Source organism: Anopheles nili, chromosome 3 (genome assembly GCF_943737925.1).
Source record: "Anopheles nili chromosome 3, idAnoNiliSN_F5_01, whole genome shotgun sequence".
NCBI classification, from domain to species: domain Eukaryota; kingdom Metazoa; phylum Arthropoda; class Insecta; order Diptera; family Culicidae; genus Anopheles; species Anopheles nili.
This window is the reverse complement of record NC_071292.1, coordinates 49,152,342-49,413,653: the sequence shown is the minus strand read 5'-3', so window position 1 is coordinate 49,413,653 and position 261,312 is coordinate 49,152,342. Positions and strand designations below refer to the sequence as shown.

The window sequence follows — 261,312 nt, the reverse complement described above, 5'->3', positions numbered from 1 at the left end:
AACGCGACCACCAAGTGGGGAGAGAGAGAGAGAGAGAGAGAGAGAGAGAGAGAGGCATAAAACTAGAGCAAAACCTTCTGCCCCATTGATTGATGCGATACGATTTGTTTCATTTTGTTCGGTCGCCTTCAATCATAGCAACCTGCTTGGCAGAAGAAGAAGAGAAAAAAAAAGAAACCCTGCGGATGACTATTTCCCTCTCTTTCGCGCGCTCTCAAATACCTCGTTTGCGCTTTCATTCTCGCGTCCCCGCCCGAGGCGATCATTTGTCGCCGGTACCGATGTGGCGTGTCTTTTGCTCCCGTGCCCTTTTCGTGGGGATAGCGTTGAAAAAACAAACAAAAAAAAATCACACAAAAATAAAGGCTAAAAAGTAAAACAAATCGTTTAAATAATGGCACAAAAATCATACCCAACCAGCGACCTTTTTTTCCAGTCACCATCACTCCACATGGCCCATCATCATCTTGCCTCCGCTGGTGGTGGTTTGTGAGTCGATCTCGCCCGCTCGGAGGCTACTCGAGCGCCACTCAACCGGGGTGGCCGCCTGTGGGCTCATGGCCTGCGGCGGGGTTTCGTTTTATGTGCCGAATCAAAAAAAAAACAGAAGGATAAACGACAGCCAGCCAGTGGAATGCGCAGTTGGGTGTTCTGGTGCGTTTGTGCGTAAAGAGGCTGCTGCTGAGGGTCGCACAATCTCGAGGTGGCCCCCTGGTTACGTAAAAGACCGACGACAAATCGCTCCAAATGGCGTGACACTCGGCGGGTGCGTGCACCCAAAACCAGGGAGCGAGGGTTCGATTTTTATCGGAGAATGTCGCCAGAGGCAGCTAATGCTCGATCGCGAAGAAATTCAACGGAAACGCGCACCCGCGCCCGGGAGGGCTCGTTGGTGGGGCCCATTCACCACCCGAGGTTGCAATGGTTCTTCGGAACACCCACGTAGTGCGAGTGCGCTTCGGATAAGGCAAAGAAAAATACGAAAAAATCACCCCTCGACCATAAGAAAAATCTCGCAAAACGAAAGACTCAACAAGCGACGAACCCCCGGCTCTATTAGCGAAAGCGCCAAGTACCGGGGCGGTCAAAAAGCAGGTGGCAATTGCAATTGACACCGATGCGTTACCTGCAGCTGCTCGTCGGTAACAGAACCACCCTTCTTCCCCGATCTTCGCGATCACTCTGCCCCCTTCCATCCATCGAACGGGTTGAGCGACGTCAGGTCCTCGGCGTTGCAGCACCAGTAGCAGAAGCAAGCAAATGGGGGAGCCGAGAAGTGCATCGGTCATCCATCTGCAGCACGCCCGATTGCATCATGGACGGCATTTTGCTGCGCTCCACAACCTGCTGCTGCTGGTGCTGGTGCTGGTGATAAAAACAGCAAACCCACTCCAATTAAGAGCTCGCCTTTTTTTGCTCTTCTTTTAGCGTGGCGAGCGTATGAATGCATCATTTAGGCTCCATTCGTTATCGAAACGATGTGCTGTTTTGCCTTTACAACACTGCGTGGTACATGTGTGTGGGTGTGTGTGTAGCTATGTGGGGGGTAATGAACCCGAACGAATGAATCCCACACCATTGGTTGGTTATCGCTGAAGGTGCCATTCCATCGCCCAAAAGAGGGTCGAAGATCGATTCGTAATGAGATAATTAAAGCCCCCGCGCGCGCGAGAACCGATGAATCATAATGGTGTATTGGCAATGGTGATTCGCATTTTACCCCCTTTTTAGAGGGAGGTTGTCTGATGAAATACCAGACCCGACGTTTTACCTCGAATTAACAGCTCGCCATTTTCACGCCACTCGCGTGAGACTAAATAAATATGCAGAAAGAAACGTCGCTCATTTAATGCTTGATCGAAATCGAACGTGTGACACGGTTTGCTTCCGGTTTTCCCGGTTCGATTTGAAAACACCTCCCCCCACCCCGGCGGCAAGTATATGGGATAAGTACAGGGGAACTGGAAATGGTACGCTGAAAGCCGAATGGAGAAAATTGCGGCTACGTGACGATCTCGTGGGCATTAATTAATACATTCAAACGAGCGATGCTCTTTCCCCGGCCAAAAAAACAAAACCTGCCCATTATCATAATGCGACTCGGAAACGGTTCCCTCTGCAGTCGCGAGAAGCGAGAAGGTTTTCGCTCGCTCGAATTAAGAAAACCCGCCACGGCGATCTCGCTCGATAAGCTTCGCACCCAAAGCGACCGAACGAACGGATCCGATTTCCCATCCGTCGCATGGTTGGTGATTTTGATGGTGTGCAATTTCCCAGACTCCTCACGGCGTCCCATCAACCGGGCTTTCGAAAGAAAACGGAAAAAAACGGAAGCAAAATGGGAGCGGGAAAGAGCGACTGCAGGCTTTTCACTTTGCTCGACGCACCCCGCAGGGTCGTTCATTTTCGATTTAATATAGACAGAAAATTGCATGTCACTAATTCCCAAGGAGGAGGCTGATGGAGGAGAAAGATAATGCCATCTACTGCTCTTCAATTAAACAACCAAACCGACGGAAAAGTCGATGGAAAATCCCGCGTGCGTGCAAAACCAAACACCTCGGCGTGGAAAGTGTTTTTTTTTACGAATTTTGTTTTTTTTGGCGTACCCATTTCGGGGCGCAGTTTGATTGCAATTTTTGCTGTTGCCCAATCAACCCAACCAAACGGCTAATGCACTTGTTGCCCGGGGAAGGGGGGGGGGGGGGGCCTAATTAATCACGCCATCGCCAATCTGTCCCTCGCGTACCGCTGGAACTCGAGGCATTTTACGATCGCACACCCGGTTTTTAGAGATGCGATCAAATGCCGCTCTTGTTTCGCCGACGCATTCCATCATGCTGGGGGGATTTTTTTTTTTATTTCAATTTCTCCACTTTTTCACCAGCACCAGCTTCTCCACGTTTATGACGCCGGGCGCATGCAGGAAACCGGGGCAGACGCGAGAAATCCATCGCACACATAATTTTGCATCCCATAACGTACGGCCCGGGCGTCAGCGTCACAACCGCCGCTTCAAAAGCTGCTCACATAATGGGAAATTGGAGTGCTTACGTAAGCCCGAGACGGCTAGGAGAAGAAAGGAACAGCACACACAACAACAACGACAGAAAAAAAAAACCACGAAACACACAAAAATGTTCACCTCGTCCCGCAATCAAAAATCGGTTGTTTTTCTCGATTTTTTCCCCCCACCCTCATTCGATCGATTCGAGCCACGCTTTTTGGGGTGTTTTTTTTTGTGTGTCTGTTTTTTTCCAGGTGTTCCTTCCAACCGTTTGATATTCTTTGTATGACGGTGGCTACTTCCGGCTCTCGTTAAACACCCCTTCGAACCCCTTTTTGGTGAGCTTTGCTGCGTTCATTTCACTGCCACTCGATCAGCTTCCGTTTGTTCGCTAACGTGAAGCCGTTTTGCATCCGTGCAATTTCCCACCCCCCCCCCCCCCCCGGGGAAGGTGGATAGGTCCTTGCGGTGGATAGGTTTTGTGCTCCCTTTCGCTCCCTTTTATCGCTTTCACTGTGCTCCGCAAGTGTGTTGCAGTGGCTTTTTAGTGCAACAGCAGCAGCAACAGCAGCAGCAACATGATGATCCGATTATGGCACGGTCAGGGCTAACGGTATGTATTTTTTTTTCTCCCCCAACACACCAACCGAGCCCGAGAAAAACACCACGCGAGCGCACGTGGCCAATGGTCAATTATTGTGCCAGTGACTTGGGTGCCAGGGTGTTCAAAGCGACGAACCTCCTCCTCACGGCGTGCACACAAACCCGAAGGGGGCCCGGTTTTGGAAAGAAAACAACAGTGCGGTGGGCATTAGGGGTTGCGCTAAAAGGGACGAGAAGCGATAGAAAGTGAAGTTGCATCCGAAAGGGAGCACGGTGCCCGCCGAGGAACAGCCCATTACATGCAAATTGTATTCAATGGGCTCCAGCGCAGGTCTGGGTAGGCCTTGAAAGGGTGGCAAACAAATCACTGATCCCGCCTCGCACACACTAGTAGGCATTGGAAGGGTGAGAATAGCATGCACATGTCGTGGCGTTGTGTTACATCCGGTAAGTGCTGGTTTAGCGATTATAAACGGCCACACTCAGCCAATGATCCATTTTTCTCGCACGCGTGTAACAACCTCGAATACCCTTTTTGGACACATTTTCAAGGAAAAATCCCAAAACCTTGCCCCTCTTCCGAAGGTCGCAAGGGGGACCTTCGTTCATTGAGCATTAGTCACGCGCGCTTCAATCGAGGTTGCAACCAGCAAAAATATTTCCTACTCCATTTACTCCGGGAAGGGTGGCAAAACAAAAAAAACTGGCACCAATGGTAAATCGCTTTCGCTTTCGCTTCAACCACATGCATTTGTGACGGATGGCGTATCAAATCCATCACCATCGCATGCCGGACGTGCTAGAGGCGCCTAAGAAGGGCCGCCCCCCGAAACAACCGGATCGGGAGCGATGTGAACCGGGTTCAAAAATCTCCCCCCATCGAATCGCGAGCCTCCCCACGCAAATGCCGCAAAAGATTCGCGCGCTTTGCGTTTAAGGGCGCGCCGGGCTCGAAAAGGGCTGCCTATGAATATCATTACAAGTGCATTCCGTTGTTGGCGTTTGCGCGTGGTCGTTTCTGCGTGCTGTTTGCTGCGTTTTGAGGCTTGGTTGCTGATTTACAGCCCAGCTCCCAGTTCGATCATGCAATTCGGTGCAATCGAGCCTTCGATTCTACGCCGGGTGCAGCGTGGTGCATCGAAGTGCGTGCACAATCACACGCCACAGCTTTTCACGCACGATTTCCACGGTTGAGTACGCGTGAGATGCGTCCGCGAAGAAAGCGTTCGGTGCGGTGGATTTGTTTTTGCAACCCGCCCTTACGCGCTCTGCGCCTGCAGCCAGGTGGTTGGAAAATCGAAACACCCAAAAACCGAATGAAAAGCGAAAATAGATACAAATTTGCCTGCCCCCCACTTGGGGGCGAACAAGCGCGATGAGCCCCCCTTTTTGCTGTGCCCATATAATACCGTTGTGGGCATTCGCCCCCCCATCGCTGCACGCAACGGAATGGCTAGCGGAATTCCAAATTGAAAAAAAAACTCAAAACACACACAAACACACGCACGCGAACGATACTGGGGCAATTTCCGAAGCAGCATCATGCGCGAAAAAGTCTCCGGACGTCGTACAGTTTTCGGGGGAAGCCTCCCTTCGTTCCGTTTATTAACTTTTCTTTAACGGCATTACCATTTTCACGGCCCCCTTCCAACCAAACTCGAGCTGGCGCTTTCCACAGGAGGGTGGAGCTTTCCACCCACCGCCGGTCGGTAACGCGCGTGTGTTCGCTTTCGGTTTCAATTGGATTAAGATGAAATGGGCAGCTGGCGGGTGAAAAGAAATGGGCCCGCGAAACAACGCGATCCCATCGGGCATAATAATGTGTGTTTTAGTTAGTGTTTTCGTTTTTGTCCTTTTTTTTTCTTTGCTTTTACGAACGAACCTCCGCCATCATTTGCCCCATTTCGTTAGCCCTTAATTAACGATCGGTTTAAAGCTGCCGGGCATAAAGGGGCGCGAGCAGCATAAATCGAAGGCGAAATTGGAACGCCACCCTACGTGGGGGAGCAGAATCTTAATTTGAATTGTGGCGCGGCACGAAAATTGCAAAAATGTCCCCCCCCCCCACAAAATAACACGCGTCCTTTTACGGAGGCTTGCAATCATCTGCTTTCGGTGTGTTTGTTTGTTTTTTTGTTTGATTTATTTTAGCAATTGAAAGACGCAAAACAAAAAAAACAGCCAATTGATCGATGGGTTGGAAATATTTCACGCTCAAAAACGCCAAACTGAGCCCGCGTCCAGGGATTCGCGAAATGGAATCGGAACGGTTTTGAAGATAATTCCCCCAAAAAGCATGCCCCCACGATTCAACTCTCTCGCTCTTTCTCGCTTTTGTTTGCACTCGATACGTTATGCTCTTTATCTTCTTGGGGTTTATATATTTTTTTTGTTCGTCTTGCTGTCGCTCGCTCGCTGGCTCGGCCGCCACGAAAAACTCGCTTTCCCTTTCTTTCCAACGGTCCTTTAGGGGGTTCTCTCTCTCTCTCTTTCTCTCTTCTTCTCTCGCTCTCCACGCAATGATCGCCCTCGATGGAACGTGCAGCATTTCAGCGTTAAATTGCACCGTTCCAAGCTCCATCGTCGTCGTCGTCGTCGTCGTTGTCGTTTGTTCGGTTGTGGGATGCCGCCGCTTATTCTTTTTATTCCTTCCTTTTTTTACTCGCCCTCTCCCCCCCACCCTTCCCTTACCGTTGTTTCGGTGGTGGGGGCGGCAAATGATCGGCGTGCCGGTGGTGCCGCCGGTGGGGAGGGTGGGCATATAAAACATAAAATTCGTCCGCACCGGCAGAACACTTGCGCGTACGGCGTCGATCATAAAGCAAGCGGCAAAGGCAGCAGCAGCAGCCGAAGGCATTAACACTCTGCAGCAGGTTTTCTTCATCCAGCTCCAACCACAACGAAAACCACAAGAAGGTGTTTGTTTTTAGCGAAATTATTTAGTGTGTAATCGCTCCGGACTGGTGTAGGTGTAGGGGAATTAGTGATAAGTGATTAAATGTGCATCGAAACATTCGGAACATTCAAAAAAAGAACGAATTAAAGTGATCTTTGGAGCGCTTTTGAGTGAAAAATTACGCCCTGGAGCCCCAGCTAGGAAATTGTTTCAAGAACCCTCGTGAAATAGGACCCAAAAAAATCGTTCGTTCGTTAGGATCACACCCTTTGATCATGGCTTTTTCCCCCACACAAACGGCCAGGTTTGAACAGCTTTTCGAAGCATCAAACTCGCCGTCGTCAGAAGAGGTCTCTGATCGTGTGTTGCTGCGCGCAAAGAGCGACTTTCCACCCCGGGCATCATAATATGCGATTATAATCGAAAGCATAACAATTAACGAGCAGAAAGGAAAGTGCAGCGGCGTTCCCCCCTCCCCCGCAAACCACGTGCCACCCCCTTGAACGACATATAACAACCGACCCACGAGAGAGACCTCCAAAGGCCCTCTTCTGCATCCATCGGCCTGCGGTGCTTGCGGTATCGCGAAAATTCACCACCATTCGACCGATCGCAAGGCATCCGCGTTTGATGTGAACCAAAACGAACGATCGCGGGTTTGCTTTCTCTCACACACGCTCTATCCTCTCTCTCTTTCTCTTTCTCTCGCCCGCACGTTTGGTTTCGTTCTCTCGGCAAGAAAGCAGGGAAAGTGGGAAATATCGAAACAACACTCGGCTGAAGGTTTCGTTCGGAAGTTTGCAACCACTCGAGGGCATCAGTTTGCAACGTACCGTCGTCGAAGGCGTAAGAGGGTGATCGTAGGGTGATCGCAGGGTGATCTTTGGGTGATAGAGCGCCACATACACTCACAGGCACGCGTACACTTCCACACAAAAGTACGCATTTTCACGAGAACTAGCAGGCCGAAAGGGCAGTGAAGACATTCCAAAAGGAAGGAGTTTCAGTGAAAGTGATCTGGTTTTTCTTTTCGTTTCTTTTCCCTCTTCCTTCCTCCGAACAGAACAGGTGCTGAGGTGCTGTGAGGCGTCGCCGTGTTGCCAGCCCAATTTCGAACGTTTCGAGAGAGAGAGAAGAAAAAAAACCCCCCAAACCGCTTAGTGAAAATGAGGTAAGAATCGCATGATAAACCGTGATCGTTCGGGGTGTCGGGAGTTTTGGTGCATTATCACCCAACACCCCCACCCCCGGTGGGGGGTGGTGGGTTTCATTCTAACCCCCAGCTAAGGGCTGCAATTATTGGTTGGTTGTTTAAGCGAGCAGCGAAATCAGCGCACCTTGCGAAACCCACCCTCTCGGAGGGGCTGGCTCTGTGTGTGTGTGTGTGTGTGTGTGTCCCTTTTGGCCAATTTCGACGCCAATTCCGTCACGACGTTGGCCCGGATCGAACCACCCCCCTTTTAGGGGTGGGTGACATATCAGTCGATGTTGGCTCGAAGGATGAAAAGTACCCGGGCCGGGTCCTTTCATCATGATCGACACAATGCGCACAAAATTTCGACATACATGGGTCGACCCGCCCTCCAAAAAAAAAAGAAAAAAGCCCCCTCAAAAGGGTGAAGTACTGAAACTACCCCCTGGTTGGAAAGCTCGATCGACGATTGACGACATCACGCCCTGCGGGACTGGGCCACGGGGTTGGGAATGTTGTTCCGATTTCTTAAGCAATTTTTTGTGTTGTTGTTGTTGTCTTCCTTCTCTTCTACCCTTTTGGCTTTTGGCGCGCTTAAGCATCAAAAGTGCCTCCCTTGGGGGGTGGGTTGGTTTGTGACAGCATAAATCAACATAAAACAAAGCGGTAAACGTGGGGTGCCCCGGGATGGCTTGCAGCTAGCTACGATGCAAATGTCGCCATGATCCCCGTTGAGTCTGCTGGGAGGTTGGGGGCGCTTTCAATGATTCGCGTCGTTTCGCGTGCGTCCGAACACCTATATCAGATTACGCTCGAGGGCATCTTTTCGGCGCGCGCTAAAAAAATCCCAAACAAGCCCTCAGGGCACTGCGACGCGGTTGGGGAATTCGCGCGCTTTTCGTCACCTTTACCGTTGGGTTGGATTGCCAAATTTAGGCCCAAACGAGCGATAAAACCCCTCTTTTTGTTGAGGTTAGTTCGGGAGCTACCCTTAGCCGAACGAAAGCCTCCAGTGGAGAGCTTTTTCTCACAAACACACCATCACTAGAACACCGGTGGACCTTTGCTTTGCCAGCCTTTGGCAGCTCGATAAATTCGATCGATTTGCCGTCATTTACGCTAATTTATTGCGGTCATCAAATTAACCTTCCTCACCACGCATTAGCGGTGTTGAAAGCATAGAAGCAAAAAAAAAAACAAAAAAATCACAGCCTATCAAACCGCTCATTAGAGCCCGGACAATCGCGGGTACGCCATTTCGTGCATTGCGTCACACCTGCCCGAGGACATGCCCGAGAGACATAAAATGGATGGGAAAGAAAACCCCCCTGAGCCCAGAGAGAAAGAGTTGAGCCTGACTACTGACCGACTGACCGATGGATGGTCGAACCGGCTGTCTCGGTTCAGAACCCCATCTAGGGCGGGGGACAGGATTCGGAAAGAGGTTAATAATAAAACACCCCCCCACACACACACACGCATCTCATACGCAACCCGATCGATGTGTGATTGCGCGAGCCAGCTAACCACACAACTCCTTTTGGCGGGAGACTTGGAGAAAAATAAAAACTAGCTTCGAAACGCTCGTCCACCGATCGAACCCGGTTCACTTATCTAACAGCCTGGGACCTGGGACCCGCTCGCCTGGGCGCCCCGGGGGGGGGGGTTTGGGCAACAAAAAAAAAAACAACGACAAAAAATGGACGAGAAAAATCCTGTTCCACGTTGTTCGCCGTTTTGTGTTGCATTTTCTTCGCCTTCGTTCGCCTGCTTGCTTGGGAAAGGGCGACTTTTCACCGCACGATCAGGCTCTCGATGATCACTTTCTACCGAGAGCCAGAGAGTCTTGTTTTGTCGGGAGCAAAACACGATGCACTCGCTTTTGCGTAGTCATCTGATCGCACGTGTGTGTGTGTGTGCGTCAAGAGTGCAAAAAGGCGACAAGATGATCGTTATTTATAGGCCGTTATGCTTTTTATTTTTCTTTCCTCCCCAGCGCCTTGTTTGGGGAGGATGATGTTGTGTTCGCTTTTTTTTTCCTTTTGGTGCGCTTGTTCGCCAAACAAGCCGCCTTTTTGCTCTCGCAGGAATAAAAAACAGGGGTCTCTCTTGGATTCTTTCACCACCGGTTCCCGATTCCCGGTTCCATTGGTGGCCATAAATAACCGCGATCGAACGCGGTCGCGATCGTACGGCGTTCATGGGGTTTACGTAACTCAATGCGATCGGTTTTCCCGTACGTTTCTTAGGACCAATTGGAGGGGGAATTAAATCTGGGGCCAAAAACCGACGCGCTTCCCCGTTTTCCGGGCAGACACATTTCACGAATTTCACCTGAACCCGCTGGACCCCGTTTGATTCTTGTACGCCCAATTTGGGGACCTGTGAGGTGAGGGAGAAAAAACAAATGGACCAAAAAAAAAACCCCTTTTGAGAGTCTGCACCGCATAGGGCACAAGAGGTCTGGTCTGCTGGACATCACCCATCCCATCAGGTTCGCTCTTACTTCCCTCTCCCCCTGCATTGATGGAGAAGCGATTTCGCAACGCTGACGCGCTCCAAAACGCGAATGGAAAAACCCCCCCTTCACAACTGACCAGCTGGTTTTCTCTCGTGTTGATCCGAACGGACGAAATTCCCACGCAAGATGAAGGCCCTTCCCTTCAGGCTGTGGCACAGCCTGCAGAAGCTCCCAAATTCATCACCCCTGGGCTGATCGTCCAGTCCCCAGCTGGAAGGAAGGTGAAAGAGCACTCGTGCAACAACGCCACTGGACGTGAAGTGCTGGGTTTTTTTTTCTGTGTGGCTGCAAATCGTTGATAAATGACCGTAACCGAATGCCACACACCAGCAGCAGCCGCAATTCGTAAAAGATCACTCGTGGCGTGATTAATGAGCGGCCGGGTTTGATGTGGCGGGTGGAAAAACATGCCGTAAGCAGGCCTGGTTTTGTCAGAACCTGTTGCAGACGAGGGTCGTTAGATAAGATCCTCCTGCTGCTGCTGCTGCTGCTGGTTTGGATGCCCCGTGGAAGAAAGTCCTCTCACGTCCTTGAAAGGGTGTCTGCTTCATGCGTCTGAGAGTTTGTTACATCGTGCTATTGGGCTTTTAAAATGTGAGGCCCCCATGAGGCGTGAAATCAACGCAAGAACGCCATTCGCCTTCCTCAACGACCTATACAAAGACACCTAGTCACTAGGGCTAGGTAAATCGAAGGATTGATGTGGGGGGTTTTGGGATTGAAGCCACCTTTCTTTCGCGGCGAGAAGTCGAACACCGCCGAGGGCCGAAGCGAAATTTTGCGCAAAACGTTTAGGTCGGTACATTAATTTGCCACCTATGCGGTTTGCCAGCTGCCGGAGCGTCATTAGTGTCATTGGCAGAGCTCGCGATGGCGTTAGGCTGAGAGACAGATCGTGCAACCGTTAGGAGGTATTTAAAAACCCCCTATCCCCCATCGCCGCACATCGAAACCGACAGATGGTTGGGTTGAGCTTTAAAAAAAACACCCCTGCTTTCTGACCTGCGTTGGGCACGAATTTCGAAAGAGAAAATGCATTTCCCAAAACCCAAGTGGCGTGGAAGAAGAGCGTAACAAAAAAAAAACTGCACACGAATCGTGAACTCGCGCGGGCGTAAGTCAAACCGGGAAAAAGGGGGCCAAATTACACACACACACGTGACATGAGCGCCCATAAAGAGGGCATATGCAACAGTGCATCGGGGGGGGGGGGGTGGGAAATTGGTCCGTGATCCGAAAATGACGCATCCGGTTCGTATTGCGCTTCACGAGCGGGTACAAAAAGGGGAAAAAGAAATGAAGCCAAGAAAAAAAAGAAAAGCCACCCCTAAAGTGTCATAATGAGGCGGAAAACATTCGTCATTTGGGGCCTCTCACTTTGTGCTTTTTTCTTCAGGGGGTAAGGTGTGCTTTTTTCTGTGTGTTTGTGTGTTTGTTTCTTTTTCTTCCAAATGCAGCTCGTTTCGAACGAGACGGGCTCGAGGCGAAACGGAAGAGATTGTTTTCCCTGCCCGTGAGAGACACGATTTTTTTTTTATTAAAATGCACCCCGTCCGGGAAGTGCACATAAAGGTGGGGGCTTTATATTTCTTCTCTCCTTCTTTTCGACTGTCGAATAATCAACATGAAAAGAAATACAACCGAAAAAAAAAAAGGATTTCCACTCGAAATAAGAACCCCACCACGTCGACGGCCGTTCGATCAATCAATTGGGGGCTTGCATAAGCGGAAGCCGGAAGAAAATGTGACTGACCACACGTTTGGTCGCGGTTTGCGAATCGACGCATTTTTGGGAAGCCTTCGTTCAGGCGTTCGTTCAACTGCTCGTTCATTTTACCGCTCGTTCCGGCAATTACATTACGGCGTAAATTGCGCCGGACGGGTTTTTGTCGAAAGCAGCCCAGGGAAAAAGGCCGAGAAAAATCTCCCCGCCGAAAACGCTAACGAGCCGGTAACCATGGTGACGATTGCGAGTGAAAGCCAATCGAGCCTACTCGATTAGCTTGCGAGATTTGACGCTTTTCTCCGACGCGTGGGTACGCAGGGGAATTCAATCAACCGTAAACCTGAGCGGGCGCCGTGGAAACTTTGGAAACAACTCTCTTTTCCTTCGACATTGGTTGTGGAAAGTGTGTGCAAAAGACAAACCACCCCGCGATCCGTCAGCAGTTTGATGCAGTGGAAAAGTTTTCCAAGCCAGCGTTTTTGTTTTTCAACCAACCACCCCCATCCCATCGGTAATCGGTGCTAATTCAGCGTGTGGCGGTGCACAACAATAGCAGGTGCACCTGTACCAGCTCGGAATGCAGCTTTGTTGCATGTGCAGCTGCATTGGCCTTGAGCGATTGTTTATTCTGCATCCGCTCGGTTTTCCCGGCTTAAACGGAAAACGGTGGAGATGCGTTTTTTGGAGGCTGCTTTGCGAACGGTTCGGGACGGAAGCGATGGAAGGGCTCTGAGAACCTTCTCTAAGTGGCTGACCTCTTTAGGTGGGTGGCTTTAGGGAGGGGTTTTTTTCCCATTTGCAATTACAACACACACGCACACACACTCACGATGAACGGTACGACACTGTCGAAGCAGCGTGTGATTGTCGTTTTACTGCAGCCATGGACGATGGAGATCTTGCTTGCGATCGAAATTACCTCAGCGGGTTTTAAAGCACCTCTTGCAGCTGATGCGTGAGAACGCGCGGCAATTTCGAGCTCAGAAAAGCTGGCGTTTTTTTTTCCATTTGGTTGATGTTGCAAACCCGCACGAATCGATCAAAGCAACATTTCGCTCGATTGCCTCCCATCCGCGCGTCCAAATCTCCCGTCCGGGGATCATCTCACGCGCGCCCATGGCCTACTGCTGCGAGGCGTTTATGGTTTTATGAGGGTGCGATTTTTGGCATGGGAAGAGTGCGTCTGATTTTGATAAGACGGAAGCAGCATTGTTGCGATTGCGATCGTGCAGGTGTAGAAGCAAAAGAAACCCCCATCCGTTCGCTGGTTTAGCAACCTTCATCCACACCCTGCTGAAAGAGGGCGGGGGGGGGGGGGTTTTTCAAAATGTTCAAACGTCTCAAATTTCCCACCACACACGAGAGCAAAACCTGTCGACGAAAGCTGTTGTCACTCTAAATACCAGCTCGCTCGTGCACGGGTTGTTTGATCGATGATATAATAAAAAAAAAACATCTCGATTTTAATAACAGTTCTGTCCTATCCCCCTTTTAACCCCCACGCTTGCCGACTTTAAAGGGACACCCGCGTGAGATAAAAGCCACCAATTTGGTGGCAGTTTTTTTTTTCTTTCGGTTCGTAATCCCACCGATGCCCTCGTTCCGATGGGTAATGGACACCTCAGCCAGCCATTAGTGTGTGCGTTGCCGTTTGCCCCAGGAGTAGGACAATTTCCCTCGATGAAGCTCGCACTCACTCCGCACGGTCCGAAAAGGGCACACGACATCGTCACGCGTGGTTCGTTGCGTAACCGGGTCGGGTCGGGTTTTACCTTCACGCACCCACGTGTTCTCGTGCGCCAGACAGACGAGTGGGCTTCTTTTCATTTTTGCTTGTAATGCTTCTGCTGCTTCTCATCACATTGCGCGGTTGATTGCCATTTAGTGAGCAAAAGGCGAGGGGGGAGACATACAAAAAAAAAAGCCACCCCCTCGAGCGCGCGAAAAACAAATGACACAAGTGCCCCAAAAGGCACGCGATGGAACCGGATTCCCTGGGCAGGAGGTTGGCTTACCAACGGGTGGATGATCTTATTTTTCACACACACACACACACGCACACACACTGATTGATCAGCGTGCGAAATGGTAAGACAATTGACAAGCGCAGATCCCCGATCCTGAAAGGGCCGTCGAACTTGTGAGTGAGCAATCGCGAGAGTCTCACAAAACTGGGGCTGTGAATTGTGGGGCGAAAGAAAAAATTCTCATCTCACCAGGCTTCCAGGCGCACAAAGGTTATGACCCCCGTCATTGAGGCACGAAAGCGAAAGTACGCGCCCTCGTACGAGCGACAGGTTGGTCTGCCTTCGATTGCACGCACGATGCGCGTGAAGGGCTCTCTTGGCGTGCGTGGGTGTAATTTGCAGATTTTTCCCGCAACCTAATTGGCCCATTGTCTTGCCGCATCGCGACGCGCATCTACAGCCAACCGATGGTTCCGATGGTTTTTTAATGCGCGATTTCACGTGCTTGTAATCAACCAGTGGCTCCTGGAGCTGCGACTAATTGCGCGGTTTTTTTTTTCAACGATTTTTCCGCTTTTCCCTCGTTTTCCGCGCTCAAACAGATTAACGCTTCAGCTGTGCTGCGGTGTACTGCTGCTGTGTGTAGTATCCGGCCAGCAGTACAAGCAGCAACCGGCCGCGCCGGTTGCATCCTCGACGTCCTCCGACACGGTGCCAGCAGCGGCCAACAACGTGCCGTATCGTGCCCGAGCCTACTCGAACCAGTACAGCAGCAGCAGCTCGGAGGAGGAGGAAGATGATCGACCGGTGGCGTCCTACAGCCCGGGCCGCCAGCAGCAGCAGGGCAACAGCAACCTAAAGAAAGCCTTCAAAAAGCCATCGTACTCGAGCGAAGAGCTGGAACAGGAAGAGGAACCCGATCGGTTGACGTTGCTGCTGGAAAAGTCGCAGTTCCAGTGTACGGGGCGCACGACCGGCTATTACGCGGATGAAACGCTCGGTTGCGAGGTGTTCCACTACTGCCAGGAGAACCAGAAGCACTCGTGGATCTGCCCCGAGGGTTTCACGTTCCATCAGGTGCACCTGATTTGTATGCCACCGTCGGGGGATAACATCTGCGAGCAGTCGTCAAAGTATCACTTTGTGAACGACTACCTTTACAAGCCGATCAACATGGAGGAGCACATGACCAAACCGAACGTTACGCTCAGGTAGGTACCGTCAACGTGGAGGGTGTGGAGGGTTCCAACAGCTAGTAAAGGTGTGCTAAACTTGCCCGTAACCTCCTGCTGTAGGTACTCGGAGCGTTACTATCCGGAGAATTTCTACGTGGACGAGCGTCACTACGATGAGGAGCGTGTCCTGCGCCAGCACGAGGAACGCCATCAACCACAGCAACCGGTGAAGCAGCAGACGTACCATCACCAGCCGCAACAGCAGACGATCCGCAAGCAGCCGGTGTACGCGACGACACCGTCCACCTACAGGTTGCCGTCGTCTCCGCAACCGACCCACAGCGTGTACCGTTCGCCGGATGAGATCAACATCTCGCTGCAACAACGTCGACCTGCGGTTCAACCATCGGCTTATCTGCCTTCGACGACACCACGCTATGAGGACGAACCGGAGTACGATAGCTACGAGCGGAAGTGAAGCGTCGTTCGCCCTGTGGGGGTGTAAGGACGAGCAGCTCACTCTTTCTCTCTCTCTCTAGTGGCCAGTTGACTCGTCACTGGCCATGTGTTGTTGGAGATGGCCAGCAGAGCCGACACCTTTTGTGGGACCTTTTGGTGGTCGGTCGGTGGTGTTGAAGTAGGTTTGTAAGCTGCGTTTTTCGTTTTTAAACCCAATGTTTTTTTTTTAATCGATTATCTTAAGCGTGGAATCGCGAGGAGAGTGCGAGCGTGAAGTGTCGCCGGTGTGGCGGTGATGGGAAGTAACAGCAGTAAAATCTTTCTTATGTACAAACGCGAGGGTTTCCTTCGTGGCCTCTGTCGTGTTAGGAGCAATCCATTTTTTTTCCCATCCTTCGTTTCGTCCCATCAACCCCCACCCACCCAGCCACTTGAGCTTGAAGTAGCGAGTGGGAGTGTTTGTGTTTTTTTTTCTTCGTGAACGCGTTGAAATAAAGTGAAATATTTATTATTTTTTTCATTTATCGAATCGAGTGCGTGTTTGTTCGTTTTAGTTGCTTGAACCAGTATGTGAAGCATCCGAAAAAAAAAAACGAACGGAAAATGGCAAGTGATCTACTTTCGGGTGGCATTTCTCAAAGCACGCGAATGAAAGTAAATGTACGTTAGTTCGAGTTTCCTCTCGCGGAGGCGCCAACTTCTTGTGAACTAAATAGGTTTACATGGGGGTGTTTTCTATCGTTCTAGAAAGAAACGGATAAAGCCGCACAATACGTATAAATAAATCCTAGTCAATGTTGATTCTTGAAAGTCCTTCGAAACGATCGTGTGCCGCCCGTTCGTGAGCAAGTGAACATTTGGCAGTTACTCCTGTGTTTTTTTTTACCACGCAAATACGCGCCCCAGTCGTCTTCGCCATTGGAACAAGAACGTGTCGTCATTTTGCTGCAATGTAATGAAATCTTCCTGCCGAAGCAAATGCTGAGCAACACCGCAAACGCCGTCTCGAAGTAGCTTTCCAGCAGGTGGAAGAGTATGTTATCGCTTAGTATTCTACTGCAAGGTTTCGCCTTTCGTCACACACGCCTCGAGGTAATCGATTCGTCGCTCTAACGTCGTCAGCTTCTCATTCAAAACGGCCAGCCGGGAACGGCACGACATGTCTAAAAAGAAACCACGTGGAAACGGTCATTCAACGGTGCTCGAGTTTCCAAAGGCTGCACCGATTCGCACCGAACGAGTTGAGGAAATCCGTGATACGCTTAATGCTAGCCGTTATCACTTCTATATACTCCCGGTTGGCCCAATCCTGGTGGATCTGCTTCTGAATCGCTTCCCGATGTGCGTCCATTTTCTGTGTTTTTGATTGTGAGCCACACTACTAGCACCGAATTAGTGAGTAATGGTTTAACTAATTTAGAGAAATTACTCCGTTTCCTCCCCTTTCTTCTTGTTTTTTTTCACGCTATGGTAGGGGTACACTGATTAATGGCCCTCCTGCCAAAGAGACATGTGGACTGAGTAGAGCTTAAAAACACCATCAACTAATTTACGAAGGGATTTCAATTCTGATTTTCCACCCAAAAAGTATTTTGTGCAGTCTTGTATGAGAAATAGCCGAAATTTGTTTCCTAAACACCGACCAAAACAATCATTCACACCTTTTGACGTTCTGCACGTCAAACACGCCCGCAAGGACTGTGGGTTTATAGCGCATGGTTCGAAGGGTGCAATGCTTACTTCCCGTGCGCTTTAGTTACAGCGGCACCATGCAAGCGTGGGGACGAATAAGGATAACTGGCAATAAATTCATATAGTAGCTGTTTTGAAGCAATCGCAGCGCTAGCATTATAAAGCTAATGAAATTCAAACAATGGTAGCAAAGCATTACGATAGTGCCAAACATTTACAACACCCTCAAGGCTACTGACCTTAAAAAAACAACGTGGCTAGCTCCCAACCGAGATTCCACGTTGCTCCCGCTGTTCGGCAACAGCCTGTTTGATTCTGATCAGCTGGAACGCGTCGAGCCACGCTTCAAAAAAGCATGCAATGCGCACGTTTTCTGAGCATAACACACAAAGCGCCTCCCGTTTGCTCCCCCCGGTCTCGGCAAACCTATTGTGGTGCGCCCGTCGGTTTCAAACATTCTATTTTTTCACACATTGCGCCTGGCTGCTTTCTCTCTCTCTCTCTCTCTCTCGGTGTGTAGGTGTGTTATCTCCTCCGTGGCTGCTCCACACGAAGCCAACAGGAGATGGAGCAACGCACGCGTTCGTTTTGCATCACCCGAAGCAGCGACATCTCACAGAGGCCACACGGCGAGATACTCGAACATCTCGTCCTGTGCAATTGCACCTACTGCGATTGACTCGCGCGGCTGACCACACTGTGGGTGGCTGATTCTCGGTAAAGCATACAGCATCAGCACGGCTATCATGAAGGGCATCAATAGCAAACGAGATTTCTTCGTTAAATGAGAGCAATTGTCTCCTTCAGACTGACTGACAAAATGCCTACCCCCAAAGTTGCAATTACCCGCAACGAAGAATGCTCAATCAACTAAACTTTGGTGTCGATTTGGTGTCTCTTTTGTGCTACGAAGACATTTCATGCAAAAAAAGCATTCCTTCCATTCGTGCTGTGTTTGCGTAAGGAAGCTTACTCCACCGTTGCTTTCTGGCATAACCGAAACCGGAAGAAACGCCATCAGGCCGGGCAACAAAAAAAGAAAAGAACGGACATTGAAACATGGCCCGAGTCCTTTCCACTTGTTACTTCTTCTGCTCTGCCGAAAACGCTCTCGCCAGCAGCACTCTCGCCCCCCAGGGTTGGGGGTGGTTAAGAATGTGTGTATGTGTGCAATGGGGGGTTTTTCTTTTCTCGAACAAGAAAAAAACAAGAAATTCGGTACCCCAAAAATCGACCAACTCTAAAGGACTGCTTTCGGCCACAGATGCCACAGATTGTGTCGGTAAGCTAAAGGAAGAAGAGAAGACAAAAAATGGTGCAACAGAACCCCACTCGTATTGCTCTCTCGCTCTCTATCTCTCTCTCTCTCTCTCTCTCTCTCTCTCTCTCTCTCACTCACTCGCCACCAGCTGGGCCGTGGTGGAAGCTGTCCCGTAAAAAGCTCCCAGACACTGGGTCCTGGACTCCTGCCGAGAGACCAAACATCGTTTCACACTTCGTCAGCGTGCTTCTTTTTTCTTTCTTTCATGCTGCAGGGACGAGAAGGAAAATCGTCTCGCGGCGGAAAAAAACTCCCGGAAAGTCTCCCGCGACGGCAACTGCATCCATCATCCATCATCCACATTCATTCCACGCTGAGAGCGCGCTCATCCCAAAAAGCGTGTCCTGGCCACACACACACACACACACACGCACCCACAGCACGCTGGTGCCGGTGGTTTTGGTCGATCTCTGCTGGCCAGGACACGCGCGTGCTCGCCCGAGAGCTTTCCCTTTTCTCTCTCGCTCTCTCTCTCAAAAAGCGGGAGAAAGAAAGAAAGAAAGAAAGAAAGAAAGAAAAGGAAAAGGAAACACAACGAACGGCCGGAAAATTGGCTTCGAGCTGGCAGCTCCGGCCGCGCGAAGGCCAGTCCGCCAAGGAAAACCCACCGGAGCTGGTCGTCCTTGGATTGCGCGCTGTCGCCCGTGACCGAGGGACGAGAGCTGCGCGAGTTTTTTCCGCCACCAACTTTTTATCGCAGTTTCAACCCCCGCCCCCGACTGTACGCACACGTGTGTGTGTGTGTGTGTATGTACGTGTGTGTGTGTGTGTGTAGGTGATTAAAGGATTTTTTTTTTCAAAATCTTCCACGGACAAGTGAACCGGGATTTTCCTCCCACCGTTTATTACTGTGTTAGCTGTGGCGGCGTGCGCTGAGCAATTGCAAGTGGTGTTCTTTTCGCGATTTCCCCCCACGAGGAAGTACGGGGGTGGTTGCCACCCCGGGTGCATGTGTGTGTGTGTGTATGCGAACCCCCTGTGTGCACAGGTGTTGTTTTCCGCGCAGCGTTTGCTGCAGATGCTCCCGATTTGGCTGCTTCCGGTTTCCGCTGGTTGTTGGTGCAGCGAGCCAGTTACTTCCTTTTTTTTTCTTTTGGTCAAATTGCTAGTAGCACTCGGTGAGGGTGCCTGTGTTAGTGCCCTGGAAGTGAAACACACGAAGCAAACAAAAAAAAAGCGAGTTTTCCCCCAGCGTCGTGGCGATTTCGATTCCGATTGCTGCCCTTTTGGATGCGGTGGTGTTTTTCCCTCGTGATGTAAGTAAGCAAACAAAAAAGAACCCTCCCGATTCCTTCGCGATCCTTTGGTTCTTATCAATCCCGTTTTTCCACCCCGTAGATCTTCTTTTCCACCCACAAAAAGCTCACAGAGATCCTGCCCGTGATTTGGCGTTGCAGCGGCGATTTGCATTTGCAAAACGATCGCGCTTGTAACGGCTTCTCCTTCAAAAGCCCGTTTCATCGTAAGCTTGACGTGCTGCGGGGAAAGGACTCATTGAGTGGGTGCTTTTCTCTCTCTCTCTCACCCTCCATTCCTCACTCCCCCTCCTCTCTCTCTCTCTCGCTCATTTCACAAGCACCCTTCATTGTGCGGTACTCCATCCGCGGTTTTCCACGCGAGTGCCACGTTTGCGGAAAATTAAAGAATCACCACCCTTCCGCTTCGGGTCGGCGCGCTTTTGCTTTCCTCCTCCCGAGGCATTGTGCGTGTGTGAGTGCGTTTTTTTTTCTGTTACGCCAATCCACACCACCCCCTACGCCCACCCAAAAACGTCTACAACCACGATTATGTGATTCCGAGTCTCTCGAGAGAAAGATCCTTCCTTTTGCTGCCGTCGTCGTCGAGCACTTTGTGTGCCGGCTTAAGTGCCCGCATGTGACTACCACTTGGTGTGTGTGTGGGTGGGTGTGCAACTCCTCCTCTCCCCCCCCCTCCCACATTCCACCACCCTTTGCAACCCGAGAGCAAGTTTGTTGTCACTCCGCTTCCCACCTCACGGCTGGTGGTGCTCACAGGCAGGTTAAAAGGGCTCACACTTTGGGGGTCCTTTCGAAAGGACTAGGGCTCGACCGAGAGGACCGCCTGTGTATGTGTGTGTGTGGCCGCTTCGTGTGAGGCGCGCGTTCGAGTGGCGTTCACTTCGCAAGTTCTATGCAAACATAAACACGCTTTCTCGACTTTGGTGGCACGAACATGGGCGGCTGCGGCTGCGACTGCGGCTAAGTGGTACGAAAGAACACGATACCGAGAGTGAGCGAGTGTACGTGTGTGCGTGTGACAGAACGAGAACCCAAAACAAAGCCGTATCCTTTTTCGCATCGGCAGGATACGCGCGGATGCTGCCCGCCTAATCTTTAAAGCCCAGAAAGAACAAGGTGTACCCAGACGGCGTGTGTGTGCTTTTTTTTTTGTTTTTCCACCCCCGCCGGGTGGTTCCGTAAGGATGCACGCCCGAAAGGATGGCGCTTGATGGCGACACTTCCGGCAGCACGGAATTCGGCATTCCAGCACCCAATTTTATTTCTTTTTCTTTTGGCGTTGCGCTCCATCCATCCAAGCGTTTTTGGGGTCAAACGGTTTACAACGGACATTCCGAACAATACCCACCCAATCACGGGCATCTCCGGGGGCGGAGGGAAGCAGAACCACCCGGAAGTCTCCACACAATTCGGGAACAACATGAGGGTGAAGTTTTTTTTTCCATTCTTTCTTTCGGGGAGGGGTTTCTCTTTTCCTACCCCTAGCGGGAAAGCTATTGTTAAAGTCCGGCCGGTGGTGGCATTTGCTTTTGGTCGTTCTATCCACCCGCGTTTTGGCTCCTTCACCAGACCCATTTAGCGTTTGCTTTTTTGGCCCATAGCTTCTTCCCCCCCTTCGGAAACCATTGTGTTTGTGTGGGGGTGTGTGGGTGGGTGTTTGTCTTCGATCCACAAGGCCCCAACCCTCGAGGACTTCCTTAAACTTTTTCCGGGTCCCGGGAATTATGCATGAAAATAAAATCGCTCCCCCAAACCGCGAACAGTCAAACCTTCAGGACACAGAGTGAAGGAGCATGGAACATGCGTTTTTTTATGTTCACCACTGCTCCATTCTGCTTCCATTTAGACCTAACGCTTTGTCGACGAAAGCCTGTGTGTGTGTGTGCGAAGGAAGGCAAAACTTTTCCCCAAAGGAAAGTTGCTTGAATGGTGCACGAAAGTTGACGAAAAAAAAAAAATAAGCCCCATACCATTGAGGGAGCTCTCATTGGCTCGATTGAACAGGGGGAGTGAGTGAGTGAGTGAATGTTTGAAACGTGTTCCTAATTTTTGTTGCAAGATCATCCACCAGCCACTCGGAAGGAACGTATAAGAGGGAGAGCCAAAAGAGCCTGTTAACTGTTTGTGGAATAAGCGCGCAACAACAAAAAAAAACCAGCGCGACACAAACGGTGCGCGCGGATCCGTTTTCAAAATGTCCCTCCGCTAATGGGGTCCTTTCGTTCCTTTCGTTCCTTTCGTTCCTTTCGTTCCTTTCGTTCCTTTCGATCGTCTGATCGCGCGCGCTTCAAAACACACAAAATCGGGCGCACGCGTTTTTGCTACAAATCCCCAACCGGGGCGCTACACTCGATTAATCTCTTATCGTTTGTCAATCTTCCGCTCGCTTTGATTCGTTTTATATTGAGCCCACTTGCGAGAGGGCGCGCGCTTGGCTGCCTTTTTTCTGTTGGTGTTGTTTGTTCCAGCTTTTCCTCGACGGCTTTTCCTCGTTGGCTTGTGTGCGCCCAAGTTGAGCGCCCGAAAATCGCGAGAATGCTGCTGCTGATGATGGTTTCGGCAATTGAATTTACCTGTAGCTCGGGGCTCGTGTAGGGTCCTTGGAAGAGCCAGCTTTGCTTGTTGAAATACTAGGAAGGAGGGACATGGTTAACAGGAACAAGGCGGAGGGCAACACAAAAGGAAAAAAAAACTCATCCACCGATTCGCGAGCCGCCCGCGTTCTCTGTTTCCGCTGTGTTTCCTTTCGCTCGCTCGCACTGCTTCTCCTGGTAAGGATTCCTCTTCCGGGGGGTTTTCGTTTCCATTTCCTTCTATTCTTCTTCTTCTTCTTCTTCTTTCGCAAGCAATTTTGTTTCATTTCGCCCGAGCCACTCACGTTCGTTTTCCGCGTAACCGGTGATGTTTGCGCGATTCAACCGAATTCGGAGAGCAATCTAACGGTGACGGGGGCGTCCCGGGCGCAAAATCGGCACCGAGATGGAAAAGATCGGGACGAGCAGAGGGAGAAGAAGAAGCAGAAGAAGAAGCAAGCGTGGGCGTTGGAGGAAGCAAATAAATAAGGGAAAAAAAAAAGGAGGAAAAGAAAAGAAACGAAACAAAAAAAAAAGCACGAAAAGTCAAGGCAGCAGCAAACACAGCGGCGGCCGACAAGCGGATGATAACGATGATAATCATTATTACGCGATTGCTAAACAAATCGGCTCCAATCCGTGGGGGCGATTACGGCGATTGGTGGGGGGGGGGGCAAAAGTGGAAAGCTCCTTGCCACCCGTCGCACTCATAAATTGCCGCACGGAAAAGCAGCACGGAAGCGCGAGCTGTTTCTGCTCCATTTGGGGTTGCAAATAGAAAAAAAACCAGCACTCACACAATAACACCATCTCGCGCGTAATCGTTTTCGCCTGTAAAGTGAGTCGCTTTTCCCACCCCAGAGTGGGGGAGGAGTCGGAAAAACTCCCCGAAAAGCAGGGTCCCACCTCCTTGTGAGGGTGCAGGACAAAAAGGACATTCGAAAGGAGAGAGAAGCAAAAAAAAAAACCGAGAGGGGGTTTAAATTAAATCGCTTACAACGTAAGACCGCGAGTGCGAATGTGTCACCCGACGGGTGGTAATAAAGCCTGGCCAATCGTGACGTGTCGCCGGCTGTCCGAAAGCGCGCACGCTAAAAGGACGATATATATATGAAAAAAAGGACGAGCGAGCTTAAGACGAGACGAGCGCCTGATGCGCTTATGCTTCTTTAGGAAGGGCAAACGGCAGTTCAAAGTTCCATTTTGCGGCTAAAGCTGCTTGGGGGGCTAAGCTATTTCTGGCTCGGTACGACCGTTGTTGCCAGCTTCAAGGATACTGCTGGTGCTGCTGCTGCTGGCAGCAGGAAATCAACGCCAACGAAACAAAAACCCAGCCCTCGCTGCTTCGGTCTTCTGGTGGGAGGATATTACGGCATTATTGGGGTGGCGTAGAATCGGCCTACGGCTGCTAGAAAACGCATCGATGGGGGGGAGGGCGCACAATGGAGGCAGGTCCTTTTTCACGGGTACATGAGCATGAAAGGGGCTGACATCCTTCGGTGTCGATTTGGACCATCGGTGTCGATTTGGACAGGGGGGGGGGGGGGAAAGAAAAAGAAGTGTCACACTCCGAAGGGAAATGAACAGCTGAAAGCGATATATTTATCTACATCTCCATCGGCTCCATCGGGCGCCTTTTCCGAGCTGCGGGAGATCATCCAGTGCGACATCACAGCTCGCTGATGATTATCCACCGGGTGTTGTACCGTGTGTCCTTCTTGCTTTCATTTCGTGTGGGTGTGTGTGTGTGTGGTGTCCTTACAGTCCTTCATTTCGGTACGTACGAACGTCCTGCGACAGAAGGACAGACACGAACGCGCAGCACTACCGATTGTGCCAAAAGGACCCACCGGTGCGCTTGGGCTCGGATAATGATGTCGACATATCCTGCGGGAAAGCCACCGCACCAGTGGCGGTTGTGTGGGGAAATGCGACCGGAAAAAGCCGATGGCGACGGAATGGGAAAAGCGTTCGGCATTCGGGGCGTGTTTCGGTTTTTTTTTGGCGCGGGGGGGGGGGAGGTTTGGAATGATACGTTCCAGGAAGAAGGACCTCGTTTTTTGACCGCTTTCCTCCCCGGCTTTTCGCGTGATGATGATGATTTCGGTTTAAAGGACAAAAAAGCGCACCCGCAAGCGCTTATCAGCCCAAAATCGACCCCGTTTTGCCCTGGCCGGAAATGGAATTGTAACAATCGAATGTCGGACTTCAGGCAAAAAAAAAAAAATAGAAAGTAACTTATCATCGCCCTGGCTAATGATGATGGGGGGGAGGGGGAAAATCTTTACCCGATACCTCGGCAAGCTGCTGCAGTTGACGGTCACGGGTCACGTTGATGTCCGCGTGGTGTTTGGAAAATTACAACAAATCCCGAAATGGATCGAAATGATGACAAAGAAAGAGAGCGAGAGAGAGAGCCCTCGAGGATCCGATTGTTTGTTTCGCTCACACCGCGCGCGCGTCGTTGACATGCGAAGCAGAGAAATCAATCAAAGCAAGCGTGAAACGAAATGAAAAAAAAAACAAAATATCCAACACATTTTATGGTTCCAATCTGCGCTAATTTTTGCTGCCGTCGACGTTCGTAGCACCAGCAAAAAAAAATGATGCAAATTTAGCCCCCAGCCTCTCATGAAGGCACAGGAAAAAGAAAAACCACCTTCAAGGACCGTTGGAAATCCGGCAAAACCTGTAGCAGAGCTTGGCGCAGTGAAGTTTTCCCAACCATATTCATTTTCCGACGCCATTTTTCCCCTAGAGGTTCCATGGGTGCGCCTTTTTATTGGCAATTTAATGCAAACGCCATTTTACGATCCCCTTCCGATCGTTGCCACCATTTGCTCTCTCTCTCTCTCTCTCTCTCAACCACACGCACGCACGCACGCAAGCCAGCAGCACACGCGGCGCCACCTCTCAAGGATGCGCGCTGATTTGCGCATAAAATTTTCTAATGTTCCTACCCAACGGGGGCCAAAACCCGGTTCTATTCGCGCGCTGTATGGAAGAGCATGGAAAAGCTGCCCGAATTACGTTACAGCCGCGTGCTACGAGATTGCGGAAGACGCGAGCCAGCAAATCAGCCTTTATTCCGGTTTCTGCCAGCCGCCGCGGACAAGGACAAACAAGGATCCTTGTGTCGGTGAAAGTCAACCCTCTCCTCCTTCCGGGCTCGGCCGATCTAATGGGTTTTGATAAAGGGGGGGGGGGGGGGGGGGGGGTAGGAAATTGTTCAAAGCGAAACAATTCCCGCCGTAGAATCAAAACCACTTTCAAGCGGTTCTATCGGCGGTCGACGCGAGGCGAACGCACATATCTCGACTCGTTTGCGATTGAATTTTGTGGAGCTGGTGAAGAAGAAGAAGAAGAAGAAGAGAAAGACACATTTTCCACGCCCCCATCCTCAAACGCGAGTGCGCATTTTCCAATTCCATCGCTCAAGGCTCTGGCTGAGCGAAATGCCAGCGCGCAATGGCGAGTGGGGGGCAAAAAAAAACAAAAAAACACACAGCCACACAAACGAACTCGACGAACACGTGTGTGTGTGTGTGGTGCTCCACCTACCAGCAAAGGGTGGAAGGAGACACATCGTCACCATCATCATCATCATCATCATCTTTTATATATATATATATATATTTTTTTTTGTGTGTGCATTGCAGCTCCGTCTCTGCCGAAGATGAATTGTTATCGATTTCTTATTTTCCGCGCCAGCCAAAGCACCCGATGGCGGGCACCTCGATGGTGAGCCCATTCTATTCGATTTAGAATCCTTTTAACTTGAAACCATGCACACACACACACAAGCTCAGTGCGCGACGGCCTCAGGGAGGCCGAGAAAGAGCGGCGTATAACAAGCGAGTAATCATTTCAAATAAATTATGCTTTCTGATAACGCTGCGGTGGGGTTTTTTCTACTGCGGTTTGTTCATGTGTGTGTGTGTGTGTGTGTGTGTGTACGTATGCGGGGGTGGTATGCAACAGGGATTCTTAATTCATTTCGAAGCGCTTCAAATCCCTCAGCTTTTACCGACAGTCGCGACGGCGACGGCGTTTGGCTTCCAATTCTTGCTTCTTTTTTTTCGCTGCTTCTTCGTCTCGTTTGCCATTTCGTCCTGAGCCCCCCCCCCCCCCCATCCAAATAGAAAAAGCCACACGATCAAAGCATCGAAAAACCCCATCGCGCACTTTTCCTTCCATCAGCATCAGAGGGACCAACTCACAAATATTCCTCGCAAATGCGCGTTCTTTTCGTTTCGGATGTATATGTCGTCGTCCCCCGCCAGCTTTTTGAGTAAAGGAGATTCCATATTTTTTGCAGTTGTTGTTGTGGCCGCTATCCTCTCCCTCCCCCCCCCCCTCCCACTCCTGCACACCTCCACCCACAAATCATATCCGGTTGGCATGGTGCTTTTTTTTTTTGCGCACTCCCCCACCCAAAAGGGGACGATGGCGCAGCAATGCTTTATCGAAACGGACGGATCTCGGATCTGGAAACATGATCTAACCGCGCGCGCGCGGGAACGAAGCCGCACAAAAATAACCAAAAAGAGTTAGGAAGAAAAAGGAAAAACCACCCCCCCCCTCAATAGTATCCTTTAAAGAAAGTATTTCTAAAGATTCCGCAAACCGCTACCTGTGTGTGCGCTTTCGAAGGACTCGCTTTGGAGATAATTTATGGAGCGGTGTTTTTTTTTCTTTCTTTTTTTGGTTTTGCTCCTCTTCTTCCTCTTCTTTCTCGACCGGGAAATGGGTGCACGCGGTGGAGAGAAAAGCGAACAAAAAAGGGTTGCGGCGAAATAAACTCCACACCATCCGCTCATTCGCCGCTGGCGAGAGGTAACGAGCGTCTTACGGGGCCAATTACGACGGATTTTGGGGTTGATTGACTGCAGTCCTTCCCGTCCTTGTTTACTGCTGTGTGTGTGTGCGGGGCCCAGAGAGCTTAATCAGTTCCAAAGGATCACAAACGGACCGGGCGCAAGAACGAGCTGCGCTGCTGTTGCACGGGAATTGTGACGAGATTAATAAAGGAATAGAAAACTATTCCACCCCTTTGGATCACCCTTTTTTTTTGAGGCAGGTAAAAGGCAATATAATTGCGGATCTAAGCCGCGGGTTTCACACAGAAAAAAAGCTCCACAACATCACCGCCCGCGAAACAGGAGACGCTCTCACTCTCTCTCTCTCGCTTTCACTTCCTTTGCACCGTTTCCTCGCGAAATGTTTCACCCAAAAAGCAGCTGGAAATTCGATTCCCATAATGGAATATCGAAAACCGTGCGGCCCTGGAGCTCCCCTTACCCGGGGGTGCGGGTTTTGATTGCGTCAATATTTGAGAATATTCGCCCAAAGAACCGCGGCGGAAAATGCGAGGATACCAGAAAACGAAAAAAAAAAAGCAAGCCCAGTCTAACTTCTGGCCACTTTCGGGCACCCTCTAGTACCCTTTTTTCTGCGCGAACGCGCTTCCCAGAAGAGTACGGCAAATGATTCGGTGCTTCTGTTGCGAAGTTTTGCGCGCCAGTTCATTACCAGGTTGCCCCCCCCCCCCAGCTTCGAAACAAGGCTTGCGCGCTCCCTACGCCAGCCGATGGTGTTCGATTGGAGAATTTTCCAAAGTAAATGACCCCTCCCCGGTAACCAAACGTACCCTTTTGCGATCGCCTTGGGAAGAAAGAAAGGATGTTTAACTTTCGCACAAAGTTACTTCCTTTTTGCCGCTTCGTTCTCGTCCTCCTTTTTGGCCGGAATCGCGCCGAGATCTTCTGCCCTGGTGAAGCAACAAGTAAAGCAAAAATTGACCGCAGTCAGCCTTGTTCCTCGGGGGATGGGAAGGTTTTGAAAAACACAAACTAACTTAACGGACCTGCTGATTGGAGCCCCACCGTTGGAGATGGAGGCAAGCAACGGCAACAGCGAACAGAAGAGAAGATGCCACCGTCAGAGCTCGAGGGATTAATCTAGAACCACCGATGTCCCTTTACCCCCACCCAGGAAGCAGTCACTGATTTCAAGAATCAACGCCACGGTGGTGCCCTCGCTTTCCCTCGAAGCCGAGCAAGAGAACGATCGGTTGTAATTACGGTGCGACTTAATTCAAATTAATGTCAGTTGGATCCAATTTATGACACGGTTAAAATGCGATTATCATCACTACCCCCCGACAGGAGCGCGCGTAATAGAACGAGCCAGTAAAAGCGGCCAATGGGGAGAGACACAAACACACACACACACGCAGAGTGACGGATACAAGTGCAACACTCTGTGCGCAAAAACCAATACCGTCACCGTGACAGCGCCGTGTGTGGGGGGAGACTATCGAAGAAGCAATCGAAGCAGGCGAGAAAGTGAAAAGCAAAAAAAAAAAAGGCGAAAAAAAAAGGGACATTCGTTTTGTGAAACAATTTGGGGTCAGCTTACCGACCGACCGAAATCGAAGCTCGTTATTTCGTTCGCCCATCCGCGCGGGAAGGAGAAACAAACAGGGAAAACAAAAAATAGCGAAATGGAAGAAGAAAAACCCCCAAGAAAAACCCCAGCAAACACGTGCAGTGTGGTCAGCATTTCGCGTTAAGCTCGCTTGTGCCTCGCTTGGGGAGCGCTGTGTAGATGTCACACACGCGGTTCGCGGTTTTGGGCTGTCCTTGCGAGAGCTCAACCCATCGCTATACGACGGTCGTTGCCACATCCGTAAAAGATCCGCAAGCAGGTGTGTGTGTGTGTGTGGTGTAAGCTATTCCCCGTCGGTCGAATCCTGACGGCAAATGTCTCCATCATCGCCTTTAATCGTCAAATTGCTTTGGGTGGCCGATTTTCCCGATAACAAAAAAAAGTAGCAAATCGAACACAACAACCGGTGTGTGTGTGTGTGGCGCTGCGTCAGCTGCCCAGCAGTGGAAACGAGCACGTACATAACTCTCGAAAGCACACACACACGTGCACACACACACATGGCTAGGGCTAAAGCACAGCCTCCTTTGCACCACTCGAAACGGTTGCTAGGACGCTTGGACGGCTACAATAACTGGCCGGGGTCCCGGGATATTGATTGATTTCTGCCGCTTTTGTGTCACTCCTCCTTCTTCCTGCCGTTGGCACTGAAATGCGCCCCCCCCTTCAGTTCGCAGTAATTTATCCGACGCACAGTAATGTGCATCCTGTTTGTGTGTTTGCAAAGGTCCCCCGTTTTGCCGACGCCACTAATCCCGGGGTGTGTGGGGGGGGGGGGGGGCAGCATTGGCAGGATAAATCCAATTAATTAGCCTACTCGCCAAGCCTTCATCATCATAATCCTGCGCTCGGTGAACCAGAACAAGGGTGTGTGTGGGAGAGAGAGAGAGAGAGAGAAAGAGGCCATCCATCCTGGCTGTCAGGACACGCGCAGGCCCGGGGGGGGGGGGGCACGGTTTGTTTGTTGTGTTGATTATTTGCAAGTATTAGCCGACGGTTCTCGGTTCAGCATTGGGCTCCATAATATTACGGTGTGTGCGTCCGGAATGGCAAGGATAAATGCACCCTGACCTGCCTTTGGGGGGGGGGGGGGGGGGGGGGAGGCGAGTGTCCTTTTTCGGGGTTTTGGGTTTCGATTTGCGGCGAAAATGATTCCAAATGCCATGGTAAGACATCACCATCGGCAAGCAAAGCCTACTAAGAGCGGGTGCTACACGTGCTAGCGAAATCCTTGCACAGGACGAGGAGACGAACGAAGAAACAAAATAAAAAAAGAAGGAGGCTCCACCTCCAAACGTCCTGAATGCGTTCTGACAGCGAGCTTAAGCGTTGTTAGTTTGTTTAAGCGCGAAACAAAAGCGCACGAAGCGGATTTTGATGGACCCAAGTCAATGTGTGGCTCTTCCACGGTGTGACGAAGGTGCAGCTTAGCATTAATAGCAGTGGAAGAATGTGGGCTCACAAACCGATAGAAGGAAGAAAAAAAAACCACACACACACACACACAGCCCGATAGTTCTTGGCTGTGACGTGGCGTACGGTGCCTGGACATGCCAGGACCTTTATGGGGGCGCTTTTGTCGTCCGGAAACCGATTGAAATGTATCCTAAATGGATGGAGCGCAAAAGCAACTGACGAACTGTGACCGTTGCACGTGTCCCTTTTCGAGTAATGAAGCCAGGATTCCTTGCTCAAATTGTATCCTTCCTATTTTTCTCTCTCTCTCACTCTCTCTCTCTCACTCTCTCCATTCCATCCATCCATCTCGCTTGTGTCCTTTATCCCCAGCCCCAGCCCTTGCGACCGCATGAAAGAGGCTCGGAACGTTCCACCAACAATGCACGGGGTTTGGTCCTTTGCGCGGTTTTGATCCCTTCTCACGCGGCAACGTTTTATGCGTGCGGCAATCAACCCCCCGCCCGGATCTCACCCCCCTTCAAACGAACCACACCCCCCCCCCGAAGGGAGGTGACCGCGACCACCCACACCGAGCGAGCTCCAGCGGCCTGCCACCGAAGCCCATCAATGTCAGGGAAATATTTCAATTACACTCATCCACCAACCACCGGGGCGCATCCTCGTGCGATGGGTTGGGTTGGAGCTTGGTGTGTTGTGGTTTTGTGAATGATGTGTTGTTCTTTCCACCGCCCTGTGAGGCAGGAGTGTGTGGGTGTGTGTGTGTGTGTGCTTTTTTTATCTCGTCCTTCTCGTCCAACCCAGTAAATTCCTTCACACCTTTCGCACATCCATCACACGGCCCATCGACACGCCGCTTGTCCGTTGTCACATTCATCTTGCTGGTTTTTCTTTTCTTCTTCTTCTCGTGTTCAACGTTCCACCACCAGGGACACACCACGGGCCTTTAAACAAATCGTTTGTGTGTGTGTCCTGGGGCCAGGATACGAGCCGGGGCTAACGACCGCCCAGCTGGGCCCAGCCCAAGCGTCGTCGAATGGTGGGAAAATGTCTCGTGTTAAAGCTCATTTCCGTGCCCATCGAGGCGCTCGAGTTAAATGCGTCTCTCCGTTTTGTGTGTGTGTGTGTCCTTTCCTTATCCTACGGACAGCAGGTGACAGGCAGTTGGTGTCGAGAGCGGATGACGCTTATTAGCACCGCCCGCGCAACGACGGTTCCATTGACGGTTGATGAACTGCACACCGAGCTCGGCACGTCTTTCGTCGTCGAGTCCGGCGAGCCAATCTGGCACCCCATCGGTGGAAGCGCAAAGGATAGAAAAATGACCCACAAAACCCCAGTCCGGCCAATAGATGGGAGCACTTCGAGCTGCTCGTGGTCCGCTGCAAAGCCACCCGATGGCAAACGCCTGGCCAGGAAATGATAATTATGCTTCACAAAGCCTTCTGACGGCTCGCGCGGCAGCGCCAATAATCAGGCGCTCGTTACCAGCACCCCGCGGATGGTGAGTTTGTGTCCTTGCAGTTGGAAAATTGAACCTCCTCGTGGCTAGCAGAAGCAGGCAGACTTTGAAGGACTTCAAACTTTCCACGCCCCACGAGGCGGGCTGCAAACAGGATCGCATTCAGTTATCGGTGCATCCGGGAGAGGAGTTTTATCCACGTGCAGCCAGAACAGCACACACAAACCATCGCGCTCTCTCTCTTTCTCTCTTTCCTTTGTATGATACATCATCCGGATCTGATTGCGTCCTCGCTCGGGGAAAGCATGCATTTCCCGTTGCAATACCCAAAGACGCCGCCACTCGCCGCTATTCTCGCCGCAACCAGCGAATATGCTTCAAAAACTTCACCGTTCTCAACGCGCAACCACGCTTGGGGAGTGGGAAAAGTTTTCTCGATTTTCCCGGCATGCGGAAACCCGCACTTAGCAGGCCAGAACATCCCCACCAACCCCTACCAGGAGCATCAACGTCAGCCAGTGGTTTTTTTCTCCGACCCCGATTTTCCGGGTTACATGGCGTTACGTGGCGTTACATGGCGTTACGTGGCGTTACATGGCGGAGCTTTAAGCGCTCTCTCACCACGGTAGCCCCCTTCAAAGTGCCGCTACCCTGAAACGTTTAACAACGCTCCACGTGAGCGCAACACACGCTAATCCAATCCCGATTCCGATCCTTCCCGAACGCCAAACGGTTAATCAAAGCGAACTGAAGAGCGCGAAATCAGCGCCACATTTTGCAATAATGAAATTGATCCGGAAGCCCCGGGATCCTTTCGCTCCTTTTCCTGATGGGGGAGGGTGGAAAAATGAAAAATCGCCAGCGAGGAAAAGCACGTAACACCGCGAAACCTCCCGCTGATGCGCGCACAATGGCCCTTGATGAGGTCATAATTTCCAGCTCGATTTTCCAAGCGCGCCAATCCAACCGTACGTGCGTAGGGCGCACGAAATGAGAGGCCCTGTAATGGCACACCGGTGCACGTTGGGATGGGGATGGGGCGCACAAATATTAGCTCCGAAATGCCAGAGCGCAATAAGAGACGGCAATGATTTGTTTTTTTTTCTATTTGCTGGTTGGTTGGCGTTTCTTCACGCGATGCGTTCGTACGTCCGTCTTTTTTTCTGCTTTGCCTTTGCTTTGCTGCTCCACCAGCAAACGTGCATCAATTAAATCGAAACACGAGCCATGCCGTGGTAACGTAATGCCAGGTTTTTCCCGTCCGTACTCTTGCGCACACACACCGACACACTAAGCGCGCCTGTGTCCTGTTTCCTTCTGGGTTGAAATGGGTTTCACCAGCGTTTCCATCGTTGAGCTTTGCGCTTTCATCATTTAATCACTCGCGAATGACGGAACCGCGCGCCCACATTCCCAGCAGTTAATGAGCCTTCTATCGTTCTTTCTCTCTCTCTCTCTCTCTCTCTCTCTCGCTCTCTCTCTCTCTCACGCTAATACACGAAACATGCGACGCAAAAGGCGCTACCAAAGGACTTCAATTCCCCCTCGGTGCGCTTAATGTATGCCGGAAATTGGCCACAGATTCCCGGTGACGCTGGTTGAAAACTTACGCTTCTCTCCCCTTGCGCTATCCCAGAAGGAAGGCGGACGGAAAATTGAATAAAAAACGGGGTGGGAAACCCGGGGATCGTAAAATGAACTCAAAACTGATCCTACCCATCCTGCATTGACGCTGGTCGTTCTTAACGAGAGGCGCAATATTTCAGCGCCCAGCCCTGTTTGAAAGTGGGAAAAAGCGCCATTTCGCCCGGGAAAGTCCGGGAAAGCCCTCATGGAAACCCGTGCGTTGAATATGGCCTCCCGCCCACCCAGCCACCCAGGATTGCTGCTGATCCTTTTGTCGTCAACTGACGCCGGCCTTGACGTCTCGACGACACAAAAGGCAGCTCTCAGCTCGCCGACCTTTCCCCGATGGGGTGTTGCAGATTGACGATCTTTCGAGGTAAAATGAAAAAAAAACGCGTCCTACCTGGCGCCCAGGTTGGGAAAATTGCGCTGCAAAACCCATAGAAAATGGGGTGTGGGGGTTTAGTTCCATCCAATAGCGCGACATTGACACGCGGGGGAGATGTGTATACAAAATTAATTCGACTAACCTTCGGGGGAGGAGGCATTTCCCGTGATATTAGCTCGCCGGAGGTCACGGTGGAAAATCCCGTGCCGGGTTTTCCCATGTCGGGCATGGTCATGGGGTGCAGGTAAATTAAATTTATCTTGCATCTCTCGCGTGGCGTGCTTTGTCGCTGCAAGGACGACTTATGAGCAACACGGGCACGATCACGACGTCCGGTTGTCATCAAAAGCGCGACAAAGCGTGGCTTTTTTTCTTTCTTTTGCTTTGATTGATGGAAATGTGAAATGAGCAAAACGAGGAGAGAGAGAGAGAGAGCGAAAAAACCGGTACAATCCCTGCTGGTTATGACTACGTTCTGGTGTTCGAAAATAATAAAAAAAAATCACCCAAAAATCAACCACAACCACCAGCTTTCGTGCTCATTAGGAAGTGCGCAGCTCGCTAAAACCCGCTAAAGCTCTCTGTGGACGCGCGTCCACATCGGGTGGACAGGACATCGCGCCATCGAGCTGGAAGAGGACCCCAATTTTTGTTGCATAAATAAATAGGCTGCACGCTGTCAGCGAGCGGCAACATCCATTTATAATCACCTTCCCGCCCGAAAAGCCCGCGATGTGGCCACGCGGGGGTGAATAATGAATAAAACATGCTGACGGGAAATTACGGGCACATCGCGGGTGCGTTTTCCAACGAAACAAAAAAAAAAAGAACCACCCTGTGCCGGGTTTTGATTACGTCGTCGGTGGGTGACACTTTCACCGGGCACAGGTTTTCCCTGGGTGGAGGAATAATAATAAACTCCCACTTTCTGCCGATGGAAACGGATTAAAAGTGTGGCAAAATTGTGTTATTTATCATGCAGCGAAAAAAAAACAAGCACAAAAAGAATTAACAAGTAGAAAGAACGACAGGCTGCTCGATAAGCAGTGTGAAGCGCTCTGTGGCAGGCCTGAGAAGGAGTTGCCAGGAGTTGTTATCCCGCTAAAGGAAGTAAGCAAAAGGACCGCTACCGAAAGGTTGTCCGGAGTGACGCCGGTCGCAGATTTTTAGCTTCGCTTCGTCGCATGCAAAGTAGTACCATGGTTGGTTGGGTGGAAGACACCAACAGGCACACGGTCGGTTGGCTGGGGATGAAGATTAATGCGCGCGGCATCGTTGAATTTTTATCTTCAACACGGGCCGCCAATGTTTAGCGAAATTAAATCTGCCGCTTTCTGCGAATGTCCATCCATCCAGGGGGGCTTAACGGGATGGGTTGCTGCGTAACGGCTAATTACGGATTCGGTCGGGATGGTGAGGTTTTAAAAGCTGCGCATCTGCGAAACGAAAAATAGCCAATTCCGCGCGCGCTTTCGATGTGCTAAAAATAAAGAATTTAATTTCGTGTGGGGAGGGATTTGCCTGTTGCATACCTTTAGGCGTTTAACAGCCCGCAAGAAGGTGTGGGAAAATTACAAACCACGCTGCGAAAGGATTTTCTTCGCGTGCCAAAGCCTACGTTCACCAAGCGTTTACACCCTACCATGGTTGCTTCTTAAAAGCGCGATTTATACACAAATCATGCCCAAAAATGGACACACAAAAATGCGCTACAGGCCCGCGGGTGAATTCTTACGCACCTTACCAGAATCCTGCCCATTAGTGCCGCTTTAATATCGACCCGGCAGTGATATCGAAACATAATACCATCACCGGGCGCTCCCAGAAAATGAAGTCGCCGAGCGAACCGTCGGCATGTTGACGAGAGCTAAGGCTGCCACCACCGGAAGAGGACGCAAATTTGTTCACACCCGTAGAAAGCGAAATTTCACGCCAAACACTCGCCCTGGGGAGAAGCGGAAACGCGCACACACCCACGCACGCACGTGGCAAAAGCGTTCGAGGAAACGTGGGCAAAAGCCACCGGTTCGCTTGTTCGCTTTTCCAGCCGTTCGAGCGAGGTGGTGGTGATGGTGTTTGGCAGCAGTTGGTGGCGATCATTATACCATTCCAGCCACGGCCGAGGCGCAACAGCGTGTTGTCGCTCTGCTGCTGCTGCTGCTGCTGCTACACGGTCGAGCAATTTCGATGCCCTGGTGGTCACGGTCCCAGTCAGGAAGCAAGTCAAATGAGGAAATGAGCGAACCTTTCGAAAGGTTTCGGGCCACGACACGATCCTTTGCGCCCGAAAGGGATTTACTGTTGGTCGGTTCTCGAAAGGCGAGCCCTTTTTCCTGTTGGTGAAGCCTTTAGTTTCGATTGCTGTCCTTCTCTCTCTCTCTCTCTCTCTCTCTCTCTCTCTCCCACCCGCCCGCCCACACACGTGCGTAATGTAATTTCGAGCACAAAAATCCTTGACCCTCAGGATCCGGTGCGCCACTTCCGGTTGGGCTGGCTCGGGTGACACTCAGAAGAAGGCTCCTTTTTTTTTTGGGTATTTCATTTTTATTATTTTTTCTGCCAAATCCAACGCCGCATTAATGGAGATTTATCTGCCGTGCGTTTGCGTGCCGTGCCGTGGTCAATGGTGTTCGCTCAAATGAACTATTTTAACGGTGTGTGCCCAGGACAATGGTGCAAAGGTGGGCCCAAAAAAACGAGGAGCTTTTCCTGCGGATTTTCGGCGGCCAGGGAAGCGGCGAGAGCGTGATTTACGGCAACATGTGCCCGGCCGTGATTGGCGTACGGAACACTATGCCCTCACGAAAGGTGGGTGGCCATTAGAGCTGCACGTATCCTTTATTTTTCCCCCTCCGAATGTGTGGCCACTACATCATCGAAAAAGGGGCTATGGCTCTTTGGTGAGGCCACGGGATTTGTGTCGGTGAGGTCTAGTAACGCCTCGGTTCGTAAGATTATCGTTTGTCCTCGCATCGGTGTGATGGATGGTTGTTTTGTGTTGTTGGCGTTGTTTTCGCACCAGCTGTAAGGATTACGTGGTGCCGTGTGTTTAGTCACAACAGTGAATGGTGGTCTTTTTCGAGCGAAAAAAAAATGTAGAGAAGGTTCCAACTTCCTCAGGCGTGAAAAGGTCTAGGAGTGTTGTTCCCAAATATCGAATTCAAGTAAATGTGTAAGGCTAAAAGACATCTATTTACTGACCAGTGTTTGTAGAAATTGCAGCATTATTGTGAGGTTATAATAGCAAAAGAATATCCCCAAAGGTCTTCCATTACCTTAAACTCAATATAGTATTATGTTCGGTGAGCGATCGTTTCATCCCTATTCTTACCACTTCTTAACACTGTTATTTTTTGCCATTTTTAGGGGCAATTGGCAGTAAAAAGCGCCTGTTCCAACCATGTCACTAGGTACTGGTATTCCACGATGAGCAGCTAAATTAACATCAAACAACGTAAGCGTTCGAAAGCTCACCATACAGTGAAGACCGAAGTAAACGAGCAGCTGATGTAGCAACAGCATTAGCCATGCCAACAACAGCAGAACGATAATAGCTCCTATCCCAGTGACCCCGAAACAAACACGCACGCACAAACAGACCAAGAAGCTGTCAGCATGGAAGAAGGACAACCGCGAAAAACCCCAAACGGGCACGGTCATCCGAGGCACCCGCGCGATCTAAAGAAAACCCACGCCGACTCGTGGCCAAGCACAAACAAACGCACCTCGCTACCGGCCAGCCCGAAGATCATCAAAACCACCGAGGATGACTCCAGTCTGGGGGATGTCTTCGAGTACTGCCAGCAGACGTCCGTCACGACGCCGTCCACGGTGGAGATCGATTATGATGCGATCAGTCCGCGGTTTGAGCGTACGTAGCCGTTAGGTAATGGCTCCATTTTGGGATCTGTAGAACGGCCGTTTATTCGTTCACAGGCAAGCGGTTCGAGTTCTGCTACCCATCCGTATCGAAGGAGGACTTCTCCAACAGCATATCAATCGACACGCACGACATCGACCGGAAGAAGAAGCGAATTTATCCCAGCAAAACCCCCGACAACTCGCTCGAGAAGTAATGCGGCATTGAACTGCTCGCGCAGGTTCCTAACATTGATGGGTCTCTTCTTTGCTACCTTCATTTCGCCGCAGTGAATCCATCCTCGATGGCTCGATGGCGAGTTGCAGCTCACCGGGACATAGTTCTTCGGCACGAGCCAAATCACCTTCCCACTCGCCGAGACACTCTCGGCGGCAGCTAAACAGCGAGACCATCAACATAACCTCTAACCCCGGTTACCAGGTGAGGTGGTCGTTTCCCTTTGTGTTGGCAGGTCTTGGCTCGAACGCCCCACCCATTAAACGTCCTTCTCCACCACCACAGGTCCTTCGAAATTCACATTCCACACTCGATCGCACGTGCTCAGACAGTGTGGTGTCGCTAACGTGCCGCAAATCGACGAGCGATCTCACGCAAACGAGCGATTCCGGTATGATGGGTGGAATGGGAGGACGGCACGGGCGGCGTCGAAGTAGCCACAAGGGTTTGGCTTTTCTGGCCAGTCGGAAAGGTTCACGGGATTCGATCAAGAGTGCCGCCTCGAATACGTCCGTGTTTTCGAACGAAGATATCGGTCCGTTAGCGTTCCAGGCGTCGGCACGTGGCCGTCAACGGAGGACGTCGAATTTTCTGGAGTTACCTGTGCCGGATCATGCAAGGCCGAGGGTTTGCTCGTTGCCGGAAAGACCGTACAACCCGCGGCAGAGTGATGATCTGTATCGGTTGCGGCATTTCTCGATCAGCAAGGGTACGGTCGTGAATTGTGGGGATTCGATTATTTCGCGGCGATCGAAGAGTAACACCAGCGTTAACTCCACGGCTAGTCGGTAAGGAACGTTCGGTGATAAGGCCTTATTGCTATCTCTTTTTTTATACATTGCATGATTATGTTCGCGAAGAAACGTGAAGTTGATGAGGATCAAACACTCTATGTGATCTACTGATAAAAATATCCCTTCGAAATTATAGCTATTTAGTAATACATAATTCTTATACATAACAATTTAGTTATACATAATATACGATTCTCCGAATAAAAACATGCTTAATTTCAGAAGAAATGTAAACGACAAGCTTCCTAATTTGAGTTCTATCGATAAAATTTTGCTTGAAGTTGAATCCATTTAGACATACAAAAACATAATCCTTATCCCTATCTCTTCTTTTAACACATAGCATGACTCTTTACAAAAACTAACATGAATTTTATAAGCGTTAAACTATCTGATTTAAGCTCTATCGATAATATATCTCTCTCGAAGTAAACGCCATTATAACAAGCAAAAACCTAAGCTTTATTCCTAGCTCTTTTTTTTAAACATCGGTTAGCTATTTCCAAAAGACACATGCAGATGATGAGATTCAAACCATCGCTCGAAGTTAATGTTAAATCACTAAAATATCAATCGCAGTTAAAGCTATTGAAACATACAAAAGCATAACCTCTAACCCTATCCTTCGACATGAAACATTGCATAACTTATTCCAAAAGAAAGATGTCCAGCTATCTGGACTAATGCACCTCGAGTTTAAAGCCATTGACACATGGAAAAACCTAATTCCTATCCCTATTCCTTAGGGCCAGCGAACGATCACCCTTCGAAGGATCGTGCTGTGGAGGCGGCTACGCAACCGTAGACTCGCTGCCATCCTCGCACGGTGAAGATGACGACGAAAGTGAACCAATACCGACCAGGTGAGTGTTGGCAAAGCGCCATCATATGGAACCGGACAAACGACCGGAACCGGAACGAAGAAGTACATTTCATGATGTGATCCTTCTCCCGCCATATCCGCAGATATCGCGTCGTCATGTTGGGCGACTCGGGCGTCGGCAAAACGGCCCTGGTTTCGCAGTTTATGACCTCCGAGTACATGCACACGTACGACGCCAGCCTTGGTAAGTCAATTGGAACTGCGCGTGGTTTGATGAAAGTTTCGTTTTTGGGTGGGCTTCCGCATCGAAGCGGAAACGAAGCGCCGCCCCATTGGGTCGAAAGTCAAAGTGCCAAAGTTTTTCTCGCTCTTCGCTAATGGGCGGTGCGCGGTTGCAATGTGCAGCGGGAAAACCTGTGCTGCACCTGCAGCGTGTAAATGAAGGTGTTACTTTTGTGCCATCAGGTTTAGAAAATGCCAATGCGCTGAAGGTCATGGGGGCCCGTTTTTTTTTCCGAAAGCAAATAACCGTTAGCAGGCAACCTGGTGGAGGGGTGCTGCAATTTGTTCATTATGTTAATTTGAGAATTTGCTGCAATTTTAGCACTATTTGTGCAATGCATCGCGGAATGATTCCACGCGCGCACCAGTGGTGGTTTTGTGAGCTTCCCTTCACCTAGCAATATTCCAATTAGCTCGTGCAGCTACAGCGAAACCGGAAGGAACAATCTAGTGGGCAGGGAAAAAAAACATGAAAAACACACACACACACACACACAAACAGGCACACATACACCACCGCCACACTTGTATCCAGGGAACGCATCCAAGCAACGCGTTAGAACAAGTGCTTTTTTCGCTTCCACGAATCATTGATTTAATGTTGCCCCATCGAGCGCGCAACATAGCAAGCGGGGGAGATTTTCTCATCGTAACCATCGTAATCGCTTTTCCATCCACCAGTCTCTCCCTGCTGGACAGAAGAGGGATGTTGGCGATGTTATTAAATTCTTCGGTCAGGTTCGAGCGAAAGAAAAAAAAACATATACATGCCCATACATATATATACATATACATGCCCAGAATGCCCAGATTCCCGGCAAGGGGGGTGGTGAGATTTTCCTGCGCGGGGAAGAAAGAAAAACGCACGGAAGCGCCATTTCGAGTGGTAAAATGTAATGATCGAACTCGAAGTGAGAAGATGAGCTTTGAATCGGTTTGTTCTTTTCTCGCTTTTTTCTCTTTCTTTCTCTCTCTCTCTCTCTCTCCGTTTGCTCTTTCTCTCTTCTGTCTCTGTCTTGTGTTTCTCTCTCTCTTTTTCTCTCCTTTTGCTCGTTCTGATTGCTTTCTTTGGCGCGCCTTTCATCCGCGGAAACCTGGACAAAAAACCTCCCCAAAAAAAAAAAAAAAACACAAACCGTCGACACAAACGATCGCAAAGATGATGAGTTTGGGGAAAAGACCGTTAGCGTGCTGCTGGACGGCGAGGAGTCCGAGATGATATTCATCGACCATCCGAACGTGGAAATGAGCGTAAGTAGCGCCTAGCAGCTTGGTGCTGTGTTGCCTTTATTCCCCATGCGGTTTGCCGTGCACGTGTGTTTGTGTTCGCCGGTTTTGCCACCAAAATCGTGCCAAAATGGGTTCGAACACGAACATCGCGCGCTTGCTGCTGTGCTAATCCCTCCCCCAAACACCGTTCAACACTCCACAGGTGGAAAATTCACTCTCAACGTACGAACCGCACGCCTGCGTCGTCGTGTACTCCATCGTCGATCGGAACTCGTTCCGCGTGACGGAGGAAATACTCAACTATCTGTGGTCGGAGCACTACACGAAGGAGAAGGCGGTCATTATAGCGGCCAACAAATCCGATCTGGCTCGGGCACGAGTCATAACCACGGCTGGTAGGTTTTTCGAGGCGGGGAGGGAGAAAATCCAACCAATGGTCGCTTGAACTTGATCGTCCTGTCGATTAATAGTGCTAATTTATGATGTCACTTTTTTTGTGCCGTTTTCTGCTCTATCGTTCTCTATCTTTGCTTCACCGAAACAGAAGGCAAACAGCTGGCAACGTCCCGGGAAGCTAAGTTCATCGAAACGTCCAGCGGAATTCAGCACAACGTTGACGAGCTGCTGGTGGGCGTGCTGAAGCAGGTATTTGTGGTGGCAAATAAAACCGCATTTATTTTGGGGTTGTTTTTTTTTTCACTTTTCCATTTTCTTTCCCTCAAACTACCCACCCAGATACGCCTGAAGGAGCAGCGGGAAAAGCGCGCCAGTGCGACCAATTTGCGCAACTCGCGCACGCAGATGTCGCTGCACATTGCGAAGGAAATTTTGCACAAGATCTGTCTCACCGACATCACCAAATCGAAGAGCTGTGAAAATCTGCACGTGCTCTAAAGCCCGGAGCCAGTGAGAGAGAGAGAGAGAGAGAGCAAAAAAAGGAAGTGCTGCGTGGAATCAAAAACTGATCATTTGTTAAAGTAGCGAATCCTTCCCTTTCTTGGTTCAAAAAGCCTGAAAAAGGGGTCTTGCTCCAGACCATTGCCATCGCACAGCAGCATCAACCGTAATACAGGAATAAAAATTGCATTCAACACTCATGCCGAAGGGGGAATGTGTGACTTTCAACCGTAATTTAGTGCCAAAGCCAGAACGGTGGTTCACAGCACGAGATTTTATCGACGCATTATCGCATTAAACCAAGCCAAGGTTGGCTGTAAAAGGAAGAAGAAAAAAAAAACATTATTCCCACCGAGAATGTGAAATCACAAAATGCGGCCCCCCAAGCGTCGGAATAAATGGAAGGATACGCATTTGAATAGGGATTCCTTTGGCGCTGCGCGAGAAGCTTGTTAAGTTCTAAGTCTGTGTGTTACACGTGGTGTATTATTCGGGGCTATTTCGTAAGGAAGCGCTGCAGGAATTGTATCATGTATCGTGTGTCGTAGCGTAGAGATAAGCGAAAGGGTGAAACTATCTATTTCTTCGTCGCTCGGACACTGAAAGCAAAGGCGCAAAATATTGCACTAACTAATTCAAGCGACACGCGCGGCAAAGACTGGCAAAAAATGTGTACTTTTACAAGCACCCACAGCAAGCAGCATAAACATATATTCACGTTCACTGCGCAACGCACACATTCTTTGACGAGAGGATCGGAGAAAATTAACCTTTAAAAACTGCTTGAAAACTCTACACGCAAAGGCGGTCTTACTTAACGACTATCCTTTAAAGCAGAAGAAAGGGCGGCAAGATAACTATACAAATATTGGTCGCAGCGACAAAAGCATATATACTTAATTATATACAGACACATAACTATATACAGCTATATGTAAGAGTATATACACAGAGTATACACATGTTAGAGCGTATTTACTACTTGAGCAGCCAAACAACATTCATTCATTATGATGTGATCTTTCATGGTGTAATATTCGCACGAGGCAATTCCTCTCTTTTCGCACACCCGCTATGTTGCGTTTTTCTCGATGCTCCCAATCCCCAGGACAACCGAAGGACATAACCATCCCATTATGTCATCATTTTCGGCTGCTGCTGACCTGTGAAAGTTTAGCACAGATTTCCGTCTCACTAGGGTCTGGCCAATGTGAAAAGAACTGAAACAACCAAGCTCTGTTGGCTTCCTCCTGATGTCCTGCTACGCGACAACGTAAGCCACACAAAAATGTGTCTGCTCGATGTGCGAGTCCTTTATATATTTATTTAAACTCTGTTCAATGGAGGAGTTATTTTTTTCCATCCATTTTCCCAGCAAATGTATCTCAAAACTCCCTTTACTTTGCAGTTCAATTTCGTTGCTTATGATGTGCTACGTTTAAGCGGCGCAAGGAACGCTTGTTCCTTCGCCACAGAAACAGACTAAACACGATCTCGCTCGAATAATACTCAAGCTTTAAAGTATGTTACGAAACGGATGTGCCGTCGTACGGACGAGTTTCGACACAAAATCAAACTTAAGAAAACCATTACGATGTTACTCGCTGTACAATGACTGTTTAGCTGTTGTTTTCCCTTTTTCGGCCTTGCGATCTTCCTTCCCCCGCCCATTGATCTTGATGTGCAGCAGCCCCGGCATAAACCCGGCATAAAAAAAAACCGGGCCGAAATATCGTCACGAGGGGACGCGGATGGTTGAGAGCTTTAAATGTTTACGATTTTTACCAGCTAGTCTGTTTGCGGAAAAGGGCCCACACACATTCTCTCTCGCGTGGATGAGCTTGAATAGTGTTCCATTATCGCCGAAATACTTCCAACCAGATATCAGAGTACGACGAGAGACTATTTTTAAACTTGATCGCCAAACGAAACATCCTATCAACGGTAGGGAAGAACGTGTGGAAAGTATTCTATATTCAAACCGCAACCAAATTTTGGGGATCAATCAAGCACAATATCAGTTCGGGGTATAACCGGACCCGGAAAAACAAGGCGCTTGGGCACCGAACAAAGACTTTTCCTGCGCATTTCCACGCAAAACACGCAAAAGGGGGGGAGTGGGTGGGAAGTTAAAAACTAAAATAAAATCTAAAATGCACTGCATTGCGGCCTAATGGCAACCGATCAAGCGCGCCCGATCGCGACGGTTGTCGGAGAACTTAATTAAATTCAAAGCACCCGCTGGTGGACAGAAAAACTGTTTTGGGGGTGGAAAAGCATAGACAAACATGGCGTGTCTACTTACCGGCTTGTGTCGGGTCCGATCGCTGGGTGTACGTGGTAGTGTGTAGGCTGGAAGATAAGAGAAAAGGAGAGAAGCGAATCGTAAGTAAAAATTGATAAAACAAATTACATTAATCAAAGTGTCGGGCACGCAGCAGAACGCGGCCACGTTTCAAAAGACCTAAACAGAGATAAATAAAACTAGAAGCTAATTTGAGTCAGTAAATGATTGAAAGCACACTGGACTTTCGGTGAATTTTGTTTTTTGTATAGATTACAGCAGAGATCTGTCAATTATCGACCGCAGGAGAAGAGAGTTCTTTTTAAAACACCTTCCGAGTCTGCACGAAGAAATGGAGCGGTAAAAAGAATGGACGAGGGCGGAGCTAGGATGGGGCTGCTTAACAGGAGCCGTTATCTCGTGCGTGAGCATTAAGCAGTTAAACAAATAGCAGTGTCTGTGTGATTGTGTCTCTGTGAGTAGCTGTTACGTAGAGGAAACTAACAAACAACAAAAAAAACCAAAACATGATATATTGAAAGCCAACTGAACGCGCGCAACATTCGCACCATTCTACTTCGAACTGTTCAACGACTTGCCCGAAAACTGAAGCTGTGTGTGAGCTCAAAGAAGAAAGAGAAGAAGAAGGCGAAAACCTTATCAAAGCCCAGCTATTAACACTATCCCCTTTAGCGTACGAAAATGGCGACACGTTTTTCGCCTCTCTTGTAAGCATAGTGTTTTATACGGAACTATTTTCATGTCGCGCTGGGCATGCTCTAAAGATGGAGCGCATTTGCACGAGAGAGAGAGAGAGAGAGAGAAGAGAGAGAGAGAGAGAGGGAACAGGCAGCCACAAAGTATATATGACGCGTGTTATCGTAATCAAAATTTATTCGATCAAATCGCAACATGTGTAACGACTTTGAACCGGGCACTGACTTCCTTGGACGGGCCGGTTCAGGTGGGATTTGAAGATGATAGAAAAGAAAATTGGGTGCAGACAAAAAAAAACGCTCCGAAAGCATATGTGGCTGGTAGGAGTGGCAAAGTAAGAAATCGGAGAAAAACGCGCGCAAAGCTTTGTCATATTTTCCGAGCAAACATTGAAACTGCTGTAAACTTTCAACTGGAATCGATATACATACTCAAATATACATACATACATAAATGAATGAATATATATATATATATATATATATATACACACAATTATATATTTAAAGAAAATGTTTAATAAAAACTAAGCGATAAACTTTATCCATCACGAGTGTTTGTTGTAAATTAATGCTACTTTTTCAAGTGGATCTCGTTCATATAGAGGCATGAACAAACTCCGTTATCTATCAGCATGAAATTGGGAAAAACCCGCTATAAAAAGGATAAAAAAAACATCAAAAAATATCCAACACCAGGGCAAAGGATCATCTTAAGCTTGGTGCACTTACTGACTGAGTGACTGACTGACTGACTGACTGACTGACTGTTGGCTACGTTTGACCTCTCGCACAGGGGGATCTTCAATCAAACCCCCGCTCCAAAAGCCAATCAATAACGCACGACTCCATCACTTCGTGCTTTTCCTTATCTATCTCCTTTTCTCCTTCCTACTAGTAGCCCTACATTTTAATGTTTATTTTGCCGCCCCAAGCCTAGCGGGCATATATTTTCCCGTATAATTATCCCTCGTTGCTGGAACCGCAACGAAGGTTCCGTTTTCCAGCGCACCAAACCCACCCTGTTTCTCGGCGACGTAATAATAATGATAATAGCAATAATCAACAATAATGACGGGCCAACACGTCGACGGCGCCATCGAGTGCTTTTGAGGGAAAAAGATACGACGATTAATTTGATATCGAGCGGTCGAAAGCTTTCCTGTCGACATAAGGCATCGGGTTGGGTTTTTTTTTGTTTCGGAATGTTAAATCATGCCCCCTCGTGTGTGGGAAATTGCTCCGTGGAAATCGCACGCCCTGTGGATTGACCCAGGCGTAATAGGACACTCGCAGATATGCTGTGATAGATCGTGGTTTGTTGGTGGAAATTTGCCACCCGATTTGTATCGGATTTTGAACCGAAAAAACCAAACCCCGCACATCGCACTATAATTGAGCCGGAATTTGCTTTTGAAATAATTACGACACAGCGTGTACGTGTATGAAGAGCATATATTTTTTTGTTTCGTCAATTTCTTCGCTTTCTTTTCCCGCACGCAAGAGCAAGACAGCGCCATGGAAAATGGCATGCCTGCATCTCGCTCAACCCATGGCCAACTGCGATTTTAAATGCTCTCATCGTAAGCGGGCTTGCTCGAGCCACCAGAAACGCGCCGATTCATGTAGCGACGGTTATATCACTCCCAGCGCCTTGTAACGGGGTCGAGTCAAAGTTCATGTTTTGATGCTTTTGGGTTCCACGGTTGGTAACGCCTTCGAAAAGGCCCAACCCAAGCTACCCCCCAGCGCCAGGGGTTCGATGAACGCGCGATGTGTTTCCTTCGATTTCGGTAGGGTTATTTTTCCACGCCTCGTTAGTGCCACCCGTTTTATGCTCCGAAAACAGCTTCATTCGCGCCACGACAAAAAAAACCCCAACCGGACCAGCAGTTCTAGGGCTTCACGGTTGTCCAGCGTCAACGCGCAAAAATCAACGGTACAAAAACGGTTAACAGTGGCGTTTACGCGCGGCCAACGTTCTTAACGTTCAGCTCTCGCTCTTTTTTTTAACAAGCCGTCACACGTCACAAAGGATGTTAATTCAACGCCCCGTCGACTGTGTCTCCTGCGCGCGAGCTGATTTGCAAAGATTTATGCCACCTGACTGATTGATGGACAAGTGGCGCGCACACTTGTCGCCAAGAATTGGCACAACCCCTTGAAAAGAAAGAAGAAAAAAAAACGCGCACCCCCGAACGGTACTTTTTTTGCCATTTATCCGTTCTTCTGGCCCGTTCGATCAGTACACCGTGGCGTGACCACTTTCGGTCGACACGCGAAAACACACGCATCGGATCGGTTGCGCACGCCTGACGCATCGGATGTGCCAAGTGCGAGAGCGAGAGAGAGAGAGAAAGAGAGATTGATGACGATGATGCGTGGACTCCGGCATCATTGCGATGGCGAAACTCGCATGGCCTACTTTGCCGATCGAATTGCAAGACAAGTGATGCGTTACCAGCCATCCATCCTGTGTGGCTCTTTTTCGATCGCAAAATGATCGCAAAACTAGAGCTTTACCCTCTCAGGTGTATGGCTGCAGTTGTTGGCGACCAGTTTCCTCCAGATAGATTGATCAATTGGTGAAAGGATGGATTCGACATCTTTTTTTCACCATCACGCTTTAAAAGTTAAACATAAACTGCAACAAGCTGGGCGCTTTTCGCCTGGAAACGGGTGAAAAATGTCTAAACGTCATCTACAGTGCATGACAGAAAAAGCGCACTGCCACACGAAGCCGACGATCAGGTGTCCAACCGTAAACATCCGTGTCGTCGAGCGATTGGTCACGTTGCATTCATCACAGTCCGGTTGGCTTAACGCCGCCTCGAACCTCAGTGGAACTGATCTTGTTTGTGGAAATGTTACACTCGCTTTGCCATGGCTCGGTTGACGGCCGGTTGATGCGGTTTCAATCAGCAAGCTTGGGAGAGATCGATTTTTAACAGCATCTCCCCGTTCCGTTCGTCTCGAGCGAAGGCTAAAGAACGAACCGGAAATAAATGGGTCATCACTATTTTGGTTACCGTAACGCGAAAAGGGGAATAGAATGCGAGCTTGAAGATATCACCGGTGTTCAAATTGACACCTTCTCGCTAAAATCACGTCCCTCATCCCAGCTTGGCTAACTTTCACAAAGCATACCCCTTTCGAGAGAGCCGAAATTAGTCAGCCGGGCTCGCCCCAGGCAGCCCCACACTCGATTCACGATCGATCATCGTACGATCGACGAAAGAGCCTTTTCATATCTCGCTCAGAAGCCGATAAGCGGATCGTTTTAGCGGACCGTGGAGACATAAAAAAAAAGACAACTTCATGTGCAGAAGTCAAGCCTTTTAACGCCTCGCTACCTCGCCTCGTTTGTCATTTATCACGCGCGGGCACACAATCACAAATTTATTGGCCAACGGGCCATGGTTTTCCTCGAGAAAAAACATTTCCCACCCCAGGTTTGCTTTCTATTTTGCGCAAAGCACTTCACTCTCGTTCGAGGATGTGCGAGTTTTCCGGCACTGCCGCTACATTGATCTCGACCCAACTGGGTGTTGCGGGTTTTGGGCAACCGAATGGCCACAATCAATGAGCCGACAGAGCGAACCCCACGAGGGTGCCTCTGCGCAAGGAAACAGAGCGTATTATCGGCGCGAATGCCGGCACCGGTTGGAAGCGCCACGTGATTTTCCATGCGACGGAGCTCGCCGCCATCATTAGGAGCCCATTTTCTCTTTCATTCATCAAATCGAGCACGAGTCAACTGAAAATTAATAAAAAAAAAATAGCAACAAGCGAGCGCGAGAAAAGAAGAGACAAAAAAAACCCAATGCACCCTTGGCAGTGGCCCCCATAAAGCTCGCCCGAAATCGAAAGCAACGCGAGCTGGAGATTAATTTAATGGCGGAAATTCGAAATTAGCGACCAAACCGCTTCCCCCCCCCCCCCCCCTTCAAGTGACGCCCAACCCCCCAACCTGTGTCTGGAGCGATCTCCTTTCCTTCCGAAATAATAATAATCAAAAAATTAACCAGCGCAAGAGAGGAGGAAAAAAAAACGGGCACATAAAATTCACCAATCGCTCGTCGTGCAGCCGGAGCTAATCGAAAGCGACCGAAAGCCCGCCTGGTGTTGGTGTGGAAAACTGGGAATTAGGGTGGAAAATGCATACATTTTTTTTCTCTGTTTCGCTGCTGTTGGCTACCATCCGATCGAAAGCCAACCCAAAAGCCCTGTCCTCTTTGTGGCCGGCCAACGCTGAAAAGGGTTTTCGTTTTCAACGCAAGAAGTCGATTTTTCGAAAGAAGCTTTTTCTGAAGAGTTTTTCCAAATAAGCGACACCCGGGTGGCAGATGTTTGTTCAGGAGATGTGCCTTTCATCCAACGCATTTTCTGGCGCAAGAAACACCAAGACGAGAGCCGTTCGCAAATTTCCTTTTAATTGGCTCCCTTTCCAGCTCCCGTAGAGGCGTCTGCACACAAAATGCCATCGCCCTCGTACGGAAAATCGCACCCCCGTACTGCAGCTGCAATTAGCCGGTGCATTGTTCAATTGTTGCGCACCGAGCGTTAGTTAGGAGAAGAAGATAAAAGCCCAGAAATTGTGCAGAAACACGGAGCGCGTTCATCGCACAATCATCGCATAAACGCGCGCGCGCGATCTTCAGGAGCACTTCCTCACGCGGATGTGCCATTTGCGAACGGGCGGAACAATCGGCGGATATTAATCCAAATTTCATTGCACCCAGGAAGCTCCCATGCATGAGGGCCCATCAGGAAAAAAGGAGAAAATCGAAAATGAAACGCAACGAGCGATTGTGGCCAACGAAATCCCCGGCCACAGTTTGTCGGTGCCAATTTCCCGCCAGGTGCGTGCTTTTCTCCCAAACGTGAAGAGCCGGAGCCGCCTTCAAAGCACGTGCCGCATGAGCACGGGTTTTTTTTATTATGCGTGCCGTTTTTTTCATTCCTCCGTCGGCCGGTGACCAAATATCGTTAGGGAAAAACAAACACAACGTCGTAAACCGTGACGAGGATCCATTGGCTTCCAAAAACCCGCTTACTGGGCGGGCACAATTGCATTACGCGTAAATCGACCGCGGCATTAGCCTAATGCCCTCAATCATGACCTCAGCGGCGTATTTGTGACTCGCCGTTTCCTGGATTGCTCGATTTAAATGTCTTAACTGGTTGTGCGGGATTGCGCAACGAGCGCGTAACAGGATTGTGGTTCTTTTCGGTGCCAGCAGTTCAATGGAATTAAAGCGAGTTATTCCCTTTTTCCCTCTGGCGCCCACTGTTGGTCCGATCAGAAGGCATATGGCACGGATAGACCGATCGATAAACCTCGCTAAATGGGGGGGTTAAATTCCGCAGTTTCACGATTTCCATTTCACCCCTCAAGCCAGTAGAGAAAAGAACATTCAACACTCGTCCTGCTCGCTAGCATTTTGTGGAGAAAAATCACAAAACCTCCGGCACGTGTGTAGGGAAAACCTCCACAGACACACACACACACACATTGGCCCTTCCGAAAAAAGCTTCCGTTAGGTTTTGGACCGATGGAACGCGAACCTCGCGATCGTGCTTCGATCTGGCAAGCGATCGGTAATCAATTTTCGGTTGCCTAATTACAGATAATACAGTGAAATTGGGCATGATTGGACAGCGCGTGGAAAGGAAATGTAACGGGGCCCCCCCTGGGTGGGTGCAACCCGATTCGATCGTTATCGAAATGCGTTACGTTACCGGCGATCGCTTGAGGCGCCTTCGATCGACGATCGAGAAACCGTGGGTTTGGGGTTTTTAATGTTTTTTTTTCCACACAAACGTGGTTTGGGGCTTTTTCTGGTGGTGAGATTTCCGTCCGAATGTTGATGATTGGCTGCCGGCGTCGATCGAGCGTCAGGTGAAAACGATCGCACGCCGGGAAATGGCATCCAGAGGGTAGCAATAGCATCTGGGAAAGGCTTTCCTCGAGTCATTGCCGATTGTCTCATTGCAACAGGGGGTTCACATTCAATAGGTAGGGATGATTATATTCTCTTGGGAAAAATTCTACACGAGACACACGGCGTCGATCAACCCGCAAAGATCGCTCTCGAGACAGCTGTTACCGGTTATTCTGTTGATGTGTGCCTTCTTGAATGATCGTGAAAGAAAAACAACACTCCGGGAGTTGCAAGGAAAAGCTTTTTATCTGCTCACTTCTTGCTTTATAACAACGGTGCAACAACACACACAAAAAAAAATCTCAACCCTAACTGTGTTTGTTTGTTTCTCGTTGAGCCCCTCCATCCTGTTATTTTCCGGAGTGTGTGTTTGGTTTTTTGGCGTCGATTGAGCCGTTTTCGAAGCAGACCGTGCGAAGAGAGCATGTTCGGAATCTGCTAGGAAAAACATAATTACCTAACAACCGCCCGGTTGATAGCCGAAAACCCCACCGAATCCGGTTGCAGACGCGATGAATTATCCTGCCGCTGGTAAAACCCCGTCGATCGGTCTTTTTTTTTTAGTTCCGTTACCTCCTTCAAGCTCGAGCGTGAGTCGAAGCTGATAAACATTGACCAACCCTTGAGTCATCAGCGGCGAGCGACGAACGAGGTTTGGAGCAATTGTTACATCATTCGAGCGAAAGAACCACACAAACAGGCGAATTGAAACATGCGCCGAACAAATCCGTTTCATGCGTCCCAGCTACACAGCTAAAATGGGAAAGCTATTTTTTTTTCTCCACCGTACAGTTTTCTGTTTTTCTTTTTTCGTTCCTCACCTCGCAGTCTGATAATCAAAACGATGCGCGTACGTACACCTTTTGAAGAACCACCGGTGTAGCATACCGGTTGCGTCATTGGGCCGCTTTTCACTTCGAGAAAAGCGAAACGGTGCAAAGAAACGCTTTTGTCACCGAGGCGGAGGTTTTTCGAGCATTACATCATTGCGGCAATTTCGAGCGCACTTACAAAAAAAAACCGGTGTACACTCTGCTGGCGAGAAAAACAACGTCCTTTTCCGCGGCGTTGGAAGATGGTATAAAATTATGAAATTGCTTCACCGTTCCCAAAAAAAAAAAAACACACAGATCCCATTCTAATCGGCTTTTCAATCCGTTAACTCGCCCGCCACACACACGCACGTATCAATCAAACAATTCTGCTCATTACAACCGCCAAGAGACGGGTGAAGAGAGAGAAAAACCAAACAACAGAGGGCTAAAAAACAATGCCTCCGTGTCGGTTGCAACGCTCAATCTTCTACACTTTCCCTTCGATCAATCATCCGATCGGCCATAATCATGCGCGCGGGGACCAAAGACGCTTTGCGGGAACGAACGATCCCGAAAGGTGGTGGAGGCCAAGCGGTTCAGGAATTCTGACGAAAAAAATTTTAAACTTACCCCTCTTGGGCGTGTGTGTGTGTTTGCTCAAGCCCTGCCTGCGTGTGGCTGCCGTTCAACCTGTCTCTTCAGTCCGGCAGATGATCGAGGACACGCGAGAGAGTTCACTCGCTCGCTCACTCTCTCTCTCGAGAGAGAGAGACTCGCGCGTAAGAAACACGCTTACGCATCACAAGAAACACCTCGCAGCAAGAGAGCGAACGCACAGAGAAAGCGCCGCAAACCCCCGCCGGTACGCCGAAGGGAAGAAAGCATATCCGTCCGCGGAAAGCCACCAAAGCCGGCCACAAGACGGGCCAACCGCACATTCGAACGTTGCGCTCCGAACGAACCAGACGTCGGATCCGCGGCTAAAAAGGCGCATGATCTCCGGATGCGATGCATGCGCCTCCACCAACACCAGCAGCTCGTGATCGTGAAAATTAGCTCCAGCCGTGGTGCAGCTTGCGTGTGAGTGTGTGTTTGTGTGACGGGAGGGGTGGTGGGGGCTTTTCCACGGCGTCGGTTTCACCTGGGCTGGCCGGGAAGAAGGGTGAAGCGAATAAAACGAAGTGAAAAAACGCCATCCATCGCACCCCACTGAGGGAAAGAAAGTGTAGCGATCCCCCGTTTTAGTGTGTACTTGTGTGTGCGTGTTTGTTGGTGCGAGCGAGTGGCAGCGTGGTGTGCGAACGAGACGGAACACGCGCGTCGAGAAAGTCGAGACGCGATCGCGAGAAAGGAGCCGTTGTTTTCGGGGGGGCGGCAAAGAGGCGTACGACGACGTGTCAGGTTGAGCGGAGTGAGATCGGTTTGGTGGGTTACGGTACGGGAAAAACTCGCCAGGTGGTTGTGCGGAGGAGAAGAAGGAGGAGAAGGCTTGGGAAAAGCACCGGTGAAACTCGCGAATGGTGCGTGCGCGTTTACTTTGCTAGCTCTCGACCACCACGACGACGACGACGACGTCCGATAGCGGCTTTGAGAGTAAAAGAATACCGGGGGATATGCAGTGAAATCGAAACGTGCCGAGGGTTGGCTGGGTGAAACGGTGGCAAAGAAAAAGTGACCTCAAAGTTTTTTTTTGATTTATCGTGTGTGGGTGGTGGGGCCAGCATCCGGGAAAACAAATCTCGAGAAAGAGACCTGTCAACGGAGAAAATCAACTCATCACATGTTTTGTTTGTTTTAATCCACAGCCTGCTCTGTAAACGTGTTCGCGTAGTGCAAAAAGGCTTTTACGGCTAGCTTGTAGGGGCATTTCATCGCCTGCTAGATCGAAAACCAAATCAATCGCCATCCGCTCGACGAGAAAGTGAATGTGGCCCGCGAGTCCAATTCCCGTCGTCACGGGGCTCAAACGGGAGTGAAAAAGAGTGAACAGAAGAGAGGGAAGGTTCGGGTGCGAATATAAAAAGTGAACGCGAAGCAAGTGGTCGATTGGCAGAATTTTTACGAAAAACGACCCTGCCGCGAACGAAAACGGAAACGAAAAATTACACACAAAATCCGCAGGGTTCGTCGCTTGATGCCGTCGAGAGTCTTTCGTCGGTCTCACGCGCCAACCGGGAAAGGAAGCTGCTCTCTGCTGAGCTGTGCGAGAGAGTGAGAGCGTGCGAGCGTGAGTGAGACGCAAGTGAAAAGAATCTGGAAGTAAAAGTGAAACGCGCGTCCGGACGCGCGCGCACACACTAGCGCACACGACCAACCACAAGCAGCGCAGCTCAGTTCTTTTCGTATTATTTTGTTTTTTTCGTTGCCGCTTGATCACCAGCAAAGGGCACGTCCTCGTCCCGTGTTTGTGTGTGAGTGTGTGTGTGTTCATCGATCGCGTTCCCTCTCATCAGGAGAGGTTGAAACGATCGATCCAGCATCCAGAGCTGGGCTTCTCGCTACATTTTTTTTCCCTCGTCATCAAACGCGAACGCACGGACGCACGGATCCATTTATCCATCGAGAAGAACAGGTACGTTGTCGTCGTCGTCGGCGGTCGGCGGCGAGAGAGAAATGCTTTCGTTTTATAGGTCAGTAAACGAACCGCCTCTGGCATGCGTGGATATAAGGGTTTTGCTGCAGGTCTAAGGGACGTCTTTTTCAGCCCTCCCGTATGCTGATGTGCGTTCGAACGCAACGTTCCATCGGTTGCACGGGAATGCCACCGTTTCCAACCGATCGGTTGGTTTGCCAAGTGGATTTTCAAGCTTTTTCTTTCGCTCTCTCTCTCGCTCTCTCTCGCGCTCTTGAGTCGTATCAAACGTACGCCGCCTGGAGGGATCACGGTGTGGTGACGATCGCGATGTTGGAATGTGAAAACGAGCTCTCTCGGCGTGTGTTTTATCGCGCAAAAGCCCCCCACCGGCGCTCACTTTTACTGGCGACCCGGGCGGGCATTAAAAAAGCACAATTTTCTCACCCTCGCTGCCGTTTGCTGTTTGCTGTTACTTTGAACTTGGGACCCGTTGGGAACGCAGCGACCGAGTTGTGACCCCACACGTGCGAGAGAGCGAGAGAAAGAGAGCGAGAGAGAGAGAGAGCCCGAAAGGGTGGATATCACCCGAGCAGGCGATTATTCACAGCACAAAACGTATCTTGAAAAAAAAAAATACCCCGGGAAAAGAAAATCATTAATTTTAACCCCGACTCGGAAAACCGCAGCCGACTCCATTTTACGTGCCGACATTGTGCCTACTGACATTGATGCGGGCAAAGGCCGTCGTAGTTTTTTTGTTTTGTTCGTTTGCTGTTGTATTTTCACCCCCATAAAGTGAGAGCGATAGCTTTTGTCGCATTAGAAGGTGCTTCAGCAGCCGTGATTGGGACGGAAGTGGACCGGTTGTAGTTAAAGTGATACGTTTTTTTGTTCGTACAGTTATTTAGAAAGATATGAGCCTCACATACTCAGCTTCCGCTTTGAAAAAGTGCACTAAAAACGCATGTTTTGCTAGCATACATTATTTAGCACTTTAAGATTTACTAAACATGGATGAACGTTAGGCAAAAATTTCCTTTTTCGCCTAATGTAATTTAATTTGCCGTGTATAATTGAATTTTTTATTCAATTCCTTCCTTCCATTTCTTTACGCTTTTGCCCCACCGACGCGTTCCGACGACGCTGTTGTTGGCTCGTTTTCTGCTCTGCATTGTGATTTCATTGCCATTTCTTTTTCATGTTTTGTTTTTTTTTTCTGCTGCAAACTTTTACACCCCACACCTTGTTTTCAGTTCAGGCAACTTTTCTCGGCTCTGCCTAATTTGGCAAACAGTTTTGCAATTCCCCTTTCTTTTCTTTCTTTCTCTCTCTCTCTCTGTCTGTTTTTTGTTATTGCTCTTTCCTATCTCTCTCCTTCTCCCCTTCCAGCTCTCTCTCTCTCTTTCTCTTATGGTCCTGTTTCCCTCGACGAAGAATTTCTTTCCCTCTATGTCGACTTTAATTTAATGGCACATCCAATGCCAATGCCGTCAATACAAACCCAATCCCTGCCCTGACTGACCAAACAAGGGACGTGGGCGTGCTCCAGAGGGTGGGTGTGTGTGTGTGTGTGTCACCCCAACACAAGGGGAAACATTTGTAACTCTCCTCGGCTTCACCCATCCATTGCCGGCTTCACAGGAGACTGATCTTTGGATCGAGATGCGATCGCCTTTTTTTTTGTCGCCTCGCTCACTCACTCCCATGTGGCAGGCAAGGCCAGGGAGCAGGCAACATTGGGAGAGCGAGAAGGTGGAGGAAACTTTCTACTGGCCTCCCAGCAGCTCGCACCACACTCGCTCGTCCTCGTCCGTTCCGTCTCTTTGCATCATTGCGCACATCACACTCATCAATGTCTGCCTCCCCGGCTGGAGCGCCATAAGCAAACGGAGAAGGTTGAGGGAGGCTTTTTGGAGTCACGCGGACTTACGCGAAAGCGTATTGTGCGTGTGTGTGTGTGGGAGGGCGGATATGCAACAAAAAGTGCACATTATTCGCGTGACATTTCCAAATGACACTTTAAAACCAAGAACCTTAAGCCCCCCTTCATATAGGTTTAGGAGATTGCCCTTTGGTTGCCTGTTTCCCGGAAAGGATTGGTCTGCCCGTCGACGGATGTGGCCACCCCAAAAACTCACCACCCCCTTTTTTTGGTTGGCTTCAACACACGCCCAATCCAATTAATCATTCCCGTCCCCAGCCCCAACCGGTTGTTTGGTGAACGCTTGTCGGATTTTCCAGCCCCGATCGTCTAGTGTGATCGATGATTGGAAGCTGCAGGGGCATGATTTATTGACAAATAATGGAACGCGATCCCCCCTCCCCCCCCCCCCCCCTGTTGATGGGTCCTGGGGGAACGGTTAGTTGAAAAAATGCGGCTCGGCTCGGGAGGCGACTCGTAAACCCACAAAAAAAAGAAGGCGATCCCCATCTAACGGTATAAGCAAGCGGTGCCGTAATCAGCTGCTGATCATCGCTCTAAAGCCGGCCCGAAAATGCACGCCACCGCCGCATGTTTGGTATTTTTATCTCATCGCTATCAGAGAGCAGAAGGCCTTTTTAACGTTGTGCCACGGACGTTGCCGAGTAACGGTGACCAGTGTTTTGTTTCTTTCTTTACTTTTCTCGCTCTCCAGCGGCCTTCACAAAGTGGCCACCGTTGAGATGATGTGATTTTATGTTTTAATGTGCTCACAAAATACCCGCGAGGCTCGCACGGCTCGTTGAGCTGATATGAGGCAACGAAAGCTGGGATCTGGGCCAGCTTTAGAGGGCACACACGCGCAAAAAGGTTCACCGTCAGTTATAGCGAGAGCGCAACGTTTCAATAATCGAAAGTACAACATATATGTATACATATATGTAGAGTGCAGCAGCAAAACTCGCGCTTAATTCGTTGGCTAGTTTCCCGCTCGCTGGAGCTGCGCTGCTGTGGACTGGAAACATTCCAGCCACCAAACAGGAAGCAGGACGTGGCCTTCATTCGGTGCGGTTTTTAGCCTTGGAAGCTGAGGAAACAGCCCCTTTCGTAAGGAAACCGATGGACCATCGAATGGCATTTCCCAGCTCCGGTTTGGTCCGTCTCTTGGCCAGCTAAAGTAGCACTGATAGCGGTACACAAACGCTCTCTTCTGTCATTGCCGGCACGTCTCTCTAAGTTCCACCGAGCCGGGCCCGGGTAAATGTTGCTCACGTCCCTCCCAACCGGACCTCGCGGCATAGGGTCAGGTTTTCAACCTGAAACGGGACGCGCGCTTTGGCGCATGGGCAGCTGGTAAAACGCGGCTCGAAATAAACTGAATAAAAAAAGTGAAATACCGTACCGTGTGGCCTCGGGGGCCTTCGGCGGGGCCATATCTGGCCTGGCCACTCACCATTCGTGCTTGCATATGTGCGTGTGTTTCTCATCTTGCTCTTCTTCCAAGCGCTCGCTTATGTTTTTCCCCGATTTTTCCTTCACCAGCTTTGCGCGGCGCAAGGTGGCATTATACAGCCACAGCCTGATTATTTGGGGTGAAATGCTTCGGTGCTTGACGGGGTGGTGTGGTTTTTTTTTGTTTTTTGTTCATCTCTTTCGCCATATTTTATCTCACTATTTCGGCCCTCTTCGCCGTTTTATTCAGTGCAGCTTCAGTGCGTTACCGAGAAGACTCGTGGGCTGTCGAAAAGCATGGTGGCTTTTTTTTGTATGGAGCTTTTTTTTGTATTTTTTAACGAAAGTCGAAAAAGGTTGGCAAGGCTTTTGCACCGCCTGACCATCTGAACTCGTGAACTCGTTTTGGAACGCATGGGTGAGAGTGTTTTATAATCGAACAAAAAAAAAACACCCACACGCAAGCAACAGAAAACGCGTGCGCGGTGATGTAGAATTGAGTGATCCTCACGGTGATCGGTGGGTGATTAAAGAGCGAGTTTCATTTGGCCACTAATCGTGCTGTTTTTTTGATTGTCGGTCTCATAAAATTGTCCACTCTCGTATCATTCACCTTCTCTAACCCCTTTTTTTTCACCTTCTTTCGCCTCGAACGCTGGTGGCTAAACCTTCCGTGGACGAAAGACAAACGCACGGTTGGTTTTGGGGCTCGTTTCTTTCGAGGTCAATAGCCACCGCGGGCTTTTATTTATGATCCCCATTTCGCGCATTCTTTCTGCCCAATTTGGAGCTCGGCTACGCGCCACAAAACATCATCGGACAGCGATTAACCGTCTCTCGGGAGCCTATATCTATCGGTTATCGCTTTCGACAAGCTTTTCGATTTTCGACCACCCTCCCCGTATAAAAAAAAGCCGATCGTAAATGCGAGCTAAGCCTCCTGGACGAGGCAGAACACTTCTGGGAGGTGTTGATTTCGAGAGAGAGAGAAAAAAAAGGTGAAGATGAAAACATGCAGCATAAAATCCACGCGCCGCCGGCCGTGGTGAAAACGAAAATGCGAATTTGCTTGTTTTTTTGTTGTTGCTTTTCCTTATGCGCTTCGTTTTTTTTGCTGTTGCTTAAGCTCCACACAACTTTCACCCCACTCAGGGCGCAGAAATTTAAAGCCCTTTCGGTATCAGACGCCTGGCTGAGCTGGGAAGCTGATGTGAAGGAAAAATAATGCGAAAACGCACGCCAGCGACGACGACGACGACGACGACGACTGGGTGCAATTGTGCATGGCTCTTTCCCTTGTCGGTAGCATAGATGCATTCGGTTAGCCTCGATTAAAGCCCACCCACCCGGGTGGGGTGGATCCGGTTTAGTTCCCTTTAGGGCCCCCATCGAGTCGTCGTCGCACATTCGATAAAGAGACAATTTCACGCCACGACGAGCAACTCAAACGAAACCGCGCCATGCAATTGCAGACAAACACACGCTCTCGATGTCTCTCTTTCTTTGTCTTTGGTGTCCTTTTCTCGCTTGTTCTCTCTATCGCGCGATCGTGTGTGCACCCACGGAATTTGCATTTCGTAACAGGCAGCGAAAAAGGAGGCCGCCCGTGGAACAATGGCTCTGGTGTGGCGTGTTGAAACAGCAGCAATGTTGGGTCGAAACCCGGACACACGCTGACGTTGTCGCTCTGACGGCATTGTGCGATTGCGCGACCATTGCATTCGTGTGCTTTGCTCACAGAAATGGCCACAGAGTGGGGAAGCAAAAAGACACACCACGCGGCAATCGATGACTAATGTGTGTGTGGTGGAAAATACGCTGAAGGCCGCTGAGGCCAACGAAGATCCGGGAGGCGATGTCTGCAATGGCTACTGGCGAGAAAAGGGCATAACGTACTGCTTATGCCTATAAGGAGCCTAAACGCGAGATGATCACCACCAACACCCTCATGAAATGCTTGTAATAAGAGTTCCTGGGTGGAGCAGAGAGCTGCTCAATTCAATTAACGGGGATTTGTTCGGTTTTTTTTCTTTCTTCCCGGCCCTTCTCCGTAGCAAACAGAGCAAAAAGCTCGTGCCAGTCGGATCGCGCGCCCGAAAAGCGTGTAACATTTTTCGTGAGATTGATGAATGATTCACCAGTGGAGGCCGGTTCGGTTTGGCTGGCGGTACGGATTAAGGTCACGAGGGGGTGTTTCGGACGTGGAACTAACGTGCGATCGAAAGCATATGTGCGCTTAGGTAGCTTGTTTTTTAAGGAGATGATTCAACGCGACGATTGCGATCGGTTGTTTTTTTGTTTCACCCAAAAGGTGATCCTTTTTGATCGATTTGATCACGATAAAAGCAAGAGCGATCGGTGATCGGGGGAGTGAATTAATCGCCCAGGTCACGAATGCACGATTTTAGTTGTCATACGTGGCTAATTTTTATTTTTTTTTTTTGGGAAAAGGTCGACTTTACATCCCCATGGTAATGCTAAAAACATTCCGGCGGCGTGCGAAAGCGGTTACTCAATATGCGGGAAAAGTGAAACTCTGAAGCACCCTTTTGCAAACCCATGATGTGTGTGTGTGTGGTGAGGGTATTTAACGACTAAAGTTGTCTCTGGTCGATCGTATGGAGAGCTTTCGCACGCATAATACAACGTCAATCAAATGTCGCTCTTTAAATGCGTTTTAAATGAAGCAAAAATTAAAATGTTCTTCAACAAACTGTTTGCAAAAAGATTATTCATTTACAAAAAAGTATTGCTCCGTTTGAGCAGACACTAATAAAAGATCATGATCTGCTCTCATTTTTTTTTTCGATCTCATCCAATTACCTTATCAGGTGCAAAAGAGCAGGTGCTTCACATGTTACTAACGTAACGCAATAATAAAACATCCTACTCGCGCACCGTCGGGTGTAATGAAGCCACTCGAGAAGCTCGTAAGCAAAACAGTTACGCACGCCTAATGATCAGCAAAACAAACCCCAAAAACCTGCGCGGATGAAAGCCGCGATAAAGTACCCTTCATTAATTGAAACATATCTCGCACCCAACATACCCAGGGTTGGTTCACCCAGTAGTTGGGGTGTACGGCGAATGAACGGTTTCTTCTCTGCTTGTTTACCGCGTTCAATTGCATTGAAATGTTTCCCAACTTCTCCGGCATCCTTTCCACCGCGAGAATGGCGCATGAAAGTGCGCCAACAAGCCCGCACGGGGGAGAGGCCGGCCCTATTTTCTTCACACGCAGCTGCGAGCCGCGAGAGGCACTGTTATTTGAACTATTTCCTCGACCGGTGGGGTGCAGCCGAGAGAGCCATATCATCATTGGATCGGGCATTATGCACCGCAGGATTTCCGGCCCGAGAACCGGATTTGTGATGCCGGACTCGGGACCCGGAAAAGGGACACACTGCCACTGGGAAAACTGGGCTCCCGGGACCTGTCCTTCAGGTTTTTTGAGGGGGGTCCAAAATAAAATAAATAAATAGGCCCCAGACTCCAGACTCGCCACCCCAAAGCCATCGACCATCGCGTTGGGAGCGCATTGAATGTTTTCTAGATCACCACCCGCCCGGTTTCGCACCAATAATGAGCAGTGGGAGGGCGTTGGGAGGTTTTCAAGACAAAAATACCTCCCCGCAAGCCGTTGGTAATAAGCTCCAATTTCCCCCGTGAAGGCGAAGGAAAAACTGGCTTAACGTCGTAAACCGTGTGTGTGTGTGAGAGTGAGTGAGAGAGAGAGATAGAGAGAGTAAACCTCTGAAACCTGGAACAGGTTGCGTTTCGCGTAGCTGAGCTTATCTGGCGCCGGATCGCGTGTGCGGTTGCGAATAAAAAGGAAAAAAGGTGGGCGCAATTTTCCCGCACCACCCCCCCCCCCTCACCACCCTCCCCCTGGATGAGCACTTGCTGGTTTTATTTTTTGGGGTCACAGCATGAGCATTTGCCTGCCTGCCCGGTGGTTGGCGGGCAATTGTGGGGCAAATTTGCAACCGGTGTTGCTTTGCTGAGAACACCTCCTCAGAAAGAGCTGCAGAGCGCTTCGGGGTTTTATTTTCATACACAGGGAAAGGGGTAATCAGTAGACCTCGAGCGGGAGTAGATTAGAGCAGCGGCCGTTGTAGCTGTTTTGCCTAATTTCCATCGGCACACGTTCCGAGGAATGCGGCCACGCGCAGGGAGGTTTAGATTAAGGATTCGCATTTGAGCAGGCTAGTGAAGAAAAAAAGGCAACGGGTTTTCTAACCACCCTCTACCATCTGCTCTTCTCGCAGGTCCTCGCGAATGAGCAGCCCCGGCGAAAGATGAGCGTCACAAGCGCCCGGCAGCACGACTCGCCAGCAAACAACAGCAGCAGCAGCAGCAGTGTGACACAGCGCAAGCTACCGGACGGCAAGTAGGACCTTCGGGGAGGGAGCCATCATTCACGCGAAAAAAAACAAAATTCAAACCGAAACGTATTAAGAGACGTCCGACGAGGACTTCAGAAACGACGAGTTGCTTCGGTCGTTCGGCCATGCGGGCGACGATACGAAACAACCGAGGGCTTAGTCCCTTGGCAGGGGCCCTCAGCAGAAGGTACCTGCCGTGCGGTGGGTTGATCGCTGCCATGCTAATTTGCCACCACCTGTCGGTGGTGATCGCAACACCAAAGGACACCACGGATGGTTTGGGTTTGTCCACGGCCAAATCGAAACGATCCGCTCAACCGATCATGAACGAGCTAACGCCACGAGCCGCTGGCAAAGATCACCTTTCGTTCGATAGCGCCAGCAACAGTGTGCTCGAATCGACAGGACCTGCTTCAGCACGCCACGGTAAGGATCTGCTGGATGAGGAATCGTACCAACGCACGAAGGAACTCGCCATGAACATCTCCAACGTGCAGCGAGCGGTGTTGGCCTCCCAACAACTACAGCAGCAACAACACCGCCCACAACCTCAGGGTGGCCGGCAAAACCCAAACCCCGACATTCAGGACATCATCACCGGCATCGTGAAGCTGCTGAATGGAAACGTGAATGTGCACGCGAATCCACAACCCACGCGACGGCATTCAGCAACACGCATCAACAATCGGGGTCCTCCCAGGATATCCGAGGCGCAACCGTTGCCGAACGAGTACGAGGGTGAGCTGGGTGCGCCGACCTCTACGCGACCTCTACTGTTACAAGGTGATCAAGGTCAGCAACAGCAGCAGCAGCAGCAGCAGCAACACCCTGTGCGACCATTCCTCACTGGTGTGCCAATACCGGAACAAATCGTACCATCGATGCAGCAAACGTACCGACCCGGCTTTGTGTCTCAAAATCGACCACCTTGGCAGCGACCAAAACCACGGCCACCGATATCACCGAACAGGCGCCCGATTCCACCGTATAAACCGTACCCAACGAGCTTGGACTATCGACCGCCAGAGGGCGCCAATGTGGGACCGATTACGATCCCAACGAACGGTGGCGGTGGTGATGGTGGAGGGAATGCGATCGATAACGTTACGGAGAAGGTGATCGAAGATCCACCGTACGAAACACCGACCGGTGGGTTGGGAAGTTACGCTGGAACGACTCCTCAACAGCACCACCAGCAGCAGCAAGGAGTTACGGGTGAGATTGATCAGGAGACGACAACAACGGCGGGGAATGTTGAGTTGGAACAGCAACCGCAGCAGGTTGAGGGACATCCAACAAGCCCGACGGAGGTTCAGTACACGATCGAGTCAGCGACAAGTGCGGCAAGTGTTATGCCTCACGGTGGAAGTGAATCGTACGATCCGGAGGTCGTTCCCAGCGTTTACGAGATCAATTCGATCGAGTATCTGCCCTCGAGTGGAGTGTTGGAACCAACACCTACTAGTGAGATCGTCAGCACGTCCACCAGCAGCAGTAGTACAACATCCTTGGAACCATCGACAGATCGAGAAGAAACAGGCCAGTTCCACACGCACGCTCCGACACCGATCTTAACAACGACAACGACTACAACGAAGACGACGTCGATGGGCATTGTCCCGACAACGAGCTCCTCTGTGGAGGTGATAACCTCAACGAGTACGGGAGTTTCTTCAAGCAACGGTACTGCGAAACCCGGTGACTATCGCTTCCAACCCCGGCCGGGGCTTGTTCTTGATGATCCGGACTTTAAACCGGGTGGCAATGCTGGCGGTGGACCAGTTCGCACCCAGAACCTGCCGGCAAACTTTGGAAATCGACCGGAGATCTACACCGCTCCACCTCCATCGTCTGGACACGGAGGAGGTTCATTGCCACCGAATTACGGTGAGATCTTCGACGTGACACTTTCAGCCATCCAAGGTCCAGGATCGGGTGGCTCTGGGTCACAGCAGACGATCAAAATCAACCCGTATTACAACCGACCAGGACCGGCACCTGAGGCAAGCATCATCCTTTCTGCTTCTGGCACTGACGGGTTTGTGTCCATCGATGGAAAACGTTCGTACATCGACCTGTTTGGGACGGAAACGAAACAGCAACAGACAGCTCCGTCACCACAACCGACGCGAACGGTAACGCAAGCATCTCTGCCGGTTGTTCCCACCGATCGACCGCGACTTCCACCCAAAGTAGGTCCTGTAGCACCGGTTCTACAGCCAGGCATCGTGGGGACAGGATATGCCGTCCCAGAAACTGAATCTCCACCGGCTCTTGGAGGTTCCGGTCACAAACCAGCTGGAGGACGCGTTCCAGGTGGTGCATCACCAGCGGTACATCATAACCGACCGAAGTACCCGGGTGGAGGTGGTGGAGGATTACCACCACCGGTGCGTATCGACACCTGCATCGTGGGTGATGATTCGACGTGCGATCAGGCACAGAATGAGCGGTGTCGTACGGAGAATGGTGTGTCGAGTTGCCATTGTCGGCCGGGGTACGCGCGCCGGAAGCATCGGGAACCGTGCAGAAGGATCGTGTCGCTTATGCTGTCGATGAGGGTGGACAAGATTTATGAGAGGCGTATCCATTGGGATGGAGCGTTGGCGGATCGGACGAGCGATAAGTTCCAGCAGCTCAGCTATGAGGCTATTCGAGCGGTAAGTAAGATGGTGGGGAGAATTGGGAGGAGGATCTTCTCTCTAACATCGTCTACGTGGGATTGGACGAACGACCAGCTTTAGCTTTAGAAATCGTGTTAGATAGAACCCGTTAAGAGGTAGGCGATCGAATTCTGGATGGTCGTCTATATCTTCTGTCCTTTTGATCATCCCTTTCCGTCCCTACAGAGGGTTCCTTTTTGCCAAGAAGATCCTCTATAATACTCTCTAACTGTGCTGTACTCTTTTTCCCATTCCTAAAAGACTCTTCACTAGAAGTGGTTCATTTTTTTGTATCAGAAAAATAGACATTGATAGTTCTTTATATTCTTGTCACAATAATTCCCAACCTCGTCTAGAGGTGTGAGGTCTCTTTCTATCAGGATGGATTTCTATTAGTCCCTCAGATGTCTTGATTCTGTGATTCCGCTAGATAGAGCGGTTTTTTAAGGAGTATTTTTCTCACAGGACTGCCTCTTTTGCCTTCAATATCGCTACCCATTAGTAGAAGGCACTTCCCTAGATGTGAAAGGTTTCTGTCTAAAAAGACGATCGTCTTTAACATCTCTGACGTTTCATTAGAATTTGTACTACCCTCAAATAGGTTTCTCAGTACTATGCTTTCTTCCTCTAGAAAGTTCATCTCTATTTTCCACCCCTAGATGACTTCTTTTATTGTGAGAGATCTCTTTCAAAAAAGCCCAGCCTCTCTGAGATATTTAATTAACCGCCCAACCGTCTCTTATACATCTCCATAACTCATATTTATCTTTCTCCCACCTCCTAGATGGACTCCGCCATGTCAATGACCCCATTCTCTGACGAATTCCTAGAGGCTCGCATCAACGGTATCTACACCGTCAACCCGTCCTCGGGCTCAACCAGCCCATCCGGTCCCAGTGGAGCCGTCTTCGTCAACTACACCGTCAATTTGGACGAAAATGCGGAAACACTTCGACCAGCTCTACGTTCCGACATCCAGCGACACCTGCTTGGAGTGATCCACCGACGGAACAACAACATCGGCAACTCGGCCCTATACGTCGAGGCTCCAACGGGAGCCGTTTCGAGCGTTCAGGACGTCGATGAATGCACCTCGGACGAACTGAACGACTGTGACGAGGAAGCACACTGTACGAACCTTTTTGGGACGTTCCGGTGCGAGTGTAACGGTGGTTTTCGAGATCCTTGGGCGGATCAGCCTCAGCGAGCCGGTCGAGAGTGTCTATCCTGTCCGGAGTCGTACTGCACGAATCGGGGTACCTGTAGTTACGATAACGCCAACAATCGGCAGGTGTGCAGGTGCCTTGGCAGCTACTATGGCACGCAGTGTGAGATCGATGGTGAGGTGTTGGGGGTGGCGGTTGGGGCCTCGGTGGCCGCCGTCATCATCATCGTGCTCACGCTCATCTGTCTCGTCATGTGGAGGTAAGAGAGTGTTCTATGGGATCGAATTAAATGTCTATATGCTTCCGTGGCACCGATTTTCCTTGGGTTGTGAGTAAAAGTAGCTATATTGATGTCTCACCTCATCAAGGCTCACTTCAATCTCATCACAAGCTTTCCCCAACTGAACTCACAGCTCACTGTAGTGAGCATATATTTGAGAGCTAGTATCTGCATAGAGTATTCACAGTCGACTACATGAACCAGCGCCTGCTTACTGCTCTTTCTAAGGCCTTTCCTGACCTAATTGGTAAAAATTCAAAAGCTATCAAGCTCAGCATTTAACCTCTGAGAGATGGTGAACAGAGCTCACTATAGTGAGCACAAACTATGGGTCCATAGTAGGCGATGAGCTGGTGATCTTCTCTCATAAACGTGAGCTAAACTCAACTGCCCTTCTTTCAAAACACCTTTTTGAGCCATCATTGTTCGCATTTCAGCTCACGGTGTAGCACTTTAGAGGCTTTAAGTAACTATTCACATTATTTCCATCTCACCTATCACGAATCACGTGCCAGATTTTCACTCATTCAAACTCACAGCTCACCATTGTGAGCACACATGTACTATGCATGAGTGAGAGCGAATGTTGACTCACAAACGTGAGCTAGTAACTGTCACTAGAGTGAACTCACCACCGACAGCTACTCACACGCCCGAATCTGTGCTTCATTTCAGCCGGAAGTGGCAACGCGAGCACAAAAACGCCATGGGAAGCCCCGTGTTTGGGTACCTCGGAAATGGACAGGTGAAAACGCCCGTCATGGGCCAAGCACCGTACCAAGTGACACTCGAGGATCGTATGCGATGGGCGCAGATAGCGGACGTGATGGCCCAAGCGAACCATTACGCGGTAAGTCATCCACCACCAAGGAGCTCCATTTCCGGTTCCATTTCATCCTTTTCGAGCATACGATTCCTTTATCTCTCTCTCTCTGTTCCACGCTGCCAGGCTGAACCCGTCGCTGGACGCCCCTCGTCGGCCATGTTTGGTTATCCAAATCTCCAGACGATCGGAAGCATGAACACGCTTTCTCTCCACGGAACTTTACCCATGCACACCGGAACCCTACCGCCGGTTCCACTACCAAGGTAAGTGTCCTCTCCAGGACCTCTCAGAGGTGAAGTTGATCCTCGTCTCTTAACTAATGAGATTTCCCTGTGTTCCTCCCAAAAAAAAGGACTCTCGGGCTCAACCGGAACGGCATGCGAACGCTGGAAAACTCAAGCTCCAGCGAAGAGGAGGACCGTGCCGATCTTCTGGGGCGGAACTTTAACGTCCCGCGGCCTAAAAGTCGCAGTAACGCGAGCGTCACGGTAAGTGTCCTTTTGTGAACTCCGTTTGTAATGGTATAATAATTGCTCCCGTTGGGTTTCTTGCAGTCTGGCATCTACTACGACGTGGATTATGCACCGACGGGCGCGGAACAGCTGTACGGGGGTGGAAGCACGCTCGGGGGTACGATCGTGGGCGGTGGGTTGGTGGGGGGACCGGGCGCTGGTGGAACAACGAAATCGCAAAGCAGCATACCAATGAGCACCTACACGTCCTCCGGTCGGCCACTGCAGTCGACTTACTACAAATAGGAGCGCGTTTCTCAACGAAGGGACGACGTTTCGCTCTTCGCCAGCGTTTAAATCACACACAAACACACACACAGCAGCGGTAGGGGGAGCGTGTGGTTGTGATAACACGCGCGATTGATTTCTGGAGCACGCCAAGGAGCACGAGAAAGAGAAAGGTCCCCCAGGATTGGGAACAAAAAAAAAGGACATGTGGAAGGATTGTACGATCGAAGGGGCGCATTTGAATGAAAGCCTGTGTGTGAGTGAAAGAGAGAGAGTGAAAATATGTGTACATATCGCGAGAGGGATGCTGCAAGGATGTAGACAGCCACCCTCGATACTTCTGTTAGGCTGAGTTAGGTGTATAAGACGTTAAGGCAGGTTTATAGTTAGGATTCGGGAGTCGCAAGACAATTCGGGATTCGGGAGATCGAGACGATAGCGTGTGTGAGTGTATGTGTGTCTCGATGTGTGTCCCTAATCGTGTAGAAATGTGCGCTTTCCGAATGCAAAGAGTGAACGTACATGAGAATAAATAGTCTTGAGTTAGTGTACCTTACCTTGGTGTGTTTTTGACGTCGTGGCTTTACTTTTTTCTTGCTCGTTCGGCACTTCACTTTCACTTCCACCAGCACAAAACTCGAGAGATGGGCCAATAAAATGGCCTCTTTTTACTTGACTGATCACCGGTTAAAACCCTCCCCCTATGGTGATCGCCAACACTATCACTTTCCCCTTTAGAGCAAGCTAAAATGGCGGATTTTGGCGCTAGAACGAGATCGCATACACTATCAGATCGGCAACCACTTAACTGAACCATACAGAACTTTTTATAAAAACGAGACACTTTCATAGACGCTTTCTTTACGAAACTTAATTGCGTGGTCGCAAATCACCATTTTCTATCACTTTTCATCAAAATGAGACACTTTTCCAAACCTTTATCAAATTTAATTGCGTGATCACTAACACCATTTTTTATCACTTCTCTTACGCAAAACGAAAATGGTGGATTTTAGCGCCAGAATAAACTCGCATACACTATCAGATCGACACATCGCATGGCATTTTGAACAAAAAGAACCACACAGAACTTATTTTCAAAATGAGACACTTTCACGAGCTTTTCTACACCAAGCTTACTTAACAAACCTAATTAAAGCAGACAAAAAATGAGATAATTTACCAAAACTAATTGCGTGATCACTAACACCATTTTTTATCACTTCCCTTACGCGAAGCCAAAATGGTGGATTTAAGCGCCAGAACACACTCGCACACACTTTATCAGAGCTTATGCATATCACGCACTCTAGCGGTGACAACTACCTATCTGAACTTCTTCTCGAAATGCGACACTTTCTCAAACTTTCTTTGCCAACGCTAATTGATCACTAGAACCATTTTTTATCACTTCCTTTCGGCCAAGCCGTAATGGCGGATTTTGGCGAAAGAACGCGATTGGATTGATAAAACTTTTCACCTACACGCGCGATCTTCTCCATACTCAACGAGATTGCACTAAAAGCGAGTGAACAGACACTTCACGCATATTCACAACGACACAGCACGCAGCCTTAGAACGGTACTTCTACTACGCCACCGAATAAGACGCTCTTTATCACTTTGCTAGTAGATGGCTTTTGATTGCTGAATCGAAATAAATTTGATTGCTGAACTTTTCGGGCAAAATTGCGAGCTTCTGGCGCTTCTCTTTCACACACCCCTCCGAGAATGATATTTGGACGCAAAACGAGCGTCCACTTTTGATTCTCACCACACTAACGCACGCCCACGATAACGGTATTTCTACCACACTGGCCAAGCGGCTTCCTTTATCACCTATTGGCGCTAATTAATTGGCTTTCTTACTGATTTTCGATAACTGCACTACTAAATTTTAGAACATTATGACACTTAGTGCAATTTCACTCACTCAGCCCATTTTTTCACCCCCCAAGAAGCCCCATTTCGGCGCCAGAATGCCAACTCGCACACACTTTCGAACGGCTTCAAAATGGTTTCCCGATCATAGCTGTGACAAAGCCGACGATTGGACGCGATGAATTGGGCGCGAATTTTGTATTGAATTGCGGCATTTAAACTGCCGTTACTTTTCATTCAACGAATAAGCGGAATTTCACCGTACGCCGACTTCTGAACGGTGCGATTTCTGGAAGCTAGAACCTCGTTTTCAACCCAATTCGCCAAGGGCGCAAACCGCGAAAGAACACTGAATGAATCGCACGGCCCTTAAATGGACCTTTTCTTTCGAACAACTCACTAAGAACTGCGTTTTCTTTCTCCTCAATTTGGCGCCAAAAACAAAATGGCCCATTCTCAGACGCGTCCCCCCGCTGCAAAAAAAAACTGCGAACCGAACGAAAGTGAATGAACCGAGCGACTGACCACCGGCGTTAACCGAACGTCCGCCCAGGAGACCGCCGGTGATTCTCGTTCTCGCCGTGCTCACTTTCACTCTCGCTCTCACGCACCTGTGATATATCGTGTTCGATCGTGTAGGGCGACAGACGATGAGGGCAGATATATCTGCCAACAGCATGTGCAATTGTATGCGTTTGATTTTTACACCGAAAATTTCGAGGTCAATATTTTTTATTAGACTCTGTACAACAAAAGGATGCTCACAATCAGGCCATGTGTGTGCGCGCGCGCGTGCGTGTGTGCTTCATGATAATATTCTTTACCTTTTTTTTTCTTCAAATTACAAAATATGGCTTAGTGACTGTTAAAATGATAATGATAATTCGTAATATATTTAAATCAATGCATAAATAGATGGATCCCTGACCGTGATGTGTCTTCCTAACCTTCCCTTCTTCATACTCTCGCACACACACACACGCACGCACACGTGGGTGGTTCCAACCCGTGCATGTCACTTGAGAATGGAACACGAGCTTGTAGCCCGCTTATCAAGGGTGCTTCTTCTTACCCACTTATCAGCCTTGTGGGACAGGACCTTACACATCTTTGTCCTGGCTCCAAGGACCTCACCTTAGACGGGCCGTTACGATCACGATCCTCTGCGTAGTCAAGTACTACTAAAGGGGAAGAAATTAATAGAAAGAAACAAACGCACGCTCGACCAACACTAACTTACACCGAACGCTACACAAACTGGCCGGGCTGCCCAAGCGCAGCCGGTTAAAAAATCGCACCAACTAACACGATTGACGAACATTCGAAACGAAAATGTACATTCTACAATAAAATAAAAACCCACCTTCCCCCAATCTTCCCTGTAACGCGCGTAATACGTAGAAACGACACCCAGAAAAGAAAAACCGCCTCCTAACACGAATCTTCCCCTGCTTCATCCGGATCTTCCCCCGGGGTGTGCGCTTCCGGTGAATGGTCCACCCGACGCTGCACGCTGCTGCCGCCCCCCGCGGCATAGCATCATAACTTCCCGGCCGGTCCATCCGCGCTCGACACCTGGCTGTGATAGTGCAGTGCCTCCTGGTACGCCTTGTTGACGGCTTTCCGTTCCGTCGGTTTGCGCGATTCAATCAACTTGCTCTGATCCAGCTCCTTATCGACACCGAGCAGCTCCAGCTTACCCACGGGCAACCATTGCCACGTGCGCTTCACATCGAAGAACAGCACCAAAAAGACGGGCTCGTCGTAGTTCGAACGCAACGTCAACACATCCGCCGGTGGTGCCGGAAGCGGCACACCATTATGCATGAAACCCTTCGGAATGTGCGGATCAATGATTAACGCCGGGTACCACGGGTAACCGCGACATTTAGCCCACACCAGCTTCAGCGGTTCGAGGGCCGGCTTTTCCGGAAACGTTTCCACATCCTGCTCGCTGTTCGACGACATGTCCGTATCGCAGAACGATTGATCGTCGTCCACGCTGGTGCTGTGTGAGGAAAAAAGGGCATCCAAAAAATGAGCGGATGATTGGCGTCAATGCGCGTCGACCACAAACGAAACGTACCCAAATTCCGATTCCGTACCGCTACCACTGAACCCGCTGCAGCTGCTGCACGTGCTTCCGGTGAGGCTGAGATTGCTCTCGGAATCGCTGATCTCCCGGTCCTGCTGGCCACGGTACACGCGAAAGCTGTCCGGGATGGCTTCGAGCGATTTACGCTCCATCGGTTTACCGTCGAGAGCGGACGCGGATGTCGCCTCGAGGAACGATTCGATGCCCTTGCCACTTTTACCGATCCGTTTGCTACGGTTAATCTTTTTCGCCGTCTTCTGCAGCAGCTCCGTCGTGGTCATTGGCGTTGCACCGGACGATCCACCCGTTCCGGAACCACTACCACCGGTACCACCCGCGCTGCCGTCCTGCTTGAGAGGGGTGTCCGGTTTTTTCAACGCCGCTTGAGCTTTCCGCGTGAACAATACCGCCGTTCTGGTGGGGAGGGCGAAATGAGAACGTAAAATTAGAGGCTTTTGTGCGAACCGCAAATGCAGCAGCGACTCCATTACCTTCTATTTACACCGGACGGCGAAGGGCTGTTGTGGACCACTTTGAGTGGGCTTGCCTCCGGGGTCATTTGGTGATGTTTCTGGCTGAGTGACGCGAGGCTGCCGGATCCGAGCCCGCTCAACCCGCTGGTGGAAGGTTCCGCGTGTAAGGCATGGTGAGATTTCTTCGGTGAAAGCATCGATCCGGCGAGCGATGATGAAGGCGTACCACCGAGATGGCCAGCGTTTGGTCCCGCGGACAACAGATCTGAGCCTCTGCTATCGTTTAGCTGAAAGAGAGAAGGTTTTTGAGGTGCAATCTTGCTTGTTCTATTGAGCTAGCACATCCGCCAACAACTCACAGACACACGTACCATCGATCGTTCCGGATCCTTGCTGAGAGCACGCTTCACACGCGCGATCTCGTTGCGTATCTGCTTGATGCGTTTGGATCGCGTTAACGCGTGCCGAATGCCGTTCGCTTTGCTCAGCAACGTTTGCAGCTTCTCGATGTGATCCGCACTTGCCGATTGGCCCGTGATCTTCGTCAGCTCGCTCTCGATGTCCATCGCGAGGTTGTCCTCACCGGAACCGGCCGGCGTTTTGCTGGCCGAAGACGCAACCCTAGCAGGGACGGGTTCCAGGGCCGGTGGTTGCTGAAACAAACCCGACCGTTCGAGTTCTTTGCGTACGGTGCGAAACACGATCGCACCACCGTCGCGCATACGCACACCCGCCCGGTAGAACATCGTGTCCTTGTTGTTGTACGCCAGGCAGTTGCGAATCATGAGCGCAAAGTCCTGCTCCAGGTCCTCGATTCGCACGTACATGCCGCGTTTCAGCTTTTGCCGCATCGTGCCCAAATCCATCGGGTGTTTCACGATCTCGGTGTAGTCCGGGACCTCCTCCGTGTCGACCGGTTCGCGGAAGATCTCCTTGTCGTCCTTCACCTCTAGCTGATCGAGGATCCGGTGCAGCACGCTTTCGATCGGGTTCAGCTTCGCCATCACGAGCTGCTCCGTTGTTTTGATGAGGATGAGCTTGATTTTCTCGCGCTTTCGCACCAACTCGCACAGCAACCGCGATCGCTCGAGGTCCTGTCGGAGACACTGCCAGTACTTGAGCTGTTGGTACAGCTCTTGCGCGTCCGGTGAGCCATCCGTTCGATCCCGACTGCCCGGCATTCCCGTACCCTGCGCTTGTCCCTGCGATTGTAGCCTCCGTAACAGCGGCACCCCATTACGGTACTGCCGCTTGAGCGTCCAGTACGCGATCAGCCGCTGAATGAATTGTTGCTTTTTCGGAATGTTCACGAGGGAGGATATCTCCTCGATGCGGTTCTGCGGGATCGTCGGTATCAGGATGACCGGTGCGCTGGTACGCTTCAGTGCCAACAATTTCCGTGCCTTTTTCATCTTCTCCCGTGTGACCTCGCGCGCATCCGTCGGTGGTCCATCTTCCGGTGAGTGGCCCGGTGTCGTTTGAAGCGCATTCAGTGGCGTGTGTGCGTCACAGTACGCCGTCTTTTGCACCACGACCGGGTTGCTGTCCGTGCCCTTTACCGTGTCCATGCGCATACACAATCCAGCCTGTTGCGCACACGTGACGTGAAACGCCGCGTAGCAGTAGTTTTTGTTGCACTGAATGCACGCCCCATTGCTTTTCTGCTTGCAGATGTAACACGTCAACCGCCACCGTGCGGGAGGAATCGTCTCAATCGAATCGATGGGCTCAAGAAACACGGTATTCGCGAATCGCACCTCCGGAATCCACAACGCACACACGACGTGCGCCCACTGGTTGTGGTCGGTTTGCTTAAACGCACCACCGGTGTTGGGGCAAAGCACACAATCCACCGGTCGGCTGGGACTCTGCAAACACCGCCTGCACAGCCACTGGCCTTCCGGGATGTACGGCACACCGTAACAGTCCTGATGCACGGCCAAGTTGCACATGTCGCAGAACAGAATCACGTTCGTGTTCTGACACTCGCCGTCCATACAGATGCAACACACGGCATCATCATCCACGACGGCTCCATTCTGGCCGTTAGCTGCCGCCTGAAAAAAAGACTCCTTCTCCAGCCGGTCCATTAGCAGCTCGAGAGAATCCACCGGCACAGGGCCGACATTCTGCGCCGCTCGGCGCTCATTAATTATGCTCAGCCAGGTCGTGTCCTCTTCGTCCACGTCGTACTCTACCTCTCCGTCCAGCTCTTCGCTTGACTTCTCGATAAACCGGATGTAGGCGTTCGGGCGTGGTGGCGCATCACAGATTGCGTAGTCATCGATCTCCTTGAATTTGCCCTCTGGCAGCTGCACCTCAGGCTCCTCGGGTGCCGCGACAGTGAACGCCTCGAAGTCGGACACGCTCTTGCACTTGCTCTCGTAGTCCTCGAGGGACATCAGGGGCAGCATGTCCGTCACCGGAATCTTCACCGTCTTCCCGTTGCACTCGAGGCGCACTAGGTGCTCGGTCTCGAGGTACGTAATGCCCTCCTTCGGTGGGCTCGAGGCGATTTGGTTCTTCGGTGTCACGCCTACCTTCAACTTGCGGCCCTTCTGCTTAATGGGCGTCGAAACCGAGGCCATCATCGCCGGGGACGGATTGTCGTGATCGTAATTGTTCAGGTGGTACTGCAGCCCAATCACCGACTTGTACGTTTTGTCACACTTGGGGCATTTGAACGGACCACCATCTTTCTTCAACGTTTTGATGTAATCGTTCACTTCAAAGTCGATGCCCATGGCTCTTTCGAAGTGTGGCCGCCGCTGGTGCCTTGCACGGCTGCTCTTCGGCGTAAGCTGCTCCCACCCGATAACCGGCAGCCGAGTCTTCGTCACTCCTTTTGGTTGCTATTTTTCTTCACAGCGTAATGCAAATTACCTTTTCACCACACGAATATGCTGGCCCGCTTTCCCTTTCTTTTTTTTTTGCTGTGCGTGTTTTTGGAGCGCGTTTTTGTTTACAGCGCTCTACTTTGACAGTTTCGCAGCGCTAGCTGTCAAACGCCAGACGAATCAGGGCTACCAACGGTACACTTTGAATTGACCACAATTCGACTGGTAAAAAGCTCTAGGATTTAATTCACGGATTTTACGCACAATAGTGTGTTTAATACATTGAATATCTAGTATTGTACACATTTTTAATTTTTTTAAACATGCGTTCAACACCTTTAATACCTAAATAAATTCCAATTCCTACCAAGGTGTCTGCATTTGTACCGCGCCAGAAGCGAGCCTGTCACAATCAGCTGTTCCTGCACCGGCTACTGGACGCATTATTTGATTATTTACTTTCACGGGCTGTAAGTGCATCTCAAAAGTAACCTTGCTAAGAGTTTGCCCACATCATGCAACAAAACGATCAAGTGCAACAGACCAACGATGCGCAAAGGAATGCATTAGTAAGTACCTCATCGTTCACCGCAGCACAACGCTTGAAGACAGTTATTGGGAAATGTTGTGAAATTTTTCACACCTTTTCCAGAATTTTCAATTTTCCCCTGAAGAATTGCAAGTTCTGAGAGAATGCAATCGCGAGTCATTTTTTCAACGGTCGCTGCCATTGGGAACGGCTATGGGATTCGGAGCATGGTACGCAGTTCACAATAAGTATCTAAAGGTAAGTTGTTCACGTTACTGACGGCTTATACTGGATTCTGAAGATACTTCGACATCATCTGTCGTATAGCCTAGCGTTAGATTCGGTCCAACCCCTAAGATTCTGGTGGGTGTCACGCTCGGGTATTTTATCGGGAAGATAAGCTACCAAAGCAAATGTGCCGAAAAGATACTCCAGCTGCCCAACTCTCGATTGGCGGATTTAATGCGCCAACGTCGCCAAGGATCATCAGGAATGGCCGATAAATTGTAAGAATGCATACGCTCCTCGTTTGAATGGGTATATGGTCATTTACGTAAAATTCTTTGTTGCAGCCTTCCTGACCAAGGCTTCGGTGCATCCAGTATGTTAACTCCTTTTGAGACCACCGCTCCACGGGAACGGCAAGCCGATGAATCGTTCCTTAGCAATGGTTCGTTAAATTTATACTACGATGGTCCACAATATTCTGGCCTAGACGACAGCGGTCGTCCAACCATAGACTGTAAGTGAAGCAAAAAACTACTCACCTAGAAGCAAATTATTAACGTATAATTTCGGCTTTCCGCAGCTACGGCAACATTCGAAGAGGATCTTCAGCTACCGCTTGCTCCAAAATCGTCCAAAAGCTACGAGGAACTTCGGCGGCAAAATCGCGAAGAATACGTAAAACGCCAGCAACAACCATACCGGCCCGCGACCATCCTCGAGGACAGTCCACCAGTAAGACGTGAGTTAACCGAACGCCGGAACGTACCTTCTGAGGATCCATCCCCCGGTCCTGGTATACCAACGGTTAAGAACAAATACGGTGATGCTTGGTCGCAGTAAAACACTTCAATGCATTTCCTCGCGCTATAGCTTTTTGGTAGCCTAACAAACGTACCGTAGTAAACGTAGAGGCGTCTTAAATATACAAATAAATTGTTTTTCCTGAAATCGACCGGTGGTTAATTTATTGGCGTTCCGGAAGCTCAAAAATAAACATTAATAAAATGCAGCACCACCGGGTATTAGTAATGTGATGTGTCGAATATTTTTACGAAACCGCTCCACCCTGTTGAGTCGATCACTAGCCAGAAATCTGGGACACCTCGTACAAATAGGCACCGAGTAGTTTGGTCTGGATGTGCAAAAAAAAATCATTATACTCTCAACTTCACCCAACACAAACCATAGAGCGCTCTTTACTTACCCCCTCGATGTAATTGCGTACGTCGATCTTTTCGTTCTGCGAATGCGCACCATCGTCTGAGGCACCCATCGGCAACAGCAACACGTTCTTGCCCGTCGTCTGCTGCAGGGTCAACGTGACCGGAATGGAACCTCCCTCACGCGTCATATCCGGATCAACGTTGTACACGTGCTTGGTTGCCGTCCGGGCCGCCTGGTAGTGTGGATGATTCGGATCTTCCGTCCATGGTTTGCCACCGTGGGCCATGCGTACCTCGAAATGATTCGGTGAGCCTCGTTCGGCCCACTTTGCCTTCAGATATTCAGCCACGTAACGCTCAGTCAATTCAGGCGTCTGGTTCGGGACAATGCGGATCGAAAACTTGCCAATGACCTTTTTCGGGATGACCGTCTTCTGACCAGGTTCGTAGAACGCGCCTTCTACACCATGAATCGAAAGGCTTGGCTGACGCCAACGGTGCATAAGGATCTTCGTTTTGTCCTCCTTGTGCATCAGCTTGCGTGCACCCAGTTCCGCCCGGTAGCTTCCGACGTCGAAATGGATCGCATCGTAGATGGCCTGCTCGTTCGGAAGCATTGGTGCAACCTCCTGGTAGATTTTTGGAATCAGAATACGTCCCTCGCTGTCCGCCAGCGTACCGAGCAGGTATACCAGATCGTTCATCGCTTCGTACACGGTCCCGCCGAATACGCCACTGTGCAGGTCCTTATGGGCACAGCCCACCTCGACTTCAAAATAGCAAATGCCACGCAGGCCATACGTAATGCAGGGTTTATCCGTACCAAGCCAGTAGTTGTCGGAAATGCACACGTAATCCACGTCGGAGAGAAAATCCTTCTGCCGAGCGTACAACAGCTCGTCCAGTCCTTCGCTTCCGGACTCTTCCATGCCTTCGAAGACGAATTTCAGATTCACCGGTAGCGGCTCACCGATGGCCTGGAAGCCTTCAATCGCATGGAGCCATCCCAGAACCGGCCCTTTGTCATCGCTGGAACCGCGTCCAAACAGCTTCCCGTCCTTCTCGGTCAGCACGAACGGTTCTGTCGACCAACCGTCCTCCTTTATGGCCGGTTGCACATCGAGATGGCCGTACAAGCATACTGTCTTCTTCGCTGGGTCCTATTGAGCCGTGGCAATAAAAAACCGACCCAGTGATTAATCATCCATAGACAATTGATTGGTAAGGATACGAGATAAGATTCTTATTTCGCTGCCCAACGTGGTCGGGGGGGGTTTGAAGGGAATGTTAATCTATGTTGTAAAAAAAACAAGCACTCTATGAATCGATCAACTGTCCACGAGCCCTCCAGTTATTGTTCAGTTAACACCTCGCGGCTGTTCAACCGACACGAATATTGAGGTATGGACCACCGCTAGAGCAACGTATGCTATCATTTGTGGGTTTTCATCCATTTCCTCTATCGCTAACCGCAATTTTCGTCCTATTTTGACTGGCTTATCGCAATCGCGGACCGAAAAACAAACACTTGAGGATAATTCCGAACGCTCGCGCAACAGTAGAGAGTTACCACACCAGTTCCAGTTACCAGTTCGGGCGCATTTATGCACTACATATATGTTATCAATGGCTAGCTCTGGGAGGTGGCCCATTGAAACTCGACACTCGACGGCTGGCCCTTGCCCTTGCACTAGCATTAATTTTACAACCATGCATCGTTTTGCTGACGAAGAAGAAAGCAAAACGACCGTCGTGCTTCGCGTTACTGCCTCTTGGTTGCAGTCGCTGCAGTTGCCGACCAGGTGACGTCATTGCTACGTGATGCAGTTCTGAACTGTCCTATCAACGAGGGTGCATTTATATAGTAAACATTGCAGCCGAGCCCACCATTCAGAACGATGTTCTGTACCCCCCATCGGAAAGGGGTCAAAAAACAAAGGGGAGGTTGCTTCGTTAGTGATCAGTTCATTGACTTCACCCTCTGCACTTTACTACGCGAAAAATGGCGATCATCGAGATGCGACCGATCACTCTACCCACGTAGATGATGCGTCATGTTTTATCTACACACTTGCCACCCGCCAATGAAATTGAAAATGAACGATGAATGGTGGAGAGAATTAACAGATCAGATACTTACCGTCCCTAGCACCCCGAGGATGACCTTCGGAAGATCAAGTACACGACCGTCGGACAGCTTTTGTTTGCCAACATCCGCCAGCTCGACCGTTGCCCCGAGGGTGCGCAACCGCTCGGCAACCCAGTCCACCATGCGGAAGATTTCCGTGCGAGATTCCGGCCAAGCGGACACGGACTTGATTGCCACCGCTTCCCGCAGGGCGTCGATGTATTTGGCTTTATTGCCATCGATGTGGCTGCAAAACAAATCAATACCGTAAGTAGCGATGGTTTGGCTCTACAAATCCGGCTCGGGGTGCCAGAAAACCGCACATACCTGAAGAGTTTCCTCAGCACGGCGGGTAGCTCGGCAGAAGCCATTGCGAAGGGACGAAACAAAAGATTACTGATACGAAACGAAAATGGAGTCTGCCAGCGACGATGCGTACGCACAAACGGCCAGACGTGCTTTAAATTTTCGAACCCGAAGGCAGCACGCAAATGGGGTGTTGATAGTGTGAGAGCCGGCAGATATTATCGTTACACCGCGACGGCAGATCTGGCTTCGTTTACATCCATGCTCCAGTACTCAAAGCGGGTATATGCTGTTTCTTTCCTGCAAATTATACAACGGCAATGGGAACCCTGCGGTTTTTCGTAGATAATTAAATAAAGGGAGTTTCCTCATACAGGCAGTCTTAACAAACCATACAGCTTCTTCCTAAAAGAAGTAGTACAAATCAGATGATAAACACTTACCAAAGATGCGAAGAGAAATGGAAACTCTTCTCCACAGGGTGGTTCTGCTTCGTAGACGAGACACAGCTAATGCCGCCATAAATTAAGAGCATTTGTCTTTTGATAAGACATCCCCTCTATAGCACTTGTCCGGTGGAGTTCCCGTGATTATAATAAACTACACGAACCCGTGTTTTCTCCTGGAAACAATCGATGATTCACCGCAGCGGCTTAATTATTGAAGCTGTTTCGGAATACATTGAAATGAACACTACAGATAGAGACACACATCGTAGATTCTGCATAACGTGGCAATGAATGTTTCGTCGTTCAGGTCTGAGTTTATTTCCTTCCGTACTGATCTGGGTAATGTGTCACTCCGCTACGCAACTTTTCTGCTAAGAGAAACTAGCTTCCGTCCTTGTGGATGCTCGCTACTGGTTTTTTTTCACCATTAGTAAATATATTTCACAATATATAATTGCTAGCATCGCTTATGTCCGCATTGTCCAATTCGTCGTCAGGTCTTCCTTGTATGCTCCAGCCCATCTCTTATGTCTGCAATCGTTGCTGTGGTTGTTTTGCTGTTGTTTTAAACCAATTCTAACTGGTCCGTCCCTACGCATCTCCCTGCCCTACAACCGTGTTTCGTCGCTATTTAATTCCGTGTACACCACATACCATCGACTCCACCCTTTAACAACGTCCGTTTAGGTTCGTGCTTCAAATGCTTTGGAAATTCGGGATAAATGGATATAAGATATATGAATTTTGTATGTATATAGATATATTCTTTTCCTTCGCTAGCTTTGTGTTCATAGTTTACGCTTCGCTTTGTTTTATCCGTACCTTCTTTTGCACGACCTTTGGATACGTACTACACAAAAATAACGCGCAAAATTGATTTACTTAATATTCTCGTAAGCTCCGGATAATGGACCGGTGTTGATGGACTTTTGCTAATGCCGCACCTGCTTTTAGGTGATAATATGATGCCTCAAATTGAAGTAGTATTTGCAAAAATCGAAATAGTAACACTTAATAAATGACGGGGAATCGCGGATTTCCTCTTTTCCACCAATGGTATAATTCATTTTCAACTCGACTATCGACCAAATACTATGCGTTGTTTTATTTCTGCTGCAAATCCACCTTGCGGCAGGTGTCTGTCCATACTGTGCACACTCTTTCATCGTCTTTATGAGAAGGAAATTATAGCAACCGCTCTGAAACTTGAAACATTCACTAGTTTAAGGACGATCTCAAAAGAGCGGTTGTACCAAAGATCTGCTTTTTCATCATCAATTGCATTTTCACGCTATTCGTATTCTTCAACTGGTTGTAGTTTACGATTACTGTTGCTAGCGTTGCCAGCCTAAGTAAAATAATGTTAGCCTTTGCTGGATTGGTTTTGATTTTGTCTTTTGCTTATCTCAGTTGAATCTGATGTTTTCGGAGTCGCTAACACTAACACTCACACACACACGATCTTCTACTACACATCTTTTATAATGCATCTTCTCAGTGAACAAACTTTTGCGAGTGAGAAAACGTTCGGGACATCGTTTATGTAACTCCTTAACGTACAAATATACCTTAAAGATACTGTTTTGTTCCGCTGCCTTTACGAGGTTACCTTTGCATTGCAGGGAAACGTTTGCGGTCGATACGAGCAACGATTATTAGAGTTTGTTATTATTGTTACGGTATATTGTATAATGGTTGTTTGGTTCGGTGCATTTCGCAGCACAAAAGGAGAAGGGTTGGTGGAACGGTGCGCGAATGAACTCGTTATCACCATCCACCAACGTGCGATTGATTTCCCTCAAACCAACAGTTTTATTGATGGCGGCGACTATGCTGCGCTCACTTCATACCTAAAATGTTAAACAGAAAAAAATATTCTAAAATCCTTGCATCAGGCAACGCTTTATACATTTAAAAACAAAATTACGATAAAAACACATTGTCGTGCATTCAACTAATATAGTAACGAGCATTTAACTATCTACAGAAACGATTCACACACGCTAAATAGCTTCTATACGTCTTTACTTACATCACAACTACGAAAAAATGTCGAATTTCTTGTAAGGTTTCATAAAAGTGGTGTTCAATTGCAGAAAATCATATACAGACAATAGGTGATTCTACACTACAAGTACAGAACCATATGATGTGCATCGCGTTCCTGGGTGATTCAAAGATAACGGAAACGCAGAACACAACTTCAAAACTGTAGCAAATCTCCTAGGCAAAAATGAATACAATAATAAAACAATCCTTAGTATATAAAAACCATAATTCCAATACGCCTAATATTGAACAATAAACAAATAGCACGTGAAACAGTTCAAAACAACACATGACAACGAAAAAGTTGAGAAAATCGAAAAATAGAAGTGTAATGTGTTAAAAAATGCACATACAAAAACATGGTTCCACAAATAAAGGAATGTGTTCACTTTACATGCACATGCAATTTATACACATTTTTCTAAACAAAACAATTTTAATGGAGCGTTAAAAAAGAATGATTTACCATACTCTTATTGTATTAATGTTTATAGCAGAAGCTGGTATCGAGATATTCCAAAATGCGTTTTAGTGGCCTACATCCGACCGCGTTCAGCGTCGCACAGGAGCAGGAATGTAAACGAAAAACAAAACGTTAAAATCGACGAGCCTTTTTACAAAATCCTGTGTTCCAAAAATCCTTCCAACACGAGGTGCGACATAGATTAACCGCCATAATGAGGTAATAAGCGATATTTAATAGCGATATCAAGCCACACATATATGGACAACACTAATCGGCTCTGGGACATTTTGGGGGGGTTGCAACAAATTACGCTTGTCCGATGGATTCATTCCGTTTGGGCTGGGCTATGGCAAGGCAAGAATAATAAGCTCAAATTACCTGGCGTGTAGATGGGTTGGTTGCCCTTGTTTAGGCCTGTGCTCTCCGTTGCGGCCGCTGCTCCCGTGAACGGGTTCGTAGGGTTCGCCGATGGTGGTGGCATCGCGTAAACGGGCATTCCGGCTCCCTGCGCCTGGCCAGCTTGCGGTTGGGACGTCACTGGGCCACTGCTGCCTCCGTTATCCTCCAAATCAGCCAAATCCTCCTACAAAGAAACACGAATTGACGAAACGTACACGTGTGAGCAATGTTCCCAGCGATAAAGCACTCGTAGGGTTTCATTTCAAAGCTAGGAAGCGAATAGACTACGCATAGCACAACGTACGAAGCGAATTAGCCCTACCGGTAGAATTCGCAACCGGTTGTGGAGGTTCAATTCAAGCGGACCAACGTTGCAAGCTTGGGCAGACAAATACAATTTTCGAGAAAGACATTGTTATTTAATTGTTGCGCATTCGTGGGAGTTAAATTAACCTTTTAGAGAACTATCCCACGAACGGCGAGACAACACCCGGTTACACTCCACAAATCCAAAGGATCACGCCACCTGTAGAAAATACACATAATTTATCATCCCCCACCGCTACCCATGTAAGCTACTTCACATCCTTAAACATAGCCATTACGAAAACGAAAAATTAGTAACAAACACTCTAACGAAATAGAACGTAAAACTAAAACAAAACAACAAAAGACATCTACGTACGTAATCCAATACAGACCAAATTGAAGGTAGGAGAAAGAGAGAAGAGTCGACCCATATCAAACTCCAAACAAATTTCATTGACTCATGCCTGATTTCATCTTTTGAAACTGTTATGACACATTTTATTATGCTCGTCTACATTTCGTGTGAAGTGCTCACGGCAGTAAATGCCCGTGTTTTCGCCGAAATCAATTCGTCAGATGGAAAAAATACACAACCGTCATTCACATGATATCTTATTAAATTTTCTCCCTCCACTAAATCCCTGGCCAATATGTTAAGCTTTTTATACCAATAAATAACAACAGTATCTAAAGATAGCGCTTGGATTTTTATATATTATCGTTATACTGCTTTTCAGGGCCAGTTTCATTTACTGTGACTCTTTCCAAACGTCCATGAAAATAAATACATTTTTACGAAATGGTTTCCAACTAAATTTGGGGAGGAAAAGAAGAAAGAGAAAATCGAAACGTAAGTTATGGTGCACCTATGAATCGGCAAACAAAACGGTCGAATGATGAAGTATGAAATGCTGTGAAAAGGTTTAATTTAACGCAAAGGAAACCGTCTACGTGGAAGTAAAAGGGCAATGGTTGGAGAAAAAAAAATAAAAAGCTGGAGAAAACAGATTTCAATTTAAAGAAAATGGGATTGCAGCAAAGAAGGAAGGATCCTATGTTATTGGATTTGTAAAATACGGAAACTCGTGCAGCAGATATGAATGAAGATGGGTAAATGGTATACATAAAAACAAACAAAAAACCAATACATACTCTTCGCGTAGGCTGTTCTGTGACGGCCGTTCCTTCCCCTGCGTTGCTACTACTGGGACCATCTCTCTGATGAATGTAGAAAAAAAACACATGTAGAAAAAAAACAGGTGATAGACAGAATGTGAATACGGTAACGTGTGTGAAAAATGTCCTGCATGTGTAAGAACGAGTGCGCAGATGGAGCACGTAAGACAGAAGAACATAACATAACTAATCAGAACGTGCAGGCACATGATGACAAAACGAGACTCAGTCTGAGTTGTGCATGGTCTGATGGGAAATAATTAGCTCACTTATTGGAACATATGAGTGGCTAAATGAGAGACAGAATTAACTCATTAAGTACTGTAAGCCCAAAAAATGTCCCATAAATGGCTTCATGCATCGACCGATCGGCATACTTGATGAGTTGTATTTTGTTTACGATAAACAGCTAGAAATGTAGATAACGATCGTAGACGCAGCAAGGATATTAGAGAAAAAGAAATGCATGCATTCAGCGGTTCATTTGGGTTCAAGCTGATACGAAGTTTGAAGGTGTTGCTAGACAATTTCCTTAATGGAAAAGTTGTGAACCATGAGCGGATAAGTGCAGTGCAATATTGGCAAATAAATTTCAAACAATTTCGATACAAAATAAAAAAAAAGTTTGTGATAATGAGAACTTCAGCAAATGCATGAAATGATGAGAATATGATAAAACTAAATTAAGATTTAGCCGTAATTTTGAAAAACTAAACAAAAACACATCCAATCCTAGCTTTCCCACGGAAAATTTAAATCAAAAATCGCCAAAAATATCCCAATCCAACGCGCACCACACTTTTCCCGCCGATTTGATCCCGGATGATTTGAAGTGCATCGATACAAATTCAGCTTCTTCGGGTGCTTCATCAGCTGCTTCGGAACAAAGGGGCACAATGGGAGTAGTTAAGATTTCATTTAGATTATCAGTCGAAAAAAAAACAAAATGCAAGATGCCCAATTGATAGACTTGCGCAATGTACAACTAGCAGATGTGGAAACGACCCATTGATATACGCTAACTAGCAAGAACCTCTGCCATGCCATCACTCCTTGGCTAAGGAACCCCAGATGCTAAGTGGCTCTTTTTTTAGCTAAAGATGGCAAATGGCGGCATTTGCGAAGCTACATTGCATTTCAAGCCAGATACGAGTCTATGCTTTAGACCGTTGGATAACGTTTATTCAACTTACGTGTAGATGGTGATAATCGCCGGCGTTCTCTGGAGGTACCGGTTTGTATTTGCCAAAGCAGAAGTTGCAGCAACAGCAACAGCAGCAACAACAATAACACCCGGTGATAATACCACAAATCAAGAACAGTGCCTGCAAGAAGGGTACAAGGACAAATAAACAATTGTATCTCATGAACATAATGCTGTTAAGGAAGGTCCAAATTACCTTGCACGTAGGCGACGTCACGACGAAGTAAGCATTGACGTTCTCTTCGCCAAATTGTTCTGCAATGTACAGTCCCAGCGAGCCGTAGTTGTCGTAGATGTTCCTCTTCGTCAAATCACTCAAAATGGAATGAGCTCGGTTTACTTCTTTGAACTAAAACGAGAGGCCAAGAGGCACGCGAAAAATTAATCAATAAACTGGCGCCAAACCTTGGCAAAGGCTCGGTAACCCCTTTTCGAACCGTCGTCGAACCTTTTCTGCCGCATCTGGATTGTTGGGGTTCTTATCCGGATGATACTTCAGCGCGAGCTTTCGGTATGTTTTCTTGATCTCATCCGCCGTGGCCGTCTTTTGGATGCCTAACGTCTGATAAAGGGTATCCCCGGACGTACTGCAATGGGTAATGGGTATAAAAAATATTACTTCTTGCTTTCGAAATTATCAATCTTTTTTTTTTGTTTTTGAATATACACAACATATGGCTTTTTTTCAACATCAATATTAAGGCAAGACCGTGAGTTGGGTTTCCTTATCAGCTCTCAATTGATTAAAGAACCTTGGTCGGATGTAAAGCCTCCTCAAACGAATTACTTCATCAGTCGCATCACACAATCTTTAGGCATATAATCGAAAATGCTCCCAAACGAACCCAATTTTTACATTTTACCAGCCCCTAAAAATTGGATCTTTTAATCCTTTGTTAAGGCGAACACACGGTCCACTTCATCCTGCCTACTGTGATAAAAAAAAAAACGACCAAAGGACTCGTAGCTGGTGGCGAAGAAGCTCGAAAGAGTAACATCTCTTCGAGTGTGCAGCAAAGCGGGACAGCATCATTACACACATTTGTCAGATGGGCCTCCGCAGCTGCTCAGATCCTTCAAGTCGTGTTTCGTCCTTGCATGCATCCAGCAATATCCTTGGGCAATGACTTCACGTACCGATGGCCGATGGTTTTGAAGGGGCTACACTACTTCATGCATTCGTTTCGTGCTACAATTTCATTTCCTTCCATTGCCCACCAGCAGCAAAAAGCTGATCAAAGGATGTATACGAATAAATTAGCAACAATTACAAACAGGGGGCTCCATCTGGAACGGCGGGTCCAGTGCGTGCGGGCGAAAAAAAATCAATAACTCTCAGTATTTAATTTCGCGCCACGGGTATCGTTTTCACAGCGCCAAGTGGGCATATGTAAGAGAATGAAGTAGAGAAATTGGGGGAGGGGGTGCTGCATGTTCGCAGTAAAATAATAAAAACTTTCCGTGCATAGCTTTTCACATTCCGCTGCTACACGGTGTGTGTGTGTGCAAATGGAATAAATCAATCTACACAGCGGCGCCTGCTGATCCCTGGGCAGTAGCAAATCGAAGACAAAACCCACTCTGGACACTTACGATAATTTCCTTTTATCCATTGTGATAAGATTTCTTCAGCCCGCTGCAAAGATGCTCGCTGCCAGCTCTCTTGTCTGAAGTTTTCCTACGCCAACTGATTAGGTTTGCGAGTGGTGCAAAAGGAAGGTTGCCCCGTGTTTTGCAGGCCGCAAGCGATAGAAAATTTCAGCCGACGCGTTTCACTAGCTTTTCACTTCGTTTGCAGTAAGCATTGACTTAGATGATGCACACTTTTTCTTACCCCCGGGGACCTGCGGGCAGGGTAAGCTCGCGCGCGTGTCTATGCGTAAGGGAAGGTACCCTAAAATTGTATCCAACACCTGGATTGGCCACTAAACGACTAGACGAACGGGGGCCCCGCTGTTTGCCTGTTTGTTGCTTACAAATTACAATTTTACACAATTTTTTTTCTTCCACCGAGCCTTCCAAGCAAATTGACGAGCTTAACGTGACACAACTCTCGTTGAAGAACACTTTAGTTCACTACCATACGGGTTGCGGGATCACACACGCGTTGTCGCTTTTCGTCTACGTGAAATAATTCGTTCCGTATTGCGAGCGGGTAAAAGAATCTTAACGGCGCCTGTTCGCGTGTTTTTTTTTCTTCCTAGCTTTTGGAAGAGCTCAATAAAATTTGCAGCCCTAGCGCGCAGCCCGAAAAAACGATGGGTAAGGCGTATACCGCACGGGGTTTCGTTTGCGAGATGTGCCTTATCTTAGCTTATTTCACCTACCAAACTAGACATTGCGATGCGTGTGTAATCACGAGACGGCATAGTGAACATCGTTTATGAGCCTGATACGGGGGAATATAAACTGGTAAACATTTTCACAGAGCCTACACCACAGTAATTCCCGGTTGACACACACATCAACTCCGTGCGCGCAACTTCTCTTTTAGTGGAGCTGAAACAGTAGAAAGTGTATGAATTATCTTCATCGAAAACAAAACCTTAAATTGCAGTTGGAAAAATGATGAAATTCGTGCAATGTTTGTTGTTATAACTTGACCTGAAAATATACAAATTTATCAATGATTTAATTTAAGGTTATGAGTGCATTGCTTACACAATTTAACAATATGTAATGAATATAGGTGATAAAAGTGATAGAAAAAAGATAATTATCATCAATAAATATACCAAATACTTGTCTTGTCTCAACGCAGTCCTCAACTAATGCATCGCTGCTGCACTGACCTAAAAGTGCTCGAATTGTCATTGATTTTCCCAACTGTCAACAACGCTACTGTCATAACCTTTGCGTGTGATTTAGGTAAGTGGCGAAAATCGGTCTTCGATACGGAACGAGCATAATAAATCTGCGGTCTGCAACGCTCACCGGGAACTCTAACCGTTTCAGCCGAAGTCAAGATGTTTGCCCGTGCCGCCAACGTTACCCGTTCCGGAATGACCAATCTGGTCAGATACTCCCATTCCCACGGTGGAATCCCTGGCGAGGTTAGTGTGACAAATGCGCCTTCAATCCCGTGTAGCTGGCCGTGACCGTTCCATTACATAATGGCGATTGTTGACGGGTTTGGTCTGCGTTATCCAAGATTGCAAATTGCCTAACCAGCAGCGCGTGCTCGCTTTTTTGTTTTGTTTTGCAGAACCTCCCGTTCAGCCTGACCAACCGGTTCAAGCTTACCGCGATGTTCATCGTTTTCTTCGGTTCCGGATTGGGCGCTCCCTTCTTCATCCTCAGACATCAGCTGTTGAAGAAGTAAAGCCCTTTCTCTGAGTCGTCGTACACGCGGGGAACCGGAGGTGCTTCACGCCGGAACATCGGTCACCCCCCCTCATCAGTTAGTGCGTTCGGAAGCAAGCGATATTTGTTCAGCGGGATGAAGTTACAATAAAACAAAAATCGCCACAAAATTGGGGCGTTAAAAATGTCCGCACGTCATAACATGCACTGTTGTGTTCGCAATCCTGTTTCGTACGTCCTGTTGGCTTTGCGCGTTTCCCAGCACTGTCGCTGTTTGCTTCCTCGTGGTCCGTAGACTGCACTTTTGCACGGCACAAGCGCCGACGCAGAGAAGCCAATAAATTATCAATCAAAGATAAATCCGTACAAATTGGGCTACATCAGTTCTCATTTTCGCTTATCGCTATGCAAACGGCGGTCGCTTTTTGTGGAATCCACAGGTAGGAGGGAGTATTATGGGTCCTCTTGCTCAAGCCCCGGTGTCAATAACAGCAAAAGGCCGCCGCCGGGTGGCAATTTCCCGCTATCCCCAAAAAAGGCACTCTCAATGTCCCGGCTGGAAAAGCCAACGGATTTATCTGGTGTGGTTTTGATTAAAACACCGTCACGAACGATTTCCGAAAGCAAATAGCCAGGCACAGAATGGAAAACAGCTTTGTAGGTCGCTCTTTAGCGAGAATTTTAAAACAACCGGCTATTTTTTAGCAAACTGACTTGCTGCGTATCCTCAACAGCTTATCCTGTTTGCGAAAGATGGCGCACTAATTCCAAGTACAAATTAAATGTTTTTTTTGCGCCGCTGATGTATCCTTAATTTCATTTTTCAATCCATTGTGTACCTTATTACGTCCTGCCGGCGATGGATTAAACTGTAAGCCTTCCTGCGGGCGGTTATTATCATCTGCAAACAGCTCACCGGTCGTGCTGCATTTATGCTAGCGATTCTACCGAATCATCCACTGAACCCTCGAAAGCGTCACCATTCGAGAGCATCGAAACATCGCCTGCACCAGAACTGGCTGGAGCGGAAAATATAACCGAAACAGAGCTACACCGTGCTCTTTGTCGCGCACGTTGCGCGAGCCAAAGCTAACATCCTTGCGCTCTGGGGAAATCAAAGCTCCCCTCCCGAACCGTTCCCGGTGCATGATACGAATCTTTCTCGGGCCATCGTCGAGAAAGGGCGGCTATAAATGGCGGATGTTTTATGCGCCGTGCGTTCAGTCGATGGTCGTTTGTTCGAGCACGTGCGTAACGGTTTTCCGTTCCGGGTTCAACGATGTCGCATACGAGCCGGCCAACGTTCCGCCTACTGTGTTTGTTAGCAATGTTTGTGGCACTATCGGCGCAGCAGCTGCATCCAACGGCTGGTACAGCAGGATCAGCAACCTGTGGAAATGGTAGGTGACCAACAAGAGTGAGAGCGAGTTTTAATTAGCACACGGAAGACGTAAGCCGTTTTATGCCGGTCGTATAATCGACCAATCGGCGGAAGCGGAGCCGGAGTGATAAGAAGTAATTTAGGGAACGTTATGTGTTAGTTTGAAAAAAAAAAATCATCAGATTTACCTTAAGCTCGTTGTCGGTAGTAATTGGAGAATGTGTGTGTGTGTTTGTGATTTCTTTTTTTTTGCACTCCAAATTTGGACATATGGGGACGCCTGGTGGCTGGTACCCGCGTGGTCCACGGACAGGCACGAACGCGAAGGCATGGTTCGAACGTATGAACGCGGAATTACTTTCACTGAACCATGAAGCAGCAAAATACGGATGGGATTTAAGGTGCAGTAGAGCCTTCCGCGCGCGGGCGGATGCGGAAGACTGACGGGCGGGTGGCGCAACGATGACGAATTGCTTTCTCTTTTTCTCGTTATCGGGTCGAACAATTCCGGCAGCACACAGCCACAGGGCCGTGGGGAATTCACGCTCGAAAGCATGGTCCAATTAGCTCAACGAAGGTCCGCCTGGTTACAGGACACCTGCGACGAGGGCGCCCTCTATCGGCAGCACGGTTGGCCGTACGATCGCGCGTACTATCTCCTGTGCCGAGGGCCACGCTACACCTCCGAGGAACTGAGGTACATATGTTCGTGCTGCTTGGAATGGCAGCTTTCCGTGATCCAACGCGTTTCTGTTTTCCAGCCAAATGGCACGGTTGTTTTCCATCATCCAACGCATCTACACGGAGTCTGAGGTTTGTCTGCCAACGAATTGTGAGCTTCCGGTCGAGGATGACGGCAGTGCACTGTGGAGTCAGACATTTGTGCGGTATCCATGGCTTAGCACCGTTGTACACCTAAATCTCGCCTCGGTAGCACCGGTTCCAGCGCAAGTAATCTATCAGAACCTGAAGCTGGATATACCGGAACAGTTGGAATGTTTCACCGGAGAACCGGATTTGGAGCGTCTCATGCTCTCCGACGGCATAGACCGGGTGTGTGGCGGTCAGTTGCAAAACGAGGCGGTTCTTCGCTGGGCATGGGAATCCTGGCGAATGGTGGCTGGGCCTCCGATGCGCAAGAAGTACGGACAACTCATCGATCTCATGAACAACGGTTGTCTGCGGGGAGCGAGTCACCAGGATGCGGGTGAGTGCTGGCGGGAAGAGCTAGAAATTGCCGACCTCCGCACGGTGGTCGATCGTTTGTGGCTCGAAGTTAAACCACTGTACCAGAAGCTGCACGCCGTGGTGCGCCATTTCGTGCGCCGGAAGTACCCCACGGAAGCATCCGCCATTGATGGTGATGGTCTTATTCCTGCGCACCTTGTCGGTGGAATGTGGAGCCAGTCTTGGGTTGGTTTTAGTCACGATATCATCCCACATCCGGTGGACATCGATCAAGCGTTCGCACGGACCAACTGGACCTCGATGGATCTTGTGCGGCGTGCGGAGGATCTGTACGCTTCCGTCGGGTTGCCACGCATGCCGGGTGAGTTCTGGAACAACAGCCTAATCGGCAACACCAGCAGCATGGGTAAATGCCACGGAACAGCGGCCAATATGTTTGCGGATGATGCGTCCGATTTGCGAATGATCGTGTGTCCTCGCACGGAAGCGGTGGCTCAAGATTTTTACGTGACGGTTCACGAGATGGGACACATCGTGTACTACATGGAGACCGCCAAGCTGCCCACCATATTCCGCGACGGTACGACGGCTGCATTTCAGGAAGCGTTCGGTGATGCCATGTATCTTGGTGCCGTAACACCACAACATCTCGTCCGGCTTGGGTTGCTTGACTCGGAGCACATGGCACCGGAAGCAAAGACGGGATCTTCGTTGAATTCCTTCGATTACGCGTTCCTGTTGCGCATGGCATTGGGGAAAATTCCTTCCATTCCCTTCGAGTACCTCATGGACCGGTACCGTTGGGATTTGTTCGATGGCAGCGTTGACTACTCGAGCGAGGCTAATAGCTATTTCTGGCGTTTGCTGCAACAACAGCAAGGCATTCGGGCTCCTTCCTCGGTACGATCGCGGACTCCATTTTTCGATGCCGGCGCTGTGTACCATCTTTCCGATAATACACCTTTCGTGCGCTATTTTCTGGCAAGTCTCCTGAGCTATCAGATTTACGAGGGTTTGTGTCAGAGCACGCTGTACGGCACAGTCAGCAGCGTGACCAACGAAATCCCGATGCCATTGCATAGGTGTGATTTGTATGGCTCGAAAAAGGCTGGCAAGCTTCTGAAGAAATCCCTGGAACTCGGTGCATCCGTACACTGGACCGTCGTGCTGGAGGCGCTCACTGGAGACGTGGAGATTTCGGCAAACAGTCTGCTCAAGTACTATCAACCGTTGAGCGATTACCTAGATGGTTTCATCCAACGCCACCAGCTCATCATCGGTTGGGAACACTAACGGAAATACCGAATTTACACCACCCTCGGGACGGTTTTGCTACGACGAAAGAAACCTATATCGCACACCCGGAAACTGGTTGACAATTTGAACCGGTATTTATTATTCACCAATTTTAACTCCCTTACTTTGTACGTCAGTGCGCGTAGTCCTTTTACACTTTGGGTAACAAATTATAATGCGCGCAGCTCCAGCACATAAGCATAGCCTCACAATAATATTTGCTGTACGATCGGATGGTAATTTATGCTCCCGGTAAAATTATAACCTAATTTCACGCAGGCAGATTTCTGGTTGTGAAGCCTTCTTATTTTGTGTTTTTTTTTGGTTTGCGAAACCAACCTGGAGCATTGATTCAAAGCCTTGAAGAAAATCATGTTCAAGTGGTGCAAGGATCATGCGCCATATCCCCGTAATTGCTCACTCCTTTTCGTTGCTGTTCTACGTAGCAAGGTACGTTAAAATTGTCTGAATGCAAACTTTTGATCCGAGGGGATTGAAGTGGAAATTTGCAGCAAAACGAAAAGCATATGAGTATGGTCTCTAATGTACTTTTTCGTCGTAAGCGTCAGTAGTTTACGACAGTAGCTGAACATATACAACATTTTCTACAGATTTCATTCGCGTTTCTCGTTTGAATTTATCAACGCCAAACTCACTAAACTTGCTAGCAACATTTGATTGGAAAGTTTCAATTTTTTTATAGAAACAGTAAGCGCATATCGTGTTAAGTAAGGTATAAAAAGAGCCTGCTGTATCAGTATCAGTATGAAGCAAACGATCAAATAACAAAATCAAGCGGCGGCATATTTTAACTTTTTTCTGGTATAAAATAGAATACACCGCATTATTTTTCACGTTGATTACGATACAACTCATCTTTCAAAGCTAAAAAAACAAACATAGTTAAATAACAAATATAGACCCTCTGTCTGTTTGTTCATTTAAGCGAAAACATCCTATTCCTGATCTAACGCCTCGCTGATCTGCACAAAAATAGTTTTATTAAGCGTATGATAGTCTCCAACAAATGCAAAAGGATGTGGTTTTGTCATGATTGATACTAATTTACACGAGTACATACATTATAATCAATATATGGCTGCAGCAACAGTACAGCTAATCAAGAATAAGCAGAATTGTGCGAAACGTAAACATCTTTAACGAAAAAGTCCACAAATAAAATCATTAAATATTCTAAAAACATATGCAAAAGTTTCAATAAATGAAATCAATGAAAATAAAAGAAAGAATAACACTTACCCAACATACATTGTCGACAAGAAGAAAAAAATTGATGACTAAAATAAAAGGAATGCCAAAATGTAACTTATTTGATAAACCATTAATATAACCAAACAAATTTTGAATAAGAATGCACAGTGTGCTACATACCTTCTTTCCATTGTTTGCGAAACATGAGAAAATAATACATTACAATTGACGAAAACGAGATAAACAATAACTTCACAGAAACGATAAAACGAAACAAACAACAACCAAGGTAAAAACAGAAAAAAAACTACAAATTAAATACAAAATAATAAACTCCACCCATGGACGCCGCGTCTATTATTGAGTCTTCGGTTCCACTTTATTAGTAAAGGGATTTATGAATATTGTTAAACTTCGTCTGGAATTAAATCCTTTAGTATTCTTCTCGTTCGCTTTTACTATCCTTTGCGTGCAGTAACATCTTGCTGATTACGCATATTTAATTTGCATTACGTACTCCTCCTCCATATCTCCCCGTAGTCAAATGTGTTCTTTTGTTACTCAAAAACTATTTTTTTCACTTCATTGTTTCAACTCACATCTCAACATGACAACATTACTTCCTGTTATCGACTCATGGATGTGTGTCTTTTCTTACTTTTTACATTCAACGTTTTGAACCGGCTAGTACCACGGACAAAGAACGAACTGATCGTTTGCACTTTGTTCCTTAACTTTTACGCGACTAGACATCCCGAGTAGAGGTAGTCTTCTCTCTCTTGTAATTTCTCCCTTTCCGCCTCATCGATCAGTGTGTTATGTATTCAGCAAAGAACTTGTATTGCCTTTTTTTTATCCATTTCTCGTCCTTTTCGCATTTGTTCGTGCTCTGTGTGTGTTCGTTTAATTTATAAATCGTTAAAGAGATTTGTTACAGTCGATAAATCTTAAATTATCCATCGTAAAGTTAATTCATATACAAATACATACGATAGCAACTCCAATGCGTGTGTGTGTTTCGTCTATCCAATAGCATACAGGTTATAAAAACCATCCTTGCGCTTTTTTTCTCATTTTCACTAACACCATACTCAAGCAATAGGAATGCACTTCAATCATGAGAATAATTGATTATTTAGATTGATTATTGCCTTTCCGTGCATGTTTGTTATGTGTCGAATACATACTTCATATATTTTTGCTGCAGCAGTAGTGTTTTTCGTGTTTCGTTCGGTGATTTTAATCGCGAGCTTAAAGCATGGGAATAGAAGCTCATCGCTCGCACGTTTTTTGTTTGTTGAACTCAAACGCCGATCTTCAATCGTTCCTTTCGATAAACTTTCGCAACAGTCAAAAGAAAGCAATTCGGTTTATCGAACGGAAACTTCCATTTAATGGCAAAACAATTCCCAGTGTAACGACCAACTATTTGCAAACAAACAATTAGTTAAAAAATTCATAATCTTTTAACATGTAACTTAAATTCCGGGCAACTTAAGCTCCGTGTAAAGCATTTAGGAAAAAGAACCGTTAGTTGAGGCAAACAGGACGAGCTCAAGGATTGCATTTCGATTTTTTTCTATTCTTTGCATCACGAATGGCTGATGGCTCGTTTCGTCTTCACATCTATTTTTTTATTACCAGGCGTTATTATTTTTTATTTCGTTAAGCTTGTCTTCTTAAACAATAAAATCATCGTTCGAATGTTCATCATTTGGCCAATTATTCCCCTCCAGGTTCCGGTTTAGTTAGCTCAAACTGCACGCATCAGTAACTTGTGCGAAGCTTGTGGCCAAAGTTACTGCTCTCAAACAGCGATCTGCTATAAATTCTTTATACTACTTTACGTGACCCATCAACCGCCCTCCACCTACAGACACACCTGATGTTGTCGGACGTCCCAAAAGTTTAACAGTGTTTGGAACAAATTTATTTAAAAAATATGTGTAGAAACAAAAATCCGCTACCATATGAGTTAGTAAAAAATCGATCTCCCATGGAACCATTCCCAAGAGTGTTCGAAACAGCAACATCATCTGAGCTACTACAGCACAATCATATAAAGGTTGGAGGTTGGAGGGTCAACGAAGTAAGTGGTACATGTAAGAGGCACACACTGACACATAAACACACATACACAATCTACTGCCACTTTCCATTACATTCTCTTTCATGTTTTCGCCCGCTTCTCGTTAAAGCAATAGGCAATAGAATTAATAGTTACTAATGTGCCCATCCCCGTCGGACGACAAGCTCCGACCGGTTAAACGTTGGTCGAACGCACACAGGAAGGTGTAGGTGTGGTAGTAGGCGCGGTAGGTATTAGGATTATAAATAAATTTACTCTTGGATAACGGAGATGCTTCTACGAAATTTACAAAGCAATTTAGCAAATTTGCGTCCTTTGAATAATAATCACTTGGCGTTTTTGGATCATGACATCGCTGTCGTCGACGGTCCTCCTTTACTGCTGCTACTACTACCTCCAATGCCATTCATTGACTTTGCAATGTACACGTTCAATAATCTGCAGGAGAAGAAGACATTAGCTTGCAACGTGTATGGCAATTCGTGTACCTCGCAGCAAAAGAGGGCTACCTACCTTATCTTACTCGCGTTCAATAAGGAGAATTTTGGTTTTACTTTCTCTTCGCCCATCACAATATAGAGTTTAACGATACAGAACACTGCCGCCTTCCGTACCATAGATTGAGTATCATCGGCGAGCTGCATGGAACAAAAGAAAAAAAGTGATCGTTAAAACTACCCTTCGGAAAGGAAGTGTCCAATCACTTACCCTAGCTACATTTGGCATTATGCTATCCAGGTGATTATCGGTAAGATGCTTGCCCTGCTTGTACGTCAATTCGGTCAGTATTTTTAGGGCACACAGATTAGCCGGAAAGTCGCCGGTCGCGATGACTGGGTTCAGTATGTTCACGGAAGTGTCAAGCGGTAACACACCCGCGATCTTTAGTACTATGATGTCGATCTCCCGTGACACCTGAGGAAGGAATAAGATGATTTTAAATCTTAACTCCACCTTAAGGAACATATCGTCGATTCTCAATTTTACCTCTTTGCTAATTTTATAACAGTCTATTATCTTTAATAGAATCAGCTCAAGGAAGTTACTCCAGCAGGCCTTCATCTCTGTGCTGCGCACGATACGACCGAGGGTATCGAGCGATGCTATTAGCACATCGTTATTCTGCGATTCCATCAGATGGAGCAGCATTTTCATAATTGCTCTGTGAAAAAAGAACGGCATCATCAGAAACATCAGAATATCGAGCCACACATTAAAAAAGTACCAAACAAGACTTACTTAAAATTCTTAATTGGTAGTTCACAGGAACCGTGCTTGATGCAAATCTGCAAATTTTCTAACACCTGCTTTGTGGTTTCCGGTGGCGATTGAAGCGTCAGAACAATCGCAGCCTTTATGACATCGTTCTCCTTAACACCTTCTGTAAACGAGAAGTAATGTATATTTTTGTATGTACTGACTTTATATCAATCACTGATGCTGATATACTTACTTTCCAGTACAAGTTCGCCGTTTTCAGCAAAACTGTAGGTTGGGCGCGGTTGCTGCATCATCTGCTGTTGTGCTATCGTCTTGTGGGCTAGGTCCATGCTATCCAGCCGTACAGTATTTTCGGGCGTGTTAGATTCCGTCGTCGTAGCAGACTGCGTTTTCGATCCATTGCACGAGTCATCCTTTTCCAAACTGTATGCAAAGAGTAATTGCAAACGTAAGTAACTGTTGGCTAAAATATTAAAAAAAAAACACAAATCTTACCTAACCGCACCACCTCCTAAATGGCCATTGATTCCGTTTGATGGCAGTCCATAGATACCGTGACCGACTCCGTCCAAAACCGACATCGACTGCATCATGTGCGTTTCACCCATTTGGCTGATACCGGAATCCTTACTGTTGGTGTCACGATCAAGTTTGCTCTCGAAGCTGTAATTCTGTATCTCGGCGGTGGTTTTGCGCAGATTCTTGTACACTTCCTCGGTGTTCATTGATTCGGCTACTACCTCAACCGATGCCTGTCGTGATCGTGGACCTATTAAGAAAATGAATTGGTTTACACATTACATAAGGAGTAGAGCGTGTATTTGGAAGTAATTGAAATGACAATCAGGAATCAATCACTATTTGTAGATATGAACATGATATGCTAAGCGAGAACTATGAGTAACTTACTAGCGATGGTCTGTAAACTATACGGCCCCTGCTGAGGACTAAGCAATGGTTTGGGGCTTGAAGACGACAGTGGAGATGATGGACTATCATTTCCTATATAAGCAAAACGGGTTGTAGAGAGGAATGATACAGAAAAAAAAACATATCAATTTTAAATTCTTCATGTTGAAAGTATGACTCTAAATGTACGTGTTCTTGGAGTTAGTTCTTGGAGTAGACTAATCGAGGAATTTTTGGACAAGATTTTAAGAAACAGGAAAATAACACAATACAATATGAAATAAAACTTGCAATCAAAAAAGGTACACTAATCGGTTTATGGGACAACAGTTCAGGAAGATCAAATGCTGCTCTAGTGAAACAATAACCAAGCGTTAACGGGTATGTATACCTGAAGCACTTCTTCTCATGTTCTGCTGAATGTAGATTTTTGCTGTATCTTGATACTGTTTTGGAAGATTTGCTAGCGTCATTGTCATCTGAAAGTAGATACAAGAAAAAAAATCTTACATCATATCGGGCTCTCTCAACAAAAATGTAACATTGTAACAGGCTCAGTGTCCTGTCTCTGTGTTCCTTACCTGTGAGGGATTGCAATTGTATAAAGCAACGATCGCCATGCGTGCCTGTGACTTTAACTCGATGCTCTTCTGATCCAGTGTGGTTTGGATTATCTTCTGTATTGCGTGATTTACCACCTGTTGGTTTTGCGGGTGCACCACAAACTGCGATGCCGTGCAGTAGCTCGTGGCCAGCTGGGAGAGAAACTTCAGCGTCGCCTGACGGGTTTTTACATTCGGCGTTTGCACGTTATCGACTAATATTCTACGATGATTAAAATAAAAAAAAAACAAACAAATGATAGTAAAGAACCATCATACTCGAAGGGCCATCGTTCGCTTACCGAAAGACACATTGGAGCTGCAGATCGGCAGGGAAGTACTCGTAGATCAATTGCAGTGTTTTCCAGATTTTGCCGTGCATGGAACCCAACAAATCGGTACCGAGTTTGTTGAACAAGCGCGTCAGCAGTATAAACAGCCAATCGTGCAGATCGTTCGAATGCGACAGAATCAGCTCATTCACCGTGTCGAGAAATAGCGCGTACACCTTGATGTGTGGATCCATGAACATCTTTCGAAACAGATCTAACACACACTGCAGCTGCTGCTGCGACAGCATCTTCCCTTCGCTGAGGTATTGGGTTAAATTAATCAGCCCATCCTTACGCTCCGACCAGTGCGATGAGGCGCAGAATTGGATGATAGTCTCAATATCTTCGATCACCTGGCGCGAGCTGTCCAACCGCGTCCGCGAGCCATTCCACGAAAAGGACTGCAAGCATGATTTGATGCACATATGAGAAAAAGGGTTATAAATTAACTTTTGTGCTTCTTCGCTTACATCATTGCCCCGTCGGTAGCTATCGTAGCTGCGTTCCGAGCAAACCGAGGACGCTTCACTTTCGTCGGATTCATCGCGCGAAATCTTCCGATGCAGTGCCAACCGCGCAAAGTCCCCACATGGCATGTCGTGTTCGTCACCGGGCGATAGTGCGTCGGCAAGAGCGTTCTCGGCCTCGCGGCTTTGTTGTAATATTTTTTGCGCCAACACCGGACGTCCTGGATTCAGAGGCGGCCGTCGAGGGCTGCTCGTGCCGTACGTGGGGCGTCGCAACGAACCGAACTGATTATGCGACCTGTGAAATGAACAAACACCGAATTAGCACCGTTTTGTGTGTGGAGTCTTACCATCTTACGGGTATATCTGTACCTTGTCGGGCTGGTTTCTCGAGAGTTTGCCAGCGATCGGGGAATGCCAGACTGTGTCTTTTTGGGCACCGTTCCCGTTTGTCGGTAAAGAGACGTTACACCACCGTACATGTCGCGCAGTTTGCTAGACGGCGATGTGCTTCTAGATGTGGCTATATAAGGAGCGAGTGCAAAAAAAGGAGTAAAACAGAATGTATAATTATGCATATTTTCTGAAAGGCAACAAACAAACGCAGATAGGAGGTTATGACGGGGAACACTTTGTGCTAAATTTCTCGCACGTTTCAAGGGAGTCGAAGTGAGTTGGAATGCGGGAAAGAAGGACGGTTTTGTGTGGTGATAATTACGCTGTGACTGTGATACTCCTGCTCTCGATCGGATCTTGCGCTCCGGTGTAGGAGGTTGTTGTGGTGTTGCCGTGTCTCTAGCGGAAGATGACGTGGCAGATGCTGATGTCGGTGTCTTTTTAGCACGTGCTGGAGAAACAAACAAACAACGAGAAACGAATACCGCATGTAAGAGAGCCGTGAGTGAGCGAAATTGTAAAACATTGTGAAGTCGGTTGTGAAGAAGAAGGCATACGAAATATCTATGTTAATGAATGGCTTTTCTTTTGCGTATCGCACGCCCTCGGTGAATTGGGGTTGAATTTGAATGGTTGGTATATATATATAATGTTCAATGAGGTCAAATTTAGCGTTAGATGTTGGTCACACCATGCAGGGCACATGCAATCGCAAACATATAAAAGGATCCTCTTTGCATAACACATTGCAAAAGCCTTACTTAGAGGCCTATGCGGTACAGCATAACCCCGTTCGTCATTTGCTGCTTACCTTGTTGCGCGTAATGTCCTTCTAATAAAATCAATCGAATCACCACCATTGTAGCAGCACGTTGAACCAATCATCCGAGCAGATAGTAGTTCGGCCGCCAGATTCGATATTAGTCAAGAAAATACACACACCGCAGTAGTATTCGCATGCAAGCAGTTGTTCGATCAGTGATCATCATAGTTCGGAGAAAAACACGATCATAAGTATACGGATATATGAAGGAAACGTTAGTACGGGAATAAATGGGGAAAGGACTATAGGAGAGAAAAAAATGCAAACTCTTTTTCAAAGCTTCAAACAACTAATTCAAAATCAAAAGATTAGAGCTTTAGAAGATGCCACGCAACACAACTTACGCAAGGACGCCGTTCCGGAAGTGACTTTCAGTCTGGCCAACGTTGAATATTGCGCCCTGGCCCGGGCCCGCTGGGCAGCGGCGGTATCGACGGCGGACACACTCCGAAAGCCACCGGCAGCTCCAGCTGCAGTGATTTATTTATTTTTTAAACAACAATGATGCGCAGCAAGAATTAGTTGCGAGCGGCGAATCGTGCAAACGACACACGGCAGGGATGGCGCGGGAAGTGAAAGAAAAGAAGATGAGCGGCGTTGAAAAAAATTGCAATGATCGATGTGATAAGTATAATGTTTGCTGATTAAAACCATAAGAAAAGAAAAAAATCATGCGGCAGCGCAACAAAAAAACACCGACAGAGAAACAGAAACAAGAACCGAAATCACCGGAAAATCGTGTTAGTTACTAGAAACGATGTGAAAATTATTTATGTACAGCGCAACAGAGACGACACATAACGGTTGAAACGGAACGATTTTAATTCTGCAAAAGGACACGAAAATAAAACAAAAGCCCCAATTTTTTACACATTAAGAAGCCCGGTAACTCGGCACGCAACTCAAATCGCATTCGACTTTTCGCAGGTTAAGACCAATAAAAGGAACTGAAACCATCCAAAACTGCACGCGATCAATTCAACTTGGTACAACCTCGGGCAGCCGGTGGCTGTTGATGCGGAGCCTGTAGCTGCGGGGTCACTTCGCGTGAAGTTGTAGCAACAGGGATGCCGCTTCGGTTGCGATTGTACGTTCTGGGAAGCGATGGTGCCCGTTGCAGACGTGTCGCTCCGGCGGACGACGAGGATCCTGGGACCGTAGTGAGATTTTCCGTGCTAACACTCGTCGCGCTTACTGCGCCGTGGTGGGTTCAGTTAAGCATTCCCAAGCGGTAATGGCGTATGATCGGGTGATTCGTTGGTAGACAATGTTAGTAGTTGAGCAGATGGAAAGAAGATAAGAAGATGATTTCATACCAATCGAGAGTCGAAAGACAGATAGAGAAAAGAGAGAGAGAGAGAGAGAAAAACAGGTGCCATTATAGTAGGTTATGCCGCCACAACATTGGATACGCAGGACACGAAACACAGCTACACAGTCAGCTTTGTTAAACCGCCATTATCGCAAAGGATATTAAAGAAATCAAGAAAAGTGCTGTATAGATATAACGAACCAAATAAATTAACGCTTTTAAGAAAGAAATGAAACTAAACAGTGCATTGAACTGATTAAAAAGTAGAATGTAGTCCGTGAAAAAGACGAAAAAATAGACAGAACTAGATAACATAGCGGCGAAAGAATAGGCCAGTCCAAGAAACAAAAGCAGGAACTAACAAACTAAAAAAAGTCTACAAAGCTATTTCGACGGAGAAACTTTCCATGGTCATTATAAACTCGCCCACGCACGCAGCAATTGATTATATAAGCCCAATCATCATGTAAGGGCGCCGTGTGCATGTGCATCGTTTGCGTGCGTATGAACTTGCTAATTTACCTGGAGGTTGTGCGGTCGCAGGACTTCGCAGCCCAGACGATTGTCTTCGTTCTTTAAGGGAGGGCGCGCGCGAGTGAATGAGTGTCGAGTATTTTTTTAAAGGGAAAATTGATTGAATGATTTAATCGCACAATAGATTGCCATTTGGTGATGATGAGTGTTGCGGGTGAAAGAGAATGAAAGAAAAAAAATACGAGACGAGCTGTCATTAAATGATCCATTCCGACACACGTTTGTAAGGTTATTCCGTTCGTGGAGGGGTTTTATGGGTAGGCGCATTGTGGATTCAGGGAAAGAGAGAGAGAGAGAGAGAGAGAGGGGGAACCGATTCCAAACAAAATGTGCATTTGCAGATGGACAAACCACAGGACACAACTTTCCCAGGACGAACACAATTTTGACAACGACACAATATGAATCCTTCTGGGAAAGCTTTGATAGCATGCCAGGATTTTGGGAGAGTTTGGAAGTATAACTTGAGAAATGGCCCAGACGAAACGGGGGGAAACAGGCGAGATCGGAGGGGGCGAGGGGACTTAAATCGAGGTATGAATGAGATATAAAACATTTAACACATACTTATCACCCCACCAGAGACAGAGTTCAAGCTACTGTTACTGCCGCGTAGACTAACGCTCATTGAGTTGGTACCGTTTGTTCCGAGGTTTTCCCGCTCGCGTTCAAGCGTGCGCTGCGTCGAGATGTCTAGCGAACCGTACAGATTGTCCGCCAGGTCCGGAAAGTGTCGCCGAAAGCTCCAGAAGGCACTAGAAGAAGCAAAAGATGTAGTACAAGCATGCCATGAGTGCCGGTGCACTTGAGGTCAGATTATTACCATCGGCTGTAACGGCGGGCGTCGTTATCTGCATCGACCATGCCTTTACGGAGCGCTTCCCGGAGTAGGCTGCTGTGCTTCTCCAGTGCCTTCGATGGCCACTCGTCAAACAGCAGCCCGAGCATCTCGCACAGCGAACTCCGAATGTCCTTCGACTTCGAAAGCATGAGATTCTGCGTCAGGATGGGGATGATTTTTGGCGCGTGCGTGTACCGTATCACGTACTTCAGCGCGACCGTCCCCGAGGACGAGATCACCTTCGCCGAGTTCTGGATCAGGTTGATCAGCTCCTGCAGGATGTAGATGGCGAACTGGTCGAGCCGGCTGCGCAGAACCTTGCTCATGTACGCAAGCGTAATGCACGCCTCCCGGATCACCTGCGATCGAAGCTCTTTCAGGATGTCGAGAAACGCGATCGAGAGATCCTTTAGCTGCTGGACGAATCCTGGTGATCCTTGCACGTTGATCATCAGCAGCGAGCGGATCTTCTTCAGCGCATCCACTCGCTTCTCCCAGTCCACGCTTTTATCCCCGATCAGCGTGTTGATCGACTTCACGTGATCGTCCATATCGCGCTGGGAGAAAATCGTCAACTGTGGTACGTTCTCGAAGGACGCCTCGAAGATGTCGTGAGATACGGCACCCACTGCCAGCAGAAGATCGCCCGAACCGGTCGCTTGCGTTTCAAACAGCGGCTTACGCGGTGTAGCTGAAGGTGTTCGCTTGACGAGACGTGTCGGACGCTCGATCACTGGAGCACGGTCTAGCTCATCCTGTCCACCACCAGCGCCACCAGAGGCCGCCGTCAGAGCCGAAGGTAACAGCAACCCATCGTTGCGTGTCTCATCAAACTTCTGCTCCAAGATGGCGGCTTTCGTCGGTGGAACTTCACGCTTCTTTAGGTCCACCCGCAGCTTGTCCCCGACGTGCTTGTATATCTCGACCAACGTCTGGATGGCGGCGTCACGAACCGTCGGTGTTGGATCACCAAGCAGACTGACGATTGGGGCGATGTACATCCTTACGGACAGTGCCTGGGTGCCATACTCGTTCAGCGTGCTCACGATCGTCTGCAGGAACTCCTCGCGCACCTTGGCGTTCTTGTGCTTGAAGCAAACGCTCAGCTTGTCCAGGAGGGACTGTGGGACCACAACGCGGCACTCCATTAGCTTGTGCAGCAACAGTTGGGCCTTCTCCCGGACCGTGTCTCGGTTGTCACCAAGCCGGTCGATCACATGCGGCAGGATGGTCGATGTGTAGGCGTTAAAGTCCTGCCCGAGCCGGACGATCAGCTCGGTGAAAGCCTCCAAGGCGCGTTGTGCGATCTGCAAGCATGGACTTGTCGTTATCAATCTTCATTTAATGGTAATTAAAATTCCCACATGAAACTACACGGGTCACCCACGATGCATCGTGGGCATTTGTCATTAATTAATTGTGGAAAAGAGCCTCACTGTGGAAACGAAACCCACTTTAACGATGTTTCTTCAACACCAACCCAAGGAGGGTTCGTTGGGTTGATGCGTTGAAGCAACACGTTTATCAGCTTGTCATGTTAATAAAGATAAAGACATTGCGCAAAACGGGCAACTATTTTCCGGACATCATTTAGATAACGTACATGATTTTCAATAGAAAAACCCGTAAAGTGTGGTAATGTTTTGGTGGCAAATCTCTCAGAAAAAAAAACACCTTCAAAATCTTCAATTCCCTCCGTGCGCTGTGGGGACATTTTGAAGCAGAACGTTAGAGGTTTGAAGGTTTATTTGCACCTCAAAAACTTTCTCCAATAAAGCCTCCAGCCGCACAATTACACCCACTTGTGCACGGAGAGCTGACGTATAACAGTGGGGCCGCGAAATGACACCCATTTATTCGTAAATTTTAACGACCAAAAAAAAATGTCGTACTTTGCGCGAAAGTACACACCATGCGCGTCGGTTGCAGGCGCGAATTGCAATAAAATAAAAATTAAACTCAACAAAGCACATCTGTAGCGGAAGAAACCAAACCAGTGACTCGCTGCGGTCGTCCAGCCTGCACCAAGAGGGAACCCGGCGCACGTTTAAAAAAAAAAAGACCAACGATGGCAAGACAACAACCTGCCATCATTTCGCTCAATTGAACCAATTCGTGGCAGAGTGGCCCGGGCAGTAAAACACTGCCACGCATATATTGCACCACACGCTGCACCGTCATCTAAAGCGAAATCTCTAACCGTTTGTGGCCAACAAAAGCGAAACCAACCCCGGGGGCGGGGGTGTCCTGGGTGCCTTTTTTTCTCCATTGGATTGATTTATAAAAACCGATTTTCCTTCTCTTAAACCAGATGGCGCGTGGTGCAAAAATGCTGTAAACCACCCCACCGAAAAACGGCTGTACAAAGATTTATTCCACGTGATCTGGAGGGTGGAAACACACACACACACACATGCTGGAGTCATGATGCGCTTGAGAAATGCGCGATCGATGACCCGCGACCATGGCAAAAAGGGAGGATTGGATGAGATGGCGCATAAAAAGCAGTACTTCGATCTCGATCTTCCACCCCTATCGGTGTGGGGGTTTTGTTCAAAGGGTTGGGCTTCGTTCGTTTGTGACGAAAAAGGGCGCCCAAAACCGATCGCGCACAGATTGTGAACGCAAAAAAGGGGGGCTGCTTCTTTGTTTTGCTCCCGTTTTTGCTGATACAATGGACACTCCCCCAAACAAATAACCACCCCATTCCTGCCGGAACCGAGACATATCTTGGGTGGGAGACATTATTTCAAGATGTTATAACTCCAGGGAAGCGAGAAGAATCAAATGACAGCCGTCTACAGTGCTGCTGACGAAATCGGAAACACGTCCGGCGGGCAATAATGATAAATTTGATTCGATAGCTTCGGAAGGTTGAACACGCCAACGAGCAGCACAAAAAGGCAACCTCTCCCAATCAACCCCCCCGAATAGCAGCAGCTTGGCCTGGTGGGGGGTCTCATAGACCTCTAGTAGACCTGCCTGAGGTCGGTGTTATCGCCCTCAGGCTAGAGCTTTTTGTTGCCGACATGCAACATACCGCTGTTCTAGATAACGATATCAAGGACGGTGTCCGATTGATAACTGCGCGTCCTGAAATAGTGAGTGAGGATGTGAAAGGCTCGTGAGGCAACTCTAGGGTCGGGGGTGAGTTTTCGTGTGCTATCTGAGTGGGCCAGAAATAGACGTGATATAACACGACACCACAATCTCTTTCCACGTATGACGATGTTCATGATGCGTTGTTGGGGGCAAATCTGGTATAATATTCTGGAACTACGTCGCCTACGCGTGAATTAAGGCGGCACGGCGACCAGTTGTTCCACTTAAAATATGATCTAACCCTTGGATCAAAGGTCCAACGGCGATAAGGCGTTCAAGAAAATCTTTTCAAAATGAACACTTTGCTCTCTTTTCTTTTCTGTGGCTATTACCAATGGGTACTCACTTCTTTCCTCTAGTCGTTCAATTTGAACAAATTAATATCGTATAACAGATGCGCTTCAAGTTGTGTTGCACGTTACTAAGACTTTGTTTCGGGGGTTTTCATTGGCCTCTCGCGAAACTAGCAGCTGAAAGCGAACGAATTCTACCACGCTGCCTGAGCTGCACGGTGAACTAGATCTTTATTCCAGATCTCCTCCAGCGAGGCGACGTCGCACGATTTTTTGACAGCTCTCTGTCAATTGTCCACGACGTAGTAGGCGTTGGAAATTTTGGGAAGCAATCCCTTAATAAACGGACATTTTTCTTGCGGGTTTGAAGGTCTAGAAGACTGACCAGCATTCCTTCATCGACTTCTAAATTTAATCTATTCTTCAATCGTACCATCCAAAGCGCGAGTGTTAAACTTCCTGCAAGAAGTCGCGGTGAAGAACGAACGTTTGGAAGAAGTCAAGAAGTAAGTTGACGCAAAAACCAAAAGCCTCGAAGGTCATTAAATTCGATCCGTAGTAAGTGTCCAGCAGCTTGTAGCGATTAACACACCCGCTCACGTACGCAAACCTGAGCTCCGGAGTCTTTTGCCCGTTCGTTTCTTGATTTTATACCCTGTCAATACCCTCACGGGACAGAGTACCGGTGAAAACCTTCAGTACCACAGTGCCTCAGGAAGTCTACAAATGTTGGAGGTCTTCTCGTGGAGGTGGGGGCATAGGTTAAACCACCCAGCGTCATAAAACAAGATGCAAATGCGTGCACACAAGCGCAAGATCGGAGATTTCTCCAAGAGAGCGTGTAGCATTTCGTAACGCCACCATACTTTGCAGGTTAGAAGAAGGGCTTCATCAGCAAACCCTCGGGTCCGGTGAACCAGACGGATGAGGAACTCCACAAACACACGTCTCAGGGTTTTCAGCCAACACGCCACATTGCTCAGAAGGAGTTTGCTCGCTCGCTGTAAAAAGCACCAGTGTAGGCTGCTAAAGCGGAAGGCGATTCAACTTGAGTCCACCTGGTCCACCTGCCTCTGCCTCTTTGGGCCGTACAGCACACGCTAATCGCCAACCACCACCACCACCAAAGAGGAAGTGGCCTTCTCCTCAGGACAGACACTGTCCGCGAGGGGGTTTCATTTTTGGCGTCATCGTCGTGTGGCCATAACCGACTGGCGACTCCGACCGACTGCGGGAGACACGTAAAAGGTGTGCTTGTTCATTAAAATTGTTTTCTCATTTTTGCTTTTGCCACCCAGCTCCGTGGATGTGGGCATCCGTGCGACTAGTTGGGAAGGGTGTTGTGGAGGAAAACCCCCCCCCACAAACCACGTACACATACACACACACACGCGCACGCGAGAGTTCGAGAACCCGCCTCGGATCGAACCCGATATGGAGTGGAGCAGTCCCTGCCAACAAAACGGCATTTGGAGACCGCCACAGCACGGCGTTTGTGGGACCATAAATTTAACCCCGAACTACCTACCTTATGGTGACTTCCGGTCATCCACGGAATCAGCCCGTCGATGAGCAGCCCGAGGTCGGTGCATTCGATCGAGTTTTCTGAATCGCTCAGGTACAGCACGAGATCCTCGGCCAGCTGGGCCTTCACGCGCATGTCCGCCTTCGCCATCTGCGTGACGTAGCCATCGATGTCGGTTGGCTTTTGGTACGCCATCCTGTGTTCTGGTTGTGTGCGAGATCCTTGCAGCGAGGGGGGTGAAAAAAAGGACTCCAAAAATGGGGTGGCGTTTATGGTGCTCCTTACTCGGTTGAAAAACAGTGATCTGCTTCCTTCGTGAGGAGGACTTCACTTTTGCCAGACGTTTGGCAGGTTGATGGTGGCCACGACCGCTCCCTCTCTCTCTCTCTCACACACACACACACACTCTACTACACCTTTACAACGTTTGATCGTGGCCGAGATCGTATTCTAGTTTCCACTTTTAAACGTGCTCACTTTCACCCAAGCTACGCGCTGTTTTTTTATCGTTTGTTTGTTAATACTTTCCAATTTAACTAGAAAAGAATCACGAATTTATCCACCAAACCACCGCCTTTCCGCCTTACGATGTTACCAATTTTGGGTGTGTATTTTTTTCCTTCGCTTTGGTCTCACTAACGAATACATCGATGCGATTGCATACTGTTATTTCGTGCTCGGTTTTATGAACTTTTTTTTTGAAATTTCGGCGCGAATCAAATCGCGCACCTCCTTAAACGGACCACCTCTTCCCGTGGCGTATGTTTCCTTCGTCGGGCCACCTTCTCCGCCGTTTGTTAATCTTCACTCCCTCAGCCCTCCACAAGACTTCTTCGTCACTCTTGTAGGGCGTGTTTTTCGCACTTTCTAGCTCTTAGAACAAACGGAAACTTCTCACTATTTCTTCCACAGGATGCAGATGAATTCCACTCTCAACACACCATGGGGCGGGGGGGTTGGGTGCACCCGTGTCAAGGCTGCCACGGTACACACATACACGCACGAACACACACACACGCGCACACACTGGGTTGTGCTTTACCGTTAGGCTTCAAAACCCCGAAATCCGAACCCAGGAAACGAAACTGTTCACGGTTTTAAAGCGCACAGATTGATGCGACTGACTGCTGGGAAGGAATTTTCACTGCGGTGGAACGGAAAAATGGACCGAAGTTAAATCACGATCATCGTTAGTTAATTGTTTCTCTCCCTCCCGAGCGGATGCTTTAAATGCATAATGATGCGAATTGAAACAAAGTAGAACTAGACGGTCCAAAGTTCGGGTATCGGGAGCTGCTTTTGGGTTGTTGATTAGGTCCAATTATTTTTTGGACTGCAGCCCTGTTTGGGGTGGATTTTTGTCTTCAAAATGGAGCTGCAGAACGGAAAATGGAGCAATGTTTAGCGGAAACTTTCTGTCCAAAAGATCTGCAACAGCATGGCTCCCATTTTGGACAAAACCTTTGAAATACGTTTCTGCTAACTCATACACGAAGCTTTTATTATCAGCATATACTAATTCCGTGGGAATAATGGCTTATTTTAACTATTTCACTTCCCAAAAAGCAATGAAATCTCACTACTCCAACTTAATCGTCGTAATTATGGGCTATTATTACGACTTGTTGAATGTTTTGGGCTTCATATGATGTCCCTACACAGGTGTAAAACCATTGTTATGCATGATATAGGATCTTAGAGCCGAACCGTGTTAATTTTCTCAACATCCTATTGCAAACACTGAAGCTATTAAGCCTTTCAGAAGCTTCTTAACGAGTGAGTAAGTCGCATCAACGCTAGAAATTGCATCACCAATCAAACAGGGCGTCAAGGTGAACAGAAGCGGGGACACAAAAACAGCATAGAAAAACATTAGCCCCATCCCACTACACACCACGCTCGCCACACAACCGCTAATCGCTTAACAGTGTGTGGGTTCACTAAAAAAAACATAAAATAAAACACTGTGCCGTTTCTCATCTATTCCAGCTGGCAGCAAAATACCAGGCTGATGTTCCGGCCCAACCCGGACCCGGTCACTGTACAATTGATCAATTACGACACCTCACGGAGGGGCCCATCATCCGGGACCGTGTCACCTTTGCCGCCGCTGATGCTCTTTGCGGCCGTATCTCTGTCAAATCGTGTACAACAAAAACAACAACAGCGGAATGAAAAACAAAAACAAAAAGCCACACATTGACATCGGGCACGACTAATTTGCTCATCAAACGCGTATCTCGCCTTTTTGGCCTACCATTTGTCCATCAAAAAAAAAAAAAAGGGTGACAGAATGGCCACCAGATACCGTCGTGGGCCCTCTCCTCGCTTGTGCGTGATAGTGTGTGCTGTTTGTGGTGCGTTTTTCTTTTTTTTTTTGACAATCTTCAGAAATGATCTAATCGTTGGAAATAAATATTTACATTTCGATTACGCACCGTCGCGGCCACCGGTGGGAGAGTGTGTGTGTGAGAGAGAGAGAGAGAGAGAGAGAGAGAGAGAGAGAGAGAGAGAGAGAGAGAGGGAGAATGTGAGCGTGGGGGTGAGGTGTTGGGTACACACAACCTTGTCAAACCAGTCAGTGGTGCCCAACGCGACTAAAAGGGGTGGGGGTGCACAATAGACATCAGCAAAAAAAAATGCGTGGAAGGTAAAAGTGTGCGTGTGCCTGAAATTTCTACACATTCACCAGAGGGTTAAGTTCTACGGGCACCCGTACCGGGTGGTCGTATTAAAGTTGCTGGAGGTTTTGTGCAATAGAAAAATGCATTCAAAACGCCTTTCCCCCAGGCTGGGGCAAGTGGATGCACTTTATTCTTTTTTTTTGCCACAAAATGCACCATCTTCCCCTCAGAAAAAACGTCCTTCAACGCAGCTCCAACCAAAACGCACGGGCATGGAGCCAAACGCAGTATTCCGAGGGTATTACGTAGTTCCGCAGCAGGAGCACAACACCGTCGTCGACGGTTTTGTCGACGCATTCGCGAAAGGGCAGAAAGCTACATAACAAGCAGCCAGGATGGGGAGTCGATGACGATGGTCCTGGGGGTGGTGCTGCTTTCTTCCATGCCAACCCTTCCTCCGGCAAGGCCTTTTGTCTGAATGTGAAAAAGGGGGAGAGACCGGCCCTTGGTGTTAGTGCAACCGTGCTCCATTTATCGCGCCTACTGTTGCTGCTGTTGGTGTTGTTAGTGTTGTTGGTGCAGGCCACGGCCTACTCACGAACATCACTTTTCACACGCACGCACTGTGCCCTGCCCCACGGGGTCAGGGGGTATGGGGTGGTGCATGCCAGGGGGGAGGGGGCACACATTCGCAAACACACATTTCGCTCGCCCCAATGAAGGATGAGGGGTGGGAGTGGTTCGTGCGAGAAAGGTGCAGCAGCGAAAACAAAAAAAAACACAGCCACACACACACACACGAGAACCGAGCGGTCTGTCATCGTCACTTCGGTGGCATCATCCATTGGAGGATTTCGCGGCATGATTTACAGCGTGCGGTTGAGGAGTGGACCCGCAAATGTACAGTGAAACACACAGCCACACACACACGCACCCGCACACTCCAGTACGCTAATTGTGATCTTCCCATTCATGAGGCGCCGGAATCGAAGTGAAAACAATCTTCGGAAGAACTCCAGCTTGGGTGTTTTTGGGGGAGATTTGGATCCGAGGACTTTATTTTCCTGGAGCGAATGACCAGGTTTTCCCAGGCGGCGACGAAATGGAACCATTCGTGGAGGAAGCAAGACAAATGAACTCGTTGCACAAATGACTTTATTATCGTGACAAAACAACATGCCCCTTTTCTCACCACTCCACTACGGAGAAAGGGCGAGAAAAAGAAAAGCCCCACCGAAAATGCCGGATGTGGAGGCAGCAAATTTTTGCCAACGAAACAAGACGCTGTTGTGCGCGAGCGAGAGAGAGAGAGAGAGAAAGAAAGAGACCTAGCACTCATTTTGCTGTGACGGGCATTTATTTAGCCTCGGCCACGGTGGTGGTGGCATTCGCGACACAAAACGTTCGCTGGCTACTTTCTACCAAAAAAACTCAAAGCACAACAACATCAAAAACGGCGAATCTCGTAAAATGTACGGATCGCGCGGTCTCTCGCATCGCGTCGCGGAAAAAGTCACACCAAAACGGTTTCTCCAGTTGTCCAATGCGCCGAAGAGCCGGATCTTGGTAGCCGCGAAAGGTACGCAATTTTGTCGTCGTTATTGTTGTTGTTTTTGTCTTGGACGGTGGGAATTGGACCACCATCTTGATTAGACGAAACACACACGCACGCACACACTGCTTCATACCGCCAACGGAGTGTTTTGCACTGTGTGAGCTGATCTCCGGTGCGAGTGTGATTCCACCGTCCCGGAGAACCATTTTCTGGAGACTCGAGAAAAATGGAACGACAATGGAGTTCCTAAGCTTGTTCGCACCTTTATAATAACCACACATACACACACTCGGGCCATAAGCCGAGATAAACAACGTGACGACATCATCCACGTCTCCACGCAAAGTGTCACTTTGCATATCGCCAAGGAGGATTCTCGTTTCAAACCTCCGAAGTAGGCGGCGCTGATCGTACACGCAATAACAGCAACAACAGCAACACCACACGCAAACTATCCACGAAAACGCGTCACCAGAAAAAGCGAACAGCGCTGCTCTCCCGGCTGTTTGGTTGGGGTGAAATTTTGCAAACAGAATTACTACGCCCTAGAAGTTGGGCACCGCAGCCAGAATCCATCTCGGTTACGTTAACACATCAGCAAGCGCCTTTTCGCCCCAGAAGCCCGCAAAGAAACACCGGGTTAACACACACGCACACACACACACTCTCGTCGAGCACCCACACACACGCGCGCGCGCTTTTCCACCCTTTTTCCACCATTCGCACACGGTCGACCGTCGGGAAAATCACGCAACTAAAAGCTTCGCCTTCTCACCACGAGAAAAGGCACATCGCAGCAGCAACAGCACACGACACGACACCAGCCCTTTTAGGCCCTTTTTTGTCAGCCTTCTTGGGTAGGGCCAAACGGGGGGCTTTTTGGGGTTCGATTGCGTACCGTGGCCGTCTTTTTCACGATCCGCCCCACAGGATGGCCCTCCGATGGGCGGGATGGCTTAATGCACCGCACGGCAAACACCCGTTCGATTCACAGCTGCACCACGAAAACGCCACCACACGGTGTGTCGAAAAACTACCCTTAGTGGGCCGCCCTTGCCTGGCTACCCTGTCTGTTCCGGAGGTCGTTCCGATGGTGCGCTCAGGCTTCGCTTTTTTTTTATGTCGCCTTTTCGCCACACAAAATCTCACGCAGCAAATGACACAACGCAAACCGAACCACATCAGCTACTCCCGGCTGGGGAAGAAGCAGCGGAAAACCGAAAAACACTCCACACACCCGATTGGATGGAGGAACGGGATTCTTTTTTACTCGGATGGCCAGCGTTGGCCGTGGCTGGCACCGTTGTCACTTTGCCATCACTGCCATCGCGCAAACCTCCGTCCCGTGCGTAGGCATCGCGTAATAACGCCCGATGTGGTTGAGGCGATTCGCGTTCACTTGCACCCGACTTACGCTTTTCCGTCCGATTAACCATTTCGATATCTTCCGATTGACAACATTTTGCCAATCAATTGAACCTTTTTTACAGATCGCTCTCAAACGTACCAAACGTACACGGGTATGCGCTGTTTCAGTTTCCGTCGCTTGCGGTACGCCATGCCCGGGGAGCTTTACGTGCGGGTTGAATACTCCGCTGCTGCAGTGTACGGTTGTCTGGAGTGTGTGATGATACATCCAATTGTGATTTTGCTTGGGTTTTCAGGGCACGATATCGCTTCAAAAAGATAAGAAAATATTTCCGTAATTATTGCATACTGCAGATTGCATAAAAAATTACAAAACTTGGATAATTGAAACAAAGGTAAAACATTCTCCACACTGACCAACTGTCAAGCATTGTGAGAAAAGTAGACAGCAGCTCTTTCTCTTTCTCACGCTAGCTAGAAGGCATTCTCTCTTCTAGTCATAGCAAACGACGTCGGCTTCTTTCTTTCGCCAGACGATAACGATAACGAATATCTAGAGATAATAGGCGCAGTTTTCCGGTCCAAAACGGACTCTCATCTCCGTTTCAAATTATTTTTCTTCTGTTCCAGTGCGTGGTTTTTCAGCGAGTTTGCCCTTTTCTTTGCATCAGCGCAAACATAAACAAACGTCGAGCCTGTGAGTAGCGCGGTGGTGGTAGTTGCGTGGTTTGGGCAAGTGGAGAAGAAAGAAAGCCATGTCTGCGACCCGACGATTGTGCTTTCTGACGCTGTACTTTTTTGCGATACACCTCCGATGGTCGATCGGAGGCAATCCACGGGATAGCGCGCACATCGGTGGCCGGAATGCTTACGACACCACCAGCGTGGGCAAAAACAGTAGCAACAGTATGTACCACCGAGGGACACCATTCCGGACGAGAACAGTTCCTTATGTTTGTCTTTTTTATCCTCCCTTCCCATTCCATTCCAGCTATTGCCTGCCAAGAGGACGTGCTGGATCAGTGCCCCCCCAACGCGTCATGTGATAAGGGACAGTGTGTTTGTCTTTTTGGTTACAAACTGAATCCCGCCTATCACGGGAAAAACGCGTCTCAGTCCTCACCAACAGCGCCTGCAACGAGCAACAGTGTGGTCCCGTACGTGTACTGTTTGCTGGACGAAAGCAGCCACAAATCAGCCACCACGAACGGTGGCTCTAGAAATAGCAGCAACGCGGCAGCCGAAGGCATTAAGGGCACCGAGAATGGTCACGCAGGACAGCTTCCCCTGCGGGAGCCCGTCGCTGCCCACCACATCCTGGGAGGCGTGCTCATCCCGTTGGCCTTCGTGGTGATACTTATCGGCAGTGCATTCCTGGCGAAGCGCACTGATCTGTGGTCCCGACTGCGACAACGGTTCCTTGCGCATCGCAACCGCCACCGCCGTCGGCCGGCGTACGAAGACGTGGTGCTAGGTAATGATTCTGATGATCCGCCTTTGATCTAATACGAGAAAACGTGCCCAACTCCATCTTCTCTTCTTTTTCTCTTCTCTATCTCTCTTTCTCTCTGTCCCTTCCTTTGCCAACCCTTTGCACCCTCTTAGTTACTCCAACGGTAGAGCACCATCATTGAGGTTGTAGAACCTGGTCGGGCGGGTTGGTCGTCCACCGTTCGGCTTAGAGTAGATCTGTCCTTCAAAATCAAAGCCCCCCAACCCAATTCAAACGCCCGGGGCGCAATATTGTCCTTACTGTAGAATCACATATTAACCATTGTTCATTATTATCATGCGTAACCGAACTCTCTCTCTCTCTTCTTCTTCTTCTCTCTCTGTTCCAACATCTTTCTTTTGTTACTAACATCCTAACCAATCATCCAAACAACCGACAACAACGATTTTGCAGTGGGCTTTGAGCCACAGATGGGCAGACTTTGAGAACGCCAAAGAGAACTTTACCATACGGAGTTAGTTGTGCGCGAAGAATGCTTGCATGAAATGTGAATGCAAGTTTTGCACGTTCGAAACGCACTCTCGCCAACCGTTCCTTACGAAGCGAATGAAAGTGATTTTATCAATCGTCTGGATCGTATTAATGCGGAAGGAATATTAGCTAAATAAGACACGATGAGGAGGCACGCATTATTTGAAGGTTATTGATTTTAGGTGAAAAAACGAAGCTTTTTTTTGTGTGTGTAACGAAAGTTTGCAATATTTCTTGTTTCGATTTTTAAAACTACCAAAAGAAGCACAGTATCGATACGTGCCGGAAGACGTCTGAGCAAAAGAACATGCACAAATGCACCCGGTTCACGCGATATCAGTAGCGTGTTGAACACACAAAATCAACAGGCAGTCGAAACGGCCACTGTATAAAGAATTCAACCTAGCAGAGTAAGAGTAATGCGGTTGAGGTAGTTGAAGCGATGAAACGGACGGGAACGTATGATATATTACACGAACATGGAACGGCAGAAGTTTCTGCCTTGGGGTTTTTTGAAACCCGCAAAAATGGGGGTTTCCTTCTTTCGGGGCATCAAAAAAAAATACAATAATTTAGAACGTAGGAACGCCAGAAGCAAATGAAGTTGTAGTGCGTAAGAATTCTATATAATAATAGGTTCCTTTAAGAAGCAGCGAGAAACAAAGCGAACGAATGACATTAAATATGGTCAGGCGATTACGGTACTGGAACAGGTGTAAAACAGGACACACTACTCAAACAGGAGCATATCACTGTTCGGAAGAAGGATAAATAACTTCGTTGTTTCACGATTTGAAGCGAAAGCATGCGCGCACTGATCGATGAGTAAACGCTAGCACTCTAGAAAACGTGAACGAAATTTCTAGTTAGAGCCACATCGGTTTCTTCCATCCCCGCGATTACATATCATTTGGATCATTTTACGTGTTTTACATTGATTATGCGTTCGTCGACATTCCACTATGCCATTTCTTTGTTCATACCAAAAATATGTATTCTGTGATAAATTTCAATAAATGTCTATATTTTTAAGAAGGATAACATTAGTTTCAATCAGCTCCGCGAAGGGTAAACAAATTTAACGAACGAAAGCATCATTTTCGGAGTGAAAAGATATACATTTACTAGATTTTGGTTAAAAGCTACATACCATAATCAGTTTTGCTTTACTATTCGATTTGCTTACTTGTGTCGGTTGCTCTCGTCAACAACCTGCGTCTCTGCAGGTTCTTATCTGGTAAATGCACCTCGAATGATTTAAAATGCTCGAGAATATTTACGACTAGCGGTTCCTTCATGTTGTAATGTTCTGCTATTTTTGCCGAAGTCCATTGCTGCGGGTCGGTTTGATGATTTGCAATGAACTGGACCGCTTGTCGAAGGGTACATCGGCCTTTTGTTATAGCTCGCGGCTCAAGATGACCGAACTCATATTCCTCCACCGAAGAGCGATTGATTGGAAGAGGCTTATCTGGATCTTGGGTTTGGCTGGCATTATCGCCCACCTACACGTAACAATGTGAACGAAAGTTCGTTACAAATTTATGACACAGATAAAAAATAATAACTGCTTCGTCTTACCGCAACGTCCTTCGAGGTAACGTAAACACGTCGAAGATTTTCATCTAAATGAACATTCTTACGACTTTGTTCTTGTACGATCTCTGGATGCTCTGCAAAGAAAATTAACAAACTTTCGGTCAGTTAGAGACCATGATAGTTCCCCCTGCTGTGAACTTACCCTTCAGAACGCGCTCGAGATCGCGAAGATTAGACTCAAACTTTGGCGCCGGTTTGGGTTTCGCCTGCGAAATCACCTTTTGTGCTCGGTTTTCAACATTAAACCGCTGCACTTGCCGTCCGACGACGGACATTACTTTACCCATGCCGAACGGGAGTCGCAGAACATCCAAACACTTTAAGAATCACAGATTGCGTAAATACATTGCTTTGACAGTAAGGGCGAAAGGTTTGAAATATAGTAAAACGTCAAAATCGCCGCATGTTGTTTACATTAGCATCCTGCTAGCATTTTCACTGGGCGAAAGTCAAAACAGAATCCTAACAAATAAAATCAACATGGTAAGCACGAGAAGTCGGCAGGGAATTTACCTAAAATGTCTGTTAACATTTTTTGCATTATGTTTGGGCGGAACTACTAGTATTCCCTGCTACACAAGGAAGAGGCTGCGCATGAAGAAAGCATTTGGTCTTGTGCGTGGGGCCGATATAAGATTAGGCAGGAGGACGCCGAAGAGGAAAACGACGACAACTCACGAGATTCGACCGCTGGTAAGAAAGACACCGGCAATGCAGAGTACAAAGATTTCATCGTTACTGGTGGTGTCGATGATACGGTCAAGATTTGGGATGTCCTGCCGGATCGAAGCAAATTCAAGCTTCGGAACACGTTCACCGGACATTCGCTTGGGGTGGTCTCCGTGGACGTAAGCACAAGTGGCGAAGGTGAGTGCAAAATTTACCAAACGACCAATAAGCGTGCTATCGAGAAATGGCTATATTGTATTGCCTTCTCTATTCAGTTATTGCAAGCAGTTCGCTAGATTCAAGCCTATGCATTTGGAAAGCGGAAACGGGTCAGCTGATGAATCAAATTTCGCTTGGGCCCGTGGATTTATGGACGGTTGCATTTTCACCGTGCGATAAGTACATCATCTCCGGTTCGCATGAGGGTAAAATTTCCCTTTACAGCGTGGAAACGGGTAAAGCCGAGCAGGTGCTCGATCCTCAAAACGGAAAATTTACACTAAGCATTGCCTATGTAAGTGGTGGTTGTTCCATGGTCCACGATTCGAATACTCTACTTCACAAAACCTTTTCCTTTTGCGTTTTTAGAGTCCTGATGGAAAGTATATTGCTAGTGGTGCTATTGACGGTATTATCAACATTTTCGATGTAGCTGCTGGTAAGGTCGCGCAAACGCTAGAAGGACACGCCATGTCTGTGCGAAGCTTGTGCTTCTCACCCGACTCCCAGATGCTGCTAACGGCTTCCGATGATGGCCACATGAAGCTGTACGATGTAGCACATTCCGACGTGGTTGGTACATTGTCCGGACACGCGTCGTGGGTGCTTTCGGTATCGTTTTCTGGAGATGGCAAAAACTTTGCCTCGTCCTCCAGCGACAAAACGGTCAAAATCTGGAACGTTGCCGAGCGCCAATGCCTACATACGTTTACGGAACACGCGGATCAGGTGTGGGGCGTGAGGTATAGTCCCGATAGTTCCAGCGTCATTTCCGTGTCCGAAGACAAATGCATAAATCTTTATGATTGCCCACCAAACGTCGTTTAGAATTCATAAAACCTTTGAACCAGAATAAATGTATGCGTGCGCGTATTTTATCTCTTTAATATTGGATGATGGTATTTCTGCATGTTCGGGTTAAATTGGACCAAATTGACAAAATAGATGAACTCGTAGTTAGGACATAAAAAAAATTAGCAAAAAATTATGATACTTACATTGAACTGATCTTCAGACGATCACTGGAATCGGTTGAAAACTAAAATAGAAAATAAAAATCAATTAAAACGTGCAATTGTACATTCGAATAAACTTAATCAAATTTTTATGGTCTATTTTATCATTCAAACTAACAACCCTACAATTGGTTACATCGCACGGACCTTTTCCCACGTTCTCCAAGTGGCTATGTGTTGCAAATCATTCATTTAATATTAAAGAGCACATTAGACCCAACCGGCATTCTCATACATAAATCAATCCTGTTCGCACTTCATTAATATCTTTGACCACGTGTGTGCGAGGAAGTGAAGAATATGGTTTCCTTTTTCATTTGTCCCTTCGTGCAAGCTTTTCTTCCCTACTCTCCTGAACTTGCTCATTTTCCTGACGTTCTGTTGAGCAAACACTCACGCGGAAATCCTAAAACCGAACGTGTTGTATTTTCTTCACCATCTATTCGCAGATGGAGGAAACATTCCAAAATACCCCCCAGCACGAATGCCAGACCCTCATATCGACAATAGAGGAAAAAAAAGGTCCCAAGAACCCAAAACTCATTGGATTCCCTGCCCCCAGGGGAGCCTGGACCGGGCCGGGCCGGGAGAATTCCATATCGAAACCGAACCATTTCTGGGTGAATATCTTTCGCAGGAAGGACATCGGTTTAATGTTTGTCTCCGCAATAGAATTACACTTCATAGTTCACTGATTTCTTCTTTCGAGCCCATTTCACATTCGAACACGTTCCGCGGACCGTCGTTTCTTCGTCTCTCCCCTCACTCGAATCACTCTATCCGCGTCGGGAAAATTTGTAAAGGTCCAGTGAATACGCTGGCCCCAGATCCCCAAAATAAGGGAAAAGAAAGGTCAGCAAGTATGTGATAATATTATGCAGCTCGTTTCTCCGTCGTCACGTTTGTGGTACGTCTGGGAGGATGGGCGATGGAAGAAGCTGTGGAGGCTGTGTAAGTAATGATGTAAACTTGTGCAGAAGGTCGTGCGAAGAACCAAACGAAAGTAGCAAACCGTTACATTCGGTTCGAAATTGAAATATGCTAGAAAACGATTGACGACAGTTGCAGCGCCTTTTGTAAAAAGGAAATCTACTGTGTGGCAGGTCAACAAATTTTCTAGTTTTTTTTTTCTAGCACGCACGCGGTTAAGATTTTTGTGGTACACAGTTCGGAGATGTAAGCATGTAACACTTCAGAAATTCTGTCATTTTACGGAACAAGAATTTCTCTCTTCGCTGCAATTACCTACAATATTATGCTATCGTGGAATAACTATTGAATAGCAGCATAGAAAAGCTATAGAAAAAGTTCGCTTAAAAAATATATAAAAATTTAAAATACTTCCTTTACAGTTAGTGGTAATTTGATAATGCAGCTATTAAAATAGAAGGTCCTTCAAGCTAATTGAGCTCTATCGATGGAAGAGCAGTTAAAATGTATAACTGACATATTTATAAATATTTTTAAGTGACTTTTAACAGCCCTTTTAAGCAGCACATGGATCACAGTACGGCGTAATCTAAAAGAATTATAAAAATTTGCACAATCATTAAATTAATATCAATTTAAGTGCATTGAAATGAAGAATAAACTAAAATCCGCATAAAAAATCCCTAATTTTGACCATCGAATACTACACTCCTCACTCAGCGTGATCAAGAGAGAGCACGTTCACATTCTCTCTCCCAGCTGAGAGCCAAACCGCCATGTCCGCTCTCCGTTCGTTCGCGTGCCTTCTCGCTCTAACACGCCCAGCGCGTCCTATTTCCCGAAGCACGTCCTATTTCCCGAAGACTCCCGATGCTGCCCGCAGCCGGTGTGCTGCCGTTGGCCAGCGTGCATCCTTCCCAGCAAGTCGGCGGTTAACAAATACAGCCAGCCACAAAATTCAAAACCATTCGCACCCAGAATCAAACCACCCAGCCAGCCAACCAGCCAGCCAGCCATTTCCGGTCCGTGTGCTCAACAACACTCGATCTCGATTTCAGTGCAGGCCCAGCACACGGTCAGCGAGTTGGGTCGCGATCAAACGTCAGCGCAGAACATCGTTGCACCCAGCGCGGAACAGTCGCACGCGGCGTGTGCTAGAGAGAGAGTGTGCGTGCGTGCGTGTGTGTACGTTGCGAGATCAGGCGTCGCTTGGTGTTCGAGCAATCGGTAGGGCGATTTTTTTTTTATTAGAACCGCGATCGATTAAACCATCTCGGTGAAGAGTGTTGTTTGGCGTGGTTTTTTTTTTCTCCCCATTTTTTGAAGGTGATCCTCCGGTACCGGTTTAGCATAACTTTCAAAAAAATACCCTTTTCGGGACAGTAATTTTGCGAGCCATTCTGTGCCGTGTTCGTGTACGATCGACGCCCGCGATTTGTGTCATGTTTTTAAAGACGTTTTCGTTGCTAAGTGACCTGCGTGGGCAGCTGTGTGTTTTGGGAGTTAGCTGAAGAAGAAAAGTGACAGAGAGAGAGAGAGAGAGAGAGAGAGAGAGAGAGAGATTGAAAAAAAAAACCTCCCGCCCGGTGAATCTGGGCCCGTTTTAGAAGTGCAACATCGCAACAACACACCCAGAAGCCAGAGCAGCCAAAATTTCGTGTATTTGCGTGGGTTGCGTGGCTTAAAAGCCGTGTTTCGGTGTACCGGTTAGAAGTGTTCCCTTTTTTTTTGTTGTTTCAAACATAAAAAAACGGAATCACTCCGTTAACAAAGACACGCATTCCGGGCCAGGCGCGTTTGTGGACAACTCGAGCATTGGATCGCGTCAGCCCAAGCATCAACTGCTTCCACCACCCTTCGAATGATCGATACCGAGCCGCTGTTCCTCTCGCTTGCTTTGTCTCTCACCCGCTCTCTCTCTCTCCCGCTCGCTCTTTGTTTCGCAGCCCCGCTAGATCAGGCTCGCGATCAGAACGGAACCGCGTTTTGCGCGATTGCATAAATTAATGCCCCACCGCGTGGTGGGTGATGAATAAACATGATGATCGTGTCATCGACTGTGCAAGCAAGGGTGGGGTGGGGAGGAAATGATCGAGTCGTGATCGAAGGGGGGAGGGAACGAAACACCGGACTCGATGGTGTGATCGAGTGATCGACAAAACCGCAACACTCGGGACTGTGGGGTTGTGAGTAATAAGAGATCGCCATGCGAAAATGATGGTAAATTGCATGTTGCATGTTGCAGCATGACACAAGCGCATTGCTTGCGCCCGAATGCAAGCGAACCACCCCCCCCCCCCCCCAGCAGACCTACACACACATATATACACGTGTGTTATTTTTATTTCCCTTCACAACGCGCTCAACATCCCCCTTTCCTTGTGCGCGTTTACAGCCGGGGGGAGTTGGCGAGTTGAAAACGAACGAAAAAAGGATGCGTGCGAACGAAAGCACGTGTCTCACGGATCGTCTGTTCGGGAGAGGTCATTTTGGCCGTTAAAAATCATCCATAATCGGCGTTTTCTTCGGTGGTTAGTGAAGTGCTTGAGCTGAACTTCGAGAGGGCAGAAAATAAAAAAAACCATCCACCACAAAAACCATCGAACCCACAGGTCGAATACGGAAAGGTCGAAAACGTTGGATCATTTTTTATTTTCGATCCAAATGGCCGGGATTTGGAGAAGCACCGATCGAGGGTCGGTGGGGATCTGAAACACGTCCGCCATCGTGGACATATCGTCGTCGTTTCTCCCCCGCCGCCGTTTTGGTTGCGGTGTCGGATGCGGAACGAAAATAGAAATTGCCCATGCCCATGTCCATGTAGAAAAAGGAGCTGGTTTGGGAAGGGGGGGAATGCAATCCGTGTCGGCCAAGCCAGGGGTCGTGGTGTTTGTCCCGCGTGTCGTCTTCATCGTCGCCAGTGGACGGATCTGAGACACGTTCACGGAAAAACTCCGCTGGCAGAAAGAACATTCGAGCGTCATTTGGATCGCGAGTGTGTCGCAAGCGCGCGATCCAGCCGTAGGATCGAGAAGGAACTTTAAGAAGGATGTTTTGCAATGTTTTTTTGCAGACGCAGACACCCGGGATCTGGTCATTAGTGATTATCCAAAACGGAAGGCCACACGTCAAGTGCTTCCGAGATCCGGGAAGCAAGTCTCTTGAGGTGGACTGGCATCATTTCAGCATCAAAATGGTGCCATTTTGCGAAGAGAGCGAACATAGAATGCTTGCTGGCGGGATTAACTTCCCGAAGCGTTCCTCTTTTTGTGCCTGTTGGAAGTGTAAATATTTTGCCTACGTTTGAGCAATTTTCGAGGTAGGTTCATGTTCCTTAGAGAAGAAGAAAAATGACATCCACCACGGGGTTTGGAGTCGCAATTGCGTGAAGGAGCGAAAATAAAAACGCACCCCTCCAAGGAAATTGGCAGCCCTGTTTACGCGAGGGAAAATCCCCCGAGCGTCGGTTTCCAATTCGCGAACTCGATCACCTTTTGCTCGTATTCCGGTGGTGTCACCCAGACGTGCTACATCAGGGGTGTCAATTTTTTGTTTTTTGATGGAGTCCTGTTTATCCACCAACCGTCTGAATTCTGGGGGAAAAAGAAACAAACAATTCACCACCCCACTGATAAGAACCGACACCTTGCGGGGCACGTGATTGAACCGAGCAAAATGATATTCCATTCGCTGCGGCCACAGTTCGCTTAGTTTGGCAGAGTAGCTGCAACAGTGATGGGGCGAGGGAAAGACAAAAAAAAACACAAGAAAAGTGAATCGATTTTCCGCCACTGTGCGCCATGGATAGGAGCTGAGGAAATTTTACGCCATTTTTCACTCAAACATCAGGTCGTTGGGTTTTCCGAATAAAACCAGGGATTGTGGGGTTGGAAAAGAACATCAAAATCGGTGCCCTCGTCTTTCGGCACACACACACATGCACACAAACACAAAAAGCATCACTCCATATGCGCCAGGAGGTCGTGTAATTGGATGAAACGGATTCGGTTACTAGTTTGATGGGTGCGCTCTCCCTTCACGAAACCGTCCGGAAAAGCCGAAAAGAAGAAGTGCGTTTTGGAATCGGAACAGGCAGTGTTAGGAACTCTACCTTTTTTGCCCCCCACCAAGGGAGGGTAGAGTTGCCTTCTCGGCGTGGGCCAACCTGTGGAGGGTTTCCAGCGCTGAAGATCCGCTGGATTTAATTATCGCGCGCGTTCAAGAGCTGCCCACGAGCGGGAAACAAGTGTAAAGGCAGCGTAATTCGTTGGCTCTCGATGGCCAAAACAAAAAAAACCGGACCTCGCATTCGACGCGTTCGCTCGTTACGCCAAATTAGTTGATTAATCTGAAACCGTGAACGCGGCTCGGAGCCTTAGTGATTGCTTTTTGGGGCGAGCGATTGCGAGAGCTTACTGGTGGAGGATTTAAGGATTTATCTGTCAAATAATTCACCCAAAGGATGATGCTCTTAAGAAGAATGCCAAACTATGGTACAGGAACTCCTTAAAATGTAGTTCGTTGGAAAGAATGAAAATGAAAAAAAAATTAATAATTATACCCATCAGAACGGCCATATTTGGAACTGCTCCTTTTTTTTCTTTCCTTTGGCAACTCATAAATGCCCAAAAATGTCCTTATTTTCCAATCCCCGACCGTGGTACAGGCACGTATGATAACCATTACTCTCCACCGGGCGCTTTCTCTCGCCAGAGTTTATGGGAAGCAATTTTCGTTCCTCCCCGAGCGCTCAATTATTCCCCCCCCCCAAAAATAATGACCGCAAATAATCGGCTCCGTGCGCGCTCGCACGGTTGTCCAGAAGAACCAGCAGAAGACGATATTCCTTCCCAATATGCCCAATTTTTCCAATCTTCCCTCCCGATTGGTGGCCCTTTTTTTCTCCAGCTGCACACAAATTGACCCTTCGGCAGCTGCATCCTGCTGCTGGATGCTGTGTGCCTTTTTTTTCGGGCAGCATAAAATATACGTTCTTGAGCGAGCGCACAGGGGTTGATGACCACACCCAGAACGAGCCTTAAAACGCGCGCACCATCCGGCGAGAAAGGGCTCCCGGGAGACACTGGGAAAGCAAAAAGCAAGAGAGAAAGCCCAAAAAAGAAGAATGCAGCGAGGGCACATACAATATCACGAGACCAAAAAAAAAGGGCTCCCTCTCGCTCAGAACGTCAGATCGGAGCGATCGGGATCGCGAAGAAAAGAAAGCCAAGAAAACCGGCAGCAGGTGGTGGGTTTGTCTGACCGCTTACCAATCGGTGTCCGGTCTACGCGTGTGTGTGTGTGTGAGTCAATAAAGCTCGATCGCAAGAAGTAGAAACACCCCAAAAAATCGTACCCCGATCGCTAAGGGATCGTCCAGGGATCGATCACTACTCGATCGCGCCTCGAATGGAAGGCAACCAAAATCGAATCGAGTGTAGGAAAAGTGTTTCTCGCGCGCATGTGTGTTGGTTAACGCTTGGCCCTCCCATCCGGTCCAGCCGGAATGCGAGAGGTTTTTTTTTTTCGCGGGAGGGCAACATAACAACATCGAACGGAGGCAAACGAAAAAAAGAAACCGATGACATCCAACAGCCCGCGTACATGTCTGAACGCTTTCGTGAGGTTCTTTCGCGATCGCCGGCATATCGCCGCCCTGCTAGGATGGAAGAACATTACACAAAGAAGCTCACACCTCGAGGAAGACGACGGTTGAGGGTACATTTCGGTTGGCATCATATGATCGCAAGGGTTCCCTTCGGGAGGATCGCGATCGTGAACGAAAAACTCCTCGCAAAGACACACCGAGTTCTTCGTGGATGATTAATTTTTTTCTCTCTCTCCTTTGGGTTTAATTTTGAAGGTAGTTTTTTTTTTCTCGTGGTGTTGTTGTTTTCCTCCATCCTCCATTTCCACCGACGCACACACGCCCCTAGCTCGTGTGTGTGTGTGTGTGTTCGTGCGGTCAAGCGTTGAAACGAGAATATGTGTATATATATTTAAGGTATTTTGGAGGCAACCGGACAGAAAACGAAAACGGGAGAGAGAAAATAAAAGGGTAATCCAGCAATCGTGTGCGAACGGTGGTGCATAAGACGAAACGAAGAAAACGGTGGCCAGAGCATAAGCAAATGGAAGGATAAGAAGAAGAACAAGAAAAAGCACGTACCCCCCGATGATGATGATGATGATGATGGGGAAGGAAAAAGAACACAGAACGGCAGAATGTGTCCGCTTCGTCTAAAACCACCAACCATGGGGGTGAAGAAAAAAAAAGGCGCTCCAAGAAGCGCTAGAAGCAGCCACAAGGCAACGGAAAAGGAAACGTCTGCTCCTCCGCGGTGGGTGGAAAAAAAGGGCCCCAAAAGGGAATCGGTGGAAAGAATTCTTTCCGAGGCCCTTTTTCCAGCGCTCGATCGCGGGTCCATCCTTCCACCGCTGGAGGTTCCCTCAGGGGTCCCGTGGGTCTGGGGATGGGGCGGCAGAATACCTAACGTAAGGGCTCCCTTTTTATCTCTCTCTCTCTGTGTCTTTCTCTCCCTCACACACACATGCGCTCGTACTGGCGCATGGTTTCACGCGCGAAACACGCGCAACAAAGCCGGCAGACGACGCCTGGGCTCGAAACAGGGGGACTTAGAACCGGTTTATCCAGTTTTTCATTCTCTCTCGTTCTCTCTCTCTCTCTTATTCCCTCTTTCTCTTATCTTTGGTTTGGGCTTCGCGTCTGCAGCGATGCTGCGTGAAACGAGAAGGTTTATGAGCCTTTTATTTTTTTTGAAGCCATTCGTCCAGCTCTCTGCCAGGAAGCCCTCACTGAAGCTGGTAGCTGGGCTGTTCCCATAGAGAAGCGAGTGCAGCTGCACTCGGGAGGCGCGACTGGGACCCACTCCCACCCTCCCCACCCTTCTACACCAACGGTGTAAAGGGTTTCTTTTCCACGCGGGTGGAACAAATTGTTCTTAATCCTGCTCGCTGTAAGGAAGCTTTTGCCGTGCCGTTTGGAAGCTCGATATTGCACGACGAATGGATGCTTCCTTTAGAAGACACACCCTCACACACACACACACATCCCGGGGGTGGGTACAAAGTCCACGGCACGTTACACGCAAGGAAAAAGGCGGCTTACAGCATTTTTGCGACGGATGATTGCCTCCTCTTCGGCGTGGAGGAGGCTTTGTGTTCCGAGTCGGGCACCGTTCGAGCAGCGGCACCGAAAGCAGCTTTTCCGATCTTCTAATCAGCTGCGTTGCAACCGGTTCCATTTACAAGCGGTGCAAAAAAAAAAAACGCCATTCTAGCGCGGCGTGGAAAAAGAAAAGCCCCCCCCCCACCAAAGCTACAGAGTAGCGCAGTGGCAGAAGAAAAAGGAAGGGCCCACCCTAAGCTGGCTCCCCTTTTGCTCCTTTTGCTGGCTAAGTGAAAAGTTCTGTAATCTCGTTATCATCTCGTTTCGGCGCCTTTGCCCCACCGCCGCGCGGTTGGCGCATTTTGCGTGGCTTTATGTCAAAATCTCAATGCTGAATTGTGTGACACCGCCCTTTAGGACTCTCTGCCCGTGGTGAATCCTTTCCGCTTCATGCGCTTGTAAGGAAGAAAAAAAAGCCAACGGAACAAACACGGCCTTTTTGGGATGGGGGTTGGTGAGAAGGATATAAATTGTTACCATAATCGGGCGCTGGGGCAAAAAGGACGCTCGAAGAACGCGCGCGCGCGTGAGACCGTTAGTCAGTCACCGTTCTTCACCGGCGGGTGGCGTAAAACCGGATTAAGGGAGGAAAAAAAAAGCCACCCAACCTCGCACCGATCCGAGCGGAGTCCGACGAGGAAAAACAGGAAATGAACTGCATCTTTGGAAGCGACCGTCTTGGGACGTGTTTTTTCTCTCTCTCTCGTTCTCGTTCTCGCGTTCTCGTTTGCCCTTCAGTCATGGGCGCTAGTCATGCCCTTACACGGACCCACACATCTTAAACTCGTCTGATTAGAGCGCGCCCTCTAACGCTAGAAGCTCGAGTTCGTTCACATTCGTCCATCTTTGTTGATCTCCCCCCATTTGAAGGTGGTTTGAGGGTTTGAGGGCTTGAGCTGACCCGCCGGGGTGTACTGACTCGCATTCATTCATTCCAGCGCTCTCCCATCGACAGGTGCACGCGTGCAAGCAGCAAAAAGCAGCTTTGTAAGTAGGGGCTCCAGAATTTCCCGAATCAAATCGAACCCAAATCGAAAAAGGTTTCGAGAGCCAGGGATGTGAGTCTCGCGCGGGCTGACCAATCGACGTGAACGTTGGCGGGCAGGGTTTTGGGGGGCTCGTGCGTAGGTGGAGAGCACGTTCTAAGCCACCCTCCGTGTGCGTGCGTGTGTGTGTGTTAGTGCTAGTGTTAGCGGAAGATCCCCCCCCGCCGAGAGACCCTTTCTGTGTGTGAGCGTCGTCACGTAGCGTAAGGGCAAAGTGTGAGTGTTAGAAGCAAAAGGAAATAAAAGAAAAGCGGAAAAGGTAAAGGAAACGAATCGGTAAGGTTGCTAGAATCGTTACGGGTGTGTGTGTGTGTGCGTTGCGAGTGTGTGTGTGCAAAGAGAAGAAGAAAAAAAGGAAGCTAGAAAAACCCCCTTAAGACCCAAGCAAGCTTAGGGGTTTTCCGGGGAGTTCGTGAAGATCCCAAAATCAAGTGCAAACGCGCGAGTGTTGCCAGTTTTTAGCTGCGACCCGTTGCGAGCAAAACCACACCCACACAAGCAGCATCACGATGCCTTCTCAACCTTACGATCTGGTAAAGGATGATCAAGACATCCGCGTGCCGCTGTATCCTGAGCAGGCGTTCTACGGCAACGGGCTGACATTTCAGGCGAAGGTAAGTACTCGCGACTTTCCCCAACAAATGTCTGCTCTTGCAGCTGCCATGCTAAAAGGGTTACATTTCGGGAACAATCACCCACAACGCAGGTTCTGTTGTAGAGAGAGAGAAACTTCAAACAACCCTACGCCTGAGGGCATTATTACGGGTTAAAATGGCGTCGCTAATCTACCTCCGCTTGTCTCGGCGGCTTGATTAAGCGAATTTTAATTCCAATTGCCTCGCCTCTATCAGCCTAATGGCATACCCTTCGCCGTGTATGGCGTGTCCACTTGCTAGACGCAAAGGTGTTTTACCCCACGAACGTAGCAGAAGAGTGAAACTTTAGCATTCAGGCGGTGATTAGGAAACGAAGCGCGTTTAAAACGGCCCCTAGGCCCGTTGGGTAGCTTTTACAGTAGATCATCATTACGGGCTGCATTAACGGGCACGACTTTGGCACATTTCTCAAGATCGCTGTTTCATGATCCCTAAAGGCACGCGCTGTCGTAGAGGTCACGCCAAGGGCAAATGGCAGCAGGAGATGACTGATGGCGTGCAGCTTTCCGGGGTTGGTTTATATCGCACGGGTGCAAGAGTTCAGACGACAAGCTGGAGGTGTTCTCGTCGCTCCAGAGGTCATAAAACTTCTCGTGGGTTGGGTGTTCTTTCTCGCGTTCGCTTCCACACGACCCATCTTTGCTATAGAGTTATATACACACACGCACGTGATGTTCGGGCACACCCATGGGGTTTCTACGCTTTCTCTCATTAGCATTTCTGGGAAAGGCAACCCTCCGTGTGTGTGTGTGTGTGGGCAGAGGTCGATTGATCTATCTTCCTCGATACCGCGGCAGGATCGTTTCCCGGTCAGTTTTGATCCCACGTCGATCTCGAAGCTATGCAGGGCAGAGTGGTTCAAAACCCAGCCTAAACCCTTGCATGGGGTAAGCCTTCTAATCGACACTATCACGCCGATCGAGCTCCAGCACACACACACGGTGGGTGCCCGGTCGAGGTCAATCTTTCCGAACCCGCGCAACGGAACCCGGACACTTAGCAAACTTAGCTTTGTCTCGCGGAATGCTAGAACTCTCGAAGCCAAGCCTGCGTTCACGCGACGGGCGTGTGTTGCGAACTGGTTTTGGGGCGTACGGGAAGCTGACAACTCTCCCTAGCTGAGCTAGACAAAAACCCCCAACGGTCCAAGGGTCCGGAACCCCCGCACGCCTACGATGGGGGTGCATTGGCAAACAACGCCCTTGGCGCCCTTGGAGCGGCCGGTCGGGTTCGTATCTTCTAGCCACACTTCTGGATGGCCCTGGCCTGCCCTCAATCGTGCGGAATCCGGCAATAATCGACCGCTTGGTTGGCATTTCAAACGGAGGTCGACGAGGTGTTCCGGGGGTCCAAGTTCCTGGCGTCCGGGTGTGTCTTGAAACGTTGGCTTACTTTGAGTAGCGGTGGTTCGAATTTAAAGTGGCTTTCTGACTTCCCGCGAGCGATCGATCGATCGATCGGGGGCTTGCATTTGTAATTGGTGTCATATTTTTATATCCAACCCATAATCGATTGCAGTGACGCAGTTGGTGGGCCTGCGAGGAGTATAATCAAGCAGCGCAGAGAAAGACAACTACTAACTCCAAATAAGCCGCGAGCGGAAAGCCGGAAAGTAATTCGTTAGCAGCTTAATTGGCTCATCTCACTGGCTATCAATTTTACGCCATGGTGCAGGGGAGGGGTTGTGAAGAGCCCACCCCAAACTGCTAATTGAGCATCATTGGGGGAGGAGGGTGGGTGGTATCAGCATCCCCCTCTTCATCCCCCCCCCCCCCCCCCAGAGACGAAACGTCAAGGCCTCGAGGCAAAAGCTCCCGAACCAACCAACGAAAAAAAACGAAAGCTCCACCCCAGGGCGGCAGTTTTTCCTTTGCGCTCTCTTTCTCTACCACTATCGCCTCTGTGTGTATGTGTGTGTGTGTCTGTGTGTGTTTTAGGGGGCAAGGGGGTATTTTCTTTTATTCCGGCATCGTTTTAAAATAAAACACCCAACCGCAGCGAAACTACTCTCAAAGCTTCCCCCCCAATCTCCCATCTTCTTTTCGGTCGTGAAGCCCCGGCCAGCCACCCGAAAAACGAATTATTTCATCCGGCGCTTTTTTTTTGTCTTTAATTTCCGACGGGGTAAAGTGCTTTTCACTCGCGTCGGGTTTATTAATTTATGTTCAAGCCGCTCGCAACCACACCACGGGCTGGGCTTGGACCGTAAATATGATGGGCGACCTGGGGACGGTGATTTTTTTGTTTGGGGTTGAGAAAAAAAAACAAGAAATAAATAAATAAACCCAACAACCAGCGTTTCCCCGCTCCGTTATCAGGCAACCCCACCAGGGGCAGGTGCTTGAGTTTGAAGAAAATAAAAAAAAAAGGTTCCCCCGTACCACGAGCCACGAGCTTTTGAGCCGGAAACCCGGCGTTCCGTGCTCGCCTTAGAACGACGCGTTTCAATTAGTTTGCAGCTTCCGCAAGCTCGCTCGGTGTGACATTTTCCACTGCATGCGTCAGCTGGCGTTCGGTGAGGGATGCCATTGTGTTCGGAAAAGCAGCACAGACGAATTGTAACAGCGAGGCAAGGTTTTTTTTTTGTTTGCTGTTGTGCCGATCAAACTGGGCCAATTAAAAGCGCGACGGGACGGAGACCGTTCGCTTTGCTCAATTCATTTGCGCCAATTATGAGCCACGCAGACTGATGCGGGGGCGGGGCGGTGGTTTCCCCCCCCCCCCTGCCATTTAAGGGCCGGGTCGGGGCTAATTCTTTTGCGACATAAACCCTACAGGGTATAGGAAAAAGCCTCTCCACAAAGTGATGGAATGTGATATGCCGTGGGAGGAGAAGACTCGGATGGAGTTGGAGCAATAAAATACAGACAAAAAAACACACACACACAAACACACAGAATACACCAGTTGACCACGAAAAATAAAACGGCAATAGAAATGGTTAAATTGAGCATCCGCGTGACCCCCGGGGGCATCGGAAAAAAAAACTCAACTCACGGCCCTTAATCACTCCCCGATATGGGCGTCGTATTCCATTTTGAGCAGTGAGAAAGGTCGATGAATTCCTGCGGGTGGGTGGGTGAAGGACCGCGAAGGGTTTGCTGAGGGGGGGGGGGGGGTATATATGGCACCCAAGGCCCTTAACCGAGACGAGATCAAAGGCGGGTTGGGAAACGTTCATGCGGCCATACTCATGTATGTGTGTGTTTCAGGAAGGGCAGAAACAAAGAAAGGGCCAAAAGAAATCCATTACATCTAAATGTCCCGATAACGATCGCACATGATCGAGCGAGATCTCTCTCGCACATGAGCGCGAGAGAAAGAAAGAGAGAGACTGGCGGTTTAATCGTGCATTGTGTGTCGACGTCCCGTCCACCAGAGGGCGCTCGCAATGGGATTACATTGACAGTTGTCAATCACTCCACAGTGTGGCTCGCGGCTTGCGCACAACCCATTTGTTACTCATCGATATCGAAAGGCGGGGGGGCTTTACTGAAGTCCTACCGATACCGTGACAAAACCATCGTCGACGTCGACGAGATAAAGCGCCAGACGCGCTGGCTTTGTTTGGGGTTTTGAGATAAAGCGAACAAAAATAACACGCCTTAGGACACGGCGCGCGGACGTCCCGATAATCGGTTGGAGGACACATGGCGTCCACATTTTCCTGATCCAACCGATCGATTAATAAGCCATACATCCCCCTGAGGGCGAATGACAAAAGGCACCGCACGCGCACACACATCGATGCAGCATTCTCGCAGGCGCATCTGTCAGATTCAGCGCGCTGTCCGTGAGAAGAACAAAAAACAAAGCACAACCCTGGACGTTCAATCAACGTCACTTTGTGCACCTGACCACGTTCGAGTTCGAGGGCCCCCAGCGTGCCCAATATTGCCTCTCGAGTTGTGGCTGCTGCGGCTGCTGCATCATCTCCAAGCACCGGTAGGGAACCCCGTTTATCAGCGGCATTGCGCTGGTAGCAACGGCACGCACCGTGGTCCCGTTGCGGCTGTCAGTTTTGTGACAATTTTGCGCCTGCCCCCGGCGTGTTGTGCCCTTCGAGGACGAGCCCGATTTTACCGTTAACCGGTGATTGCCTGCCTGATCGGGGCGCTGTTGTGTGCGGGCACACACACACACGTTATCCTTCGGGTGGCTCCTCGTAATCATAATATACGGTTTCGAGTTTTGTCAGGGTTTTTCGCATCAGTTTCTCTCTCTCTCACTCTCTTAGCTTCCAATGAAACAAAAGCCCCCGAAAACACGTGCAAAAGCACATCCTGTCGGGTGGCACGGGGTGAGTTCCACCGCACCAAACGCGGATGTCCTCGAATGTCCTGTAATATTGGTGGGGTTTCTGTTTCGCTTCACGCAACCAAAAAAAAAAAGAAAAGCACGCCCGCCGTCTGCGCTTTCTCGCACACCGACAAGCGAACCTCGGCGGCTGATTGTCGTTTTATTGGAAGAAATTTATAACCTATTATTATGAAATGTCCTCCCAATCTTTCGCGGGTCCAATAATGGTCCCAGGGGTGAGTGGGTGGATTGGGCGGTCGGCGTGGTTCGCTTCACGTGATTAGGTGCTATCTCAACCGAATGTTGGATCCCTCGCACGCTCCGGAATCTGGCCGGCCAATTTCGCCCGTCGTCGTATTTTCTTTTCCCATGCCGAGGTTGGGTGGGGGAGAGGATGGTATGGGGTGGCTTATTTCCACCCCCCCCCCCCCCCACACCCCACACCCCACATATAGTGGGGTAAGTCACGACCAACGGCTCTGGGCTCCCGGTCACGTAACGTCACTGGTCACTACTGGGAGCACAATCCCGTGCCGGTAGTCCGTGTTTTTTTTGTTGTTGTTGTTCTGCGATGGAGAGAAAGAGAGAGCGACCACGCCACCAGTGGGCTGGTTGTTGCTGTTTTTTTCGCCATCACTGTTCTGTCGTTTTATTTTCCCTCCCAACCGATGGGCTGTTGCTCGATAACGGAACCGTTGCGCTTCGATTCAGCATCCCATGTGTCTGTGTGTGTGTGTGGTGCAGGTGGAAAGAGGGGAAGAAAATCACCCCCCTGGAACACCCCCCCCCCGCCCTCAACCCTCATTGTGTGTCAGGCGAACGACGGAACCAAAACATATCTCTCGTTGTCACGCTCCGTTGGCGTTGTGGCCTGGTCTTTTTTTTTTATTTGCTTCTTGCCGCCTTTTCGATGTGTTCCCACTCTCCCTCTCTCTCTCTCTCTTTCACGTGTAAGAGGGAATTTTCTTCCCGTTTTGGGGCGCTCCCGTTTACGGAACGGGAAAACCTGCCACGGTTTCGGTCGTGTGCCGTTCTCGATGAAAAACAGGTTCATCAGCAGGAACCATGGTGGTGGCGTTGCTGCACTCTGCCCGCTTATGGTGACTGAGATTGGGGAGGTTGGAGTTCCTTGTCATCCCCCTGCCAAGTACCTAAGCCCTTGAGAATGCGGCGTGTGCTCACGCAATATGTCACCCCATTAATGGTACCAGGAACAGACTTTCCGGATGTGCGTCCACGTCCATGATCGAAACGAACATGTCCCCACCGAACCGGAGGGTGGAATGGAAAATGTGATTTTTGTTTTCCACCCATCACGTTCGTGCATTTGTAACGGTGAAAATAAGGGAGAGAAGAAGCAAACGAGAAAAAAAAACTGCACACACACAAACACAAAGTGCTCCCTTTTATGCAGCCGTAGTTCTGCAGAGCACTTTTGTTCTACCCTTAACTTAGGTGGATGATGGGGAAGGGGGGGGGGGGGCGAGCACTAGGTTCTGCACCAGCTGCTACCACCGTTAAGGGTGTGTGTGCGTGGGAAAGAGATATCCCGTTCCTTGTGGGCAGCGTGGCCCTTTTTGGGGCGGGGGAAAAAAACAGAGAGAAGGCTGTTGGTGCTCCGGTATCGCGTGTCGCGATTTCTCTCCCCTTATTTATGTGAAGGAGGAACGCAGAAAAGAAACGTCCAAGAAGTGGGAACAAAAAAGCCATGGAAGGTGGCGCGAAAAAAAGCTGGGGGGCCACGCGCGAATGATGAAAGAAAATCATAACTACCGTTTGTTCCAATGTCAAGGCGGTTTCGGTTGGGCGTCGTCGTCGTCGTCGTCTTGGTCCATATCACGTGCTTCCTGGCGATCGAAGGGAAACTTTGGAATGGGAAAAACACTCCCACACACACCAACTTTTTGCTGCTGCTTCTTCTTGCCTGTGGTCTCGCCATTCATCAAAAGGCTCGAACGCTCGCAGAAGCGGGAGTGAAGAAAATCGCCAGCCTTTTCGAGGCTTTGGATTTTGATGCGCCAACAACCGTGGCGTTAAGGTTTAAACCCTTCAGTCCGGGTGGGAGGTGGGAGTTTTTTTTTGTTTGCTCCATTTTCCAACGCGACTCGACAAATCGATTGAAGTGCACAAACACACACCGCCCACCCGGGGATGCAAACCGAGTTTCGAGGCGATTGTGTTTCATGAACTCTGATGATTCTTTTTCCGATTTCGGGAAATGGAAAATTCCCCGTGCCCCTCCCCCTCACCGCCCGTGTTCGCGGGGCCCATCGTTCTTCCGGAGTTCAAAGTTTTCCACTTTTCCCCATGCCGGAAGTTGGTGGCGGCGGTCGTGTGGAGTGAGCGCGCGAAAGAGAGTTTTTCGCATGCGAAGGATTATTTGCGACCTCCCCCCCCCCCCACCAGCCCGGAAGTCCCTGGGGGTCCTTGAGCGCTAGGTCAACCGTGCATCGTAATCTTCCGGCTTGTGGCAACTGCCCTCGCTCCAGTGGGGGGGGGGAGTCCAGTGAAATCAATGAAAGAATACGAATGGCAACAAATAAATAATGCTGGCCCACCCACCCAACACCACGATCGGAAACTCTTCGGAGGGCAGGCTTTTAAACTCTTGTGGGCTCCAAAAAGCGTGACGTACGGGATGGCGACACACACACACACACAGGCGTTTTACATGTGCCCGAACCGAGGGGTTATCGCAAACATTGCAATTTAAAAATTCATGAGTCTCACCGGTCTCCACGAGGCATCCAAAAACGGGCGGGGGTTTCGTTGCCACAAAACTTACTTTTCGCAACCATTTTTACTCCAGAAAAACTTCCAATGCTCAACCTGGTTGAGGGAAAGCCATTGGCGGGTTTGAGGGAGGATAGAAAGAGAGAGAGAGCGAGAGAACGTACGCGAAATAAATAAACGTATGGCGAAATATGCCTGGCGCGCGAGATCCTGAGGCAGTTCGTGGCGTTGTTTATCCCTCCGAGTTTTTCCTCTTATTCCTCTTTGCGCGTGGAAGGGCCTGTCCGGGGGTGCGTTCCCGGGTGAACGGAACACGGTGAAATAATTTACCATTTGCTCGCACACACACACACACGCGCGCAGAGAGTTATTGCAGCAAAATGCATCCCGCTGCACTCGCTGCTGCAGCCGATGCATTTCGCAGTTGGGGATGGTGGAGGGAGCCCTTCGGTGGGCTTAGCGTTTAGAAGAGAAGCAGAAGAAGTGGAAGAAGTGGAAGAAAAAGCGATCCCCCAACGCCGCCACCGCAGCTGCTGCTGCCGGTGTTGGGCACAGACCAGACGAGCGAATATCTCTCCTTTTACGCCAAAGCCCGATTCTGTGGCAGTAGGCCTTTTTGCACGGGGTGGTGGTTGTGGGTGGCTGGGGAGAGCGACATGGAGCTCTAACCACCCACAACCACCCACTCGCACTCGTTCACGTGCAGCTGCACACGCCGGTGGAGCTTTTCCTTTGTTCCCTTGCGCAGTTCCCTTTCCACGGCGTGTTTGTGTGAGAGCGCTGCCATTTTCGCACTAGTGGATGTGTGTGTGTGTGTGTGTGCGGGCATGTGTCACCGTACGGGTCCGGTTTTTCGCCTTCCAAATCCTCCGCAAAACCCTGGGCGGTGGGGCTGCAGCTAAAACAGCCCCACCCCCTAATATGTCGATCCGCGGCACCCTTTTTTCTGCTGGGTGGGCTTTCACTATTTTCACCAGATCAAATCCACCAGAGCCAGAGCGCCTTCTTTGATGGGTGTGACAGGAGCGTACCTTCGCGCATCATGACGTGTGTGTGTGTGGATACGCGCGTGTGTGTGTGCGTCGCATAGCAACCATCAAGGGCAATGCCGCCGTTGACGATGACGACGACGACGACGACGATTCAAAGAATGACACGCGCGAATGGTCGAAAATGGATAAATCAGGACCAACGTCAGGGGCACGCGAATGACTTTCGAAATTTGGCCGCGAGAAGGAGAGGTTCACTTTCGCCCTGATGTTGATCCCGGGGGGGGGTGGCTTTTCATCGATGCCTAAATTGGTCGCTCGGGTGGCTGTTGGGTTTGCGGATTTTGCGCCACCAGCGTGCGGCTTATCTATGATTGGATCGACTGCAGAGTCGTTCGTTTCGTTGCCAGTGAAAATTCGCTGAATTGCGTGAAGTTCGTTTCGCCCAACGCAGTGTCCGGGGCAACAAGCCGTTTACGATGTACGATTGCGCTCGGCTTGGGCTCCTTTGCAAACTGGCAGCATTGATATGCGAACGGGTTGGAAGATAATTTTGCCCCCATAATCGGGATGCGAAAAATTTTTCTTTTTGTTAACCGGAAATCGACTCCACCACTTTGTGAGCTTTTCCACCGGGGGGGAGGCCCAAAGGCGTCCATTTTCGTCCTGTTATCGTTGCTAGCGTGCCCCCATGAGAGGGTCGTGTGGATTATTCGCGAGCCCTTTTTTCGAGTGCAAGCGTTATCCAGCAATCGATAGGCCCTTTAAGTTCGCTTTCGCTCCGGGTTTCCCAACAAACGGCCGCTGGAACGCGATAGTGTGTTCCCGCCATTTATGGGCAGGTGCAGGTCACCGGCCGGTCCACGTCCCTTTTTGACGCGGGCAAGTCCATTGACACTGGGGACCCCTTGTTTTCGCCCTCGTGCGCTATTGGTGCATGCTATCGGCAATACGAACCCCTGGGGGGGTCGGCGAATATCGATGGTTCGAAAGGGTCTATGAATAATAAAAGTCCACCCCTTTTCGCGGGTGGACTCGCTCGAGCGATTCAGGGGAAATGCTCATTTTCCCATTTTTGGGCTCGCACACCCGTTTAAGGGAAGGCAAACAAAAATAGAAAATAGGAAATTGATTGCGCGAAAATGCAGCTGCACGCCGGGCGTGTTCGATTGGCACCTGGTTGGGCGCGTTCGCGTTTAATTCTGTCCCGTACGTGGAAGGGTGGTCTCCCAGAAGGGCCTTAGAAAGGTGGCTGCTGGCGGGTGGAGTCGCACGCGTCCACCGGAAACCCCTGCACACGGTTCAAGGCAGACCCTCGAACTCCTGGAGGCACCGAACAATGGCACATTGCTATTCCCGTGTGCAGCCGGGGGGCTACTGTCTGCTGCAGACTTGCCCACTTTTTAACGTTCGATTTTCCAATGTGCATTTCCTTTTTGCGATCCCCCGTTTGATGGTGTTTCGCTAGCGCACAAACGCGCTAGAACCACGCGGAACTGAAATTCCCCCCGGGGTGGTGTGCAGGTGAGAATGCAAATAGTGCAATCGGGCCACTAATGGGACTCGCGACATTTGTTAGCAGCCCGAAAAAGGGGTGCGCTTTTTTTCTCTCTCTCTCTCTCTCATTCTCATTTCCTACACACTTTTTCACCGTTTGACAAGCCGCCCAGGTGCATGGTTAGTCGTGGTGGCACAATGGAAGGCGATGAAGCAAATGAAAAAAAAAAAACAACGAAAAAAGAATACTCAAACTCACTCGCCTTTTATTGCGATTGCATTGGCCATCTACATGGCGGGGATGGATATTCGGAAATGCTTTTACCCTTCGGCGTTGCGCACAAATTGGAGTGTTTTGGAGTGCTGCTGCTTCTGCCGATGCAATTCTTTTATTGTGCGCGCGCGTTACCTTTTGTGAAAGCCAAACGCTGCAGTGAGGGGATTTATTTCGCGCGAATGCGCGTGATCACGGGCTATAAATTTTCGCCCGTGTGGATGTCAGATTTCGCGGATTGCGTGCGGAGGTTTTTTTTTTCGGTGCTATTTATTTTTGGAGCTCGTAAAATGCGAACCTAAACCGAGCGGTTACCGCTGCGTAACCGGTGCGAGGCCGAAACAATAAATCAAACTTCCAACGTGGAAGCATAAACTCCCCATCAGCCGATGCCAGCTGTCACCAACGGACCGAGCAGGTCCGCTAATTAAACGTGAAGCGTAGCGGTTCGTTCCACTTGCAGCAAGAGTGCATGCGTGATGCGTGTGTGCGTGCGATGACCAGTACGTCATCGTTCTAGCGCGTGTCGAAGCACGCACCGGTAAGGCCATTGACCTCAGGCTCAGGTCTCCCGGCCGAGGCGCTCTAAGTGGGCGATATAAACGCAAAAACGCGCCGATCGACTAGCGAGAGAACTTTAACCCGGCCCCACGTTTTACTTCTGGTTTCACTTCTCGGGCCGAGAACGGCTGGAGATCAGCGCACGATCAGGGCGCACCATGTGCGTCTCGCTGGTTTACGCGAGGACCTCAAAAAACGGTGCGCGCCCCGATCGGCCTTTTTCGCACATAAATAATTAACGAACGAACGGCGATGGGCCGGTGCTTTGTTGGCGTGTTGCCAAGCCCGCGCGAGTTGCTCTCTATCTCTCTCGCGTGTGCGCGGCTTTTAAGCGCGGCAAACGCGTGTACGAATTGCCAGCGGAACCCATCATTTCGTCCGGTCAACTACTGCCGCCCGAACTCTCGGAGGATTGTTGCCTGGCCGGGGATTACGTTATGGCAGTTACGGAGGGATGTTTTCTTACGCGAGATGAAATGCAACGGGCGGGAAAACGCAAACATTTAAGCGCCCTAATGGCGCTCGTCCTGCAACAAAGATTGCGTGCCGGCTTGGCCGCGCCGGTTTTCCTAGAAGCGGTTTGAAGCGAACGAGATACTGGGGAGCAGCTTCTAGCGCTAGGGTCGGGTGGTGTGCGGTTTTTTTTATCATCTTTCACTTGAATCAGCGCTTTCTCGCTCAACGGTTGACCTGGTTCTTGTCTCTCGGTAGCTGGACATTCGAGATGTGAGCGAAGGAGATAAAGAAGAAAATAGAATGCCAACCAGTGTGCAATGACCACGAGAGAACGAGAGAGCGAGAGAAGCGATGACGATGAATCAGATCATCACACGACGATCACCCGTCAAAGGCGATTCAAATTCAACCCGAGCTTCAACTGACACGTGTTGATTGGAGCGTCACCGTTAAGGGTTAAAGGCGGTGAAATACCCGCCAAAAGGGTTAACAACGCTTTTTGTCGCTCCACGCCCCGTGGTTCCGTGGATTTCCGGCGACGTGGTGTGAGGTGTTTGCATTTCTTTTACTTTTTCCTGTTTTTTCTCCACCCACCCACCACTCCATCCCTCCCCTCCCCCTAACGCATATAAAATGGCGCACACATCAGCATAAACAATGTTTGCCTTTCGGTTGTGCTGTGGCCGCGCGTATTGTCTTGGTATCCGGGCTCACCCGTGGTGGTCTGGTCCGTCCCGTCGTGGGGTGGATAATGTTTTCATTACATTAAAAACACACACACGCACACACGTTGGTCGTTTTTCCGGCGGCGTGATGTCCGCAGCGTCCGGTGGCGGGTTCTCTCGTATTTTTACTTCATTTCGCTAGCGTGTTGTTGATGCCCCCTTTTTTTGCGCTTTTTCGCCTGGGGGTCCCTCCTTGTGACGACACGAGCTGCTAAAACGTACGTCAGAAGAAGGCAGACCAACTGCTTTGAAGCACGGGGCTTTTTGTTTTTCTTCTTCCAAAACACCGTTTGGAAAATCGGCCCGGTGGTGCCGGGTGGAATCGTAAAGTCTTGTTTCGTTTGGCTTAATATTAAACCCCAAAAAATGCCCGCAAAATAGGGGGGAAAAGCCCTGGTAAAGCGAGGATGCGTATTTTCAGTAACCGAATTGATATTGATGGTGGCGCCTTATTACGCATACGTGAGTGCGAGTTATGCGGTCTTTGTGCTTTTGGGGTTAAAACCCCACCAAAGTAACTGAATGAATATCGAGAAGAAGAAAAAAAAAACACCTCTGGGGGGCTGTTCAAACGAGCAATTCCGGTTGCCCGCCTATCTCGCCTATCGATCTGCTGCAGCTGTACCATCCGGCGGTCCGGTAGTCTTTGCTGATGAGATCTCACGAGGATATCGACTCACGCACCGCATCGTTTGAAATGTCAAGTTGGAGCTCATAATTATCGGAGCGGTCTCTCCACTGTCACGAACATATCAACGGACAGCACATTCAGCCATTAAAACCCATCGTAATTGCAGGGGCGCGTACATACCACCCACACAACCAGCCAGCCCGCCATTTTCAACCCTGCCTGGACAGCATCAATATTTTGAGCTTCAGCGCTCGTTGGTGACGTGAAGATAATATAATATGCCCTCTTGTGGTCTGCCCTGCCGTGAAGCGGCGTGAAGCGCTTGAATGGAAAGAAAATCGATGGATTTGATTTATAAACGAACCTCCTCTCTTTCTGACAGAAGCCAACACCACACGTGCAGTTGTAGATGGCGCTGTTGTGCCAACCAACGGCTCATCTGAAGATGGACAACAAGAGTAGGCCGTTCCGGTGATGAGTGTGCACACACAAACACATACACACACACCTAAGGCATGTCGGAAGTCGGAAGAGAGCCTTACCATTGTCTCCCTTTCTTGGCACTCCGCTTGCACGCGTCTTGAAAACTCCCCACAACCCCGGTGCGACCCCCCCATTGAGAAGGGTTGTGCGGATATTGTCAACAAATAAATACGTGACCAACTTCCGTTTGCACGAGCGTTGCACCGTTTTTCCTCCCCCGTTTCGGCCCTTTTGGGTTTGGTCCGGCTCCGATTGCACGGGCCCGTCGTTGAAAGCCGATCCGGGCGGCTTATGCGCATCATTGCAACAGCTGGAATGCACTTTGCATCTGACGGGCGCAATCACAGTGTGCCCCATCCATTCAACGCGCAAGGCGGTGTCGGTTCATCACCACCACCACCAGCAGCATATATCGTGACGATGCACTTTGTCATGCACCCGGGTGCACTTTGGCGTACAGCTGAGAGGCTTACGTGCACTTTACGTGTGCTGTGGTTCTTTCTGCGGTGTGGCACACTTCTCCTGCCTTGCTGTGGCCACTTTCTTCTTCTTCTCCTGCTTCTTCTCCATCTTCTTCTTCTCCCTCCCCTTGTGGGTGTCATTAACTTGCTTCCGTTTAGCATAACGCGAAAAGGGCGAGTCGCCAACCGCGCCTTTTTCCTCGGTGTGCAGCTTTTGCGTGTCGTTTGGCAGCATATTTTTTTCTTCCTTTTGTTGCGCCACTATCTCGCTCGCAAAATGGTGCTTGCTGTCTCGCTCTCGCTCGTTTTGCCGTGCCTTTTGCGTATCATGCACTACAGCCTACTGCGTCCGGCGTCCGGAGAGGAGCGATTTTAATGATTCGCCTTTTTTTTCTTGTCCCTTTTTTTCCCTCAGCCGTTTTGCATTTTTCAATTTTTGTACTTGAACTCTGTGTGTGTGTGTGCGGCTGTATGTTTGACCTTGTTTCCCTGTTTGTGATTGTGTTTTCCTCCCCCCCTCCCCCCTTGTTCACCCTTGTTCTGAGTCCCGGCTTTTCCGGCTTCGGACACCGGGAACCAATTTTTCCATTCCGTTCCGTTCGGTTGTGGTTGCCAGTTGCCTTTCTTTCCCTTTTCTTTTTTCGTTGCTGCTTTACTTGTTCGGTCTGTTATTGCTTACCGCGTTTTTTTTTGTTCACCCTTTTTGCTTTGTTTGCTCGCGTCCATGCGCTACCAGCGTCATTTCGATTCCAACACAAGGCACACGCAGCAAAACGCCGGTGGTGGCCGGCTTTCGGGTCGGATCGGTTGCGGGCCCCTTTCTGGCTCCAGGCCGGCGGTCAAAAGTGCATTTGCACTGTATGCTTTCATTTCTTTCGCATTCAAAATAGAGCAAATGCGAGAGAGAGAGAGAGAGAGAGAGAGAGAGATGAAAAATGAAAAACCAGGCGCGTTAAAGTAAAGTAACGCAGGTCTTTTGCCTACGTTTCCTATTTGTTCGGCGAGCCCTCAAAGTTCGCCTGGGTAACCGCATTGCCGTCTGTCTGTCGCAAGCAGCAGCAGAACTGCGTTTTGTGATTTTCAATCAGACAACTTCGTCCTTTTCTCCCCCAGCGCAAAATAGGGACCTTTGCGAGGCTGATTGCGCTTTATCGTGCCGGGGGGTGGTTGAGTTGGTTATTTTATTTTACTTGCTTTTTTTTCTTATACATTTCATTTCAACCCATCCAATGCTCCCGGAACACCCCACCCGACGGTGGGGTGAAATTGTTTTCCACTTTCCTCCCCCAAAAGCCGGGCGCTGGTCGTCGGTGAAGCCCGCGTTTTTTTTTTGAGTGCACCTTTTTTTTATTCTTTTTCCCGCGCACGTGATGCCTTCGTTGTTGTGGTTGATTTATTTTTGTTTTGTTTTTCTTCCACTCTCACATTGCTGGCCCATTCCATTGCGTTGCGCTAATCGTGCGACGCCGAAACCCGCAAAAGAACCCTTGGGTCCCAGAAACGAACCCCAAGTGGGACTGAGCATTCCACGAATTCTCGGGTGGCATTTTAATCTTTTTTTTCTCCCGAAACCACCCCTGGATTGTCTGTTTTGCAACGCAACGGCAACGCTTTTGATAATTTCGCTCACCCGCGGGGTAAATTTGTGCAATAAAAATAAAAACTAAGTGCCCGTTTCGTTTGCCAGCCATTCCTGTTCATTTTTTTCCAGCTGCAGCTGAACCGAACTGGAAGGAGATTGATTGGCGGGTCGAAATAGATCACGCAACAGCTGGCAGGAAGGGGGGGGGGGGGGCTAGATTTAGGTGCACGCAGCGTCTTTGCCACACTTTTCCAGGGCCTATGAGGTACACACACACACACATACACCCACACACACACGCGAGCCAAAGATGCGTAATGAAGCGAACGCAAAAGAACAAACGGCCGGTGGCGCGCGTTTGGGCGGCGAATCTCTCGAATGAAGTCTAATTTTAAACATGTTATGAAAACGTCGGTGAGGAAATAAACACGGAAAACGAGCTGGGACGGATTACAACAACGCGAGCGCGCAAAAAAGAAAAAAATATCAGGAAGATCGGGAGGGCAAACAAAAAAAAAGAAACAGAAGTCGGAAGAAAAGCATTACAGGCGGGGGGCGTTTTCACCCCTTTTTTTTGGGGGGGTTTTGGTTGCGTTTGAAGAGCAGACTGTTCCACGCGCGCGCTCCTTGAGACCAGAGTTCGCGTGTAAAAGACCAGGCTCCCGTGCTAGCTCCCGTTATCGGTGTCTGGATGGCGAAGAACCCAGCAGAAGTGATTATTAATGGATGCCATTGGAGGGTTTTTTTTTTAATTTCGACATTCATCACCGAGGAACGCTGAACGCGCTCAGAGGATATTTACTCCAGAGGCGTGTTAGGGTTGATGGCTTGCGACGACGAAGAAAGCTGACGCCGGGATATTTTCCACCCGATCAACCGATCAACCGATCAACCGATCAACCGATCTGATGAATTGATTACCGATCGAAGCCTTCGGGTCAGCGTTTCATGATCGATGTATAGAAGAAGAAAACAAACGCCCCTTCCCGTGTAGCAGACAATAAAGGGTGGTTCCGCTGCAAAATAGGGGTTGCAAACAGTGGGTGGGAGCACCTTTAACAGCTGCCGGACGTTAGGTGTGGGTGGATTGTTGCGTTTTCGTTTCACCCTTCCGTAGCGGTGTTTGAATTTGTTACGGTTCAACGACGCTCAGATCAGAAAAGCTGCCGGGGAGTCATTTTTGCGGGAGGTTATGTTTCCTGGAAAAAGACCCCGTAGATGTTTCGGACCGGCTGACTCAAATTCCCGCTGAAAGCAAGCGTTGAGAAGAAGAAAATAATAATAAAAAGACCCATAATAGGTGGCACCAATTATCAACCTATTGACGATATATGGGGCGCCCACGGGATGAATCATCATGCGAGCCAGCCGTTGAGTCGTCACAAGCCTGTGAGTGTGCACAATTTCTCACGGGGACTTCAAGCACGCGGCCTTTGCGGATGATTCAGCACCTCGGAATGCCCGGAATGCCAGCTTGGTTGCAGAAATGAGCTTTTCGATCGCAAACCATAGGCGATCGGCCTGTTTTGTTTCCCCACACCAAGCACGATGGGTATTAAGGACGAACGCCACGCCGATTGGTCATAGTGCCACCGCGCGCGTGGGAAGGTTAATAACCTTCTCCCTTTGGTGGCCTCATTTTACCGACGTCGAGGAATCGACACCGGCACCGAGGGACGCTTCGAAGGGGGACGCGTGAAAATGCATCGGGTGGGGCTTTTTGGAATGCACCCGATAGGCCCCCTTACTACTGTTATTGCTGACGATGATGATAATGATGATGATTGGTTCCGCTAAAAGCAGGGGGGGGAGGGGGGCGCAACTCCCGCGGGTTCCCGTCTCGTTCCGATCCGTTCGATTGCAATTTGTTTAGATCCGCAACGATCCCGTCGTTCCCGCGTCGTCGGTTTGATTAATTTTGCAATTTATCCTCATTCTCTCTCTCTCTCTCTCACCCTCTATTACAGCTGATCGGATGGCAGGTCGTGCCGAGGCCCAGCAATCGAACGGAAATTGTGCAAGCAATGCGAAGGATACGGGTAAGTGTGACACCGAAACGGGGGTTTTCTGGAAGACCCAAAAGGAAGCCTTTCAACATGAGCCCTTTCCGATACGCTTTAACGTGTTCTTGTTCCTTCTCCCTGCTCTCTTTGTTTCGCAGTACGAGTGTAAGGTGCAGAACAGCAAGAAAAAGAAGGTCACCGTCAGCATCTCGGTGGAGGGCGTACGCGTGTGTTTGAAGCGGAAACGACGAAAGGTAAGGGTTTTTTTGCGATCCTTTTATTCCCCGCGATCATTATTTTCACTCAACGTGTGAAGCCGTGAGCCCCCTCAAAAAGCACGCCAGTAAAACACGTGTCGTTGTTTTTTTTCGCTTCCACCAAAACAGAAAAAGCAACACCAATGGAATGACCCGCTCGAGATCGAGCTGCTCAGCCACCCGGTGTACCGGATATTCTACGTCTCGCATGACAGCAACGATCTGAAGATCTTCAGCTACATCGCCCGGGACGGCAGCAGCGACGTCTTCAAGTGCTGCGTGTTCAAGACCAACAAAAAGGTAAGCCAGCCCCGTTGCATTAGCTTGCGATTAGGTTAGCATTTGGAGGAACACAAATCACACGCGCACTAAACGATTTTTCCACCCCGATTCGGAAAATTCCGCGCTTATTCTAAGTGTCACTGATGTCACCACACGGTCACGTGTGTCACCTACACGAAGGGATTATTTCAACCCACAGGGGTGGGGGGTCATTGACATTTCGGCCTACTTTTCCAGCGCGCATGTCGCCCATTTTGAAAGCTATCCTCGTCGCCATCATCGTCGTCGTCGTTGGTCGTTCAAAATCAGCCCTCCTTTTAGGAAGGCGGAAAAAAACCCGTCGTTATCTTTCGTTATCTACCGCAAGCACGTGGTACGCGTGAGAAAATACGCAAAAGCCCAACACCGGGTGCCCCAGAAACGCCCAATTTTCGTTGGGTTTTAAATCTGTAAATTACTGTTTTTCCTGCCCTTGCACCTGTGCGCCGGGCGGATTATTCTAGTACGGCCCATCCGAAGAGTTGCCGGTCGTTTAATTAATTCCTCAAAATCCCACCGGTTCCGGTAAATAAATCGCGCTAAATACCCATCAAGCGAGGCTCGTGAAAAACATCGTTGACGGGTGGAAGCGCCAGAAGGGCACACTATTCCCAACACTCCGCAGACATGAGCTGTTTGCATAGTTTTTCCCCCTTTTTTGAGCTGAACGAGAGAGCGAAAAAGAGACATCAAAAAGCCGCCCCCATCCGCCGCCTGTTGGTCAATAATGAATGTTTAACAAGAGTGTCAAATAAATCGTCCCCAAAAATGGCGCATCCCACGAGGGGTCGAGTGGATTTTTGTCTTTTTTTTGGACATCCCAAAACCTGCATGACAATTCCCGGACCGGATCGGTTGTCATCCGCAGAGTACCGCGAATTTGTAAAGCCGTCACCCCCCAGAAATGCTTCCCTCATCAATAAGGCGGGGGGATCTTGCAATCATTTGCAAGTGATTGTTTTGTGATGACTCATCGGCGTTTCGGTTTTTTTCGAATGTCAGCCGCAACACCTGAGTGGCACGCGTACTCTGTGGTGGGGTGGGGAGAAGCGCCAGAAACACGTAACTTCCGGTCGCTCTCCGGATGAATTCTCGGGTCAAAACCGGTTCGCTGGGATCCGTGTTGGTTGGGGGACGGCATGATATCAGCGGTGCGCCAACAAGCGGGTTGGGAGAGATAATTGGTTTCACCGCAAACACCGCTCTTGGTTTGGTGAGTCAACCCCTCGTGTCTCGTCTAATCTCCCGCTCGGTACTGGCGTACTTTGTGCTGTACGTTCGGTAATTAGCGCAATCCCTTCCCTTGCTTCCTTTTTTTTTGCTTTATTTCAATGACAATGCCAATAAAATCTCGCATTAAAGTGAACGGATTGAAATTCCAGCACCCGCAAAGTGCGTATGAATAGGGGGTTGAGCATTTGCGGGTGGTTTTAAGTTAAGTACACACGAACGCCATTAATTTGAGCCACAAAATTTACAAACGGTTCGGTTTGGGGTTCTCTGAAGAAGGGATCTGTGCGAAGATTCAAAATTGTGAGCTCTCAACAGCGCCGGTGGAAAGTTTTTGCTTTAGGGATCTACGAAAACCACCATGGAAAGGGGTTTTCCCGGCCAGAAGGTGATGATAAGCCGCCTTTGGTGTGTACAACACTCACTCACGCACACAGCCGAAAAACTTACCACAAGATAACACCCTCAGAGCCGGTGGTTTTGTGGAAAGCAGCCCCCTCAGGCGTTCAGCCAGGAGCATCCGTGGTGGCCGAGTGAGATGAAAATAGAAACACACGTGTGACTTTTATCGCCTTCAAAAAAGCACAAAAAAAAGGGCCTCCATCATCCAGGGGTATCATCGACACGCGATGTTTATTTTATGCATCTTCTTCTTCCCCAGCCATTTTAAGGCTCAACTTCCACGGGGCGTTGTTTGATTCGCGCTCGCAAAAGACCCCACAGAGAAAGTGTTAATATCACCAAACCAAACGGTCGTCCCGTGCCGTGGGATTCATTGTTTAATGAGCGCTACAAACACCCTGGGAAGGGAAGCCTACCCTAGTGAAAGACAACAAAAAACACACAACCTTTCTTTGGTAATTAAAAAAAAACCCCACCCCCAACGTGTGCGCCAAGCCATTTTTGGTGTTATCACTTGATCATGGGCGCTTCAATCCGCCCGCTGGGAGCTTTAGAAAATGGGCCCCAATTCTCGTGAAGCGTGGTGCGAATAAAATGGATAAGGCGTTGGCAGCTCAATTTCTGCCGCGTGGCGCTTCATGTTTAAAATTAAACCCAGCACACACCCACACACCGGATGTGGAAATCGAGAGTCCCCCAAAATACACACCCCTGGCGAAACCTGGCACGTGAAGGTGTCGCACGAGCAGGTTAATTAACTTTGCCTCAACACGACCAGGGGCGCCATATTCGCACGAAACCCGGGCGTGGCGTCTCCGGTGTGTGTGTGTGTGCGTGTGTGTGTTTGATCAAACATCTTCCGGATATGGAATCTCACCCCCTTCGATGGGTGGTGGAGCAACTTATCGATGTTCGGTTGTCTCTCCCGAACCACCAAGACTCGAATGGGGAAAAAGGTTGCTGGAATTGTCAGCGCCATTTGAATGCTAATCACGCGCGCCATGTTACGCACGTTCTGCGTTCTGCATTCCTTCCGACTGTTGTGTGCTCGCAAACCAATCGCGCAATGGAAGTGGAGGAAAATTAGCATACACAGCGACCCGGCGGGCGCCGAAGCGACCAGTTCTAGCACTAAAATGTCACAATGACAGCGTTGAAATGGAAGCATTAGGTGCGAGAACGAGAGAACGAGAGAACGAGAGAGAGAGAGAGAGAGAGAATGAGATCCGCATTTTCCAACACGGCACGGCCACGGTCTAATCGCAGGGACATCAAGCTTCATTGCTGCAACATGGTGGTGTGTGGCGTTTGGAAATTAGTTGCTGAAACTCCGTGCGTTCGAGAGTTCTTCGAAACTAATTTGCACGCCCCCCACCCCGGGGGCTGAACGGGCAGAAATGGTGAAAATGCTAAATGCGAACTGACAAAACGTCTCCCCATTCTCCCTAGAGGTTCTAAACTCAACCTTTCGTTTCATTAAATTGGGAGTGTCAGTTTTCCAATGTCGGTTTCATCGAAATCGTCTGATGATACGCGAACACGACTGTCAGCTTCTATTATTCTGATCGTTCCCTTTTTTCTCTTCGTTGTTCTGTGTTTCACCCACTATCCAAGCTTTGGTGTAAAATGGCGCGCGTAAAACCTGGCGGGCATTCAGCAAACGATGAGCCACCGGGCGAAAGTGTAACGCTCCTAATAGGGGGTGTTTGAGTGAAGAAAAAACAGGCACAATAAAGGAAGAATTCATCGCCTTCAGGGGGTGCGAATCCGGAGATTCGATCGAATGGCGAGACACGATGCGCTGAAGGGTGACAAAATTTGGTCGGTGAAATGGTTTCAAAATTATACCCGTGACTCAGTGAAAATCACCCCCCGAGTCTCCGGAAACGGTTCCGAAGCCAGCTTCCGCGAGACCACCTGGCTGCTGGAAATGGAAAATGCCAGAATGAGGTTACATGTGTGTGTGCGCCTGGATGGGTCGTAATCGACTTTTAATCAAAGGAAACTGCTATTTATACATCGGAACCAAGGTGCCAAAGGGGGCGAAAGAGAAAAAAACACGATGCACCACACGATTATGCTTGGCGTGGAATTGAGAATCACCCGCCGGTATCATAACAATTGTCCTTCTGTTTTTTTTTTAAATGCGCTAGAACGCTTCTGCGTGCTGTCGTGCGAGTAGATTGCCCGGCGGGGGTGATTTAAAACAAAAGCCCAAAAGGGAAATAATACGAAAGGCAACCGGCGTTTTGTTTTAACGGTCGAATTTTGAGCACACAACCGTACAGCGACGAAAAAAAAGCGAGTCACACACGCACACACACAAACAGATTGCGGCCCGGGGGGATGGTGGTCACACCCCGTTTGGCAGCATGTTGATGAAGTGGTTTCACCCTCACTTTCGTCGCCGCGCATAGCGCTCCTATGGGGGTGGGTGGATACGGTTTTGAATTGAGCCTCCGCTTTTTTTTGTTCGTGGTTTTTTTCCCCCCTTCATTCCGTGATGTTGGCGTGTACAGAGAGAGAGAGAGAGAGAGAGGAGAACCCCCCCAGGAGGAAGGAAAGTAAACAAATTTATCAACGAGAGAAGCGAGAGAGTAGCGGCAACAAATAAAAAAAATGTCAACGATCGAATTACCGTGCCGGTTGGGGTGGTGAACGGTGGTTTTCAGAAAACAAACCAAAACAAAGCAAAGCAAAAAAAAACACACACGCCACAAAACAATGTCGGTTAGCCGCACGGACCAGGTTTTACCGGAGAGCATGGCTGGCGGGCTTGTGATGAGCGAGATTTTAAAAATCACCAAAAAACAAACCATTGCTGAAGACGCAAAAAAAGAAACACCCGCGAACCTCGCTGACGTAGCGAACTGTCAGGCTGTTTCGCCTAGTCGTATGCAACCCGCACAGCATCTCTATCCCGGGCCGGTTGGATTTTTGCTTTGTGGCGCTTTTCGGTAAAATATGCGCCGATAATCAAGCCCGGGTGAGGAGTGCGTGTGTGTGTGTTTTTCTGGTTAGCACTTTTCGTTGGTTTTGTTGGTTTTCTGCTGACTAGCAGCGGGTGCTGCTAATTTCGCCACATCTTTCAGTGATCAGTAGTGGGTTACGATTTAAACGAACCGAGCCAATTGCCAGCTACTCCACATGGAGGCAAGCATGAATGCATCATTATGGGGCGGAGGGGGGGGGTTTGTTTACCTAAAGAACCCCCCCTGCTGTTAAAGCAGGTTAGTAACCATCAATGTACGTGGGGCTCTTACGGCCTAAACGACCACCATTTCTGCTAATGAGATCGATTGGGTTAGACGTTCGAGGAATCCGCCGCAGCAAAAGGCGCAAGAACCAACAAGAAGTGAACGAACAGAGACGGCCGAAAAGAACACGGCCGTAAGCCGTAAACGCAGTCTTTATTTTACTAGTGCTGTTGGAAACTTAATGTGAGCTAATAAATTTAAGTGGATGCCCATTCGGCAAGATGAGCTATGATGGGTCCCACGCGCGTGTGGTGTGCTACACCGGCAGAAGGAGACGTTCCCTTATTTTTGCTACACCTTTACACACCCCCATAACAGTGAGTTGGCTAAGGTCTGGTCTGGTGCTGGGGGAGATAGCAACAAAGTTTTGTGGTATGATTTAAAGGAGGGAAACACCACTAACCGTGACCTCGGGAACACGGGAATATCGTGAAGCTGTTGTCCGTGTCGACGAGACAGAGATGTGAAGCGAGCATTCGAGAAGCGTGTTGTTTGGTGTCATTTTTTTTTTGCTTTTGAGGAAACATCCTTCAATTCTTTGTCTACTAACGTCTAACCAACACGCCACGTTTGATATGGTGCGGGCAAAATAAAAAATGAATTTATTTTTATCAATCACTTCCAAGTGGCCGAAAGAGGCCACCAACCGATAGCACGAGCATTCGACGAGGTTCATATCTCGTAGATACGCGAATTTTATACGAGCTAAGGCCCATTAGAATCTCCCAGGCGGCCTTCCAACCCCGTGTCTAAGTTTGTCTGTTATCCGTTACATTGCGACCTGAATCAACGGTGCTGGTGCAAGCGTCGGCACACAACAAAAAGGACCCCCACAAAACCGACGCGTGTTAGCACAAACAATCTCCGGGCCGCCGAACCGCCATCTTAACTAGCGCAACGGATCTAAGCTACTAAGTCGGAGCGCGCGGAAAATGTAAACATTTACCCAACCCGGCGCGCACGGCGTTTGTTTTGTTGTGTGAGAGAAAGTCCCAGGATCGATCGTTTTTTTCCTCCCCATCCTTTAAAACACTCACCTTGATCGAAGAGAGAGAGAGAGCGCGCGAGAGATCAATCGTTAATCTCGCAAACACACGGACGGGCTCGTTTGTGACGTAACGCTGTGTGGTTGGAGAAAATCCTTCGCAGCGTTTTTTCCACCCATTTCTCGATCGTGTACGAGATCATCGAGATCGTGATTGCTCCGACACCATCTATTGCCATCTCGCTCGCACACACACACACACTCAAACGGTGACACTTCTGGCTCACAGGATCGGGGTAATGTCATGCGTGAAGTTGACGTCACAAGTGACCGCCATATGATCGTTGGAAAAGGAATAAAAAAAGAAAACGAAAGAAAAGAAAAACCCACCAGCTACTTCGGGCGAGGACACAACCGCAAAGGAAAAATCGCTCTCTCTCTCTCTCTCTCTCTTCACTCGCACATGATGGAAAGGAGAGAAGCATTAGCGAAAGCGAGCCAACCAGTTGGGTGGTGTTAAGGGGTTTTAACCACCCCCATCCCCACCCCCAACCCCCAAAATCGGTGTGTGCGGGCCATTTTTGCCGGACCGATAAGTCCCCGATCGGCGCGATCGGTCAGAGCGAGAGAGAACTGGCGGGAGAAAAAAACTGACCCACCCGGTGCGGATTCTGATCGCCATCCCCCCCCCCCCCTTTGGGGCGTTGTTGGGGGGTGTCGAGTCCGGGATTGACGTCTGCTCGGGTGGCCAACCCGCGTGTGCGTGTGTGTGTGCGGCAGCACGGTGAGTGAGATAGAGCGAGCGATATTTTAAAATTATAACACCACCACAAAACGGGGGTAGTAGCGGGCAGTGATTGAAGCCTTTGCGAGAGAGAGTTTGTGTTTGGATGCTGGTTTCTTTTTGTCTTCTTCCATTTTTCGCCCCATCTCGTGCTCTCTCGGGCGGGTTGATTTTTCCGTCTTTCGCTCGCAAAACACCAACCCGCACAAGGATGCTCCCGCGCATCCGCGGCGCCGGGATGAAGCCGAGCAGCAAATGCGAGGTGAAATAAAGAAGGAATAGCAAAAAAAAAAAGGAACGAGGAAAGAAAATCAAACTGATGTCGAGTCAAACAAAATGCGACCGACCAGGCCCCGGAGCGTCGAAAAGGATGGGAGGAGGCCAACGTCGTCGTCGTCGTCGTCGTCCTCGTCGTCGTTGTCGTCATCGTCAGATCTTTGCCTTTGCCTGCCGGTCGACGGACGATCGACCGGATCTCGGCCGCAGTTCAGTGCGTACGGTGTGTCCCGTCGGACGCGAGTTCTTTGCAAAACGCGCCATTCCGTGTGTGTGTGTGTTTTTGTCACTTGAGTTCGTGTGTGCATTCGAGAGAGAGAGAGAGTGAGTGAGAGATAGTGTTCCTAACCTCACAGAGCCCGTGGATATCATCCCGCGATCGATCGCGAGCCCAAAAACGTCGACTTTTGCGCGGTACATCCCCCTTTTCGGCGTTTGATAACAACACGAAACGAAAGCACGACAACTTTGTTTGTTTTGTCAACATCCCCGGGAGTGTCCTGTCATCCTGGGGAGCTGTCAAGCGGTGGACATTTGACACACACGCTCTCAGTGACGCATGGGCGTGATGACGTTTCGATTGATTGATCTCGTGTCCCGTGCGTTTGTGCGTAATTCACCGCAGGTGTTGATGATCAACGATTAGTGCACGCCTTGCATTATCCCTTTTCGGGAAGGCAGAGTAAAAGAGAAAAAAAAACACAAACCCACAGAAAAGCGACAAAATGCACACGGTTACATAAAACACCAGTCGCGCTGGCTTAAGCTCAACTCCCTTCTCGCCCAGGAGCTGCCGCGCTTTCACGTTTTAAAAGCTCTGCGTCAAATCCTTCTCTCCACCCGGTGTGTGTGTGTGCATTCTTGCGAGCATGTGCAGTTTCAAAAAAAAAGCTTATCGTTGATGCGTTATGTAACAGCGTGTAGCGGTGTGGTGCAGCAAAACACACAACACACAACAGCACAAGAAAATGGTGTGTTTTACCGTCAGATAAAAGTTCGGTGGAAAATCGCCATCCCTGTGCATCCGGTCGCGCATCACAAAATCCGCTGCGTCTCGCGTGGTGTGTTTGTTAGTGGAATTTCTTTTTACTGTTTCGCAATTTGTCTTCCAAAGCCAGTGCTTTGCAATCCAGTGCGGTTTGGTGTAAATTAACACAAGACCAAAAACGAGGACCACAACCCCTTTTCGTAAGGATTCCTCCCTCCCGCTGCCAAAAGCGGATGCGCGGTTTGTGGCGTGTGGTTTTCGCGTGTGGCCGAGCGCAAGATCATTAGAGGGGAGTGTTTTTTTTTCTCCGTTTAAATGTACCACAAACAGAGGGGTCAGTGCTGCTTAAGCTAAAAGGAGGCTGGCTGGCTGGCTGTGGCTGTGGCTGACTGACCTGGCTATTCGTGTCCGCGACTTTTACGCGAAACAACCGCTAGAGCGCGGTTTTTGAAGGCGTACCTACTGCGTATTTGTTCGCGGTTACTTGTCCGTTTTTTTCGGTTCTTCTTCTTCTTCTTCTTCTTCCCCCTCTCACTTCATTCTTTGTGCGGGGGTACACCCGTTCGGTCGGTGGTTTACTTTTTACTCGTTTGTGGAATTCTTTAGTGATAAAAATCAAAACCCGCGTGCTTAAAAATAGTAACCGACATAAAAAAACACACACACACACGCGCGCGCCTCGGTTGAAGGAGAAGAAGCGAAAAACGCAAAACGCCCGCCGCCCCGGTCAATTCGGCGACAGAGGCAGAAAACGCCACCACCCCGGGGGGGTTTCGGTTTCGGTTTGGAGGAGGAAAATGTGCTCCCCCTCTAAAAGGGCTAGCGGCAAATTCAACGCGAAAAGGATAGCAACAACAATAAGCAGCAGCTACGAATGAAAACAAAAATCGCAAGAACAAGAGACCCACCGTTTAGAAGTGTGCCTCGGAAGTGCGAGAGAGAAGGAGAGAGAGAGAGAGAGAGAAAAAAAAAAAAGATAATAGAAAAACCACCCCCTCCCGTGAGAACCGGAACCACAGACTCAAAGGGGTGGTGGAAAGAGGAGGCTAGAGAATATTGGGGCTCGTCAAATTAAAGCAGGGAATAAAGCAAACAAGCAAAAAAAAAAGAAAAGTGCGAGGAAGCGTCGCAAAACCTCGATCTCACACACGAGAGGACGAGCCAGCAGATTATGTCCCTCTTTTCTTCGTTTGATCGCCGTCGCCGTGGGACAAAAGGCACACACACACACACACACACCCACGAACGTATGTGTGTGGAGCACGCTCAAACCAGAAGCCCCCGAAACAAACGCGCGAAACCCCCCCCCCCCCCCCGAGAAGCGATAAAAATTCGCGCGGAAAAGCGCGCGAAGCGAGGAAAATAAATGAATAAATTTCAAAGTCATCAAGTGGATTGCCTTTAGGTCTCTTCTCGCACATTTTCGCACCACAGAACACCCTCCACCCACTCGACACCTCCGAGTGTGGGTGGTTGGGTGGGTTTTGGGAAGGGGTGTGGGGGGGGGGGGGGTTGGGGGGTAGGGAGGAGAGGTGGCTTCTTCCTCACACCTCAACGAGGATGTGCTGTTGCCTGCTTCAACAGTCAGAAGAAGAGTTGTCGAGTGTGGAAGCACACACACACTCACACTCACACACACACACACGCGGGCGCAAATCAACGAAATCGAATCAAAGCGCGGTGGGTGGGTGGATGAGGCGCAATCCTTGCTCTGCTAGATCCATCGAGCTGAGCCCGGAGGATGAAGCAATAACAATGCCAAAGCCAAAGCGCCAAAAAAAAGGCAAAAGAAAGGCAAATGGAAAGCGGGACTTAAACCAATAAAAGGACACGATTTGCTTTCCCAGCCGCGCTGTCGTTTCGTTTTAGATGTTGTGTGTGTGTGTGACTTCGATTCACTTTTTTTTTCTTTCTCACACCAACCAGATGCTTCTTTTGTTGCGCCCCCCACCCCCACCCACGCACGAATATATCTCTTTCGATTTAACTTCTGGTGCTGTTTAGTACGCGCGTCTTTTTTCCCGTGTTTTTTTTGTTTTTTGTTGCTTCGTTGTAAAGTGTTGCGCGTCTTTGTTCGCGTGCACGCTTCGTGCGCTTTGCAAAGCGACAAAAAAGAAAATTAACAACACAAATAAAAGAACATCCTCCTCCCCTCCGAAGACCGGCGCCAGTGCCTTGCGTTGCCTTGCGAATCGCCATTTTTTTTTGTTGTGGCGAAAATGGAGGGTGTTTTTTTTGTCTCTTTCAAATTGTGTGTGTGTGTGCAGCTGCATTTCCCCCTTTCGCAATCTGTGCACTCACGGTGCGAAAGAAATCCCACCCCCACCACCCACCCACCCCATGAGCTAGCTCTCGGTGCCGGGTTTTCCTACGGGTTGGCACCTTTTATTAGCTGCAGGTGTGGCATGACGCCGGCTCGTGCCCGTGTATAGGTGCACACCAGTGACCAAACGGCATCACACCAGAAGGAGGTTCTAGTGGGGGGTTGGTGGGTGGCAGAAAAAAAAAGAAAAGATGGCGTCGGTGGGCGAGAAAAGGATGATTTGCTGCTGTTGCTGCTTTGCTGGCCGGCGCCGTCCGTTGAGAGGGTGAAAATTATTGTTCAAGTGCCTTTGGAGTGCCGCGCGGCCACACCACCGCAAAAGTCCGGATTTAGAAAGACCACCCCCCCCCCTCTCCCCTCCTCCCCCTGCTCACCAGCTAAACCTGAGCTGCCATCGTGAAGGGGGGAACTGCAAATAGGAATGGACGAGACGACAGAGAAGGGAGAAAAAAGCATCCCGCGACCGAAACGGTTCACTTGAGCTGAAGAAACCGAATACACCGGTTCGAGGACCCCCACTCTCCACCCCCTCCCCTCCCTCCCCCCTCAGCCACCTCATCTGTCGGGCGGTTTTTGCAGGACACGACGCTTGTGGCGCACGGGGAAAAGCGAGAAGAAAAAAAACCCGCGTGTGGCTGATTGGACATTTTTCTTCATTTCGCGCCGGTGCGCGCGTTTTTGTCTCTAGCTGTGTGTGTGTGCCTGTGAGTGTGTAGGTGGGTGTGTAGGTGGGTGTATGCGCGTGTGTTTGTTTGTCACACTGCCACCTTCACCAACCTGCTTCAATGTCAGTGTTTGAAGAGTCGACCACCGTCGCCTGCCCCTGTTTGGTCCACGTTGGAGGGACGAGAACTTCTTCCTGACCTCCCCCCCCTGCCGCATGGCCCTTTCCCCACCCCCACTACCCCACGGAATGACCACTCTTGGGGGATGATTTATTTTCGCACAAAAACGTCGTCTGTCCACGTCGTGAGACGGAGGGAACGCAAGAAGACACCCAAGAAGGGACGATGACACTCACGATCACGATCACGGGGACCTTCCTCCCCCTCCCTGGCCCCTTCTCCCACCCATACACACACGCGAGTGGCCACGACCTCCGCTGGTTCGTTTTTCATCCCCCCCAAATCCTGGGTTGCCACCCCCCTGTTTTTTTCTTCCATTTTGCTTTGTATCCCTGGGGATCCGGGGTTTTTTTTCCTGTGAGGAGTTTTCCACGCTTTCTTCTGCTGCTTCTTCTTCTTCTTCTTCTTTTGCGTCGTATCTCCAAACCCCCATACTGACCGGTCACACACGCTGCGATTGTTTGATCGCTTGAGCACGCGGAGAAAACCAACCAGTTGGTCAAACCGAACCAAACAGGAAGCGAGAGAGAGGCAGAGAGAGAGAGAGAGAAAGAGAGAAAGAGAGAGAGAGAGAGAGAGAGAGAGAGAGAGAAAAACAACCATCCATCGATCCTCCCTCGTTTGTGGTGATGTCGTTTAAAGGAAGCAAGGCGTTTGGTTTGGCCCTCCTCTTTTCATGTACAAAAACCACCCTTGTTTTGGGGGGGGGTGGGGGTGGAGGGAGGTGTACTGGATTTTTTTCTACTTCCTCCCCCCAACTACCCCCCCCCCTCCACCCTGAGGCAAACGCAATGCTCCCGGTACGCAAGAAGCTGTACGCAAATAAACAAACAAAACGATTATCGACTAGCCGGCCGGGGCTATATCTCTCTGGTGCCTGCCTGCCTGGTTCTGGTGGTTCTGCTTTTGGCTTCCAATGGCACCATCGTTCCGTGAGTCTTTTTCCCGTTTTCCACCATCAAGGCGGTCAGTGGCATATGAAAGGTTTTTTTTTTCCCGTAGCAAAACCGATTGTTTCTACCCGACCGATCCGTGAAGCTGCTGGCTTCAACTAAGCTTCTTCTAGCTGCTCTAGCCTGGGGTTTCGTGGGTGGAAAAATCACCAAACACACACACACACAGAAAACGCCACCAGCGCTTTGGGTTGCGCTTTTCTTTAAGTAGCCATAAATTGTGGACACCGGGGCCATTATTGTTTGCCGCGTGATAGAATCTCGCGCAGCAAAAAAAAAACCTTGAAGACCTGTGCGTGCGTGCGTGCTTATTTTTCTCCCTTCATCCCTCTCTCACTCTCTCTCTTTCCGTTGTGCCTTGACCACTTGCTGACCATCTAAAAACCCGGTCCCTTCGCATCCCCGTCCCGAAAAGCAAGAAGCAAACATTATTAAAGCACACCATTGTGGCTCATCGTGACTCGGTGGCATTTGCGCGATCATCCCCCCCACCCAGCTATCAGCGCTAATGGAGGGGATTTGCCATTTGCCGGTCCGAGGAAATGCTTCGATGCTCCATCACGCGGGGGGGGGCCTCTAATGTCCACCCGGTTGACGCGTTCGCATCCAATCCGCATCCTCTGGGCGATCATAAATAATTCAGCAACGGCTGCGCGCTCAGATGTCGCTCCGCCATTTAATGGCTTTCCTAGGGGGGGGGGGGGGGGGGGGGGGGGTGATGGTGGGGGTGGATCGTTCCGGCGCATCATAAACCCGTCTGCGCGTTGTAGATCAACCCCCCGGGGGGGCACCATTCCATACCGCTACTGAGGCTAGTTTTCCCGTGAACGACCAGACGTCTCCATCGGGCTTCATTGGGGGGGTTTTTTTTGTTTTTTTTTTCGCTGCCCGTTCGATCAATCGATGTAAACAATCGCTTCCATAATTCCCAATACCACTTCATTGCCACCTTTACAGCCCGGTCATTTCAAACTCCTTTCATTTGATCCGTTGAAAATAATCCGATTCAATAATGGGGGGTTTGCCCCTTAAGCACATAACAAACGGTGGAGGGGCAGCAAAAAAAACACACCAGAAGCGCCAATTACGATCTGCAGCTAAAAGGCACCCCCCCCGGTCTATATAGCGCCAGTATAGCAGAACCAAAGTAAAAAAAAATCATTTTCCCTTCCGTGGTAAACGAGGCGAAAGTTTTCCCCTTTCGACGCCGTCTTCTTGGGCGGTGTTATTGTGGGCCTGCTGGATCCGGCACCGGTGTGTGGGGTTGTTTTGGGGGTAGGGTTTATTTATTAGCTATTTTCGGTTGACCAGCTGCTGCTGCCCAGCTCGCGCCCCTGCGATCCTTCGTGGGAACGCGCGTCAATCCGCTGCATTGCTGGAGTTGTCGGGGAGGGTCAACAAAAAATAAAATGACCGAAAGAAGAAAAACGGAAAACGGTTGAGCAAAAAAAAAAGAGCGACCCCGTGACGCACCGCGTGGTGTCGGGATTTTCTTTTTGTTTTGTTTTTGCCTCAAAAAGATTGACCCGCGAAAACGAGGTGTAATAGCAGAGTAGCGAAAAGTTGTCCCCTTTTCACCGTCTCCTCCTTATTTTGTGCAAAAGTTTTTTTGTTTAATTGGCCTGCCTAACCACCGATGCCCGCGTTTTTGGGCAGGATGTTTTGTTTCGATTTTAGGATCGTTCCATCGATCGGTTGCGTTGTTTTTCCTCGCCCCGAAAGACGGAGACAAACGGCCGCGAGGTGATTAATTGGCATAACACTTCAACAAAAAGCGCACCAACACCCTCACACACAGACCCGGGGATGCTAATCGGTTGATTTTCCGAATTCTCATAGGCCTCTCGGCGGGGGTGGCTTTGGCTCTACCTTTGATGCCAAAGCGAAGGTTTGGCGTGTGGCGATAAATTCACCTTCGTTCGGGAAAAGCGGAAAAGCGCACAGCACGCTTTTCGCCACCCAATTCCCACCCAAAACCACCCCCTCCCCGGTTTTGTGATGGATTGAAGTTCGGGAGGCTGTGTGTGGATATATTGGGGGCATGATTGGCCACCTTTTTTTTCCTTTTTCTTTTTTTCTTTCCACCCGAGTTGCCACTCTTTTCGAGCGCTTTCAGCCCAATACCCAACAGTTCCACACTCGTCCCTTTTACGGGTTTTGGGGGTGGAAGGAATTCCGAACCCCAAATGGCAAAGCCTTCGCCGCAGCGGCCAGTGGGAGAACTTTTCCAGCACACGTACACACAAAACGCACCTACAAAAGCGCGCGAATCGAACGCGAATCGGCCCTAGTGCCCCAATGCACAATCATCGCATCAGCGGAAAATTGCCAATTTGGGTTTGTGCTCGTAACGGAGTAGGCTTGGTCTTCTGTTTTTTTCTTCGCTCTCTCTCTCTCTCATTCGCTCTTCCATTTTTTGTGCGTATGTTTCCATGGTGATCGAAAAGGTAGCACGAAGGTGGGCGGGGTGAAGGTCACCATTAATCAACCATTTGACGAATGGTTTATTTTGCGATCGAAGCGTGCGCGCTTTGTTGTACGCCGCGGAGGATTTTGGGGCGCGCGCTGGGTGTGGAATTAGCATTTTTCGATTTTGATGTATTTTTCCGGGTCAGTTTTCCGCGCAAGAATGCCGCTGGGATGCTGGGTTTCGTTCGTGCGATAACAGCAACTACAAAAAATGGGCGCTCCTTCACAACAACCGGCCATCGGAATTCGTGCAGTTTGGAAAATCTCCAGCCTAGCGGATGTATATATATATATATTTTTTTTTGCGCCTCCCCCCATCGAACGAGCATTTTGTTTTCTCCATTCTTCTCCCTTTTATCCACTGCATCAATCCGTTGTGATACACCCACCCGGCGCACACACAAAAACACGGACAGTTTCGGTTTGCCAGCTGCAGCAGCAGCAACAGCAGCAGCATTCCGGCCAGGCGGGCCTGGGCACTTGCGCGTTTTGTCGTAAAATTGGATAAGTTTTACGACTGCTTAATTGGCAATTACTCTCCACCGGAGCGAGACGCGTTTTCTCCGTCCCTTTTTTTGCGGCGGCCCAGTCACGGCGGCTTGTTTCCCGTTGAATGATTGATATGCCACGCGAAACCGTGACAGACCGAGTGTGTGTGAGAGGGAGAAAGAGAGAGAGAGGGAAAGGGACCAGAAAACGGACAGGACGAAAAAAAAAAGGAACGGGGGAAAAAAAAGGATAAAACCCTCCATCCTCGCCGGCGGCAGCAAAAAGGAAAGGAAGGCCCTTTTTCCCGGTCGCAAAACTTCCCGGATCACGAATTTATGTTTGCTGGCGGGTTGGGGGGGGGGGGGGGGGGTGAAGGGGTTGGATTTTCCCCGTAAGTGAAAACTGGCGCCCATCCCACCCACATCATCCCAGCCCCCCCGCCCACACCCTACGCCCAACGCATCCATAAATCATGCCCCCATGAACGGGCCCATTGCCGAACTATTAAAATGTCTCTCGTTCTGTCTCTCTCTCTCTCTCTCGCTCTCGCTCTCTCTCTCTCACACACACGCGTCCTGTAAACCCCCCCTGGACCGGGCGCGTACCGGGATGACGTGACGGATATCTCCTAAATCACTCCTGCTCACGGGTTTTTGGGTTTTGGGAAAAACCAGCCCCCGGGCGGAAAACTTCTGTGGCCGCGCAGTTTTCGACTTCACTCGAGAATGGGGTTTTTTCCTGCCCCCCCCCCTCCCACCGGTGGCAGTGGGGTTTTTGGCGGGTGAATGCGGGAGAAGGATTTGCGGACTTTATAATTTATATGCACTTTTTTTCTTCTTCTTTCTCCCGCTTGTATTTTGTTGCCGGTTGCGTTAGTTTTCCCGATGGCCCCGTGAATTTGTGACGGGTTTATTTAACTGTTTCTTTTTTTTTCGCTGTTGTTGTTGGTAAAAACCCACCCCACAGGGAGAGTGGTGAGTTTGTTCGCTTACTTCCTGGTGGTCTCCGGTTCCGGCTCTTAACCTCCCACACACACGGACACGCACTATTTTCCCTCTGTACGACGTCAGCAAAGGGCCCTGTTTTTGCCGTGTGATGAAACGCCGCCGCGCGTTGCATCGTCGTGAGTTGTCGGTTGGAGGTGCAAAATTTCCACACATCATAAACATCTCGCGGCGTGGTGTTTGAAGCAATCGATATGAAGAGGGGCCTCTTTTTTTTTGTTCGTTGTTGTTGTTGCTTCTAAAATCAACCCTGGAAAAACGCACACCCCCGGCGCAAGAAAGTGCAACCGAAGGAGAGGGAAGCATGCGATGCGATGCGATTTATGTTCGGAATTCGCTTTTTCCTCTGGCACCGTTCACCTCTGGAACGTTTGCACCGACCGAAAGGCATTCCGATCCGCATTCCAGGCGGTCCCCGGTTTGCCCCCGGGATGACTAATGCGTCACTGATTTCGGTCGGTTGAATTATATTGCGGCACTGATTCGCGATCGATAGTCTGCTCTGGGACCGGGTTTTTGGGTAGTCCCACCTAGACAGAGCAGAACGTCACGAGACACGCGAATCCACGCGAGAGTTAATGCAAATTACCGAAACGGCCCTGCTTTGCCAAAGGGAGCGTGGACGCGATGCCTGCTTTAATAATTGTAATTCCGGTGGGCTTTTTCGGCGTAGGTCGACCGGAAAAATTGCAAACAATCGACGGGGGCGGCCCCAAAACCCCAAACGGACCTTCACGCTGGTGGGAATTTTTGCCTCAATGCTGAAACAAAAGGTCATCCTTCCACCTGATCGGTGTGTGGTGACGCTGGAGGTGAACGAGAGCAACTGCAGGTGAATAATGGCCGCAAATGATTGCTACCCAGAAACGACGGAACGCAATCCTCGGTCTCTTTCGAAGGGTGGCTCATTGCGCCATTTGCACTAGCGCCATTTTTTTTTTGCAAAATAAAAAACGCACCCTCTGGGGGGTTAGGGATTTTTTTTCTGGGGGCCAGCCGTGCGTGTGTGTGGCGTCATTCGTCATACCGAAAGGCATTCAGTTGGATGCAGTTTCAGTCCCGACAAAACTCCTGCCTCCCTGGCATGCCCATCAGAACAGCTCGATGTACTGCTGCGGCCGTTGATTGACACCTATGGCGTCACAGTTAGCCTTAGCCTTAGGGCGTCGGATTTGAGCATTGGTTTCGGTGTTTGAAACGATTTTCACCGTCCCGTCCCCCCCTCGGTGCGGTCGTCGGTGGCGTGCATCATCATCCATTCCCTTCGGTGTTCTCGTTGAGTTTTTTGAACGGAACGGCAAGCAACCGCGGTTTGCTGCTGGCAAGCGACCACACAGTTTGGCCTCCCCAAGAAAAAAAGGGAAGAAAACCTCCCCACCCAAACGTGCTGGTGCTTGAGTTTTGGCGGCGGTTTTTACCGCCCGAATGGATGCAGTTTCGTACTCATCGTCGCGGGGGAAAAACACACAGCAACCGAGAACATGCCGTGCCTCGTCTGAAGGCCGGCTGGTTTTGTGTGTAGCAATCATTAGTCCACCGTTGAAATCAAATCCGCGCTAATAGATGACGTTCTTGTCCGAAGGGGTTGTGATGGGGGGTTGCAATACCCCCGCTCGACCCCCCTGTCGTCTGCAATCAACATGCGGTCTGGGGTGGGTAAAACACGGTCTCGACTTCGATCGCAAAAAACCACCCCCCTCCGTAGTACCGCTAGCATAATCGGTCAGCCTCTATTACACCCGTGTGGGCAAGAATTATTTTATTATTATTTTTAAACGGTGCGCTTGAGAAGGGGAAGGAGAAGGGGGTCTAGTGGATGGATGGGAGGGGATTCAAATCGTACCATTCCATTTCGGTTGCACGGGGCGGTCCTCTCAATGCGAGACATCTTCCCGCGGTGTCATTATTAAAAACCAGCGACTAAAAATCAAAGGAAAAAAACAGCCACCCTTCGGCCATCGAGGGGGGATGAGAAAAATTCAGATCGTAAACGTGTAGCGAATAACGCACCACCGACATTAAGGGCCTGCCTGAGAACTGCTGACGCGCACTACTCCCGGTTTAGTGTCCGTTTTTTTGTTTTTGTTTATGATCGGAAGCTGTCAAAGCGATCTCCGCCGTGTGATTGCGCGTCTCAAAAGCCACCCTAAAACGGTCGCATTAACGCAGCCTGTCATCCAGCGAGCGAGTACGAAAGAGAGAGAGAGAGAAAACCTTTGGGTTTGGATTTAGGGACCGAGGAAATGGACTGAATTGATGCTTTATTCCTTGCGTTTTCACTCTCTTTCTCTCTCTCTCTCTCTCTCTCTCTTTCTTTCTGTCTCTCTGATTGCTTGGAAGGGGAAGATCTTTTTTAATTTCCCAGCGGCCATTCCACCAAAAGTCCTCCGGTGACAGGTGCTGGGATTTTGAAGCTTGCTTGTGCCATCACTCAAATAAAACAAAAAAAAAGCCAGAACAAATATGCTAACCGACCCGTGGTAGACGAAACCGAGGACGACTCCTTTGCGAGCTGGGGTGGTGTTTTTCTTTTTTCATTCTACCTTACTCTATCGTGTGTCTGAAAAGCGGGGACTTGGGGTGGGTCGTCGTCGTCTTCGTCGCACATCCTCATCCGGCCCAAGGTCGCCAGGGGTTTTTTTTTGCTGGTGTGTGATCATCGCCCTTTTCCTTTCTCCCCCACCACCGACAGCGACGACGAGGACGACGATCGGCACCGGCACACGTCAGCCGGTAATAAATCTTCTATTTAATAGTTCACTTTTGATTGCAGCGAAAATAATTACTACAATAGACAGACCGGCCGCCCGCAGCCTGGCGTTCCCGGTTGTCTAAGAATAATCTGTTTTTTCGACCCCCTTCCCATCTTCCTATATCTCACCCCAACATCCCGTCGATTAAAATGGCCACGAATGCGTGCGTGTGTGTGTGTGTGTGTGATTGAGGGAGAGCGAGAGAGAGAACGAGAGATCGTATTCGGTTTTGTTTGCACGGAGGAGTACAACAGCAACAGCAACAAAAAAGAAAATCATGTCTGCGCGAATCTCCGCTGCCCTTCTTCGATCAACACTTATTAATTCACGTCCCGGTCCGGCTTTGGTACCGTCCTGAGACGAAACCGCGATCGTGTACTTGTGTGTATGTGTGTATGTGTGTGCGCGCGCTTGTTTGTTTAATATTTAGGAAGCGATGTAATAATAGCCGGAGAGGCTAGCCGAGGCAAAAAAGAAAAGAATCCCCCGTGGCAGGAATATAGCACCAGTCGGCTAAAAATACAATCTCCCTCCCTTCCCCATCTCCTGCACAGTCTCCATTGCCCCCGTTCCGCCCGCCCGCCTTACCAGCCGATGGCCTTCCGTGCAGTCGAGTCCTAGACGTCAGCACGTCATGGACGGCATTTGGTGGCGATTTGGGATGCGTTTGATTTGTGAATTAAAGGCAGATTTAAAGTAACGATTGGGTGGGTGGGTGGGTGACCCTCGCCTTCCTGTTGTGTGTTCCGGTGCACACACACACACAGTATGTGCCGGAACGGAAGGTGTTGAAGCGCCATGGTCAAAGAACTCCCAGACCCGGTGCATTGCAACCCTCAACCAAGGCCGTCGATCTTTCGGGGACGGTTTCGTGGTGTTTAAGAAAGGAGAACCGAAAAAAAAACCGCCGAATAAAACGCAATAATGGCCGTCTGCATATTTCACACGTGTGCTGGAGCAAATTGGGCAACATAATTCACTTCGTCAACAACACGTCAGAGACCTGGGTTAGGTGTTTTGACATTGTTTTTTTATTTTCTCACACGACAACGCATGTGTCAAATGCTTTGTTTGGGCGTCCGTTTGACAGATCGAATCAATTTACGTTTCCATCAGCTGAGCTTCTGCTGAACCAGCGCATCCGTTGTGAGATACAAGTTTCCCCGTTTTACTGTCATCGCCAATCAAGCCCGAAACCGACACGTCCGGAACCGTGCGGATTGCAACGATTTCTCTCACCACCAGCGGGTAGATGGAGACGCCCAGTTCCTTACGCCCTCCAGCTACGCTAGCAGTGTGTGACGCCATGTTTCTTTTTTCTGCTTCTTCTTCGCTGTCACACTTCTGACGCACTCGCCTGTACGTTGCCTGTTCACACGGTTCATCCCAAAATACAAAAAAAAAAAACACACACACACAACCCCGTGCCGTTTATGCACGCACGCGACAGAAGCTGCCCCAATTACGCGTCGATCGGAGACGATTCATCATCGTGTCACTCACGGGGAAGGTGCGTCAGCGTTTGCGCCTCCACCATTCGGCTGATGTGCTGCAAACGCGACCATTTCGCACGCCATTTGCTTTGGCCAACTGAAATTCTAACCTTAAAAATAATCCACCGTAAACGGACGGTTCGTTTGGTGAGCGCGCGCGCGCGCGCGAGGGACAGATTTTTCCACGTGAGCCGCCATTCGTCGGCCCTTTTTCTGCACGCGCGCCCTTTTCCTCGCACGCCATTGCGCCCCACCGTGCGGGGACAAATTTTCAAAATAGCAATCTATCAACAATAGTACGACTAACCCGGTGGTGGCGCGCAGAACCTGACACAATGAGCGCGGGCAAGAAAAGAAATAAACGAGCAAAAGAGTGCTCTCGATGCAGCAGACGGCTCATGGGATGCAATCCTTTGGGTCCTTGCGCACAGGAATGCGGCCCCGGGGCCCCTGGTTGCGAGGTAGATAGATTATTATTCACTTTTTTTTTCGGGTGTATGTACCCGCCCCACACCACCACCACCACCCCGTGTACCAACCGCTTCACCGAGCATTGTTATGGCTACGTGGCGGCGTCCATGGCGTGCGCGCGGTTTTTTTTCCCCAGCCGTGATCCGTGATCCGATTGGGTGGTGGTTGGTGGTGGCCAATTTTTTCTTTTTTCTCGGTTGGTGGCAAACCCGGAGTAGTGTTGTTGCATGTGCGCCATTTTGTCATCGCCACAGGCTGGTCCGGGGGCCAGTCGTCTGTGCGCGACCGCCAGAACCGCCAGGGTGAGCTGCTAGTGCATTCGAGGCGACGTGCATCGTGTGCTGGCCTCGGGAAAGATGAGCGTTTGTGCGTGCCGCAGGTCCATTGGACTTGCTGTGAAGGTTTAGTAGGCCATGGAGTGGGATTTCGAGTTGCTCTAACCTGCCGGAGGACTTTCATTTCCATCAAGGTTAGATCAACTCAACCGCAACGGGTAATTTAAACGTGCCATCGTTCGGTTAGGTTTCCTGAGGAAAAATAAAACACAAAAAAGCTGCCACATCATGCTCCAGGCGTCAACGAGTGTAACTGCATGAATCGAGTACTTTGTTAGTGAAAAGAAAAACGGTACGCCCATCCCCAAAAGTGCAACCGAACTGATGGGCGTGCAGTAAAACCCCTCGCATGTGTTGATGATCTCCTGCAGTGCCACCAATCAACGCCATTCTTCTCTCTGGCGAGCAGCAAACTGCTCGAATCGCGTGTGTGGTGCGTTTGTTCCCCGCATTAGCCTTCCGTTCGAGCAGCAAGGGTTCGCCATCGTTGCGCGCTGGGGGTCGTGGTGGTGATCGGGCCGCCTGTTAGAGCCGCTGCAGTAACGATGATAAGACAAAAGTCCGAAGACTACCACCTCGAAGGTGGACCACCAACGAGCGCAAGTGCTGCGGGTGGTGGTGAAGCACTAACCTCACCCGGGATGAAGCGCAAAAATGAGTCCACCTTTCGGCAGCTGCAGAACGACGTGATGGGTAAGGCTCGATCCACGCTCAGCACGCTCGGGGATGTCTGGAAGACGAGCAAAACGACACTGTCGGGTGGCGGCGGTACGGCGCCATCTGGTGGCGGTGATCAGTACCACGATTCCGGTGGAGGAGATCCCGGATATGATGGCGGTGGTGGTGGAGAGCTGAGAATCGGCAGTGAGCAACAGTTCTCGACGCCTCCGCGTAGCCCAAAATCGACAAAAGACAAGAGCTCGCTCGATTTCTTTCTCTGGCCGAAGGGTAAGAGCAAAGACGGCTCATCGAAGGCTAGCCAGAAGAAGGACAAAGCGTCTAAACATCAGCCTCAGGTGGGGTACGATCGAAGTGAGTATGAGTCATTGGCCGGTGGGAAGTCACGCTCGAGCAAAGAACAGTCGTCAACGGGTGCGATCCGGAAGCCAGGTCCAGGACCAGGTGGTGAAGGACGTGGATCTTTGAACCACCAACACCAGCAGCAGCAGCAGCCGGGATCATCCGGTGCTCACTACCAACACGCCTCGAGGACGATGAAGTACCGGTACGATTACTCCGAAGGTCCTGGGGAAGAATTCCGCCAACGATCGTTGGATGAAACGAGCGAATACAGCCGATCGATGGAGGATAACGTCGGTGGGTACGTTGGTCGAAATGATCCACCCAGCGGTTCGTCTTCCGAACGGTACGGTGGCGATTACTACGCCGACGGTAAATGTCGCCCAAAGTCGTACAACGAGAAGTACTCCTCGCAGTACTACGACTACTCACCCGCGGGTTACGATCACCATCATCCGGTTGGACCAGGACGGGCACGATCTCATGCACGGAGCGCGTTCGAGTACGATCAAGACCCTGAGGAGCGCGATGATCTCGAACCGGGACCATCGTCAAGTCAAGGACCTCCTCAACCGTCAGCGACAGGTGGTGGGGCTCAATCAAACATACGCAAGCACTCTGGAGGAGCTGCGGGATCATCCATCACAGCGTCTTCGAACACACCAGCAGCATCACCACCCGCTCAGAAGCACATCCTTTTCAACGAAGAAAACGACATCCTGTACTTCAAGGAGAACCAGCGTCCCTCGAAGACTAAGTCGTTAAATGATCACCAAAGCCGAGCTGATAAGCAGCAGCAGCAGCAGCAATCCTCAGGTGCTCGAGGTCCCGCAAAGTCAGCATCCTTCCCGAAGGATGGCCATCACCATCACCAGCAGCAGTTGGTGCCGGTTCAAGCGGCTCCATCCGCGCTGCGGAAGGTGTCTCGCGATGAACGCAACCTCCAGCAACAACAGCAGCAACAGCCGCAACAAGCCATCCAGCAACGATCAGCACCAACGACACCCTCAACCAACGAACCAAACATCATCCGAGCGACTCTAAAGCTAGAGAAGCTGTCCAGCAGTGGCGTACCTCTTGGGGCGGCTGAACAACAGCAGCAGCTGCAGCAGCAACAAAACGAGCCCGCAAAACCCAAAGGCATCCAGAAGCAGTTCAGCACGATCGTGAACCTACCGCGGGTGTTGAGCAACACCCTACCGGTACGAGGTGTTGCAGGTGGTCTTGAGGCTAACGTCAAAGCGGACTCTCGCACTGGGACGATTCCGGAGGAATCAACCGTTGAGGGTGAGAAGCGTACAACGGGCCGGAAGATCTGCTTCCAGGACGAACCGGTGGACGTGGCAGACCGCGTCAAGTGCCAAACGTTGCCACGTAGCGCCGGTCGCAGCTCGGTTCGGCCAACGTCGACGTTGAAGTCATCGACGGAACCAAACATCGATCCCAACGTGAACGAATACTTGGACACCGATATGACACTACCGCGCAGTGGGAGTCTTGATTCGGACCTAGAGGTAACCTCCTAGAAGGGTTTTTGGGAAACGGAAATTGCTTGTTCATTCATTCGCATTCAGCCGCTGCGTGTGTGTGTTTTGAGGGTGTTCGCTCATTTTGTGTTCCTCCATAAGCTCTCAATTATGCATTATAAACCTGTACTTCTTTTCAACGCCCATTGACTAACCTTGATTCGCTTTATCTTCTCGTCCACACAGTCACAAGCCATGCGGATTGTACGAACCGTTGGCCAAGCATTCGAAGTGTGCCACAAGCTGACCATCCAGGACAGCGGAGACAACCTTGGGGACGATCACTCGGAGCTGTCACCGTGTGACGTTTCTGATCAGGATCGGTGCTCCGATCGCATCAGCGAGGACGATGACATCAAGAAAGGTGAGCCACAACGGCTGGTTTTGAAATGCTAATTTACTAAAGCGTTTTAAGCGTTCAACAGGAGAGCTCTGACCGGTCGTCCGGTTTTGTTTCGAATGGAATGGGGGTCCCGAGAAAAATCAATATGTTAAATTGCTCGAGGGACGAAAACAGATTGTAATAATATCCGACGAGCTGATGTGCTGATGCGCGCCGTTGGTTGGTGTTTTTTCTCTCTTTTCTTCCTCCTGCGTTGGGCAAATTCCTCCTGGAGATTTCCCGGAGCCAGATTCATTTCAATTTAGCTCGCCACCCGCCTGAAGGCGCTTTATAATGGCTTCGTTTTACCAGTTTTCTCTCGTCCTCTCCCACCGGCAAGCTCCACCGTCAGCGGGTACGATTACACTAATCGAAATGAACGCCTGCCGTCCCCGTCCCGGGGAAATTCGTCCCAGGGAAAATCGTTATCCTTGGCCTCTCGCTTGGGCGAACCCTGGCGCGTGCTGGGATCTCGTCGTTGGGTGGTTTAATTAAATTTGCACACCGTCCTGCACGCCGGGTGTGGGTGCGTTTTCGGTCTGATGACGTCGTCGTGAGGCATCTCGAAGGACCTAAAGGCCATCTGTGTGGGTGTGTGTGTGTGTGAAACAGGACTCGTAAACCAGCGTGGGATGAATTTTTGCCATAATTTCGTCCGGTTTTTTGAGCTCCATTCTGCAACCCCAAACCCCTAAAACCTAGAGCAGGCTTCGGGTTCTAAAAACGTGCTCGAGAATTGCACCACACCACGCCAAACCGGATATCGGCATTCCGAAATGTGACCATTCGCAATGGGGGAGGTTTTTCACGCTCCCATTCTCGTCCAAAGCGCTCAATCGGAAACTTTCGAGCACAATATCGCGAGTGCGTCAAAAGGACACTTCATCAAATGATTTGATCAAAGAAAGTAGAAAAAATACCAGAAGGCAAGCTTTCCATCTCGACGCTGAACCAGGCACCAAAAGGATCCCGTTCAGGGTTGTGAATTGATTAGAATTCCTTCCACAATATTCCGGCGAGATAATTTACTCTCATCCCCCCCTGCGAACGGAGGCGTTTGCATAAACACGAGCGATATCTCGGGTTTTTTTTGGGTGTATTAGCTTCGTTCTATCCGTGCTCTAGAGCCAGAGAAGAAACCAGGGAAGAGTGTCCTTGCGAGTGTCCTGCCACGTGCCAAAGACGCGTGGCGTTCTTTTCACGCGCCCGCGCAACCAATTTCTTGTCCTCACTTCGCGGTTCATTTAGCGCCGAAGCGAAGCGCCTTTTCGCGGAAGGGGAGTTCCATTTCCAACTCCATGTCCTTTCCATTTTCTTTTTCGGCTTTTCCCGTTCCCCCAAAGCCCGACCGCGATCGGCTTTCTCTTTTGGCACGCGCTTTCGCGCGAGCGAAAATAAATCTCGACAAGTCATCGCTTCAAATTAAACTTTATCTCGCCACCAACTGGCGGCTGTCGGTGCTGCTACTGCTGCTGCTATTACTTTAGCCTCGGGTGTGCCCGATTTTGCAAACGCGTGTTCTGTCGCGTGGCTCTGCTTTGCGTTTCGCGCTGGCGCTTTTCTAACGCATTTTTTTTTCTCCCTCCGTTGTTCTTTTTTCGCTTCCCATCGTTATCCTGGGGGAGGTGGGCGCTTGTTTGTGTGTTCGCCCCCTCCCCCCCTCCTTCAACCCTACCACCCCATTTATGCACCCCAAGCTCGTTTATTTATTTACTGCCTCACCGTTCACTTCTTCGTTAGCCAGTTTTGCCGCTTTCGAGCGTAACGCGGAACACACGGAACGGAATACGCCGTGATATTAGCGAAGGATGTGGTGGGTGGTGTTTTTTTTTCTTTTGCTTTCTTTTCACCCACTCCCAGTTGCGGTTTTCCCTGCCTTCCAATCCCTCCCCAGCATTGAGGAGTTTCACCACCGCTCTTGGGTATCGATACATCGTCCTGGCGATCGTGGAGGCGATACTTTGAGCGAAAGACGTGCTAACATACACGAACAGCCAGCCAGCCCCCCCAACTAAGGTAAAGCAAACCAGCTTCCGGTCCCGGTTTGCCACCCACGGCGGGCGCACGTGTAATCATGCGCGGGCGCATTTCGGATGCGGCTTTCGTTTCGGAAGCTCGGACGGGTGAAAAAAAAAAAAAACCCTCCCCATCCTGCGCGTCAGGATGATGTTCTGAGGGTTTTCCGAGTTTCTCCGGTCGGTCGCTTCACGTGGCGTGGGGTTTTTTTGCGTTTAAAATATTCTCCCATCGTCACCGCCGACGCTTCGTTGGGCACGTGGATGTGGCCACAGGCGTGTAGCGAATTATCGCACTCGGCAGGTGAAGGCAACCGTAATGCCTTGCATCCTTGTGACGAGCGGACAAAACGGGCAGAAGAGATATTTTTCCACATCCATGCGTCGGGAGGGTGGTGGTTCTTTTTCTGCTTCTTGTTCGCTTTTTGGTTGGCTTCCTCATCACCCGGCGGAAGATCTCGTTTCGTCGGACACACACTCAGGGGGCCACCGGTCCCGGAAATGGCTTCTTCGGCTGGGTTGTGATTGAAACGAGAGTCTCGTTTCCACCCGGGCACGTTACGTTGTTTGTTGAATAAATAAACCCGTCACGTAGTACACCCTGGTAGGCCCCGGTTTGGGTTGTAGCGTGTTGTGGGAGAGGTGAGTGGGTGGGGATGGAGAAGAAGAAGAAAAAGAAGAAGAAGAAGAAGAAAGCCACACACCAGTAATATCTTCCCATTAAGCCGACCAATCAGCCTTCCAAAGCAAAGCGCCACTGACTGGTGGGGTGTTTTTGCTTTCGCATATTTTTTTGTTTCTTGCTTTCCTCATTTTCCACGCTCTCAGGGACACAAAAAAAATACAAAAAAAAACTCGAACCATCATTTCCCATTTTCGTACCGTTTTTCCCAACTCCTCTTCCTGAATACACGTCGAACCCACCAGGCGCGGCGCGTGTTTATTTTCTTAACGTCTCGTTCTCGGCTTACTTTCCCGCAACCGACTTTTCCCAAGCGGCTGGCCACAGTTTCCTCGGGTCGGGCAGAGATGCGTGCACTCTCTCTCTCTCTCTCGCTCACTCTCTCCCACTCAACGGCGACGTTACGATCGATCGATCGGATTGGTCAATATCTGATTTACAATATCAAAATAAAATTCACCTCCACCCGCCACGCGGAGGTTATTATTGTTTACGCTCGGTGATTAATTGATGGCTCGATGGCCAAATAAATCACTTTCCATCCTCCTTCTTCCGCCTCGAGGGCTGGGGGGTTGGAAAATCGCGTGTGAAAATCAAACGTACCGACCCCCCCCCCTCCCCTGCCTCATCAGGGGCTTTCGGATGCTGCGCTTGAAGACGCCCCCGGGCGGGAAAATCTCAAACGCGCCAACGTCGATGAGGCGTTAATGGCTGATTGATTAAACGAACGGTGGAAAAGGGTGGGGGGGGGGGGGCGGCTGGTCGTGGCCAAAAACCACTCAATCAACTGGACCAAAAGGAACGAATGGACGAGCGAGCTATTGCTCTCTCTCTTTCTCTCGCTCGCTCGCTCGCGTGCCAATTTGCGTTAATAATATATACGCCATCGCGGTCCTTTTCCGGTGACGATCCGTCTCTCTGATCCGCCATCCGGTGGGGGTGGGTGGGTTGGGAAAATTTGTTTAATACTACCTCGCCCCGTCCGCCCTCCCCCTCCCCCCTTCTCCCAGGCCCCGAAGGCGAGTGATCGTGCGCGTATAAAATGGTGCGAATTTAATCTGTCAAGTACCGCCGTCGTCGTCGTTTCTTGATTGCGGACGGGGTTTGGTGGGCTTCGGTGGGGGGGGGAGAGGGGGGTGGGAAATACCACCCCTCCCAAGGGCGTCCCCGAGACGCACCACCCCCTACCCCATGGCTCACTTCGGCTCAAGGTGCTCGGTGACGTCAGAGCGTCGTAGTCGGGAAAATTGGAATGTTGGCGCGGTGAGAGCAGCGACTGCGATTTTCCACACGCGTCGGGAAAATTCACGACACATCGTGAAGGGTGGGAGCACGACGACGACGACGACGACGTGGTCACGCAAAAGCGCAAACCAGAACCGCAGCATCACGCGTCCCTGGGGCCACGTGGCGTGGTGATTGAGCACCGGGAGCATGTGTGTGGGTGTGTGGGTGGATGGGTGGTGTTTTTTTTTGTTTTAAAAGAAAGATCGCGCGACATGAAGCAGAAGCATGGGCAACGCGCATTTGACCCATCATCGATCGTTTGAATCGATCGTTCAAAATCGAGGCGAGATTGAATATTTGTGTTTCGTGCGCTTTCCTATATCTGCCATTTTTTTTTGTTTTTGCCACAAACAGATACAACAAAAAAAGATCAAACACGCGTGTGTGGTGTCCGGTTGCGTTGACTTTGATTTGGCTATGAATTACCGGCACACGATCACCGCTCGGGTTTCCTTTTCATCTCACAGCAAAAGTAAAACCCGACTTGAACTCCTCAACCACGCGCACATAAACAACGTGTCATTTGAGAGGTAAATTGACTCGTTTTTCTAACTCACGCGCGCGCGCGTCCGTCCATCCGGCACGGTGGGAGGTCGCGCTTTTTTTTGTTGTTGTTGCCCACCTCCTGAACCCTCCCCCCCTCCCCCCGGTTTACCCTCGCGATAGTGTATCTTTTTCCGCGCGAAATTTCCCGCAGCGAAAACGCGTGCCTTCGATTGGAGGCGTCGCGTGTATTATCGCATCCGACACTGATGGGGTTTTTTTTTACTGGATGGCTCAGACAAGCTGACCGGGGACCGAGTTTTCCATTTCCCCCTTCTTCTTTTTTTACCCCAAACCCCCCGCTGCGTGGGGGGGGGGGGGTGGAGGCAGGATATTTGCTTTTCCTGCTGCGAAGAAATTAATCTAGTATCGCACGACCGCGATGAGCTAATAAAACAAAAACAAAAAAAGAACACCACCCGTTGAGTGAAACGTTTTCCATTACGGGGGTTTCTTTTTTTTTCTCGCGAGCAGCACGCCGGAAATTACGTTTAACCTACCGGCATTGCATTTGCCAAATAGCGCGGCGGCCTCGCAACGGAAAACGATCGCAAACGATTAATGTGCGAACCGATGGGACAAATCGACAGCGTTTTTTTGGTGCCATTCCCGCAACGATAATGGCGTGGCTTTCAGCACCCGCGCGTTAGAACATGTGTGTACCGTTGTGGTATTATTTTCGGTTTGAAAAATGCCCCCAAAGGATGCAGACTAACTAAGGACGGGACTAACTCGTTCACGTTACACGCCGTCGCTTGTGTACCGCCGCCCTGTCGAAGGGAGGCAGTTTTCAGCGCGATATTTAGAGACCCCCCCGCTCTGTTGCAGTTGGCCACTCGCGTCGGGCCAAATCAGTGCAGTGCAGCGTCGTCTACACGCCATTCTTCTGCCCATCTCGTTGATCAATCGGCTGTCAGCGAAATTGTTGCACACCGCTCGAGGCGGACATGTCGCCAATAATGGGGGATGTAATGGGGTAAAGGGGGGCACACCCACCCCACACGTACACGGCCCTTTCCAAGAACACCTCGTGGGGACACCTGCCGGTCGGTTGGACCTACGCTAATCCCCTGTTCCAACACCCCGTGTTGTGGCCGTGACAGACGCTTGTGACGTTTGTGGCGTGTTGAAGGGGGGGGGGGGGGGGAGGGAGGGAGCGGGGTAAATCTGGCATATCCGCCCACCGACCCACCCACCCACCCGTCGAGTCCCTGTCTGATTGGGACATGACCAGCGGCAGGACCGACTCGCTCTCTCTCTCTCTCTCAACCCCAGCTGTCCAAACTCGTTCGACACCGTAATCTATCTCCGCGTGCAGAGGGCTTAGGGTTTGCCAAGCGTCCCCCAGGAGTTGGGGGGATGAAAGAGGAAGGGGTGATCTAAATTTAGATCCCCTCCCCCCGCACCATGCCACTGGCAACCAGCGTGACGTTGAAGAAGACGCCGGGAAAAACCACCCACCCGGTACGCCGGGCTCCGATGGAACTCGGTTCCGTGCGCGAAACGACGACGTTTCGCCTGCGCCTTTGGTTGGCTAGAACTTGGTTTGGATTCCCACAGCCACAGAGGTGCCCTGCCTTTCCGGTGACCCGGGAGCTCCAAAAATCCCAGCACCGCAGTTCGCTTGGATTTTGGTTTACGCTTCGTCGCACATCAAAGCGACCTTTGGCGCGTCGAATCGGGTTCGATATGAGAAACGAGTCCCGGACGGACTCGGGAACGTTTGTCCTTTTTCTGTTTCCTTTTTTTCCTTTTGGGGAAACAAATAAGTTGCAAATACGATGTGCGCTTTTATGAACGAATAAATTACGACCTCGGTTGGCGGCGTTGTCGTTGGCTGCAGTGGGTGTTCATCAGGAAGAGAGTCAAATAATTGCAGATCCGGATTTTAATATGCCAAATACCTCCTTTAAGTGCGATTTTCGTTGTTGCGATCGGTGCAATTAGTTTTTGTGTCTTATTTTGTTCGGCGGAAACAATTCCACCCAAGTTAGAAAAATCGTGCATCGACACAGGCACTTGTCGTGAAGAAAAGTTTGCAGCCCAAAGAAAGTACGACAAATTACACTAAACGCTTATAATTATGGAGGGCAAAATACTGCAGCAGTTGGCTTCGTATTATGTATAGGCTATGGAATGCTTAACACAAGCAAAATTAAGGCCATAGAATTAATATTCTTCTTCTTAACACCTTGCGTGCCATGTCAGTCAAAAAGTGACTGATGGAAAATTTTCTAGAATACCATGTCACCTATTTTTGGGTTACGGCAAAAATGCTTGATTTTAAAATGCAATTTTTAAGTATTTAGAACAACTATTATCCTTAAATATCAAACTTATTACCAAATAGAACATTAAGAAAGCTAAAAATTCATCACAAACGTAGAACGTGAATTAGAGCCGCTACAACCGTGGCTATGACGTATGAGTAAGAAACGCTTGAATCGTGGCAATATGTGGAAATTCCTTTAAAAATGCTTGGTACGCAAGGTGTTAAATAGCTCCACAAGCGGTTTACGGTCAAGGCCTTTGGTAAAGCCGGCAATGACATGCCATTTCCATGTAGCTGCTCGCAAAAAGGATATTCACTCCTAGTGTACGAGGTAGGCTTAGTCGATATTTGAACCCAACACCATCGTGTCTTTATGCCGCACGCAAACACTTCGACTTTCAAGCGCTCCAAAATAATATGTTAACAAATATGATAACAAAATCCAGAGCAACGGAAAGAATTTTATAAGTCATAGAGATATTTTAGTGCGGTTAAATTTGCAGGAATTTAATATATTTACCAGGTCTTTTGAGACCATTTCCGTGAGCTAGGATGCGTCTACAAATGTATCCCATTCTGTTCCATCCGTTCCTTTCCACACTTAGCTGACACACGTCCATCCCCATTACGCATACATCGTTCGCTCGTCTAATCACGCTCTCTCTCTCTTTCTCTCTCACACACACACCCCGCGACCAAATCTCTTCCAATTCATTTCAGATCCGGCACTCGCGTCACACCACGACTCCCCACGGCTGACACGACCGGACCACCTGGATCTGGCCATGCTAACGCCCGTAACGCCATCCTCAGCCGCCACCAGCACTAGCCTGCAACGGGCCACCTCAGCTGCCCTGCAAGCACAGGTAAGATGGTTTGTGACACTTTTTTCCACTCCCCCCCCAAAAAACGCCCACTTTCCGGGTGGTCGCTTCCGGGTGACCGCCCACCGGAAGCCGATCAAGCTTCTCATCACTGCCGCCGTCAACGCGACTTCAATCCGGCGGGCCAAATATTAGCAAGATTAAGATGCTGAGCTGCTCGGGATGGAAGAGATTATATTAATGCTCACATCCCATAAACACAATCCGCCCTGACCAAGGGGGGGACGAAAATTTCGCCTCGGCAACACAATTTCACGCTCCGCTAAGGCGCAGACTAAGGGAGCATGAGGCTGTCTGCTGTAGATCCCCGGGGAAAAATGCGTCGCAAAGACGAGCGGTTTTGTTTCGCTTTTAGTGCTCGACACCAAGACCAGACCCCCGGTGAGGGACATTTTTTTTTCGTTCGGTTTTTTGATGAAGCATAATTTTGCGCCTCACTTCACGCTGCTGGCTCGTTTCCTTTTGGTCGGGCAAAAACTCTCCAGCAAACCCTCGCAAATACCATTATATTGGGCCCACTATCGCGGGTGTGTGGAATCGTCACTCACTCTCTCTCTCTCTCGCTTTCGGTGGCCTTTTCCGACACACACACACACAACACACACACACACACTTATGTATTTACATTTGCTCGCTCGGCGGAAGATAATTAGATTTCCAACACTGCTAATGTGCGCTCTGTGCCGTCGCGCGTCAGGACGAAGCAAGTTTGGAGTGTTCGCTTTTTTTTGCTGTTGTCTCCCCCTCCCCTTCCATCCCAGTGCCATCCTCCCCCCCCCCACCTGCGCGCCTAATAAAACAGGCGCTTAGAAAGGAGAACTCTCCCTTACCCGTCCCAATTCCGTGGAACTCTCGTGGTGGGGCCTCTAAAGATGACACACACGATGGTCGCGCCCGCCGCAAAGGACCCAACCGGGGGGTGGGGAGAGATTTTAATTGCTTTGGGGGCGTATAACTTTCGCCCACCGGTGGCGTAAGGACACGCGAGGGCCACCACACGGTGGCCCTCAAAGCATGCCGGAGAGCCTTTGGTTCGGTCGAAGCAAAACGAGCAGCAAAGCGATGGCACGCTTGTATTTAATCTTAAACAAGCGGGCCCCTTCTGAGAGAGGGGTTGGGGTGAGAGGGGGCGCCGGAAAAGTGCCATAAATAAAACCTTTTTCCCACCGAAGTCGTGAGTGAGCGTGACAAAAAGGGGCAAACGGGAAGGTGTGGGAGCCCGGTTTTTGGGGTGGAAAGTTTTCGAAACAAAAGGACACTTCGGGGGCGTCGATGATGTTGCTAGGGTTGCGGGGAAACGTAAACGAATTTCCAAACCGAACGCAGGACCTGTTGTGTCCCTTTGCCATCCTGAGCCAGCTTTTTGAGTGCGAGTGTCCTTGGGAAACTTCGAATGTTCGCAAAAATTTAAATCGAATCGTTGATTAGATTATTGGTTACTCGCTCGAATGGCACCGCTCTCGTGCAAGTCGTCAGGCAACCTGTTTGCCTGTTTTGTGACATCACGGAACGGAAAAGAGGGCATTCGAGTGTCTCATATCGGGTGGCTCAACTTCGTTCGGGGTTCCACTCGAGCGATCGTGACGCTGATCGTGATACAACGGCCACGGAAGCCGCCCTTGATTGCTCTGCTAACTTTCTACACTTTCTCGTTCTCTCTCTCGCCCTAACACACGCTTTTCCCAGGAAAAGGAACCACCCGAGTTGAGCCCTTCGCTGGCCAAATCCTCCCCACTGTCGGCATCCCGGGAAATGACCGGCCTGCGGGATCAGCTCGAGCAGCAGCAGCAACAAACGCGCCAAGTGCTCGCCCAGCTGATGCTCGTCCGCGAGCAGCTCATCTCCGAGACGAACGCCCGCATGGAGGCACAGGTGAGTGCGGGGGTGGCCGGTCAATTACGATAATTTGTGGTGCCCGGTGGAACCGATTTTCCACGCCGCGGCTGATCATACACGCCCGGTGAATGGCATGAGGCTTTATTTTCTTCCTCTTCTTCTCCCTCTTCTTCCTGTTGCGTTTTCGCAGGCACGTATCCAGCAGCTGTTGCAGCAGAATCGTGAGCTATTAGAGCACATCGCGTCCCTCGGCGGGTATCACGAACCGGACCGGCCGGGTCTGTCGACAAACGCCATCGGCATCGCACCACAGGTACGTATCCCGTGTTTTTGCACCCCTTTAGTTTTCGTTTTGCGCTCGTTGAGAAATCACGAACGAGCCCTTTCGCTGCGCCTTATGTGTGTGTGTGTGTGTGTGTGTATGCGCGCTCTATTTGCTTTTGATATCGTGTGCGCCCTTCAAGATTCGTTTATGTTGTGTGGTGCTGCGCCTTCTTAATCAGCTCCATCGATTGATTAGCGATTTAGGGTAACATGTTTGGGCGAGCTTTTTTTTCGCCCTCATCCGATGGTGGAGCTGGTCGGTGATGAACAAAAAACAGCAACCCATTTTCACCCCGTCGAATCGACTAGCGTGCGCTAAAACTCCTCGAACTCCACGAAGAACAGTCGATAAACGCCTAAAGTTATGCAATGGCGCTGTAGCGCGCGCGCGCGTAATCGAAGCTGCCAGCTGCGGATGCATGATGATGGATCGCTGCCGGCTGTTTGTGTAGGTGTGTGTGTGTGTGTGTGTGTTTTAACTTGTGATTGATCGATGCCGATAACGTACACACGCGCGCCGCAAGCTAACATGATTCCTTTCCTGTGTCGTCCTGGAACAACCAGAAAGGTAAGTTCGCTTCCCCAGCAACGCGTTTGCATGAAACGTGACCTCTTTTGCTATTCTCGTCTCTCTCTCTCTCTCTCTCCTTCACCACACCCACACTAACGGATGGGCCGTCCTGAAAAAACGGCTTGCTTAGTTTTCCTTCTTGCAGCAGCAACAGCAACACCAACAACAACACCAGCAGCAGCAGCAACAACAGCAGCAGCAGCAACTGACGGACCTGCTTAACCTCGGAGCCCTGCAGCAGCTGCACAAACTGCAATCGCTCGCCGGTTTGGTGGCCGGCCCGACCCCAACCACCCCCGCAAACACCCTAGCCGCCCAGCAGGAGCTGTACAAGCTAAACCACACGCTGCTGAGCCAGCTTTCCGGTGGAACCTTCGCGAGCCCATTCTACCCACCCAGCATCCCAACCAGCATCGCCCCAACACCGGCACCAGGGCAAAGCTTCATGTTCAGCAACCCGAACGCAGCAACCAGCTACGCAACCGCGCTGACCGCCAGTGGCTCAAGTAAACCCCCGTCAGCGGACAGCTCGAGCAAGAACTCGCCCACAGCGACATCCTCCGGTTCGGGGCGGCTCATCGGTGGCACAGGATCGTTCCTCACCGACACTGGGCAACGCTCGAACAGGCCCTCGTACGCTTCCTCCACGTCCACGCTGTTCGACGAGCTGCGGTTGGCTCGGAGCCTGGAAAAGGGCATGGAATCGGTGCGGCTCGATGACGCCTCCGGGTCGGATGGTGGACCGAGCCCTTTCATCAAGCCACTCTCGCAGGTCGGCACGCTAACCACGATCGATGCCGACGGTAAGGTGAAGGTGGTGGTGCCCATCAACCCACACGAACCGATGGGTTCCACCGGTCAGCTGGCTCACCAGCAGCAACACCAGCAGCAGCAACAGCAGCAACAGTTAGACATTCCGGCGGTCGGACCAAGCCGGAAGTCGGCCTCCTTTTCGGAGCTGCCGACCGGTGCGGGTGGAAGCTCGAGCACGAGCGGGACGGCAAGCCAGCAGGGAAGCATCCGCAACGTGTCGATCCTGAAGGATACGGCTGGGCGAGGGTACGACAGCAGCAAGACATCCATTCCGAGCCTGGTCACGCTGAAGGTCACGGACGAGAGTGGCACAACCGTCACGCGGAAGCTGCCGGCAACGCCGAGCTTTATCACGCGCAGTACGAGCGAGAAGGTGCCAAACCGCAGCCAGATTATGAGCCAGGTCCAGCGTACTCAGTGGGCTCGCCACACGACCAAGTAGCGAGGGCTTTCGTGGGGGCTTTTCGAGGGCTTTTCGAGGGCTTTTGAGGGCTTTCGACGTGGAGAGAAACCCCGCAAATCTAGTCGGGAATTTTTGATTGTAATAGCGTGTGTACAATTATGTTGAGGTCGTGAACCTTTTTGCACCTCACCGTCAAGCGGTCACGATGGCGGGTGTTCCGGGCCAGGGAGGACACCAGCTGAAGTCAAAAAACAAAAAAAAAGCTGAAAGCTCCCCAAACAAACAAACAAACAAGCAAGAAAAAAAGAAACAACACCCCGAAACGTAGTCCTGTAAATATTAGCTGACAATTTTCTCTCGAAACGCGCTTGATGAACAGCACCGGTGATGATAACGATGATAGCAAATAAAGGTTAAAAGTTAATTCAACAACCAGCAAGCGAAAGCGGAGCAGCAAAAGAAAAAAGGACATCCCCCAAAGCAAAAAGAAAAAAAAAGCGGGCCCCTCGTGGCTTGTTTTGGGTGGTGTTTGGCTTTTATTTCTTTTCTTCTTTTTTAGGACGGGTGGCGATTTTAGGGGCCTACTTCCGGTTGTGTTATCTCGTGCCAGCGACCAGCCGGTCGATGCCTTCCGGTGGTGGCGGAAGGCATGTTTATGGGTGTAAAAGGACGAAAAAATGGTGACCGGCGATAAGATCCGCCATTTTGGGAGGGAAGGCCGAAAAAATTGAAAACCATTCATCGATACAACGCGCGTAAAGTGGTTCCTCTTATCGGTGTTTGGGGTTTCACACTCCCCCATTTTCACGCTCCCCGCACACAGGGGTGTGAAAATGATGTTTGAAAAGAGAAAAAAACAGAAAGCATGCGCTCATACAGATACACACACACATAAAAAGGCGACGTAATTTGGCTTGTCCTTTGTGATATTAACTGCACCCGATTAACCGATTTTCCACTTGCTTGCTTTTTCTCTCTCTCTCTCTCTCTCTCTTTCTCTCTCTCTCCCACCCACCCTGTACAGCTCTCTTCGACGGCCAAGGTGGCCCGCTGGTTCCACACGCTCCAATGGACGAACCAAACGCAATCACTATCCCGCCCGGAGTCCGGCTTCGTGTCCGGTGATTCGCGCTCCGAACGCAACCAGAAATCGGACGTCGACATGGTGGACCTGCTCGCGAAGGAGCACACCGGAAGTGGGGGTGGTGCCGGTGCCGGGGTGGACCTGTGCGACGAGTACCTGCTGGTCGAGGGCACCAGCAACCTGTGGAGCAAGTTGAGCGTGAAAAAGCGCAAGAAGCTGCTCGGCCTGAAGCTCGGCAAGGTGACCACCTTCTAGCCCCGGCGCCGCTGGCCTCCGTTGGGGGCGAGCGGGGGTGGCCATCGGTGGTGGGGCGGTGGAAGCACGCAACAGCCCCCCGTTCGCCTGACGACCACTGCCGCTTCGCCATCGGCGAGCGACGCCAGCGATGTGGATGAGTAGAGGAGAGGAGCGTGTTTTTGCTGCGCGCCGGTTCCTGCCGGCTTAGCCGAGACGCGCTAAACCTGGTCAGGAGCTGGTCGAGTTAAGAGAGAAGAAGAAGAAGAAAAAAACGAAGCGATCAACACAAGCGAGAGAGAGAACGACCGTCTCGGCCCGACCGTCTTTTTTGCGTAAAGAAGGAGAAACGGAGCGTTCTGCAGCACCGCATGAACGTGTGCTCTGCATTTTCTCCTTCCAAGGTGTTGTTGTTGTTGTAAGGATACAAGGACGCAGGATCTGCAGTAGAATTTAAGACACTTATGCCAACGATCAGAATGGGGGCAGGATAGAAAGGAAAAAAACCCGCAGGCAGCAGTAGATGGTTCGAGTAGGCGCTGTTAGAGTTACTTTTGTGTGCGCCCACCAGATGGCGCACTTGTCTGTCGTTTGTTAGAAAGCGAGAGAGAGAGAGAGAGCGAGTGAGAGTGAGAAAGAGATCGGAGTGTTCGCTTTCAGCATCCCGATAGAAGCGTTTGTAGTGAAAGCGCGTTTAGTGACACATCCTTGATCGAACGAACGATCCTTAAGCGAATTCTCGCGGGCAAAGAAGAAGAAAAGAAAGAGAAGAAATTAAGCGAAAGCCTAGACACTAAGACTCAACCCCTTAACTGCTGTTGCTGTGCGAAACAGTATTGTGACATTCCAAAAAAAAAACAAGAATTACGGAACCACGCGCCCTGCTTCCGGTTCACTCATTTCGCTAGTTGTTTAAGCCCCGTAGCGTACGACTCATCAGACATCCTCCCTCAAGGTTCCCATAAACCCCTGTTTTTCCTGTTGTTTTCCCTCCCCCCACTGGAATCATGCAGACTCTGTTGCTTCTCTCGTCGAACTGCTTTCGGAATCGAATTATGCTCCCACTTACTCACAACACTTCGAACATGCCATGGCTCTTGGAAGACTGAACTGACCGAAATGAAATTACGAGTGATTGCGACAGAATGGGGACGCGTTCCCTTCCGCTTCGCAAGCCTTCGCTCTCTCCTCTGCTGCCTGAAAAAAAATCAAATGACACTCTCTTTCTCCTTCTCTATCTATCTATTTGTCGATGCGAGAAGAATGCAACCCCTAGCGACGTCCTAGCAGCGTGTGGGATTCGTGCTTCTATCGTGCGTTTTTTTTTTTAAACAAAACCTTCACATAACGTGTGCGCGTGTGTGTGTGTGCATGTACGTGTGCTTACATTTCTCCGCACGCCCGTGAAGTGCTTTAGCTCGTAAGTAGTGTAATTTTCCAACCACCCCAACCAGCCCGCTAGGCTGCTTCCTTTGCTCCCGAATTTTCCCGCTGAAGTTTTTTGAAGAAGAGATAAAAAAAATCATCAACAACAACGTAGCGAATAAAACAGCATAACGCATACGCCTTTTGTTTGTTTCCATCCTGTGTGTGTGTGTGTGTTAAACAAACCCCGCTAAAGGTGCTTGGAGTTTTTGGGAAGCACAATCAAGCGCAAGCACATCGTTTCGTTCCGTTTCCGGTGATCCTCGGTGGAAGAACCTATATATCACACACCAGATAAGACCGGGCGGATTTCTTCTTCTGCCTTTTTTATACACACTCACAGATACACACATTTTAATGAGCCCCTCCCAAACACACACTAATGGCTTCGGTGGGCCATTATGATAGCGCGCAATAGCAGACGGGAAAAAGTGTCCGCTTCCATTCGCGATTGTTCATCCTTCTGTCGTCGGTTGTTTGGCCGTTGCCGGTTCCGGCCGCTAGAGGGCGCTCACCGTTTGTCGCCGAAACATTACCATGCCTTTGGGGTCGGCGGCAACTTCAAGAGGCCATCAAAAGTCCAATGTGTCTCCCGTGACATGATTGATGGCCGAACAGCTGAAGCCGATTCGCATCATTTGCACGCTCGGAAGGAAGCTCGGAAGGATTTTTTTGCTGCTGCTGCTGCTGCTGCCACCAACGAAGGCTTCGAGAATCTATTTTCTTATGCGCTCCCTCCCGCGCCGATGAATGATGACTTTTCGGTGAGGTGGGGGGTGAAAATGATAATAGCAAAAAGCGCAGAAAGTCGTTCACCGATCACAAGCGCCATTTCGCACGATCGAGGTAGGTAGGCCACAGTAACGAAAGCGTAATTCGTTTTGAAGCGGACGGCAAAACAATGGTGATAATCGTTAAGCGCTGACGAGCGACCATTCAATCATGCCATCATGGCTCAAGGTTCAAGGTGGTGGAATGTGGCCAGATCGGACAAAAAAAAAACAAGACAGTCCCACCTCCCTGTTGAAAGAAAATGCCGCCGTTTCACAGACGATTTGGCGCACATCGGGGAATTGCGAGGCTCCGTTCGTCGATGGGGAAAATGGAAAATGGCCCCATAAAAAAAAAACCTCCCCCCCCCCAGGGGTTTTGTGGCCGTTTATCATTCGATAATTTTGCACCTCTTAAAGCACTTTTTCCATCCCATCCCACCTCCCCCGAACTCAATCCAATGAACGTCAATCTGTGTCGTCCTTTTAGTGGCTCGGGAAAAACTCCCGAGCAGGAAAAACTTTTGCCCCACCCCCCACCAGCAGGTGGCCATGCATCATAAATTTCACACCACTCGAAAAGGGGGAAAGCCGAGCGGAAATAGACGCGCATAAAACTATGACAACGAGCCGCTCAGTTCAGCGTGTTGGGATGGAGGTTGATGGAGTCGTGGCACAGCACAAGAGCAAACTAGCGCCGTACCGTAGCGGCACGGTGATGAACTCATTGCTCGTGAAAAGCTCGCCCTCGCCCATGGGGGTGGGTTTGTGCGCCAAGCGCTCCGAGCGGGTAATCTATCAATGTCCTGCAAAACGACTTGATTGGGTTCCGCGTGCTTGAGCGAAATTAACCGGTCTCTCCGTTGGCTCCACAGGGGGAGGGTTAGTTGGTTGCTATCGTCCGGAGAGAGAAAAACGAGCAAAGAAAAGTTGCAAATCCACTCCCCCCCCCCCACGGGGGGTGTATTAACATGTGTTTTGTGTGTGTGTGTGTGTGTGGGCTTCTCCTTAGGGCAAGCCGATGGAGCCGCCTGGTCGTTTTCATGCACTCCCTTTTTTTCTGGCTTTTTTTTTCTCCCGTGTTGATGTCTCGTTGGAAAAGCTCACTGGGGCTATAATTTCACCCCCATCCTCCCCTCTCAGTAGGGTCGTTCGCACAGGTGGGGGGTGGCTTTCTCGTTCAATTTGTACGCGCTTTTGGATTTCGAGTTTGCAGCCATCCTCCTTCTGACAGCTCGTCAGCTCGTTCCCGTCAACAGCACCACAGTCGAGCTTGCAATTACACCCACACCCCTTTTCAACCCCCCACCCCCCTCGCATCCACCCTTTCCGGTGGGTGGGTGACAAAATCCAACCCCTCGCTCCAGGCTCCTAGGTGTGCTGGGTGGTGTGCACGAATAGTACGCCATCGGGTTCGAGGCAATGACGGTGTTTGTGGTGCGCTTTTTTTTTTCTTTTTTCCTCCACGCACGCCCACCCGTGTGATTCGATCGTGAAATGGTAAATATTTATTGTGTGAGCCACCCCAAAAGCGGGTGGGGGGACGGCGCGCTTGGGTTGGCGCAGACTTTCTGTGTGTTTTTTTTCTTTTGCATACCCCGTCGGGTGTCGTGTGGTGAGCTTGTGGTTTCTGTGGACGTGTTTTTTTTTTCTTTTCAGCCAACAAGCGAGCAGGTGTGCCATTTTGTGTCGCTGTGCCCGCCATTCCCGATCGGAACGTGTGACAGTTAACGTGGTGGCCGGCCCCCGTGGTTTTTTCTTGTTGTTGTTGTTGTCCCAGTGCAATACGAGAGATGGATAAATCTCGTACCGTTCCGAAGCGCATTCGCAAGAAACCGACCGGAATACTGAAGCTGGACAGTGTGCGTCGGCGGGAATCATCCGGCAGTTCGCTGCTGCAACTCGGCACGGATGAGGTACGAACAAATAAACACGTGGATGGAGGCGCCTGGTCACTCACGGTGGTTTAAATCCATTTCCTTGCGCGTCGTTGAGCGTGATTCAACCGACGGGAGAGGCTCGTATTTCGTATCGTAATCAACTCTACGCGAAGCACACGCGTGAAATCCAACCGTTTATGGATTGGATATGGTTAGGTTCCATTGAAAATCCTACTCCCAACGCTCCACGATGGAGGCGCCTAGTGAAAGTAAAAGAAAACGTGCGCTTCCCCGTTGTCTGTGGTGAAGATGGCGTGACTTTGAGCCATTCGGTGCAGGCTTCAGCAAAATCAGCCCTTTTTGCCCTCGCGTCACGTTAACAACTGCCTCCTGTTGAATTCTTCCGGCAAGCGCCTTCTTCGGACGAACCAAGCAAGAGGAAAAAGGGCCGCTTTTTGTTGGTCGCGGTGGTGGCGTACCTTCGCCCTATTTTAATAGGCGTTGTAAACGAACAACGGGCGCTCCATCGGTGGCAAATTAATTTACTGTAGTAGTAAGTAATAAAACGGAGAAAAAAAAACCAACACCACCCACGGAAAAGGGTGAGAAAAACGAAAACACAACGAAAGAAAGAAACACCATTTCGATTACGATCGGCACGCGGTAATTTCGACAACAACGGGCACAAAAAAAAAGACACCATGCCCCGGCAGGTGGTATTCCCGTTAACTAACGCGGGCACTTTCTTGCGTTCATTTTGTGGCCATGGCCCACCCACATGCGCCCCTAGCGAAGACAAGACAAAGAAGAAGGGTGGGTTTTGGTGCGAAAGGCTAGCTGTAGATATAAAAAACACACACACACCTACGTCACGCGGCAGAGACCGTTGGGTTTTCCTCGCAGCACTTTTCCTGCCTTCTTCTATTTTTGCCAGCCCTGTATAAGCTCTGTTCTCTGCCACCCGCTTTGGTCGTACGTCCGGACTGCGAGGAACGCGCGCGCTCTCGATCCACAGTTGCGATTAATCCTTCCAGCAGGATAGAGTTTTTCCCGCAACGGTGTGGCTTAGAGCCAAGTTTGTTTGGGAAAATTGTACGGTGCACAAGTTGTGGGCGCGCTTTGGAAGAAGTGTTGTGAGTGTTTTAAACGGAGTTTGCTAGGAGCAACAAGGTTGGAGCAGATCGTACTCGTGACAGAAAACATCCCTGCATAAGAGAATAACCGGGAAAAACCCGGAACCCACCAGGAAGCTCCGTAAAGGTGTCGCTTACGTGTGCGTTAGCAAAAGCGTGTGATCTAACTGGCGCAACCATGCGGAAACGCTTCGAAGAAATCCTGGTGCAAAAGTTGTGCGCTTTTTGATGAAGCAAAAAAATAACTTCTCTCCATAGTTGGTAAAGCGTATACATTTCCCGGATTATTTGCCACGAAAAATGGCCCATTTGTGGTGCTAAAAATCCCTTTCACCATCAGGCAGAGCATTAAAGCGGTGATGCTGATGATGCTGATTTAACTTGCGCTCGTTTTTTGTTCCCCCGTTTGCGATTGATGAACCTCTTCTTCGAGCACGTTTGTGTGATAAAACAACGTTCGCCCAACGAACGTTCCAAATCTCTGCCCTAAACCGGCATCAAACGTGTGCACACACCCACACACACACACGCAGCGTTTATGGGCTTGGGAATCGTTACACGCCCTTGCGAAAGCACCAAACAAAAAAAACGGCTAACCTGAGAAATTCCTGCTCCGTGGTGCTCCTTGGCACATGAATGCGAATGGTCCTTCACTCCCGCGCGGTACGCTAATGACACCCACCCACCCACCCACAGGGGGTGGTGTCGAGCTTTGTTCCGCGTGCGCTGTCGGCGGAAACATTTTTGGGCATCCCCGCCACCGAATCCGACAGCGGGAAACAGACAAATGAGCAAACTGCCATTTCGGTGGATGGGTTTGGTTGCGTTGGGTGGGCAGAGGAACCCCGGGAGAGGAGTGGCAGGAGAGAGAGAGAGAGAAAAAAAAGGCAAACGATCCCTTCCAACTTCGGCCAACATCGCCCGTTCTGCCCTCTGCACAAGCGGCAAGTCGCACGCACGAATCGCGCACCAAACGCACCAAAAACGTTGGCAGGACACATTTCGGGGTGGGTTTTTCTTTTCACCCGACAGCGCGTTTTCCACACGTCGGGTGGTCTGGTTCGGAAAGGTCGGTACCACGGGGCTATCAACCTGCGGCCGGTCCACCCACACCCCACTCCGGGGTGGAAAACTAATTGATGGAAAACTGGGTTCCGCGCGACGAGCATGCAACGAACTGGAAGGCGAACGAAACGCCATTTCCATTCCGATCCATTCCGCATTGTGCGTACGTGTGTGTGCGTGCGTAACTGTGTGTGTGTGTGTGTGTGTGGGCACATTGTCCTTGCGTCACGGATGAGTTCAACGAAATTCCAACCATTCCTGACCCACCTTATCGTGGCCCCAAAGCCACCCAAGCCACCCAAGCCACCGCGCCGCGTGTTGGTTTATTTTTCCTCTTCCATTTTTTTTTTCCACCCGAAGAACCAGCAGAACACCGTTTGGCCTCGACGACGCGACCGAACCCGCGAATCCTTACACTGCCGTGTAACCGTAATGAGAGCGATTATTAATGGCACTGGCGATAATCAATTATCATTCGATGTAACATGCCGTTCGCGTTCCGATCGGCTCGAGGTTCTTTTTTGTCTCGCTCTTTCTCGCCGATCCCTTGTGTCTCTATCTCTCTCTCTCTTTCCCCTGTTTTGTCCGGTTCGTTCGATACCGTACGTTGGAGGTTTTTCCAGCCACCCCAACCACGGTAGGGTATCGTGTTTTTACATCTCTCAAACCCACGTGCCGATGGTCGACCATCCGTGGGCACTTTAAAGCGCCACCCTTCGGAAATAAGGTGTGGGCCAGCGTCAAGTGACGTAGCCTAGTCGCCATCGATAATCGGCGCAGCGCGTATCCCGATCGATCAGAAGTGCACACCGTGGCGAGAGAGAGAGAAAACGTGCGGGCAAAAAACAAAAAAAGAAGCAACTTCGTCTGTCCGGTGTCCTCGCGCGAAACGTCAACCGCGGTGTTTATTTATATCAACTCAAAACACCATTAAAAAAGGACGCTTTTCTTTATGCTAGATAGTGGGTGGAGAGAAGGCTATTTTTGTGGTACCGCGTTGTTCGGTTAACTCGGGTTTTCCAGTGTGTTCTCTAGGTGCCACCAGGCTGTGCATTCTTGGTTGACTAGCCTTTGCATAAGGCGTTAGTGCAGCGAGAGTGCGATAAGACATTGCAAACGTTGTTGAATTAAAGTCCAGTCCAGTTTGTTTCGAGCATGTGAAGTTCTGCGGAACGTTGAATACATCTTACGGAATACTTAAATACTCCTTAAGGAACCGTAAACACTCCGTACTCTAAGGTGAAACTCTACTCTTAGGTGAAATCCTTACTCTAACCCAGTAGTGCTCCATAAAACCGTGTTTTGCGTCGATTATTTAACTGAATCGTTAGCTTCGAAACTAAGCGTTGGAAATTGAGAAGCCGCTGCTTAACTTTAATAGTTAAATGACGTAAATAAAGATCCCCCGTACGAAGGATTGACTATTTGGCTTAGTGAAAACTCCCAAGCCATAGAAAGCCCTAACAAGGCAGGCCTTGACCGTTAACGATTATTGAGCCATCCAAAAAGAGAGGTTATGTTTCTGATTGTAGTGTAGTGAAGCAGGCTTCTGTAGGAGCCTATTTTCCTTTCGCTTAAAATGAAGCAGAATTGACGTGCAATTGTTTACCTATCTTTTCACCTTCACCGATCGAACAATATCAGGAACCTCTTAACAAGACTTAGTACCCAAGAACAACCGCTCCACGACCGGTACTGCTTCGTACAGCCCACCATGCACCCACACTGAAGCTGAAGCCTTTTTTTCCTTACGACCTCGCACTTTTCGATAGCTATCACCACCGTCATCGTCCGTTTCACCGCAACTGTCCGTCACGTGGGCATTCCCGCCCGTTGGCCACTCACCGGATGAGGAACCTTCCGAGAGCCCGCCCGTGTGCAATCTAACCGTGCAACATCAACCGAAACCCATTACCGTACCGCCTACGCGCGATGCCACCGGAAACAGGCCGCCAGGAAGCGCGTTAACATCGCAACCGCCAGCGAAAGCGCCCTCTTCCGGTCGGTTCGGGAACGGCATGAAATCACCGGACGCCAAAGCGGGTGCTGCCTTTTTTGCGGGGTTAGTTGATTGAAAGAAAGAAAAAAAAAACCAACCGATAGTGGAAAACCCAGCAGCAAAGTGTCGGTTATCCTTTCATCTGTTTGCGTGTGTGTCCTTTTTGGTCTCTCTCAAGCGACCCAACAACACCTGGTGCTCGATGCGATTCGGACGATGATGATGAGGACTACTCGGCCAGTATTAACGCGATCATCCAGCGGAAAGCAAGTGTTAAGAAAAAGCGCGGCGGTTACAAAGGAGCCCACCACAGGCGCACGTCGAGTCCTGGCGGGCAGATGATGGGTTTGGGTACCGAGCCCTGTGAAGGACGGCGCCGTTCGAGTGTCTACACGACCAGTTCCGGCGAGACCGGAATCACGCTGCCAGGGGATGATCTGTCGATGGGACGCGATGAATCGGCCGGACGGCAGGATAAGCTGTTCGATACGATCCGGCTGCATAAGGAGGTGTTGCAGACGGTCAAGCTGCAGCCGATCAGCATGAAGCGAAAGCTGCGGCTTGTGCAACAGGCGAAAAGCTACATCACGAGGCACGAGGGAGCTCTGCAGGAGCATTTTACATCACGCACGGCACGTAGCTTGCTGGCGCAGTTTAACATTTTTCTCACCACGGTACGGGTGTGTTTGACTCATGTTCCTTCCCCCTCCCTTAGGAGTGATAACTTCCGTACACGCTTTTCTAATCACCAGAAATGGCAGCAGCTGCTGCGGGAGCTCGCCAACTTGGCCACGTACCTAATACCGTGGGAGTCCCGCATCAAGGAGATCGAATCGCACTTTGGTTCCGTCGTCGCGTCCTATTTCACGTTCCTGCGCTGGCTGTTTTGGGTGAACATCGTCATCTCGGTGCTGCTGGTCGTGTTCATTATGGTACCGGAGGAGATTTACGTCGATCGGGAGAAGGCAAAGTGCGACATCCGGAAGACGATGTCGAAGCAGGAGCTGATGCTGACGCGAAACTTTAGCACGATTTGGGAGTTCGAGGGTTACCTCAAGTATTCGCCGTTGTTTTACGGGTTAGTGTGTGTGTGTGTGTGCGTGAAAAAAATAGGATCAAAAAAACCGCTTTACAGTGTCTCTGGGTGGGGTTGTTACTTTTCATTGGAAAAGACTTCAATGCGAACATCGGAGACGAACCTGCCGTTTTAGCATGGGTTCAGTTTATTTTTGAACACCCAGAATGAAAGTAATCATTCCCTTGTCTCTATTTAAGGTACTACTCCACGTTTTCGGGTGCAATAGCGTGGGGTTACAACCTTCCATTGGCGTACTTTTTTACCGGGTTGGTGGTGTACATTTACAGTTTCGTTGCGACGTTAAAGAAGTAAGCCACGCACGAACGTTACCCAGCGGGAGTTCTATCTAAAGTCCTATTGCTTCCAGAATGGCCGAAAACTCGCGAATGTCGAAGCTATCCTCGAAGGATGACGAGTACGTCTTCTCGTGGAAGCTGTTCACCGGATGGGACTACATGATTGGCCACATGGAAACGGCACAGAATCGAATGGCGTCGATCATACTAGGCTTCAAAGAGGCGCTGCTCGAGGAAGCGGAAAAGAAAAAGGACACACGAAAGTAAGTCGAAAGAAAACTCCCCTTGAGAGTGGACGCTAATAATGAATTTACAATTTGCTTCACAAAATTCCGTAGCTGGAAAATCATTCTCCTCAGGATACTGGTGAACTTTCTCATCCTGGGTTTGCTCGTCATCTCCGCCTACGAAGTCATACTGGTCGTGAAACGCTCGATGGACATCAAGGAGTCCGATTCGTGGTGGAGACGCAACGAAATCACCGTCGTCATGTCTCTGATCTCGTTCTTCTTTCCCATGATCTTCGAAGCCCTCGGCATCATCGAGTACTACCATCCGCGGAAGCAGCTGCGCATCCAGCTAGCCCGGATTATGGTGCTTAACATGCTGAACCTTTACTCGCTCATCTTCGCGCTGTTCGATAAAATCGCACACATGACGGGAGAGCTGCGCCGAATGAAACCCACCAACTTTACGTCCTCGGCGGGACAATGTTTCCTTCCGGAGGCGGGCACAAAATGGGACGTCTCTGGTGGAGGAGGTGTTGAAAGTTTGTCTTCGGATCGTTCGTTTCTTTTGGAGATGTTGGCAAATTTTACCCGCGCTGGTGCGGGTTCAGAAACGCTGCTAGCTAATGGGAGCAGTTGCTTTCGAATGCCAATCAACTGCACGAACGCTACGGGGTCTGTTACGTTGTTGACTACGCTGCTGTTGACGAACCTTTCGACAACGATCGTACCAGAGCGAGATAATCCAACGACCGGTTTGAGCTCGAACGATTATGCGATGTCGACTTGGACTAGCCCGACCACAATTCGAGAGTACCGTTCGCCCTACGATGGATACGAGTATAACGAAGAGGATATGGATTATTATTTGGAGTATAGAGCACGGTTGTTGCCCAACGACAAGCTAGAAGGAGTGCCGATTAATAAACGGGAAGCTGTGTTCGATTCCGTCGTCCTCAACAACACTGCCGATGATGATAACGTATCTTCGAGTGTTCTTGAAACAACGCAAAGTTCCACCGAGTTGCCAGCTGTTAGTACGGAATTTCAAACCATGACGTATACTGAGCTGCACAAGTACATCACGGGAAGGTATGATGATTTTCTCGCCTCTTATTACTATTCATCCGAGTCGGACGAAGACGACGACAATGAGGAGGAAGAGTACAAAGCGAATCAGTTTCTAACGTCCGAGGAAGCACGGGGAAATGTGCCAGCTGGATCTACGGAACGTCAAGAACCTACTGCAGAAGGATCAACAACAAGTGAGCTGTCAAGCACGTTGGTTAGCGAAGAAGTCACCACGGAAGAGTCACCAACAACGGCAGAAGAACCGTCGACGTGGATGTCACAGGCAGAAGAAATGTCTACGACACATCAATACGATCAACGTCTCACGACACCAGTTTATGACGATGATCCAACGACAATTACTGACGTGATCGAAGAGAACCTCTCTGAGATGACTACAGAGACTCCGGAAGTTTGGACGGAATCGACACAAACCGATAGCAACGTTGAAGCAGCAGAGGAAACTTCAACAACTGCCACTTCAAACGTTTGCTATCATTGGGTTTGTTTGCCAGGGTCTTTGCAAGGAGCGGATGGGCAGGAAAGCAAGTACCGGAATGCTGACATCCGTTCGCTGTGCTGGGAGACGATGTTTGGCCAGGAACTAGCGAAGTTGACCGTTATGGACTTGGTAAGTATTTAAAATACTAGCTGTTTAGAAGCTATTTTAATTCTGGCTCTCTGGGTTTTCACAACACCTGCAGATTGTGACGATTGTGTCGACACTAATTTTGGACTTCCTGCGAGCTCTTTTTGTGCGTTATATGAACAATTGCTGGTGTTGGGATTTGGAGAAGAAATTCCCTAAGGTAAGCGTGAGACGTGCAAGGTATACTCCGTTGTGAAAATCAAACTGATGATGTTCCCACTTTCTAGTACGGTGATTTTAAAATAGCCGAAAACATCCTACACCTGGTCAACAACCAGGGCATGGTGTGGATGGGCATGTTCTTCTCACCCGGCCTGGCCGTGCTCAACATCGCGAAGCTGGTAATCATACTCTACCTGCGCTCCTGGACCGTGCTAACCTGCAACGTCCCACATGAAGTCGTCTTTCGTGCCTCACGCTCCAACAACTTCTACTTTGCGTTACTCCTCACCATGCTGTTCCTGTGTGTCCTCCCTGTCAGCTACGCCATCGTGTTCCTTGAGCCATCCTGGCATTGTGGACCCTTCTCAAACTCCAACCGTATCTATCATCTTCTCACGAACGCCACCGAGCGCATCATACCGGAGATAATCACCAAGTACATCGTGTCACCGGCTGCCATTATCCCGCTGCTCGTGCTGCTCATCCTGATCATCTACTACCTAATTTCCCTCACCGGTTCGTTGCGCGAAGCGAACCAAGATCTTAAGCTGCAACTGCGCAAAGAACGCACCGAAGAGCGGCGAAAAATGTTCAAAATTGCCTCCAGCACCCAGCAGCAAACTCCGGGCACGGGAATCTCCGGTATCAACGGGTTGTCCAGCTCGTGGCACAAAGTGCTTGACTCCACGCAGCTTCGACTGCAGTCTACCACGGATAATGCGACGGACTCAGAGAACTCGAGCTCCAAGCGCAAGGAGTTGCTGCAGCGCATGATGAAAAAGGCACTGCAGAAGGAACACGCCAGCTCGGCGGATGTAGAACCTGTTGCTGGTGCTCAGAAGTTATCCACGGAGCCCTCATTTCCAGTATCGCCACCGGTGATTGGCACGATAAATGAAAAGCAACGTCCAGCTGTACACACCAAACCAGCCAAACTGAACGAGCACACCGAAGCCGACGTGTTTCGTTTCGATCGGGAATCTGTCGAGCAAATGCACCGTCACGATGCGGACAGGGAAACCGCAAGCAAGGAGGCTGGAAATGAAGGCGACGAGGGTCGGAAAAAATTCGAACGCGTACGCCCTTCCACGGCGGAACGATTCCGCATGGCGGCCAAGGCGGAACGGCGCAGGATGCAAGGCAAAATGACTGAGAAAATGGCTGACAAGACGGCGGACTGGATCGAGAAGATTCCCGTCATTACGATCAGCAAAACTTCAAGTGACGAGTGCATCATCGAATCGGACCTCGACGATCCAAACGATCGTCCATCCGGTTCCGGCGCAGTACAAGCAAACGTGTCAGGATCGAATGTTCTCCAGACGGATGGTTCGCTGTAGAGTAGGGAAGATTCGCAGGCGACTTAGTAAATGGGTGCCCGGTTTGGCTTCGAATCATTATGCACCTTTTCTTACGGCACATGTGAGGCACATGCACACATACAAAAACACGTGTGATCTTCGTGTGCACTAATTTTTTGATGTGCATTTATAGGAGTTTAATCGATTTTGATGTCAGTTGGACAATTTGCAGCAATTTGGTGCATAGCGTGTTTGATGTTGAACGTTTTTAATCTATTTACGATCAGTTTAAAGAAAGTCTCGTATTTTTTCTTTGGTCATATCCGAATTGGTTCATCCATTAAAATTGCAATGAGTGAGTAGAGAAGGTAAAATTTTACGAACGTAAAAAAAACTCATCAAGTAAAGCTGTACATTTTATTAATACTAATAGTATTTTTAATATTAATATTAATAATATTATGAAGTAATAACAAAGTAATAAATGAATTGAAGTAATCATGCAACTGTTTCATCTTCAACTCCAGCATTAACCCTTTTGACAATCGGGAAAAAGTTTGACAGTTCGTTCAAATTTGACATACTGATTTCGCTCGTGATCTCGCCCAATCTTGAAATATTCCTCAGCCACAGTGTCAGGCGTAAAAGATATGTTAGTTGAAACAAATGGCATGTTTTATGATTATTGATTACTCTACAAAATGTATTTAGTTTGAATTAAAGCTTCTCGACCACCAAATGGAACGATCAACCACTGCATATCTCTCAAAATAAGCTAGTGAAGATGTTTACAGGCAGCACAAAACGATTTTTTCAATTGTTTTCGCTGCTCTGCTCAGAATCGCGTAAGGGAGTAGATCACATCCTCTAGCATGCATTTATTCATTAAAATTAAGATTTAGTTCACATCTCGGCACGTATTATTTCCTTTAGAACATTAACAAGGGTATTTTTAAGCTAATGGAGAATATGGCTACAAACACTCGATCACGACGATCAGCAAATGTCACATTTTGGAGATCATGTGTATATGCAGCTTCACCAATGTCGTCTCTTCTGTCTCTCTCACACCCCTTGCGCTTCGAGTGCGTATGTTGATCTAAGCAGATGAAGCATCTTGGGGTGGAAGCGAATGGTTTCTATGCGGCGGCCCTTTAGTTGAGTTGCGCCCACAAAGCAGTTTTCTCCGTTTCCACGGCCAACGTCTCCAGATGTCGTTTCATACGCCCGCGAGGTGTGCTCCATAGTTTTTAAAAAGGTGAAAATGTGCTTTGGTCAGAGATTTTATGTGATCTTCTAGCGGCGCTTTCCGAATCTCAGCAGAGTGCTCTTATGTTTTCTTCCCTCACACCCGAACAACGTTGATTTTCTCGCGTAAGCCATGTGTGTTGACAAAAGCATTTCGTTTGCTTGCGCCTGTGGGTGTGCGTGTGTGTGTGTGTGAGTATGTGCGTGTGTGCAAGTTGTATGTTTTTCTTCTCCCAGTTTCCTCCTTCGTTCTATGTTCATCTAATCTTCGCCCTGTGCTCGATTCGTGCGATGTATGCATTTTTGGTGCGCTTTTAAACAAAACAAAAAAACAACAACGAAACATTCCTATTATTGCCTCGCTGCAGCATATCGTGCGCGATCGTGAGGTTTCAACATTACCAGCACTCAGTGGTGTTCCGCCAACTGCTTCCGCTTGGATTCGGCCCATTTCTCCTGGTTGGCTGGCATGTTGGCCAGCTTCTGGAGCTTGTAGAACAGTGGCACCGAAAGGCCGAAAGCGATGAAGTAAAATCGCCATATCCATTGGTGCTTGAAGTAGTGCTGGATCGGGAACTGCACCAGCTTCGCCGTGAAGGTGTACGGGTATTTCATCGCCATTTTCGTGTGTGCTTTCTTCAAATTCTCGCGAACTAACGGACAGTCAATTACCAAAGCGACAAATGAAGAAAAGAACGTTCGCAAGTGAGGTTCCAAATCGCTCCAAAGGTTCCTATGATCAATGCTGGTTTCATAGCAACGCAGTGGTGCTTTCCTGTCAGAGTTCCTTCAGCATGTACACAGGAGGAATCGAAGCAACCCATGCATTCCCAAACGTGCTGATAAAGCCTGTCCCCCCAAAGGGCTGAAGTGAAAGATCAGCAAAAAAAAGTGTTGAAGAACGACACATGCGAACGTGCACGCTGTTCTGAGCGTTCCGAGTGAGGCGAATCGAAAGTGAAATTAGTCTTAAAACAAAAAACGGTGTTCAGCACGATCCGCACCCGCCCTGCACACAAATGCCGATCCCTCGCAGATGTGTCCTGTTCCGGTGTTTCGAAAAAAGTGCCTGAGTCTGCTCGTGCTATCAATGCGAGCTGATAAGCCTCGGAAGAGTGTTGAGCCTGGCGTGGCGTAATTGTCGCTCTGCACGAGCCAGAGTGCCAATGCGAGAAAGAGCACGAAAGACAGGGAGAGAGAGAGAGAGAGAAAGCGAGACAGCGGGCGCGAACGAAGGCAAAAGTTTCCCCATTCTAATTCTAGATGCGGTTTCCTTCCACTGCATGTAAGGCACGTTCCCGATTCTTCGTCCGGCAGAGAGTAGTGTTTTTATTTTTGCTTTTCGTTGGAACCCATAGCAATGTGTTATCAACGGTTGTAGTGGTGTGCTGTGTAGTGTAGTGATCTATGCTGAGATTTACTTCCTGATCATAAAGCTCGGAGCGATCAGAGCTGGGGTTCGAAGCCAAACCGACACAGTATCGTTGAGGACCCGTTTTTCTGTAGAGAGCAGCATATTTTGGTCTTTAGAGAATGAAAGAGCGAGAAAGAGAGTGAGAGGATTTTTTATAGCGAGAGGTTTTGCATAGCATAAGCAGCATAAGTATGGTTAAGGCGGATTTCAAACCGCGGAACGATCATGCCCACACACACATACACACGCGCTTGGACACATTTTCCAGAAAAGCCGATGGCCGTAAGGTTTTTTCAGCAAAATGTCTCACAACAGCGCGCAGTGAGGGCCATACAAGGGCCTATGCAATTGGAGAACCTGCACACACATGCAAACTCCCCCTGCGGAACCCTCGAACGACGAACGATCGCGTTTTGTTTGCGAACGAAACGTAAGCGCGGGCGCGAACATCATTTTGATATCATCACCTACGTTTACGATGATGCCATCGGAAAGGGCAAATATTTAGCTAACACACAACCAAAGCCAGAAGATACCGAGGTCGAGATGTTTTTCTCCTATAGCTCAAAAAAACGTTCCTTAGATCGCGCAAGTTGGTGCAGGAATAGAACGAACAAACAGCACAAAGTTGCAGTCAAAGTTGCGTCTGCAATGTCTGCAGTAAAGCAAAAAAAAAGCACACACAAAAAAACCAACGCCTGGTAGTAGTGGGAGCGACTGATGAAGTCATTCTTTATTTTTCCTATTCCTCCCCCCCTCCAGCTGGTGGCAGATGTAGATTTTAGTTCAATTTTACACACCATACACACCCCGGCGAATGGATCAAAAATGTTTACCTTCCCGGCAGCACCATGTGCACCACCAATGATCGATGAACGTGCCTGCCGGATCGTGTTTGCGACGAACCGATCCCCGGATGTTCTCATTTCCCAGCAACAGGGCAGTGTTTATCTAGACATGCGCGGGAGATTGTTTTTTTTTCTTGTCTTGGAGGACGTCTGTTGGAAAGACGTCTAAAATGTTCGCCATGAATTACACCACCAGGCAGTAGTAGCTGCAGTACAGGCGGGAGTTTCCAAAACTAATCCCGAGGAGTGGAGGTTTTATGGCTGCAAATTTGGTCCCTCCTCTTGTCGGTTATGCTCGCGCGTTATGCATCTCTGCTCGAGAAGTCTCTCTTCTAGGAACCTCCTAGCCTACACTTCTCTACAGCGCTTTTCCCAATGCCCCTTGGCTCAGAACCAGACTCTCCAACATTGTACCAGTCTGCTCGCGCGGGTCACACACATCTGGCAAGAAGTTGCCCCCAGCCGTATGTAAAGTAGCCCGTACTCAGTTTCCCATTTGCCGATAAGACACGCCTGCTGGAGCTCGGACGGGAGTGAACCATGAGCCAGCATCCCGCGCGGTCGCAGGTCTGAGCTGAGCTGAGACGACGACCTGTGGAAGAATCTCGGGTGGTGTTGTGCTGGTAGGAACATCACAAAAAAATAAAAGAAAATCTTCAACTTGTCCTAACCACGTGTGGGGACGTGTGGCCCAAAACCCCGTTTGCGTGTGTGTGTGTGTGTGTTTAGTGGGTGTTTGCAAAACTCGCGATCGCAGTTGATCGAGTGGTGGAGGAAAAAGAAAAGGATCCAACCTGACCGTGTGCAAATTTTCTCTCTCTCTCTTTTGCCTCTTGTAACAGCTTGTAATAACCTCACCAGTGTCTTGAGTGGAACGTGAAGACGTGCGCTAGTGCACGCGTGTGGACGGTGGTGGAACCGGTGGTTCTGGTTCCTCTCTCCTGGTGTTACGGAGTTTACCAAAAAAGTGCCAAAGATGACGATCAGCACGCCGTGCTGGAGTGTGACGGTGGTGGCCGCGACCCTACTGCTGCTGCTGGTCGTACCACTTGCGAGTGCCAGTGAAAATACACACTATTTGCCGCCGCTGGAATGTGTCGATCCGTACGGAAGACCACAGGTAAGATAGCGAGGGCTGGAACGTTATTTAGTGACACTCCTAGAAGAGTGGTAGCTTCGGTTAGAGTGTCGAGTTCAAGAATTGAGTTCAGAAAATAAGTACGAAAGAGAGCAAAAGAACGGAACCAACCTCCCCTGGGGATGATAGTGGATGTTCAAGAAAGTAGGTTAAAGGTTCATCACAAAAATGTGTCCACGTCCCCCAGCATCCGACGTTCAGTGACCAACCGAGGTTCTTATCGCACCTTCTAAACTCCCAACCGAATAGTGCTAAATGTGTTTCAGAAAGTACTACAAAACGCCAACCAACTGCAATTAAGGCAAGCGTGGGCAGCTTTTTAGCATATTTTAAATATACCCAAGCATGTCCCATGGGGATCTTCCATAGGGTTTTATGTATGCACATTTCTTCAATTAGCAACAATATCATTTTCCAACCGCAAGCCACAATTAGCGACAGCACAACGCCCGGGCAATGACAGCACCACGCTCGCTCGCTGCGATGGAGAAAAGAAAAGGAAACGGAAACCGAGCAAGTCGAGATTTTCGCTCAATAACGCCACTTTATTCTCGTTCAGGCCTCCCCGGTTCGGGGCTTCCTGGGGCCGGCACGTTTGATAATGAGGCACCACTCGGGGGGGGAGGACTTGAAAGCAGGAGGACACAGCTGGTGGAAGTCGGTCGGGGTGGAGCACGCGGACGCAGTCGCGCTCCGGAAGCAACTTTATCAGCTATTTTAAACCGTTCTTCTGCTCCGGCGTGTACTCCGTGATAAGGCTTGGCCACTCGCAATCTTAGTCGCCTGTGCCGTCACTCGGTGCGTGCGTGTGTGTGTGTATTAGTTGAGAGAAATCGAAAATGTCCTCCCCCCGTCACGGAAGTGTGTGACGGGAAGAAGGGAGTAGGACTCCGGGTGGCCGTACTCGAGAGTGCTGTCGGTGATTAGCGTTCTAGCGTTCCTATTAGGTCGGGCTGGAACCAGTGACAAGGAACCGGTATAGAATGAGGCATTGCCTTATGAATTGTATGGGAATTTGGTATGGTTTCTTCCGTTCCAAGCTCAAATGCTGGAACCGATGAGACCGACACATGTATAAGTAATGGTGCTAGATTCCGACCGACGTTATTTGCCATTCCCTGTCGCGTGCAGGAGAGAAAGAGCACACCGGATGTTAGCCGGAGTTTGATGCTCATGATCGTTATGAATGTGCAGGACAAGTATTTCGTGCCTAATTAGTGTATTTGCGCCGAACGCTCCACGATTTTGCATCTCAAAATAGATCTTGTTTTAGTTTGAAGGGGTTACGCGATTTAAGAACGTCTTTTCACTCACTTAAGATCATGAAAAATATAGCATTTTGGGTGTACTATTTTGATCTTACGACTGCGACTCACAAATTTACATTTGACCATAGAATTCGTGCCCATTTGTAACATTAGAACCGATACACGGAGCAATAAACCTCCATTAAAAAGCTGTCAGTTGGTTCCCTTAAGTGTTGTCCTTGATAGCCAGAACCAAGACGGAATCACCTCCACTGTCACATTAACATAACACGGATCGAGCTGCACTTCCTCATACACGTTTATGATCCTTCTTCTACACCCCCCCAAGTAACACCCACGATCTCACTTCAAAGACACACGCACAGGATTCACCTTATTTTCTCACGCCACACGTCATTTCACCCACAGCGCTGTATTCCCGAGTTTGAAAATGCCGCCTACCAGCTGCAGGTGGACGCGACCAACACCTGCGGCGATGAAACCGACACCGATTTCTGCGTCCAAACGGGGTACTCCAACCGGAAGAGCTGCGACGTGTGTCACGCAGGCGAACACTCGCCCCACTTCCTGACCGATTTCCACGATCCAAACCACCCGACCTGGTGGCAATCGGAGACAATGTTCGAAGCCGTCCAGTACCCGAACCAGGTGAACCTAACGCTCCGCCTGGGCAAATCCTTCGACATCACGTACATCCGCATCGTGTTCCACTCACCCCGGCCGGAATCGTTCGCGATCTACAAGCGTGTCACCCCGAACGGTCCCTGGATCCCGTACCAGTACTACAGTGCGACCTGCCGCGACACCTACGGTCTGCCAGATTCCCTCTCCGTCATGAACGGGGAGGACGAATCGCGGGCACTCTGCACCAGCGAGTACAGTGACATCTCACCACTGCGGGATGGTAACATTGCGTTCTCTTCCCTCGAGGGACGCCCGTCAGCGATCAACTTCGAGCACCACCTGGAACTGCAGCAGTGGGTGACGGCCACCGACATCCGGATAACGCTCGATCGGCTCAACACCTTCGGTGATGAGGTGTTCGGGGATGCTCAGGTGCTCAGGTCGTACTTCTACGCGATCGCGGACATTGCCGTTGGTGCGAGGTGCAAGTGCAATGGGCATGCGAGCGAATGCACCACCAGCACGGCACTGGATGGGCAGCGGATGCGCGTGTGCAAGTGCATGCACTTCACGGACGGACCGGACTGTGATCGGTGTTTGCCGTTCTACAACGATGCACCGTGGGGCCGCGCGACGTCTAAGAATGTGCACGAGTGCAAGCGTAAGTTTCCGAAGGCGAGTGTGAGGTACCGTTATTAGGGAGTCCGGTGGTCCCGTTTTTTCGGTGAAGGGCTAGCGAGCGGTTTGGCGGGTTTCCTTATATGTCACGTTGACACGATCAAGACGACGACACTCGTCTTCTTCCTGCGGGAGCATCATGTTGAAGATCACGGGGGGGGTGGTGGTTTTTTGATGTCCTTTTAGGGGAAAACCGAGATCCAAACGTCCATTGGGTTCAGTTGGGGATTTGTCGTGGCATTCGCAAATCGCACAACCAACCGATCGGTTGTGGTGTCTCAGTACCCCGGTCCCGAAACCCGTCATGAAGCGTTTGTGCCATCTGCTAGTGTGTTTAGTGCTACTGCTGCTACTTCTGCTGGCAGATGGCACGGAACCGTTCGCTTTCTACACCTACCGTGATCGAAAAAGCCCTTCACCAACGTTCCAACGTCTACGGTACATCGTGGACTGTAAGACACCCAACGAGGGAGACATCCTGAGGGAGCTCATTTTGGGACATTCTCGTTCTAACGATTTTCACCGATTTCTCTCTCTCTCTCTCACACACACGCAGCGTGCAACTGTAATGGATACTCCACAAAGTGCTTCTTCGATCGGCACCTGTACAACCTAACCGGCCACGGTGGACACTGTCTCGATTGTGGCGCAAACCGGGACGGCCCGAAATGTGAACGCTGCAAAGAGAACTTCTTCATGCGTGAGGATGGGTACTGCATCAACTGCGGATGCGATCCGGTAGGTTCACGATCACTTCAATGCAACGCGGAAGGCCGCTGCCAATGCAAACCAGGCGTCACAGGTGACAAGTGTGATCGGTGCGATGCGAACTACTTCAACTTTGGCCCGCACGGTTGTCAACCGTGTAACTGTGACGAGCGAGGATCACTCGACAATGCGCCATCTTGCGATCCCGTCACGGGCATGTGCTCGTGCAAAGAGAACGTCGAAGGGCGGCATTGTCGCGAGTGTCGGTTGGGTTACTTCAACCTGGACGCGGACAACAAGTTCGGGTGTACGCCGTGCTTCTGCTACGGGCACACGCTCGAGTGTACGAGCGCGAGCGGGTACTCGATCGTCTCGACGACTTCGAACTTCAACAAGCACAAGGAAAAATGGACCGCCATCTCGGAGACGGGCGTACCGGTGGACGTGAAGTACAACTCCCACAGCCAATCGATCGGGGTCGGTTGGAATGGTCACCGGACGGTGTACTTCCTCGCACCGGATCGGTTCCTTGGTGATCAGCGTGCGTCCTACAATAGGTTGTTCAAGTTCCGCCTGCAACTGGTCGGACAACCGCGTGTTGACGTGGGTCCGTACGATGTTGTGCTGCAGGGTGGCAACAGCAGCATCTCGTTGCCAATTTTCGCACAGAACCAGCGCATGCCGAGTGAGGAGTCGCATGAGTTTGCGTTCCGGTTGCACGAGAACCCGGAGTACACGTGGCATCCGTCGAATTCGGGGCGTGGGTTTATGTCGATTCTGAGCAACCTGACGGCGGTTAAGATCCGAGCGATTTATGGAGATTACGGGGAGGCAATTTTGGATGATGTTGAGCTGCAAACGGCCCATCGTGGAGCGGCTGGACGGCAGGCGACGTGGATCGAGCAGTGCACCTGTCCGGAGGGCTATTTGGGGCAGTTTTGTGAATCGTGTGCGCCTGGATATAGGCACAACCCGGCACGGGGTGGACCGTTTATGCCGTGTGTGCCGTGCGATTGTAATAAGCATGCGGAAATTTGCGATTCTGAGACGGGAAGGTGCATCTGTCAGCACAACACCGCCGGAGATACGTGTGATCAGTGTGCGAAGGGATTTTATGGCAATGCGCTTGGGGGAACGCCGTACGACTGCAAACGGTGCCCGTGCCCGAATAATGGCGCTTGTATGCAGATGGCTGGGGATTCGGTGATGTGTTTGGAGTGTCCGGTTGGATACTTTGGTAAGTTGAGAGGCACGAGTGTAATGTATGATAAGGAACCATTGTACAACATTGGTATGGCTGTTAGGTTGGTTCCATCGGTTCGATTGGTTCACAGTTAGAACCAACTAGGTCGGAAGAATTCATCAGTCGATTAAGGTTCTATCCATTACTAGAGAAGCAAGAACCGAAAGATGTATATGTAGTAGTACCACGTTGAAGTCCTGTACCCCCCGGTTCCGGAACCAAAACGTTCTATCTTCGGTATAAGCATATGCGAAAAAGGGTATCTTTTGTCCACAAAGCAATAGCGCAGTCAATGGAAAAGAAGACCCATAAGACAAAATCACACATCCCCTCGAGCGATAACCGATGCTTTTATCTATTTGTGGTAGTTTTTTTAAGAGCCAAAGTTTCATTTTCCCCATCATTGCAATCATTTGGTTCACTTTTATCCTCCTTCAAACCCTTACGCGATTAAAATGACAAAAAACGTCGATCGCAAGCTTGCGCTACAGCATAAACATGTTGGTCCATACCGCGGTTTTCGTAATTTTGTTGGAAACAAGAGAATCGACGAGCAATTTGTATGGAAAGAGCCACGGTTGCTGTCGTTTGCACCCACCCTGAAAGGTAGAACCGAAGGAACCAAACCGAAAAGCGTACATCTCAACCGGTTCCTTATCACTATTTGACATTCGACCTAAAAAAGAGCCACCATTTAAATTCAGCCACTACCTTCACCCACTCTAAATAATCTTTATCCACAAACTCCCCATAAAGGACCCCGCTGCGAACTCTGCTCGGATGGGTACTACGGCGATCCAACGGGTGTGTTTGGTTCCGTGCGGATGTGCCAAGCCTGCGATTGCAACGGAAACGTCGACCCGAACGCGGTCGGTAACTGCAACCGTACCACGGGCGAGTGCCTCAAGTGCATCCACAACACGGCCGGACCACATTGCGACCAGTGTCTACCGGGTAAGTAGCGGATCAAAAAGCGAGTTATCGTACGCCCAAGGTTCGACCTTGATAGTTCGAATCAAACGCACCAGCTGGCCACGCAGTGGAGAGATTGATAAGATAGTGAGGGTTGATTCGCGGAAAAACATGTCACTATCGCAGGGTGTGCCAGGTATGCCAAAACCCGTATCCAATCCAATCAGTAATGGGTTTCAGTGGAAAGTGTTGGTACGCGTTGTACCTGGTCGCGGTTGCGAGCGTTCTTTCGCAGGAGCAACCGGTCTGTCCGAAGGGTACACTTCGCCCTTTTTGCGAGGGGGAAGGTCTCACAAACCCTCGCTAAAAACCCTGCTGTAGTTGTGCAATGTTTGATCGTCCCTTTATCCCCATCCACAAATAGGTCACTTTGGAGACCCGCTGGCAGAACCGCACGGTAGCTGCGAAGAGTGCAGTTGCTACCCGCGAGGAACCGAACAAACGGAGAAAGGCATCTCGATCTGTGACGCCATCAACGGTAACTGCCACTGCAAGGCGAACGTGGTCGGACGGACGTGCAACGAGTGCAAGAACGGCTACTGGAACATCGTGTCCGGGAATGGGTGTGAAAGCTGCAACTGCGACCCGATCGGTAGCTACAACGCGTCCTGTGACACGTTCACGGGCGAGTGCTTCTGCAAACCGGGTGTGGTCGGTAAGAAGTGCGACAAGTGTGAGGCAGCACATTACGGCTTCTCGGAGGATGGCTGCCAGGCGTGCGATTGCGATCCGAGCGGTTCGAAGGGCACCCAGTGTAACCAGTACGGGCAGTGCCCTTGCAATGATAACGTCGAAGGCCGGCGGTGCGATCGGTGCAAGGAGAATAAGTACGATCGGCATCAGGGTTGTCTCGACTGTCCTGCCTGCTACAATCTCGTGCAGGATGCGGCGAACGAGCACCGTGGCAAGCTGGCCGAGTTGAACCAGATCCTGCAGGACATTCAATCGAAACCGATCGTGATCGATGATAATGAGTTTGCTGGCAAGCTGCACGCGGTGCAGGAGAAGATCGACATCCTGGTGGAGGACGCGAAGAGTGGTTCCGGTGGGGGCGAGAAAACGTTGAATGAGATCCTGCGTGAGCTGGAGGGCCGGTTGCAGGACGTGCAGAAGCTGCTCGATAACGCCGATCAGTCGCAGGAGGTGACGAACCACAAGATCGGTAAGGGTGGGTATAATGCGACCCTTGCGCATGGTAAAATTCAGGACGCACGGCGACAGTTGGATGCGGCCGTGGAGTTACTGCAAACGGAGGGCAATACGGCGTTGGCACGGGCGAAGGACATCTCGGGACATTTGGGCAATCAGACGAACCAGATCAGTGGCATTTCGCGGGAAGCGCGTCAGTACGCGGATCGGTTCAAGGCGGAAGCGGATGCGAACATGAAGCAGGCACAGGAAGCTCACAGAAAGGCATCGGAAGCGCTCAAGAAGGCGAACGATGCGTTCAACCAGCAAGCGAACATCACGAAGGAGCTGGACTCGAGCATCTCGGGTGAGATCGCGCAGGCGCAGGAAAAACTGACGACGGTTTCGAAGCTAACGGAGCAGGCGTTGACGCGAGCACGTGAGGTGAACGATGAGGCGTTGACGTTGTTTGCGGCCGTGAATAGGACGGCACCGCCGAACATCGATATCGACAAGATCAAGAAGGAGGGCAGCCAGTACAATCGGGAAGCAGATCGGATTGCGGAGGATCTCGCTGGTAAGATGGCGAATAATAGGGAGCTGCTGGAGAGCGTCGAGCAGAACATCGTGCTGGCGGATACGCTGTTGAATAGGTGAGTTGATGGGAAGTCGCTAGAGAAGTGTGCACCAAGCATGTCTTATGCTACTTTTTGCCCACTTCTAGAGCACAACTGCAAAAGGAAGACGCTGTGGAGGCGCTCAAACAGCTGCAGTACGCCAAGGAGCTCGCGGAGAAGGCCGTCGCTGAGGGTGATGGTACGCTGAAGAAGGCTAACTATACGTACCACACGCTAGCTGGCTTCAAGAACCAGGTTGAGGAGTCGTCAAGGCGTGCGGAAGATGCGCTCAGTTTGGTACCGAACATCGACCGACAGATCGTTAACTCGCGTGATCTTTTGAAGCGTGCGGAAGAAGTAAGTACATGTTTCGTATCGAGTTGTTTTTTTTTGTTTTGTTTGGCAGGGACAAAAGAAGCTAATGTTTAACTCACTCTTGCAGGCGCTCTTTGCAGCGAGAATAAATGCGGACGATGCACGTAGAAACGCCCAAATGGCCCAGGACAAGTACGCGGAGGAAGCATCCAAGGTAGGAGATGGTGTTGAACGCCCTGTTTTGTACGTTGCTGACACATCTCTCTCCTTTCCAGCTTGCGGAGAACATCAAGAAGCGTGCGAATGCGACCAAGAACACGGCACGTGACCTACACCACGAGGCAGATCAGCTTAACGGACGTCTCGCCAAGACGGACAACCGGCTCGGAGAACGTGAGGCACAGATCCGCAAGGATCTTAACCTAACGAACGAAGCGAAGGAGAAGGTCGGTCAGGCACAGCTCAACTCGAACGAAGCGAAATCCCAAGTCGACAAAGCGATGCGTGAGGTGAGCATGATCATGTCGGAGTTGGCGAACCTGCGCGAGATCGACGTTAATAGTCTGGATGATTTGGGTGAGTTGCCGCGTGGAACTAACCTCTGTGTATTGGTGGCTAAATAATCGATCCTTTTTTTCCGACTCCCGCACCGCCAGAGCGTCGCCTTAGTGCGGCCGAACGTGAACTGGAAGACGCTCAGCTGACGAAGCGACTGAGCAGCCTGACGGAGGCCAAGAACATCCAGAACCAGAACATCCGCAGCTATCAGAAGGAGCTGTCCGAGCTGCGGCTCGAGGTCGACAACATCGAGCTAATAGCGAGCTCACTGCCACCGGGTTGCTTCAAGCGCACGCACCTGGAACCGTAAACCTGTGCCCGTGCAGGTGTATCGTGTATTTTAAAGAGATCCTTCTTTTGTTTTTAAGAGAACCGAAAGCAACAAAGTAGTTTTAAACCGCACGCGAGCGGAATGGAGATAAAAAAAAACGAAACGAAACAAAAAACTGACAAATGTGCCACAGCAAAACGGGAACGGAACGGAACGGAAACGTCAAAGCGATCCGTGCGATCTACTACTAAAACTAATACTACTACGCCGCCGGGGTTTTGCGTGGCCCCGTGCGCCGTCTTCACTAGGTTTAGAGCATTTTGCGTTAGCCCGTAAGCAAAGCGTTATATTTAAATGGTAACAACAACCCGCCTGAAACCAGACCAGTCGTACAGTAAAACTAACAAATACTAGCAAAACACTCCCTTTTTTTCTCTCACTCTCTCTCTCTTGCTCTACTGGTGCACTAACGAACGCTCTAAGGCGATGGTGCACTAACGAGCAAATCCAGTGACTTAAGTAGGTGTTCTTTCTGTGCGTGCGTGTGTGTGTGTTCTTTTCAAGTTTGTTGCGAAAATCCCTTCATCTCGCGGAAACGCGCTGCAAATCCCTGCTCGAAATAAACACCCTTATTGCTTAGTCTCCTTAGTCCTTAGTCTTCTTAGTCACACTTATTCCTTAGTCTCTCTTTCTCTCTCTCTCTCTACACACATAACCCTTATTAGACCCCGTTCTTGTTCACGTTCATCATAACGCCCACCTGAGCAACATAGCGAAAAGAGCATAACGCGCCGAGTTTCGAGATGAAGCTGGAAAAGGAGAGCTAATAAAGGAGCCCAACTTGAGCCAAACAGCAAAAAAAACTAAATAAAATTTTAAAAATAAAAGCCAATCTCCCTCCCCCGGGCGTGTTAAGCGTTTTAACTCTCACTCACTCCGACAAAACGGCCGATATCTACGGGACGGAACGAGCCAGGTGGAGGCCCCGAACGTGTATGCGTTATCGGCGTGAAGAGTGGTGGAGTCTTGTACATTGGTTTTTAAGTGGCAATTTCCAAGACTCGCCCTTTTACCTTATCATGCGGTTACGGTTATTGATTAGTTGCCCATTGTCGGTTGCAGGCGCCGAACGCGCGCGCTTGTTCCCCTTTTTTTTGCTGTCCGAACTCCCCAGTGAACGTGTTCCTAGACCTAGTTCTCGAACAGGAAACGCGCGTTGTTATTCGTTGTGTCTTGAAAACGGAACAAAAGTTTGCAAACAAAAAGGGTGGTTCCGTTTTTTAATCTAATTCCGGTTCACACAAGTGATGAAACAACCCCCGATTGAGGAGATGTAAAATCCGGGGGATCAGCAAAGTCTAGACTGTGCGTCATACACACTACTTCCCAATCGCGGGGGGGTGGTTAATAACCCTCCTCTTTCTGAGTGGGGTTGTTAACGTGTTTCCATACCGGACCGAGACTGAGGGGAGATGAGCTTCGAAACGGGCGTTTATCCACCGGACGAGTGTGACGTGTGCCGATCGGACAATGGCCAAATTGACCAGCAGTCCCACGACACCGAGGGTGACTACATTGCACTCAAGAAGTGGGAGCTCGGTTTCCTGCGGGTAAGTGTGTAGGAGAAAAGGGAGGGTGACATTTTCCACGACAAGCGTTATATCCTTACCATCCCACGCGCGTTGCACAGCGAGAATGCGTCAATTTGGGGCTGGAAACGTTCTACCTCAAGTACATGGAGCGTGTCCAGCGCAGCTATCTGTCCATCTTCGTGGTGTTGCAGACGTTCGTCAGCATATCGCATGTGATCGTGATTGTGACGGGTAAACCGGTAAGTACGCCTCTATGGATGGATGGATGGCTGGCCAACCTGCGGGCCATTCATCTCGAGCAAGGGAGGAAGCATGTGAAAAACCCCTGCAGAAGCTCAGCTCCGAGAAGCTGTCAGTCATTTGGGATCGTCATTCATGTCGATCTTCATCAATTATAACCCTGAAATGGAGCACCTTCGAAGGGAGGTGGTGGTGGACTTCTGGAAAAGAGCACCCGCGCGTGGAAAACATGCGCCACCTAGTGTGAGGCCCGCGTAGTGCAGAAAATACAGCCCCACCAATCTATTATCAGCCGGCGGCTATGGGAAGATGACAATAATTTTAATTGATGGTGATAACGCGGACGCGCATTGTTGGCCCGCTTACTTCGGAAGCATTTGGCCTATTCGGTTGTCAGTTGTGGCGTTCCCGCGGGCAATCGCGATAATAAGCAGCACCGTCTAACGCTCCCTAGCGGAGAGTGTGTGTTGACGCGCATCACCCTATCGCCTGAATCACGGCCCGGTTATTTTGGTTTCGGGCGAGGGATCTATAGACGATCCTTGAGGTCGTTCGGCTGAGGTATAACTTGTCAAAATGTTCAGCTACATGATGGTGGAACTAGATAGCACGAAAGCGTTAGTGTGTGGCGCAAATAAACGAATTGTTTTGTGTTCAAATTTTGAACAATCGTCCCCCACATACGCAGGACTTGATTATCCGGCTACGAGAATAATGTCCAAATTCATTGAAAACCTTAACTAGGTAGGCCTTGACCCGTACAATGGTTGTTGAGCTATTTAACATCTTGAGTGCCGCGTCACCCAAAAGTGGATGGCGGAAAATTTCGCAGGAGGCCATGTTACTCTATTTTACGAGACGACAATAACGGTTGATGTAAAAAACGCAATTCTAGAGTATTCCGAACAGCTTATTATTCACAAGGATAGAATTTAGACACAAACAGGCATACAAATGAGCGAAAAGAAAGCTAAGAGTTTGTCACAAACCCAGACGGTGAAATTTTAAGGCTAGCGCAAGCATTACTAAAACACATGAGCAAGTGTGACGCTTGATTCGTGGCGTTCCTTGGAATTTTGCCTCAAAAAGCTAGCCACTCAAGGTGTTGAGAAGAAGATATGAGTGGTTCTAAATCTGCAAAATGCAAAAAAAAATCAAATCACCTTCTCACTTCAAACATCCCAGCACCCAACGGCGGCCATACATCCCGATCTCATCTGCTACCTGTTCGGTATCCTGATCGTGTGGATTTCACTATTCGCCGCCTTTAAAGAGGGCCTAGTGAAGGCCTACCCCTGGGTTCCATATGTGTCCTCCAGCATTGCGGTCATCACGATGATCATCACCGATCTAACGATTCCGCTCTACCACGCGGTCATCACCTTCATCAACCCACCACTACGGCCGTCCTACGCCAGCCACACACTGCTGGCCATCTACATTTTCCTCCCACTGAACGAGAACATCCACGGCATCATACTGGGCAGTGCAACATCATTCTGCTACCTGATCGTGATGACGTTCATCACCTACCGGTTGGAGGAGGACACGGCACTGAAGGTGATCACTGAGCTGATCTACTTCATCTGTCTCAACCTGTTTGGGTTGTACTTCAGGCTGATCAATGAGGTGGCCATTAGGCGCACGTTTCTCGATCGACGTGAGCTTGTCGAGGGGAATTTGCTGTTAAAATTCGCCCGAAACCAAGAGGTGAGATAAGGTGTTGCTTAGATCTCGAATGGCCTTAAAGTAGTACCAAACGTGTGTGTGTGGTATTTTTTTTCCTCCCCCATTGAACAGAAGGAACTACTGCTAAGCATTCTGCCCGAGCACACCGCGGAGTTGATGGAGAAGGACATCCGGGCTATGATAGAGAAGATGCGTAACGATCAGCACAACGCCAACCAGACGATCATCACGCAGAAGTGAGCCCAATCGATCGATCTAACATTTGAATCCACCCTCTAAGCCGATACACCAATTTCCATTCCGTAGCTTTTTCCGCACGGGCACGCAATGGCGATCGATCAAGTGAGTACTTCTGGGTGTACGTTGGCCTCCCGAGACACTACTGCAAGCATTTTCATTCGCGTCTCAAACAGCAAACTGTACGTGCAGAAGCACACCAACGTGACGATACTGTACGCGGACGTGGTCAACTACACGCACATGACAACCCAGCTGCCGGTTCGAACGCTCGTCGACGTGCTGCACGAGCTGTTCGTTAAGTTTGACGACGCATCTAAAGAGTTCAACGTGCTGCGCATCAAGTTCCTGGGCGATTGCTACTACTGCGTGTCGGGTGTGCCGGTACGTAACAAGTACCACGCGAAAAGCTGCGTGAACCTTGGCCTGCGCATGATCAAGGACATCCGGGACGTGCGAATGTCTCGGGATCTCAACATCGACATGCGCATCGGCATCCACAGTGGGAGCATCATATCCGGTGTGATTGGTGCGTGCAAGTGGCAGTACGACATCTGGTCGAAGGACGTGGTGATAGCGAACAAAATGGAGTCGACGGGTGAAGCTGGGTGAGTTAGGGACCCGACCCAGATATGGAGGTGATCGACAGCTTACGCTCTCTCTCTCTGTCTTCTCGATCGCTTTCGATGGTAGTAAAGTGCACGTGACGATGCAAACGCTAGAGCTGCTGGATGGGGAGTACATCTTCGAGGAAGGTACGCCTCAAGCGAAGGAGGATCCCGTCCTGATCAAGCACAACATCCAGACGTTCCTGATCGTACCACAACCGGGGTATGATGATGGTTCGGTGAGTATGCCGTGTTGGGCTTGTTTTTTTTTTTGGGGGGGAGAGGTTGGTCGGTTGCTTCTGATTACGCGTGCAGTTTTTCACCATTCAAGAACCGGGCCCGAGCAGCCGGATGTCGAGCGGTGTGAAGCGAAAAACGATCAAGAAAGAGCGCAGTCTCGTGACGCGGAATTTTATGCAAAACTCGATGGAGCAGTTCCGAGAGATCATGAAGCTGACGAACGTGGAGATGGCGTACGAGTTGGAGCGCATGCCGATTGGGAGGTTTCAGTAAGTTGATGATGTACCAAAGATGGCCGAGATAATCCCACAATTATTTGATCTTCCCCTGACAGATTCAACAAGCTCTTTTCGTCCTACAAAAACTACATCCAAGAGCCCTCGTACGGACAGACTCGAGAACCGGCAAGAGGACCACGCCCGAGTGAAGAAGACACGAACCGGCTGGACAATATGTCACCGTTCTTCATGTGCTTCGAGAACAAACGCTGGGAGGTGTCGTACCTGCAGGAACCCGACCTGATGCTTAAGTACAGCGTGCTCATGAGCTTCATCGTGTTCGTGTGCATCCTGTTGATACAGATCCTGAACGAAGCCTCAGGCGTTTACTTCTGGGTGTTAAACGGCTTCTCGGGAGCGTTGTTGCTCTCGTTTATACCGATCACGTGGTTTAAAAAGATTTGGGACGTCTACACACCGTACTCGATCGATGATCTGCTGCGCGTTCGCAAACCCCAGTCGAGGGTGATGCGCATATTTTACGATTTCTCGAACGACATCATGAGCAACTACATCATAAGGACGGTCATCTACTTGATCACGATCGCGCTGCTAGTGGTGTGTTCGCTGATGTACCTGATTGAGTGTAACTATGATCTGTTGGAGCAAAACGCCGTCAGTGAGCTGGCGACGACGGGTGATAATTTGGCTAGTTTGCTCCGAGATGGAAGAGCTACGGACGATTCCATGGAGAAGCATTTTTGTACGAACCCGTGGGTAAGTCTCTCATCACCTTTTATCATTTCATACCCCGATCTTTAGCGGTGAAAAAAAAAACGCTTACTCCAATTTTTCTCTCTTCAGTCCGTCACGCAATGCCTCACGTTGGCGATCGGGATGGCTTTCCTGTTTTTAAGGATTCACTTCCTGCTCAAAGCCGCCGTCGGTCTGTTGATCTTCTTCTGCTACTGTTGGGCGATCTTTGACGAGCTGTACTACTTCTTCGATAGCAGCGCCAGCATGAACCCAGGACTCGACCCGAAGGTGTCCCATCTAATGCTCATTCTGTTTATCGTCATCATATTCCACTGGATCGATCGACAGTCGGAGTACATCGCCAGGACGGATTACAAGTAAGCAGGAAGCGCATAAGCTCGAAAGATATAACACAATGGTTCCCCTTTTTTGTTCAGTTGGAAGCAACAGCTGCTAAAGCAGAAGGAAGAAGCTGAAGTCACGAAGCAAACGAACAAGATCCTGGTGGAAAACATCCTACCCACGCACGTGGCCGAGATCTACATCAACCGGCAGCTGAAGAACGAGTTCTACAACGAGGAGTACGAAAACGTCGCAGTCATGTTCGCGACCATCACGAACATGGAGGTGAACGCGGACATCTCGGTGGAGAACGAGAAGAGCGTGCTGAAGGTGCTGAACGAAATTATCTGCGATTTCGACGAGCACTTGCAGTACTTCGACGGGTATCTGAAGGTGGAGAAGATCAAAGTCGCCGGTTGGACGTACATGGCAGCCTGCGGACTCGATCCAGGACGGTGCGATTCTTCGTCCTCGCTAAGCGGATATCGTTCGGTTTCCGGCATGACACGTACCTCTCTCATGACCAATGGTCGGCGTAGTCTTAACCCACGGACCTCGCTGGAGGTGACGCACAAAACCAGCACGAGCACACGCAGCAATTCGAGCAGTTGTCGGCACAGCAACAACGTCACGATCGTGATGGCCGAGTTTGCGCTTGAGCTGATGCGCGTGTTGCGGGATTTTAGTAATGAAAACTTTAAGCAAACGAGTCCCGGATTGCTGCGGGTCGGGATATCGCACGGTAAGGTGATGGCTGGTGTTGTGGGTTCTAGCAAGCCGCTGTACGACATTTGGGGCAATGCGGTCAATATGGCGTCGCGGATGGACTCGACCGGGCGACCGGGACGCATTCAGGTGACGAAGGAAAGTGCCGAAGTGCTGGAGAACTACGGCTATCGGTGTGACTACCGGGGCGAGATATTTGTCAAGGGTCGGGGTAGGATACCCACGTACTTCGTGAAGATTGGGAATGATTTGAAGTTCGTTAAGAAATCCTGTGCCGCAGGGCAGGGTGGAAGCAGTGCGCCAATCGATCACGTGTCAACGAAACTTTAGAAAGTCGTATTTATGTAATTTTGTTTGTAATAAATTCTCAACGTATACCAGACCAGACGAATAGTGGTGAGTTTCTCTTCTGTGCCCTTATTTGCAGCAGTGTGAACCTAAGCGCATAGACGCGTTGTAATCAATTATTTGCAAAATTGATTTGATAGCGAATAATTTTTGTAGAGATTGGGTTTATCATTATATACAAAATTATGAAAAATTGCTGAGCTTATCCCTCTTATGAGAGCTTAATCGCTTCAACTCTTCCGTGATCAGCTTCCCGAACCCAAATTCACCAAAATCTGTATACAAAGTCCCCTCGAATTTTCACCAAATTGCATCCTCGAACATTTTATCTCATCCATCAAATATCTATACGTTATGGATTATACACCAATGGAATCCAATGGTTCAAATACGAATTCAGGGCTCTTCGGTTAGTATTTAGAAAGCTGAAGCGCTGAATTGCATCAATTGAGCATTTCATTCAGCCGGATTCTGGTTTTACTGAACAATCATTTTATGAGAAATCCATTCAATCCCCAAATAATACCATGATCAAATGAACTTGAATCGTACATCCAAAAACGCCATGATGGCTTAAAAATCCCCAAAAATAAAAATCGGCGAGAAAATGCAACCGTTTGAAATTTATCACGAAAGGATAACGACGTTGTGCATTTTAGCACGAACATTCGTGGGCAACAACTGTCAAACGCATCGATTGACCAGCTGTCATCGAGCCTTTTGTACGAGCCAACCTTGTGCAACCCGCTAGCCTTTGGTTTCGTCTGACGTGGTCGAGCACATCATCGACTCCTATCGCCTAATAATAAATTTAATCCTTTCGATCTGCTGTAGTTCCCGATCGACAAAAACTCCCAACAGTCCCCGCGTCGACCAATACCGGCTGCAGCATGAGTCCTTTGGGTAAGTAAAAGCACGGTTCACGGCTCCGTGTCCTTCCACCGCAACCGGCTTAGCATTAACGATGCACCGGGTGTGCTTGTGCGTGTGTGTTTACGATAAAAGTGTGTAAATGGAAAATAAATGCTCCCCTCCTCCGGTCTTTGACTCGATAAACAGGATTTCTAACCGTGGTCGTCCTAATGGGGACCGGATTTGCCGCAACGACGGCACCACAGCGCACCGTCACTAGTCATCTTACGGCACAGGATCAGCAGCGGTTTACGAAGATTTTCGACGAAGGACTAAAATCCACCGACCTCCAGTCGCTTTACTACTCCTCGGTGAATGTTGCCCTCCCGGCCGGCGATGTGGCCAGCGCCTGCAAGCGGTTATTTGCGCTGCACACTGAATCGAAACTAAATGTAAGTAAACGCTGTTCTTTTTGTGATGTGGAGCATCGCCCACAACTAACACTTGCCTACTTCCTCGCACCCGCTCTAGGATTTCGAGAAAAACTTCTACCTCATCGGTGCGCGGAAAAACTTCGGCTGCAAAGAAGCCCTTCCGGCGAAGGTGGAAACGACCGTAAAAGCGGCCCTCACGAAGGACGCATCGACGGCACAAGAAATCTACTACAATCTCAACTCCGCCAAGCTAGCCGGCTTGACGGTGGACGAAAAAGTACGCACGACGCTCGGCAAAAACCTGCAAACCGTCCTGAAGAAGGACGACTCCCTCAACTCCCTAGGGCACGCATTCTCCGTGGCCGCCGAGCTCGGAACGGCCGGTGCGTTCGCTTACGATCGCATCGAGGAAGCGTTCGTGCAAGCGGATGAAGTTGACGGCCGAATGTTGCAGTTCGAGGGTGGTCTCAGCATCACCGCCCTCATCGTGAACGGTGGATTCAAGCTGGCCACGAGCCTCTCCAAACCGGCCCCCATTACCGTCGAACAGGCGGTCAAATTTGCGACCTACTTCCTGTCTCGTGCCTCCGTCCAAACGCCAAAGGGCGTCAGCGTGCTGCTGGAGGCCCTGAAGGTGTTGGCTGCACAAAAAACCATCGCACCGATCTGTGTGCGGCTCGCCGACAATGGGCAGCTACTGCCGGAGTCGCCCGTCCTGAAGGTGCGTGTGTGCGATTTGCTCGGAAAGCCTCTCTCCCCGGCTCTGGCTGCTCTGTCCACGACGGTGGTATCACGCACCACAAACGAGGCGCTCGTCAGCAAAGTTAACCTCGTTCCCAGCAAGGACGATGCGACGCTGTACACGTACAACCTGAAATCGGCCTCACCCACCCGTGGTCAGTTCCGTGTGGACGTGGAAGCTTCTCCCTCCTACCGGCAGCAGCTCACCGTGAGCGTGCTCGGAAAAGTCCGTGTCAACTCGCTGGAAGTCGGTGTCGGCGATACGGACAGTGCGGCCTCCAGCGTAAAGCGCCAAACCGTTGCACACCCATCCAAACTGGCCACCCCACTAAACGCCGATTCCCAGCAGAAGGTTGTCCTGAAAACCGTGCTCGTGGATGATGCCAGCGGAAAACCGATCACCGTACACCAGGCGTTCGTGCTGCTGCGTCACCAGGAAACGCGCCAGGAAATCATATTCGTAGCCGAAGCGGACTCCACCAAAGCGTACAAATTCGAGATGGACGTCGGTGCTCGGGCGACCGATTTTGGGCACAAAAATGGCCTGTACGAGCTGCGCCTGATCGTCGGGGACGCGCTACTCTCGAACTCCTTCCAGTGGTATCTGGCCGATGTGGAGCTAAAGTTTACGCTGGCCGACGGACAATCCGCTCCCACTCGAAACGGAGCCGTGCATCGTAAACCGCTGCCGGAAATTGTGCACCAGTTCCGGGCCCCGGAAAAGCGTCCGCCCCGTTTCGTGTCGGATCTGTTTACGGCGCTGTGCATCGCACCGATCGTGATTTTGTTCGCGCTGTGGGCCAAGTTGGGTGTGAACGTGAAAAACTTTCCGCTCTCGTTGGGTGCGATCGGTTTTCATCTTGGGTTGGGTGCCATTTTGGTGCTGTTTGTCGTTTTCTGGCTGCGGCTTAACATGTTCGATACGATCCGCTATCTGATCCCGTTGGCGCTGTTTACCTTTATCTGTGGTAATCGCATGTTGCGGAAGATCGCTCGGGGTGGTAGTGAGAAGTGAGGAAAAAACGGGAAGATACCTTAACAAATTCCATCCCCCCATCCACCCTTAGAGTCTCAAGTCTCTCCCACGTCCCTTTTCCCTAACATAAACCATTTTCCAGCACCATTTCCCATGCAGCTGGGAGTGATGAAGAATTTTCGCGTACGGAGCGACATTCGTCTTCAACCGCAATTGGTACACAAGGCAGGAGGCAGGCGGACAGGGTTATAGGTGAGCAGCAGAACTAACCAAAAAATCATTCCCTTTCAGTACACTACCGATGCTCTCTGTATCCAGAAGAGTGGCAGTAAAGAAAAGAAAAAGCCCAACCGCGCTGCGCAGAGTAGGAAAATTGTGGAAATCTTTGAGCACGATTGTAATAATTCAGTGTTTTCGATCAAATTCCTTTGTTGCCCCTTCCCCAGAAAAAAAGGCCGCAAGGAAACACGCATGTGTGCGCATTTTGTGTGTGTGTGTGTGTTTAATTTTGCATTGCATTTCCGTACAACTTTGCTGTAATCTTTTAAGGGTAACAATGGACCAGGCTAGCGGTCAAAGGAGCAATAGGATACAAAACAAAAAGCATACTAGCGTATAATTTAACTACTGACGCATGGAACTGAGAGAAAACTGGCCGAGAGGAAAACACGACACGCGGGGGCAGAGTGACCGTCTGGCGTCAAACGGAAGCTCCCGTCTTTCTCTCTCTCTGTCGGCCGTCTGCCGTTATAAGAAACAAAAAATAAAGTTCGGATAGACGTAAACAATTACACAAAACATTTAGTCGTTTAACAGACATTTAGTAGCGTTAAAAAGAATGGAAATTTTGCTTACTGCGTGTTTCATCACTGTCGCTGCTGCTTGAAACGGCTCACTTTCTTCTTCGGCTGCTGCTGTTGTTGCTCCTGCTGCGGTGGTTGATCGTGGGAACTTGTAACACTTTTAGGAATATCACTAACCACGGACGGTGTCGTATGTTCGACGATTTCTCCCAACATATCGGGCCACGAGTCCATCCACGCAGGCTTCGATCCTAGGCCGCGTGGTTGCTCAGCAACACGTGGTCCCGTCGTACGGTTCACTAATTTGTTCTTCAAAATCGATTTAAGCCCCACCGGCGAAGTGGGCTTTTTAGGCGGTTCTTCTTGTTCGGCCAAAAACAACCGGTATATATCCGCCGGTGATACAATCTCGTCCGACGACGGCATCGGCGGTGCAATTCCATGTCCTGGCGAATGTACGATCGGAAGGAAGAGTGTATTTTTCGTCGCCTTTAGCGATTCTTCCCGGTCACGCCACAGATCAGGCGGATTAGAGTCGATCACTTTGATCTGCTCGGTTTCGGCGAACTGCACTTTCTTTTCTACGTCGCGACGTGGTTGCGTTTGTTCTTTTGCGACCGTACCGATTTGACCCAGCACGCCCGGCGGTTGGAGGATGTCCAGCGCTTCTTCCAGCTCTCCGTACAACTGGTACAGATCGAGCTTTTCGTTGAGCGTTAACGAGTTCTGGTATAAGCGCTGGCGTACGCCTTTCAGCTTCGCTTGGAACGTTTTAATCGTGTCCTCCACGCTGTAGTCCTTTGTTTCGCTTAGGATTTCTGTAAACGCTGCTGACACATCGTCGTCACCGTCTTCCTCGGAGTCTTCATCTTCATCCGTCGTTTCGATCTCTTCCTCTTCGACCGTCACTGGTGGCTTCGGTGGTTTTGTTTCAGCCCCCGTAGGATTGCCGATGATCGGAACCTTCTCAACGACGGCAGACTTCTCTACATTATGAGCGACCCGCGGACGCCCGTTCAAGCGTAATTCACCACGCATTAAACGCCCCAACGTCTGATCATCTACCTGTTCGCCCGCGTCCAACTCTAACTGTTCCATTTCCTGTTCCAACTCTTCCAGCAGCTCCGCTTCTTCCAGCTTTGCGAACAGCTCCCCGTCACTGCCTTTGTCCGCTGAACAGTCGCCTGCCGCTCGTTCCTTCGCTTCCCGTTGCTTGCTTTCGCGCACACGCTGCCGATGCTCGACACGCCATCGATTTTCAGCCGCCTCATCGTACGGCTCAATTATCTCTCGTCCACCGTCCTCTGACGCGAATGCTTCACTCATTAGCGGAAGCTCCAGTTTGTCACTGTACAGCGATCTTTCGCGATCGTACTTTTGTAGCATCTCGTCCGCCAGCTTTATCCGACGATCGGCAATCGATTGCGCTTGTTCCGCCGTACAATCCGAGAAATATCCTCCACCATGGCTGACCATAACCTCACTGGTGTGGTAAAGCTGGCCGGGAAGGAGCGCTTTCGTGCCTACCGGAATCAGTATATCTACCTTGGAACTTTGCTGATACATTCGCAGGTTCGCTTTGAGATCCACATGGTCCTGCCGGTAAGCACTCCAACGCACCGTTTCCGCTTGGTTCGAGTTTAGCGCCTATCGAACAAATCAATGTACCGTTACTTTCTCGAGAATTGCCCATCAGCTTACGCTTGAAACGATACTCACTTCGGTGTACGTTTGACTGTAAAGTCGTGCCTGCTCGTTTACCGGTTCCATTGCGGCGGGATTTTGCGTGTCACCCGCACGCAGAACAATAACAATGCAATGACACGCCGTTTGACAGTCCGGAAGCAGTTGTCAACGAGCATGCGCGATTTTAAACAAACCGTTGAGACTCACGCGAATCAGCGAAAGTGACCCACGGCGATGGGGAACTAAACAACATCACAGAACAAGGATTCGGATGAGTAAGTAAAGATGCCAAACACAAAACATTATGGTTTGCCGTACACTGTATTAACAGTTCCGCAACCCATTAGCATTTTTGCACGCAAAAGCTACTATTTCAGACCCACGTTATCTGCATTTTCAACATTCACTATCTTTCTAAGCTAGCGGCTTGAAGACACAAATGATGCTTCAAACAATGATGATGATGATGCTACAAATACGCCGCATAAATACGAAACAGATTGCAAGAGAAAACTCACTTTGCGCCTTTTTTTTTGTTGCTAACGGAAACTAAAAAAAGTCGACACCTACGAAATATAAGGCGAGATGCAAGTACTTAACATAGGGCGGCTTTTGCATTGATCTCTCTTTTTTTGTGTCCAACTTAATAGCACAACTGTGGAACGATTGTTCAGTTCGATTGGCGTTCATCTATCCTTGCTGCCATGCCTTAACCTACTGCGACCGTTCAGTGTTCACTTACGATAACATTATGCGTTAAATTACCTACACATTAGGATATACGTAAACATAAAAGAATCATACTAAGAAATGCTAAAAAAAGAACAAAATAAATAAAGAAAATTATCACATACTCTTGTTGGTCTCCTGCCGACACAGCACCACAGCCAATAGCGTGGATTCTCTTTAGCTAACAGCGAGCCCCGTATTGACAAACGGATCGTTTCGAAGCGAACCAAAGCAATATTCCCACAAATTAAAGTGCCTTCTCAAAGTATAGCACATACACACACACACCCGATAGGACCATTCCTGCTATATCACTGCGCTCGGTATCGCTAACCGCCGATGTATCCACCAATTGCACCTAGCTGCGTTCAACGTTTCCAAGCCTGCTTCGATTCTGATGCTTTGCATATGTTTCTTTTCCCTGCACATTCTTCGATCACTCACTGGCGGGGGCGTTTTGCGCACGACACTGGTGGAATGATAACACCAGCATGGGTGCGCTTCCTCCAGTGCGCCAACAAAAGTCAATCCCTCAAAAGCCAATCATCTCTGGAAGCAACGCGATCAAATGTGGTTTGATGGGCTGCGTCATTGGAAAGCACTAAAGCCTATGACATAATATGCACGATATTATTAATACGAACTCTGATTTACCCTAACTGTACGCCTAGCTTGCATGTGTATATGTATATTGTTATCGATGCGTAGAAATCTAACGATCAACACCCTAATCATCCATTTCCTGTATGGTTTTTGCATACGCTCCTTTCTTCTACAATGAAAAGAAGATCCTGTCAACGCGCGAGATCGGGGTATGAGGCAATCGTCATGTCAGCGCGCATGAAGAAGGGGGGGTATCCTTAATTTCCTTTGGCTTACTCCAGCGTTGGTAAGAAGTAGTGACTACGATCTTTCTCGCTTTTGTTTTTCTTGCTTGTTTAGTTTTCAGGAATGGTAGGCAGGGCTTGCTGCATGATCGTCGCTGTCGGAGTGATCTTGCCCGATGGTTGGGATCCGGACGTAGACGGTTGCGTGGCAGCAATCGAGGACGACAAGGAGGAACCGGATATGTCACAGGCAGCAAAATCAATCTCAGCCACCGGCTCGCGCCAGTAGTTGAAGCTTGTGTATTCGTTGTCTTCCTCCTCAATGTGTTTGATGGGTGGGTAAAGCTGATCAACTATGTATGCCATGTTGGCGTAGCTGTGGAGGAAAAAAGAGAGCGTGCTGATTAATATCCAACGTTCCGAACATTTCTTAAAAAAACATTCTTATATATATCCGCATTTAGAAATAACCCATGTTAATGTTAGTGACAGTAATGTTGAACATTTGATAGCGCACAGTAAAAGCCATTTTTATGACACCATTCAATGCGTATTAAACACAATGATACTCCAATGATCACAACCTGCTAATCCTGAATGGGAACGTATGCAATGGAATAAATGTTACACATGATGTTACGAAGGAACAAGTCTCGTTTCAATTGCTCAGTTCCTTCACGAACACGCTCATGAATGAAAGGCAGACATAGGTGAAGTAGGATTGAGAAGCAAAGATCCTTCCAGCAGTTCTACGCCTCACCAAGCCATAGTTTAGGCCTACCCAAATGCAAGAACCGAATCTTAGCCGAATATATCCGTATGAATGAGCGTAGGTAGCACATTAGCATTAAATTACACAGCATCAAAAAGCAATGGATTGGATTGGGTAGTAGTGCATGAAGCCGCCTCTTAGGATAAATTGTTAACAATGGCAATGTTCTCTTCTCCAACGTTGCAGCAATGCTTACCCTAGGTAGCTTCCGACCATTGCCATATTCATACGCGTGAAGCGAACGGTTTAGCTTCTGTTGGGAAGAATATTTACAATACAAAACGTTTCCGGCTTATGCCTAGCAAATCGCCATCGCTTGAGATCGCTTTGACTAGTGTCGTTTGGCGCGATCCTAGCCTGGACTACAGCGAGAGGATCTTTCACTCACGGTGGGGACGAGGGAGATGTAAAGGTAACGAAATTAAGGATCACGATCACTTCACTCGGGATGGCACGTGGTAGAAAGGTACAAACAATAGGCGATAAGAGAGAAAGAGAGCTCCGAGATGGATCCATCGTTGGGAGGTGTTGGCCAGTTAGAGAGCTACCGTGTATCATTTCACCAATACCGCTGGATGGATGTCACTCGGCAAATACTTGAACTTGACGATCAGCGTGACGTGACTCTGTACTTAAACGTCGTCATCGGCGCGGGCATTGAAGATGGCGGTTGCTCGTCTCCACTCGTTTCGATTTGAAACTGCAACGGCTCGTCCTCGTCCTCATCGTCGTAGTCGTTGTCGTCCTCATCGCAGTTTGAGGTTTCACAATCCGTCGACTCGTACTCGATACGGGGGAAAAACTCATCCACCACCAGCGACTGGCAGGTGTAGCTGATTGGGCAGTATTTTGTGTGCACGATCGCGATCGGGCAACACGTGAAGCGAAGCAAATTATGTGTATTTTGTGTGTTTGGAGTCAAGTTGTGTGTTTAGTGTTTTGTTTACAGAATACCATTTTGGGGTCGATCACCGTATGAGATGAAATAATGGGAAATAAAAAAAGAACAAAAAACTAACATAAGTATAAGGGCACAATCGCGCATCAAATCAAAACGCTCTTAGAAATACGCGTCGGAACAGGCTTAATTGGGAAACCGTTCCAGGATGGCTTTTTTTAATGTAGAATAGAAGTACAAAATGGAAATGAAATTACCATCGGGCTGCGAAAGGTGATGTGTTACATGAAGTCGTGTCGATATACTGTGTAAATGAGCGTGTTGTTGCGCTATCATGTTACATAAAGTCCTCTTTGAAAATAATTGCTTATTTTGTACGTTACATCGGGTTATTTGCTTTTAATGGTTTTTAAATTTTATCTCCAAGTCCACAACACATATCCAATACACACAACAAGTCCGGCAAAAACGCATATCACTCCCTCAAGCAAATTAGCCCATTGCGTTTGCTGTAGAAGCGTTTTTTAAATCGCTTCAATTGCTGTGTTTTATACCTCTTTTTACACCTGATTAAACCCGCAACTAAACTAAAGGACATATGTACACTGAAGCACTGCTTCCTTGGCCGTGATGCTATGGCATGATTCAAATTTGGATGCACGATTTGCGTGTATGTCAGGATGTTTTTTATGAAAAAACGTGGATATGCACACTATGAGCAGAGCGCGGTGGAAAAGATACTTACGTCGATTGGAATGTTTGTGTCAGATCGTGCTTCAGTTCTCCCTTCGGGTTGATGGTGAAAATTCTGGCCGTCGGAATGCCCACCGCTCGGTACGCCCAAACATCCTAAAATTGGCCCAAATCCACACATAAACACATTGTACACGTTATGACACCCAAGGATGCTTCCATCCACTGGTAACAAACACCAGGAGGCGGTACTCACATTAATCCTGTTACCATACCCAGCGTAGAACGGGTTTCGCTCCGGGAACAGGTCACGGATGTCGTTCAAACAGGCGATCTTAAAATGCTCCGGTTTCTTCTCGATCACCTCCCGGTGGAAGGCCGACATCAGGGACGTAGGATTAAGCAGCAAAGGCCCGTCCGGCAGTTTAACGTCTCCTTGGCGGATCGACTGCAAGTAACCACGTGTGGTTTTGGCTTGCCCGATGGCACGCGCCGAAAGATACAGCATCTTGTACCCATTTTCCTCAATCTTGGTGAACAACTGAGCAACACCAATCTGGTCCCAGGATTTACCCACCATCGGCAGCAGGTGGCCAAGCACATCCGATCTGCAAACAAAAAGTGGACGTAAGCGCGTGTTAAACGTGTGTCTGCTAACGGCCCTCAAAGGATACCGTTCACTTACTTCGTAATCGTCCCGTCAATATCCGAAATCACGACCTTGTCGTTGTGGCGCCACTTGAAGAGGTAACATTTGCACCGCGTTGTCCCCTGGTAGGCAGTAGTTACGCTGAATTCGATCTCATTCATCCCATCCAAAAGGTTCAGCTCAACGATCCGTTCCGACGACAGCCGGAGCGTTTTTCGATACTTTTCTCCGCAACCCAGCAGATCCAGCTGCTTCTCGGCACTGTTGTCCAGATGCGAACCAACCGGCAGGGACTTATCCATCGTTAGCTCCGAATCTTCCGACGACAGTGACCCATTGTAGCCATCCTCCGTTTTTGAAGTGTTCTTGTACGCAGGCACCGAAACGGAAACACCCCGACTCGGGCTCTCATCATCCGGCGAGTTCGAACGGGACGTTTGCGTTGCAACAGCTGTCGAAACCTTCCCGTCAGGGCCTTCCCCGGTGGGCTCATCCTGTGCTCCGGTCGGAGATGAAGGCGTCAAAGCCAGTTCGGTTCCACCGGCTGGGGTTGGTTTCGATTCATTCGAACGACGCCAATACCACCAACGTCCACCGGCGTTTGCTTGCGGTTGTTGGGCTTGCTGCTGCTCCGGCCGTTGCTGATTCTGCAACGTTACATCCTTCTTTGAACCATCCGTCTCCACACCTCCAGCCCCTTTGCTGCTCACCAGCAGCTGATCCGGTAACCCACATTGAAACGCAAGGATCGTCATAACCTGCGGACACGCCACCTCCCAGCTGTAGTACTTCCCGTTAATGCGCACCACGAGATCGGGTGATTTAAACACCCTCGGATCGGCCAACACATTGGCGTACTGCAAACGGTGCCGCTCGAACTGCTCATCCGACGGTCCTTGCTGATCCTCCAATCCACCACACAGCGACAACGCAAACGAATTGATCGATTGATCAACCATGTCCTCACCGGCTCGCAGCTTCTCATCCTCCCCAACCGCGGTGAGATGATCACGCTCATCAAAATCCGAATCAATTCCCTTACCACCAGGACCTTCCATCGATGTCGGACTTTGCGGAATCGACGTCCCATTTCCACTCTCACGATCCTCATCATCACCACTAGCCGTTTGGCCTTGCTGCTGCTGCTGCTGCTCGTGTTTTAGCTTCGAAAACGTCGGAAAGTACAGCTGCGCGATCTCCGGCTCATTCAGCTTGTCCAGATCCGACAGGTACATCCCATCCGGCACACTTTGGCGCTTTTTCTTGTTGTTGTACTTCATCAAGCTCATCAGTCCGTTCAGCATCGAGTTGTGTTGGGCCTGCTTAACGCCCTCGGCATCGTTTCCGTTCGGTTCCACCTGTGTCGGAAGCTCGCCCCAGTTCCAGGAGTTACCGTACATCAACCGTTCGTCCTCGGTGAGTGGTTTTTCGCGCTGTGACATCTCGAACTCCGTATCGCTCTGGATCGGCGTGGAAGGACGCGACTGTTGCGGGCTGACACCCGTTCCAATGTCCGTATCGCTGAAAAAGTGAATGTCCAGCTCCGCGTGGTGGCTAGAAGACATCACTGGTCCACTTAGTTCCGGGCTATCGCGGCCTTCCTTCGTTGGAGCGGCTTCTTCCGCCACGGGTTCCTCAGTCGCCGTGTCCTCCTTCGGCAAGGAGCTACCACTCGTCGACGAAACCGTCACCTGGGACGCCGTTAAACTGTCCGTTTCCGTGCCTTCATTCGGATCGGAATGATTCGATCCAGCCCCGGAACTGCTACTGGCGGAATTCTTACGTTGTGAGTTTTTCTTCTTCATGACCGACTTCTTCCTGCGTTTCTTTTTCGATTTCGAATCACCAGCGGCATCTCCCGCAGCGCTCTGTACCACGACAGAGGCCAAATCGGTAGCCTGGCCAGTTCTATTGCCACTTTCGGTGGTGGGTTGAGCATCGATCGGTTTAAAGTGCTTCTCCTCTTCCATTTCAGGAGCATTTACGTCGACGGTGGACGTTGGGAGAGGTGTGCTATTCTTCCAGCTACTGTTCACCTCCGCACTAACCGATCCACCACTTCCTTCTCCCTCAAGTGGCGCGTTGTCTAACCCCTCTAGATGGAAGATCTGCTCCTGCTCAGCAGCTTCCGTAGCGGCGGTCCATTCCTGGCGCAGTTTCTGCATTGTGTACTCCTTCTTCGTCAGTGACAGATCCGGCCTGTTGGTCACGTTGTCCGTGTGCCGCCGGTGGCTGTACTCGGATCTTTGGTTTTCATACTTCGCCCGCTCCAGCTCACCATTTTCGTTGGACATATCGACGGAATTACGGCGCAACCGTGGCAGCATGTCCTCCTGCACGTCTACACCGTCTTCCGCTCGTGTCACCATCAGTTTGACCGCTTCCTCGCCCACTTCCGTCACCGATCCAACTCCCGGGCCTCCTCCAGTGGGACCACTCGTCTCACCTCCAGCCAGCTGGCCAACATCCTTGAGGAAACTCGGCCCTCCGGCTTCATCGCTCAGGAAGGAATGCGTCGGTATGGGTGAGGTGGCCATGTGTGCCGGCACTTCGACGTCATCTTCGGCGCATTCTTCCACGAAAAATGCCTCACCCGATTCACCGAGCTTCATCTGCAAATCGACCGGTTCCCCGTTCACCGTGATGTCGACAACCTTTTCCCGGCTGCGAAGGACTCCGAGCTTGCCGAAGCGCACGTGAAACGGAGAACCAAGGTAGGATCCATCCGGTTGCTGGACAACGACCACATCGATGGCGCCGGTTAGTGTGGCACCGTTGATCTCGCTGTAGAAGCCCTTAAAATTAGTAAACAAATTCACGATGCTGTTCATTTTGGATGTTTTGCTGTTGATGTCCTAGTGCGGATTTAACACGTGTGGCGACAGGCAACTAACGCCCGAGAGGAAAAAAAACGTCCGGCAACTGATATTCTATTCGCTCCTGAGGCTTCCCTGAACGATCCTTGCCGAAACTATTTCCACTAGCGGCGTTTTAAAGCGAACCTGTAGAATGAGTGAGAGAGGCAACAAGTGTTGATTAAAAATTAAATAAAAAAACGAAACACAGTTACACATGAGTTGATAAGATAGAATCGGCTGCCGGGTGAGTCTAACCGTCTCGCTGACGAGGTTTCTGTTACTTTAATAAAAGAAACTCCCCCGTTATCGATAACACAACCCTCATTCGGTTACTTCTCAACCGTACTTTGACCTTTGGTCGTTCGCAACCGGTACGCGAATGGAGATAAACACGCAGATTCGATGCGTCGTTAAACTTCGCAAGGCTCCCCCCCGTAAATTACGGTACACAAATAATTAGGAACAATCAACAGCAGAATTGTCAGGTTAAGTTTGCTCTTCATAACCTTCAAATTTGTAACCAAGTAGGCCTTGGATGAGGTCAGAAATTGAAAGAAATCACCATTGTTGCTGTTCATACGAAGCAAAATATCTCGCCATTAGCCTGCACATTAAAAAAACCCATAAAAAATTGTTACTAAACATTTAATTTCGAACTTTCTTTGTCTCCACGATCGGTTAGACACAAAAAAAACCCTCCGTCCTGTTCACTTGCCCTGCCCACCAGGTAGTTAAAGCTTGCTTCTTGCCTTAATTACCACATAAAAAGTGAAACCAAGCTGAAAGTGACCTTCGCTGATGAACGACGCAAACCCCTCCAGGCCGCGTTAACGGCCAATGACTCAACAAAGAACCCTCGTAAGGGTTTTCGTGTAGCGAAAAAAAAGCCCCTTCGCTTCCCAAATGTCGCAAACTCCCTTTACGAGAGATTGCCAACCGCCGTAACGGTGTGCAAAAAGTGCAGCAAGAGTGTCAAGCGCGTGGTGTCACAGCCATATAGGGAGCCTTATTAGACAGCAATTCAAATCCGATCGGCAGGTGATCGATTACAACGCGTTTACGCACCGTGTTCGAAGAATTGCTCCCGCATGCTTTCGTGGGGAGAGTGTGCAAAATTAGTGTGCCCGGTTTTGGCACCAAAAATAAACCTGTTTCATCGACCGACGGGGGGACCGATTTGGGTCAACAACTCTCGGGTGACTCCACCGCCGGTGAAACAACCGGCTCCCGATCAGCTGACAATGGCAATAAAAACAAAAACAAAAAACAACCGCGTACATGCGTTCGAGTTCGTTTCTTCCCATCAGCTTCTTCACGTCAATCATGCGGCGGGTGGTTTGCCATTCCCGGCGGTTCCGCTAATGAGTGGTTCTCCCGGACACGACCTTTGGACTTTTTGCGCGCGTGTTCTCCACGCACACACACACACGTACAGTGAGGGTCCTCCACATCATCATCCTCAGCGCGACGCTGATTCGCATTACACAGCGCATTTGCGCGTTACGTCAAGCGAATTGCAAATATGAGTTGTCTCATGAGTTTTTCTCTCTCGCTTTCTGATGCTCCAGAAGTCACGAGGCGTTAAACGATCATCCCGAGAGTGCTGGCTGGGGATTACCGTAACCGGTTCCACATCCGGCGTTCTTCCCTGATGCCCTGGTGACGGAGGAAGTGACAAAGAAGAGCGCGCGAGAACGAGAGAACCTTATTTGGAAGCAACGAGATCATCAGCTGGCTGTTTGTCTAGCTTGCATGAGTGAAGCATCTCGCCAGCGTAACGTTTGCTCCCGTAAGAATATTCCCTCAAGAATTGACTAATAGAGGTCTATTTTTGGTGGTGTCTCAAACAGACCAAACCCGGTCACACGTTCCTGGCGGCTGTTTGAGAGATTTTTGCTTCAAATTCTTCAATTTGTAGATCCCTACCAGGAGACAGTAAACACCGGATTTCGATCGCTCGTGGGATACCGACCGCGTGCACACACAACCGAAAGTGAAGAGAAACAAAACAGCTCATCACACACTGTTCGCTGCTGCCAAGGACAAAAATAGTTTCCGCCTTTTTCCCCCACTGGCCAGGCCTGGCTGGCAGTGAACTTGGCCGTTGGTTTTTTTTTTTTTGAGGTTAGTTCGCCTGTGTCGTCGAATAACGAAACCACACCATCGTAGACATAAGCGAGACATCAAATACCTCCCCACATGCGACTGTAATATATTTTCTAGCCCTCTCATTTAGGCCAGTTTGCTTACCTGTCTAGTTCCTGGTTGTTTCCCCGCTGAAACACGCACCGTTTTTGTGTTCTTGTGGCCTTAAAAATGATCGTCCTTTACCACACGAGCACGCCACAGAATCTCACAACGGATGCGCGGGCAGAGTGAAAAGGGAGGCCCCAAACAGCCAGGATATGCTGGGCGATTCCTAGACGACCCTCGAAACAACCACTAAATCCCAACTACACTCTCAATCGTCCCAAAGGTTGCTCGTTTGTTTCTGGGCGCAATTTTAGAAGCCTTTACACTCGAAAACCCAACACTACTGAACAAAACAGCCACCCCCACGGTGGTGAAAAAACCTGTTCTAAGATGTTTTTGTTTTGATCTCGCAAACCTTTCACTCGTGTCCCAAACACGGAACGTTTGCTCTTTCACACTTTCACACACACACACACACCCAACGATAGTGCAAGGAGTTTTTCACCCGTTTCGTTGGCGCAACTTTTGCTCACTTTTAAATACAGCAAACCGTTAACGCGATTTTCCACGTGCGTCCGTTCTCTAGTAACCGTTCACATTTTTCAGTGAACGAAACTTGAACCCGGCTTAGTAAACAGGCGACCGCGGGAAATAGGAGTGTAGATCCTTTATCCCTAACAATCGGACGAGAGCAACACGATAAGATGCACTTCCGTCCCGGTTTGCGGTCAGTCGGCGAATGAATGGAACCAGCAAAATCGAGCCCCAATCGAGCCCCAAGCACTCGTATTCATATGTGTGTGTGTGTTTGGGGGGGTGGTACGATAGCCCCCACCTCACGAGCTAGCTCACTAGAAGCTTCGCTGGTGTGCATGTGGTCATCGCGTCTTGTCTAGCCAACTCACACAGGACGAATGGCGAGAGTAAAAATTTATTGTGCGCGCGTGATGAAGCTTGCGTTCGTATGTGTGTGCGTGCAGCGTAGATCGATCGTGTACGATCGCGAAGACGACGACGACGACGATCATCATCACAAAGAGGCCACCTTGCTTTTGCGGCATTTACACGCCGCTTTTGAGTAGGAAAAAAAGTTTGATCAATACAGCACTCAAGGCCCTAAGAGGCTTCTTCCGATAATCGTGCCCTTCTGGCACATTATGGCCATTTGGGGAAATTTCTCTACCCAAAGCATAGCACTTTCATGAGGCCCCATTCTTGCAGCGCAACAGCGAGAAAAAAGGGAATATATTTGTTTCCGCATTAAAGAATCATCCACCTGGTGCGTTTTTCATGCGCGAACACGCGAGTCTGGGTGTACCGAAGCGTGGCGGCGGAAAGGTAGGATTGTTTGCGCATGGACTGAGCGGGGAAGAAAAGGTAAAAAACACCTAGAAGACATGGGGGGAGGTAAATGTGCGGTTTACAATTGCAAAAGTTTCGAAAGTTTCGCTCATCACAATTTTACGATTTGCGGGAAGTCCTCGCAAGTTTCGCTCTAGCCGCGTGGTTGGCGTATGGAAGCAGTTCAGTTGGACCGAAATAACCCTTAACCGAGGGGGGATGGGGATTAGAGCCACCATTTGGCAGCGCAACAAACGATTGTCTCACATCGGGAAGGGGTGAAGAAAGGGTCCGCCAACCCTCCCCGCAAAAGGGACGAAGAAGTGGTGATTCAAATCCGGGCCGGCGGAAACCCGGGGTTGTTGACAATATTGCATTTTTGGCGTGCCGTTTCGCAGTTTTAGTTCTCGTTTACGGCCAAAGCAAACAAGCGTCTTATAATAGAGCATCGTACGAATTCGCTTCCTTTTTTTTTGCATCGAGAAGTGAGTAAAGAAGGGCGAAATTGGACCAACAAAAAAAGCGCTTTTCGTCAACGGACATCATTCTACCGACCGTTCGCTTCGTTAGTAAAGTCTGCCTTTAGTAGTTGACCCTGTTATCTGAAGCAATGGGGACAAAAACACTCCACGCGACACGCAAGCACAAAGAACGCTCTATTGCGTAAAGCGCGTGGACCCGCGTGCGTAACACGTGACACCACACACACACACGCGCGCGTGTAAGTGATTGACCGATGACAGCAAAAACAATCGAAATTCACGGCCTGGCGGAGGAAAAGAACGGTATCCAAATTTGTTAATTAATGGTCACCCAACCCGAGTGGGAAGGTAAGAGATTGCGAGTGAGAGAAAGAGAGAGAGAGAGAACACGAGCAAGACATGTGGGCAAGACAAAAATACACCTTTAATTTTCTCCACGCGGTGCGCGCGTGAGCCGATATAATCTTATTTTCTGGGACATTTCCACCGGGAATGTCAAACCATCCAAGGTCGGTTCGCAGCAGGCAAGGAAATTGTGTTATTTTCTTTCTTTCTCTCTAATCCACGTAGGCCAAGGCACGTGCCTGTCAACCGTTGTACACAAAAGCATCGTTCTAGAGCTAGTGAGACAAGTGGTGGTGGGATTTGAAAAAAAAACCGCACAAGGATAATCGATAAGAACAGTCATAAACAGCGCTTGTCAACGCGAATTATCATGCTCTGTTGGTGAGTTGCTGATCAGGCACAGTGCCAAAATGAATCAGCAAAATCCACCAAAAAGGGCTTTAAAGGATCGTCCCACACGCATATCTCCCACGCGAAATCGCTCCTGTCCTGCAACTGGTACGAAATCAAACGCGCAATTACCGCAACACCGAAGCGTGTTTTGAGCATTTTTTTTGTTGCTGTTGCTCAAGGTTAGCCAATGTTGTGACAAGCCAAACGGAAGCTCGCCCGGTTTTTTTTTTGCGAAATCTCTTCATTGGCCGCGAGACTCGAGAAACACACTTGGCCGATAAATGGGTACGGTGTCCGTGTAATCGCGATTCGGGACGGACTGATGTGTGGTTTTTCTTTTGCTTTTTGTCGCTCTCTTTCTTCCTAGCTTAGCTTAGAAGCGCCCTGACATAGAGCAAAAAAAAACAAACCTCCCCACACGGCAAGTGTGTGTGTGTGGCCGCGAAATTCGCCGCCACAAACAACAATCTAAACGCGAACGAGCAAATCATTCCCCTGCCTCGATCACTCACTCGTTCTCTCTAACGTGCGTTTTTGCCCTCACCTGATGGGGTTTGCGACGCGGTCGCTAATTTTTTGATACGCAATTTCTTGTCCTGAAAAGGGGGGCTCGAACAGGGGGGGGTTTGGGTTGGTATTTTGCACGCACAACCACACAACCACACAACGACACCAGAAGTGTTTGTCTGATTTATTCCACGTCGCAAGCATCCCCATGGTTGCGATACCGAGCGCATATAGATAACGCGATCCGCGCGATCGTCACTTCCTGTTGGCGAAAATGCGCCAAATGGTTCAAGCAGCAAAGCACCAACGAGCACGCACGCACCTTGTTTGCGCGATGTAGTATAATGCAAGGCTGCTAACGGTGTTGTTTTGCCTGCCAGCCAAGGAATTAGCTGGGTCGACTTTCCGGTAATAAATTCAATCAACTAGAACACGCGTTCGATCGCCAGCTGGGGTAGGGATGGAGGATTTGTGTGTGCGTGTGTGTGGCGAAGAATGACCGTGCAACGGCGTGACGGAACACGTGAATTCGTGTAACTGATCTACCCTTAAAAAGGTTCTCGGTGCATCAAAACAACGTTGTGGGTGTCTTCCTCTTCAGAGCACGTGGTTTTTCCATTGGAACAGCGCTCAAACGAATCAGCGTGGGCTCTCTAATCTGTTTGTAGGCGCGTTGTTATTTTCTGTTGCATATCCCGTAAGCTGTGTTTTTATGTCTTCTCGCAAACATAAAAACACATCTTAAAAAGGTCAGTAAAGATATTTGCAGTCAAATAAAAAACGAGAACCAAACGATATTTCAAAGACCTATATCCGCGTATAAATCCTACATCTAAAAAGCATCTAAAATATGTCGCAGACCTATCCCAATCCATACCTAAAGCCCTTATCCGTCACCCTAAGTGCAGTGAATGCCTTTTTTCATGATCATCAATTAGCCAACGGCTACTCAAGGTTTATTGCGCGCTTGTTAAGCTGGCTCGATCGAGCTGGTGTTAATTAAACCACTCCAAAAACGAGTGCACGAGGAGTTATGCTAAATACCAAGCCACTGACTAAGGTTCACGATAAGAACACCACTCCGTCTAATCGACACGACATCCGGCATCCAGCGCCACTACTAACTTTCAATGTCTGTTAATCGTACATGATTGCTTCGTCCTTAAAGATCACCATCAGGAGGGGGAGAAGCAATACGCCACAATCTAGCCACCAACCCCCGCTGGCGCTGCGATGACTCTCTAATAATGGATAAACAACGCTTTGCACAAGATGTAAACAACAACCAAGAATGCAACCCGCACCGAAACGTGAGCGCATGAATGGAGAGGATGGTTTTGCCGATCCAGGAAGTTCCCCTCAGTGTGGGTGGTTTCTCCACCTTATGGTAAAACAACAAAACAACCTCAATGGCGCCACCAGCTGAGAGCGAGAGTTGTTTTCGTTGGCGAGAATATCCACGCGAATATCTGCCTCCTGGCGTCTGATCGCACGAGCTTGCTCGAGAAGAAAAGTCATTCGATCCCTACGTCAGTCGCTTGGGGGCACGGCCAACATTTTGCGCGCAAAACAAGTCACCAACATGGCGGCGAATGATCGTGAAGTGGCCGACGATTAGACAACTCCCCACGAAGAACTCGTGCTAACGAACGAGCGAAGGTCAAAACACGCAGCAACGGCTTGCCGAGCAAAGCGAACTCTCACGTGGGGGGGTTTGAATGCGAACGAAACCGCGATGTGTGTGTGTTTGTTTGTTTGTCAAATGAATCAGCACTACCGCTTATCAGAGACTGACAGGAGCGAGCGAGCGCGTTATCGGTGGGTGGGTTTTCGATGCGGTTTTATCAACCTCCCCCATTCGTTGTTATCGAGGGTTTTCCTGTAGATAACGCATTTAAGCGTTGATCGTTGAAAACACACTGCTTGACGCGCATCAATCCCGGCGGGAATGTGAAGAAAGACAAACCAAAACAGCAAGTAAAACAAGATCATCTCGCGCAAGGCTTGTCAGACGTACGAACCAATGACAGACGTGTCTCTCGCGCGAGGTGGTTTATGTTTGTCATCTTTTTTTCCCTTTTCCTTGCTATTCCTACTGTTGCTGCAGCTACTCTCCCCGTTGCCCCTAATAGTTGCGGCGTAATTGCGTCGCTGCTCCGCCTCACAAACAAACATCTTTCGGAGTGACGGAAACGGGAAGCGAACTTTAATGTTATTGGCGTCAGCGAAAGTGGTCCTTCTCCTGGGCTAAGGCTCCCGTGTTCGTGGCAGGAAGCGCGATCGATTCGATTTGTTTAGTGGTGCGATGTTTCTAATCAATCTCATCACACACACACACAACATTAACCCCGGGCATTTGTGCATCCGCAGAAACTTCCGCAGCGCAAAGACGTGCTCATAATCTAATCTCTCAACCGGTGGCGATCACCTCGGTGACCTTGGACGGATGTGGTGGTAGCCATTATCAAGCGGGCCCCGTTTTCAAACTATTCCACTTCCTTGTGACGTCAAATGGCATATTCATACCCGCATGTACACGATTTTCATACGAACTTATGCGGCTTTGTCCAGCGCAGGTTAATCGAACAGAGATACGAATGGCGATAAAAACCCACCCCGCATGGAATGGAAAACGCGATCAAGCGTCTATTTGACAACGCTCGGAAGAGTGTGTCGTACCGGAAACGATCGTCAAATGGGAACCGGTTTTCTTTTTGGGGGTTGCATGACTTCCCCTAGAAAACTGGATCGAAGATGCCTTCTGAGACATGCTCTGCTCGATCCCATTGGTGTCCAACTGTACCGGTTGACCTCCGTTTGGACGCGTTCATCGACATTCTAGAACATGAAACGATGGCTCTCTTCAGGGGGGGGGGGGGGGGTTTTAAACATTCTTGCACCGCATGATAACACATGCTCTGCTGGTATTGCCCTCTTTCGAATGCGTCACGTGCTTGCGTTTGTTGTTGTGCTCGTGAGGTGCAATGGATTCGTTTTGCTCGTAAGCTCGCTTTAGTTTCACAGGCTGTATCAACACACGCGATGTGAGCAGGAATGAACGTGTACAAATAGACTGATGAATCCGAACGGAAAGAGTCTCCTAAAACCAACCCCAGCTGCCGGTTTACAGGTTAAGGGTTTTTTTCCGCCGTGTGGAAAAGCGTACATTCGCCTCGGTTTCTTTTCTCCCATGAGTCATGGCTTTTGTTAAAAAGGGCCTTCCCTTTGGGCGCTACTGTGCCGTGGTGATGCAGTGACAGGATAGAACATGATATATGCTGTACTGGCTCCGGAATCAGACATGTGTGTGTGTGTGTGTGGAAAGGAAAAAATGCTCGTTACACCTCAGCACTCCCACCCAACGACTGTAGGTATCGAAATTCGGGACGGATTCACACAGTACCCCCCGTTAACGGCTATTTGCAGCAAAAGTGCGATATATTTACCCTTGCGACGGTGAGGCTGATTTACTACCGGCACAAAAAAGCCCCACGAGGATGAAGATGGATTGGGGGCGGTCCTGCGGGGTATCGGAAATCAAACATAAGCACGTTTATCGCCTGCCGCGCCGCGCTCACATATAAATATACATATTTTATTCCACCGCTTGCCGGCTTAAATCAGCAATTCAAATCGTCTTTTCACCACCTCGCAACCAATTCACGGCCAAACCCTCACCACCACCGCAAGGTTCGCTGAACTTCGTCACCGGCGGCGCGAGGACGAGATGCGCGTGGACCGCTTCTGCGAAGGAATCGCACTTTTCGGGACAGATCGATGACCTTCGAGAGGAGTGGGGTTTGGGGGGTCCCTTTCGCAAGGAGCCCGGAAGTGTGGCTTTTTTTGCTGACTCACGTGCTCACGGAGGTGCCTCTAGAACGGGGCGTGCAGTCCTTTGACCGGAAGCTTTCGGTTATTTCATGCTTTCGGTGGGGGTAAAAATTTCACCGGAAATCAAACTAGCCTCTCCTTATCGAACGAGGGGAGTCTGCAAACCGGTCAGGATGCGCTTTTTTTCCCTTGCTTTGCTTGTCTGCTATTTCCAACGTTTTTTTTCTGTCTTCTTCTTTTCAACCCTTCACGGCACGCATCGTACGATGATGGCGTGATGCGTTTGGTTGGGCTCGCGCGTTGGGGAAATCGCCTTAAGGCGGCACCAATACACTAACCGACTATGCTCCCCCTCCCTCTGTCCCTCTCTCTCTCTATACGGCGGACCCATCGCTAGTGGGGCCAGGTGGAACAGCTGCTGTTGCACGCTTTAGCGCGTCTTAGCATTTCCTTCGCTTGTTGTTTACGTTTAGCGCCTACTCACACGGAGTAATTATGGGGCGACAAAGTAGGCGCTAGGATCGATACCTCGATCGATCAAGGCTCGATGGAAGTGACATTTGCATCTTCGCAGGCCAACGGGCTTAAAACAAGCAACAGTGCCTTAGCAACCGGGGCAATTATCGAATGAATGGGAGCCCCAATTTTCGCTTAAATTACACCATCCCAAACCAGCCGAATGATGGCCGTCACGGTGAGCCACCTCCTACTAGCTTATCGATTTTAAACAGTTCACGGTAGCAACAAAAAAAAAGAGAACAACCCATATACTTACCAAAGCAAACTGCGGTGAGTTTGCGGAATAGGAAACGTGAAGACACGCGGTGTAGTTCTAAAGAACTAAGGAAAAGCTCGCTAAACACTTTCAGTTTATTTTCGGACGTTTTCTACGCACTCGTTGCAATACCGCACGGTTCACACGCACACGCACGCTGGCTCATAGATAAAACATTCTGCCCGAGAACACGTTCTAGCGCGAGTTTTTGCACGAGAAAATGCTGATTTTTCACTTTCAGTTTATTGGTACGAGAAGATGAGAAAATGCATGCCCTTGCATTAAGCCATCTGATTCGGAACAAGGGATCGAATGAAAGAGCAAGTGGGAAAGGCCAACAAAAAAAACATTCAACTGCAGGCCCATTTACACCGCAACCGCTATGGGGCGAATGTCAAAGTCAGCTTGACGGCAGCACGCGCAATCCCGAGTCGTCATTCAAAAGTGCGGTTTTTGTGACGGAATTTCCCGCAAGGGAAAATCGCCCTTTTGTCTGCAACCTGCTGCCTAAAGGTGTAAATCTTTCGGTAGTTCTGCATCATCTGGCACAGGTTGATTCGTCTCGCCTGTAGGGTTTTCTGCAACGTTGATGTTGTTTGGAGTGTTGCTGTTTCCGTTATTACCTCCGAATCGGATTGTTTCTTCCCTGCAAATGAGCTTCGATTAATTCCTTTTGGCGATTCAAGCGACATTTCTATTTACCCGTCTTGTGGAAAAGCCATAACGAAGGATAGAAGCGTTGACAAAACAACCACGTGAATTAAAAATGTTTTGCTTAACATCTTGTTGAGCGATCTATTCGACAGGACTCGGACCGAGAGCGGTTTGAATAAAAATACATCTACATTTCGTTTACGTGTTGCTTTTATGTTGAAAATTTAAGCCAACAGTTATTACCATACCGGACAATACGGTATAAAAACATAATTGCGTTTGCGTAGAATGTACAATGAAATTGAATCATTGAAGATCCCACGTGGGCATTGAAGCGTTTCATCATTCTAAAAGCTTTACACTAGAGAGTAAGCGGTGGGCAATGATTGAAAAAAACGGGGTGTTTTAGGTCACGGAGGCTTTTTTTGAGATGTGTTTTGCACCGAGATGATGCGATATTTGGGTGAATGAATCAGGAAAATAGTGAGTTGATAGAATATTTCTGGCCCAGATGTTATTTTATGATATCTTCGTAATTCCAATTTCAAATTACTTGTTAGGTACTAGCTCAACAAACGAATATCCAAAAATGCTATAAATCTATTTTCCCCTTTCGAAAATAATAAGAGAACAGGTGCATAGAAAATTAGCTAAATCGCTGCACTCGATAACATAAACACGAGCAGAAGGAGAGAGCTGCACTTTGACAGCTGACTCAAAATCAAAACACAGCGATAAGGGACGGAAACAGATTAGACACCCTATATTATTTGAAAAATCTGTAAATTAGAAAAATATCATCCACTAAATCAGAAGCAAGTTTTCGTCAAAGACATTTGCATAGATTTTGCTAGTGTGTAACGGTTCTAAATCAGCCGTGTGTAGGAGTGCAATATGTCGCAAATGAATTTACATTAAGAAGAGTAGATACGTGATCGTAAGGATTCGCGACGTAATTGGTGTTGTATATTGCTATCGTTCTTTTTGTTTACACCATTTTAAGGATTCCCGTTGTTTTGAATTATGGTAAGTACATCGTAAATCGAGAGGCTGCAGAATGGGGCAACGGGGAAATGAGAATGCATCTCACATGATTTGTTTTGTTTTTGTAGAGCTACCAGGACGAGGAGGAGCAAGTGGGATCGTTTCCGAAGGACTTCGGATACGGCGATTTCGATCACGAAAGTGATGGCAACCGCGTGTCAGATGATAAGCCCCAAATTTTGCTTATGGGGCTTCGTGGTTCCGGGAAGAGTTCCATTCAGAAGGTAGTTTTCCACAAAATGTCCCCAAATGAAACGCTGTTCCTGGAATCGACTAAAAAAATAGTCAAAGACGACATCAACAACAACAGCTTTGTGCAGTTTCAAATATGGGATTTTCCCGGTCAGATCGACTTTTTCGACCCGACGTTCGATTCGGACATGATCTTCGGTGGCTGTGGCGCGCTGGTGTTCGTCATTGATGCTCAGGACGATTACGTGGACGCGCTTACAAAGCTGAACCAAACCGTCACCAAAGCCTTCAAGGTAAACCCGCGGATTAAATTCGAGGTGTTCATCCATAAAGTGGACGGTGTGAGCGACGACTTTAAGATGGAGTCCCAACGGGACATACATTCACGGGCGACCGACGATCTGAACGATTCTGGCCTTGAAGGTGTTCATTTAAACTTTCACCTCACGTCGATATACGATCATTCGATCTTCGAGGCGTTTTCGAAGGTGGTTCAGAAACTGATTCCCCAACTTGCCGCCCTCGAGAACCTGCTGAATCTGTTCATTCACAACTCCGGGATTGAAAAAGCGTTCCTGTTTGATGTCGTGTCAAAGATCTACATTGCAACCGATGCAACGCCCGTAGATATGCAAAGTTACGAGTTGTGCTGCGACATGATCGATGTGGTCATTGATCTTTCTTGTATATATGGGTATGTAAGCAGTAAAATTTTCAATATACAACATATTTTAGCGTATACTTTACCCCCCATTCATGGCCGTACAGTTCACGGGACAACCCTGATGTGCCAGCGTTCGACAACCAGAGTTCCAGCATTATTAAAATGAACAACAGCACGGTGCTGTACCTGCGAGAGGTGAATAAGTTCCTGGCGCTGGTGTGCATCATTCGAGAGGAAAGCTTCTCCCGGCAGGGCGTGATCGATTACAACTTTCTTTGCTTCCGTGAGGCCATCACGCAGGTTTTCGAGCTTCGCTTCAAGCACCAAAAGCTGGAAACCATCGAAGAAGACTCAACTGATATGACGGACATGAGGGACTTTCATGAGGACGTAATACCGTCCATGAAGCGATTCCAGGAATAGCATCCGTCAGTGCGGAAGTAGAATTGTTGAAAACGTCGCAAGCATTACAATTAAAAAAAAACCCCTAACAAAAAGTGCAAGCTAAAAGTCAAGGATTTGTGCAAATCTACCATTTATAAATGTTTCAATTAGAGGACAAGAAAATTGCGAATTATGTTATTATTTTGTTTTTTTTTTTTTATAAATGTTGGTTTATGGGCCACAACTATTTTCAAATGTTTACGTTTACTTTCCCTCGTGGCCGAAGTAAATGAAGTGCACTGTATATTACCGCACATTTGTGTAAAAGAGAATACCACTCTCCCTTTGAAGGATAAATACTGCCCTGTTGTTCAGTTAAATGTTATGCAGTTTTTATTTTTGCTTCCCTATTATCGTCTAACGCGCGTTTACAATCAATGTAAGTCTCTTAACATGCCCTTGCTTTGGAGGCACCGAAAGCTTCATGCTTAATATTCCAATACGCTTATTTCTAGAGGATTAGACGGCGCGAGAAACGGAACCACGTAAAATGTACCGTAAAGTAGCCTAATTTGTCTTTTCTTGCCATACTGAAATCTGTTCCACGTGAACGCACGGCAAAGCCGGCACGATAGCTCGCAGCTCAAAACTCCTCGCTCATCAACTTGCTTTGCTAGGGCTGGAAAAATCCTTTTGCGCCCTCTGCACCGCTCTCGCGCCGCATAATACGGGTTATCATCATGGGCCAAATGTAAGGAATTTGAGTACACAAAATAAAGGTAAATAAATGAGGTACGAAAGGGAACGATCAAGTGTAACGCTAGGAAAATACAGATGTGTTTTGAGCGTGGTTTGGTCGGTTTTCAGGAGGGAAAATGGAGGCGTTGGGAAAAGCATTCTTATTATAATGATATTTGCGTTTTGCCGAAAGTGTACCCCAATTGAATTGACGCTACTACAGGTCTGTGTGGTGGTTGTAGGTATCGCATTGAAATAGCTCCACATTGCTAGGCGAATTACGCAAAGCCCTCCCTATTAAAGCGTTTCTTTTATAAAAAGAATCGCTACCACAACGTCGTGGCGTGCAGAGAACTCGAACTGTAAATAGTGACACCGAGATCAAAATTTGATAAGGCCATTTCGGGGGGACGACCGCGATTTGCTGTCGTTAGTTGTGTGATTTTTTGTTGTTGCTGCTGCTGCGGTTTACTTCCAACACTCTGTTATCTGCAACCGCATCCACAGCCGCTCGCGGAACTCAATTTGAAATTTATAAAGGCCATGAACAAAGGAAAAAAAATGAAAATGAATGTCTACGCTACGAACAAAAAAAAACGCCCCATAATGGTTGATAACACGACAACGAAAAAAAAAGGTAGAATAAAACAGAAATCATTCGACAAACAAGCCCATTAAGCCGCCCGTCCGCATGGTTGGGGCTTCGCGGGAAGGTTTTCGGTTTTGTGTTTTCTTTTTTTTTTGCGAATGCGTAACATGCTTCCTCTTCTTCCTCGAGAACAGGCGTCCTCTGCTGGGCGGCAATCTAAAACGACGTGTCCAAAAATGCGTGCTTTCGTTATCGACGCACATGTTCGCGTCAAACAAAAGGAAAACAAAATATTTTACCGAAAAAAAAACACACACACACGTACGCCCCCACACGCGGGTACTCCTAAATACTACCAACAATGTCCCCACAACAGTAACAGAAAAATAAGCATTGCAGATAAACCGCTGCGCATTGTTTGCAAAGATGCGTGGATGTGTGTGGGGAAGAGTGTTTTTTTTCCTCCCCTTTTTTGCTACTTTTATCCAATATCAATTGTTGCTCTATTGTTGAGGCACTTGTGTGTGGATGGTGTGTGGTCCAGGCGTCACACTTTCGGAAAAGTCTCCCTCTCCACGTGTTTCCTCTTTTTTCCCGCCACTTCCCGTGCTGAACGAGCTCCAAAACAAAAAAACGAGCCCCACAGCAGCTCGTTAACCGCTCTTAATGACCCCCAGGATCAGGCAGCGTGTGTTTGCTTTTCTGCTGGTGCACAAAAAAAACGAAGCGCAAAACAGCAAATCAAAACAGTAGGAAAAGGACAAAACGCGCACACACAAGGAGGCAGCAAAATTGTAGTGTAGTTTAAACGAAAAAAAAGCGTTTCGTCCCCATCGCCTGTCAGCCAAACAAACAGACCCGTCCTGGCTCCTGGCGTATCGCAAGGATACGTGCTACCTAGGCGTACAGCGCCAAAATATCCATGATGGCGTTCTTGGAGCCAAACACGAGCGCAACGATACCGAACAGGAACACGATCACGTTCTTCCACACGATCCAGTTGCCGGGACCGAAACCTTCATCCCAGTACGTGACCATCTCGATCAGGATCGGAATTAGCAGCCCAAGGATCGAGAAGCAGAACGCACCGATCAAACCGATAAACGGGCTAATGGTTGGGACGGCGACGGCAAGCAGAACGGCGGCAGTCACAAGGATGGTGCGCATCACGTACTCCACCAACCGTGGTCGCTTGGTGAATTTGTCCTTGATGGCAACCCAACCGATGTCGAGACAGACGTAGAATTGCAGACCAAACGTGCAGTACACGGCCAACGCGATCAGGATCTTGACGGCTTGAGCAGGGCTGAAATAGGGAGAAGATCACGTGTTAGATCATGCTACCGATCTCTCATGATAAAACCCCAGAAATGTCTCGTTCAATAATCGACCCCCCCAAAAAACTCACATCTCTTCCGTGGGCAGATTGAGCGTGATGCTTCCCGCAGCAGCATCACCGTACTTGACGTAACCAAGGAACCCGAGCAGGATGTAAATCAGCGTCACACCGGCCATACCCTGGTTCAGCACACCACAAATCCCGATAAAGTTCTGGGGCGTTTTCATCTGGTTCTCGAGCGGCATCACCACACCGATCGCTTCCATCGCGAAGATCACGATCGCAAAGAACGCCGGCAGCTTCACGACGGGCAGGAACAGTGGCCGCTCGCTGATCGCCGGCATATCCGTGACGAGATAGTAAAACGTAATGCCCAACCCAACGCCCATGAACACGTTCGCGACCATCGAAACCGGTGCGAGGTACTTCAGGTTCGGTACCCACGACAGCAGGATCAGCGGCACCAGCAGCAGCGCAATCAGGACGCGCAGATTCAACGGGCTGCCGTAGTAATGCTCGATCACCTGCTGGAAGTTGGTCGCGATGATGACGGTGTACACGGCGCACGTGCCAAAGTACGTCACGAACAGCCCGTACCGGATGCAGTAGGACGTTGGCATGCCCCACCGGCGGCCCCAGGCCGGTCCGTTCTCGAACGCCACCTCAGCGATCTCGGAAAAGCTCATCGCCGTTCGGTGTGTGCGGCGGTACAGCGTGTGGCCACACTTTACCAACACGTACGCGCAGTGTGTGCAGATGAAGGCGGTTAGGACGGTGGCCAGGATGCCGCCTGCTAGACCGGCGGAACTGAACGCGACCGGCATGGCCAGGATGCCCGTGCCCAGGGACGCCTTCAGTAAGTGCGTGAGCGTTTCGCCATCGCTGGAATGTGGTCCGCGGGGTGAAAAAAGGACGAAAGAAGCAAAAGAAGAAGCTCGTGTCAGTTTGCGATAGATGGAAAGGATCGATGGGATGATCAACTCACGTTGTTGGGTGTTCCAGCTTTCGCTCCTTGAACGGATCGAACGGTGCTGTTCCGTTTGCTTCGACGTCTGACTTGGCCGTTTTGAATTTATACCTAAATGGCGGTGGCGAAAGAGAAAAAAAAGTTGTACTTTCAGAAGCAATTCTGTTGGCAAATAATTTAATCCCTTCAAAGTTTTTTCCCGAGCGTGCATCTACTGATTTGCCAGATCTTGGGCAGTTTTTATAAAACTTTACTCTTCCTCATTTGCCTTGTACGCTGTTTATTTCTTCACTTTATATGAGCATGCATAGATTCTCCATGAATATATGTGTGGGGATTTTTTACTTTTATGTTTAAATCGTAAAACTTTTACGAATTACTACAATGTTTTTAAGGGAAGGTAATGCCCACCAGCCTTGGACTATGCGAAATTATAGAATAAGAATGAATGAATTATGTATTGATGAGCTAGAAATTTAGTTTTGAGAACAGTACGGCCGGGTCATCATTAAAATATGAAAAAATGAACTTGTTGACTCAAGTTACGCGAGTGCAAAGTTTGTTGTTCGTGCAGAAGCAAGTGCTGTAAAAAGCTACGCAAGGAAACAAAATACTATTATAAGACTTTGAATGAAATTCCTTGCTTCAGGCAAAAGAAAACTACGATGAAATTTCAAATATGTTACAATTAAAAAAATAAAATTGAAATTGAAAACAATCAAGCAGTAACTTTTTTTTTAACATTAGGCCAATTATCATTTTTTAGCATAAAATCTTTACAAAAAAACATTAAAAACTTTAAATTTTATGAATTTTAGAACACGTTTTTTCCAAACCACAAATAAAAATGGATGATAATTTTTTGACCCTTTTTTTCAAAATTGAAGGACTGTGAAGGGGGTTAATTTCACCCCTCTCAAAGAATCTCCCATTCGCATTCACGTATTCTGGAGATTTCCCCTCTTTAGCAATTGCATTTAAAACACCCATTTCTTGGGACCTTTAGGGGACCCCAGCTAAGCCCACCGATTTAGTCCGATGGCCCTCGATGCGGCATCATGTTGCATCAGCCAAATTTCCACGCTCATACCAGCAACAGTTTACAGGGGCTTACGTCCAGCATTTTCCCTCCCCCAGCAGGCAACAAAACATTCACCTTATATCCATGTCCATTTTCTCCTCATTGTTATTGTTATTATAGCCGTTGTTTGTGGACGCCATTTTGCGGGGCGTGTTCCTGGCACGTTGGTGTGTTGTAGGGCTGTTTTGAATTCTTTTCCTCACCAAAAAAGGGCACGCACTTGCGCGAAAAGAAAAAGGGGCGAATGTTTTCTCTACCGAAAGGCACGTCTCAGAATCGTACGTAAAAACCGCACTAGCACATCACGCAGTGGCTCATTCAACGACAACGACAACAGAAACAAACAAAAAAACCACAACTAATTCCGGCCACTAGCTTTGCTTTTCACATAGCCCCAGAAGAGAGCGGCTGCTGGGCGTCCTGCTTGGCGGGCGGCTGTTAGTGTACTGACCCAGGCCAGTCCGAGAGTGTCCTGAACGAGCGGTGGCTGACTGATCAGTAAAAAAATCCACCACAAGCGCACACCGATCTTCAGGTCGTGTTCGGGACAAATTAAAAATCCCCAAAGCTACCTCCTGCTTCTTCTTCACATCACATGCTGGGCTGGTTGCAAAAAAAAAAACAAACATACATGCACAGAAAGCACAACACTTGCCGTGGCTTTTCTCGTGCGAACGATGCACCAAAAAAAAAGGAGCAAAAAGAAAAAAAAAGTGGTACACAAAATGGCAGCAGGGATAATAATTTTGGGGGGGCTCCTTCTTTCGCGCAAGGGAAAAGTGAAAACCCTGCGCGCGCGATTGACAGCGCGCGCCTTTGTGGGGGTTATATTTCCCGTGGCGATTATTGGGGGGGTTGGGAGGTGGGAGGAGATGCACTGGTTCACCTCAGTTGGGAACGCTGTTATTAACCATCATACGGACGGACATCTCCCCGCCCGAAGTCTGGTGCGTTTTTCCACGATGCAGTTGAAAATTGCATCTCTCCCTCCCATCCTTCCATCGGTTGGCTTGAAATTGCGGACAATGCATGTATGTCCCTCTGTCTCTCTCTCTCTCTCTCGCTTGTCACTCTCCTGGCTCTTCTTCTTGCTGTTTTTTTTTTCTGGAGGGAAATGATGCCGTGGTTCGAGAATTGGGGGTTTGGTTGTCGACGTTGAAAAAAAAAAACACCACCTCCATAAGCGAACCCGAAACACGCGGACTCGATCGGACCCGTGCTGTGCCGATTGGGGGGGGTGGAGGGCCTTGTGTTTTCCCCCCAGGCTACCACCCCTTTCAAAGGGCCTTTACCGAGCGTCGCGAAGAAAACGCCCAACGAAGCCAACATAAACTGGTGGCACATTACGCGGACCGAAAAGCAGCAGCAAAAACCGAAGGGCCTTTGGACAAGAAGGGTTTTTTTTTCTTTCTTCTCTGTAATGTACGAAGAAGCCCCAATTTTCATTTTATGCGTATGCAAAACAGCCACCAAGTAGCGGCGAGGTTTTTCGCACACATTCACACCCCTCTGCATGAAGAAGGTGGCTTTTTTTTTGGATGCGATTGTTGTATGCTCGATTGGCGTTTGTTTCGCAATGTGCTTTATAACGCATTGCAAAATAGCACCCCTCAATCGAGAGCTGGTCGATCGCGATGAAAATAGTCATTTGAACTAGACACCAATAATTTAAAAAAACTTAGAACCAACGGCTAATAGCAAACAATGCAATCAACAGGTACGTGTTACTGATTGCATGCAAGATCTAATGCAATTGCAATGTTTGAATAAATTTAAAGCAATTAAATACCAGTTTTCCAAGTCAATTATGCAATTAGCAGACCAGCGCTTGTCAACGGTTAACTAGCATTAACGGCTTTTGAGGTTGATTTGTTGGTTTTGAAGGGTTCGTTTTCTTCGCTTCATTAAAATCCAACGATCAGCGAAAGAGAGCATCAGCATCACCGAGCTTGGAGATACTCGCCTGACCTTTTGACTTCATAAACTGCAGCAAGTTGGGTTTTGATAAGCTTGAGATGCAAAGTTAAACCCACGTGTTGGCAACACACGTAGCTAACAGGCGGAGGGATCGTTTAACGATTTCGAAGGACGATTTCCCATCTCGTTTCACCACATTTTCCCAGGCCCCAAAGGACAAAGTTCGCAGGGACGTTGGAGCAAACGAGATGCTGGCTCCACTCCAGGTTGCGAATTAATTTATTCCACCAATCAGTTGCCTTCGTACCACACCCCGAAGATGATGGGTTTGGTTCGCTTCTTACACCCTTCTTGACTCGTTTCATGCCTTCCACACTTCTCTGAACCCGATATCCGGTTATCGAAATATCGATTCGTTCATTATCAAATTTTCCCTTCCCAGCGCATTCTGGCACGACGAAAATTACTCCCGCAAAAGAAAACCACGAGAAGGGCACGAGAAAACACGCTCAACATGCCACAAAAGTCCGTTGGAGAGGGCTTTTCGCGCGCCGATGATTGCCAATTTGCCATGTCCTGCACCACCGAAGGAGAGCCCAATGTTGGGGGGGGGGTCAAAAACATCCCATATCACGAGCCCTCGAATGCCACCAGTGGGCAAAAGGGCTCCCTCGGGGACCACAAAAGGACTGACTGCAAAACAAAAGAAAGAAGGATGGATCGCGCTGGTATGCTGCTGCTGTTGCTGCTGGGTAAGCCGATTTCATTTTTCGCCTCATTCGAAACCTATTCCTTTTCATTCCAACGTCCTTGGAGAGTCGAATGCACGCAGGAGTGCGATTTAAAAAAAAAAAGGAGTACAGTACACGGTTGCAGTCTTAACCGAAAAAAAAACCCCACAGCGTGAAACTTTACATCCCGAAGATGGCCAAACCGGGGGGGCTTTTTGGTTCGTTGGTCAATCGTGATGTCTCTGTGCACGCGTGGAGAATTATGAGGAATCGGACGGAGCCCTCCCGGAGCGAATTGAAATGCAGCAAAAGCCGGCCCAAAAGGATTCGACATAACGAAAAAAAAACGCCACTTCCTTAAGGGAGTACGCCCGCAAAAGTCGCTAAGGAATGTGGTTGATTTAAACGCCTGCCGCAGTCTGCGATCAATTATCATTAGTCCTTTTTCGGGGCACAGCGACGGAGGGGACACACTGGTTTTAGAAAACAGTTTTACTTACGGCAACAATAAACGAGAAAAACGCAACAACGAAAAAGAAGCCTCCCAACGCAGCCTGGTGTCACGGGTTTGCAACAATTTAACATTTCCCGTTGCACTTGTGCATCATCTTTAAAAAGGCCAAAAGGGCTTGATTTAAAATATTAATCTCGCCGCTTTTGCAAAGAAAAACGCCCGCCACGACATAAATTCCGTTGATTTATGTCGCCCCCCCTGAATGAAAGTGTTTCACGCATCGAAGAAAGAATGAAAAAACACGTAAAAACACGATCTGAGCCGCGCGTGTCGTATCGCCTAAAATATTGCCGTTGCATGATTGCAAAATATTAACAGATCGAGATCCTCGTACGCCCATCTGCGATTCCACAATCAAAGAGGATCCTTTTATTTTTTGGGGGTTGGAGGATGGCCTCCAACAGTGACATGAACACAGCACCGTTTTAAAGAGGGATTTTGGTTGTGTGATCTTTTACAAAATAACGAAAGCTTCCATTCCTGGAGTGTTATCACATATTTCTGTTGCTAGCAGCGAGAGCGCGGGTTTTTCATGTTTGCCATCGAGCTGCCTCTCAACATCAGCCACTTTAGATAGGCAATATCAGGGCAATAAATGCCACTATTCGCGGGTGGTTCCTCTAGTGAACTTAAAATGCTAAAAACAAACAGAAACCAAATGCACTAAACACTTACACCGTCGCTCCGTTCTTGCCATCCTGTGGCAGGAATGTTTCCATTTCCTGCGGCGGTGGTCCCGTGTACTCCTGGATCGATGGAAAAAGGATAAGAGCAAGCGTAAAGTACGTTAATCGGGGATGATTAAAGCTACCGATGGTGGGTACTTACGTTCACCATTTTACCGTCACCGTTGCTTGCTGCTGTTGTTTAGTGAAAACCCAGGATTGTCTTGGTGTTTTTTTTTTCCACTCGCTTATCCGCCTCTCGTAGAGTGCTGGATTGGCTTCTGTAATGTGAGAAAGGAAACGAGAAAACACGTTTAATTTAAGCAATTAAAAAAGCATGCATTCCTAGACAAACGAACAGGCATATGGTGGAAAAAGTAAACCCTCCGACCGGGTGGAAATTAATTAATGGCGAGGTCAACCGATGTACAGAACACCAGCGTGTGTGTCTCTATTGTCGACAAATCCCGCGATCTATTAGGCTCGAAATAGATAGCAAAAAGAGGGGCGGCCGTACATCAATCGATCAGCCTAACAGCAAAAACCGATCAGCCCTTTCACCCCTCTTTAGGGTCCCTCAGCAGGCAAAAACGGGGGCTTTCGTGGAGATGCGCTTTCCCAGTCCAGTTGGGGTTGGGTAATTGGGAAAGTAAGCAATAATTGGCCGGCCCGATAGAACGGGCGCATCTCAATTGAACGAAATTATGCCATCTCGCCGCCATAAGTGCGGTTGATTAGTGACCAATTTGAGTACTTCGCTGGATGCTCCGACGGGATGAGAAGAACATAAGGCGACCCAATGAAGGCTTCCTTTGGTTGTCTAATTCCCCCCCAAAAAAAGAAAGAAGCAAAAGCGAGCTTGCTGCAGGGGAAAAGCCCATTCCGGAGGGTATTCCCGACCAATGCCGGTTGGTCTTGCATGGCCGTTTCCTGGCAGTCGATTGCGGTCCCCGATCGACGGCGTGATGAATATTTATTTTAACCCCCATTCCCGGTTGAAATCACGGCCATATCGATTTATCTAACCCCTCCCGCTTTCGCTGGCGACGAATGGTGATTGCAACCCCTTCCTAAACACCCTTACAACACACAATCGGCAAATTGATTGCGTTATCGGGGGCACCAATGGGGGGGGGGGCTTGTTTAGGTGCCGATAAAGAAGGACAAACCCGCGGCAGAGTTGTGGGAAAGATTCCACGCAGAAGGTGTTTACTTATGCACTTTTTCTTTGCGCATTTGAGCATCTGCGGAAAATGAACACAATAATATGTCGCTCCCAATGCGTGTCTCTGGGTGGCGTGAATATTATTTTTCTCCGTTCAAAATAGATCCGTACATGATTTTGGGACGATCGAGTCACGTTCACCAGAGCTAGTAGATAGGTGTAGGACATTTTTTAAGTACCTTTACCAGGCGCAAAGTGACACATTCCGGAGGCCTTTTTTTTTTGGGGGGAGGGAAGGATTATTTTTAAAAAATCACACCAAACCACTTGTCCCGGGGATTTTCCGACCGGAAGACGCCATTTTGCGTCGACAAGCGGCCGTATTTCGGGACCAAGTTCAAGTGCGGTCATGCCGATTTGGAGTCAGCAGTCTTCCGACAGAAAAAAAACACTCACACCAAGGAGGAGACCGTGCTAAAGATAAGCGAAATTCGTCAATCATGGCTCGCAAAGCGCCAGTTTTGGACGGGGGTGAGGTTTTCTTTTTGCGTACTGACTCGTAACTCTGACTGATGATTTTCCAACCCATCCTGCCTCCCCCATCGTCATTGACGTCAGCAAACGAACGGACGTATTTGTTGGGACAGTTTTGGAGCGCTTTTGTTTTGCTCGCCCGCCGGGAAAATGGTGGTTTTGCTATTTTTACCCCTGCACAGTAGTGAATCACAACGCTCATAGTTGAAAACTTTTCCCGAAGGCCCCGCAAGGTTGAATGAAAGCGAAAACCCCCATGCTCACACCGTCGTGGTACGCTGTCGTTTTCATTCATAGAAAGTGTGTTTTTTTTTGTTCGTTTCCGGCGATCGATAACTATCGATCTACCGGGTAGTGTTCCTTGTTTTTTTTTTGGGAAAAATTTTTCCACCACCCAAATGTGTTGATTTCAGTAGGAGAAGGTCATCCGGTTTCAGGATCGCGTGCCGGCGATAAGGAGTTGAAAGGTTTTTTTGTTTGTTTGAACATTTGCTTTCTCACTCTACGATCGATAATCGCGCGTAGCCTCGTGCAAACGTCAAAATAATAAACAAACCGCACAAATCCATCGAAGCAGGCCGGGTGTGTTTGGGAAGCAACTATCATTCGCTACAGCTGCCCCTATAGCTCTCTCTCTCTCTCTATCGGGGTTCTCTTTTACTTGCTGCCTTATCAGGCCGTCCACTAGGACACACCGAGGTGATTATCGCAGGACAACAGAAAAAAAGGAACAAGGCGCCCTGGGGACGAGAATTGGACCGTGTCCAGCCGATGGTCCAGCTATTATGGGCGGATGTGGCCTACCATTGGCGTGAAATCCAATTAAATGGCGGGGTGAAAACGTAGAGTTCCAGGAATGTACCACGATTGCAGTTGTCAATCAGTTTCGCGCACGGGTTGGTGTGACTCTTTTTTCTCCTGATAGCGCCGTATCTTATCTTGGCCAACATCATCACGGTGAATATTCAATTGGCTCGTCGAAACGTCTTTTTTTTCGTTTTGTAAATCGAGTGCACCTTCGCAAGAGCGAGGAGACGAACCGCCAAGAACCGGAGCTTCTTCTTTTTTGTTTGTCAAATTGGAGCAACAGCAAAAGTGCGCCTTTTTTTTGCTCCTGATATTGAAACACACTTTCAGTTTGTTATCTTCTTTCCACGTGAGTGATTTTTCGTCTTGGAAACATCAACCTGTAGCGGCAAGTTGCTGCGTGGGAGGGCCGTCTGTTTCTGAGGTTCTCCTTCCAAAAGTTGCTGAATTTTTGGGCCGAAAAACAATGCAAAGAGGTGCTTAAATGATGTCCTAACGGCGGGCAACCATTATCAGCTGTGAAAGCTAACCAGCAAAGTCCAAACCACCGCTAATGCGACGGTTGGTGGATTTGATTAGCAAATATTATTCTCTCACCCTATCACCTACTTCCGGGTGTGTTCTAGCCGCGAGCAGGTTTGCGGATCACGTTGTCCCCGCACGAGCCCCGTAAACCGATGCTATTTTGTGTTTTTAACGAACTTTGGAAGGCGGTCGTTTGAAAGTGGCGACAAATTGTTGATTATTTTTCTTCCCTCCCCGACCGCCATGGTTTATGAATGTTTTTTTTTCACCCCTGCAGCAACAGGTTGTTGGAACGTTTGTTTTTTTTTCCACGATCGTTTTAATAACCTTTGATGTGCCACGAGCTGTGAAACAGATCGTCGAATGAAGGCACCACATCATTTGCTCGGATCGATGGAATTGCAAAATAATACTAAAGTTTTGGGGGTGGAAAAGAAGCTTTTACATTATTCGTAAAAGCTTGTTACTGAGCCACCGAGCAATACAATACCTGCCGTGTGGTGTAATATAAAAATAGACTCGCGCGGGTTTTCATCGATCCAACAAAATTCCAAAAAATCTATAAATGTGTCTTCCTCCACGAGCCGGGAAAATCCCATCTGTTGCTACTGCACAGAAAGGGAGGGTGGACACTCGAGGCCAGTAAGCCGTCTACTTAATACCGCTTACAATTCCAATGATCGCTCTATAATAAGTGCGATTATTTTGTATTTTCTCTTCCGTATAATGAGCCAACCAGTTGCGAACAGCTTTGCAACGCGTTCTGCCCTTTATAGAACGTTCCAGGCATGGTTTAACACAAAATGGCTCTAAATCTGATGCAATACTCGGCGCCACGAGGTGCGTTTTCACCAGAACTCGAGGTCTCGAGTGGGCTCCACCGTGGGCCAACGTGTGGTTGCACATTTTTTCTCAGAACGCCACACATGCACGCGTAACACGAGCGTACCACACGAGGTACCTCAGCACCGGGGGAGGTTGGATTCGAATTCGCGATCGCCACCCATTTGCTTGAGGTGGAAATAAAATAATTGTACACCGAATAAACCCCCTTCGTCCGCAGGATCGACTGGCTTTCCGTGGATATTTGCGATTGAGTGCCTTAAAGAAACCCCGTTTTCTTTTTGCCTAGCGATGCAAAAAAAAGCTATCAACCTCAACGGCGTGAAGTGGCTGGGAAATTTGAAACTTAAGCGGCCACTTTAGGCCTCCTTTAGGCCTGCTGACAATGTGGAAATTGTGTCGAAAGCGCTATCCTCTCTCAGGCAGGCAGAAGACCGAAGGAACGATTTCTGAGAAACTGGTTCTACACACACAGAGAAGGGAAAGGACCATTTCAGCACCCCGGCAAGCCGACAGGACCCGTTTCCACAGATGGTTTCCAGATGGAATTTTGCGAGCAGACCCATTTTAGGGCATGCTGATCGTCGTGGAAGAACAAAAATAAACCAAGGCACGGGAGGCTGCTTTTTTTGTGTGCCAAGGCCATTCCCGTAAGCGTTAAGGGATGATGAAAAAGACCGCACACGAGCGGATGACGTGCGAGTGTCATAATTGTCGCGTCCGTTTCGCCCGTCGAGTGGGGTTTTTTTTTCCAACATTTAACACCCCCCTGGTCGGGTGGATTTACGCAATGTCGCGCGCTCTAAAACTAGCCCAAACCCGGTGTGAACTTGCACGAATCCTGTTATCTATTTCCGCACTGATTATCACGCTCAAATGCCGGAACTCGCTTCTAGATCTAGCAGTGTGATAAGCACCGCCAACTGGTGGCGGCGTAATACGCCTTTTGAACAACGTCACAATGGGCAGGCAGCGGACGGACGTCCTCCAAAAAGGGGCCGCCCTATTAGCGTGGAGAAGGCTTTTCCTCCCCGTGTTCATATGCGTGTTCCGTCCTGAACCAACCAAGCCTGGGGGCTAAGAGTGTAGAATTAGGCCGTCTAAATAAGGCCCCATTTGACGAGTGTTCTGTGACACTGACGTAACCTGATGCCGGCTGAATAATTGAGTACGTATTTCCTTTCCCCCCGGTAGTAAGGCTGGAAACGCACGGTGGCCATAATCTACGCGGTAACCGATCGGTAAAGTAAAAAAAAAAGAAAAGTAAATAAAAAATACACACCAGAACAACTCGCCGCGAGAGACGGTTCCCAGTGGTGTGTATTGAACAATATTATATTTCCTCGCATCCATTGGACCATTAACAGGGCTGCATGTGTTTTAATCAGACGTGCGCAAACAAAACCGTGTGCCCCTACGCGTGTGTGTGCTAAATAACCATTACGGGAATGATAATGCCCCGCCACATGCGCAGGATGCGAATATTGTAGGTTTATAATTGCGCCATTTCACTCCATCGGGTCCTGGTTATGGACACAAAACGCACACTTATGTTCGCACAAACGCTCGCACCAGTAAGGATTGGATTGTCAAAAACTTCACTTTCGTATCCTTTTGTGCTGCTTACTTTCCCTAACACAGAGACACAACAGATCAGAAATCACAGCCTACTGCAGCGAGCAATGGCCTGCTGCAACTCCCTTTGGTATGTAAACGAATGCAAAAATGTTTTCCCAACCAGTGTGGAACACCGTGAAATGAATCAAACTGAAATGTGGAACAGTTTTAGAAGCCTTAATTATGCAAACCTCAGAAAACGACGCCTGCTGCGAATCAGTTCCGTTCGTGTCGATCAATGCGCTGGCTCACGCGTGCCCAAGGCTGCTGACCCGCTCTTCTAACGACTTCTTCAAACGGCAACTGTCAAACGATAACTGAAATCTTGACTGATGCCAAGTCGACGGTCACCCAGTTCGGCCCGTTCGGGATCGGTTCGTCTCGGGAGTGGGTTACTACTACCACTTACTAACGCGCGGTACCACTTACTAACTCGCCCAATCGCGGCTTACTCGCGCGCGGTCTAGGTGTCTTCTCTATGCTCTCTACTACAACCCGAACCCACCTCTACTAGCCCTGGGTGGTAGTTTTGCTGACGCGTCAACGAGCTGCAAAAGCATGGGCGCTCTCTCCTTCCAACCGATGATGGTCTATCTCTCTCACAGGGTCCTAGATTCTACCATTAGAGTGTGCTCTCTCACTCTCTCTCTCTCTCTCTCACACAAGTTGGGTGTAGTTTTTTGGCGCTTCAGTTGACCGGCTGGCCGCGTGGTGTTCTCGTTCGAATGATGCAATACGAATTAGTACGAGCTAATTTAGGCGAATACTACAAAGTACTGCTTATGTGGGCGTTCGTGGGCGACACGTAATACCACAAGCTCTAGGTCATTGCATTCCAGGAGTACGATGGTAAACGAATAGTACCGAATCCGGTGGTCGTTATCTTCTGCTCGTTATCCCAACACACTCACGCATCCCTCCCGCAGTGAATATCGCATAAAATACAACGTCTTATCGGGGGGGAGAGCTGGCTTATCACACGGGTGCGTCTTGCTACCGGCTCAAACGAATGTGTTTATAAAACATGGTTTACCGGTGCACCCTAATCCGTCTCGGTGCTTGTGCAACGTCATCGAAATTACGTAGCCATTGGTGCCGGTGTGTCGTCATTTGTTTCGAACAAAAAATTAACTGCAATTTGTCATGATTAGTCAAAGATAACAAGCAATAAAAAAACCCGAAACGGAACATGCAGTTTGCCGATGAGTTTCCGAACGCGTCATCGTCGTGGTGAATTTTTTGTTTGCTTCTGAGCAGAACTCAACATCCGGACCGCAAACGAATGCAACTTCTTCCACTTTGCATTGCTAAACACCAACCAACTATCGATTCGAAAAGGGGGGGCCCCTTTTTGTTTGCATAATATGCATAGCCGCGCGTGCTTAGACGCTTGAACCGCGCCGTATGGGAGGTGGGAAAAATATTAGAAACAAGCAGCAAACGTGTATATCGAACTGCCCCAACCGTGGAGGGAGAGAGCAAAAAAAAGAAAGAAAACGTCCAGAGTTGGGCTGTTTGCGATAGAGCAGGGAGCAAAATAAACAGCAGCTCAACTGATCAAATTCCCGCCCGGAGGAACTGGCAGCAGCATTGTGTCCTTTCTACACACCGAGCGGCGCCACTGTCTATTCGAGATGACGTTTCTCACGAAAATCACGATCGGTTGCCATGGTGACAATACGGGATGCGGTGAAGTTGCTCTGGCGCGAAACCCCACCGGGAGGACGTGACCGATATATTGTGTCGAATCGCGAATCCGCGTGATCGAGAAACACAGGGTGGTTCGGCGTGTTTGTGTTTGTGGCCGGAGCACAGGGGGGGATCGTCGTGTCAGGCGCCATATGGCGCGTTCGTTAAATAGAAACCACGGCAAACGGAATGCAAAGACAAGGTTACAGCCCGTAGAAGTAGAACGCGTTCTACCCTTTCGAGGGGGGTTTGCTTTTTTTTTATTATTACTATTTTGTTTAATAACACACACCCTCACTGTCACTTGAGCGTTCGGTTTTTGATATTAAACGAAATAAAAAGGTTCACCCAACTGTCGCGCAGGGGCAGGACACAGAAGAGAAAAGAAGAAACGTTTCTCAAACAATGACACGACGACCACGGCACAATCGAAGATGGTTTGCCTTTTGCTGTTTGGCCAACAACGCCCAACAAACAAACAAAAAACACCCACCATGCGGTGGGGGAAGGCAACAGATCGTTTCGCCGATCCGATCGGAGGCGCAATCACGGGGCCCGATAATTGATTCCACAAATTTGTCACCTCCTCGTGGCACGGATACTATTCAGGGGGTGGTGGTGGTTTTAGCCACCCTGGTTTCTAGGCGCCCTTTTCCAGCCTCACACAAAAACTCACCTCCACCGGTTGAGCCTGTCAGTTGGTTCCAAAATAGTCGGCCAGCAAAATCTCTCTTCTAAGATACCACTTCAAAAATTCCACAAATCCGAAATGTTCGATCGCGCAAAAAACCACACACACACAACACGTCTAGCGGCGCAACCTAACGGAATACCGGTTTTTCGGGATGACCGCGTTATTTTATATGAACGATGAGAAGAGAAAACCTTGAACCTCGGGGTGCGTTTGACAGTTGGCGAAAAAAAACGTTAGGCGGGATATGTTTCCTTTCACTCGCATTTTTTGACCCATAACGATTGGGGCCGACTGGCGGGTGTGTTGGAGAGTTTGGGAAAATTTTGCCACCCCTTCAAGGGGCCCAAGAGCGGAAACGGAACCCGAGAGGGCGAGAGAGAGAGAGTGAGAGATATCATAAGAAAATGCCACCAAAAGGTGAGGCGTGTGTGATATGTATTATTCAGCAATTTTTCTTTATTATTCCCATATTACACACGCAAAAAAAAGGAAGTACCACAAAGGTGTTAGGGATTGAGAAGGTTTTGTTCTCTCGTTTCACCCGAAGAAGGCGCTCTCTTTCCAGCCATCGTTCTTGACACACTCTCTCTCGAAAGAGGTATTTGAGCCCTCGAGCGATGGCCAGAAAATGGCTCTCTCAACATAGCTCTCTCTCTCTTTCTCACTCTCATCTCTCTCACGCCTTGCATGCTGTCAGCCTTAACCGGCAAAATAAACTCCATTTTACGCTCAAAAATCGCTTCTCGCTCTCTCTCTCTCTCGCTCTCTTGGGTGAACTTTTCCCACTCCCGCCAGGGGTTGCGCGCGGTTCGTCCGCAGAAAGCATGCTGCATTTTCTTCGCCAACCGCGCGCTATCATTGCATCAGGCTAATTTTCCTTCCCAACCCCCTTTTCCACCCCCTTCCCCCACCACCCCACCTCCTCGTTCCTCTTCACCATGCGCTGATTTGCTGAGTCAGGCGTGCGCTCGCTCGTTTGCAGCGGAAAACCACGAAAGGGACCACCACGCGGTCGGAACGGCCCTTCGCGAGAACTAACCTTTTCGTTTCAGTACACCCCCCCCTCTGGCTTCAATTACCCCCCCCCACCTCCTTTTACATGATGCGTTCGAGGGGGTTTGAGACAGTGTTGGGCCAAAAATAAATCAATCGCGCGCGCGCGCGCCCGTATGTGAAAATGAAAAGTCAAGCTTCATCAAAAGACAGAAAAAAAAACAGCAAAAACTTCAAGGAAGGGGCCTTTTTGGCAAGGGACGATCGACAGGAGACAGAAGGAATCCCTTCTCCCTCCCCATTAAGCGGCGGAATTCACTCGAAACTCGCGATTAGATTAACCGACGCACGTGCGTGCGCTCGAAAAGCGTGTGAGGAATGTGGCGCGAAAAAAAAAGAAAAAAGAGCCGAAGACACGCCCGAAGGACGAATGCGAGACGGTTCTAAATGTAGAACCGCGGTCGTGGGATCGATGCGAAAAGTGCACCCAAAAACGCAAACGTGCAAACGGGTGAAAATATGCGTGCGTGATAATTTTTCGCCTTTTTCGCGGCGGGCAAGGAAAAATCGAAAGGAGAACTAAAAAAAATATATTGTCGTGCTTGCACCTTTTGTGGCACTTTTCACCACCGTGAGTCATTGAATGCTCTCAATTCCACCCCGCAGCTGTTTTCGGCCGTAAGTGGAATTGTTGGGTGGGCACCTGAAATGGTGGAGTAGAAAAAAACATGCTTCAATTCCATACGCTATGCGAATCGTACGGGAAATGCACGATGGATGGAGGGGGAAAAGAAAAAGGATTTCAATCTTATTTTCTTTCCACCTGCTGCTGCTGCTGATTGCTGGAAAATGGTGCGAAGCAATCCGACCGATTAGCGGTTTTTTCTTCGTTCGCTTGAAGATCACCTTAAAAAAAAACGAGGAAAAAAGAAAACCCCTCTCTGGTGGCTTTCCCGCCGGGGGGTGGTTTGCCTGCAATTAGGTGGAAAAAATTGCTTTTCCATTTCCGCATTCGCTACGCGGGATTGCGCTCGTTACGATAACGGACACCAGTGGGAGGCCCATCGGTGGGGGGGTGGGGATTTTCGATCGTCTGCAGAATCTTCGGCGTTTGGATGCGTCATTGAATCAACTCCCACACGAGTACGGCGGGGGGGGCTGGAAAATGCAATTTAATGCTTGTTTGGGGAGGGGGGTGGTTTTAACGTACGCAACACAACACGGAAACTTGCGCCCACGCAAAAACGGCAGACATTTTCCTTCCCGTAGTTCCGTCAAGCTGACCTTGTTTTTCACCTCAACTCACTCTCCCCCCGCAGGCACATAATCCAGCGCGCAGGTGAACGCCTCGAGATTGCGTCATATCCGGCCACCCACTACCACCCAATCCTGTGGGAGGTGGGCTTTGCGTGCGACAGCTAACCACCACCCACGGCACAAAAAAAGCCACGCTCTATATCGACCGTTTCCGTCTGGTGTCTGATGTGCGTGTGTGTGTGCGTGTGTGTGCCTTTTGTATAGTTTTTCCTTTGGCAGTCCCCGTGGGGGAGGAGAAATAGTACCCGTCTTGAAGCGATGGCTATTTTGCGCGATCGTGACACTAATTCCGAAACCGTACAATTGCGCGTTCCCATTGGGTGGTGTTGAAATAAAAAAAAACACGGTCCAAAAATCGAGCAGGAAAGGAAAATTTGGACCCCATCTCGGGCGTGAGAGAGAGAGAAAAAAGGCAAAAAAGGGCCCCCCATCGAACGAAAGGGGGGCGAACGAAATCCAGCCGGTTGAAGGAACTATTTTTGACCATCGAGTGCGTAATGCGTCACTAACACTAGCGAAAAGTGCTGCCTTGGCGTGCTTCTGTTCTGGGCCTCCCATTTGACGTGTGTTAGCAAAGCAAT

The 261,312-nt window shown here is 49.3% G+C and overlaps 24 protein-coding genes across 26 annotated transcripts; 14 read left to right on the top strand and 10 right to left on the bottom strand.

Annotated features, from left to right (window-relative positions):
• The first annotated feature begins 7,672 nt into the window (after positions 1–7,672).
• On the top strand, positions 7,673–15,880 carry LOC128724515 (uncharacterized). Its single transcript, XM_053818240.1, has 3 exons — positions 7,673–7,677; positions 14,515–15,123; positions 15,208–15,880. The coding sequence occupies exons 1-3, from the start codon at positions 7,673–7,675 to the stop codon at positions 15,563–15,565; spliced, it is 972 nt and encodes a 323-aa protein (XP_053674215.1). The 3' UTR covers positions 15,566–15,880.
• A 341-nt stretch (positions 15,881–16,221) lies between these two features.
• LOC128725622 (probable protein BRICK1-B) lies at positions 16,222–17,151 on the bottom strand. Its single transcript, XM_053819382.1, has 2 exons — positions 16,780–17,151; positions 16,222–16,709 (listed from the first exon to the last, which is right to left on the bottom strand). Exons 1-2 carry the CDS (start codon positions 16,895–16,897, stop codon positions 16,600–16,602), a joined length of 228 nt encoding a protein of 75 aa, XP_053675357.1. The 5' UTR covers positions 16,898–17,151; the 3' UTR covers positions 16,222–16,599.
• Positions 17,152–37,348: 20,197 nt separating this feature from the next.
• LOC128725354 (uncharacterized) lies at positions 37,349–41,852 on the top strand. Its single transcript, XM_053819094.1, has 10 exons — positions 37,349–37,604; positions 37,670–37,805; positions 37,883–38,033; positions 38,115–38,617; positions 39,370–39,486; positions 39,590–39,688; positions 40,877–40,979; positions 41,161–41,353; positions 41,503–41,603; positions 41,694–41,852. The coding sequence occupies exons 1-10, from the start codon at positions 37,349–37,351 to the stop codon at positions 41,850–41,852; spliced, it is 1,818 nt and encodes a 605-aa protein (XP_053675069.1).
• Positions 41,853–62,250: 20,398 nt separating this feature from the next.
• Positions 62,251–67,641, top strand: LOC128725621 (uncharacterized). Its single transcript, XM_053819381.1, has 6 exons — positions 62,251–64,608; positions 65,396–66,036; positions 66,733–66,914; positions 66,999–67,146; positions 67,236–67,371; positions 67,438–67,641. Exons 1-6 carry the CDS (start codon positions 62,272–62,274, stop codon positions 67,639–67,641), a joined length of 3,648 nt encoding a protein of 1,215 aa, XP_053675356.1. The 5' UTR covers positions 62,251–62,271.
• Positions 67,642–71,043: 3,402 nt separating this feature from the next.
• Positions 71,044–74,983, bottom strand: LOC128726241 (bromodomain-containing protein homolog). Its single transcript, XM_053820038.1, has 4 exons — positions 72,444–74,983; positions 72,091–72,359; positions 71,591–72,013; positions 71,044–71,506 (listed from the first exon to the last, which is right to left on the bottom strand). The coding sequence occupies exons 1-4, from the start codon at positions 74,814–74,816 to the stop codon at positions 71,044–71,046; spliced, it is 3,528 nt and encodes a 1,175-aa protein (XP_053676013.1). The 5' UTR covers positions 74,817–74,983.
• A 441-nt stretch (positions 74,984–75,424) lies between these two features.
• Positions 75,425–76,613, top strand: LOC128727614 (OCIA domain-containing protein 1). Its single transcript, XM_053821543.1, has 5 exons — positions 75,425–75,478; positions 75,562–75,696; positions 75,766–75,944; positions 76,011–76,180; positions 76,247–76,613. Exons 1-5 carry the CDS (start codon positions 75,425–75,427, stop codon positions 76,504–76,506), a joined length of 798 nt encoding a protein of 265 aa, XP_053677518.1. The 3' UTR covers positions 76,507–76,613.
• Position 76,614: 1 nt separating this feature from the next.
• LOC128727613 (cytosolic non-specific dipeptidase) lies at positions 76,615–79,116 on the bottom strand. Its single transcript, XM_053821542.1, has 3 exons — positions 78,970–79,116; positions 76,871–77,989; positions 76,615–76,798 (listed from the first exon to the last, which is right to left on the bottom strand). The coding sequence occupies exons 1-3, from the start codon at positions 79,099–79,101 to the stop codon at positions 76,748–76,750; spliced, it is 1,302 nt and encodes a 433-aa protein (XP_053677517.1). The 5' UTR covers positions 79,102–79,116; the 3' UTR covers positions 76,615–76,747.
• Positions 79,117–79,984: 868 nt separating this feature from the next.
• Positions 79,985–87,422, bottom strand: LOC128726970 (dnaJ homolog subfamily C member 5 homolog). 2 transcript variants are annotated; one of them, XR_008410831.1, is made up of 7 exons: positions 86,909–87,422; positions 85,764–85,902; positions 85,512–85,664; positions 85,305–85,436; positions 82,606–82,810; positions 81,745–81,935; positions 79,985–81,562 (listed from the first exon to the last, which is right to left on the bottom strand). XR_008410831.1 is itself a non-coding variant. In XM_053820820.1 (7 exons), exons 1-7 carry the CDS (start codon positions 86,926–86,928, stop codon positions 81,552–81,554), a joined length of 726 nt encoding a protein of 241 aa, XP_053676795.1. In that variant the 5' UTR covers positions 86,929–87,422; the 3' UTR covers positions 79,985–81,551. The 2 variants fall into 2 exon arrangements, 1 of the variants encoding a protein (XP_053676795.1); XM_053820820.1 differs by lacking the exon at positions 81,745–81,935 and adding an exon at positions 84,088–84,153.
• Positions 87,423–88,179: 757 nt separating this feature from the next.
• Positions 88,180–88,908, top strand: LOC128725233 (cytochrome c oxidase subunit 7C, mitochondrial-like). Its single transcript, XM_053818959.1, has 2 exons — positions 88,180–88,368; positions 88,521–88,908. Exons 1-2 carry the CDS (start codon positions 88,282–88,284, stop codon positions 88,635–88,637), a joined length of 204 nt encoding a protein of 67 aa, XP_053674934.1. The 5' UTR covers positions 88,180–88,281; the 3' UTR covers positions 88,638–88,908.
• Positions 88,909–90,269: 1,361 nt separating this feature from the next.
• On the top strand, positions 90,270–92,705 carry LOC128724514 (angiotensin-converting enzyme-like). The gene is made up of 3 exons (XM_053818239.1): positions 90,270–90,400; positions 90,514–90,696; positions 90,761–92,705. Exons 1-3 carry the CDS (start codon positions 90,270–90,272, stop codon positions 92,478–92,480), a joined length of 2,034 nt encoding a protein of 677 aa, XP_053674214.1. The 3' UTR covers positions 92,481–92,705.
• A 1,319-nt stretch (positions 92,706–94,024) lies between these two features.
• LOC128727341 (CLIP-associating protein) lies at positions 94,025–108,336 on the bottom strand. The gene is made up of 21 exons (XM_053821244.1): positions 108,145–108,336; positions 103,204–104,528; positions 102,948–103,135; positions 102,369–102,419; positions 101,528–101,728; positions 100,879–101,004; positions 100,523–100,543; positions 100,034–100,162; positions 99,688–99,838; positions 99,319–99,613; positions 98,819–99,249; positions 98,496–98,739; positions 98,306–98,393; positions 97,915–98,007; positions 97,501–97,774; positions 97,238–97,428; positions 97,024–97,165; positions 96,772–96,946; positions 96,493–96,699; positions 96,298–96,422; positions 94,025–96,222 (listed from the first exon to the last, which is right to left on the bottom strand). Exons 1-21 carry the CDS (start codon positions 108,334–108,336, stop codon positions 96,129–96,131), a joined length of 4,743 nt encoding a protein of 1,580 aa, XP_053677219.1. The 3' UTR covers positions 94,025–96,128.
• Positions 108,337–114,443: 6,107 nt separating this feature from the next.
• LOC128726885 (uncharacterized) lies at positions 114,444–115,626 on the top strand. Its single transcript, XM_053820728.1, has 3 exons — positions 114,444–114,594; positions 114,680–115,162; positions 115,595–115,626. Exons 1-3 carry the CDS (start codon positions 114,444–114,446, stop codon positions 115,624–115,626), a joined length of 666 nt encoding a protein of 221 aa, XP_053676703.1.
• A 1,152-nt stretch (positions 115,627–116,778) lies between these two features.
• On the bottom strand, positions 116,779–117,558 carry LOC128725754 (protein NDUFAF4 homolog). Of its 2 annotated transcripts, none has more exons than XM_053819522.1 (3): positions 117,414–117,558; positions 117,224–117,345; positions 116,779–117,177 (listed from the first exon to the last, which is right to left on the bottom strand). In XM_053819522.1, exons 1-3 carry the CDS (start codon positions 117,556–117,558, stop codon positions 116,842–116,844), a joined length of 603 nt encoding a protein of 200 aa, XP_053675497.1. In that variant the 3' UTR covers positions 116,779–116,841. The 2 variants fall into 2 exon arrangements, with proteins under 2 accessions (XP_053675497.1, XP_053675498.1); XM_053819523.1 differs by having other exon boundaries at positions 117,254–117,345.
• On the top strand, positions 117,557–118,987 carry LOC128724513 (SKI8 subunit of superkiller complex protein). The gene is made up of 4 exons (XM_053818238.1): positions 117,557–117,628; positions 117,835–118,138; positions 118,216–118,454; positions 118,529–118,987. Exons 1-4 carry the CDS (start codon positions 117,557–117,559, stop codon positions 118,985–118,987), a joined length of 1,074 nt encoding a protein of 357 aa, XP_053674213.1.
• Positions 118,988–121,182: 2,195 nt separating this feature from the next.
• On the top strand, positions 121,183–184,497 carry LOC128727403 (capon-like protein). Its single transcript, XM_053821311.1, has 10 exons — positions 121,183–121,332; positions 128,233–128,954; positions 145,655–145,726; positions 145,849–145,944; positions 146,077–146,247; positions 170,058–170,235; positions 177,773–177,918; positions 179,623–179,808; positions 179,963–180,085; positions 182,908–184,497. The coding sequence occupies exons 2-10, from the start codon at positions 128,850–128,852 to the stop codon at positions 183,220–183,222; spliced, it is 1,392 nt and encodes a 463-aa protein (XP_053677286.1). The 5' UTR covers positions 121,183–121,332; positions 128,233–128,849; the 3' UTR covers positions 183,223–184,497.
• A 2,692-nt stretch (positions 184,498–187,189) lies between these two features.
• Positions 187,190–196,296, top strand: LOC128724512 (transmembrane channel-like protein). The gene is made up of 9 exons (XM_053818236.1): positions 187,190–187,312; positions 191,247–191,536; positions 191,652–192,147; positions 192,226–192,551; positions 192,749–192,859; positions 192,919–193,110; positions 193,186–194,776; positions 194,850–194,954; positions 195,022–196,296. The coding sequence occupies exons 1-9, from the start codon at positions 187,190–187,192 to the stop codon at positions 196,294–196,296; spliced, it is 4,509 nt and encodes a 1,502-aa protein (XP_053674211.1).
• Positions 196,297–197,913: 1,617 nt separating this feature from the next.
• On the bottom strand, positions 197,914–198,126 carry LOC128724511 (uncharacterized). Its single transcript, XM_053818235.1, has one exon. The coding sequence runs from the start codon at positions 198,124–198,126 to the stop codon at positions 197,914–197,916; it is 213 nt and encodes a 70-aa protein (XP_053674210.1).
• A 2,617-nt stretch (positions 198,127–200,743) lies between these two features.
• Positions 200,744–210,173, top strand: LOC128724510 (laminin subunit gamma-1). The gene is made up of 9 exons (XM_053818234.1): positions 200,744–200,887; positions 202,582–203,458; positions 204,032–205,420; positions 206,183–206,380; positions 206,763–208,179; positions 208,251–208,500; positions 208,586–208,672; positions 208,734–209,034; positions 209,115–210,173. The coding sequence occupies exons 1-9, from the start codon at positions 200,744–200,746 to the stop codon at positions 209,324–209,326; spliced, it is 4,875 nt and encodes a 1,624-aa protein (XP_053674209.1). The 3' UTR covers positions 209,327–210,173.
• LOC128724508 (adenylyl cyclase X E) lies at positions 209,642–216,265 on the top strand. Its single transcript, XM_053818233.1, has 12 exons — positions 209,642–209,681; positions 210,755–210,897; positions 210,978–211,118; positions 212,305–212,829; positions 212,920–213,044; positions 213,115–213,150; positions 213,222–213,653; positions 213,739–213,892; positions 213,969–214,162; positions 214,228–214,888; positions 214,976–215,244; positions 215,305–216,265. The coding sequence occupies exons 1-12, from the start codon at positions 209,642–209,644 to the stop codon at positions 216,263–216,265; spliced, it is 3,681 nt and encodes a 1,226-aa protein (XP_053674208.1).
• Positions 216,266–217,062: 797 nt separating this feature from the next.
• Positions 217,063–220,078, top strand: LOC128725708 (dolichyl-diphosphooligosaccharide--protein glycosyltransferase subunit 2). Its single transcript, XM_053819474.1, has 3 exons — positions 217,063–217,186; positions 217,343–217,587; positions 217,667–220,078. Exons 1-3 carry the CDS (start codon positions 217,174–217,176, stop codon positions 219,323–219,325), a joined length of 1,917 nt encoding a protein of 638 aa, XP_053675449.1. The 5' UTR covers positions 217,063–217,173; the 3' UTR covers positions 219,326–220,078.
• Positions 220,079–220,152: 74 nt separating this feature from the next.
• On the bottom strand, positions 220,153–221,859 carry LOC128724507 (unconventional prefoldin RPB5 interactor-like protein). Its single transcript, XM_053818232.1, has 2 exons — positions 221,809–221,859; positions 220,153–221,736 (listed from the first exon to the last, which is right to left on the bottom strand). The coding sequence occupies exons 1-2, from the start codon at positions 221,857–221,859 to the stop codon at positions 220,153–220,155; spliced, it is 1,635 nt and encodes a 544-aa protein (XP_053674207.1).
• A 218-nt stretch (positions 221,860–222,077) lies between these two features.
• LOC128727250 (phosphatidate phosphatase LPIN3) lies at positions 222,078–229,174 on the bottom strand. Its single transcript, XM_053821140.1, has 4 exons — positions 226,380–229,174; positions 225,951–226,302; positions 225,747–225,850; positions 222,078–223,707 (listed from the first exon to the last, which is right to left on the bottom strand). Exons 1-4 carry the CDS (start codon positions 229,172–229,174, stop codon positions 223,443–223,445), a joined length of 3,516 nt encoding a protein of 1,171 aa, XP_053677115.1. The 3' UTR covers positions 222,078–223,442.
• An 11,487-nt stretch (positions 229,175–240,661) lies between these two features.
• Positions 240,662–242,045, top strand: LOC128727644 (ras-related GTP-binding protein C). The gene is made up of 3 exons (XM_053821575.1): positions 240,662–240,748; positions 240,835–241,652; positions 241,727–242,045. Exons 1-3 carry the CDS (start codon positions 240,746–240,748, stop codon positions 242,043–242,045), a joined length of 1,140 nt encoding a protein of 379 aa, XP_053677550.1. The 5' UTR covers positions 240,662–240,745.
• Positions 242,046–242,335: 290 nt separating this feature from the next.
• LOC128727643 (proton-coupled amino acid transporter-like protein pathetic) lies at positions 242,336–256,340 on the bottom strand. Its single transcript, XM_053821574.1, has 6 exons — positions 256,230–256,340; positions 250,711–250,828; positions 250,558–250,628; positions 245,658–245,750; positions 244,742–245,554; positions 242,336–244,639 (listed from the first exon to the last, which is right to left on the bottom strand). Exons 2-6 carry the CDS (start codon positions 250,717–250,719, stop codon positions 244,231–244,233), a joined length of 1,395 nt encoding a protein of 464 aa, XP_053677549.1. The 5' UTR covers positions 250,720–250,828; positions 256,230–256,340; the 3' UTR covers positions 242,336–244,230.
• Positions 256,341–261,312: the final 4,972 nt, after the last annotated feature.

Excerpts from the sequence above, each read along its gene's own strand:
- LOC128726241 (XM_053820038.1), bottom strand. The coding sequence starts at position 74,816 with ATGGGCATCGACTTTGAAGTGAACGATTACATCAAAACGTTGAAGAAA. Across the intron at positions 72,014-72,090 it reads CCGTCCGGTGTAAATAGAAG|AACGGCGGTATTGTTCACGC; the intron begins GTAATGGAGTCG and ends CCTCCCCACCAG. Across the intron at positions 71,507-71,590 it reads GGTACGGAATCGGAATTTGG|CGTGGACGACGATCAATCGT; the intron begins GTACGTTTCGTT and ends ACACAGCACCAG.
- LOC128727643 (XM_053821574.1), bottom strand. Across the intron at positions 245,751-250,557 it reads GGCAAGAACGGAGCGACGGT|GTATAAATTCAAAACGGCCA; the intron begins GTAAGTGTTTAG and ends ACCGCCATTTAG. Across the intron at positions 245,555-245,657 it reads AAGCTGGAACACCCAACAAC|CGATGGCGAAACGCTCACGC; the intron begins GTGAGTTGATCA and ends ACCACATTCCAG.
- LOC128727644 (XM_053821575.1), top strand. Across the intron at positions 241,653-241,726 it reads GATCTTTCTTGTATATATGG|TTCACGGGACAACCCTGATG; the intron begins GTATGTAAGCAG and ends ATGGCCGTACAG.
- LOC128727613 (XM_053821542.1), bottom strand. The coding sequence starts at position 79,101 with ATGGTGGACTGGGTTGCCGAGCGGTTGCGCACCCTCGGGGCAACGGTC. Across the intron at positions 77,990-78,969 it reads TCCTCGGGGTGCTAGGGACG|GACCCAGCGAAGAAGACAGT; the intron begins GTAAGTATCTGA and ends ACGGCTCAATAG. Across the intron at positions 76,799-76,870 it reads TACGCAATTACATCGAGGGG|ACCAAACTACTCGGTGCCTA; the intron begins GTAAGTAAAGAG and ends TTGCACATCCAG.
- LOC128726885 (XM_053820728.1), top strand. The coding sequence starts at position 114,444 with ATGTCTGCGACCCGACGATTGTGCTTTCTGACGCTGTACTTTTTTGCG. Across the intron at positions 114,595-114,679 it reads GGGCAAAAACAGTAGCAACA|CTATTGCCTGCCAAGAGGAC; the intron begins GTATGTACCACC and ends ATTCCATTCCAG. Across the intron at positions 115,163-115,594 it reads GTACGAAGACGTGGTGCTAG|TGGGCTTTGAGCCACAGATG; the intron begins GTAATGATTCTG and ends ACGATTTTGCAG.
- LOC128725233 (XM_053818959.1), top strand. The coding sequence starts at position 88,282 with ATGTTTGCCCGTGCCGCCAACGTTACCCGTTCCGGAATGACCAATCTG. Across the intron at positions 88,369-88,520 it reads ACGGTGGAATCCCTGGCGAG|AACCTCCCGTTCAGCCTGAC; the intron begins GTTAGTGTGACA and ends TTTGTTTTGCAG.
- LOC128724508 (XM_053818233.1), top strand. The coding sequence starts at position 209,642 with ATGGTAACAACAACCCGCCTGAAACCAGACCAGTCGTACA. Across the intron at positions 209,682-210,754 it reads GAAACCAGACCAGTCGTACA|GGGAGATGAGCTTCGAAACG; the intron begins GTAAAACTAACA and ends ACCGAGACTGAG. Across the intron at positions 214,889-214,975 it reads ATTTTTGTACGAACCCGTGG|TCCGTCACGCAATGCCTCAC; the intron begins GTAAGTCTCTCA and ends TTCTCTCTTCAG.
- LOC128725621 (XM_053819381.1), top strand. The coding sequence starts at position 62,272 with ATGAACGAGCTAACGCCACGAGCCGCTGGCAAAGATCACCTTTCGTTC. Across the intron at positions 66,915-66,998 it reads GAACCATTACGCGGTAAGTC|GCTGCCAGGCTGAACCCGTC; the intron begins ATCCACCACCAA and ends TCTCTGTTCCAC. Across the intron at positions 67,372-67,437 it reads GCAGTAACGCGAGCGTCACG|TCTGGCATCTACTACGACGT; the intron begins GTAAGTGTCCTT and ends GGTTTCTTGCAG.
- LOC128724513 (XM_053818238.1), top strand. The coding sequence starts at position 117,557 with ATGCCGAACGGGAGTCGCAGAACATCCAAACACTTTAAGAATCACAGA. Across the intron at positions 118,139-118,215 it reads CGTAAGCACAAGTGGCGAAG|TTATTGCAAGCAGTTCGCTA; the intron begins GTGAGTGCAAAA and ends TTCTCTATTCAG. Across the intron at positions 118,455-118,528 it reads TTACACTAAGCATTGCCTAT|AGTCCTGATGGAAAGTATAT; the intron begins GTAAGTGGTGGT and ends TTGCGTTTTTAG.
- LOC128724514 (XM_053818239.1), top strand. The coding sequence starts at position 90,270 with ATGGGGACGCCTGGTGGCTGGTACCCGCGTGGTCCACGGACAGGCACG. Across the intron at positions 90,401-90,513 it reads AAATACGGATGGGATTTAAG|CACACAGCCACAGGGCCGTG; the intron begins GTGCAGTAGAGC and ends CAATTCCGGCAG. Across the intron at positions 90,697-90,760 it reads TACACCTCCGAGGAACTGAG|CCAAATGGCACGGTTGTTTT; the intron begins GTACATATGTTC and ends TCTGTTTTCCAG.
- LOC128727614 (XM_053821543.1), top strand. The coding sequence starts at position 75,425 with ATGCAACAAAACGATCAAGTGCAACAGACCAACGATGCGCAAAGGAAT. Across the intron at positions 75,697-75,765 it reads TTCACAATAAGTATCTAAAG|CCTAGCGTTAGATTCGGTCC; the intron begins GTAAGTTGTTCA and ends TCTGTCGTATAG. Across the intron at positions 75,945-76,010 it reads TCAGGAATGGCCGATAAATT|CCTTCCTGACCAAGGCTTCG; the intron begins GTAAGAATGCAT and ends TCTTTGTTGCAG.
- LOC128724507 (XM_053818232.1), bottom strand. The coding sequence starts at position 221,859 with ATGGAACCGGTAAACGAGCAGGCACGACTTTACAGTCAAACGTACACC. Across the intron at positions 221,737-221,808 it reads ACAGTCAAACGTACACCGAA|GCGCTAAACTCGAACCAAGC; the intron begins GTGAGTATCGTT and ends TTTGTTCGATAG.
- LOC128725754 (XM_053819522.1), bottom strand. The coding sequence starts at position 117,558 with ATGGGTAAAGTAATGTCCGTCGTCGGACGGCAAGTGCAGCGGTTTAAT. Across the intron at positions 117,346-117,413 it reads TCTCGAGCGCGTTCTGAAGG|AGCATCCAGAGATCGTACAA; the intron begins GTAAGTTCACAG and ends TTTTCTTTGCAG. Across the intron at positions 117,178-117,223 it reads GCAGTTATTATTTTTTATCT|GTGGGCGATAATGCCAGCCA; the intron begins GTGTCATAAATT and ends TGTTACGTGTAG.
- LOC128727250 (XM_053821140.1), bottom strand. The coding sequence starts at position 229,174 with ATGAACAGCATCGTGAATTTGTTTACTAATTTTAAGGGCTTCTACAGC. Across the intron at positions 226,303-226,379 it reads ATTGACGGGACGATTACGAA|ATCGGATGTGCTTGGCCACC; the intron begins GTAAGTGAACGG and ends TTTTGTTTGCAG. Across the intron at positions 225,851-225,950 it reads GGTATGGTAACAGGATTAAT|GATGTTTGGGCGTACCGAGC; the intron begins GTGAGTACCGCC and ends GGCCAATTTTAG.
- LOC128727403 (XM_053821311.1), top strand. The coding sequence starts at position 128,850 with ATGCCTTCTCAACCTTACGATCTGGTAAAGGATGATCAAGACATCCGC. Across the intron at positions 179,809-179,962 it reads ACGCCCGCATGGAGGCACAG|GCACGTATCCAGCAGCTGTT; the intron begins GTGAGTGCGGGG and ends GCGTTTTCGCAG. Across the intron at positions 180,086-182,907 it reads CCATCGGCATCGCACCACAG|CTCTCTTCGACGGCCAAGGT; the intron begins GTACGTATCCCG and ends CACCCTGTACAG.
- LOC128724510 (XM_053818234.1), top strand. The coding sequence starts at position 200,744 with ATGACGATCAGCACGCCGTGCTGGAGTGTGACGGTGGTGGCCGCGACC. Across the intron at positions 206,381-206,762 it reads TTGCGACCAGTGTCTACCGG|GTCACTTTGGAGACCCGCTG; the intron begins GTAAGTAGCGGA and ends ATCCACAAATAG. Across the intron at positions 208,673-208,733 it reads ACGCGGAGGAAGCATCCAAG|CTTGCGGAGAACATCAAGAA; the intron begins GTAGGAGATGGT and ends TCTCCTTTCCAG.
- LOC128725354 (XM_053819094.1), top strand. The coding sequence starts at position 37,349 with ATGGAAGAAGGACAACCGCGAAAAACCCCAAACGGGCACGGTCATCCG. Across the intron at positions 38,034-38,114 it reads CCTCTAACCCCGGTTACCAG|GTCCTTCGAAATTCACATTC; the intron begins GTGAGGTGGTCG and ends CCACCACCACAG. Across the intron at positions 38,618-39,369 it reads GTTAACTCCACGGCTAGTCG|GGCCAGCGAACGATCACCCT; the intron begins GTAAGGAACGTT and ends CCTATTCCTTAG.
- LOC128725708 (XM_053819474.1), top strand. Across the intron at positions 217,588-217,666 it reads ACACTGAATCGAAACTAAAT|GATTTCGAGAAAAACTTCTA; the intron begins GTAAGTAAACGC and ends CACCCGCTCTAG.
- LOC128724511 (XM_053818235.1), bottom strand. The coding sequence starts at position 198,126 with ATGGCGATGAAATACCCGTACACCTTCACGGCGAAGCTGGTGCAGTTC.
- LOC128725622 (XM_053819382.1), bottom strand. The coding sequence starts at position 16,897 with ATGGACGCACATCGGGAAGCGATTCAGAAGCAGATCCACCAGGATTGG. Across the intron at positions 16,710-16,779 it reads GGATTTCCTCAACTCGTTCG|ACATGTCGTGCCGTTCCCGG; the intron begins GTGCGAATCGGT and ends GTTTCTTTTTAG.
- LOC128726970 (XM_053820820.1), bottom strand. The coding sequence starts at position 86,928 with ATGGATAAAAGGAAATTATC. Across the intron at positions 85,665-85,763 it reads ATCCAGATGCGGCAGAAAAG|TTCAAAGAAGTAAACCGAGC; the intron begins GTTCGACGACGG and ends CTCTCGTTTTAG. Across the intron at positions 85,437-85,511 it reads TGACGTCGCCTACGTGCAAG|GCACTGTTCTTGATTTGTGG; the intron begins GTAATTTGGACC and ends CCCTTCTTGCAG.
- LOC128727341 (XM_053821244.1), bottom strand. The coding sequence starts at position 108,336 with ATGGCGTACCAAAAGCCAACCGACATCGATGGCTACGTCACGCAGATG. Across the intron at positions 97,166-97,237 it reads CGGCGAACTTGTACTGGAAA|AAGGTGTTAAGGAGAACGAT; the intron begins GTAAGTATATCA and ends TCTCGTTTACAG. Across the intron at positions 96,700-96,771 it reads GTTATAAAATTAGCAAAGAG|GTGTCACGGGAGATCGACAT; the intron begins GTAAAATTGAGA and ends TTCCTTCCTCAG.
- LOC128724512 (XM_053818236.1), top strand. The coding sequence starts at position 187,190 with ATGGATAAATCTCGTACCGTTCCGAAGCGCATTCGCAAGAAACCGACC. Across the intron at positions 192,552-192,748 it reads TATTCGCCGTTGTTTTACGG|GTACTACTCCACGTTTTCGG; the intron begins GTTAGTGTGTGT and ends TCTCTATTTAAG. Across the intron at positions 194,777-194,849 it reads AGTTGACCGTTATGGACTTG|ATTGTGACGATTGTGTCGAC; the intron begins GTAAGTATTTAA and ends CAACACCTGCAG.
- LOC128724515 (XM_053818240.1), top strand. Across the intron at positions 15,124-15,207 it reads AAACCGAACGTTACGCTCAG|GTACTCGGAGCGTTACTATC; the intron begins GTAGGTACCGTC and ends CTCCTGCTGTAG.